General features: G+C 45.6%; 8 protein-coding genes and 4 long non-coding RNA genes across 28 annotated transcripts; 7 read left to right on the top strand and 5 right to left on the bottom strand.

The window, feature by feature from the left end:
- The first annotated feature begins 559 nt into the window (after nt 1-559).
- Nucleotides 560-20,189, top strand: LOC310923067 (mucosa-associated lymphoid tissue lymphoma translocation protein 1-like). 4 transcript variants are annotated; one of them, XM_083884144.1, is made up of 17 exons: nt 560-867; nt 1,619-1,785; nt 4,211-4,332; nt 4,723-4,873; nt 4,996-5,174; nt 5,421-5,517; nt 6,191-6,223; nt 7,302-7,328; nt 8,432-8,467; nt 9,339-9,542; nt 12,676-12,853; nt 13,127-13,201; nt 13,586-13,713; nt 15,251-15,400; nt 16,109-16,266; nt 16,460-16,585; nt 17,330-20,189. In XM_083884144.1, the coding sequence occupies exons 1-17, from the start codon at nt 716-718 to the stop codon at nt 17,792-17,794; spliced, it is 2,448 nt and encodes an 815-aa protein (XP_083740270.1). In that variant the 5' UTR covers nt 560-715; the 3' UTR covers nt 17,795-20,189. The 4 variants fall into 4 exon arrangements, with proteins under 4 accessions (XP_083740270.1, XP_083740272.1, XP_083740273.1 ...); XM_083884145.1 differs by having other exon boundaries at nt 561-867; nt 8,435-8,467; XM_083884146.1 differs by lacking the exon at nt 6,191-6,223.
- Nucleotides 20,190-30,841: 10,652 nt separating this feature from the next.
- LOC310922703 (zinc finger protein 532) lies at nt 30,842-62,225 on the top strand. Of its 8 annotated transcripts, none has more exons than XM_083883437.1 (11): nt 30,842-31,161; nt 32,118-32,341; nt 32,780-32,889; nt 38,002-40,361; nt 44,925-45,106; nt 47,986-48,162; nt 52,188-52,350; nt 55,520-55,798; nt 59,170-59,282; nt 59,612-59,759; nt 60,027-62,224. In XM_083883437.1, the coding sequence occupies exons 4-11, from the start codon at nt 38,022-38,024 to the stop codon at nt 60,519-60,521; spliced, it is 3,897 nt and encodes a 1,298-aa protein (XP_083739563.1). In that variant the 5' UTR covers nt 30,842-31,161; nt 32,118-32,341; nt 32,780-32,889; nt 38,002-38,021; the 3' UTR covers nt 60,522-62,224. The 8 variants fall into 8 exon arrangements, with proteins under 8 accessions (XP_083739563.1, XP_083739566.1, XP_083739564.1 ...); XM_083883440.1 differs by having other exon boundaries at nt 32,118-32,307; XM_083883438.1 differs by having other exon boundaries at nt 32,137-32,341.
- Nucleotides 62,226-68,904: 6,679 nt separating this feature from the next.
- LOC310922713 (signal peptidase complex catalytic subunit SEC11C) lies at nt 68,905-72,814 on the top strand. Its single transcript, XM_083883459.1, has 6 exons — nt 68,905-69,012; nt 69,683-69,792; nt 70,233-70,382; nt 71,530-71,649; nt 72,179-72,236; nt 72,634-72,814. The coding sequence occupies exons 1-6, from the start codon at nt 68,971-68,973 to the stop codon at nt 72,685-72,687; spliced, it is 534 nt and encodes a 177-aa protein (XP_083739585.1). The 5' UTR covers nt 68,905-68,970; the 3' UTR covers nt 72,688-72,814.
- Nucleotides 72,815-76,768: 3,954 nt separating this feature from the next.
- LOC310922715 (gastrin-releasing peptide-like) lies at nt 76,769-81,030 on the top strand. Its single transcript, XM_083883461.1, has 3 exons — nt 76,769-76,941; nt 77,420-77,670; nt 80,773-81,030. Exons 1-3 carry the CDS (start codon nt 76,800-76,802, stop codon nt 80,824-80,826), a joined length of 447 nt encoding a protein of 148 aa, XP_083739587.1. The 5' UTR covers nt 76,769-76,799; the 3' UTR covers nt 80,827-81,030.
- Nucleotides 81,031-86,369: 5,339 nt separating this feature from the next.
- Nucleotides 86,370-88,001, bottom strand: LOC310922712 (retinal homeobox protein Rx2; the record flags this gene model as incomplete). The annotated part of the gene is made up of 3 exons (XM_083883458.1): nt 86,370-86,822; nt 87,384-87,613; nt 87,734-88,001. The coding sequence occupies 3 exons, from the start codon at nt 87,999-88,001 to the stop codon at nt 86,370-86,372; spliced, it is 951 nt and encodes a 316-aa protein (XP_083739584.1).
- A 7,535-nt stretch (nt 88,002-95,536) lies between these two features.
- Nucleotides 95,537-103,513, bottom strand: LOC310922714 (complexin-4; the record flags this gene model as incomplete). The annotated part of the gene is made up of 3 exons (XM_083883460.1): nt 102,965-103,513; nt 101,000-101,087; nt 95,537-95,764 (listed from the first exon to the last, which is right to left on the bottom strand). The coding sequence occupies exons 1-3, from the start codon at nt 103,129-103,131 to the stop codon at nt 95,537-95,539; spliced, it is 483 nt and encodes a 160-aa protein (XP_083739586.1). The 5' UTR covers nt 103,132-103,513.
- A 2,236-nt stretch (nt 103,514-105,749) lies between these two features.
- LOC310922707 (protein ERGIC-53-like) lies at nt 105,750-118,765 on the bottom strand (the record flags this gene model as incomplete). Its single annotated transcript, XM_083883450.1, has 13 exons — nt 105,750-108,649; nt 109,699-109,820; nt 110,550-110,700; nt 112,880-112,950; nt 113,057-113,253; nt 114,057-114,189; nt 114,781-114,839; nt 115,195-115,318; nt 116,102-116,201; nt 116,927-116,988; nt 117,455-117,562; nt 117,646-117,800; nt 118,582-118,765. 13 exons carry the CDS (start codon nt 118,763-118,765, stop codon nt 108,613-108,615), a joined length of 1,503 nt encoding a protein of 500 aa, XP_083739576.1. The 3' UTR covers nt 105,750-108,612.
- A 315-nt stretch (nt 118,766-119,080) lies between these two features.
- On the top strand, nt 119,081-126,359 carry LOC310922719. Its single transcript, XR_014592479.1, has 4 exons — nt 119,081-119,374; nt 119,908-119,960; nt 121,081-121,165; nt 125,549-126,359. It is a non-coding gene; the product is annotated as an uncharacterized lncRNA (long non-coding RNA).
- Nucleotides 126,360-129,594: 3,235 nt separating this feature from the next.
- On the top strand, nt 129,595-132,758 carry LOC310922720. The gene is made up of 3 exons (XR_014592480.1): nt 129,595-129,651; nt 131,128-131,288; nt 132,023-132,758. It is a non-coding gene; the product is annotated as an uncharacterized lncRNA (long non-coding RNA).
- Nucleotides 132,759-138,395: 5,637 nt separating this feature from the next.
- Nucleotides 138,396-140,502, top strand: LOC310922716. 2 transcript variants are annotated; one of them, XR_014592476.1, is made up of 4 exons: nt 138,396-138,459; nt 139,869-139,988; nt 140,169-140,314; nt 140,441-140,485. It is a non-coding gene; the product is annotated as an uncharacterized lncRNA (long non-coding RNA). The 2 variants fall into 2 exon arrangements; XR_014592475.1 differs by having other exon boundaries at nt 140,169-140,502.
- Nucleotides 140,503-143,148: 2,646 nt separating this feature from the next.
- Nucleotides 143,149-145,777, bottom strand: LOC310922717. The gene is made up of 3 exons (XR_014592477.1): nt 145,704-145,777; nt 143,934-144,074; nt 143,149-143,496 (listed from the first exon to the last, which is right to left on the bottom strand). It is a non-coding gene; the product is annotated as an uncharacterized lncRNA (long non-coding RNA).
- Nucleotides 145,778-146,208: 431 nt separating this feature from the next.
- Nucleotides 146,209-233,125, bottom strand: LOC310922704 (E3 ubiquitin-protein ligase NEDD4-like). Of its 6 annotated transcripts, none has more exons than XM_083883448.1 (31): nt 212,343-212,386; nt 207,299-207,372; nt 196,816-196,897; nt 194,936-194,974; nt 194,453-194,506; nt 174,232-174,282; nt 172,196-172,257; nt 171,995-172,097; nt 171,594-171,760; nt 170,587-170,719; nt 169,989-170,165; nt 168,816-168,890; nt 167,307-167,366; nt 164,548-164,679; nt 163,963-164,082; nt 163,142-163,339; nt 162,661-162,738; nt 161,252-161,306; nt 157,253-157,311; nt 155,841-155,906; nt 155,141-155,370; nt 154,389-154,510; nt 153,556-153,626; nt 153,357-153,452; nt 152,249-152,322; nt 151,195-151,255; nt 150,831-150,890; nt 150,235-150,342; nt 149,857-149,953; nt 149,485-149,557; nt 146,212-148,531 (listed from the first exon to the last, which is right to left on the bottom strand). In XM_083883448.1, exons 7-31 carry the CDS (start codon nt 172,240-172,242, stop codon nt 148,429-148,431), a joined length of 2,565 nt encoding a protein of 854 aa, XP_083739574.1. In that variant the 5' UTR covers nt 172,243-172,257; nt 174,232-174,282; nt 194,453-194,506; nt 194,936-194,974; nt 196,816-196,897; nt 207,299-207,372; nt 212,343-212,386; the 3' UTR covers nt 146,212-148,428. The 6 variants fall into 6 exon arrangements, with proteins under 6 accessions (XP_083739570.1, XP_083739569.1, XP_083739571.1 ...); XM_083883446.1 differs by lacking the exon at nt 212,343-212,386 and adding an exon at nt 233,034-233,125 and having other exon boundaries at nt 146,213-148,531; XM_083883447.1 differs by lacking the exons at nt 167,307-167,366; nt 212,343-212,386 and adding an exon at nt 233,034-233,125 and having other exon boundaries at nt 146,213-148,531.
- Nucleotides 233,126-244,033: the final 10,908 nt, after the last annotated feature.

Below are 244,033 nucleotides of genomic sequence, written 5' to 3' on the forward strand. Positions count from 1 at the left end.
TAGCAAAATTACTTTTTTTAGGCACTTCCAGTCCACTTTGAGCAAGTTGCTGTATCAGAGAGGTGTGAATTCGCCTCAGATCATCTGTCCGTTTGCAATGACGACGATCACTCACGAGAACATCCCCTTGGGAGGCTCTTCCCGAGCAGCCCCTCCTCTCCCCGCTAAAAGGACGCAAGGTCCTGACCCTTACGCTGCACGCTTGGAGCCTGGCAGCAGGCTGGGGAAGGTTGTGTCCAGGAGAGTCCATGGCCGTGCTAGTTGCAATTGGATAAAGCTCTTTCTCTTCAAAGCGAGCCCCCTGCCCTCAGCGTCCTGGGGGCTTCCTCGGGTTTACGCCCCAGCCCCGGTTCCAAAGCCAAGTTCCGCCTTCTCAGCGCCAGCTGGGGATGCTGCAGGAGGTCTCGCCCTCGCCGTCGGGTATACAACACTCCCATTTCAACACGGCTACAACCACACCCGGTCTGTTCCCCCACGGTGTCCGCAGGGCCGGCCGAAGGGACGCCGCGGCGCGGCCCCTCAGGAGCAGTGCCCTCAAAGCCCGGTGCCCCCAGGAGCGGTGCCCCCAGGAGCGGTGCCCTCAGCGCGCCCCCTCGGAGCTCGGGACTCGCGCCCCCCTCAGGCGGACCCCGCCCGGCCGCCCCGTCCCGTCGGGCGCTGCCCCGCGCGGCGCTTCCTTCCGGAGGGCAGCACCGCCCCGGCGGCGGCGGCAGCGATGGAGCGCGGCGCGGCGGGCCCGCTGCCCCTCAGCCGCCTGGCCGGGCCGCTGCTCCGCAGGCTCAGCGAGCTGCTGGACCGCGCGGCGCCCGGCAAGGGCTGGCGGGAGCTGGCGCAGCGGGCGGGACGCCGCGGCACGGTGCGGCTCAGGTGAGCGGGCGGGGGCGGCGGCAGGTGTTTATCTCTCCCTCTAATCCCGTAAAACACTGAAAGTCCACCTGATAGGTATCACCGCATAATGAAGGTAGATTGCGCCCAGGCTTGCGGAGCACTGTGATTTGGTGAAAGAAACGTTGATGAATCTTTTTAGTGGGAATACGTAACCTTGTATTCCCTTTAGGTGTTTCTTTACTTGCGTTGATTGAATCCGCTGTGGTTGAAAGTGCGTGATGACCACGGCAAAGCTGGATCTCTAAGGTTCAGACGCAGTTAACTACACCGCACAGCCGGTGTGCCGGGCTGGGCCCCAGCAGTCACTTGCTTACAACCACTTTCAAATCGCTCTTCCTGTACTTTGAAGTTAAGAGCCTGACTCACTCTCTACGGCTTCTGAATTAGGCTCATGGAAATTAAAGGTGCTGTACCATTTTTTCTGCTGAGACTTTAAAAGTGAAAAATACAAAGTTTCTTAATACATTTGCTGAGAATTGCCAGGTATACACATCTCTTGTACATCCAGCTCACTAGTACCAGTTTCTGTCTGTGGAGGTGTCACTGAATAACCTCTGAACTCCTGAAACTTGAAGGAAATGCTGCCAATATGTCCAAATCAGCTAGGACTTACCTATCTCTATTTTTAAACTTCTTTTTATTTATGTACAAGTGATTGTTAACCCAGGTCCTTTCTGAGAAAAATGTATTAAGAAGGTCTGTGCCGTGTCTTTCTCACATTCTTCCATAGCCCTCTGGATTTGGAGCAGTGTTCCCTCCAGGTGCTTGAGGCAGAAGGCAGTCCCAGCTGGAGTCTCCTGAAGCTGCTGGGGGATCGAGGCTGCACTGTGGTGGAGCTGGCAGAGTCCTTGCAGGCCCTGGAGCACACAGAGGCTCTCCGCTGTCTCAGCTATTCAGGTCAGTTCTGGGCTGTGCTTTCACTCCAGCCCTGGATTTTAGACTGGAAACACTCAAGGTAACACTCTACAGTAACTAAAAACATCTTTAGTCCTTGAATTCTGGTAGCTGGGATCCAGGTGATTACCAAGGTAATTGGCTCATGATTCTGAGGTTAAAAGTAAGCCAAGCCTTCATGCAGTGCTCTTGCAGACTTGGACTTGGCGGTGTGGGTGTGCTGGGTGTTCTGTCTGCTGAGTGGGGTTTGGTGTCAGCCTGTGTCTCTGGGAGATGCTTATGGACCTGAGATGGACAGACAGGTGGTGCTGCCAGCACCTGGGTCTGCAGGTGTCAGTCACTTATCCCAAGTGAAGGGGAAGAAGGCTCCAGTTAAGGCAGTTCTCATACGTGCTGGATTTGGTCCAGCTTGCTACCTGGACAGGTAAACTGACTTAGGATAGAACTAGATTATTTTCTTCTAACATATGGACTTGATGATCCTTGTGGATCCCTTGCAGCCCAGCATATTCTGTGACTTAGTGTGGTTGTTCGCCAAGTCTAGGAAGTGGGGCAACAAAGGAGATACACAAGTAGGACCATGTAGATAAAGTGCTACTTGCTGTAGTACAAAACCAGAGCCCTCTCTTAGGTCCTTCTTCTTCAAGATAGGGTGAAATTCAACCTCCTGGGAAATGAAAAAAGCTTCTCTTTGAATGGGAAGTTGAAATGAGACTTGCAGGCTTCTTGCCATACTGATGACTGTCCTGTTCTTTGGAAAGTGTGTGAAAAGAAGCCATGGGCTGAGAACCATTGTTAGGACAATCTTGGGATTTTTCAGTTGTGTTGTAGCAATGCTTTTCACTGTTCCGTCAAATGAAAGTGTTTCCCAGTGTGTCAGCTAGGGCTATAACAATTAGATTAAGGTAAGATTATGAATACTGAATTTGCATGGTGTGTTTCAAAGTCTGGTAACCACAGATTTCACTTTGCTGTCTTCAAAGATAACACTTATGCTCTGCATTTTCCATGGAAAATGGAAGAAGTGGGTCTTTGTAATTAATCACAAAACTGACCTGGAAGGTTTTCCTTTTTGAACCATTAAATTCCATGGTATGTACAGAAAGTGACTGTAGTCAATTCCTTGGTGTAGTGCTGAGGAAACGAAATGAAACTGAAGAAATTATGGATCAGATTTCTTAGAACTTGTTTGGAATGCTTCCAACAAGTGCAACATGCTTATCTCCCAGTGAATTTTTCTGATCAAATCAGGAGAAATTAAAAAAAAAAAATGAAGTGGAAGTTTTGGAAAGAGCAAGTCTTATTTTTTCTGTCCTTTAAGTTGAAATAGTATAATTGCTTTTTGTAGTAGTTAATGATAGAGGATTGTGATGCTGAAAAACTACTTAACACAGTTTAACTGTGGAAAGCAGCAGAGGAAGTGTTAAATGAGGAACTGAGGTAGTGCTCTCCAGTGCTAGGTGTAGAAGGAAGTGATTTCGGAAGGCAGGGAATTTCAAAGTGCTGCAGCTTTTTTGGAGTAGCTGCCGGTGTGGTCCACTCTTTCAGAGTAATCCTGTATGTGGAGACAGCTGATGGAACCCACTGCCCTGCCAGGCAAGGCTACGTGATTTTCAAATGCCACATGCTCTCTGTTTCAGGCTGTTGTCTCCGTGGGTTCTGGTCTAGCTGTACCATCCAGAGCAAAGAATGCTTCCAACACTGATTTCTAAACTTTCAGTTCTGCAGTTGACTTCCCCTCCTTCTTCTGATGACCTTGGCTATACCAGTGGATCTGTTTTTGGGACCATCCTGTAACAAGATCTGGAATGGTTTTGGTTAAGAAAATAATGGCACCATATCAGAGTGGTGTCAGAGTTGCTCTCCTGGCAGTTAAGATTTGAAGTGGAAAATTTTACCTTGCAGAAAACCCAGCCCCTGTATTCTGCAGGAATTAGAGACATAAAGCTGAAACCAAGGATTCAGCTCATAAGAGTGCATAAGGAATAGCAGAAAAACACACTCTGTTCGACTTCAACTCTGACTGCTTTTACTCCCTCAGGCTGGGCCTTAATCTGAACAGCTCAAAGAAATTGTTGGGAGCGAGCAAATGCTTAAAACTGGGAAAACTTTGCAAAAAGGGATCTGTGATACCATGAGACATATTTCCTTTAAAATTAAAATATCTGAATGATCTACTTTAAATCTTTCATGAACTCCATCTAGCACTGATTGATTTGAGCACAGATTTTGTATAGTGGAAGACAATTTTGAATATCTTAAATAATATAACTAAGTGGAACTGTGCATATACAAAGTACAAAAAAATTATTTTCAAGTGTATTTAATGACAGAAATGTTCTTTGCTCCAAGGGCAATTTAAATGAAACTATAAATGATAGACTTGTATTTCTTCATAACTTTCCTATGTGTAAAATCTGTCTTAAAGGTATAAAGATTGTTGTACAGCCAGATTCTCAAGCGGTACTCTCTGGTCAGGTCGTCAAGTTGTGCTGCTGGGCAGCAGGACACCCATTTGTGCACTACCAGTGGTTCAAGCAGGAAAAAGAGGTAAGAGTTCATAGAGAATGCAGGGTTTTTAAATAGTGAAAATAACACATAATGATTTTAGATCATCCTTTTTTTAAGACTCTTATTCACAATGAGAAAAGATTCCTGTAAATAGTCATAAAACTGAAAGTTTCAGAAATGCTGGGTAATGATTCTGTGAACATGCTAAAATTCCTTATATTCACACCACTTCATTCCTGGGGGCTATGAATGTGAAATGGGGCAGAAAGGAAGCTGTAAGGTCACTTGTCTCAGCCTACCAGAAAGTTTCGAGTAAGTGAAGGAGTTGAGGATGGCGTTATGGACTTGGAAATAAATATTATAATATTTGATCCTAGTTTAGATTAAATCAATCGACATTGAAGTATTTTTGGTTCCCCTGTAATGCAGGTTCCCCACGGTAATTCTCCAGAGCTGGTTTTGAGTCCAGTGAGTGTACAAGATTCTGGCTTTTACATCTGCCGAGTGAACAGTGAATCTTCTTTCATATTCAGTCAGTGGGCACACCTTGAAGTTCGTGAGCTTCAGGATACGCCTCATGGTGAGTGGCAAAAATGCCTTCGGAAAGTGCCTTCCTGCTTCCTCAGGGCACTTGGGTCCCTGTTGTCGTGCTTAGGTTGTCTCACACTTCCTTTTCTTGTTACTTCCTTTCCATTTTTTAAGGGCGCTTAATGGGTTTGCCTGAAAACAAGCTGTGCATTTGTAACCAGCCTCAGCCACAAAACCTGACAGTGGGGGATGCTTTGGTACTAGAATGTGGAGCTGTTGGAAACCCAATTCCTCATTACCAGTGGTTTAGAAATGGATTTCCTTTGGCAAATGGGAGCAAAAATGTCTACACAGTAAGTTACTGCAATGGGCCTCACTTGGGACCTAACATTAACCACCTTGAGCTTACCACGGAAAGTTCCCTTGAAGAAAATAATCTTTACAGAACCTGGATACCTTCTGACAAAGTGCTCACTTGAAGTGCTGCTTTTAGTTTTTTTACTCTTTCTTGCCTGTGGGGCTTCAATGCAAGGCTTAAATACCTGATGCAGGTATTTTTTGGAGGTCTGTTGGGATGATTGTGATGATTGCTTGTGTAGGTAACTGATGTGGATGTGGGACATCAAGGAACGTACTGGTGTCATGTATTCAACGATCGGGAGGATGAAGACAGCAAGAAAGTAGAGGTCATTATAGGTAAGGAGTTTTCCTCTTTTATGCAGGTCATCTCCTTTGTCCATTTCTTCCACATCACTAAAATTTATTTTTGAAGCTTTCGGTATTAAGCCAAGCACATGCCTTCTTTATTTTCAGTTTATCCATTTGTTAAAACACCAGTGCTTGCATCCAGCAAATGGAATTTTAGAGCTTTGGGTTTTTATGGTAACCAGCACAAAAGTGCTATCCCTTTTTGGCCCTGCCAGCATTAATGTGGCTTGTTACCAAATTGTAAGCTGATTTATACTTTTTGACAACTAAAAGTTACTTTAACCCTTGCTGGGGACATGTGCTGTCACGTGGAGTGCTTCAACAATCTGGAGAGGTTGTTCTTTTCAAGTAGAATGAATGAACACGTTTCAGTGCATGTGTATTTGCAGTGAACTGAAGAGGAGCAAATCTGTTTGTATAGCTTCCATATCTACCTGGAAATACTATTGTGTAATTTCCTAACCTAAGAAACACCCTAGTTTAGTACTCTGGGTTTCAGGAATCAGTACTGTACAGTGTTATGGTCAATGCAGATTTACACTGCTGTAAAGTGAGCCAGATTGCAGAGCAGTTGACAGTGCCCTTTGTCTTCCACCTTGTGTGCTAACTCTCATAACTGAGAGCTTGTCTTCCAATTTTTTTTCCCTCCTTAAAACACAAGGAAGGAGAGCTATGGCAGTGGAGTGCACAGAAGGTAATGTAAACCTCTAGTTGTGAATCAATTTTAAAAATCGGTGATGGGATGGCAGGTTGTTGAGCATGTTGCTGAAAGGTATGTGTGGGTTAAGAGCTTGGATTTAAAACACTGATGGATGATGCAACAGTCCTTCTGCACGTGCTTCTCTTCTCTTTGCAAGGACGCCACGATCCAGATAACACAGGAGAAAAACCAGGCTACTTTCTTCTTTTGTGGCATTCAAATGAATATAAAAATCTGGAGATTTCTTTGGTGGGGCTCAGGAGGCAACATCCTAGCAAGAAAATCTGGAGATGTTCAGGAACCTTGATGATCTTAGAGAGCTGGCTAGAGCTAGTTCCAATGTCAGCTCCATGTCTGCAGAAGTGTGTTTAGCAATTTCCTTAGGATGATTTCTGTTCTCTTTGGCATTTTTGCAACAGGGAGGAAGAAGTGTGTTGTCACCTCTAATGTTGGTACCACCCCTTGACTACTGAGCATCTCAGAGTCTGCAATATTCACAGCACAGGGGATTGTGTATAATGGTGCAAGGCTGCTCCAAGAGAGCACTGGTGCTTCAGAGATGTTAGTTTTCCCTGCTTCCCAGTGTTCTCAGAATAAAGAGGGGAAACCCCTGGTAGCTTAGAATGTTTGAAAATTGTGTCTGAAATCTTTCTGAATACACATGGCTTCCCAAAATCAGATTTTTCTCAGGATGTTGCTTTTTCAGCAGCCCTTCAAACATCTGTTGGCCAGTGGGATGATTCTGATATCTTGATCCTTATTCCTTCAATCTACTTGCATGCCTGTGGGATTGACATGTTGTAACTCTCCCCCTCTTTGTTTTTACATCTACTGTACTGCAATTCTGTCTAGCACAGCTTAATATATCACTATAGGATTTGCTCTTCTCTCTGTGAAATAAACACAAAAGGTTTGATTTGCAGAAATGCAAAGCCAAAGGTATTTTAGAAAGGTAGTTTGTTTTCTGTGATCAGCTTTGCTTAATAATGGTATGACACTTATATTTTTACTAATAAAATGGGGTTTCTGCTTCCCGTTTAAACTATTATTTTATTGATGTTTTCCTTCACAGAAGATTTAAGTGATCTTCAGGAATCAGGTAAGTGATAAGTTTTGAAAACTTTAATTTTGCATCTTCACTTTATGGACTTTAGCTTTCAGTTACAAGTCACTGAAGGCTCGCTGGGTTACAGTATAAACTTTACAGTGTTTGGGTGCATCTGTAACTGAGAATTCAACAGGAGCTGGTATCACCTTAAGAGCAGCACAGCTTTCTAGTTCCAAGAGATTTAAATTGAAGCATATAGAGAACCATAGAGGTGCTGTTTGTAAAATCACCCAAGGCTGCACATGTACGTACACAGATACAAAGGAAATTATCCTTCTTGTCTGTGGTTTCTTGGGACTCTCAGTTTTAGCACATTGCTGCTTTCTCAGGTAATTAAGGTGAAAAAGATGTGAAGTGTCTGGCTATCACTCATGGTACGTTGAATGGCATATTTCTTACAGTCATGTTGCAGTCAGCCAATGTGATTTGAAGCCTGTTAGGTGTTTATTATAGAAGTGTAGATCCAAAATGTTGCTCTAGAGGGGATTATCCCTGATACAGTTTTTCCAAAACCTCAACTCCCAAAGATAGTTTCCTGGGTAAGATATCAAATACATTTATGTTTGCCCAGCATTAGTTTCAATCACTGAAGGGCTTCTCTGTCATCCTGTGTCACGTTATCCAGGTGTACCACTATGGCACCCTGTTTACTGTTTCTCTTGGCACAGCCTTGGCTCTGCCACCCTCTGTGACAAAGGTACAAAATAAAAGAATTTTGACATTCAGAATGGGAATCCCTGCTAAGCATCCCCCACCTTGCATGTCTGCATTTTGTTTGGAGAGGATGAACTGTTCAGATGTCACTGAAAATGCCAATGTAACAGTTTGTGACATTCAGCATCTATTCTTTCTTAATCTGTAGAACTAGCTACTCGCATCCTGTCAGGTTGTTTGCTGGAAAAGGGTGAAGGAAATTAGCTAAACAAAAACAACAATATCAACAAAACACCCCAAACCCCACCAAAACAAAAGGAGGGCTTTATCTTGCATTGAACGAGCAAAGTGTTAGACAAAGCAGTGCCACTAGACTGTGGCTCTGGGGAAGATGCAGTTCATTTTCTGTGGTCACTGATGTGCTGTTCTTCTGTTTCAAGCAGACCCGCAAGAAGAATCAAGTCACAGGCCTCTGGGTAAGTAGTTTTGTACTGAAATGACTGCATGTATTTGACATCTAAGGAAGCAGGTTTTGCTGCTTCTGAGTACTGTTACTACTGACACTGACAGTGCAAGAGCTATGGAGCAGGGAGATGCAGGGAGGGAGATCTGTGGGTGTTTGTGTAGTCGTTTTAGAATGCTTGCTTGCCCTTTCAGGAGTAAACTCTGCTGAGGGCACCAGTATTTTTAGTGACCCTGTGAAGCATCTGCAGCTTCTCATCTGTTTCAGTTTAGTGCTTCAGATTCCTGTGGCCAGGCCTTAGCCAGTGTGTTACTACATTCCTTCGAACACTTGGAGGCAATGTATTGGGATGATGTGATAGAAAGGATTGGTATCCTGTCTACTGAGGAAATGCTGTCCTTGCAAGCTCAGCTCTCCCTGTTCCGTCATGTGGATGCTTTGATGCTGAGCTGAAGCTTCATAAAGAGATGGATAGGACATGTGATATGAAGAATACTTGCTAGGTTTTTAAATCACATTCTTAAATTTGCACTGTAGACTTGAGTGGTCAGGCAGGTTGTCCTATTGATACTAAACCAGGTGTAAAGACTGCTGGCTTCTGTCAGAATTTTATGGCTCTTTCAGGTTCGTGTGCGGAGGCGGATAAGTGCTCCCCTCTTATGTGGGTAGGGGTTTTTTTTCAGGCTGAAAAGAGGGTTGAGTTGTATTGTTGATGTGGGATGACTTGTAAAATCACATAAAATATTGTGCCTGAAGTAAGATTGGATAGTCTTTTCACTTTGGAAAACCTTAAATTTAAAGGTGTTGAATCCATGGAATATAAAAATTATACATATAATTATATATAAATGTGACATGTTTCTTTTCTCTGTGTGTCTTGGCAGCCACAGACAAGGTGGCTCTGTTAATAGGAAACATGAGCTACTGGAATCATCCCCAGCTCAAGGCTCCAATGGTAGATGTCTATGAATTGACCAGTTTGCTAAGGCAGCTGGATTTCAAAGTTGTTTCTTTGCTGGATCTTACTGAGTCTGAGATGCGAAATGCAGTGGATGAATTTTTACTTCTCCTGGATAAAGGAGTTTACGGTAAGGACACATAAAAATCCCTTCTGAAGTAGGTCAATATTGTATGTATCAAGTAGCAAACGTCTGGCATTTGCCCCTGCTAAACAAACTTCAGGGTAAATATGAGGTAGGTAAAACAGGAAGAATAAGTTAAAGGCACCCACCATATCCTCTGACTTTGGTTAAAATGTTATTGTTCCTTTACTTTTAGAACAGATCAAATGTTTGAACTTTATTCTTTAACCACACCTAGAACTGCAATGCAGGCTTTTATTTTGTTTGATAGTATTGATACTACTTTGCTTGCCTAGATTTGATTTTGGAGGACAAAGCAAAAGACAGAAGTGGGGGAGAGCATGAGGGAATTGATGCATGGAGCAAAAGCCTTGCATGGAAAAGGCCAAGAGTGATCTGGTTTGGAGCATAAGAAAAGTTCTTACATTTTCCGCTGACTGCCACTATTTTGTAATTTTTCTAAGATTGTATAAAAAACTCCAGAAATTATCTAGGACAGAGAGTAAAAAGTTTTCCAAGAAGTTTTCCCAGGTCTCTATTTAATAGATTGTAGAATTCCTGTTGTAAAAGTCCATTTGAGAAAACATTATTTGATCCCTTTTTGGAACACAAGGTCAGCTTATTTCTTAGCATGACTTTTTTTTAAGAGTGTGTTACCTGATGCTCTGTCTGTCCAGAACTGCCTGCTCTGACATTTGGGCATTTATATCTGAGCCAAAATTTGCTTGAGACGAAGCCTTGGTCTGGCAGGAACAACATGAGGCTTTTGAAAGCAGTTTGCTTTTATTAGTCCCTGGGAAATAGATGGGCTTATCTGTTTGGGTAAGCTTCGAGATTTTTGCACCTTCTCAATTTTTCTCTATAATAGTGGACATGAATGTAAAATACTGAAAAATAAATTACTGAAAGGCTTTAATTAATTTCTTGGGAGCACCATATGAAAGCTCTTACATGGCATTTTTTTGCAGTTGTACTTATCCAGCCAGTTGATACAAAAGGTAAGCAGAACAGTTTTTCAGTGGTGTTTGGCAATAACTACTTCACTTTAAATGATCGCTTTGTTCTTTCTGCATAGCGGCTATTAATGGCTTAAAGCCTATAAAGGATGCTGTCAGTGCACAAATAAGTAATGATTTATTGCCTTTTCTAGTAGGCATAGCTTCAAATAGAAGAGACATAGTGACTACTGCTGTTTAGTCCCATATAAACCTGATGCCTACTAAGTTGTGTAATTCTGGCTTACTGCCAGGAAAGTGGCATTTCAGATGCTGGTCCTTAAGGGCAGGAGTAGTAAACAAAGTGATGGTGATGGTCTCCTCTGCTGTCTTAGTCTGTGCTGTTCTAAATGTAGGTTGCAATTAACATTGTATTCCACACAGGGTAAAAGCACAGACCCATGTGTTTTGTAAGGCTAAAAATATTTAGGCTGCTTTTTTTTTTTAATGAGAGGGACTGAGGGAGGGAGGGAGGCAGATATCACTGAAATGCTGACGTCTCTGAGGAACATGAGCCTACTTAAAATTGTTGTGTGCGAGTCTCCGTTGAGGCCCTCCAAACATGTTTACTCCACTTACCCCAGGTATGTGCAGATTTATTTCTGATCTTGAGCTCACCGTATTAACTGTTGCAGGTACTTGCCACATAGCACAGTCACCTGCCAAGGATAGAAAAGGACTGTAGTCAGTCAGTCCAATTACTTACAGAATATATGCTCAGATACATTGAATCTCAAATATAACCCTGATTTAGGTCCAGATCCAAACTCTGGAAGTCAAATTAAGACTTTCCTTTAAACTTGGGCCCTGAAACAAGGTCATGCAGCTGCACTTGATACCATTTTTAGCTCTCTTGAAGCTCAGCAGGCTCAAGTAGCCCTCATATTTTCATTTCTTGTAGCTGTGAGTAGTGAAAAGGTGAAAACATCTAGCACGCCCACCTCCACGAGCTAAATTAACAATAGATCATCTTAGTATGTTAGGGTGAGGCTTGCTTTGGGTTTCCTGTGAATGTGCCAGTGTTGTAGTGACTTAAATTTCTCAGGAAATTTTAGTAAGAATAACAACTTATATATAAGAATATCGTATCTCCAGCCAGCATAAATTGTCAGATTTCTGTTGACTTTTATTCAGCTGAGCACTATACTCTAATTGCAGATTTGACCTATAGACTACTTTGACTAAATATTGAATAAAAATTCTTTTTAAAAGATGGAATTTGCATCATTAAGAAAAACCAGCACTGGGAAGAGGCATTAGGAAAATCCAATTAAATCATACAAGCCTCTGGTAACTGTATTTCATGGCAGGAGAGATTATTGATTCTAAGATCATCTAATCTTCATGCAAATTTATATAACTTTAATATTGGACATTTTTATTCATATAAGGAAAATCTAAGTCCTAGCTTGCAGTTCTCTTTCACAGGGTTGAGAAAAAACTTTCTTAAATTCCCTGATCAGGTTAGGTTTTTTCCTACAAAAATATTGCATGTTTTATTGAAGATTCTAAATCTTTAAAATGTTGTAGACTGTGGTGCAGTGACACATGAGGGACATGATGGCAGGATAATAACTTCTGGCTAGGTAAGCATGCAAAGAGTTTGTTTGTTTAGTAGACCCAGAAGAGTCATGAGTCTGTAACTAGGATATATAGCTGCAATCAACTGAACATGAGCTGTTGGTAGTTTGGTAATCGGGATGTGCTCTGGAGTCCTACCAAACTCTTCAGCATTTTTTTTTTTTCTGTCTATAAACTGCAGACCTACTGCTGCTCAGAGTTTTGTAATTGCACATGTGGAGAAGATGTTTTACAGTTGGCACATTCCTTTGTTCCTATCTGTGAGTTACACATCGCACATAACAGACTGTCTCTGTTAGAGGACATAGCTACTTAGAGCATTTTAAGAGTATTTAACGTGGTGTATTTATGCAAATACGTAACTGATTCTATTGCATGTGTGATTTTTGTGCTTCTTTTAATTTATTGTGTTAGTGCATTGTGGAGTTGACGCTTATGTGGTTTGGAGTGGCTTCAGTGAACTCCCTGGTCCACAGTCAGCGCTGTGCACGACGGTTTTGACGCACTAAAATGGACAGAAGTGTCTGATGCACTGCTCACTGTCACACCTATTTTGAACTCAGGTTTGTTATACTATGCTGGCCATGGCTACGAAAACTATGGGAACAGTTTCATGGTTCCTATTGATGCCCCGAATCCCTACCGCTCAGCAAACTGCCTGTGCGTGCAGAACATCCTGCGGCTGATGCAGGAGAAGCAGACGGGACTCAACGTGTTCCTGCTGGATATGTGTCGCAAAAGGTATCTCCTGCATTCCTGGGTGGTGGGAGCTGACCTCAGCTCTTGGGGATCTTAACAGAAAGCTGAGCTTCCTGCTGATGAGAAGTCTTTAGACTGAGAATTCACTGTACTGCAAAGTTCATGGTGCTGACTTTTGTATTTGAGCAGTCAGGATTCATTCCAGACTTGCAGAAGTGTAACAAATTACCGGTTTTCTTCTTTGTATTTTGAATTTGTTGCCATTATTAGTTCTCAAGTTACCATTTTACTTTCTTGTGTTTCTATTTATTACAGAAATGAATATGATGACACAATTCTTATCTTGGATGCTCTGAAGGTTACGGCCAACATTGTTTTTGGATATGCAACGTAAGGAAGTTTTTCTTCTCCTGTGCCATAGAAATGACTGAGATTCTATAGCTGATCTTTTTCAGAACTGTGCTGTGGGCCCGTACCCTTGGTCACTTTTGAAGTACAAAAACTGATGAATAGAAGTAGTCAGGAGCTTTACTGAGGTCACCTATAATAAATTTAAGTTCCTTATATGAGCAGTTTGATGAACAGGTCTAGTCTGTGATGTCATTTTAAGAGAAACTTCCATCAGCTGCTTGCAAGGGAACATGATGTGCAGGCCTTGGACACAACCTGGTTTTCAAATTGTAGGGTTTCTTTCTCCATTCCCAATATAAATTTACTCTTAATCCTGCAGGTTTTTCAGTGTTTTTTCCTTGTCCAATGCTGATGATCTCACAGGTGCCAAGGAGCAGAAGCTTTTGAAATTCAGCAGCTGGGGTTGGCCAATGGAATCTTCATGAAGTTCCTGAAGGACCGTTTGTTAGAAGACAAGAAAGTCACTGTTCTGCTTGATGAGGTTGCAGAAGGTGAACTCCAGCTTACTGCACTAACAGTCTCCTCAGTCTGCATTACTGAAAACAATTTTGCTTCCGTGTCCTTCTTCTCATGGTGAATGTGTTACACTACTTAAATCTCTTTCTTGTTGTGTTTTGTTCAAATAGCAGATGCTACTGGGCACCATATTAACAACATTCCTGATGCTGAGCTTCTTTAATAGTGTTCAATTTTATACTTTCCTCTTCAATGAACCTTATTTGCTCTGAGTATCTTCCTCAAAGCATGGAGCTTTGAATTGTCCGTCCACAAAACTGCTCCTCTGTTCTGTGGTGCCAGCTGCTTGTGGTAGTCCAGTGGTTTGCATGTTCATTTAAACAATTAACATAATCCTCCTTGCCTCCTTGCCTAGAGTGCTATAGCAATGATGATGATTTGTTCTCCAAGTGCAGTAAAAAGGGCAGTGCCCTGTGTTAATTTGCCTGGTTCGATGATTGTATTTTTGAGTCGATAGGAGAAGCACTAAAGTGAAAAGTGTGGAGGGAAAGCGTACTGCTTCTGTGCAAACACCTGCCCCAAGCACAGAACAGTGTCAGACTGGTGTGAGCTGTGCACTGGGTTCAGCACCCCAGGTGCAGGTCACAGAGCTTTGTGTACTGTTCAGGAGTGCAGGGAAAGATTGACTTGTCAGGAAGCGTGACAAGCACTGCTGTGAGTATTCCAGGGTGTTGGGTGTCGGGGAGTACAGAGGTGCTGTGCAGACAGTGCCAGAGGAGGAATGTTCCCATTAATGTTCCTGGAAACAGCCCCCATGGAAAAGGCTGCAGCCTGCTGGCACCGTGGTTCTTGCTGTGGCTTTGCCACAAGAGTGCAGTGCTGACTCATGGTCAGCTTGGTGGCCACCAGGTCCCCGAGGTCCTTCCCTGCAGAGCTGCGTCCCAGTGAGTCAGGCCTTTCTGGACCAGGATTATTCCTGCCTGGGACGAGAACTTGGTCTGTTACTGGACTTCATGACATTCCTCTCTGCCCAATTCCACAGCCTGGCTAGGACTCTCTGAAGAGCAGTACAGTCTTGTGGGCTCTCAGCCACTCCTTTCAGTTTTTAATCATCAGCAAACTTGCCAAGTTTTGTACTCTGTCCTGACATGTGGGTCATTAGTGATGCTGTTAAGTAATCAATATTGGGCCCTTGTATCTAAACCTAAAATACTCCCCTTGCCCCTAGTTCTTTAGAATAATCTCCTCCAATGGAATTACTCACATTCTTGAAATTATTTACTCTAATTAGGACATTACCCAGTCAGAGCTGTGATGCTGCTTGGACTGGCTCTGAGGAACAGGGACAATGTTGACCAGGCCACGTGCAACCCCTTGGGGCTCTGGAGAGCCACTCCGGCCTTCAGTGAAGGAAGAGCTGAGCAAGAAATGTTGCAGTTATTAAGCTGCAGCTCTTGATGGATGTGCTGGCTCTGGCATAACCACAGCAAGCACACATTGCAGTTAGGTAAAATTCAGTTGGAATTGCAGCAGCATTGATTTTGAAAGAACCTCTCTGCATCTTGTTCTTAGATATGGGCAAGTGTCCCCTTACCAAAGGCAAGCAAGCCCTGGAGATCCGCAGCAGCTTGTCAGAGAGAAGGGCATTAACTGATCCTGTTCAACGAAGCACATCTTCTGCAGAGTCCCTGGCACGGAACCTGCAGTGGGCCAAAGCTCATGGTACAGTACAGTCTGCTTTTAGATGGTCCTACTGCCATGATGGGAGAAGGGAGAGCATGTACTATTGAACGGAAGTGGAAGAAATTCAAGTTTAAAGCTAGATTTTCATTACTGTGTTGAGTCAGAAGTTTTTGTGTTGGGATTTACCCCTACATGAGATAGTAATGAACAAGGTGATGTGTAGAATTCATGTATATTCAGCATATTTAAGACCACTCAGAAACTGGAGGGGAGACTTACTGGTTGTCTGCCTTCAGGGACAGTCTCCCACTGCTGCCTGTCTAGCAGTGACATTTGTGAGATGTCATTGATCTCATTCTAAAGTCATCCCCTAAAATAGCCAAGTGAACTGTATAGTAAATGTGCATGATGAAAAGTTTTCAATGCAGACAACTAAGAAAAATAAAATAAGACTGAGATGAGTTCCAGGCTTCCTAGTCTTTTAAGAAGGGCAGTGGTGTTTAAGACTTTTTTTACCTTTTTCACCTAAACTTGTTGGAGTACACCTTCAGATTTCTTTGACAGTTGGGGCAGAGGGTCAGGGATGGCATTTCTAAGACCACTTGTCATATAGGAAGACTCTTTCAGAAATGCAGATGTCTATTTGTGATACCAAACATTTCATTCTTGTTTGTTAAATGATTGAGAAAGAAAAATATATATGCTGAGTTTATATTTAGACTGTCACAATGTGTTATTTATTGACAGAGCTTCCAGAAAGTATGTCCCTTGAATTCCAGTGTGGTGTTCAGATTCAACTGGGGTTTGCAGCTGAGTTCTCCAATGTCATGATAATCTATACACGGATAGTTAAGAAGCCCCCTGAAATCACAGCTTGCAGAGCCCACATCACAGACTTCCCACTCGTAAGTGCTTCCTGCCGCTGTCTCGTGATCTTGCTCCACTGAAGTTGAAAATTTTCTGCTCCACCCATATCAGGCTGCATCTTGTATAGTAAAATGGGTCTAAAGTGCTGCAACTTCCCAAACTGAAAGAAATACTATTTTATGATCTACAAATTCCATCATCAAATAAGTTCTCTTTTTTTCCTTGCAACAGGACTTGGATGTAGATCCTAAAGAGGCCAATAAAGGAACTCCTGAAGAAACTGGAAGCTATTTAGTATCAAAGGACCTTCCCAAACACTGCCTCTACACCAGGCTGAGTTCTCTGCAAAAACTAAGGGTTAGTATATACTATTGATTACAAGTTTGCCCAGATCATTGATGCTATTTATGCTGCTTTGCAGTTCTGTTGAGGCAACTGTGTATTGTTATCGTAGTAAGTTCTTTGGAGGGAAAGAATGGATAATAACACAATTCAGTGACTTTAATTTTAGCTGAAAAGTAAAAGACGGAGAATTGATGCATATGCAGTCCTGAAACCAGCGTGCAAGGCCCTTTGTATTTTCCAGGCCCATGCTGACCTTGGCCAAGATGGTTATTTTTGTGCAGATCACCTATTGCATGCTCTGAGGGTGTTCCCATGCTTTTTAGGAAGAACATGACGTGAAGCAGAGCTGCCTCTTACAAAGTCATGAGAAGGAGATGAAAGTGTTGTGTAGCATCAGCCTGTGCTCCTGGGCACACAGTTTTTGAAAGGTTCTCACTTCAGCAAACTGGGGCACTGTTAAGTGTCTCTGTATCTTTGTGTCATGAACATCTGTGCCAGGCACAGCCTGGCATCTCTTCTACAGTGCTTTTGGCAGTTGAGGTAACACGAGTGCTTCTGGAAATACAGACTCTTCAGTGAACAAGTAGTGACGCAAAGAGGACCTCAGGAAACAAGGCCTGCCCATAGAGTGTCTCTAGCTCCTAAAAAGGTCACTCTGCTCCTCCAGGAGACCAGAGCCTCTCTAAGGGTTTCCTGTAGTGTTTATTTGGAGGGGAAGTATAACTTTTTTCTCTCCCTCTCTTTCCATTTTTACAGGAACATTTAATCTTCACTGTTTGCTTGCACTATGAGTATTCAGGAATAGAAGATACAATGGATGAAAGAAAGGAAATTAATGTTGGGAAGCCTCTTATTGCTAAATTAGGCCTTCACCATGGATTCAAAACCAAGAACTGTCCCCAGACCTGTTGCATGCCTGGTTATCCTTTTCATAATCCAGAAGAATCGAGTCCAGAGGCAGCTGAATACTACATCCCTAGTCGCTGCCAACACAGTTCCTGTCCAGGTGTTTACCATCCAAACTGTGCTTGCTCAACCAGCATCACACAACCAGAGGCATGTTCCTGCAATGGAACTTCCAGGATATTGGCTTCAAGACATGAAGTACAGCATTATTCACCCACTGTGGAAAAGAGTAATGTACCAGTAGAGACCACTGATGATACTCTTGAACTGGAATTCTTCCTCTCTGACAGCCTTAGCTTCTCTGAACAGCAATAGCTGGGATGTGTTTGGAATAGGCCAGTGTGGCATCCTCGAACAGAGGGGCCTCCATAGAGCCCCTCCATCTTCTGGAGCTTGGAGACTTCTGGACAAGGCCCTGGAGAGTCTAGAGCAGGTGCTAAGAATGAGGTTCTGATGAAAATTTTTCATATCCTAAGAGACAAAACTGGACCGATAGATTAAGGAATGAAGAATACATGATTTTTTTTTTCACCTATTTGTTGTTTGATACAGAGAAAAATCCAAACTGCTCAGAGTTTCCTATTCTGTTCTTTGGCCATTGTGCGTTAGGATCGGTTACTGATGTTCCACTGCCTTGGATGTAGCCAAAAAACAGCCCTGACTGCATTCTCCTCTCTGATTGTCAGATGTCCATTGTCTGGCAGCATCTGAGATGGATAAGATCTGTGCAAGAAACCCAAAACCTGAAGAGCCAGCAAACTGACATCACTTTTGTTTTTAAGAGAACTACAGATTATCAGAGGGAGCAAAGCCATGGAATCATACTATGGTGGATTGTTTTTATAATATTTTTTTTTTTTTTTTTTTTTTTTTTTTTTTTTTTTACATAACACTCTTAAGATTCTTCTTGATCTGATATCTGGTTTTTCATGTTCTGGAAGAACACTAACTGCAAAGATAAGGGAAGGTATGAGCTCATAGCAAGCAAGGTATTATATGGTCAGTCTCACAGACATGCTGAGGGCTAAAACAAGGATCACAAGAAAAGTCATCTTTTATTAGGTCTTTGAAAATTTTGATGCTTTGAAAATGTGAAAGTGTTGGGGTGTGAGGAAACTAAAATCAAAGGGAGTTTTCAGACAAGGGTAGTAGCCTCTCCTGCACCGGTAATATTGAGAAGAAGAGTTGCTTTAATTAAGGACCCCATCATAAAAGCAAAATAAGTGGATGTTATTGAGGCAGACAAGCCAGTTTCAATCTCCAGTGGAGAGTGCTGCCATCTGGTGTCCTGGCAATGTGCTGGATGGGCACTGAGGGATGTCCTGCTGTGGCCATAAAACTTTTGAGATGGGAATGTAATGCATCTTTAACTAGATCTGGTGATCGTCAGGTTGCTCTGTGCTGAAAGGTGGAGATAGGTACATGGATATAGCTATTTCCAGGATGACAACCATGCTTGAAGTAATCTGTACATGAGTCTGAATTTCTGTTTTCGTTCTGCAGGGTGTTAAATGATGCCATACCTATTAATGAATGAGATGTACCTGCATTAACTATTTTGGGCAGTTGACTTCTAAATCAGATTATGGCTTGAGACGTGGTCTAGGAGTGTTATACTTAGCTAATACTTTGTAAGTTTCCTAATTTGTATAAAAGCTTATTATTTTTTCTTACTGTGTAATAAACCGTTGTCCACAAAATTATATATCTGTGCATAGGTAGTTGCTACATTCTTCTATTCCTTCCAGCCTTGAAAAGCCCAAAACTTTACTGAAACAAAACACATAATGGAAGAATTTTGTTAACAGAAAAGAAGGGGGAATCTGGATCATGAGCTTCAGCTCAAGATATATAGATCTGGGCCTGGGCTGATACTCTTGCTCCTCGAAGCTCAACCCTTGCCTCTTGAGAGGTGCAAAGGCATTTGATCTTTAATAGGTACCCTTGAACATATTTGTATATGCATGTATATGCTTCTGTGTGTGTAAATTGATTTAAATTCCCTACGGAAGTATAGTATGGGTATTGCCATCTTAGATCTAGAATGAAATTCCTGCTGTGCTTATAGGAATCGAATCATTTCACAAATGTTAAATTAGTCAGCAGTTAGGCAATGCTAAATCCTTCAGGCCTAAAAATGCCTGCCCAAGCCTGAACCCTTTGACTCAGCAGCCTTTGGTATCCATGGTGCCTGTGTAAATCATTCTACATTGATTCTAGACAGATTTTCTGCTGTGTGCATCATCCATATTGCAGTTACCAGAGTGAACCCCGTCATTCAACCTCATCACCCTTTTGCACATTTACATTGAACCTGCTTTTGCTAATACCTTTAACAGAGGTTCTCTAAATTACCTAAACCACTCAGATTTGTCCAAATCATCTGAGAAAAGTATGCCCGTGGCAGTAGAGTGTGTGGAGGAAAACTTTATCTGTTGGAGCCCTCTTTAAAAAGAGAGTGGTGCTGGAAAGGCATTGTCTCACTGCAGCACTGTCTTTAGGAACTGGTCTAACTGTTTTAATCATTAGTGTTCAGAATGAAATACTCTGGTTCTTCAGTGCAAGATGCAAGCAGCACCCATTTCCTTTGGCCCAGGTCCAGGAAAGCACTGTGAAAGTTCAACAGGCATAAATTAACATTTCAATGTCAATGAAATTGGTGGGATTAAAAGACATGCCTAAACCTAGGCAGCTGTTACAGCTCTCTTTGGCTTGTGGTACCCTTTCTAAATCTAAGCCTCAGGGTTTGTTTTTTTCCTACAGTGCAATTATTTGGAGATAATTGGTTTTTGCTGAAGTATCTGGTAGGCTAAATTACTTTGCCCTCTGCTTTAGCATTGCTGTATGGTTTTGTATAACTTAAGTGTTTGTTACCTGGGTTTGGACATTGAATAGGTTTAGAAAAAAGATTTAAGGTAATCCAAATAAACTCAGGCTTCTCTGGCAAAAGAATGGTTCGTGTGCTTCAGAAAGGCCTAGACAATTCTTCCATTGTGCCTCACCACAGTGCAGTAAGGTGGGAATGCATCTACCTTCTCTCCCTCCACAGAGTTCTGCAGGCTGACTACTCTTGTTGTTCTGAGAGTCCCGAACTGCCTCTGGCTCCAGAAGACCATCTGCACCGTGGCACTCTTCAATAGATGTCAGGGCTGGTGTTGCTGTCTCTGTAGTTACTGCTTTGGTTCATGCATCAACTACTTTTCCTCATTCTGTCAGCTAATTAGTAACTTTAGCAGCTCTCGCATGCACTGAGCTCCTGGGCTGTGCTCACCTTGACATAAATTCCTCACTGCTGTAATGCGGATATGTTTCAGTATTCCTCCTTGCATAGAATTTTAATTCAGGCACAGTAAGATCTCACTTTTTAAAGTGCAGCGTTCTGAGTTCCAAGGTTTTTGCTGGGAATTGGAGATAGGTGTAAAGTATCAGGTTGGGAATTTCAGGGAGTTTGGTTTGTTGGGTTTTTTTAAAAGATTGATCATTTAGTAATTGCAATAGTCTAGGAATGGAGTGAGGACACCTCCATGTTGTGGCAATTAGGCAGTTACTAATTTCTGTGTTAGTTCTGCAGCAATTTAGTCATACCAGGCTTATTTTAAGAGCTAATGAGAAGAAATGCTGTCTCCCATCCTTGTTGGCATGCAGTGAGCAGGAGCCCCGGATCCCTGTGGGGGTGTGTTACCACAGCAACCAGCCTCCACATCTGCAGCGGATGTGGGAGGAAGCGACCAGGCCTTCCCCATCTGCCCCTTCAGACAGAATCTGCTGGCACTCTGCTTTCAGCTTTCAAACTCACTTGCAATTAGGATGAAAAGTCTTCAACCTGTTATGCAAATTACTTCACTACACATAAGATCAGGCAGCTCTCAGATGCTTCCTGGGCTCTCTGATGACTTAACGTGATGGTTATCATTTATTTCATCTCTCTAAACATGAGCCAGCTCTGCTTCCTGACATCCTGTAAGAGGAGGGATGTTGACTGTGCATGGCAGGGCAGCACAAGTCACAGACTCACCGAATACACTGAGTTGGAAGGATCATGGAGTCCAACTCCTTGCCTTGCACAAGGCCATCCCCAAGAGTCACACCCTGTGCCTGAGAGCGTTGTCCAAATGCTCCTGGAACTCTGGCAGCCTTGGGACTGTGACCATTCCCTGGGGAGCCTGTTCAGTGTCCCACCACCCTCTGAGGGCAGAACCTTTTTCTAATATTTGACCTAAACCTCCCCTGCCACAACTTCAGGCCATTCCCTTGGGTCCTGTCAATGGACAGTCTTCCTCCTGTCTTCCCCACAGAGAAAAGATCAATGCCTACAGAGGTAAGCATCTCTTCTGTGGGTTACCACCAGGCAGCCTGTCAGAAACTGCTCAGATTATTCCCCTCTGAAAGGGCTGTTTGCCAGAGCTGTAGGTGTTTAAAGTGGTCCCAGGAGTCTTCTCTGTTCACATCCTGTCTTCTTTGTGCCTGCCAGCTCTTTTCCTCTCTTTCCTCTTCTGCTGAATGCCAGTAGTATGCATGAGACCTGCTTTGCAGGACTGGGATTCGTCCAGAAAATTTTCAGGACTGCTTTGAGATATTCATAACCTACCAAATCCAGTATATTTTTGGTCTGTAAGAAGCATAACAGTCTTTTAAGAAGCTACAGAGTCGCTATAAAATGCTGGTTTGTTGATTCTCAAAGTTTTGTAGGCTTTGTTTCATGCCGGTCCTAGGGATATGCAGAAATTTGCTGCAGATTCTGGTTCAGTGTTGCAGCTGCAAGAAAACACGATTTTGAAACACCCATTGGATTACCAGCTCTTATTTTAGTGGAAATAGTGGGTTCATTTGAATCAGAAAACAGCTGTGTTTCATGACAAGCCATTTACCCATGCTGGCAGGTAGAAGACTGCAGCTGTTTGCACGTCACTGCATTCCAGCACATAAATCAGAGGTGGGACTTATTACCACTGCGGAACCTCCCCTGCTGGTTTCTCTCTTTCTGTCTGCTCATGGATAATCCAGGTTTTAACATGAGTACAGCATGCTTTCCTGTGGTGGGATACACAGGAGCAAGCCACTTGCTAGCTGGAGTGAGTTTTACTTGGAATTAAGTGCTTTACTCCCCACTCTGGTGTTGCCTTGCCATCATCATCTTTTTTTCCTTTTCTGATCTGCTGAGAAGAACCATGTGCCCATCAGGCCCTTAGTACCCTGCATGTGCTGGGACACCTTTACACCTCCTATCATCCTGTTCTATAAAAAAACCCATGGGAACTCCTCATCTCTGCTGCTGGCAATCCAATAATCCCTTCTTTTCTTTATAAACTCTGATAAACAAAACCCTTTTTGTTGTTGTTGTTATGTGGAGACTGTAAGTTTCCACAACTAGAAAAGCTGTCTGATGTCATGCAACAATTCTTAACAGAATATGATAGTAAAGATGGATTAAACCCAGGTTTATTACCTAAAGGTTCCCAAGAGAAATAACCACCCTTTCTCAACTAATTTTGTTTACAGTTATTTTTCTTTTAGACTAATTAGTTAAAGTATTTTCTTATTGCTACAGACTTCATGCTAGTCAATAATTACAATACAGTTTATATATAGTTAATAATAGGGCTGTCTTGAGAACGGTATTAATAATGTTTTTCCTTATACAAGTGATCCTGAGTCATTGGTGACAGCAGCTTCTCAAGCTGGCAGATGGTGTCTCTGTAAGAAAACATGTTTTCTTGCCTTGCCCATCAGTTCATTCCCAGACCGAGCAGAGAGAACTCAGTAGTAGCATCTGTTGATGGAATAGTTCCTGTTAAACTCCATCTGCCTCTCAGCTCTAGGATGTTCAAATTGTGGTGTATATATAAGGTAAAAAAGGTATCCTTAGAATTCTGATGTATCACAAACTAGAGTGGGTTCAGTTATGTAAGACAGATATTTTTGGACAGCTGTAAGAAGTAGTAAAAAATCTCATGAGTGGAGAGATGATGTTCAGCAGTTGCTTTTTCAGCCTCATTATTATTTGCACCCATGCAGTGCAAGATGGAGATTTCTGACTGATCTGAAGCCAAGCCACTTCTTGCACACTTCTTGCACAGGAGCCTAACTTCTGAAGCAGAGGTTTCACAGATGAGGGGACAAAGTGAAAAGATCCCTGGGGCTGGAAGGGAGGATGGGCCTTCCACTCCCCAGAGAATGTGAGCCTGTTATTTGGCCAGGTAGGTGCAGGCAGCCCCCAGCACTGTCACTAGTGACAGCAGCAGGTGCCTTGCCATGGGCTTGTGGTGACCACACGGTGTAGGAAACCCACGCTCAAGCAGAGGAGCTGGGGAAACATGTGGCCCCACACCTGGTGCCCCACAGGGAGCAGTGCTCTGTCATTGGGGGACCCTTCTAGGCAGGAAGCTGCTGTAGCTTTTCTTTCACATGAAACAAGTCAAGAGCCTGCCCACCTGCCCTTTTGTACTGCAGAGGGGAAAGCCATCTGAGACTGCTAATCTGGCTGATGGAACTAAGCATAGGCTGCTGCTGAGCAGTGAAACCCTCGGGGCTGGGCTGGATGCTGCTCTGGTGCCTCTCCCCTCCTCTGTACCCAAGAGATCATCCTGGTCTCTTCTCTCCCTTTGTGAATAGGAGAGGGTTGTCCCTAGTGCTGGTACATATGAGGAGCAGTGTGGCATGCCACTGGGTGCTCTGATATGCCAGCACAAGTGTCTTCCTAACTCAGGTGCCCTCTAAAATATTTTTGGTGGTGTAGGTTGTTGAGTATTTTAACACTTCCGTGGAGTAGCAAAGCACTCACCAGGTGAGGAGTGCAGCAGCTTCCCTCCCTCTCACCATGCTAACACAGGCAAAGTCATCTTTGGAGCATGGGCAATGCCAAAGCCCAGTAAGGATTTAGTGAACTGGCAGGGACAGGACATGTACCTTGGGCTATGGGACTGCCTGCAGTAGACCTTGGGGGTCAGGTTGTCAGGAGAGGGAAGCTGCAAACAAGCTGCTGTTTGAGCTGCAGCCAATAGCCAGCTGTTATTAAATCCTGTCTGGTGAGAGAATCACTGCAGATGCAGCAGTATTTGCAATTTGAGAGAAATTAGAATGATAACAACCCCCATTTGTCCTAGGGAGGGACCAAAAACCAGGACATGCCAGCCACCAGCCCCCACTGGGGGCATCTCTTGCTGATCACTGCATGTTCAGAGATTTGTTCAGTAGACTTTTATGGCAGCAGACAGGAAAGTTTGCAACATGGGAAGCAGTGTTGTTACACAAACTAAATGGAATTTGTATAATCCTGACTCATCTTTGGTAGGTGGGGATGAATCAGATGTCCTTTTTCCAGCAGGAGATGCCAAGGACCAGCATGGAAAGTATGAGTGTTTGAAAGACTCCCTGGCCATGCTGGCCACAAACCAGCAAGGTGCCTTGATTTTAACTTTGTTTCTATCGTAGGAAGATCATCGGGGGCAGCTTGGAATCAGCAACCACAGCCAGGCTGAGCTGCTGCTGCCAACCTCATCTGTGAGGACAGCATTTCCTGAAGTACACAGAGGAAAAGCAGCAGAAAAATCACTCTTGGGTTCCTCCTTCTTTTATTATGTGCTTATTCCATTTTCCAGAGTAGGCTCTGGAAAGGCAGAAGCACAAGCACAGCTACTGCTGGTCCTGAGTGCCTGTTCCTGCACAGGGGCAGCACCCCTTGTGTCACATGGCATCGTCCCCAGTGCCCCTCTCCCCAGCTGTCCAGATGCCAGCCCCAAGGGACCAGCAGGAACCCTGCCAGGCTGTGTAATCTGGGAAGGACTTCTCAAGCTCATTATCATCCAGAGCTATGCAGTGTCTCCTACTTCCTAAGGCCCTCCCAAAGCAAGTTGTGTGTCTCAAAGCAAGTGCCTGTTGTGTCTGCTCTTACAGACACAGAACCCACTTGGGTTCTGGAATACAGTGTCTTCTCTCATGTCTTGATCTCCTCTTCCAAGAAAGAAGTGCCTGGGGCACACAGATGGTGTCTGCCCCTGCTCACAGCCATAAGCCATGGCAGCAGTTGTCACACCTTGCAGGACCACATATATGTAAACTGCTGGCAGTTTCTGTCCTCTACTTCACTGCTTGAAGTGATCTATTGAGAGGTTTGGTGGGATATATACTTAGCTATACCACGATTTTCTGAGAAAATTATATTAGATAACATCTAGAACAAAATGTAAGTTTGGCAGCAACACTTGCTCTTTGTGTGGTTTGCAGGATCACTGCATGAGTATTACTCATCTCCCACCCTGTGTTCAGGTTCAGCACTCCCCTTTTGCTGGGTAAATGCATGGAACACACAGAACAGGAGCTGTTGATGGCACCATCTGCAAAAGCCTAATGGCTCATTCATTAAGCAGTGGGAACCGGCACCGCCACAGTCTAATCAGATATTGTATGATGAATAATTCAGAAATAATCCTCATATACTTGAATAAATATCAGGAGGAGGAAGGAAAAAAGCCCCATACATATGGCACGTTAAGGGAACAAAACAGGCATTCTTCAATGTGCCAGGCTGCTGAGCTCTGTGGTACTGATGTTAATCACGCAGGTGGCTAATTCCTGATGAGGAACTGATTGAGGGGTTCTGGCCCAGCACTCGGAAAGTGTTCGTAAGTGGAAAAGAGCAGTATCACGGAAAATCCAAAAATCCATCAGCCTTGCATTCTGCAGCATGCCTGCGGTTGTGTTGTGCTGTGTAAGCAGCTGGGGGACTGAGCTTGGGAGGTCTGGCCTGAGGCTGCATTCCTTGTGCTGCTGGGCAGATGGCTGTGATCAGGTGTGTGCTGGTCCTCAGCAGCTCCTGCCTGCACACCCTGAGCCGCTGGTCTGGCTAAAGTACTGGTGTGGTGCACTCACAGCACTGAGTGACCAGTGCTCAGGGAGCCTCAGGGTGGTAGATGCTGTATAAAGGGAGTATACAGACATAAAGTATTACGGTACATGTTTTTTCACCAGAGCCTGTAGTGACAGGGCAAGGGATGACAGTTTTAAATTGACAGAGGGCAGGATTAGATTGGAAATGAGGAGGAAATTCTTCCCTGTGGGGGGAGTGAGGCACTGGCATAAGGCCCAGAGGGAGCTGTGGCTGCCTCGCCTCTGGGAGTAGTCTGTTTCTCCAAAAATTATACTCCTGTGCAGAAGAAATGCTTTTCCAGCTTTTGACAATCATCATGTGATACAAGTTTTTAATTTCTCCTATTTCATATCTAGAAATGCTTGGGCTTGAAGGCATGCTTTTGCCAACAGATGTAACCCTGTGACAGTGCCTTCAGCTGTCTGCCTTGAACACCAGTGTCACCGCTTGGCAGCTTGTGGATGAGCCAGCAAGTGCTGCAGGCATATGGCCTGTGTACCAGGCCTGCTGCATGTGCAACACCGAGTCTCATATATGTGCAGATTTTGAGCAAAGCCCTTTTTTTCCCCACTGGGAATACGCTTCACACTATAGTTCATATGTAGGTGAGTGCCCGAGGTATGTGTGCTCTGCTCTTGCCTGTTCAGAGGAGCTGTGACCTCTCAGCATGGCACAGCATGGTGTTACCTCATACCTCCCAGTACATGTGGAAAAACTGAGGTATTGACTGTAACTCCTCACAAACAGAACTGTTTTAAGCCCACGATCCTCACTAACCACTCTGATTTCTTTGGATAATGCTTAGTTTGCTCTGGTTTGTTAACAGGCAGGAAAAAAGGTATCATTAAACCCTGACAAATCCACTTGGCTTTGTATTATATCTGAATCAGCATCTCTCTTACGGATGATTAAAGATGGGGGTCTCTTGTTGTTCAAGACATTGAAGTATTTGGTCTTTTACAGTTTTAACATCCTGAGAGTTGTTAGGGTTTCTCACTCTTCATGCTACTTGGGCATTGCAAATGTTCGCTCTGTAGTTAAAGATTCTCTCCTTGCAGATAAATAACACAAGTTGCCAACTTCCATGAACACATTCTTTAAATCTGGGAGAAACTGCCTGTTGTGGAGATGTTCCACAGCTCTGGGCAGTGTTTGTAGATTCCTCCCTACCAAAGTCCTTCATCTTATCTCCTATGAGATCACCTTCTTTTAATAAATCTCATCATTTTAAAAAGCAATCCTGGGGGGTTTAGTCCAAAATGCAATAGAAGACATATTTTAATAACTAGCAAAGGAAATTTTTTTTCCCCAAGAAAATACCTGGAGATTAGTGATAGGAGCATCTGAAAAGGGGAAGTTTAATTGTAAGCTGGTTTTTAAATATTGAATATTTAAATATACATTGTTAAAGGAAAGTAACACTGCATTCTAAACAGTGATAAAAAGAAAAGTATTCTAAAACAAGAAATACAAACTTCTGCTCTGCTCTTGTTGATCATGTTACAATAAATTTTATGGTGAAAAAGCCAATGGAATTAACAGACATTAAGCATTTGCCAGAAGTTGTAAAGCTATTACTCTGAAAACAAATTTAAGATTGGAAACATGGAATCTATATTTTACCCTTCTTGCTTAAGTTAAGCATGTTTTGCTAGCTAGAAAGGAAATGTTTTGTTATTGTCCTCCCCAAAAGTAGGAAAGACAAAAAATGCAGTGTTTATTCCGACATAAAAGAAATCAAATGTAAATTGGCTTCAGTTTTATTGTGTCAACCCACCTGCAAAATCCTCTTCGGCCCCAGCACATCTGTAATGTGCATAGGCTCTGTTTAATGCAGTTAAAACTGATTCCCTGTACAGAAGGCATGAAATGAATACACCACTGTTTAGAGTTCTGAATTTCAAGAGCCTTAAAGTCCTTAGAAGTTAAATAATTAAGAAGTTATTACTGCACTCAAGTTCAGCATTCAGCATAGCATCAAAGTGTTCTGAGTTGGCAGCACTCCTTGCTGACTGCTCAGAAGGAACAGCAGGCCGCACTGGAGGCATTTCTTCAGGAAAAGAAAAGTGTGGGGGGGGGGGGGGGGGGGGGGGGGGAAGGGGCTCTGGTTCCCAAAGAAAGAAATACAAGTTATGGGACTCTGCAAGTGTCAGCACAGGTGACCAGAAGATCCCATCTCAGAGCTGGAGTCCAGCTGGAAGGATCCACTGGTGATGGTTTCATTAGTTGAGATGGAGAATGTCCATGTAAGGACTGCAGGGTTGGGGAATTTGAACCTCTCTACTGCAAAGACAAGGGATAAAACAGGATAACTTAACCAAGGAGAATTTCTTCCACCACAGCTTCCAAGGATTATGTGGCACAGTGTCTGGGAGAGTGAACAGGACCTGTGCTCTAAGCTTCCAGAGCCAAGACATATGGTCAACATGGCAAAACCTCCTCTCAATGCAGAAGTGACCACACGAACAGTCATGGTGCTGAACCTGTTATTTTGTGTGCTTGAATTAAAAAAACACTGGAGAAGTGCTATCAGCCTGGCACGGCTTATAAAATATACTTTAAATGCTCTTCATTTTATATTTTTTAAGTGAAATACTTAGGCTGACAGACTTTTTCTCCCATGGAGATGTCAAGGACACCTGGCTGGAAGGAAAACAGTAGATTTGTGTGAAAGGCATCACATGCAAGGACCTCTGTGCCATGTATGAACTGTGAAATCGATTAACATTTCAGATATTAATACCAGAGTAGTAGTTGCAGCTGCCATCTTCTTGATGCTGTTATGCAAGCTGAACACAGAAATTCACTATAAGTAAACAGAATGTAGTTTTCACTTCTTTAATCAATTCCATTTATTGGTGAAATGGGAAGAAACAGGGTGTTGCAATTATCATGGCTAATTCTACAAGTCACTTGCAGGATGAGCCCAAGGCTTGTGCAAGCTGAATTGCATGGCCCTTCTTCAACATTAAAACTAGTGCACAAATCCACTTTTATATAAACCCTAAAATCCATGTATTACGTTCAGTTTCTAGAAACTTGTCAGACTCACTGATGGCCACTGCTGACAATCAGTAGAACCCACGTTCTGCCGCTGTTTTGGTTAGCTGGAATAAGTTAGAATTTTTACCTGGAGGCTGGAGTGGAGTAGCCAGGGTATGGCCCGATGGGTAATTTCCTGCCCTACCGATACCTGCGGGCACAGCTCCTGGGGCAGCTTCCCAGGAGCTGTGCTTGTGCAGAATGCCTCCTTTCTAACAGGCTCCGAAGAGACGTTAATACACCAGCATTATTTTATCTAGAATATTTATTATACTCTATCTTCATAGCACAAATTTGAGATGGATGTAATGTATTTAAAGCTATTAGTATGATTCAATAAAATGATTCGCGTGCAAAACTTTACATTCTGAAAATGGTGCTGCACGGTGGTAGCAGAGAGAGGGCGGGAGCTAGTCCTGCCGTTCCCAGCAATGGCGATGCCGCCAGGATGCCGCGCAGCCAACAAAGGCGGCTGGTCAGAGGCAGCGCACGGGCCGCAGGCGCTGCGCAGGCGGGCCCGAGAGAGCTCGGAGAACGGGGTGGGGAAGGAAAGGCGGCATCGCTCCGGGACACGGTTCCCGGCCGCGCCCCGGGGCCTGGGGGATGACCCCGGCCGGGCCCAGGCACGGCGGCCGCAGCGCCGGCGGAGGGGCTGAACCGCCAGGGCTGGCAGCGTGTGGCTCCTCCCGTCCTTTGTTGGCCTGGAACCGGAGCAGCGGCCGCGGGCTCTGCCCCCGGCTGCCCGTCGAGGCCTGAGGCGCTCGGCCGCGAGGAGAGCGCCCGGCGGGCCCCGGGCAGCGTCTCCCACGGCACCCGGGCGGCGCCGGCCTCGGCGCGGGAGAGCTCGGCCCCGGTTTCGGCGCGGTTCTGCCGCAGGCACCGCTCGGAGCTCTCCCCGACCCGTCCGGGCTGCGGGAGGCCGCGACCCGGCCCCGGGGCGCTCGGCGGCCCCGCAGCCTCCCCGCCCCCGGCACTCTCCAGGGAGCCGTTCCACACGGAATCACACGGGAGCGTCTCCCCATCTGTGCCGCCGAGCACCCCCACCCCCACCGCCCAGCCCCGCAGCCTCCTGCCATTATGTTCCTCCGACGCGGGGCCGGGCCGCGCCGCGGGCCGTAGCCCTGCCCGAGCCCGCCGGCTCCGGCCGCAGCAGGTGTGTCGCATGGGGACCGGAGGTTGCATGCTATGGGGTCGCTTCCTCCCGGCCCGGCGGCGGCCGAAGCCCCGCGGGCACCCGTGCAGGGACTTCCCGGGCTGGCGGCTCCGGGCCGGCCGGGCGGGGGCGGATCGTTCTCCCCCGCCGCCGAAGGGGCCGCGGCCTCTCCTCCCCGGCCGTCCCCAGGGCTCGCAAGGCCCGCTCGGACAGGGCCAGTTGGGGCCGGGAGCGCGCAGACCCGCGGGGAGGTGCCCGGGGCCGCGGCAGCCCGGAGGAGGGAGCGGCCCCCCGGACCGAGGGGCCGAGGGAGGGCCGGCCGCGGCTGCGGCCGCAGCAGCCTGTGCGGGGAAGACGGGCCGAGGCAGCGGAAGAACATGGTGGTTCTCCCCAGAACGGGGTGGGGATGAGGGATGCGAAGAAGGTGTCTCCGCAGGGAGGGGTGCAGGGTTGTGCCCGAGACCTCTGTTCAGTTGCAGGTGCAGCCAGGGGCAGAGGGGCTTTGCCGGGGTCGCCCACCCGCCCGGAGGGAGCTCTGCAGAGCAGCATCTCCCGCAGCCTCCGCGAGGAGGGGGTTTCAGCGCGTAGGCGGAGGTGGTTACTGGTGTTCCCAGAGCAAGGGTGAGTAGCCAGGAGGAGCGGGGTGGCTGCTGTCTCGGTCTGGGTGCCTGTCAGCCATGCAGGAGGAAGGCCCTTGCGCGGCCGAGGAGGGAGCGCAGGGAGAAGAGCGGCCACGGGCACAGGTGGGTGCGGACCCCCGGAGCGGCGTGGGCACCGCAGGGGGCCGAGACCCTGGTCAGGCATCGCCCGAGAGGCGCAGGGCCGGGCAGGCGGTCGGGCCGCACAGTGTCTGCGGGATGGGAGCTGCGCAGAGCCTGACCGGGCCTCCCCAGCCGGCGGCCGCAGGCCGGGGGGGGCTGCTCAGCCGTGGGGCTGCAGCTCGATGCTTCTCAAGGCCTCCAGCACAGTAGAATAGCAAAGGAAAGGAAAAAAAAAATAAAAATCAGTGTAGCAGCCAAGTCGGCGCTGCGAGGAGGGGGCAAAGGAACTATTTTGTAGGCATCTTGCTGCTGCGGAAATGGATTTCTTGAGGGGAGGGAGGCGCGTTTGTGGGTACTCTGTAGTAATGCTGCTCAGAGCACAGAAAATGCCACTTGGGCAGCCCCAGCTGGAATGAGGAGTGGGGAGGGCAGATGGGAGAAGCCCTTGATCGGGCACCCCATGGCCGTGGGCATGAGGGGCCAGATGTGACGTGTGTGAGTAGCCACCCCTCATCTGGGGGAGCAGAGGGGCAGCAGCCCGAGTTAGCAGCCTGTCTCCCAGGGCTGTGGCCGAGCCTGCCTGGTGCTGCAAGAGAGATCCTATGAGGATTTTTATTGCGGTCTCTTTGTTAGCTACAGACAGGCACGCACACACAGCTCTCAGCCAGGTTGTGGGAGGTAAGTGGGGGAGGCGAGCAAGGGAGCGTGCGGGGGGCTCTGGGGAGCAGGGGCTGTGTGGGCCGGGCAGGAGGGGAGCCGGGGCACAGGGTTGTGCCGGCCCCACGCCACACAAAAACCAGCCCCTGCGATTTTCAGGGTCTTGTTGGCAACTCAGCGAGGGTTGCCATAGCTTTTTATGTAGGGTGACCAGAACCGGCTGGAACTGGTTTGAGGCAGATCAGCTCCTGAACACAATGCAGTCACTGAGCTACTACACTGGGATAGCTTCCTCCCTTCATGGCAGCCAAAAGCAGAGGAGCTTGCAGAAAGATACCATCCCAAAACAGTATGTGAATGCACACTTTAGACACACAGCACTGGTATGTGGCTAACGTAGTCATAAAGGGTTCTGTATGTAAATGTACATATTTGCAGTAACTGAGATTACTTTGGCTTTTTGTGCCTTTTTATGCTTAAGGAATGGGCAAGAGCTGAGATTTATGACCCTTACTAAAATATTTTTGCTTTGCAAGGGTGGGACACTGGTTATGCAGTCTATTTTAAAACTAAACTAAATAAAATTGATTGAATTATTTGTAATTGTAGTTATGCTTGTGACTAAGGATGCTTTGCATGCTGTTCTATTTACAGGGTGCTGTATTGTGGTTTTCTTCTTTAGGATACATTAAAGGGGGGGAGTTGCTGTGCCTTTCTCTAAGGCCAGAAGGAAACAATATTATTGTAGAATTGTGCATAAAAGCATTGAGAAGATGCTGTAAGGCATACTCGTTTTCCTTTTTTTTTTTTTTTCCTTGTAGGCCTATTGATTGGGGCTGCCTTTAACCCTTTGGTGTTTGCAGAGGTAATGCGACTGTGGCAGTAACTGAGCACTGGCTAAAAAAATCTCTCAAAGGTCAAGGTTCACAAGGTGAGACGTGGTGGTTTGGGCTGAATATAACAATAGCATGGAGGTACATCCTGATTGCACACTTGGCACATTCGGAAGGAGACAATTGTTTAAGTGTTACTGAAGAAATGCTGTTAAGGTCCTCCAGTTTTAATAGGATTAAAGCTATTATTTGTAAAGACTTACTGATATCTTGGCTAAATACAGTATTTCATTGAAATATATCCAGATATATGGGTTTTTTCACAGTGAAGCGATACAGAATAGGCCTCTGAATGACAATCATGAATTGTGGACCAGTTGTGGCAGGGAGCTGTTCTGTGCTGTACTAGAGACACACATGCAGAATTTGCTGTCTGAGTATTTACACGTTGTTGTTTGACCACATCTCAGCGACCCAATACTTAGTTTTTAATTAAGGTATTCGGTGTTAAACATGTACTTTATATTGCCTACAGAGGAAAATACCTGTGCAAAGTAAATAGTATGGATGGCTTTTCTTAAAGTGTTGTAACCTGGGGAGGATTTTGCAGCAGCCAAGTGGAAAGATGTGTTTTGGAGGGCTGGATGGAGCTCCAGTGCATTATCAGTGGTGTGAATTATAATATTGTGCATAGGAAACCGGATGGGCAGTGCAGCAGCTGCAGAAGGGTGACTGCTTTTAACTCAAGCAATGGATAATGGATAGAATTTTTAGTTTTTCTTTCTCAGCTAGAAAATACAAAATATGTACTTAGATTTGAGCTGATGTTTTTTATCTTATAGTGAAATCTGAAGGATTCAGAGAGAGGGAGAGGGGCAGAGAGAAGGAAGCAGTAATGAATCTAGCAGAGGGGAAAAGAACAAAGGCTGTTAGAGCTTGCACAGTAGATTACTAAACATTTTGCCTGGGGGATTCTTTTGCTAGAACTGTTACTTCCTATAACAGGAAATCAGCAACTCTAGAATCCTTACCAGTGTGATTTTTTAAAAAAATCTTCCCAGTCCTGGCTGTGTTAGCTGGTTTGGTAATCTACAATCAAGATAATATGGAGGCAGAACACTGGAAATACTCGGTTGTGGTGTGAAATGAGGGTCCTTTCCTCTGTGCTCAGCAGAATAGACAATCCTAAAAACCTTGAGAGGTTGTGGATACTGGGTAAGTTGTGTATTGGCTGCTGAAGCAAGGTGACAATACAAGGGAACCTTTTTGTTTCTGACTGCAGTAGATTACGTAAGGCATTGAGCTGTTAATTGTAGAAAAGTGAAAATAGCATGCTAACATTTGGCCTGCAATTCTGTGTTTGTGAGCTTTACTGCAGCTGTGATGTGTTGTTTTTCAGGTTTGATAGAGCAGTGAATAGCTTGTGGTGGAGCAAAATGCCTGACAGATCACTGTGCTGATTTCTGCTCCTGTTCTTCAGCATCAGGATGCAGAGGGTCTATATTTGACTATAGACGTCTGTAGCAGAATGATGCTTGCAAACAGGAATTCTTGTTGCTTAATAGGAATAGAATCTCTTCCTGATGAGGATGCATGTTCTTTTCCAAGTGTTAGCTAAAATTCATATATTACACAAGAGTATCTTTTGGGCTTTTTTTTTTCCTTCTGCCAGAGTAGTAGGCAGCTTTAAAATTGTAAGTTCTTGGATTGTGACAAAATTCCTTGAATCTCTTTTGTTTGGGTTTTTGAATGCTATCTGTATTTGAATTTTTATTTTTAGCAAAGGAGATTTTGAATTTGCAGGGATTTTTGTTGGCTGTAAGATGAGAAAACTGAATAGATGGAGTCTGCAGTGTTCTTGGTGAGTTATCTTTTTTCAGTCTAGTACTATCTGTAAATGCTCTTCATCAGGAGATTTGCATTGTGCACACAGGCCAGCTTTCCAGCAGCAAATGCTAATGCTGGAGGGCTGGTCGTCTTTATCAGCACCCAGGATCTCATTTTGCATTGGTCTCAGTTATTTGATCTCCAGAATGAGGGTAAGGATTTATCACATTCCAAGTCCCTTTGGAATGAATTGACTAACTGTTGTTTTCCTAGCCATATGCCTGTGTGTTAAAATTCAAATATGCAGCAGAGAACCAGGAATATATGTTCAGAAAAACCCAAACTTGACCGTAATGTTCTCAGGCCTGTTTGTTGCCCTGATGGGCCCTACCTGGCTGGGAGAGCTCTCCGGGAGGCTGCAGCTGCTCATGCTGTGCTTGGACCACAGTTGCCATCCACTTCAAAAAACGTACCTTAAAGGAAAGAGATGGGAAACTTGTACCATTTAGAATGTCATTTGAGTCTGCATTTGTTTGGGAATCTCAAAATTCTCTTCATTGTTGTGCATCTGAATTATTCACGTATTACCGCCCCAGCTTATTTTATATATGGAAGTACAAAACTAAGCCATGATTGTAATTAATTTCTAAGTAGACTGCAGAAAGATTGCTATGTAGATTTCCCTGCTTTTCAGGAATTCATCTCTGTTTTAGGAGGGATTTGGGAGGTGGCTAGACCCAAACTCTGGCCTGAATCTCTTGATCAATACAGGTGGTTTTCATGTGGCCAGCTGTGTTCAGCCCCAGGTTGTGCATAAGGAGATTCCTTGCTCATGTGTTGAAACATCCCTGTTTCTTTTGCCAGCCAAAGGCTGATTGTCCTGACCTTTTAACCAGCTGTGTGTGGTTCTCTTCAAGCTATGCTAGCAGTGGTTTAGACTCCAGAAGATTCCCCTCCTCTTTCCCTTCTTGTTTTCTCATACCCAAAGAGAACCTGAGATACTAATTTCAAAAATTGATGTGTTGGACTACAGGATGAGGCTCTTAAGGAGTCATAAACTACAAAAAACGGTATTTTGGCTGTCAGAATGGTGGATTACGTCTTTCACTCATTGAGTCTTGAGCATGGAAACAAATCGGATTTTCCTCTTTTTTGAAGACAGGTAGATATGGTGTGTAACACAGAAAAAGTAGGTTCTTGGCATAAATTTTAAACACCCCATACTTCACAAAGATGTTTACATTAGGACTGGCATTACCTTACTCATGCTGTGGTTGCTAAGTGGATGCTAAATAGGACCTTTATCCTGAGAAATTGAAGTTTCTTAGGGTAAGAATTACTTTGCATATTACAAAAGGATTTCTGTGATTTGTGGAAGCGGGTGCTTGTCTGGGTTTTCCAACAGTCATGGGCCCTAAGATAGTGAAAAAGAACCTGTATCTTATATATATGAGCATGAGAGTCATTGCAGACTGTGGTTGAAGTGGCCTCTTGCACATCCCACTTGCCTGCTGAGTATGTCAAACCAGGCAAGGCTGTGATTGGAGATGTGGTTCCCATTTCCTGAGGAGGTTTTGTGGTTAGATTAGCGTATTGCTTTGTCTGTCTTCACAATGCTTGGCTTTCAGAGCAAATGACTGGAAGTGTAAGTCAGTCATAATTACTAATAACCAATGAACAGCTCATAATCTGTGTATTAGGATGAAATTTGCCTAATGTTAGGATATATGTTACTGTAATTCTGATTGAATCCCTTATGTCTTCTCTACCTGATGAAATTTCTTGTCACAGCAATAGAGAAACCAAAACCCAAAGCAGTATGGTTTTATGCTGCTTAGGCTGGTGTTGCTCCCTGTGTAGGCATTTTTATCCAGAATGAGCGTGATGTTACCTAGGCATCGTTACTCTTGTTTGGAAGTGGAGTAATTATTCCAGATTCCTGGAATTTTGCACTGGAGTAGTGTGTCTGCCTGGGAATCAGTAGAAGTAACAGACTAATTCCTGTATGTGGGTATACCAGAAACAAAATGCTGCCATGTGCCAGACCCTGAAAAGAGGTGTCTCAGTGTTCTCTCAGTGTTCTTACTCCGTTCTTAAACCGGAAAAAAAAAAGTGAGTAATAGGAATATGGCTGCAGAGTCCTTGCAGTTGTGGTGGAAACATAGTTTATATACTGAATCTTAAGATGGGTGCTCTAGAATAGTGAGGAAGAGATTAGTAAAATCTCTTCCAGGTTGGAACTTCTCTTCCTTGTGTATCACAATGACCATGTTTGTCTCCCTTTTTGTTTAACTTTGATTGCTTGAAAAGTTTGAAGAATGAGAGAAGTTCTTGATAAAAGCAGCAAGCAGCAGTAGTTCTCAGTAAAGCTGTGTCTCCTCTGCTGGGCAGTCGTGATCTTAAACATACTTGGAGGAATTAAATGTGTAAGCAGACCTTAATTCATTGTTATGGGTGAATGTTAATTATGGTCCAGGATATGTAGTTAGAGGAAGTCTCAGACTAGGGAGACCATCTAGCTCTTTTTGAGTGTATGCAACAACTGTAAAAAGACACCTATGGACAGATGTGCAACCAGAATGCAACTAATTAATGTCCCATATTACGAGAAACTGTGTCAAAGTTTTCTGTCATTTTACATGGATTTGATATGCTTTGGTGTTTGCAGTCTTTTCCATTTAATCCTCATAGAAACTTGCTTTGTGATTTTGATACTGTGCACACATGTGTTTTTGTATTAAGAACTTCATAAGTTAGACAAAGGGCCCAGAACCATTAAGTGAACTGTGTAAACAAATTTCCAAACCCTTCGGTATTTACTTGAAGCTGTTTCATGAAATGTCTGTGTCTATTCCAGTCGCCTTGAAAAATTTTTCTCAGTTGCCTTCTCATAGTCCACAATGACTTGCAGGTAGCCGGTGTTGATGAATACCTACATCTTACAGATGTTTATTACTTTGTACTTCATTATTTTCAAGAATAATTAATCCTCAGATTAACAGTGAACTGTTAAGGAAAGTCAAGACAGGAGAAATTACAAGTGTCTCATGTTATTTTTATGCATGTCCAGGTATTTTGCAGTCTGGCTGGGTGAAGATAGGAGGGAGGGTAGGAGAGGAAACAGGAAGCAAGTCACTGCAATTTGGGCCCAGAATAAAATTGCCACGTTACCATGTGTATAGTTTATGAATTATTATAGTTCTTGGTATAATAATTCAACTGTTTACTTGGACTGGAACCCTGTTCCGTAATATATAATTTCTAAAAACATTACTTCGGAAGTGAAATAACACTTCTTTGCATGGCAGATGTGAACAAGTGCTCGTTTTGTATAAGACTGTGCTACTAGAGCTTAAAGTGATAACTTTCTGCATATTTTACAGATTTGCTTGCAATCAAATACATGGCCATGGGGGATATGAAGACCCCAGATTTTGATGACCTTCTTGCAGCCTTTGACATACCAGACATGGTAGATCCCAAAGCAGCTATTGAATCTGGACATGACGACCACGAAAGCAACATAAAACAAAATGCTCACACAGATGAAGACTCCCATGTCCCATCATCATCTGATGTTGGGGTGAGCGTCATCGTGAAAAATGTGCGTACCATTGATTCTTCTGAAGGTCTGGATAAGGATGGCCACCATGCCACAGGCAATAGCTTGCACAATGGCTTCCTAACATCAGCAGCTCTTGAGAGTTACAGTAAAGATGAAGGGAAATCACTTAAAGATGATGGGTCAGCTTCTGAGACTACACTGAAGGATTCAGCTTTCAACCAGTTCAGCCCAATATCAAGTGCAGAAGAATTTGATGATGATGAGAGAATTGAGGTGGATGACCCCCCAGATAAAGAGGAGATGCGTGCAAATTTCAGAGCAAATGTCTTGGCAGGATCTCTATCTCAGCAGGAATATGACAAACTAAAGGCACTTGGAGGGGAGAACTTAATTAAATCTGGAATTGCTGTTTCAAGTAGTATAGATAAAAATAAAACTGCTAAACGAGAGACAGAGACAAACTCCATGAATTTAGGTGTCTATGAGTCTTTTAAAACTCGAAAAACAGAGGACAAGTTACTAAAAGACAATTCTGAGAAGCTTCTTGAAAACAGGGTACTTGATGGAAAACTGAGTACTGAAAAATGTGACACAAATCTTGCCAGCATTTCCCAGTCCAAAGCAAAGTCATCAGCAAAGCTTTCATCCTGCATTGCTGCAATCGCAGCACTGAGTGCTAAAAAGGCAGCTACAGATAGCAGTAAAGATTTACAGTCTAATTCAGGAGAGTCTTCTCCATTACCAAAAGACATGAGTGAAAGTCCCCAGGCTATAGAAAAATCTCCCGAGTCTCAGAGTCTCATTGATGGTGCTAAGAAGCCGTCTGTCAAACCTCCCGATAGTCCCAGAAGCGTTTCAAGTGAGAACAGTAGCAAAGGGTCTCCGTCTTCTCCCGCAGGGTCAACACCAGCAATTCCTAAGGTTCGCATAAAAACCATCAAGACTTCTTCTGGGGAGATCAAGAGAACTGTTACTAGAGTGCTGCCAGACGTTGATTTGGACAGTGGTAAAAAGCCAGAGCAGAGTGCTTCCATGGTAACCTCCATGACATCTCTCCTGTCCTCACCAACTTCCGCTGCTGTTCTCTCCTCTCCTCCCAGAGCTCCTCTGCAGTCCTCTGTTGTCACCAATGCAGTTGGATCTGCAGAACTTGCCCCCAAACAGGTCACTATCAAACCCGTGGCTACTGCTTTCCTGCCTGTTTCAGCAGTGAAAACAGCAGGTTCCCAAGTGATCAATCTGAAGCTGGCTAACAACACCACCGTGAAAGCCACTGTCATCTCTGCCGCGTCCGTGCAGAGCGCCAGCAGCGCCATTATCAAAGCTGCCAACGCCATCCAGCAGCAGACGGTTGTGGTGCCAGCGTCGAGCCTTGCCAGTGCCAAACTTGTGCCAAAGACAGTCCATCTTGCCAACCTTAACCTTTTGCCTCAGGGTGCTCAAACCACCTCTGAACTGCGCCAAGTGCTAACAAAACCCCAACAGCAAATCAAGCAGGCAATAATTTCTGCAGCCGCCTCCCAGCCTTCAAAAAAGGTGTCTCGAGTGCAGGTGGTGTCATCTCTACAGAGCTCTGTAGTGGAAGCATTCAATAAGGTGCTGAGCAGTGTCAATCCCGTACCAGTTTACATCCCAAACCTTAGCCCCCCTGCCAATGCCGGAATCACACTACCAACACGAGGTTACAAGTGTTTGGAGTGTGGCGACTCGTTTGCTCTCGAGAAGAGCCTGACCCAGCATTATGACAGGAGGAGTGTGCGAATTGAAGTGACTTGTAATCATTGTACAAAGAATTTAGTTTTCTACAATAAATGTAGTCTCTTGTCCCATGCTCGGGGGCACAAAGAGAAAGGTGTCGTGATGCAGTGCTCCCACCTGATCCTAAAACCAGTCCCAGCAGATCAAATGATAGCATCTCCTTCCAGCAATACTGCCGCGGCCGTGCTCCAGAGCCCAGGGGGAGCTGGCACACACTCTGTAACAAAGATCCAGACTGGCTTAACTGGGACAGTGATCTCAGCCCCTGCGAGCTCTCCTGTCATTCCAGCTATGCCGCTAGATGAAGATCCATCGAAACTCTGTAGACATAGTCTAAAGTGTTTGGAGTGCAATGAAGTTTTCCAAGATGAGACATCTCTTGCAACTCATTTCCAGCAGGCTGCAGACACAAGTGGACAAGTAGAGTATCCTATGTTTACATTCCAATGTTTCATCTATAAGCCTAGGAGACTTTGGATATGTTTTTACTTTCATTTAGCTGTTAATTATCTGAACCTCTGTGATTAAAATGATAAACAAAAACCACAAAAAGTCTTGCAAGCGCTTATATAGTGAATGTCAGCACTTTTTAAATAAGACTTTTTCTTAGAATCTTTTTAGTCCCTGAAGTCTGAAATTGACACTGTATATTTTTGCTAAAATTTAACATTAGCTTTCTTACAGCTGAACGTTATAATGCAGAAAATAATAATGGGTTTTACTAATAATATGTTAATGCTTCTTTCTGTGCTTTGGAATTTGACTAGCCTGTGGAATCCACTTAATTGGCACCCTCATTAACAGCCCATCTATTCAACCTGAATGATAGCTTTAAGTGATTCATTCTCGATTGGTCTTCAGGTTTTAGAGTTTTCACGAAGTGCCTTAAGCGAGCGAGGCATTCCCCTCACATGTAGGGGGACTCAGGCAGTGACAAATGGCACACTGACTACTGACAGGAATGCCTGCTGTTTGCCTCAGCTCTTCCTCAGAAAGTGCAAAGTGCTGTTCTCACTTGCACGTCTTCCTTTCTGTGTGATTATTTGTTTAGTTGGTTTGGTTTCTTTTCCTCTTACAAATGCTAATGAGTTCAACTTTAAAACCATTTGAAAATTCTTTACTAATGTATGTGGCCTGACCTGAAAGAAACACGTCATTCAATAAAACTTAATATTAATCAGTGTGCGATGTATTTTATAATCCTGGCAGAGTGAAGGTGGTTAATTAAATGATATGGTTGGATCTCTGTTGGGGTGTGCCAATTAAAAGGGATTCTGGTGTGTTTCAAAGCATTCAGGTGAGCTTGGTGTCCAGCTTCTTGCTGCGGGGGAAGCTGAAAACCTGCAAGCATGATCAAGACAGGAATGCCCCAGGAGTTTTCCTGGGAATCACACAACAGTGGACAGGCTTAAGAGTTTAAGTCCTAAAGTTAGAAAAAAGGCACTAGTCCTTGGAGCACAGGCAGGTTCCTGGCAGGGTCTATTCACTACGTGTAGGATGTAGTATTCTGTACCATGAAGCAGCTCCACTGCACCTACCACTGCAGGTACTAATGTAAAGAGATTTGCTTGATCATGTGGCTCTGCCTTAGCTCCTCCCTTTAACTGGCTAGCAGAGTTAGACTGAAATAGCCTGGGTTCCAAGTGGAATGCCATGCAAGGGAGTTTCTCTTTGTAAAATACTAAAAATTTTCATATCTAAGGGAGTTTCCTTCACCAGAACGTGTCCATCCATAGATGTTACAGTTCTGAACAGGATCTAATGGCTGACCATGAGTATATTCTGCATCAGCTCAAGCTACTTAGTACTTAGGGTTTTTAACTAACCAATTTTCTGGTGCTTACTGGTTGAAGATAGGTTTTTTCCCATAATAAGCCCATTAGGTAGCATTCCTTCTAAGATCCAGTAGTCCTTGCAAAAACCTGTTGGTTTTGGTACTGGAAAATCAAGCAAGTAAGAAGGTGCCAAGACAAAGCCGTTGGATGAGAGACAGAGAATAGGTTGAGAGGATGAGGCTAAAATAGAAATGGAAAAAGAAGGAGAACAAAGATAAAATTATGGTCTAACTTTTGGGGTGCGAGGATTTTTGTCTTTATGGCCAAGTAAACTAAACCTTTTGCCCTTCCCCTTCTCCCTCTGTCTGGTGCTTTTTCCCTGTTGCTGCTGAGTTTGCTCTCCATACATGTCCTTTAGGTACTGTTTATCCTGGTAATTTACTAAAGGAAAGCAATTGTGATGTTCACAGAATGTCACAATGCAGCTGCAGGGAGGTGGAGAGAGAAGTGTGGGTTCCCAGGTACTGCTGTTCAAGGAGGGAAGCCCCTGGAGCTGCAGGAGCAGCTGGCATTGCCTGCTGCCTGTCAGGGTGTTTGTCTCCTCATGTAAACTTGCTCTGCTTAAGAGCTGAAGGTTTAGAAAAACTTAGAAAGCACTGGAGGAAAAGAAGCTAATTTCATGTTCTTCCATTTGAAAAGAACACTTAATAAATGCAGTTTTAAATGTTCTTTGTTGAAATATCCTTTTAAATATTAAACATTTTTTGTAGTCCTTTTCCGATGTCAAGCAGCCACTGGTTTTTATGTTGTGTTTGGTTGCATCCTGTAGTGGTAGTGTTTCCTGGAAAAAAGAGTCTTTATAGGCATTTATTACTAAGTATGTTGCTTCTTTTTCATTAGATGTTGCCTCTTGAGAGGCTTGGATGAGAAATAATCTGACCTGTTTTCCTTCTTAGTGCTTGACACTGGCTTTTTGCTGCAAAACTGCCATTACTGTGGGGGGAAAAGGACAGGGAAGTTAGATGAGACTGGTATTTTGTTATTTGGAAGGAAAGAAGAAAGAACAAACACTTAGGTTTTGCAAAGAAATAACAGGAAAAAAGGTTATTTGCCGCTTACTGTTCTTTCTAGTGTCCCATCTAATTGCTCCTGAAATGGAAAATGTATAGTTTTGTGTTTCCAATGAGTCAGTAGCTGCTCTTACACTCCTGTTAGGAAGGTAGAATGCTTTGTTTCAAATAAGCAATGGTAAGAAGAATCTTGGCAATGAAAATATATTCCCTTTAAAGTTGTTACCTTTCTGTAATGTTTTATTGCCATTAATATTCCTGTTAAAGGAATATTAACCTAACAGAATATTCTTCCTAAAGGAATATTTACCCAGACTCACTGAGGTTTTCTGGCTGAACAAAACCCTCATCTACTTATGGGGGGGGAAAAGGTAGCAAACCTGGGCTAATGAACGTTAATATTTTTCTTAGTTACAGATAGGCGTATATAGCTCCCATGGAAACTACATAGCTCATTTCCCTTCATACTCAGTGTATGTGTGTATCTTTATTTTCCACCTCCACCATTTTTCCTTCTAACCCTTTTTTTTTTCTGAAACTTTGACTTTAAATGCAGGCAGGTGATGATTTTCACAAACTGTGTTTTATTTTGGTGTGGGTTGGAATGAGAGAACTGGAAGTTAATGCCACCTTAAGCCCAAAATAAAATGGTAAGCAAACGTGCTGAATGTCAGAATTTCACAGTAGATGCCTCTTGTTCTACTGTATTCAGTTAAAGTTAAACATTTTCTGTACTCATTGAAATAGCAGAGCAGTGGCCTTAACTAAGAGCATTATTGGCATGTTGGATCAGCAAATGTGTCTGGCAGCTTGCTGCAAAATCAGGAAGATCACTGAGCTGGGGCTGGAATGTTGTGTGGCTCTTCTGTAGCATCACATCCTGGTTTCCTTCAGAAGTCCTGCAAGCCAAAGGCTTTGGAAGGACTGTGAAACCTCCAAATGTTTCTGTTACTGGAATAAGAAGTTCTGGTTTGCTGTTTTCTTACGTAATCACATAATGCTCCAGGTTCTTCAGTATTGTATTACAGCTTGTTAATACAGGAACAGCCAAAGAGAGATTTGGAGAATGGTACTGAGCCCAGTAAATGACATGGCTGGTCAGAGGGTTTTGCCTTTAGCTGAACTTAAGACAAAGTTAACTCCCCAAGACGGTTCCGGTCAGCCTGAGGCTGTGAATCCCCCACTTCTAGCCACTGTTTGGTCAATTAAGGCCAAGTATTTGGCGTTTCAAAGTGAATATTTCTGTGTGTCTCAATACAGCCTTACTGTGTCCCAAAGGCTCTGAGGAGGTGCCAGTTTGAAATCCCTGTAGATAGCTGAACTCAGGCAGAGCCTTGCAGCAGAGCAGTACATCTGTCTACTCATGCTGAACACAACTGTAGTGGGCTGGCAGGAGTGCCAGTGCAACCTGCATTGCAGTGATGACAGGTTTTCTTTGCTTAACATGCTGTATATTTAATGGTTTCCATTTTGTCATGTTAGTGCATCAGGACATTGGAGAAGTCTGTTTGTATGGAGACTGTGTTCAAACACTCCAGGCCACAGTGCTCCCAGAGCATTTATTTCAGGATTTCTTCATGCCTGTGTTAGTAAATAATTTATAATGAGGCTCTGGAGATCTTTTTTTGTCAATATTCTTGCAGAGTGTACATATCATTACATATGCCAGACTTTTAGAAAGAACATCCCTAAAAATATGCAAATACGTGTTAAAAAAAATACTGATGTCATGAAGGAGTCTTGGATTTGATTTTAAATCTTTGCAAGTCACTGGTGAGATTCACAAGTCCCAAGCCATAAGAGACAATAGTAGTAATTTGATTCTGGAGTTGTACATAGGCCCCTTGCACTATTAAGGTAATCTGGGAAGGCACCTGAGTAATATTTCTGTAAACCATGTGTATCTCCTGTGGTCAGTGGTGTATGAAGGAACTTTGTGACCCAGAATGCCAGTCAGTCTGGCTACCAGCACCTGCCAGCTCTGTCAGCAGGGCTTACGTTCGTACTTGCCTACCGCTTTGGGTCCCATCCCAGTTCTGACATTTAACCTTTATTTGCTATATTTCAGTGTTTGACACAAGACGTTATGTAGAGCTGAACCAAACCTTTTGTCTCATCTATTCTGGTTTATCATTTAGAAGACATGCAATATCTGCCAGATGCTGCTTCCTAACCAGTGCAGTTTTGCATCACACCAGAGAATTCATCAGCATAAATCTCCATACACGTGTCCTGAATGTGGAGCAATCTGCAGATCTGTCCACTTCCAGACCCATGTCACTAAGAACTGCCTGCATTATACCCGAAGAGTTGGGTTTCGGTCAGTATAATGATTCCTTTTGTTGTCAATTTATGTATAATTGATGGTTTTAAAAGTGATTTTCCATTTTCATAGGCATTGTTGGGACAAAAGCAGCTTCATGGGCTTAAGATTGTCATGCCAACAGTACTATTCGTTTTAAAATTTTGGAATAAATACATTAGGATTCTGCTTTGTTTTGGGCATCCACTTTTGTATATGATTAAAGCAGAATACTAGCTAGTGTCACACAGATTCAGGACTTCGCAGTTTATAAAGTCCAGAGAATTCAGATGCATTGTTCTTATTTCAGGTTTTAAAAAAAAAAACTTCCTGATTTTTTTCAAACCATTATTTTAAAATTGTTCTCTCTGGTAGAACAGTCATTTTCAGTACTTCCAGAATGTATGGTTGAGATGTTGATAGGCATACTGCATCTGCCTGGTTGTTCTCTTTCCTATGGCAAGTCAAGATTCCTTGGCTTTACATCACTTGGAAATTGCCTTTCTCAAACAGCCTTGTCTTTTGGTTCTCCTTTGTTACTCTTCAGTTTTCCTTTGACTTTTACATTTCCCTGTAATGGCAACTCACTGAGAAAATGGGGAATAGAGGTATTTCATAGAAATGTTTAGTTTGAAAGACTTGAAAAAATGTTTTCTGTTAGAATTTTCCTTGCACTGAATGGCAGGCAGCACAGCAAGAGATCAGAAGGGCCACCCATACCCTGAGCTTTGCTTAGCACTCCAAAAACACATTCACTTCACCCTGTCTGCCTGGAAAAAGGCCATTCTAAAGTTTTAGAGCAGGTAGCTCCTTCCACCCTTAAGGTGCTACAGTTCATTTTCCAGGATGGCTGTGCAATCTTCCCCTGAGGGAAGAAAGCATTTTTACTGCATCAAGCCTCTGTTTTCAGCTTGAATCCTTGGCCTGACACAATTCCAAGCTCTTTTCATTTCTTTGGGTTCTTTTCTTTTATGCTCTTCTCTCAAGCAGTAGTCTGTCTCATCCTGCATTTCCTCCATCTGGTTCCTGCACTCCGCTGCTCTTCCTTCTGATGTATGTCTCTGGGGTTTTTACACCTAGAACCCTCTAGGGACTCCTGGCCTGCCCCAGTTACATCAGCAGAATCCCCTTGCCTGGGAATCTAAGTCACTAAACTTTTCAAGATGTCTCATAAACACCTCGTGTCACACCGAGTCAGAATTTCTTGATCTGGTGAGACAAAACCAGTTACTGAGGCAAGCAAAAGCAGTCTCTGGGAATATTACTGTCTCCCTCCTCAGACTCCTCAGCCTCTCCTCAGAACTGCAGCGCTTTTGCCTGAGGAGCAGCATACCCTGTCCTGCCTTTCCAGAGGGCCTCTGTCAAGAAGTTTCCTTTAATTCCAGTGATTTATGCTAGTTGTCTGCACTGAATTGGCTGAAGTTTTCAGCCTGACGTTTCACTGCATCCTGCCAAGGTGAAAGCAAGAAGTTGTTAGAATAGTCCCCAAGAGGAAGGCATGGCCCGTAGGAGCTGTGTAATATACAATGGTGGATGCTGAGGATCAATTGTTATGTGGCATCACTAGAGAAAAAAGTCAAGCCGTGGCATGGGGAGGTGAAAATGCCCCCCAGCTGTCCCGAGAGACACTCAGGAGTAGATGTGTTACTGAGTGCATCGTGCTGGGTACGGCTGTGAAGAAGCGCTCAGGTGCTCAGCTCTGTGTGAGCACAGAAGATCTTGACAGACCCAAAAAAGACCAGAATGATCTGCTTTAGAAAATGCATTGGTAAGCAGAGACTAGATGCATATAACCTCAATGAATATTATTAAGAGTATAAATTAAATGCCCAGAAAAAGAAATTGTGACATTTCATAAAATTCAAGGGTAATAAATTTTAAAAATAAAATGGGATCCTTGAATGTAGAACTATTTCCTGCTTTATTGCTATCATCAGGGCACTAAAACTATTGAAAAATTAAATTTACATTTATATGACAACAATCATACTGCCATGATAGATGCTAAAATTAAAATTCTGGAAGGGTGGATGCCTTCTATGTTTGAAGAGTTTGTAAAAGACTTACTGCAAAATACTGATCAATAAGAAATTGTCTCATTTGACAGGTAATGGTTGATAGTGCTATGTTCTTGGACTGATTTGGGAGCATTTGGTACTGGAGATGTAGGACATTAAAGGGGACCGTTGTGTATAAAAATTCTTATGTTCTAATATTAATTCAATTTTTTAATCGTTTCATTTTAGAATAGATGCAGAAAGGTCACAAATTTTCAACACAGCAGAAGTATGTTTTTGAAAAATATTTTCTGAATTCCAATATGATATATTGATCTGATAGTAGGGATTTGGTGTAGTTTTCCTGAGTTTCAATCCAAGTGGTGATTTGATTACATGTACAATAATCATTACCAGTATATCTTCATTAAATCTAAACAAGGGAAGTGGTGAAAATATTTTCCTTACTGGTTTTCCAATTGGTGGTAGTTTCTAAATTGCTATGGTGTACTTTAAACAATATCCTGCATGTGATAAAAATGCGTTCTGGAAAATCTCTTTCCAAATTTGCAGAAGATTTCAGTATTTTTTCTGCAATCAATAGAGTATTTGTCTGTTGACCCTTCTATCCGTTTTATTGTAATAACATGAAAACATATTCTGATCTTAATAGATTTTCAAATGAAAATGTGTGAAACTTCTTTCCCCTTACTTTGTGATCCACAAATCACTGGTTATGTTGATTCTTACGGGCTTTGTTTATGTTGACAGAGTAATGTAGTTTTATCCAGTTGTTATCTGTGTGTGTTTCTCTCTTCCCTTTGCCTGAAAATCCATGTTGAATATGTCCAGCACTGCTCGGGGCAGGGCTGCACTGACTCTCCTCCGCTCTCTCCGCAGCTGCGTGCACTGCAATGTTGTGTACTCTGACGTGGCAGCACTCAAGTCTCATATTCAAGGTTGTCACTGTGAAGTCTTTTACAAGTGTCCTATCTGTCCCATGGCATTTAAATCCGCTCCCAGCACACATTCCCATGCCTACACACAACACCCGGGTATCAAGATAGGCGAACCAAAGTAAGCAAAATTCATCTTCTACTGCACTTGCCTGCATTTGAATGACCCGTGAAATTGCATCCTGTCCTGTGCTTGCAGTTGTAAAAGTCACCTCTGACAGCCACCAGTTTGTCAGGCTGCTGGTAATGTGGGATTTGTGTAGTGCTTTCATGACTTTGCAGCTGGCAGTTCATTGGGCAAAGGTGACATTTCTCTGAATGCACTAGCAGGTCTTTAAGCACTGCATGCTACAAGAAAATTATTGTAAATGCATTACATAAATTATTTGGACAGGTAGGCAAAGTGTTGCTCGTTCTGATGTTTTAATCTGCTTAGCTCATCTGCTTTTTTACTGTGATTTAAAATAATGTGATTCCAAAAATAGCTGCTAAGATTCATCAGTGCTTATGTGGTGCTTTTCATATTTTGGTTGAAAAGTTGAGAAAAAGCTATTTTATCTGTTTATATAAGCTTTTTTCAATAGGTAATCTCTTTCTGGCTTAAAGCAGAAGTGTTTTTCTAGGAAAGTTGGCCATAAAGGTGGTAGTTTGCTGAAGGTGGTAACACAGGGCACAGGTAGGACTTGGCATCAGGGTCCTTTTTTAAAGCTGTTGGACACTGGTGTGCTCTGCTGAAGGCCACAGGTGCTGCTGTGTGTGTGCAAACTCCTCCCACCCTCGGATCTGAGCCCCTCTGAGCACCCTTCATCTCCATCTGCCTCTTCCTCAGTGCTACGGGTGTAATGTTCAGAGCGAACAGTCAGGGACTGAGCTCCAGGTTTCTTCTGGGGCCTGCACAGAGCACCAGGATGATAAGAACTTGCAGGCTCAAGAACATAGAAGGTGTCATGTGTGGTAATAACCAGTGTTTCTAAGAGTTCAGTTTCTCACTGTTTTTTCTAACACATTAACAGGATATTTTTTCTTTGTTTACACCTCCATCAAAGCAAAATGGCAACAAACTTGCCATGTCTGATACCAAATGAAGGCATTTCTGCCTAGTGGAAAATGATACAGTGTTTCAATTCAGGATGGTATCATCAGTCAGAGGCTGTGAGATACCAGCATTTAAAACTTTTTTCAGGTTCTCATAGTTCTCATTAGAGAAATCAAAAAAATTAAGATCACTGCTTGTGTAAGATGCTACACATATGAAAAGTGAACTCTGCTTGATCTGCCAAATTGTTTCTGATCAAGTTCATAAATTAAGTATTTTGCATTAGTTTTCTTTCTGTATAGATGCACTTATAATTGTATTCCTTTATGAATTTACTTGGATTATTAAAAAATGAAATGAAATTTTATTATGTACTAATGTAATAAGTCACAGAATACATACTTGAGCACTCCTCTTAAGAAATGGTGTTTCATTTAAATTTGCCAGTTTAAATCACAGTGCTGCCTTAAATGCATGCAAAGTGACTGGTAGGGCTTTTCCAGCCCTTGCAGCATTCAGAGTTCTTGGCTTGGCTAGTTCAGAGCAGAGCTGACAGGTTCTGTTTGAGGCAGTACATTCACATTTGGGTTATCTGTGCTGCATCACGGAGCACCCAGGCTGCATGATGGGCACTGCAAGCCCATCACAAGCTGCCAGCCTCACTGCTGGCCCCAGGGACGTGGCACGGTCCGAGGACAGCGGCCGTGGCCGCAGCAGTGCCAAGACCCTTGGCCCCATGGCTTCTGAGGGACTCTGTAGTAGGTTACACTCCTCTGTTTACAGGAATTGGGCTCCTGGGGAATCTGGCTGCCTGCCTCTGGCATTTACTTGGAACTGTGTGATTTACAATTACATTACAAATAGTTGCTGCAGAACAGATGCACTAAACTATTTGGTGTATGAAAAATGACTTTTATATGCAGGGATTCTCAGTGGGATGAAATGAGATTATTTTAATATAAGGAAATGAATGGCTGTCTTGTCTTTCAGCTCGGGGAAGCTCTCTGCTGTAACATACTCTAAACTTTGGTTTCCCAGAAAACCACAGAGGTGGTCTTCTTTTTTTAGTAAACAGTGTCTAGGAATGGCACTAAGATGTTTTTCATGGCTGATCCCATTTTGAATACGGGAGAAATTTTTGTTTATCAACCCAAATTATGAATATTTATGGTATTATTGGAAAAAAAGTATATTATCCCACAAATTCCTTTTTTAGAGGAAAAAAAATGGGAAGGAGGAATACTATCCTCTGGTGCAAAAGCTTTCCAAATACTAAATGTCTTTTATGTGACTGAAAGCATTTTCCTGTGAGATAACACCAGTACTTATTCCAAGACAATATGTGAATTTGTTAAACAGATTTTTGGGAAGTTAAAAGGTCATGCACCTGCTTTGGTGTGTACTATGGGGCAGGAGCAGTGCTGAGTAACCATCCTGGCAGTGGGGGGGGTGGGATGAACTGCCTGACTTATTCCAGCATTCTGTAAATGACATCCTGTGGAAGCACAACTGCCTTTAAGCTTTGAACAGTATTTTAGGCCAGTTGCATGTTAAACACTGACTACTTCAATTAAATTAAAAAAAAAAAACAAAAAAACCCCAACAAAACCAGCATACATGGTTGCATGTATTTTGTTAAGGATTGAAAATCATGGTTTTGCTGTATCTGAAGGAAATACTCCAGGTGTGTATAGTCATAACTCATACTGTGAGGTGTGCTGGTATGAATTTAAGTGAGTACAGTCTTTGCCCAGAGACTTGTCTGAAATTTAGATCTTTACCAGATAGTTCTGCTTCTGTGAAGGCAGAGTAAAGTACTTCAGCTGCCATAGAAAATACAGAGATTGAGCTCGTGGTGTTTTTAGAGAGTTACAGGTTTTATATATGATAAACTCAGAAAGATGTTGGGTTTTGTTGTTTGGTTGGGGTTTTTTTTGTAGCATATTCACTACAGATCTGCAGTACAGGGTTCACCACAGAAAGCAGGACAATAATACATTGATCATCAGAGAATGCTGTCTAAATAATATGTTTATCTTAGCATATGTGAGAAACCGGGACCATTTGATACCACAAAAAGTCTTGCCCAGTTAATATGGAGAAGTACTGTTTTTCAGTTGGAATTACAGGACAGCTTGGACATGGAAGCAATGCCCATGTTCTTGTCATCTCAAAACACAGTGCACAGTGATCCCTAGAGCTCTGGAACAATGCACTATCAGTGGTAATTACTTAGAGAGACATAGAAAGGACTGGGAACATTTATGTACCTAATGAGAAGATTTAGTTCTTTAGCAGGCAGAGGGGTTTGAGGGTTGTTTTATTTAGTGGAAGTTACTCTTAAAGAGGGGAAACGCCTGTTGCTGTACTGAGCACCCGTGGTTGGGTTTCTTTTATTTTAGCTAAACTTTCTCTGCAGCACTACAGATTAGATGGCTTAGATTTCTCTTCCATCTGATGATCTGGGACTAGAAAACTGCTGTAAGAACAGGAGGCTGGGGGACATAAGTTCAAAACTCAAATGTGTCTTCAGAGACAGGAAGTGTTTGGTCTCTACATTTCTGTGACACATTCATCAAGGCTTGGAATGGCAGATCAGGGAAATCCCGTCTTGTGCTGTTGGAGCTTTGGGGCATTGACAGAGTCTAAGTTTGGCATTCAGGAGCATCAAAGCCATGAATATTGCCAAAAACGTATTTATCTTGAAGTATGTTACTAACTAGGATTGAATGAATCACTCCCTTAAAACATACTGGAGCAGGGATATTATCCTTTAGCTACAGTGTGTAGCTAACAACAACTGAAGGTGTTAAACTGTCAGAGTATCCTGAGCAGATGTTGTTGTTGTGTATGTAACTGGCACATGCTGTTGTGTTCTGGCTTCTTGTTTGCACTTTAAAATTTTTTTCCTATTTTTCTGTTTCTTCTACTGTTCCCATATTTTGAAATTGGAGGATGTTTTGAATTAGTTTAACTTTTTTTCAGGCAGTGTGAAACAATTGCTTAAACATGTCAGATCTTATCTGTGATGAGAAAAAAAGTTAACATCATGATTCTTGCAAATAGATCATCAACATGACTGACATTGTTTATTGTACTTCTGTTTTTAGAATAATATATAAATGCTCTATGTGTGACACTGTGTTTACTCTACAACCTTTGCTCTATCGCCACTTTGATCAGCACATTGAAAACCAGAAGGTGTCTGTTTTCAAGTGTCCAGACTGTTCTCTTCTGTATGCACAGAAACAGCTTATGATGGATCATATCAAGGTGTGTAGGCATCTTCTCTTGTTTCCTTCATGATACCATTTGTCATGCAATATATGCTGTGAGAACATACTGCGGAAAGGCACAGAATAACAAGAAGACTGCTGAGAGAGATGTTAATAATTCTGAGGGGGTAATCTGTGAATATTGTTCTCAAATGTTAAAATGTTATATTTTTGTCTGGTCTTCAGCATATCTGTGATGACCCAGTTGGTTTTTCTGTAAGAATGTTTATTTCAGTATACTGGGAATGTCTCAGCAAGTCCAATCCTAACAAATACTGAGTTTTATTTACAGTATTCTAAGTATTATTTCAGTTGTTAGGAGCTGAGAATGCTGAGTGTATCACAAAATCAAGCCTTTGGTGTTACCTCATGTCATGCAGATCGAAGCTGAGGTTTTTATGCCTTGTTAACTCCTGGTGCCTGAACACAGCCCTAAGGTCCAGAATGGCACTGTGGAGCTCACTGCACTTCTCTGCAGTGACACAATTTCTGAGTACTATTTCTCTACAGCAAAGTGGAAAAGCAGACATCTTTTCTGGCTGCTAAAACCATCATTTTGCATTTTCGGCCCAACTATGGCACTTGTAACTACAGAATTCTCCAAAGTTGTATTGGAACTAAGATCACAACTGTTGAAAAAAACAAGTGGCCTTAAAGCCAGTCTTCAATTTGAGGAGGAAATGAGGGCAGGACTGAGCCAAGATGTTCAGAAATACAAGGACTACTTATTTTATTTGTTTCTGAACTAGTACCACATGCTTCTCTCATGCAGCAATGCACAACTGTGTTTTCTGTTTCCTTTGATCTACTCAGCTGGTTGGGGTTTTTTTTACTAAACAGGATAATTCTGTGTATTGCAGTGTATGTCTTGTTTCTGTAATTAGTTTTTCCTGACTCAAATATTACTGGAAAAGTACTGTTATATCTGTACATAAGTACTTCTGTAAGACCTGAAGACAACACTTTCAGGAGCTCAATCTGACTGCAGTTAGGGCCAGAAGCTATCTTTACAGAAATCAGGGTGCTCAGCATCTCACATTTTAAAGATATGTCCAGTTACTTGGGCACTACTTAACTTCTTTGGCTTTAGTGTTCCATGCCAGTATTTGAACTTTCAGCCAGTGGGGTTTTAGTGTGATTCACTATAAATATTTCAGATATTTTTGCGACTAAAATTAGAGGATTAGAGAATACATGTGCAGGAACAGTATTGCTGGTTTTGCATTTAGGATGTGCATATAGCAGTAGGGACTGGAGCAAAGCAGTGTAAATTGGAATTCAGTTAAGGGGGACTGAAAAAAACAGTAACAGGTTGTAGATAAAAGCAGAAAAGGATTCAGGGAGAGTCCGAGTGCCAGACAGAGGCAGAGCTCAGCTGCACAGAAAGTAATGGTTTGGTATGGCTAGACATAAACCATCAAGGCACAGACAGACGTGGGTGAAAGTAGGACAGAAAGGGACAGAATGAAGCTCAGGGGGAGATTATTTAAAGCTACAGAAAATAACCCAGAATAATTCCTGCAGATGCCAGTATTTCTTGATGGCAAAATGTATATCTTATTTTCCTATAATGACTTGCTACAAGAAAATTTCCAGCAGCCAGTGAGAGCAGATGGTGAAGGACTGACCTGGCCTGGCCTGGAGGTGTAATGCTCTCTGTTTGCCCAGCACTGGGACTCCATATTATGCTTTAATGCTCTTGGTGTAGTTTTAAATAAGAAATGAAATTTCAAGTATTGTATTTAAAAGACATTTGGAAAGTTGAACACTAACATTTTACATGCTGACAAGTTAGGCTGGAATGGAATCTCCAGGTCAGCTTTGATTGCCCGAGAGTACAGGAGCCTCATTTCTTGCTCCCCTGTGCAGTGGGATACTAAAGCCAGCCTCCTCATTTACTACATACCTGCATTTTGCTCTTAGTTGTTAGTCCTGTGCATTTTGCTTTTTATTAACAGTTCAAGGGGGTTAATTACTGGCTTTTCTTCCAATTAAAAGCTGTTAAATCAAAGAACATGTTCTACTGGTGAGGTTGATACGTGCTCCAGGGCCAGTGGGTAGTCCCAAGAGCCAAAGTATTTACAAAATAACTTGTTGCTGGAGTGTCACATAGATACTTTATATTCCCAGAATCAAGAATGGATTGAATGGGTTTTACCTGAAGGAAAAACAATTTTGTTTGGGCTGGTTAAACATATCATCCAAGAGGCTTAAAGTAATGGTCAGTAGGTGAGAGGATCAGAACACTGTCCTGGTAAAGGACAAGCCTTTCAGACATGAGACCTCAGCTGTGGGTCCCTGTTCAGCAGTGGATTAGCTCTGGGCTGCAGTCACCCCTGCTAGCCCACAACCCTCCTCATTCTTGCTGTGTCCACGTCCACACGTGGAACTCGGACACACAGCTGAAGCCCCCCAGCCCTTCCCGAACAAGTCACTTCATTGGAAGGCTCAGGTGTCACACCAGCACACTACACTGGTTTGGAAATAGAGAAAGGATGACTTCTTCCCTTCTTGCTAACCATTGACTTAAAGTGCAGACATAAGTCCCTGAGGAAAACTTCCCACTCAGGAGCTTCAGGGGCTGGAGAACAGCTGGTCAGGCCCTTCTGATCTGCTGTGGGGCAAGGTAGCCCTAAATGAGTGTGCTCCTAACCTGACTGGAGAGTAAGGCAGGGCTTAACCTCAGCCTCAACATAAAAAGTTAATATATCCTAAATTACATAGCCGTGTGATGTTTCCAGAGTTGCCTTATCTTACTTACCAATATGCCAAGTCAACATTTGGTCAGTAAAAAAGCCTTTCCTTCTTGGAAAACTCCAATCACATAGTCTGCAATGAGGATGCTCAACTAACATGTCAGGTAAGTAAAGCAAGGAATTAAACTTAACATAAAGTACTTCTTGAGCACTTTTTTTCCTCCCTGTTAAACCACAACTTAGACTTAACTTCCAAAGTAAGTCTCTTATTTTTTTGTAAAAATACCTATATACGGTGTCTGTTATTGTTAGGTCATGCTAGGTCTTGCCTTTACTTTTTCTTTACTGTTTATTTAGGAATGTGATCTGATGATAATAGTGTGCCAAAGAAGTAACTGAAGGCTTTTGGTTGAGTCCAGCTGTGTATGTTTAGGTCAGTTTTGTACCTTTTTTCTCTCTCTTTTATTGTAGTCTATGCATGGAACTTTGAAAAGTGTTGAGGGGCCACCAAACCTGGGGATAAATTTGCCTCTCAGTACTAAACCCACAACTCAAAACTCAGCCAGTCACAACAAGGATGACACAAAATCTGTCAACGGAACAGAAAAGCTGGAGAAGAAATCGCCTTCTCCCATAAAGAAAGCAGAACCTAAAAAAGTCTCTAGTCCTGGCTGGACCTGCTGGGAGTGTGACAGGCTCTTCACTCAGAGAGATGTTTACATCACCCACATGAGGAAAGAACATGGAAAGGTAAAGGAATATTTTCAATTTAAGAAAGGTGAATTAAACCTGAAAGGTGAAGTATTTGTTTCTAAATTCCATTTGTGTTTTTGCAAATAAGTCCATTAAGTCCCAGCATTATTATTCACTGTTCTTATATCTATTTCATCTTTTTTGCTTTGGCTGCTTAGTTTTTTTTCAGTTTCTACTACATTCATTGAGAAAATCAATTGTAGGCTTGTTCATTCAGTACAGATTTTTTTTCAAGATGGAAAGAGTGACAGATATTGCTGTGTTTCATCCAAGCCATCTAATCTGTTCCAAGTTCTTATTTCTTCCTTGTGCCTTCTCGGTTCCCTCTCTTTACAGTGGTGTGGTGAACGTGGCAGTGCTGGGTAATGGTTGGACCCAGTCTTAAAGATCTTTTCCAACTTAAACAAATTGATTCTATTCTGTTCTGAAGCTCAGTGCCTGTTAGCCTCAGGGAGTGGAGACTCGGTCATGTTCTACTGGTCCACTGAGTGCCAACTGGTGTTTCATTTAAAGGCAGACACAATCCACATTTGAGCTGTTGCTCTAATCTTACACTTGAAAGTTCAGCTGAGTTAACAAGTTGCATTTTGTATTTAAAGCAGCTGAATTTCAGATATCTTACTTAAAATGGATTGAAAGTGAAATATGGGCATGTTGCATCCTCATATCAGCAGAGAGACCGATGTTCTTCCTTTGTTCAATAGTATTTCCAGTTAAATGAAATGAAGAAGATTGGCAGGCAGGAAGGCAACAGTGACCCTGCTTAGCTGTGCAGGCTCCAGCCCCTTGCTGACATGTGGCAGCCACCTGCCAAGCCACTCTTCACCTTTGCTGGTGTGCTGGTGGCAATGCTCTGACCCTTTCCTCAGCTGGGAGCCAGGGAGCTGAACTGATGTGCTCTGCTGCACTGCAGCAAAAGAGCAGGACTGGGAGGGATAATAGGCTGATTTTGTCTAAGTGGAGGAGAACCACCCTGTGTGAAAATCCATAGTTTTCAGGATGCTAATGTGCTGTAATAAATGATTGCACATTTCCAGAGGTTTCTATTACATTTATTATCTCTGAAGCTGTTCTGAAAATTATTTTATTCTGTTTATAAACGTTTTATGGAAAAGCTGAAAATGCTGGACTACCGAGTGTCATCTTCAATTTTCTTAGGACAATTTCAAGCAAATAGCACCCCAGCATCATTGCCTCCAGTAACTCCCACCCCATTCCTTCAGCTTCCTGCTGCCCAAATATTAACTCAGCAGAGCTTTTACTGGCAATCAGAGATGCGTTTAAGACCGAATGCACTGTACATTTATGCAATTCTTAAAAACAAAGCAGCACAACATCCCAGTGAAACTGTCACTTCAGAGTGAACTAGAGAGCGATATTCAGTCTGATTCCATCCACAGCAGAGTAGCCAAAGACATGTAAAAAAGGTTAGTAGCATATCAATAATGGTTTCTATATATTAGCTTTAAATCTGTGTCTCTCTGATGTTTATGTGCAATGTTACCTCAAGAACAGCCCTTATTTTATGAAATATTAGATAATTGTTGCACTCAAATCCTGGCCTGAATGCCTCTTCCATTGCTGCCATTCAGGTACTGGTTTTTATCCCCATTCAAGCAGTTCCTTGAATAACACAGGAGGCACATAGGTACTAAAATGAACAGAAATACAACTCCCTGTCTTTAAGAAATGGGGTAGATGGACCAGGTGCTACATTCCTTCCCAACCTCTAAAAATTTTTAGTAATTGTTAGCTGTCAAGCACTATGTTGACAAACTAAACTTTTACTACAGAGATAACAGAAATTAGCATCAGATAACTTAAGTCTATATCCATAGGTATGTGGTATGGATCTAATAAATAGAGGAACTAATTGACAGTCTGATTTTCTTAAGAATGATAGGAGTGGGTTAAATGCTCTAAAATGATCCTTTCAGAGTGATTGTTTAAAACCGTAATTAAGCAATCCATTGTCATGCAAGGTATATGAAAATACTAGTTTCAAACTTCTAATTTCTGCTTTTGCAGGACCAGAGTGAAAGAGCTGTAACCCCTAGCTGATCCCAGGCTGGATTATGCAGAGGTATTCATAGGAGAGGTATTGCCATGTATATCCTCTTTGGACAGATTCTTAAGGTTCCAGCCCTTATTGGGAACTGTCTACACAGACAGATTGACATTTTCTGATCCTCTCCTGAGGATCCTGGATGAAGGGAGCCAGCTCTAGGGTAGGAAATTTTGTAGCCACCTTGGTGTGACTGTCTGCCTGATCTTAAAAGTGCTGCAAGGAAAAAAAAAATTACCAGCCCAGACAAGGGAGGGTTCCAACAAGCCCGTACAACGCCTGTCTGAAACTGGATTATGTGTGTCTGCCTTCCACCAGGCAGGCATATGCTGAGCTCCTTGGACTTGTGTGCAGGTGTGTTTCTGTGAAAGGGCAGATGTTTTCTAGGTAGGAATTACCCACTCCAACTTGCTCATTGATCATCCTCTTCCTGTTAAGAGAAGATGCTGTACAACAGATCATGGTGCACTTAATTACAGAACTAATTTTTCAGTTCTTTTTGGTTTGGCTGCCATTGCAGAAACAAATGTATCCAAAATCCTCTTTGGGTCTCTATCTCGAGTCTCCCCAAGGAATTTAGAACAAGTATGGGGTCACAGCTGGCTACCCCACATAGTGCCCCCAGCTCCTGCTGAGCATCATCCTCCTTCTGCTTTTCGACCACGGGCTTGATGCCTCTGCTCACTGCCACACAGCTACGATGTGTGACTGCTCCAGCCCTTCTCAGTTTCTTCCTTTACTTCTTCCTTCCACTTGACCAGCTGCACCATCAACCGCACAGAGTTCCCCAAACAAATGGCCATCGAGTTGGTATCAGATCAAACCACTTATTTTGTCATGACTTTCTTGAACCCTATCAGTGTCTGTGAGGTTCAAGTTTGGTCCTTCTTCTGTGCTCTTCGCTGCTCCCTGTATGTGGCTGAGGAGCTTCTAGTCAGCAGCTGAGAACATGGTTTGGTGATGAGAAGGGAAAGCAACCTCCTCATCCTGCTGCCTTTATTGATCCAGAAATAGTCTTCTGATCTTCCCTGTTTCTTTGGTGGAAGAAATTCTCTTCACCCACCATCTGTGACACCAGTTTACAGCTGGGGACAGGTGTGTGTGTGGCTCATGGGGGCCACACTGCTTTGAAAGAAGTCCAGCTCTGACTTGTACAGTGTTGTTAAAGGGGGGGGGTGTACATGAAGTACAGTACCAAAAACAGGTAAGTGATGTTTCTTCCCTATTTATCAAAAGGTTCAACACATGCACCACTTTAACTGAGCTTTTAAAATGAAAGTCTTTCTCTTCTTTTTTCTTAAAGCAAATGAAGAAGCATCCTTGTCGGCAATGTGACAAATCTTTCAGTTCGTCCCATAGTTTATGTCGGCACAATCGTATCAAGCACAAAGGCATTAGGAAGGTTTATACATGCTCGTAAGTTCTGTTTTTATTTATTTAGAAATGGAATACAAAAACCATTGTTAGTTGAACGTCTTAACTGTGTAAGAGCCAGTGTCCCATGCATTCGGATGCTCAGGACAGGCCAAATCAATTACCTGTCCTGCCTGCAGAAACATGTCAGGCTTCTGAAAGTGCAGTGTGCAAAGTCTACAATCTGAAACGTGGCTGAGCTGAGTGCTTGCAGTTCCACTTTGGGGAACCTGGTTTTCAGGAGTCTCTCAAATACGCAACTGCTCTTCCAGTCCACAAAAGGCACTTGTTAAGCATCACATTTAAATTTTTGTTTGTGTGTGTGTCTGCAGGCACTGCCCAGATTCAAGACGTACTTTTACCAAGAGGTTGATGTTGGAAAAACATATTCAGTTGATGCATGGCATTAAAGACCCTGATGTAAAAGAAATGACTGAATCTACCAATATGGAAGAAAGGGAAGTAAAAGAAGACACAAAGGTAATCACTGAGAAGACTCATTCAATCACTAAGAATGATATTTTATATTTTTTTGGTGGGTATATACTCAGGATCTTTAAATAAATACAGGTACTTCATTCCATAAATGTCTCATCTTCTGTGAAGTAGAGCCCCAAAAGGATTGTTTAATGGAGTTGTTCTAGAATCTGCCAAGGGAAAAGTTCTGACATTTGCAAGTCACAAATAGTTATGAAAAAACCTGCATATTTATGCTCACATGATACACCATTTCTGTCTTTTTGGTAGGTTCCTAGTCCAAAGCGTAAATTGGAAGAACCTGTAATGGAGTTCAGACCTCCACGAGGTGCAATCACTCAGCCATTAAAGAAGCTGAAGATAAATGTTTTTAAAGTTCACAAGTGTGCAGTTTGTGGCTTTACAACAGAAAATCTTCTCCAGTTTCATGAACATATTCCTCAGCATAAATCTGATGGCTCTTCATACCAATGCAGGGAATGTGGACTCTGCTACACATCTCACGTGTCCCTTTCCAGACACCTCTTCATTGTACATAAGCTGAAGGAGCCTCAGCCAGTATCAAAACAGAACGGGTCTGGGGAGGATAATCAGCAAGAAAACAAACCCAATCACGAGGATGACTCGTCCGACAGTGCGGCATCGGACAGAAGATGCAAAGTGTGTGCAAAGACTTTTGAAACTGAAGCGGCCTTAAACACTCACATGAGAACACATGGCATGGCCTTTATCAAGTCCAAAAGAATGAGCTCAGCTGACAAGTGATCAGATTGTTTGGGATGCAGAAATCTCGCTCCACATTGGAATACTAATGACATTTTTGCTACAGGAAGTTCAAGGTATAATAGTGTTAACAGTACTGTTCAGGCTGTTGCAATATATTCTGCATAAAAGTGTCCCCTTCACCTCATTGTCTATACCCTCAGAACTATTGAAGCAGTATTTGAGTTGACAAGAGTTTGTATATATTTAAACTAATAATTTTTATACTCTTTTGTTATGTGTTTGTATCAGTATCTAGTGGGGTTTTTTTCTGTTTTTCTGTTTCTGTTCTTTTGTCGTAAGTTTCTTTAAAACAGAGTTCTGAATGCTGGGGCAGTTCCTTAGGTTCTCTTAAACTATTTGGTTTTTGAATGCTTCTGAAAGAAAGTTTAGCTAACAGAAGTGCATCAGGAGGAGGTGCTAGGAGGGGAGATGAAAGAGGAAGCAAGCTAAGGGGAGACTTCAAATACTAAAGAACTTGGGTTTCCAAATGTCTGAGGAAGCTTTTAAACTTTTTCTTACAAAATGCATTATAAAAAAACCCAAAAGTACCCACTGCATGTGTAAAATGAAGTGCTGTTTTTTAGGTGGCACCAGAACAGGTGCAGACCTCCTGGAGTGGTAAAGTACTTTCAAAGAGTATAAATGCACAACTCTGAGTATCATTAGGTGTTTTTTTAGGTCATCAGGTGCTTGTGGTCAAAGCTCAAATTGTTACAAAAGGGCTGGGCTGCTCTGGATTTAAGAAATAAGATGTAATTAGTGGAATAGGTTTATAATGATGATGTTTTTTGTCATGTAATTTATTAAACATATAGAAGTGAGTACACAGCATATTATGTATTTTCCTTGCTGGTTATTGAAAGGAAATAGCTGTCTCTTGCTACAGGGGTTGGCATTTGCCAGCTCCACATGATCATGCCAAACGTTCTGGTGCTCAGCCTCACACACAGCCACAACTTGTGAAGGAGCCAGGTCCAGCCAGGAGTGGGACTGGGGCTTGCAGCTTTAGCACAGGCCCTGCAGAGCTTGGCCAGACATTGCAAACTCCTGTCCAGCACCACTAGTTTTGCTTGCACAAGTACAAAAAGGTACCATACTGTCCCTTTCAGATAGAGTTCTCTGTGAGAGTATATTTTTAGTTTGTTTTTGCATTTTATACCTTGTATGTAACCCTACAGAAATTTTTTTGTACTTTTTTTTAAAACAAACTGTGTATATATAGATAGCTGCATGATAAACAGTAGTAATTGTTGGGTTCCTTAAAAGTCTTGCTGCTGTCAGATGTTACTATACACTATGTCCATTACGACTGTATTAAACACATTTCATATGTAAATAAATGTGGAGCATTTTGCCCCAAAAGACTTGTGAGATTCTGTTATTTATCATTAAATTTTAATAGTTTTAAAATTTGAAGTGTTTAAAAAAATATGCATCCTCTCAGCCACCTCTGTAAAACTTAATCGCTCTGGCAACTGTGTATCAGATACATTAGTTCTGCTCTCTCCATCCTCATTCCTAATTTGGCTCCTGGTAGATGCTTGTTAGCCCATTTATATTACTGGCATATCAAGTGCTTGTGAGGTACTTCATCCTACAGCGCACAGTGGGCACAGCACCACTGCCACCACTGCCCTTCCCATTTAGTGGATACCTCTGAACACTTGTTTGTTGATGTGCACTGTCAACTGTACAACAAATGAGTTATCACTATGCAGAATGGTGTTTTGTATACAGTGAACAGATAATAAAAGTTCGATTTTCACAGCCATTACTAATACTTTTCTTTATTTTCCCTTGTCAGTGTCATACACCTGCAAGTAACCCGATGATGCAAATGGCGTCGTGGTGCCCGGGTATCAGGCTGCCACTCGTGTCCCCAGAGGAGCTCCTGCACAGCCAGGGAGTGCAGCCCAGCTGCTTGGTCTAACTGGCAGATCAGTTTAACTCCCCTGCCAGTAATCTCTTGAAAGGTTTAAGAGATAGAGGGTCTTGAACAGTCCCAAAAGCTCCAGACACATTTCTGTGTCAGAGCTGACATACCTCCTTAACAGGAAGACAATGTACTGAAAAGCAGGAGGGGAACAAATGGTTTTAAAGCAATGTGAGATACAGTGAAAAAGTACAAATATTAGCAGGAATGCCTAAAGGAATTATCTCCTCTTGTAAACTATGTAAAAAATGTTTAAAGTTATTTTTCTCCAAGATCTGGCATTTGAGTTGCTTGCTTTTAATTAACATTGACACTAACAGTCAGTGATGACATAAATACTCCTCTTATTTTCCCTTTCCTGTGAGGATTGGACACTGATGGATTAAATCTCATAAAACCTCTCTGACAGTCAGGAAAGGGATCGTATTGATTCCACCATTTTGCAGCCACTCTTGTGGCTGGAAACAAAGGTGCTTAACAGTGCAACCTCAAATTGCAACAGAAACTAAGGCTGTATATCTCCTCCTGTGGTATGCCTTCCCATTCCATCCCTTCTGCTCTTCAGGGAGGCAAGGAGCACACTGAGACCTCTGCCCGAACATCCAGCTGCACACAAACTGCCCAATGAGGACTGCACCGAGGCTCAGGTCCACCTGCCGACACAGCCTCAATAAAACTGTTTTTTCACCTACTAATACTGGTTAACACCTCACCTCAGGGCATGTGGGCAGTGCCTGGCTGCCAGTCACCTGGCTTGGACTGTGTGGATGGGGGTCCTTGAAAATAGTACCAAAATAAGACACTTTGGCTGTAGTAAACAGTCCAGTGAGGCAGCACAGAGCTGGCCCTCCTCACTGTACCCAGGGCCATACCAAGGCGCTTTCCAAAATGTGCAATTTGCCACAATAAGGATGCCCTTGAGAAAGGCTGTGAGACTGGACAGAAGGAACAATAAGGGGAAGTGGGACACTGTCAGCCAGAGCCACCTCACTGTACAATGAACCTCACACAAAACAAAATGCTGTGCCACAAGAGCAGTGGGCTCAGGGGAGAAGCAAGTGCAATTCCAGACCCTCCCTGGGACAAGATCCAAGGCAACAGTCTGAAGTTGTGTCGGGGAAAGGTTTAGGTTGGATATTGGAGAAAGGCTCTTGACGCAGAGGGTGGTCGTGCACTGGAACAGGCTCCCTCGAGATGTGGTCACAGCACCAAGCCTGACAGAGTTCACAGTGTTGGGATACTCTGGGGCACATGGTGTGACTCTTAGGGATGATGTTAAGCAGAGCCAGGAGTTGGATTTGATCCTTGTGAGCCCCTTCCAAGTCGGCAGAGTCTGTGATTCTATCGTATGTGCTCTCCCACTCAGGGTGTGTTCTCAGCCTGCCACCCACTGCCTCACTCCAGCACACCCCAATCCTTCGTGTCCCGCCTTACAGGGGCTATGCTGGACCTCTAAGCTCAGCCAGAAACAAGTCTAATTACACCAATGCATTTGTGTTGCCCAACGCATGACGCCTTTAATGACTACACCACGTGTGTCTGCCTCCCTCGTTCCTGGGGTGCCTGGGCACGACACAGGTGTGCTGTGCCCACCCTGCACAGCGCCCCCGGATACCTCCCTCGGGAGCTGCTGAGCCTCAACCTGCCTGCCCGTAGCTACAGCCGGAGTTAATCTGGCTGGCCACAGTCACTGTACTTCTCTACACTTGTCAGGTGTTTGTATTTCTGGAGGGTATTTACAGATTCACAACTTGACCTGCCAAAGGCCCAAATGTTCTCAGTTCTTAACCTCTGTCTACCTGTGGGGAATTCAGTTTGGCAAGCCTATTTACTTTTAAAAGGATTTTTATAAAAGTCCGACCTTTTCATTCTGTTAATATTGCCTTTCTCAGTACACTTAGCATACACACACAGCTGCCAGGCCAATAAAGGCACACAGAAAAACCTATTTTAGTTTAAAACCTTTCTCAAATATTAGGGCAGTTCAGTAGTCAATTCTTTGTATTTGAATTTCAGATTATTACTCAAAGGTTACCTGCCCAGGCTCCGTGAAGGGTGACTAGGAACAGTGGAGAATGGATTGACAAGAGAAATGAGTATAGAACTGATCAACCATGGAAGGCACAAGCGCTCCTGACCTACATCCCCAGGCTCTGTGTACAAAGTAGATTCTGCAGCCAGAAGTGGATGCAGATGCAGGAGCACAAAAGGAGCCACTTCTCCTCTCATCCCTGGACACTTCCTCACTTTGAAAATAAAATAAAAAAAAAAAATTAAAAATTGAATTTGCTCCTTAACAGTGACCGTACAAAACCTGGTTTTGATGTTATTTCTCTCATAGTTGGGAAAAAAGTTTTCCTCAGTGGAGACCAAATGACCCTATTGAGGGCATCACAGTGAGGCACTGCACTGGGAATGACCCAGATTTACCTGGAAAATTAACTAGAGGCACTACAGCTCTCTTCTCTGAGCCTCAGGATTCTATTTTGAAGGAAGAAAAATATTTGAAACAGTAATGTGACTATTAGCCAAATAAGCTGCGCATAGTACCCTTCTCAGATATGTCCCCTTATATGATTTGGCGAAAGACTTTATGCAGTTCATTTATTTTCTGTTCTCAAATTGTGCTATTTTGTATTCAATGGCTCTAATGTGATGGTGGGGATATGGATGCAGTGCATTATCAGCATTGCTCTCCCCGGGTCAGTCCAGCACTTGGCTAACAGTGCCATACTTCTGTGGGCCAGACCAATATTGCAGGTCAAGCACAACGATATTTCCTGATTTAGTGATTGTTTCTGAGGTTTTTTTTCCCTGTTCCATGGGAGAAGGGGAAGGAAAAGAGAATATTATTCTCTAAATTCAATTGAACGTTCAGATAGCTGGATTCCTCCCTCCCCTTACCCTTCTTCCCGAGAGAGAAATTATTTTCACAAATAAACTATTCCCTGAAATAAATCCACTCAGCTGAAATCCAATTAGCTCTGCAGACACTGGGTTGCAGAGCAGACCCAAAATATTGACTCATACACTTAGAAAGGGACACTGGGGTTGCAAACTGTGCCTGTGAACGCGTCCTTGCCAGCTCCCAAGACACATGACAAGACTCAGGAGAGGAGTGACACAAGATAAAAGCCACACATGCTCCCCAGCAGAGGCCTCCAAAGTGGGGGTGTGCATCCATGGCATGCAGGAAGCAAACAGTCTTTCTACTGTTACAGAACTGCAATGAAATACCAGTATTAAAAGTAGGCAGAAGAGGAGTGAGTTCTGTGCCCATGGAAAACAAAGAGCTGACATTCAATACTATATATACAGGTAGCACTAATGCCTGCCTGCATCTGAAGGCCTGGCGAATCTGCCAGAATGTCAAGAGCTACAACTTCTGTGTACTAAAAAACTAACATAATTTTCTTGCTGCAGAGCTCCAGAAGATCTACTGTACAAATATTGAAGTCAAACATCCAGTGCAGGGGATGTTTGATTTCAAAACACATGTAACCTTTAATAATTGGAATCATGCAGATGGTAAAATAACAAAGCCACCAAGAGATGTGTGGGTGATTCCCAGCATCTCTGGAAAAGGAAGGAAACAGCTTCCTAATGTTTCTCTTGCCTCATCACAAACAATGGAGAAGTCCACGTGTTTTCTGAGCTATCAAACACCAAGCACAATCAAACCAACAGGCCAAGGAACTGCAATCACTGAATTAAGTGTGAGTTCATGCCTCAGACAAAAGAAAGTCCCATCTATGTGACCAAAAAAATAAGCAGCTTCAATCCTCCCAGGTCTCAACACAAAGCCGCCTTCTTGCTTTTCTAAATTCTCCATACACTAACTCTGCTTCTTCCCTCTGCTTGTTACAGAAAAAGATTTTACCACCTTGATTTCCACTTTTAATTCTCTCTATCAGGAATGATTGCAAGGAATTGTTCTAACACTGAGCAGACTTTGTCATTTATGTTCTCTCAGTTGCTGCCATCTCCCTACTGAGTGGCTTGTCTTTGCCTCCAAAAAGGATATTCCTGCTTCACAATAGAACACCCACAAGAATATTCTTCTGCCTGTTTGGTGAATTAAAGCACTACCCAAAAATAACACTCAGAGATCACTCGTCTATGACAGCCATTTGCCTTTGTTCTGTGAGTGGCAGCATTGCAACTAGTCTAGGATGAAAATTCATCCATTTATGTTCAGCCACTCCTTGTGTGACCAGGTAATAGAAAAGTGTCAGGTATTTACTGTTAGATGCAAATATATAATTTAATACAAAGTAAGGATTAAATTTATTCTACTTTAGGAGGAATTTGGGTGTGATACACAGTGTTTTGGAACGAAAGCTGGTTTCTTGTGGGTTTTTTTTCATATTGATGCAGATATGATACCCAACATTAAAGCAATGAATTAATACCTAAGGTGGAATGTACAGCTATAACCACAAGAAATGACAGAGATGTCCTTCCAATAGCAAAGCACATTTAACAAAGATGTTTTTGTCAAATTGTTTCTAATTGCCTAATGAGTTCGTCTGAACCCTAGTGTAAATTACTGGAAGGTTCAATTAGGTTTTTAGAGACTGAGATTTGTTAGTCTCCCTTATGATGATTATAGAGCCTGATAATTTTGTCCCAATCACCATTTTTAATCTCTGTTTTTTCAGGGCTTTTTATAAAAATAAAGGCAAGCAGATTTGTACACAAAGGCAAAAAAACTCTGTTAAAAAAATCTGTCTAAATAGTATGGTATGAAAAACCTTCTCAGAGGAATTGCAGAAAACCTTCTGCTGGGCAAAAGTCAATACAACAATTCAGTGGCACCTGCCATTCGTACAGAACACATAACTTTGTTACACACCTTTTAAATTAAACTCTTAATTGCACAAAGAAAACTCAGAATCTTTTCACCACCTTTGTGTCTGCCCTTGTATGTTTTTCTTCTCTCTTAGTAATTACTTCTGAATACTGCATCTGCTCAAATGCAATAGTAGCAGATGCTTTTCACTGAATATTTAAAGGATAGCAGGAGAACTAACCTGAAATCACGTAAACTTAGAGGAACTCCTGTGTAGTAAGTAGAAGAATACTGGTGTCACGGGAAGAATACTCAGGTGAGAAGGTGAAGGATCTTATCTAGATCATGCCTAGCTGGTGTCCTTGGAGCTTTCTTTCCACTTTGCCATTTGTGTTCATTCCTGAGAGCATCACACTTTTCCCTATGATCTAATGCCAGTTCTGTCTCTCTTAGTCAGTCCTAGTCCATCTTATCCAACTGTTTACCAACATTAAAGTCTTGGTGAATTTCTGGCAAATTACAAAAACACCACTCTGGTCAGACGGGTTTGTTTCCATTTATCTTAGCAGCATTTCCATGTGTTCTCTGCTCTCCCATTCTCAGTCTTCAGGGGCTATCTTTAAACTTGGTGGATGCCTGATTCGGTTTGGCCCATTTAATTCCCAGGAAATCAGGCTCTAGGCTGACCTGTATCTGTGTGGCTGCTTGCTGCTTCAGGCTCATGCAGTTATTCAGTGACGAACTGGAAATAAGTGTGAAGTCTACCTGTGCTGCTGGGGGTCTCACCCACTGCCAGGCACACTCTGAGCAGCCGCCGGGCCTGCGGGGGGCACCGAGAGGCTGCCGCACACGGGCGGCTGCGGCTTTTCTGGACCTCTGTGCTCTCCTCTGATCGAGGCCGTGTCGCGGTCCCTGAGCAAAACCGAGGTCACCGCTAGCTGCTGCCATGAGATGATTCCGCTCGCAGCTGGTGAGGGGGACAGCGCGAAGCCCCCTCTGATCCCTCACGCCTCTCACGGCCCCGCCCGCCCCTCACGGTTTCCCGCGCTCAGCACAGCGCCCCCTGCCGGCCACCCCCGCCCGCCCCTCACGGTTTCCCGCGCTCGGCACAGCGCCCCCTGCCGGCCACCCCCGCCCGCCCCTCACGGTTTCCCGCGCTCGGCACAGCGCCCCCTGCCGGCCACCCCCGCCCGCCCCTCACGGTTTCCCGCGCTCGGCACAGCGCCCCCTGCCGGCCACCCCCGCCCGCCCCTCCCGCGTCCGCGCGCTCGGCACAGCGCTCCTCCTTCACAGAGCGCGCGCCCTTCCCGCCAATGAGCTGCGCACACGCAGCGGCGGCCACAGGGTGCCCGCGGCAGTCGCCTGTCCCAAAACTCTCACCTCTCCCCATCCCCGGGAGACCGGTGAAGCCGGCCCGATGCTTTTTTGGCGGGCGCGGCTCTTCCCGCCGAGCCGAGGGGTCTGAGCGTTCACCGACGGTCCCTCGGTACAGCCAGCTGCTCAGGCACCTTTTAGGGCAGGAAGCGAGGGGCCTCGTCATGAGGACCCTTCGCCGCGATGCATCTGGGCGTTATAGTTCACCTGGCCGGTGAGGTTCTCGGTGCGCCAGCAGGTTGGGAGAGGAAGGAGACTACAGATCCCAGGAAGCAGCGCAGGTCCCGCTGTCGTTCCGGGCACTGCGCTGGGGGCGCAGGTTGTGCTGGCCCAGGAGCGGCGGGGCCGCGATGGATCTTTTCGGGGACCTGCGGCGCATGAACAAGCGGCAGGTACCGGGGCTGCCCCCGCGGCTCTCACCCCTCCGGGGAGCGGGGGTTTTCAGACGCCACCGTTGTCCCCGTGTGCTGCCGATAAAAGGAACAAAAAAATGAACACGAGTGTGTGGTTCAAGCGCATCCGCTGCTGGAAGGGCTGGCGGAGGAGGAGAACGGGGGGGCAGAATGTCAAATCAGTGATTTTTTTAGACAAATTTCAGTGTGACAGTAGCAGGAAACGATCCTTTGTCGTCTCCCGTCTCGTACAGCTCCTCTTTTTAAACAAAAGTCGCTCTTAGAAAGTCAGCCTCTGCTGACAGTCCGGTGTTCCACATATCCCTTTGGGATATTCCTGAGCTCGGGAGGGAGCCGGGGCCGTGTGAGCGAACCAGGTTTGGTTGTTTGCCAGGTCGCTTCCCCAGCTCTATAAGCCTTTATCAGAGTGTTTACCTCTGTCGCTGACACACAGGAGTGGATTAACCCAAGACTAAGGCACACAGAGGATTCCGGCTTTATGCTGCAGTTTGGTGGATTCTGACATGGCAATCTGTGCCACCAGGCTTGTGTTTGAATAGAATTTTAACATAAAAGCCTAGAATTTGTGGTGCGCCTGAGTTGAAGTTCTATGTTGTGCTTCTAAATACAATATGGTGCCTTTAAAAACCAATTTTCTTGTTTCACGCAGCTATATTACCAAGTCTTAAATTTTGCTATGATTGTGTCTTCTGCCCTAATGATCTGGAAGGGGCTGATCGTGGTCACTGGCAGCGAGAGCCCCATTGTTGTGGTGCTCAGGTGAGTCAGTGGAAAGGCTTTCTGCTTCAAGTCCAGGTATTGTTTTGCCTTTTGTCTCCTTCCCCTTCTTCCCCTTGGATACATTTGGAGTTTAAAATCTCACCTGTTTAAAGAAGGACTTAAACACTTGCTTTCTTCTATCTGCGTTTGAGCTCTGGCAGAAGTCACGCTGTCAGTAGCCATTACCCAGTTTCCACTGAGGTTTGTAGGAGCAGTAAATGTGTGAGACTTTTTAAAACCCAAGTTCCTTCACTTCACCTAAACTGCAGATTGCTTTCTGGGATTTTGGTTCTCTTAAAGGTCTGAGCAGTGTTACTGAATGGTGAAGGTACAGGTCTCAGTTAAAATTGTGGGTTTATCTGTAAGAATTAAATGTTCTTTGTTGTCGTGGTGCTTCTTTCATTTATGTCAACAAACTCTCTCTTTCTTGCTGTTTGTAGTGGCAGCATGGAACCAGCTTTTCACAGGGGAGACCTGCTATTCCTGACAAACTTCCATGATGACCCAATCAGAGCTGGTGAAATAGTTGTTTTTAAAGTTGAAGGCAGAGACATTCCAATAGTTCACAGAGTTATCAAAGTACATGAAAAGTAATGAAACTTGGCGTTCTTTTGTTTGTAAAGCTCCTTTCCTTCCCCATGGCTTTCAGTGACAGTTTAATTGTGGTTTAGTGTGTGAGAAAGGCAAGTGAGGATAAGCAGTGAGAAAAAGCTCAGCTGTATGATGTGATCCATTTCTGTCCCCAGTTCTGTGCCACGCTTCTTGAGGGTCTGAGACCTTTCCCTCAGCAAAGCTGCTCAGGGTTGGTGCAGGTGAAGGTGTGCCCAGGAGGAATCCTGGCAGCAGGGATGTGCATGGGGGCAGAATCCACTCCTATGCTGGTGCAGTGAAGATTTTGGTTGTAAGAGCAAGTTTTTGACAGAAGATGGAGATTCACAATCAGGATGCAGCCTGACAGAATGTGTGAGCTTTGCTAACTGAAGTTTTCCAAATTTGACTCAGGATAAAGAAGAGTTTCTTCTTACTCTTGTGTCTCTTGGCCACACTGCCCACAACAATTCTTGCTGAAAAGCAGCAGAGAGAGGGCTTGGTTTGGCCTTGATTGCAGATGCCCACTCTGCTAAACAGTTCCTTCCAAACCACAGTTCTGCTCCTAGTTCTGCACAGTGAAAAGCTAAGCTGCAGCTGGCAAGCATTGACATTTTTGAACTTTAGCTCCATGAGCTGAAGGTGTTTATTTCTTGAGTAATATCTCTTCTTCCATGTTTTTTAAAATTTCCAAGAATCACCTATTTTTATTTTTTTTTTATTACCTAATTTGTCTTTATGAGAACTCCTAATTTCTGTACTTGAGCAAAATTCATTTGAAGACAGTAAACTTAAGAAGTTTATTTGAATTTGTGTTCTGTGGAAGATGCTGATAAACACACTGGGCTTTTGTTGAGGAAGTTCAGTGCCTGGATGGACAATATCCCTTTCACGTCCATTGTGTAATTGCTTACATCAATTGACAATCTAGAAGTGTTGTAAGAAACGTTTCTTGTTAATATCTGTTGATAGATAAAGTCAGTAAACTTTGTAATGTTAATGATTTAATGGTGCTTGTTCAATAAGCAGGGCTGAAAGCAAACATTGTTATCTAATCTTGTAGCATTTTCCATCCTCATTTGCTTTGTAGATGTTAATTGAGATTTTTAAATTAAGTGCTATTTAGTTTATCACCTCATTGCCTTCTAGAGGAAATGGGAACATCAAATTTCTGACTAAAGGGGATAATAATGAAGTTGATGATAGAGGCTTGTACAAAGAAGGACAGAACTGGCTAGAGAAGAAAGATGTTGTTGGCAGAGCAAGAGGGTAAGTAAAGCAAAATGTACTTTGTAATTAAATAGAAAAATTAGCTCTTGAATTGGTTCTGCTGTTGATACAAACCAGATCTGATGTATTTTTAAATTTCTTAAATAGAATTGTAATTTAAAAAGAAAACCTAAAAAAGTTGCTTCCTATAGTACTCCCAGTGATGTGGAGTGTGGGGAAGAAAAAGGACATTTGACAAATAGTCCACCTGAAAGTACAAAATTAATTGGCTTCTGCTTGTAATTGCTAGAAATTACTAAGAAATCATGTTGGCATTCCACAGGAATTTTAATGCAGGTTCGAGCTTTTGACTTTGTTCCCTTCTCCAGCTGAGCTGAAATCTTTTCAGAATTTCTGAGATAACTTTGATTAAGGAAAACAAATGAATTTTACTTCCTATTCAGGTCTGTATTAGTCCCAGGTGTAAATGATGAGATTGCACCGAAATATTCCAGATTGCGTAACATTAAAATACTTCCATTAAATATTTGGGGATTAATTTTATATTCACCTGTTTTCTCACTTACAGGTTTCTGCCCTATGTAGGAATGGTAACGATAATAATGAATGACTACCCAAAATTTAAGGTATGTATAGTGACGTTTTGAATATTCAAAGTGCTAAAATAACAAGTACAGACAGTACGAACCTTGCTTCTAAGTATACATGTAATTAATACATTTGTGTATGTGGTTTGGTACCTAATGTAGGATGAGCTGAGTGTCCTTGCTTACTGTTGGGCAGTAGAATTTGTTGTTTGTAATGAGTTGAAAACATGTTGTTTATTAGAATTTTGTTAGTTAAGTGTATCCAAATATGATGCCTGGTTATGATGAATTTGATCGCTTTAAAATCTTCCTGCAATTCTGTAGGATCAGAGTCCTATTTGTGTGATGTTTGAGAGGGCACCTTTTGAACAGTTTGTGCTTTCAGAGCTCAGTGGAGAGGAGTTGTAACGAGTCTGTGTTCTGTGTTTCTTTGCAGTATGCTCTCCTGGCAGTGATGGGAGCATATGTACTGCTCAAACGGGAATCCTAAACACAAGAACAAAGGGAAATATACAGGGGGAAAAAACTAATATATTTCAGATGACTTCATTTCTGTATACGGTTACAAACTGTGCAAGCTTCTGTCTTGTCTAAATAAACGACACCTAATGAGTGAAGCTGTTGGCTGCTGGCTAATTACAAAATGGCATATTTACCACCTTCTACAGACTGCTCTCAGCTAACCTGGCACTGATTTGGAGGACTGTCATGCTGGAGCAGCCAAGGGCTCTCTTGCCATGCCACAGTAGGTTTTTCTTGACTGGTGCTGCATCTGTACCCACTTTTGCCCTCGTGTTTTCTTGGGGGGTTATTTTTAATCTGTCAGTGTCCTCTTTTCTCCATCATACAAACTGTTTTGATCAGTGCTTGTAAGGACACAGAATCTCTGAACAGGTAGTAAGTAAGTTCTAGGAGTTTAGTCAGACTTATGGCTAAGTTGGCTGGTTGTGGCTGACAAAAACAGCCAAGAAGGGGAGTTTACTCTAACTTGGCACTGAGCAGTGGGGACTCAGAGCTTTTTCCCTTAATTTGACACTTGCTCTTCATGGCGTAAGGAAAAAAGCCCAGATGGCCTGATTTCTAGAGGCCTGGTTTTTAGGGACTGTGTGCATTGCTAGCGTTCAGGCTGTTGACGATTCTGCCTTTTGTGTCCTAGCTCTTAAACAAACCTAACAAAAAGGTTTGCTGGGGCTTTAATAACACTTGTAAATTACTGAATGAATAGCACAGTAGTACACTTCAGGGATATTGCCAAGAAGGGGAAACCAGAACTCTTTTGCCCGTTTGGAGAATGTATTATTCTCACCTATCATATAACACCTGAGTAGTGTTAAACATAAAATTGATTTTTCATTTAAAAACTTACCTGATCACTATCTTTTATGAAATTTGGTATTTTTCTCTTACCTTCAAATGTCAGTGTTGCACCTTCAACAAAGCAGAACTTGTTTTCCTTGCTGGCTTTGTTTTTGTAGCTTGCATAAGGAACAGCACGATGCTTTTTTCTTCTGGAGTTCTGTTTCTTCTGTAATCCCTTACCTCTGCAAAAATACTCTATTTTTCAATAATGACACCTTCTCTGTTGTAAAGCTTATGTTCAACAGACAACTGCTGAATTTCTCCAAGTAATATTACTTCTTTTGTGTCCTACTAAGCGGTTTTCATGTCCAACTGTATTATAAAAATTACTTATTTTGTGTCAAATTGTATAGAAATAAAATTGAGTATAATAAATGGCATGGCAGGATAATGTTGGGATCCTTAATGCAGTCTTCCTGGAAGTGTTTCATCCCAGTTAAGAAAAAAATACTGTGTTTTTTGGAGACAGGGTATGTGGAGTAAGATTTTTTTTCTTTCTCTTGGTATTGCTGAAATCCAAATTTATGCTGTCCACCTACCCCAATGTGAGCACAGTCAGCTCTGACTTGGAGAGTGCAGCTGAACATTTTGCAGCTGGCCAATGTGACATTGGGGTCCAGTCACAGGAATGGCTCAGAGCTGTGCCAGGGGGGATCAGAGTGGGTCTTAGGAAGCATTTCCATACTGAGAGGATGTTCAGACCTGGAGCAGCCCCCTTCAGGAGAAGGTGGATGCCCCAGGCTCAGCATTCCAGCAGCACTTGGACAATGCCCCAGCTTCTGGGCAGCCTGGAAGGGCTCAGGCTGTTGGGCTGGATGGTCTCTGTAAGTTGTTCTGGTCCATAAATGCTTCCCATTTGAATTCTCCAATTACTGAACCCCTCCACCACAAAAATCATAAACCCAAACTTGTGGCTGCCATAGCAGCCTGGCACACATTAAAAGTGCAGTGAGCAATTGCTGTGGTTAAGCTTCAACTTTCCAGGGCTTCCCAAAATGCATCACAAACAGTATCAGCTATCTTACACTGGGCCTTATTAGATAAATGTTATTATTTCATATTATTCAGTCTCTATAAAGTTGTGGAGCTCTTTTCTGAGAAATGTCTTCAGTTCTTCAGGGAACTGTTGCAGCACGGAGTCGATCTTGAGGTTATTTGCAGAACACCTGTCCTGAGTGCAGGTTGGAAATGCTGGAGATTAGTCTATTCAGCATCTTCAACATTTACAGAGTATTCCTCAGTGATCACACCTGTTATTACGTTGGAGATAGGCTTCCACCAGTGTTTGTTCTGTACATACATCCTGTCTGTGTCTAACACCAGGATCTCTACAAAGAAAATGATGAAAGCCACACCATTCTTATATTATCCCTTTTTATAGCTGTCAAATGTGCGTTGCTGATAAAACAATGATGGTTGTCTAAAATGTAAAGGAGGCAGATTAAAGAGTGTTATCGTGGTAATAGCATTTGAGAACTGTAAATGTTTTCCTGCCATGAAGCACTGCAACGTTTTGCTTTGCCATGGGATATATAAAATTAGGAAGGGACTTTTAAAACAGAGAGAGCTGTTTCTTGATGTTCAAACACAAATTTATGCTATCAGGCTTCTTCTCAAAGAGAAAGATTGTCTTGAGTGGGTTGAGTCACTCACAGTTCATAATATCCTGTGGTTGTACCTGGTTACTTTTTTGTTGGGGAGGGTCCAGAATAATATTTCCCAATATTGTCAAGTTATTATTTTTCTTAGAAGGGTAATAAATTAAGAATTAGGATAAATCCTTATTAAGAAGTAAATAAATAATAAAGACATAGTACATATACAACATCCAAGAAAGGTTTATTTGTTTGCGTGGTATTTTCACTAAAAGATTTGGGACTACCGGGCAACAAGGAACTGAGTAAGAATTCATGTTTGGTTAGTTTTGGTTTTGTTTTCTGAAAATGGACAGTTTCCTGAATTTTTCCATTTCCTGCCTTGATTGCTCCAAACAATTAAAGTTTCTCTGGATGGCAATATTTTATTTGATCAGCTGTCACTCAGCACAGAGCACATATCTGTAGCTGTACTGCAGGCAGCACAGTGAAACTTGAGGCATGAGAATACTCTTGTGAATTAAGCAGGAATGCATAATTAATAACCAAAAGAAAAGAATGAATCACATTAATCAGTAAAAGAAGGCGAAACAAACTGTGACTAAACAAGGGAACAATTTGGCTCAATACAGCAGGATATACAATTGACTTCAAAAGGAATTGTACAAGAGTTTACAGGAATTATGTTAATTCACATCCGTGGGAGCTCCCAGTAGGGATAGTTCAGTTCAAGTCATGTGGGGCTGCTGGGGGAGCTGGCAAGTTCCTTACAGTCAGCTCTGCTCCCTGTGTGTCCCACCTCCTGCCACAGTTCTCTAGACAGCAAAATCATCACTTAAACTGCACCCATGACACGTCCTTCATCCTGTCCCTGCTGTTCTCCTGAGGACAAACGGCACATCGGGACTTCCATCGGTGCTCACCCCCCTTCCCTCCAGTGAAACCACTTTACGTGTTCCGTTCCAGGGCCTTTCCAAGGTTATACTGTCTCCATCTTTTCCCGGCACTGCCTTTTCGGGCAGGAGTTCTTTCCATCCATTTACCACAGAGTTGGCCAGTTCCAGGTGCCTTGGGGCGCTGCAAAGTTTAAAGGGTCCCTGTGCAAAGAAAGCAGAAAGTCCTGTAAATGCGCTTCCACGTCGGTGTCATTTGTGGCAGGAAATTTAGGTGATACTGGAAATTAAAACGAGCCCTTTGCGCGAGATTTTCTGTTGCAGTGAGGGACAGCTTTTCCTCAGGTGCAGGTCCCTCGGGGCGGGGTGGCCTCGCCCCTGCAGCTCCCGGGTCCCCCCTCGAGGAGCTCCCGATGCCCCGAGGTGTCCGCGCCGCCCCCAGCCCCGGCCCTCGCCGAGCGGAGCCTGCGGGACCGAGAGAGGGAGAGCGAGAGAGCGGCCCCCCCGCCCGGGCCGGCCCCGCCTCGGCTCCCCCCGCGGGCCCGGAGGAGGCGCCAGGCGCGGGGGCTCCGCTCCGGATAAATGGGGGGCGGCGGCGGCAGCGCTCGGGAGCCGTGGCGGGGCCGGAGCGGAGCGCGGCTCGGGCAGCACCGCGGCAGCGCAGGGCAGGGCAGGGCAGGGCAGGGCCGGGCCGGGCAGCGCAGGGCAGGGCAGGGCAGGGCAGGGCAGGGCAGGGCAGGGCAGGGCAGGGCAGGATGCGCGGCGGGCGGCCCGCGGCGCTGCCGCTGCTGGCGCTGCTGGCGCTGCTGACGGCGCAGGGCGGAGCGGCGCCCCTGCAGCCCGGCGGGACCCCCGCGCTCACCAAGATCTACCCCCGCGGCAGCCACTGGGCTGTGGGTAAGTGCGCTTTAACTCCTTCAAAGGCACTGGAACGTACGGTTCCTGCGTCCCGTGTCGAGGCGGGGTAAGTCTAAAACCTTCTCTGTGCACTTTTACTCCAGCAAATCTTACCAAGCACCTCTCTCTATCTCCAGGCAAAGTGCTTGGTTATCGCTACCCCTTTCTTAGCCACGTTTTCTCTGACAATATAACACAACAGACAGAAGAAATTAATTGTGTGTGACTCTGACAAAATCTTCAGTCCCAGTCGTGCTGCAACTCGACATTATCCAGCCCCTTCCCTTCCCTTCCCTTCCCTTCCCTTCCCTTCCCTTCCCTTCCCTTCCCTTCCCTTCCCTTCCCTTCCCTTCCCTTCCCTTCCCTTCCCTTCCCTTCCCTTCCCTTCCCCAGGCAATAGCAAAGTCCTGCTGATGTTTGAACAATCAAATCTTTACCTGTTTTGGTTAATTTTGTGCTACTGTAATTGTTGTTACAGGACATTTAATGGGGAAAAAAAGCGCTGGAGATTTTCCTTACGGTTTTGAAGAAGAAAACAAGACACCATTTTCAGCATTACCTAACAATATCAAGCAGCTGGAAGAGTATCTGCAGTGGGAAGAAATCTCAAAATATTTGCTAAGGCTGCTGGAAAGGAATGAAAATAAAAGTGGTCACTTTTTAAAAGGAAGGCTTCCCTGGTACACCAGGAACACCTGGGAGACAGATGACAATAGCAGTTGGAAACATGTAAGTAAGATAAAACCTGTAAAGAAACTCCATGTGTTCAATTTTTGGGTTACAGTAACATAGTGACTTCCTCAATCCTCTTCCTGGTGGATTGTCCAGAAAAGCAGCAGAAATGCATCTCATGTATTAGACATCCAGTACAGTAAGCCTCTGCTCTTGATTACAGATTGTCACTCACTGATTGTATTTTTGATTACTTCATTTGCTGCTGGGTGTAAACATGGCATGCATTCAGCACTTTTTAGTCCCTGGGTTCCCTTCAGGCTGCTTGGTTGGGCCATTCTTTTCTCTTCATGCACAGGTGATCCCATCAGCACCACGTATTGCTCAGCAAAGCCAAGATAGTGTGGAAAATAAGTGTGAGGGCAGGAGGAACCACATCACACTGACTGTCCCCTTCCATCACCCTTCAGGATGTTCTGCCTTGGGCTGAGCAAAGCCACGGGGCTGCAGAATTTTCTCTGGTCTCAGATTTGTCCCTGTCTCCTTTGTCTTTTCTCCAGCCCATGGTGCTGGCTACTGCTGTGGTCGTTCCTGGGTTTGCTAAAGGCATCTGGGGCTACTGATAAGCTGCCCCTCCTCATCCTCAAATTCATGTTCTTCCTAGTGCTGTTGCACAAAACAACAGGGTTTTGGAACAGATTAATCCCTATTCTTTTGGGAAATCCTATAAAATACACTGTGAAGGATAACAGTGAGGTTTTACAGAAAATAATTGGGGTCTAATGTAAATCACAGGATCCACAAGAAAACTACTTCACTTATAATGCCTCAGGCACAGTCATGGTGATAAAGCTGCAGAATTCTTTTGGGTGACAATGAAATAGAATAAAAAGATTAATACGCCCCCTTAAAGACATCAATGGAAAGATTTTTTTTTTTTCCCATATTCTTCTGCAATATGATGTCATTAATATTCCTGGGCTAACTTCAGCCCGGTTTCCCTCCTGAAATCCTGGTGCAATCATATTAGTGAATACTTGGGCTTTTATTTGAATGTGGGTAAAAATTCACTCTTTAAATTAAGCTCTGATTTAAGTCTCTCACAACAGTGATACGAATGCTGCCCATAGGTTTCTTTTTGGCTGTTGGCTTTATGATAGTGATGCATCATAGTAACTGATTATTAATACTATTTGAAAAAGTAACTATTTATTCCATCTTCAGTTCTGCAGTTTGCAGCTTTGTAATCGAATTAAATTAACAAATCCCCTTATTTAATGTAAAGAGGGAAATGTTCTGACTTCTAAAAGTGTCTGTCAATAAATCCTACTTAGGAAGGCTGGAAGTTGCCTTTGGTAAGTTGAATCATATCCATATGTGTGTACTTTCACTGTAAATTAACGTCCACCATAAATTAATATTTCTGTGGTCAGACATTGAACATCCTTATGGAATAATGAGATTATTGCCTTAAGCATCCAGATTTCTGCAGGGCTTAGTAAAAAAGCTCATGTTTTTCTTGAGACTAAGATAGAGATCAATTCACAGAACCTCATTTGGCCATAAAACCCTTGATTTCTATATTCAACAATTTCTTTGTCTCCATCCTGAAGTAAAATCTAACGAAAGTTGCTGTAGCTGTACTTTCCTGCTGTTGGACACAAATACTTGATGATACACAGTCTAGGTGGGATATGATGTCCTGTTTTCCCCTTGGCTTCAAGAAAGCACCTGAAATTTAAGGTATTTCTGAGATCTTCCTTCTAGATGAAGAAAACATGAAGATCAAAAGGAATGTACTTTACTCTTTTGAGGGCTGATAGTTTCCTAAACATTTAAATAATGAGAAATATTTTTATTTAGAAGTTATTTTGAATAAAAGAGGCCTTATTTACAAAGGTAGAACTCCAATATACAGAATGTGACATTCATGCACATAGGGGTACAAATGCGTAAGTAACTTTTGGGGGTTGATTGTGTAGATTTGTCAGGACATGAGGGGTTTCAGGTGCACAGACTTGGTTAGACATCACCTTGGGGAGGATTACCAGGTACAGGAAGCCGAGAACGATGACACAGCACATCCAGAAAATTTGTCCTTGGCATGAAATACTTTTCCAGGCATATTTTGTGTGAGTTTGGAATAGAAACTTGTTCTAGGAGGAACCAGACACCAGATTTGCAGCGGGTTACTGTTCCCTGTGCAGTGGCCTGTTGGACTGAGGTACTAAATGTCAGCAAAAGAAGGTAAATAACGAACCCTGCTGCCAGCTTCTGGAATGGCTGTCCCAGGAGCACGTGCCCACCAGGGGCTGCAGTTCCCGTGCACTGACAGAGATGCCAACCAGGAGTCTGTGTCTGCAGCCCTGTGCTCCACCTGCTGCACACAGCAAAGACTGGCTGTGTTGGGAACAAACAGTCTCTCCAAGAACTTTGTTTCATGCGTGCTTTCAATTTTAGCTGATTTAATTCAAAGCTTGAATTTTAAATTTAAGATCAGGAAGTCCCAAAGCCAGAAGTAAATACAGATAAGTACCTCAGTTCAGGGTCTTTCTTATTAGCCCAGATCATCCAGTTCATCACAACTGATGCTCACACTGGCTGTACATTTCTTAAGAAGAAAAGAATTCTTTCTAAAGGACTCACCCAAAGGAGAGAAATGAGTGACACACAAATAGTCAAAAAATGGAAAAGGTGAACCCAATATTTCTTGGAGTTTGGCTTAAGATGGTGCACCTGTGTTATTTTCTTTTCAGTTAATACCTTGCCTGCTCTTTATTCTGTGAATAAATTACAGTTAATGTAGTTAAAGGGGATGAAAATCTCTCCTGCAAGTTGGACTAAGTGCAAAAATAAGTTGGAAAATAAACTTTAAATTGTTTCTATTACTTGGCTTTTTCACACTAATGAGACAGGATATAAATGAGATGGCACATAGAATTATCTAGGAGAATGACTTTCCTCCTACTTTTGCACTTGGTTATTACACTAACCAAGACAAATGGGGTCTGTTTCGGAAAGATTATTAGGAACATGTTTGTTATGTGAATGCACAGAGCAGTTATCTATTAGGCTTATTAACTTATAGTAGGTTTATTAACTTAGTGAATTACTTTTTTCGGGACTGGTCTATAAATAATATATTTCTCATTTTATTAGATGATGGACTATCTGCTTCAAGTTGTGAATATGAAAGAGAGCACTCCAAGCTGAAAGAAGATCACTAAATCATGAAGAAATTGAATACTTTCTGTAAGAGACTATATTTCACAAGCACTTGATTGTATCAGATAATCAACAAAGTCACTTTTCTGTACACAAGAATTCCTTTGTGTAAAGTACTTAAATACACATATTCTTGTATGGTTCAGCAAGGACTAAATCCTCTTCTTCATTTTCAAGGTGGCATTTTCTCGTTTGAATGGCTTTGATATATATATATTGATATATATATATATATATATAATTGTCACGGAAGGGTCTTCCAATTAATTATATGACTTACTTATCGAATCATTTAATCTCTTAGTTTGAAACTACATGACATCGCAACATTCACAATAAATCGTGCCAAGAAAAAGGAGGAGTTCATGCTTTTATTTCAGTCGAGCAGTGAAATTCGCTGTGTAAAAGCCCGTGGCAAGGGCCGCTGCCTCCCCCAGGACAGGGCGAGTTGCCCTTTCAGCCGCTCCATTGGGGCCCTCCGTGCCCGGTGCGTGCCCGGGAGCGGCCGCTGTCCCCGCTGTGCCCGCCAGGCGGCGCCCTCGGCCCGGCCCTGAGAGGAGAGTCCGGTGAGCCCGGGACCGGCCCTGAGGGGAGCGCTCGGGTGAGCCCCGGCCGTGAGGGGAGAGCTCCGGTGAGCCCCTGAGCCCCGGCCCTGAGGGGAGAGCTCCGGTGAGCCCGGGACCGGCCCTGAGGGGAGCGCTCCGGTGAGCCCCGGCCGTGAGGGGAGAGCTCCGGTGAGCCCCAGGACCGGCTGAGCCTGGCCCTGAGGGGAGAGAGCCCGGGACCGGCTGAACCCCGGGACCCGCCGTGAGGGGAGCGCTCCGGTGAGCCCGGGACCGGCTGAGCCCTGTCCTGAGGGGAGAGAGCCCGGGACCGGCCGAGCCCGGCCGTGAGGGGAGAGCTCTGGTGAGCCCGCGACCGGCCATGAGGGGCCATTGAGTCCCGGGACCGGATGAGCCCGGCCCTGAGGGGAGCGCTCCGGTGAGCCCCGGGACCGGCCCTGAGGGGAGCGCTCCGGTGAGCCCCGGCCCTGAGGGGAGAGCTCCGGTGAGCCCCGGGACTGGCTGAGCCCCGGGACCGGCTGAGCTCCGGCCGTGAGGGGAGAGCTCCGATGAGCCCGGGACCGGCCGAGCCCCTGAGCCCCGGGCCGTGAGGGGAGAGCTCCGGTGAGCCCCGGGACCGGGTGAGGCCCGGCCATGAGGAGAGAGAGCCCGGGAGACCGGCTGAGCCCCTGAGCCCGGCCGTGAGGGGAGCGCTCCGGTGAGCCCGGGACCGGGTGAGCCCGGCCGTGAGGGGAGCGCTCCGGTGAGCCCGGGACCGGCTGAGCCCGGCCCTGAGGGGAGCGCTCCGGTGAGCCCCGGCCGTGAGGCGAGCGCTCCGATGCGCTCCGGTGCCAGGTGAACGTCGTGGCTGCGGCTGTTTGCTGTATCTCAGTCGCACCACTGCCCGGCTCTGCAATCCCAACTTTAGTGGGGCAGAAGTGTCGTATGACACAGGACTGTCTGCCAAATGTCAGCCAATTTTGACATAATGCCTTGGCAGAACAGAGATGCTCAGAGAGGGGACACAGTATTAATTCTACCAGAGAAACTGATAAAGTCAGCGTCCTGGTCTAACGAGCTTTTAATTTCGTTGTGTTTTGGGGTTTTTTGGGGTTTTTTTTTTGTGTGTGTGTGTGGGGGGGGGGTTTGATGGGTTTTTTTTGGGGGGGGAGGGGGGGGTTTGTTGGTTATTTTGGAGGTGTGTATATGTTTTGATTTGTTTTTGGTTTACTCCACTATTTTCTCCTATGCTAGCATTTTGTGGGTGGATACTCTGTGGCTGACAAACTACTGAAGGAAGTCCCAAGGTTTCTAACAGCGACAAAGGAAGAGGGCTGACTGTGTAGAAAAGAGAAGCTGAAACACTGTAGCTGAAGGGAATCCCCTTGAATTAAGGCATGTTGGGCTCCATAGTAGGTCCCTAGAGCTGAGGAAATACGTAACCAGGAGCTTTGAACAGCTACTGGAGATGTTTCAACAGTAAGAAACTGAACGTCCATAATTGAAATGCCTGTCAGATGTAGCCAGGGCAAATGAAAACAAGATCGTTCAACTTTCTGCACAGAGGAAGGGAACAGTATTGCCCTCAACCCCAGCGGCTAGTAACAGAAATTCAAACTCTGGCTGAGCAATGTGTGTTTTCATGTCACAGGGGCTGTGAGCTACCATGGCAGTAGCACACACAACACCCAGCCTGCTGCTCTGGAGGGAATGACAGCTTCTGAGCCATCCAGCAGGGACTGAGGGTCCCTCCTGCCACAGAGACAGTCCTGCTCCACCGGGAAGCCAATGAGCTGAACCTCAAGCCAAAATTAAAGAGCTCAGGTATCTGCTAGTTTTCTTGAATACTGACAGGAATTTGAGCAGGGATAGGGAGAAGGAAGGGAGACCAGAATACACTCTTGAGAACAAATTCCATCATGGCATTTTCCTCATAATTATTCATTCCCTGGCAGTCTTTTATCTGTATTGTTCTTCCTTATAACCTCAGGTGTTGCAAAGGAGTCAAGTATAGACACTAAAAATACTATCTTGCTAATACAGTTTAAGCAAAAGGAGAAAGAGACCACTCAGAAGGCCATGCTAATAGCCTTAGCAAAGTTAGAGCAAAGAAGTGGTTAAGGATCTAGATGATTTAATCCAGTTTTAAGAAAAGGTTTTACAGTGAGCAATTAGATGCTGTTTAAGGAATTAATCGCTAATGGGTCATTAACTCTGACTGGTATTGTACAGTTAACAAGCCGAGGCAGGATTATTAGACTCAGCACCCAATTAAGGAGGAGAAGATATTTACAACAAAATGAACAAATGGGCTTTTAACATGGAATGGGACAATTTGAAAGAAAGTATAGGAACATGGAGAACTAGACACTCTAGAAGAAAGATGTGTTTGCATATGCCTCTGTCTCTTTGTTTGCCCACTTATGTGTAGCTGGTAAAATACTCATTTTTAGCAATAAACTCACAGCTTTCCTTGAAGAACATGATTGCACGTAGTCGATCCACTTACAGGGTTCACGTGTACAAGGTATAAGACCTGTTAATATGCCAATAAAAGAACAACCATCATAGCTTGCCATAATCTTTACTTGTTTGCAGGTGCTGGATCAGGACCTTATTAAAAGTGAGCAGGTATTTTCAGCTGCTACTTCTGCTGCCCTGTCACTGTGGTTTTATCTACTGCCAGTCTTTGACTATCTCAAGTAACCAAGCATCAGCGCCGGTGACAGCTGATCAGGAAGTCAAGGGATTCTTTCCAACAGCTTTACAGGATACAGAAGAACTTTAGGTAAGAGAAAGGGAGGGTAGTAATGCCAAAATGTGGGAAAGCACTTTTGAAATCTTGGGGACTTGCTTATTAACCATGAGAAATAAGCACAGGTGAGAACCTTAGAGCAGCAATTTAATGTGCTCACCTACAGGAGGGTTTTCAGCTTCAGAGCCACAGGTGGACTACAGCCAAGTAATGACAAGAGAGATTGTTCCTAACCTGAGAAGGAAGAGTGTGCAGAGCCTGTGCAGTCACTCATTAGTGTGTGTCTCTTGCTGACACAAGCCAGGCAGGCTATGCAGGTACTTCTCAAGCACAACAAGCGGAATCCTTCTCTTGCAGCCACCAGAAAAGCCATGCCTTCTTGCAAGGTGATGCAAGCAAAGCTCACCTGTGAAAGGACCACTAGAATAAGACCTAAAAACTGAAGCAATACAGTTTCAGTTCTCCTCTTTTACTCAGGTGTCCTTACTAGAAGTTAGCAAAATACCTCCTTGGTCCTGATGGCAGCAATGGCAATTCTTTTCCTGGCAGCACTTCCCTCTCTCTGCCAAGAAAGTAAAGAGATGTGTGCTGGGAAGGGTGGACACTGCCACAAACGCACACACAGTAGAATTGTCAAGTCCACAGCCCAGCAGGAAAGTCTCCCTCAGCAGGGCTTCTTTCCCCCAAATTCAGGGGGAAGCACTCACTTGGTTTCCCTGCATGCCCTGGACGAGCACAGCTCAGGGAAGGGAAATAGGGGTCCTGAACACAGTGTGTGTGCTCTGGTCCAGAGAGGCAGGTTGGATCTGCAAGGAGGCTGGGGACAGAGGAAAAGGCATTTGAAAACAAGAGGGATTCCTATTATTTTCTGTAAAAGAAGCTCTCCATACAATAGATGGGGGCTGCTGTGGAGAAGGCTATGAAGGGATGTTTAGAAACTGCTGTCTAAGGTTAAAAAGCTCTCTGAAGTGAAGCTGAACAAAGCTGACATACTTGTTTCTGACAGGACTCTTAAAAGATACGCACAGATTGTGAAAATATAATTAGACGCCAGCCTTTGTCTGGCCACAACGAGTGGGAAATGGTGAAAGGAGAGGTCTCCCAGCCTGCATTGAATCATCCCTAGGACACAATGAGGGCACTTGTGAATCCTTCTCTCTTCTCTAATGAGAAACATTAATTGCCACAACCTCCCGAGTGTGTAGTGCACCCCATGCCCAGCAGAGGAGAAGGGGTGTTTCATTACAGCTTCTCAGCCCCATTACAGACAGTAACGGAGATAATGAAAAATAAAGATGGCTCAGTTTTAGGTTCGGCAGCCTGGCGATGGGCACTATGTGGGCAGGAGAGCAGGCACGGCCCAGCTCTGTGCCAGCCTCCAGGGGCTGTGCTGGGCAGCCAGAGCAGGCAGGATGTAGCCTGCCAGGCCCCAGCTGGGGGTAAGTGCCCAGCCAGAGACTGTCTGTCTCTCCTGGTGGGCAGCTGGGCTGCAGGAGGCAGGGGCTCTGGAGGTCCTGCCATTCCCCTTCTCTACAGAGGCAGCAAAGGACTGTCACTGACTCCAGCCTGCAAAGCACACCTGAGCCTGGCACAGATCCACAAGGGCAGTTGTGGGAGTGGTGTGTCTGGCCCAAGGACTGCCAGAGCTCCAGCCCCTCTGTGCCCCGTCCCATCTGGGCGCAGTGTCCATCATGGGGCTGCAGCCCCAAGTGCCACAGCCAGCTTGGTCAGGGTTTTCTTCATGGAGGAGTACAGAGAAGAGCCCACAGCCAGGCATCTCCCACCCCTCTGTGCATCACATGGAGTGGAAGGCCAGCCCAAGATGCCCATTTAGAAACATGATGCACAGCCTCCATGCAGATGGTGCCATTAAATGATGCAAAAGCAGAACCCTCTCCCCAGGTACAGCAGTCCTGTGCTCTCAGCCACTTTACACAGCTCTTTGCCCTACTGTAGCTTTTATTGCAACTAAAGCATCCAGCCAAGGAGGGAGAGCAAAAGAGATTGTTCTTCCTAAGCTATGATTGGCCCCCTAACTCTTCAGGGGTCATGGAAAAGGGAATTAAAAGGGCCACAAAATACAAAAGCAAGTCAAGGTGTAAGGGAAAGGCTGATGGAAGGGACGGCCCTCCCGTGCCTGGCCATCCGCGGCAGCCAAGGCAGGGTAAGGGGGTCCCTTGGGTGTTCTGGGATGTGTCTTCCCCATGGCTTTCTCCCAGGTGCTGAGAAGGAGTTCAGATTGTCTGCCAGGGTTTGCCGATGGACTGGATGTGCTCCTTGGCCTTCAGCCGCAGGGCGGCAATGCTGGTGTTGCGTGGGTCTGCCTCATCCAAAGGGAACTTGTCCACAAAGGTGGCCCCACACTGATAAGGCGGCGGTGGCCCCATGGCCCCCAGGGGCTGCAGCGCATGGGTCACTGCTGGAGAGTTCAGGAAGGGCGGTGGTGTGTAGCTGCCGGGCAGGCTCTGTGGCGAGGCCACAAAGCCAGGCAGGGTCTGCAGGGCTGTGCTGCTGGGCACCGGCGGGCTGAGCCATGTCTCCAGGGGCAGGCTGCTGCTCAGAGGACCCATGGGTGTTGCCTGTGGCGAGCGGTTGAACGAGAGGATAGGTGAGTCTTGCAACTTCATGGAGGTCACCTCTAGTTTCTCCTGCCGCCTCCACTTAGCCCTTCTGTTCTGAAACCAAACCTGCAAACAGAGCTGTATCAGCCAGACCAGCCAGACCCCAGGCGGTGGACAGAGGCTTGCCCCTTGCTGCAGTGGTGTACACAAAACAGAGCGAGGGAAATATGCCTTTCTGAGCTGGGGCGGAAGGGAATCTGGGGAGCTCGGGCGTTCCTCCACGACCCACAGCCCTGCGCTAGATGGAAAACAGTTCCTCAGCGGAGCTGGCCCGCCCATCCACCCGCCACTGCCCTGGCACAACAGCGGGTTCAGCGGCCCCGGGCCGGGACACTCAAGGGCAGCAGCAGCCGCGACGACGCGGCTGCCGGACGCAGGTCGGCCCCCAGCCCCGCGCTGTCCCGCCGACCGGGCCGGCCCGCGGCAGCCGCGCCCAGCGCTCCACTGGGGCCCCGAGCGTGGCCGGAGCCGTGGCCCCGAGTGTGGCCGGAGCCGTGCTGCGGTCCCTGGCCCGCGCGCCGTACCGGGGCTGCTCCGGCCGCCGGGACCACGGGGCTGCGCCGAGCCGCGTCGGGCCGGGCCGTGCGTGGTTTCCCGGCGCCGGGGACCGTCGGGGCCGGGCATTACCTGGACGCGGACTTCGGGCAGATTGACCTTCATGGCCAGCTCTTCGCGGCTGTACACGTCGGGGTAGTGGGACTTCTCAAAGGCACGCTCCAACTCGTGAAGCTGGTACGTGGTGAAAGTGGTGCGGTTTCGCCGATGTTTCTTCTTGGGCTGTTCCTCTTCCGACGGCTTCCCCTCGCCGCTGCTGCCAGCGGGCAGCTCGGGGCTGGCGCTGCCGGGACAGTACGGCTCTGCGAAGGGAAGACAAGGGGGTCACCGGCGGGATCTCCCGCGGGGCTTGCCCGAGAGCGTGGGGGAGCGGCGCCCACCCGTCCGCCCCCCGGAACCCGGCGTTGGTCCACAGCGCTCACCTTGGAAGCGCTCGGCGCGGCCCTGGGGCTCGGCCGGCGGGGGCTCTCCGGGCATCTTGGGCAGGCAGTGCCGGGGCCCCCGCCGGTCCGCCTCCTTGGCGCTGCCGTCGGGCGGGAAGGCGCCCAGCAGCCCGTCTTCCTTGGTGAACCCCAGGATAGCCTCGATGCTGTGCAGTCTCGACGGGTTTCCCCCGGGGCTTCGCGCCGCCGGGGCGGCCAGCGAGAAGGCGCCCTCGGCCATGGCGAGCGGGGCGCCGGGCGGGTGCATGAGGCGGCCGGCCCGGGGCTCCGCCGGAGCGCTGCGGTCCCACCCGGCCTCCGGGCGGCGCGGGCAAGTCTGGCACGGTGTCGGCGGGCGGGCTGGCCTCCTTGGGGCGGGGGAGGAGTGCCGGGGGGCGGTAGGCGAGAGAGAAGGCGAGGCCCCCGCACCTCTTCAGGACGGAGGGGGAGGCAGGGTATCCCCCGGCCCCCGCCGGCCGCCCCGCCCCTCCCCGCGGCCCCGGCCCCGGCCCCAGTCCCAGACGGCGCCGGGCGATGCCATCCGGGGCCCCCGAGGCGGGGCGGGGCGGCCCCCGCTGCAGCCGAGGGCTGGCCCGGGCCGAGCGCCGCGGTCGGCGCCCCGGGCAGGGGCAGCGCTGCCGGAAACCTCGGTGGGACGGGCGGCGAGAGGCGCGTCGGGCACGGGGGGACAGAGCCGGGACGGCGGGAGCCGCTGCCGGGGGCGCGGTAAAGGGGACTCAGAGAATGGGACGGAAAGGAGCGGGAGCCCGGGGTGCTGGGCCGGAGGACAGCGGGTCCCCGGCACGGCCCCGCGCTGCTCGGCGGTTCTCGGAGCCTCGCTGTGTTTCTCTTGCCCGACGGCTACAGCCCAGTTCCCTCCCGGACGGTCTGTAAGCGCGCCGGTTTCACGGCGGCCGCTCGATAGCTGCCCCGCTGTGGCCCCGGCCCGACTCAGGGGCACCGGGGTAAACGCTGCTGCGCTGGTGCTTTGCGGGACACTCGCCCTGCGCCCGATTGCCTCCAACGGCATTTCACAGACCAGGTGCTTCTGGACAGGATGGACGCAGGAGGTGGGCTCAGCCTTTCAGACTTCACAAACCCGAGGAAGCTCTAAGCAATATTTGCGGGGAAGTTTTCCAGTATGCTGCTATAGGACAGAGCCTGTGAGAAGACCTGATTCTGTGACCCTGTACTCCATGATGCTAGTGGGGCCGGGGGCGTAGCAGGCAGGGCATGCCTTCATGGGGGATGCACAAAATGTTTTTAGAGGTAAGGCCGGGAGCCAAACCCCACACATCACTTTGTACTTGGCTTGTGGAAGACGTGGACCCACCGTAGGACCAACCAGGTAACAGCGTCACGTCTCCTGCACCGATTTTCTGCTTCTGTCTTTCTGTCATTTTATCACTTTTCACACTACCACTTCCCAGTTTCTCTGACGCACCAGCTACCTTTTGCCCCAGCTTGTTTACATGACAAACCCAGTACCATCCAGAGTGGTTTTTAGTCTACGCTTAGCTTTGAAGATGCTTCCATTTGAAGCCTCAGGAGAGTGTTATGTGAAGGAAAAACACCAGTGCTGCTGCTCGTTCTTTCAGATATATTAGGTAGTCTAATAAGTATGACCTCTCAATAAATTAGCATTTTCTTATTCATGTTCTGCTCCAATAGGCTCCATATCATGTAGATTTTCCCGGAGGAATCACTTTAAGGATTAGCAGTGCTTGTTTCTGTCAGTGTCCACACCTTTACAGGTTTATGTTCTGGTGTCCCAGAGTTGGTTTCTTTTAGGGGTGCAGGGTTTTTCCTAGCTCCAGGTGAGGTTTACCTTCACTAACTGCTTGGGGCGGTGGTTTGAGGCTGAAAGAATTCAGACGTCCTTTTTTGCAGAGGGAAGAGGCCAACAGAAGAGACAAGAAAAGGTTAGTGTGGCTTTTGTGGACTCTATAAAAAGCCAGTCAATACCATTGTAGGGACATTGGAGAGTACTCAAAGCAATCAGCCAGGGGCCATTGTATTCCTTTAATCTACATGTGTGTTTCCCAGGAACTCTATTAGCGAAGATGAATGAACTGTGCAATGTCCCTAATTTCTTCTAATTTGAAGCTGGGGGTTTACAGCACTCAAAACCAGCACAAAACACACCTGTCCCTCCAGAAGTCCTGGGCAAAAATGGGAATCGGTTTTGCTTGTTGTAGGTAAGAAAGATAGCAATGTGAGATGAAGGAGCAAAAACTCTTAAGTCAAAGGGCATTGGATCCTGGCACAGATGCTGCTTTTGGGGTACCTGTCAAAGCAAAGTTGTGAGTTTGGGTCAATACTCGATTTTTTTTTTTTCTGTTCATCACAATATGAAGGCAGCAAAAACCCTTCCAGCCCTGAAGCAGGGTGCTTGAGTCTCCCACGGGACACAAGAGACATTCCTCCCTGACAGAGAGGGCTCCTCTTTCCTCAGCAGTAGAACACTCCACTTGTGTTTTCCATACGGAGCTACATTTGTCACTGTAGCATCCTCCTTGCAGGCGAGTGGAATTGTTGGAAGAGGAAGCCACTCCCTTGATCCCAATAAAAATAAAAAATAGCTGAATCAAACCCATAAGCCTGTAGCAGAACAGAGAGAGCTCTGACTCTTCCCGCTCTAGATGTCTTTTCTCTCTTGCCATGCTTCAGGCACAGCCTGTGACACGCATGAGGCATTACAGTGCTCCAGGGAGGGAAGAAGTCTAATGGTTCCTCTGATTACACAGAGGGTTTAGATAGGCGAAGAGCAGTAACTGAACATTTCCCTTTGGGTCTGATGTCCTGGCTGTCGGTTGAATCCGTTGCAGCCCTCTGGGATATGTATCATATTAGTATGAAACTGATCCTGTGGTACATCACAGCTTTGCAAAGACCATTGACCTTGGGAAACTTATGGGGGCAACCAGAATCAAATTTGAGAGCATTCTTTAGGTGATGAAACAGGCAAGGTTTGTTGCTTACCTTTCCAAAAGAGACCCCCCCATTCCATAATCTTTTTTATTTTTTTGCAATGTATTATTAAAATTTCTGAAGTTATGCTTGGAAAGTAACAAAAGTTCTCAAGATGGACAATCTGTAAAGTGCAGCTGTCTGCCATACCTCTTTTCTGTACATGTACAGTGAAGACTAAAGGGAAATAGTTTTCATCCTGTACTCGCAGTTGAGACATAGGCATGGGATGTAGTTTCACACAATGAAACCAGCACCATAAAATGCCACAGATTCCTGCTTCCTTTTCTCCTGCCTTTTCTTTATGTCCAGATGAAATAATTGCTGCCTTGCAGAGCAGAGATTTGAAGCTGAAGTCATGCTGCAGGAGAGACATCACTCTCCAGACCAAAGATGTGCAGCAGCAAGGGCCTCCCTGAAAGATAAATGTGGGTTCCAAGGTCAGACTGCAAATCAACAGGAGGGAAGCAAGGAAAAGGAGAAAATATTCACCTAGAGGGAACCTGTACCCTCCTGCAGTTTTCATGCTCTGTATCATCCAGAAAATTGTTAAAAACAACAGAAAAAGGATTTGTTTTTTCCCTCCCCAAAAATTCCTAAATGTGCAGTTTCAGAACCTTCTTGAAAGCATAAGGTGGTATGAGGAAGATGCTGCTTCCTCCTGTCATTGCATCGCTCACACTTTCCTGTTTTTCTGCTGAGACTTTTCTTGATCTGCCCAGGATAGTCAGCCATGTTTTCCCCACCTCCCAGGGTCTGATCTGGCAGGAGTTGCACAGAGATCTTGTTGTCCTGCTGTCTGTTGGGGCTGTGGGTGTGGAGTAGGCTCTGAGAGCCAGGCAGCCCTCTCTGGTGGGAGCACCACGGAGTGGATGCAAGGGTGCTGGCATTTAGGCTTGCCATGCTTGGAGGGAGGTAGGGGAGTTTCATGCTATAAGGCTATATTAATGCAATCCTTCTTTACTTGTTTTCCAATTAGCCTAATTGAATTCGGATTGCTTAAAAGTGGGCACTAGAGACATTTATCTTGATGGGATGACAGTCTTGAGCTCCAGCGATCCTATTAACTCTAAGAACCCAAATCCCAGGTAGGGGCCATCCAGCAGTAGCTGCCATGTGACCTAACCCTTTAATCTACTCCTGACAAAGACACACGGACACACAGACATGTCCCTGTCCATTCTCACACGTGCATAGCCGCATGCAGAAGTATACATGTGCATTTGTGCACAGATGTGGACACATTCTTAGGCTCATATACCAGCACACGTGCACATGCACACACATGCCGTGGCTCTGATGTGACCTATCGCCAGGCAGAGCTGCATGTACCCAGGGTGGCCCCACCACCTCCTACTCATGTGCTGCCCCAGGCCTGTGGCTGGTGGCTGAAGACAGGAGCAGCTGGTGCTGGAGGGATGAGTCCTGCAGATGCTGCCAGGAGCAGGCAGCCAACTCCAGCAAGCTGAAGATCAGGCTCCTGCTGAGGGCAGCACAGATTTGCCACCCTGCCCTGGCTCTGCCACTCCAGAATGAATGTGGCTGCTCTGGTCTAAGGCAGACCTTAGGTGGTGCCTAAGGCAGCTCACCAGTAGCTCCCGTGCCAGCAGCACTTCAGTGGGGCTGGGGCCCATCCTGTGCCCAAGCCACCTCCCGGTGCCACTTGTCTCTGCCAGCCCTGAGACTTTTTTTTTAAATCTCATTAATCATTTGTTTGGTGATTCTGACTGTACTTTCTTCTCTGACTCTTTAAACTGTGAAAATGCTGATCCTATATCTGCTGACAAATTTAATTAGATCGTTTAAAGCACAAAATGCTTTCAGTAAGATTTTTGGGATGTCCCAGGCATATTTTAATTCAAAGGTCAAAACCCTCAGGCTTGTTTATTTTGGTGTTTTATAGATAGGACAATTCAGTCTGTAAAGCAACACAACAGTGTGGAGATACCACCTAGATATATACCAGTGCAGAGGGAAATGCGTTGAGCCTCACAAACTTCAGGCTGATTGAGCTGAGCTGGTGACTATTTTATCTACTTTATGTAAAGACCTCCTAAAAGACCCCACTTGTCTTTCCACATAGATAAATAGATTCTGTGGTGCTATGTGAGAGCAGAATCCCAAGAGGAAAAAATCGGATCAGAAATCTTGGTGGTTTTAGGCAAAATAGCTCTGATGCTTGAGGGACCTGCTGAATATAGGTTTTCTTCACTAAAGAAATTACCTGTTGGATGAGAGCCAGCACCAGGACATCCTCTGGAAAAAGCAAGGAAGGTCAGAACTTGTCAACTCAATGTTTCTTAGGTAAGAAAGAAATGAGCAAGAAGAAAATGCATATTTTCTTAATGCTACAATGGGGAAAATATTGGATAACAGGTTTTCAAGCAAGTCTGTTCAGTTTGTATTTGAAGAGTGATTGATGGAAGGACTTTCCCAAGCTGTATTTGTAGGATGGAATCTCAGCTTCCTTTTAGTGTTAGCAAACTGACTGTGTTCAGGGAAATTAGAGACTACCTACAACAACATTTAACATGTTGGGAGGAGTGATTTTAGAAAGTGCCTGTGGGCTCAGCAGAAACATCAAGGAAAAACTGGCAATCAACTTGAAATGTGACAAAGAATTCTAGTCAAAAATAGGTGAAAGACTTAGAAATAAATGTAATTTGCCTTAATCAAGCATGATCTGTATGTGATGAACACACTATGCTGCCCTCCCTGTTTTTTTGCAGACATGTAGGCAGGCACCACTGTGACTGTCAGTGGTAAGGCAGTAAAGGCAGCAGTTTTTCTCTGGCCTTTTTCTGTATGTCAGTGTTTGTGCCAGTGCACCAGGAGGTGGTCAGGGGACTTTCCCTTGCCACCTTGGCACCCGGGAGCTGTTGGAGCAGGAGGGAGGGGAACCTCTCTCCCTTGCCCTTCTCTCTGCCTCACCACAGAGGTGACTTTGCCAAAAGGAAAATTTGGCCTCCTTTCAAAGTGACTAGTAAAACACTGCAGGCATAGCACACGCTCACATCCTCCCTGAGATTCTGTGTCTGTCTGCCCCTTGTCCCTGTCCCCGTGTAGCTGTGGGTGATTGCTGACCCCTCTACAGGGACAGGGACCATCCCAGGCAAGTGTGGGAAGATGCTCTGTGCTGCTCAGGCTTGGTGGGCTGCCTGCTGCAATCATTGCTTTACTATGGGACCTGTGTTATCTAGACTTTGCCTCTTCCTGGAGACAATTCCTCCCTGGTGATGGGACCTTCCAGGATCCATGGGAGACCTAAATTCTGTCCCCAAAGTCCTGTAACTCCCTGGGGCTTGGCAGAGCCCCCACTGCTTTATGGGGCTGGAGGACATTACCTGAAGCAGGCAAAGGGGGCTCAGCACAGAGTGGTTTTCACACCTGGAGTGTGCTGTTGTATCTTGTGCAGTTCACAAACCAGTACCTGAGGCCAAGATCGAGGAAGAGAGGAGAGGAGAGGAGAGGAGAGGAGAGGAGAGGAGAGGAGAGGAGAGGAGAGGAGAGGAGAGGAGAGGAGAGGAGAGGAGAGGAGAGGAGAGGAGAGGAGAGGAGAGGAGAAGAAGAGAAGAGAAGAGAAGAGAAGAGAAGAGAAGAGAAGAGAAGAGAAGAGAAGAGAAGAGAAGAGAAGAGAAGAGACGAGAAGAGAAGAGAAGAGAAGAGAAGAGAAGAGAAGAGAAGAGAAGAGAAGAGAAGAGAAATAAAATATACTTAGTGCATTTGTTAATTTAAAATTAATATTTTTACTTGATTGGCTGGAGACAGAGAGAGAGACAGAGAGAGAGAGAAAGAGAGAGAAAGACTTATAAAAACCTGTAGGAAGATGCTAGACATATTCATTTCCAAATTTAATTCTCAGGCTAGTTCCTGGAGAACTTACAAAGCCATTCATTTAATATAATTTCTTGAGAGTAGCAGCCTGCTATGTTCCATAGACACAGGTAGATTTAACATTAGTGAGAGCTGTACCTTTCCTCAGGTTTAGGTGCTGTACCCTGACATAACCCTCCATGTTTACCCTTCAATGGAGACAACTCCCAGAATCAGCATGGGGAGCTGGTTTTAGCCTTGTGCTGGTACCCCAAGCCCCAGAATTTAGCACACAGAGCAGACAAGCAGAGGGTCGCTGCTGTCCCTTGATGTTTGAAGTGTCTTTGAGAGGCTGGGAAATGAAAGCAGACTGGAGAAACCTGCACTGCTCCAGAGCAGGGCTCACTGAGCTGAATCAAGCCTTACTTTCCTACAAGTCCCCACTCAATGTATATGACAACATTTTTGACCCAAGCTATTGAGGTACATACTTTACTTTTTGCCTTTTGCTACACTTAGTACAGAGATGATTTTTTAAAAATCAAGGTTTTGCAGCAAATATTAATATCTGAACACTGTGTTTGCCTCAAGATGTTTGAAACAGACATATTTTTGTAAGAAATATACGTGTTTATTTCTGAAAGTAGGATTAAATGAGCGGTTCCCTCTATGTGACGTATCAGAAGTACAATTTTGTTCAAACATACACATTTAATAGCATTTCAATCACGTGGAAAAAATGGAAAAAGGCACATTTTTTCCCCATTATTAACTTCTTTAAAGCCATTTTTTCCATGGGGGAAAAAGTTATGTTCAAAACTGAGGATCAGTTCTAACTTCCTTCTAGGCAGTCCCAGCAGGTAATTTTTTACTCTCCCCTCAGGGTTTTAAGTCTCTCTCTCATCACTTTTCTATATTTACACTGAATGCTATAGACCTACGTGCATCCCTCTGCCTGCTCTGCCTCTGCAGCCCCAGCAACAAGACTGAAGTTACAGCCCTTGGGTAGTGGTGGCTCTTCTACATCATGGAACATTTCTGCTCAGCTGCCTGTTTCATCTCAGTGAAGGTGGCTTGTGCCTTTTCTTTGATGGCGTCCATGTCCATGTTCTGGATGTTCTGCAGCTGGCCCAGGATAGAGTCCTTGTCCTCTTCCTCCTCCTGATCTTCTGCCACCATCTTCTGAAGGTCTTCTGGCAACCCCACATCATCTCCAGCCATTTGTATTTGATTCTCATCCAATTCACTCTAAAGTAAGAAATAAAACCAGCAGATGAGAGTATTTCTGCTCTCCCAGGATCTACCAATGAGTCTCTTGTTTTGTTCTTTTTTTGGTTTTTAGGGAGAACCAAAACAGATGCACAGATTTTTCAATCAAGTTTTTTGGGTGCAACTTGTGAATTCAGGGCCTCAATCAGCCTCCATGAAAGTTCTAAGATTTTTTGGACAATGTCAATTATATTTCTTCAGTCAAAACTAAAGCCCTGAGTGTCACTTGCCATTTTAGAAATCTTTGCCATGGTGATACCACAGGAATTCTATTCCAAGTTATTTGTGTGCCCCAAAACCATGCTGCAGGACATTACTGAGCCTGTCAGCTGCTGTGTCTGTCTGCTTCTGGTCAATGAAACAAGAGCTTTAGAAAAGCTGTGGTACCATTTCCTTATTCAATTGCTGGGGAGAGGGGTGCGGGGGGCGCATTTTTAGGTATCAGCAGTAAACTGAAGCCTTCTGGAAGAAAGATGCATTAAACTTCAGAATTAATTACTGGTGAAAGGGTCCCCATCTTCCCAAACTATCTCTAAACTCTGTCTAGGTCTTTGATTGGCCTCTCTGAGTTGTGATGAAGAGCAGGGGCTTCCTGGCACATAATCAGTGTTGCAGTGCTGGTAAAAGTGGGGTAATAGAAGAACTTGGACAACAAAAGAGAGGAGGGAGGTTGGTTGTGAGTCTGAGAAAGCAGAAGGAGACAGGAGAAGAAACTGGTTAAGCAATTAAAAGGGCTGAGATGCAGCAAGCACTACACACTTGCTTCCTGCCTGCCCACTGAAACACTCCATCAGTGGGATTATGTCAATTTTTCAAACAATGGTGATTTTGTTCACGTTTTCTGGTGGATTCTGATGGATCCAGAGTTCAGAAGAACAGGATATTTTGACACAGTTCACACATCAAAGATAAGCATTAATGCTTCATTACATCTCCAAAATTAAGCATGACAGCAGCAAAGGCCTGATATGAATAAGCAGCAATGCTATCAGCAGGAGGTGTTTTTTAGACTGAGGGGTCTGGACTTTGCATGAATGAAAGGACAAATGAATGCAAGGACATATATGAGCAATGTCTGTGTTGTTGCAGGCCTTAGCAAGGACTGGCAGACTGGGGGTGGTCAGCTGCATAACCACTATTTATGGTTCCATATTTCCACATTTTATGTTTGCAATGACTGTATCTCTCTTTAATCTGATCTTCCCCCATATCTCCTGTGAAACTGTGGAGAGGTCTAGCAGGATTGTTACTATGTGGATAAAATGGTGAGGACATCTCTTCACCTTTTGGGTAAGGATTGCTTCAGTCAAATCTGTGGGAGCTAGAAACAATCTCTGAAACAGAAGAGGTATTTTTTATTGATTGTGTAGCAGGAAAAATTATGTTAAGTTTTTATTTAGCAACTGATGGCTATCAGAGGAGTTAGCCCTTTTGAAATCCTCACCAGTAGCAGTAGAGGATGATAAAAAAAATGTGATTACTGAAAAAGTGCCCTTAATCAGACAATCACACGTTCTTTCCTTTAGAATTATTTCTAAATTAAGGCATCGTCACTGCATGCTAATCTAGTGATTCACATCTTTGGCAACGTGAACCATTGTCTAGCATGTTCTTACACCAAAGCCCAGTGTCCTATGGAAGTCTGAGATGCGATGTGCAACAGTTTGGGACTTCAAAGTGTTCTCTGACCAAAAAGAGAATATATTGAGATATACTTAAAGCAGTACAATTCCGCCTAAGCCACCTGCCTCTACCCACTTGGCATTTAGCTTTAATAGACCTAAGATGAGTTTCAACAGGGTGGGGTTCCTCAACAAGAAGCAAAGAAGCACGTGATGCATGTATGGGCTCTTCTCTTCCTTCTAAAATTTGAGTATTTGATTCTTGTTTGCTTTGATTTGAAATGGAAAAGTGAACAGAGAAACAACATCTATTCTACTAGATTAAGTATGCCTGGCACTGGTCTCTTGCCCCAAGGCCAGCTGGCCTGGAAAAACCCACTGGGATGCTATTGAACTCTGTCGCCCTATCAAACAGGGTGGTCCCATCTAACTGCCGATTGGGAATGCCTGTCCCAACTCCCAAACTGGCCGTGGGAACTGCCTGGGAGAGTGCCCAGGCCAAAACTGGGTCAGACATTATTCTGACAATTCAACAGCATAGGCGATAGAGTCCGAGTGCATGGTGATATTTTTGACCCTGATTATGCATCTGATTCAGTCAGTCCCAGATGTGTTTTGCTACAGATACAATAGATTTCTTAACATATACTATGAAACACAGGTGGATGTGAGATGAAAACCTCTAAGTATCTGCTTTGTTACCATTTGATGGTAAAGTCTTCTGCCCAAATTAAGGTGCAAAGGTCCAGTTCAAGGATACCAACTTTATTTTGTAGCATTAAGTGTGTACAGAAATGAGAAAAATGTGAATGAGCGAGAGAGGGGGAAGGATTAAGATAGTGCAAGCAGGAGATGGTCACCATCTGATATCACACGGGAAATTCAGTCTCTGGCTCCCGCAGGTAAAGGATGCAGTTTAACATTAGACAGCTCCATGCCCCCCGGGCAGGAAAAGCAATTTCCCTCAGGGAGAGACAGCTTCTTTCACTAAAAGTTTTGTCAAGCTCCCTCAAAGGGAGACGACGCCCTCCAGACGGGGAGAACAATCAAAGTTTGGTATTGCTCGTTAAATAGCACTTTCGGTTCTCTGAACAATGATGTTAAAGTCTTCTGTTCAACTTAAGGGACAAAGAGGAGAAAATGCTGTTTTAACCCTGTTTATATGAAGTCTGCTTGTAAACAAAAAAGATCAAAGCTCACAGATTAATCCACAGGGGAACCAAACTCTTTTCCAGCATGGCTGTGTGATGTACTGCTTTCCTTATGCCTAACTTAGCCTGTCATAACATTTACCTATGCTGATGTGCAGAGATCCTTAGGTAGCTGACTCCAGACCTTATCCTGTGATTTATCACTTATAATGCACCAGTAACATACAAAATCAGAGCTCACCTTGCCTTGACCTGCAGGTGGGACTTAAAATTGGCAACGCAGCAGCACCACCATCCTTGTGCTGCAGGTACCTCACAAGTAGGTACGAGGAGCCAGATGTTGTTACCAGCAGCCTTCCTCCCCAGAAATACCCTCAGAGAATCCAGAGAGCACAGCCTGGAGCACAGGGCTGGTGGGTGGGGACTGCTCCCTCCTGACACTGGAACTCTGTTTTCAGCTTACCATCAACTCATGCCCCCGTGTTTAGACCTTGCAGAAGTTCATTGATTACTGAATCCCACTTCAGGAAAAAGGTAGCAAGTGGATAAGAGAGTTTGGTGAGTTTTGGTGTGGGGTTTTTGTTTGTTTGGTTGGGTTTTTTTGTTTGTTTGTTTAGTTTTTTTAAATCAATATTATTATTAAAATATTAATGTCTGTATTTATATAATATTTTTTAATGTTTTGTATGGATGTGATGCACTAGATATGCCAAAGATGAAAATGCTGTTCACAGATCAAATGTCTCATGGCTAAAAACATCTTTCTGATGACAAACCTAAGTTGACAACTCTGTTAATAGGATTAGGTTCATTAAGGGTCTACTTTCTCTTATAAATCTGGCCCAGATAGCACAGAGCTTTAGATTTACATGGCAAAGGGGGCCCTGCTTAGTTCTGAATTTCATGCTTTTACTTAAAATGCTTGCTAGTGATTGATACTGGTAATATTCAGTGTTTCCAGCCCATACTAGGCTACCTGAAATGACTTTCAATTTTCAAAATACTTAATGCATTATCACAAGTCTGAGAGCAATTTGCTGCCAGAATGTTGTATCACAGCATTGAATTCTTTTTCAGGGACATATAGCGTGCATGAAATAATTTCATTTTCTTCCTGCTATAACATGTTTTCATAAGGGCTGATGAAAACCAAGAAATGTTATATAGCGAGAAACAAATGTAGAAGAAAAGTACCTTGCAATATTGTTTTCTGGCTTAGAGCTACTCTCCTACCTTGGAGAAAATCTTCTATTGTTAGTACTGAAATATGGTCCCAGAGAGCACTTAGTACATGCCAAAGCCAAGATCCTGCTGGAGATGGGTCAGATCACCACCGTGTACTTGTGTGTCTATGAGGTGCTCAGGCAAGGGGGACTGGTGATCTGGACACCATCTCAAACTGAAAAAAGCTGCGAGTGGGAGAATTTGAAAACCAGATACCCAGCTCCACTGATGTTTAGCTGAGACCTGGGCACTCGAGTATCCTGGAGCTTTCCAAAGCAGCCCCTCTTGGAGCTGAAAGCTCTGGCGAGACGCTGGGTAAATGCTGCTCAGGAGCTGTCTCAGCATACGCCTCCAAAAGGAAAGCAAAGCTTAATGATATTTTACTCCTCAGCTGCTAATTAAAATGCTGGTGTTTAGAGACTTAGGCCTCCAATCCAATCAATCACTTAAAATCTTGGACTTTTTTTTTTTTGCATAATTAATCTTTCTGTAATTAAACTCACCCGCAAGGCATGTTGTCCAGCTAGAGCACAAAAGAACCAGGCTCTTAGGGGTGGAATACATCTTACCTGAGTTCAGCTGTCACCTGGCCTCCCTCTAGAAGAGACATAGCCACTGGGAGGTGACCCAACTTCACCTTAAATACTTATTTAAAAGTTTGAATATGTGAGGATACAAGTGCTGGTCTCTTTCTGTTGATGATGAGTCCCTAAATTACTTGTTTGGAGTAAGCACTACAATTTTTAGCAGTTAAATTTACAGGAGATGGATTCTTTGCCTTCCTCCATTTTAATTAATCAAAGAGCAGTGGAAAGTACTGATTAGAAAATGAGTGGCAATGACTCACAGCTGGCAGGTGAGTAATACAAATAAACTCTCAAATTGCTAAGAACCACCACACATATCCTCAAGGGGTATAAATGAAACATGCCAACATCTTCCCAGTAGTGACAGGTCAGAGCAAATGTGTGATCCAAACCTCTCGAAAGAGTACTCTGTCCTGTATTACCTCTCTCCTGCCCGTGGCAGAAGCTTACAAAATATCACAATAATTTAAAAAATATTTTTAAAGTTTCTTGAAGCTTTTGCTTTCAATATTTTGGTTTTCCTGGAAATATTTGACAGTGCTGGGATCACTAAAGAAAAAGGAATGGGCAGTGTAAAATTGGTTGAAATTTGGTCTCTGGACTAGATGAGCTCATGAGCTGCAGGCTTACCTTGGGCAGTCTGTACTTTTCTCTCAGGTGAACCCTCAGAACGGCTCGCTCTGCTTTTTTTTGTGCAAATGCTGCATCTCTTTCCATCCTGGAAATCAGAAAAAATGTTCCTTCAAGATGCTAATAAAGGCAGTCTTTTGCACTGAACCAGTTGCTTGGCTGCAAAAAGCTACACACCAGAGTTCTTCCCCAAGATAAGTAACTTGTCCAAAGGCACAAAAGGAGCAATACCAATGAAGTGATGCCAAGGGGCCACACTTCCTGTGCTTCTGTCACCTGTGAGTTTTTCTGGTCTTTCTTTGTGCATTCATTGTTTCACAAGGGCAATGAATTCTAAAACTTCCCTGTGTGGAAAAGCACTGACTTAATCTGTGATTTTATAAAATGTTTTCATTAGATTCAAGAACTGGTCTGCACCCTTTAATTTTCTTAGATTATGTATGTATTTATTTGCAAAATGTGTCTTCTCAAAGATTTTTGGTAACACTTGATAACACTCACCTTTCACCTCTCTCTCTCTTTAATTTATTTTTTCCCTAGTAGCATTTTCATGGAAATTCTATTGCAAAATTGAGTATAGGTATTTTGGCACAAAATATTCCAAAAGGAAATATTACTTTTCCTCTGCTTCCAAAATGAGTTTTTGGATTTCTCTCTCTTTAAAAACAAAACCCCCACAAACAAACCTAAAATCTTAGAAGAACCCAACGCTTGGTTGGTTACGGGTTCAAAACTGCCTGAGCACAAGTTCAGCAAGGCATATTTACTTTTCCGATCTCTACTCCTGCACAGCTGAACACCGGGCAAAATCCAGGGAGCACTGAACAAAGAACATGCTCTGCCCATGTCAGAGATTTCTGACACAGAACCACACCTCATCCTGAAGTAATTTTTTTCTCTTAGAGTTTCTAACTGTCCTGTAGGGGTACTCCTGCCCTGCTTTCTCAGTGCAGTTCAGCAGGGAAAGGACACATGCCCCACTTCAAAACAGTATAGGAGTAATTTTTTTCCTCAGGCATTTCCCTATCCCAGGAATCCTGTATTTCTTCTCAGTCTCCATAAAGCATCTTCCTGCCAGCAGATGGTCATTTCCCTTTTAAATATCCCTTGACAAAAGGCAGAGCAAAACATTCTGTGCTTTTTTTCCAGACCAAATGACACCTCTTCAGGGCTTCCTGATGGAAACGTCTGATGCTAAATACAGACCTGGATACCTCAAATTCCATCAGTCATTAACCTGGCACCTATAATCATCTTACAAGTAGGATTTACACAACCATTATGTAATTGACCATTAGAGGAACAGATGCATTTGAGATTTAAAAGTCAATCGTTTTATTTATAATTATGCATGGTTTAAACTCCTACACATGCCAACTCCTCCATTTTACTCATTTTCATAAACACAGCAAGTGATAAAGATTGTCTTTACAGACAAAATTTGAGATTTAATAGATTTTAAAGTTCTGCTTTATTTAGTAGATTTTAGAAAAAAAAACCATCTTAAACTTTTGCTCAAGATAAATGAGCACTCAGTACTTTTTCAGGTCTGCCATGATAAATGTGGACAACGAAATATTACGTATTGAAAGCGTATTCCACACGGAGTTCTAGGAGAATTCATCATGTACATTTGAGAATTAAATCCTGCACTACAAACATCTTGAAAAATTTTTCTAGATAAAGTAACATCACCTAGGAATGAGTCTGGCATATCAAGCTGTGGAGATAGCAGGAAAGCATAGGAGAGAGTTGCAGGATGGGGAGGGGGGGCAGGAAGAGGGAACGTAATATTTTATAATTTCCAGATGGGGAACTTTTATTTTGGAAAGTCTTTTTAGCAAAAATTTATCTGCTTTAAAAATAAAATAGTGAAGAGCTGCATGTTTGGCTTTTTCTTGGGTTATTTTTATCTGCACAAAGTTACCAAGAATCAGTACTCATAGTAAGGGAACAGGTACTCACTTCTCCTCAACCATTTGCTTTTGATATTCCTCATACTCCTCTCTGGTCATTCCTGCAGCTGCTGCTGGATCAGAAGGAGTGCTTTCTTCTTTGCTTTCTTCCCCTCCACCTCCAAGTCCCAAATTCTTTACCTGGTTGCTCAACATACTTTTCATTAGAAAGGCCATCTTCTCAAAAAAAAAAAAAAAAAAAAAAAAGGAGCTATAAGGAAACAACTACAAGAAAGCCAAACAAAAAATGTTTTCAAACACAACAGTTGTAAGCGAGAGAGTTTCTACAGCCACATCAGCTCTTCAAGGGCACAGTGCTAGTGAAACGTGAATGCCAAAACCAGTTTGTCAGCCATAATCTGGATTAAAGAAAGCACTCCTTAATATATAGAGGCAGATGGTTCAGATTACTCTAAAAAAAAATCATTAGATGCAACTACCTACTTTTTCCATTAATACTTTAAGCTAATTGTACACACACACACAAAAATCAATTATAGTGTGCAATGGCATTTTGACATCTTCAGTCTTGAAGCTTGTTCTCACTTTCACAAAGATCACAATATTCCCTGGACCTGAATTGAAAACCTGCTTGATTCAATAGCCATAGTAAAATAGCAAAATTCAGGCTACTCAGTGGAAACCCCTCAGATTTGAGATTTGAAAACTTAAATTCTTCATTAAGAAAAATGCCTGATTCTTTTTATCCATGAATATTTTATCCCACTGAACGGAAATCTTTTGTGTGGTTTTTCCTCAGCCCCTCTTCATATGGTCAGTTTATCTTGCAGATGAATGAGGCATCACTGCTATGATTACTTTATTTCAAGAAAGTAACCCCAAAGAAAGCAAGTCAGATCTTCCTACTGTTCTTTTTCTTGTGTTTCTGTTAGCTCTTCCACAGGCTATCTCCATCTAGACCCCTGCTTTGGTGCTGCATAAAACACCTGATGTTTGCAATCCTAACTGCTGATAAAGTATGAATAAATCTGAATCTGTATACCATAAACCAGTCTGGATACATTTGGGTGTAAATTGTTTCTGTAGGTCCTCATCTTTCAAACCTTTAGTCACATCATTAGCCTCACCAGGTCTACTCAGGTAAAGATTTCCAGGATCTGTTACCTAGGTCATAGACTATTTTGGGAAAGAAAATCACCTGCTAGGTTTCCAAAGTTCATGAATTTGGGTTTTAAGCATTTATCCGACTGCACATGCCTTAATGAAACATTCTGGAGTTTTGATTATCTAAATGGTTCTCCCAGCACTCTCATAATTTTGATGAGAACTGAGAGATGGGAGGATTCCAGTTTGCTTAATGCCTTAATCTATATTGCAGCCTTTCTAATTAAAGCAAACCTATTACTATTATAAAAAAACAAAAACCACAAAACAAAACAAAACCGAACAGAAAAAACCCTGAAAAAAAAAAAAAAACAAAAAAACCCAAAAAAAACCAAAAAAAAAAACCAAAAAAAAAAACAAAAAAAAAAAAAAAAAAAAAAAAAAAAAACCAACAAACAAACCCAAACCACAAACAACCTGCCCCAAGACATTCTGAAATCCTGGATTATTAGTGACTAAACAAGAAACTGTAACTTTCTTTTTGAAACTATCACTCAGAATCATTAATTCCAAGTAAGAACTACTTCATCTTTATTTAAAATTCTTTTAGCTGGAACTTTGAAAACACTGATTTTTCAAGGGTCTTCTCCAAGTCTATGGGAAGTGATACCTGTTAAGCTTTGTGTTGTTGATCTTTACTGAAAAGAAACTTCCCTGACTTTGCCATAAGCTTTGATCTCTCTAGAAATGTTTCTAATATAATTTTGTGGCTAAAAGTGATGCTTTCACAGGATTGAGCAAGGCAAGGACTGGCTTGGGGAGAGACTACCAAGAGGTCTTCCCCTCCAGCTCTTAACCTCACTATCAGCAAAAGGCTTTCCCATATTAATTTTGGAATCAAAGATAACAAAGAGGGCTTTAAAAGTTACTGGGCTTAATGGCACTGAAGCTGCTGAGAAACACAGGAGAGACTGGTGACAAAAGGCACAACAGTACCCCCCGAGTAATTCTGTTTTCAGGCAGGTGCTCTATTGAAGTTAAAAACTTACTGCTTTTTGTTGATGACAGGAATCCTAGACTTCATGAAAACGTACAGACAGCAGCTAATTATGTTGCCACTTCCTTTGCTTTAAATCTGTCTTTTTCCTCTAGCTGAAGTGAAATCAAAATTAAAGACTCTGTTCCTGTTTTATCTGATGAAAATGGGTGATTATATAAAAGCCTGAATTCCATACCCAAGGAACACACAGATCTCTAACCCCAGCACAAAACTCAGTCTTGAAACAGGCAAACTCCAGAGGGAGGCCAGCCCAAAAATGCCATCCAAACTCCCAATCTTTTCTAGATTCTGTGTTCCTATCAGTCACATAATGCAAAAATACTTAGGTGTTCTTAAAAGAACCAGACTCTGCCCCATGCTTCATCCCTCTACCGAGAGGATGTTGCCTTTTCTAGCAGCTGGTTCATCAGAAAGAAGTATTTAGGGTTTTGTCAGCTTGAATAGATTCAACTCAGGATTCCTCTCCTCCACTGACTAAAAATCTTGTTCTTGGATGGGGAAAAATGAGAGTTGAAGAGGGAATTCAGACTCAGAATGACATTAACTCCCGAGTGTCAGGTATAACTGAAGCCAGAACTCTAAGTGTTCTGACTCTGAACTGAGGGTAAAGAATGCTTCAAATACACTTACTTAGATTTCATGGACATGTACCAAATGAAAAGAAAAAGGCTTACTAAAAATATGCACCTTTATTCAAATGAGGTTATCTCTGAACTCCAAGTATCAATTTACATCAGTGAGAAACAAACATGAAACTGTCAGCTGTTTGAATTTAAAATTAAAAACCAAACCACTAGACATTTTTTGGTGTTACAGCAATTGATCCATTGAGAAAGGTCAGATTTTCTTCCCACAAAAGTTACAAACCAGAGCAGTTAATTTACAAACCAGAAACCATGTCATTTACAAACCGTAATGTGCATTTGACTTGTGAAAGATTCAGGGGTGACCATGCGTTTAATAAACCTCCACCAGTACAATCTTGTTATCTGTCATTGCCATATATTTGCACTTATCATCCACAATTCAAATATAACTTATTCTCCCTAATATTGTCCAACCACATTCCAAGGTCTTTTACTCCTAGCTGTGAAATCTTACTGGGTAACAATCAAACATACTGTCACTGTTGAAAGAAATCTAACAGGAGGTTACATTGACTGAAAAATATTCTTAAAATCGCAGTTTGTTGCTATCACTTCAAGAACAGGACAAAACTTGAGCTGGGCAGTTGGGAATGTTCTTTTGATCCAGTGAGTTATGGAAGCTCCAAGGAGAGACAACTGTGAACTGAATGATGAAGCAGTTACCTGATGTTCCATGTTAGACCTTCTGTTCCCTACCACAGAAGTTTTCTCATTGCACGTGGGAGAGACGTGTCTGATCCAGCAGCCTCCTCCTGAAGAGCAAACTGTAGGCTTCACGTTTCCCTCTAGACATCACCCCAAACCTGCTCTTATTTCTAACCAGACAAACAGGAGTATGGGCTGCTCCAGCTTTAAATCAAAGGAATGGGTGGGTAAATTCACAGTAACAAAAATCCAGGCTCATTCCAATTGACACATCAGAACTGCTCCTCATTCTGCCAGATATTTATCAAAATACTTTCTGCATAAGGGGTTTTGCAAAGCCTGCTGTGAGAGGAGTTCTGTTTGGATGTTGCACTGATGCAAGAAGGTCTAAAACCGAAACACCATTGAAAAATTTCAGAACCGTTTAAGAAAATATATTGTTTCATTACAAGAGTCAGGGTTGTAATAGCTTAGACTCAAGGCACCTAAAAATATTTGCTGGTGTTGAAAGAACCAAAGAGATAAATTCCAATGTCTTATTCTACTTTATCCAAAAAGATTTTTATTCATTGATTAGCCTGAGGCAGTAGTCTCTCTCATTAGTATAGCAAAATCTGCTCAAATTTAGAAATGAGTCTATACAGCTATACCACATGGAGTATCCTCCATACTGCAGATGTGTTAATTGGTGTGTAGCCAGTGTCATTTTCTTAGTATAGCACAGACATTCACTTTTTGGTCACTGTATTTGAAGTAACAAAATACATTGCATAGATTTGTAATTTCTCCAAACTGACAGGCACAATACTGAAGTGTTCTTCATTACAGTGAATTTTGGCAGCATGTGTTGCACTCCAAGGGAGCAGACTGTAGAAATGCAATAGGAGTAGTCATATTACAGATCATTCTTGCAGATTCAGACAAACAAATTAACAGTTCTAAGTGAAATATCCTGATGTATTTGTGTATTTTACAGAATTTAGGAAACCACAGAAATATTTATTCTAATTCTACATACAACTTAAGGACAAAATTACCACAGATATGTAAACAAGGCATAATTAATTAATTTCACATTCCTAAGTTGGGCCCTCTGTTTGCTTTTTTTCCTGAAGCAAATGTTCACTTGATAAGTAGTATCAAAATCACATGTTCAGTCTTATGCTTTTGAAATCCAAGCAGGAATTGACACAAAATACTGATTCTACAGATTAACAAACATGTCCAAAGCAAGTTTCTGAAGAAATGGGTTAACACTCAATACCTGCAGATTACAATACTCACCATGTCAAGATTTAAATTAAAGGATCTGTACTTGATACGTGAAAAGACACTAGACAGCTTTAGAAAAGTAGAGACAAGTTCACATACTAAACATATCCTTGATACAATAAGACTGGAAGATGGATAAAGCAATCATCTTTGCTGGAAAAGTTCCACAAATCTCCCAAAAAAATTACAGACTTGAAACTATGAAAAAAGAAATCAGCCTCACAATGTACTTGAAGAAGTTGCTTTATCACATTTTTTCTTACTGCCCAAGATCAAACCACAAAACAAGGTGAGAAGTCTTTCTTTGCATGTTCTGTATAATTTTTTATATCGGGTATCAAGAGTCAGGGTCTTAAAGGCCTGTCTTTGTGTCCACATATTAAAAAGTGTTTAAGTAAGAATTAATGAAAATATTCTTATACTGTCAAATCCAAGTGGTAAACAAAACATTTACAATAATTTTTTACAAAAAAAAAAAAAAAAAAAAAAAAAAAAAAAAAAAAAAATCACCAAACCTCACAGAAGAACGGTTCTTTGAGGTTTGGGATTTTTTACCTACTTCTCTTTTATTTTAACTGCTATGTCAGGACACTTAGTAGCAAGTCTTCTGCACAAATCATCCATCTGCATTTCACACTCTGAACAAACACCAAGCCTGGGTGTTTCAACTCCTCCTCTGCACTCTTAACAACAGCAGAGGAATGGGGAGTTTGCCTTTCAGTATTTATGAAAAAGTCAGCTGAAAACACAGACCTAGAGACCTAGATAGGGCGCACAGTCTTCCCCCATCCAGCATTTGCTTTCTGGTTTTAGCATGAACACTTGAAATGAGAACTCATTTTATTTAACAAAATTCAATAATTTATAATATTGAAGTATCTCCAACACTAAAATTTCCCTCATTTACAGAAGTGTAGAATTTTCTGTGTATACAGACTGCTGTTATGTACACACAAGTGGAATACGTCATCAAAAGAACTTCTTGGCTGCTGCTTCTTGTTGGCTCCTGAAAGAAAAGGCAGAAAAGAATTCTTCAAGTCTTTTATTATCTTCCACTTGAAACTAGCTAACTGCTTTAAATTTTCATTTATTTTAGGATTAGAAGGTTCCATTCCTTATCAATAGAGACTTAGAGAAAATGTAAGTCATATCACGAAAACAGAATATAATTTTTTTCTATTCACAAAGACATAGGTAGCATCACTTAATTCCAATTTTGCAGCAGACACATAAGGAAAAAAACAAACAAACAAACAAACAACCCCACATTCTGGACACAAGCCAGAAACAATGAAAGAACAAAAAAGCTGACTTTTAAAATCCTCTTGAACATTTTCTGAAGCTTCTCAGTAGCTGATTTACCTAAATATCATCTTAGAAAAGGAAACCCATGCAACTAAGCAGGGAAAGAGTTGACTTTAAATGGGATTTCCTTTTCCTTCTGGCGCAAATCATTAATTTTCTTAGTGGACACAGACATTGCAGATCAACCACATCCAGGAATCACAAGTGCATCACAAAGAAGTGGAGGGAGACCAGCTCCTTGTTTGTCTTGGAAATCATTGTTCCAGTTGATGGCAAAAAGACTACCAAGCATGGAGGTTGTCCTTTTCATCAATGCAAATAGAATTCCAATATTATGACATCAGAAGGAGGGGGAAGAGAACAGAAAGACCATCCCGATTTGCTTAGATTTAAAAAAAGACACAACAGTCAGGTCAAGCTCCCACTTGATACACGGTAGATGAGTGGGGGTAAAATAAACCAAACATCTTTATGATAATTCAGCATTTCCAGTGGGTTCTTAAACAGAGGTAAATTTTACATTCTTAGAGGTTTTGAAGACCTGGCCAGTTTAAACCTCAAATGACTCTGTCTGAATTCAGTGTGGACCCCATCTGGAGCAGAAGATTGAATGGAGACCTCCCAAGGTCTCTTCCAATTTGAATGATTGCTTGTTTTAACAAGATTAACACAATGATACCATTCCAATGGCATCAGTCAGCAGTTCCAAAACTGTCTTGCCCTGCTGTCTTTAAATCACACAAGACTTACCTATACATGACATAACCAATGAATAACACAGTTTGCACTGCCACAAATATGAAGAAATGCATTGTAGATAAGCAGGATGGAAACGGTGGCAACTCTGGACACTTCTGTTTCTCACCGGATGGCTAAAAACCAAGAAAAAGGCAAACGACATCCCATCAAAAGACTTACAAAACAGGGGCTTTGCAATGTGATGTAAAAAACAGAACATAAGCAGAAAATGGAGAGAAATGACAGTACTCTGAAAAATAATATTACTCCTCATCTCACTCTCCCCTCCCACTTTAACATTTCTCAGACAAATTGCCTGATGTTAAATTGAGGGTTATATGGGAAAGAATAGATAAATACAGTAAATTAATCAAGAACCTTCTACAGATCATAAGCTAATTCAACTTAATTGCTACCTAGGCTAGCCTAAGGTACTCTTGAATGTGAACAGAGTCATTTTTTGCATTAAGAAGCCTGAAGCAGAGCCTGCCTGAGTTTCCCCTGATTAAAGCTCTCCCTGTGTGCAGAAGCACCACAGAATCTCCCCTCTGTACAGAGCTGTTAAGTAGGGGGACAAACACAAAAAAAAAAAAAAAAAAAAAAAAAAAAAAAAAGCACCCAGAAAACCTAATTGCCTGACCTTGTTTCCACAGGAAATTAGACTAAAAATCGTGCTCTTTGTGCAAAACTTCTCATCAAGACCCAGATCATGCAGTTAGGTCAAGGCAGCATAGTTTTAGCGAAGCAGCTTAATGAAGGATTAATTGCTCCCTAAATTGCATGCTGGCTCATCCTAGCTTTTCACTAACAGCCAAAGAAAGCTGTGTTACACTCATGCTTTACACTCCCAGCACATAAATTACCATGTTGCGTTGTACTAAATGTTCTATGTCCCTCTTTACTACGTGAAGGTGTTCTTTGATGTCATTGAAGTGCTGAGTCGTTTCATAGACTCCTGCAGAGCCAGGGTGTTGAGCCCCACTGATGGATCTCAGAGCATCAGTCACAGAACTTCTGAAACAAGACCAGTAACAAACCAGCTTTCAACACACACCAGCTTTTGTACAAACAGTGGTTATTCTGGACAGCTTTCAGTTCATTAGAATTAGGCAGAAATACACAGTTGCACGAAAAGGCAGCAAATTTCAAGAATACCTCTCAAGAAATAATCTTTTAGTCAAACTATGATTTTTAACAGTAGTTAATTGTGCAGACAGTTGCCATTTGTAGAGTGCCCCATCTCTCAGTCACACTGAGAATGAGAACTAACAAATATTCTGTTGCCAGACATCTGCTTTGCCTGCCTGCCTGCCTGATGAGGGCCATAGAACAACAGCTCTGTCTGAGGTGCCTGCCAAGGCTTTAGGATCAGTAGAGTTTAATGCAATCTTTGAAGAAATCCAAAAGCTCTCTGAAAAATAAATAAATAAATAAATAAATAAATAAATAGATAAAAGCAGTCATGTAAGAAATAAAAATAAGGAAGAGGCTTTAGGGATAAGAAAAGATTTAGATACATCCTTGTTTTGTGATTACCGTTTATATGAGGTACTCAATTCCCATATGCATTGTCATAATACTTAATATTGTCTTATTGTGGATTCATTTTGCTTCTACAACAAATGAAATTAAATCCAGAAAAAGTTAAGTTTTCATAACTAATTTGGTTTGAGGTAAACTAGTCAATGAGAGAAAAAAGCCTTAATCTCTAATCAATATGTTTATATAATTTTCCCCTACTGTGCTGTTTCTTTTGAGTTGCAAAGAGGATTATTCCACAGCTAAAATATTTATCATGTGAATGATAATCTCTTCATTATTAACAGAATAGACAATCAAAATGTATGCCTTTGGATTTTTTTTTAAATTTACTTAAAACTTTCCATTTGGTTCAGATGGGAGCGTATTTCAATGCTTTCATGGAGCACTCCTAACTCTCTGTAGAGTGGTCAGCAATTTTTCATTTACCTGGACTTGCAGTTAGTGTTATAATAATGTATTTTAGAAGGAAATTTCTCACTGGAAAGTTTTATTTTAAATAACTCATCATACCCACTGTCTAATAACCACTGACAGTAATTCTGTCATTCCACATACCCCAGAGTGTTACAAAACAAGTGGGACACTCACTTGGTTCTTCTCCCTCCTAACAGAACCATCTCTACATACTGAACAGAAATCTGCCCACCCACCTTCCCCCAGACTGATCCAGTCTTTGTTAAAAGCAAAATAATTTCCCTTAATAGACACGGGCTGTATCAAATTGAATTTATATTGACTTTTGCATTAATAACACCCTGCTGACAGTTTCTATTGTAAGAACATGCAAGATTCTTCTGTAATCAGGTGATTAAGAAATGCACAATCTTGCCAAGAAAATTACTAGGCCCCTAAGTCCTTTTCCTGCGGGATGACAAGCGATGCCCCAAGGGGCTGTTTATTTCTCTCTCTAAATAAAGCATTTTTTTAATCTAAGAAAAGTATTAGGATGATGTTACGCAAACTCCAGGCTGGTAAGTAGTCACTAAAAGGGCAGACTGCCAATGTTAACAAGAAAATCTAATTTGCTTGCAAGGTATAAAGATTTGTCAAGAATATTAACATAAAAGCCTCTGTGGAAGAACAAGTGCAAAAATGGAAGCACTCTAATCTTCATTCGACAAAAAAGCTGACCTACTTAGATAAATCACAAGAGCTGCCCTTAAACTAATACAGGGGGAAAAAAAGCACAACTGAAGGAATTGTTTTCCTGTTTTTTTTTTAAATACAAGGTAAGGAATGTTTTAGCTGCTACAAATGAAGGACTAAACCAGCTTAAAACCATTCCTGATTAAGACAGCAACAGCAAAACATCTTAAAAGAAGTACTGAGACATCCCAATCAAACACAAGCATCTTCACAGATCTATTTCAGCAGTATAGCACCTTCAAGATAAGGGATATATTTCACTGTTTTTAATGTGGCTGAACTTACCTGTTGAAGTGGATTTTATGATAAAAAAGAGACAAATTAGGGTGCTTAGCAATCCTTGGGGCACAAACTGATTTTATTACAGAAATTCAATATATGCAGGGAGTCTTCACTAAGGAACTGACACAAACATCAAGTTTGTCAATATTATCCCACTGAAATAATACACACAATTTGAATCATCAAATTCAAAACACTGCCATACTATTTGGAAGGTAAATACCTTATTTCTTTTACTTGTCTAATGACCTCTTCTTGGGTTTTCACAACTGTCTCTATCTCTTGCTGGGAAACCTGGTAGGGACGGGGGAAGAAAAAAGATCAACATATCTTGGAAAAAACAAATGGATCCCACTGCTGAAATCAGGCTGGGCTCTGAATCACAATGGGTTTTATTTACCTGTCCTTGCTGACCTGGAAACCCAGCTCCTCTTTTGGCAATCTCCTCTGTGACTGCAGAGACATATTTCCTCTGCTCATCCAGAATCATATCCAGTTGCCTGTTAAGCTGTTTGATTTCCAGATGAATTCGATTCTGCCCCTCAAATATTTGCCTCAGTTCACGATCACTCACAGTTTCAAAAACATCATCTGCTGCTAAGAAAAAAGCACAAGGGGTTCTTACGCATGTGCACGTTCACAAGTTGCATTGGATCATTCTTCTTCTCCCTTAACATGGCCACATCCATCTACCTTCTCCTACAACTTCACCATCCCAAAGTCCAAAAGACTCTGGCAAAGGGATTATTTCTTATCAAAGAAAGGCTGAGCTGTATCTCAAAAATGCGGCTCAAAATAACGTATTAGGACCTTTAGAACAGTCATAACTTATCACTGTGCAATAAAGATGACAACCTGAAATTTCACATCTGGATGCCCAAAGTACATTCCTAGTGTATTTGCAGTCACATACAGCTATTAAAATCCACGGAAGTAACAAATGGCTTCCACAATATTTTCAACTAATCAGGTTCTTGTCTCCCCATCATTAGCCAAGCATTAAAAATCTTTTCCATGGTAAGCATATGTTCCAAGATATGCACTAGCCCACCTTTAAAAAAGTTTTCTATGAATGTGCATAGAACAGACCAAAAAGATGTCCTCTAAGTAATGAAAAAAGGCCATGCTTTCTAAATCACCACTTTACAGAGGGATGCACGACCTTCTCTCCCTTCTGTTGTTCATAATTCCCACCACGTTTCCAATCATTCCTTTTGTTCTTAATCCAGGCACCACCTGAATAACTTTAGAAACAGGAAACATACTCCAGTGAAGATTTTATAATAATGTAAGTAACATCAGTGGGAGCTTAGCAAGACCAGCCAGAGTATCCCTAATTCTGAACATCCTGGAAAACAAATATTTTCCTGGACAACTGAAAAACAGCTCAAATAACTTGCCTGGCTGTCCTTGCACATCAGGATGTTCCCTTTGAAATTCTTCCTTCTTCTTATCCAATTCTTGCTGAAAGTGTTCAAACTCTTCTTGATACTTCTCTTTATCTTTCTGAGGGATTTCTGCATCTGGTGTTGGCTTTAAAACATTATTGGAGGGAAGGGCTCGTGTGAGATTTTTCTCATGTTCTCCTCCACTCTTAACATAACTGAGTCTGCAGCAAGGCTGTTCAGATCTCAGATGTGAACACAAAATTACTGCAGCACATTCATACATTTAGCTGAAGTGAAAAACTCCAAATTCACATGGGAGATCAAACAGAAATTTTTCCCAACAGAAAATTAAAACAAGTTTTACAAGGATAAAGCTGTTTAGCAGTACAGCACCATTCTAGAAGTAGGTAAAGTTGAAAGTGAGAACAGACATTTGCCCACTTCCAAAAGAAAATGTACTTTGTAGTACTGCATAGTTTGATTTAGCATCACAAGTTTTGTTGCTTCAGTGTTGCTTCCAGAATTCTGGTCTTGAGAATATTAATGACAATATAACTGAAACATTACAATACTAGTATAACTTTTGTAAACCAGATAACAGCACAGCTACATGCCAAAATTGTCAAACAGGACTGCAACGTGTGACTTAAGAGGAAATACCATAATCTGTTGCTGCATATAAAATAATTAACATGCACAATAAAATATTTTACCAATAATGCATAAAAATGCTTACTGCTTCCTTCCCAGGCTCAGTCAGCTGGAAGGTCAGAAATGACAGCACATCATGGTCATCTGTATTCAACAAACAAAACAAAACCACCTTACAAATGTCTGTAATTTCCAAGCCAATCTTCCACTTGCAAAGGATCTTAAAAAAACCATCATCCTCCCAATAGTTTGTGGAGTGGGGAATAAGACTATAAAGGGGCTTGGTCAGGAAAAACCAAAAATTCTTTAGCTGGAGTCAGGAAAAGGCCAAAGCATGTCAGTAATTTGGGACTGCAAGAGGGTTAATTACATCATCATGGTCCAAAATTGGTATGATGGCTCAACACAGGTAGTAAAAGAACCCAACCACCCAACCAACCTCTCCTGCAAGGCCTTGCAAGTCCCCACAGCACTTGCTGTAATTTTTCACATTTCCCACCTGCAAGTCCCCCAGTGGCTGCAGATATTCCAAAGTACCCTTGTGATGGCAACACCATATCTTCCACTTTGGCACAAAATTCATAGTCCTCTTTATCCGGAGTAAAGCCATTATTAATTAATACCTAAAAGGACAAACACTTAGGATTTTCATCACATTTGTGTTAAGTGTTTTGTCAGTTTGCAGTAATGCTCACAAAATACAACTTATTTTGTAACTCAGCAGCTCATACCAGAAACCAAAAACTATTTCTTTTCTGAAAGAGACATTTTACATAAGCATTCTATTTGCAAGAGTCCACATTCTAAGAAGATTCTGGGCAACTGATCTACACCAGTCATCCCCTGCAGTTCTGATTCAAAGTTTAGCGAGAGTCTGCCAGTCTGCAAATGCACCCCCTGAGAAAGAGAGAACTGCTAAGTTTAACAGCAACATCTGGGACAGAGGAGCTCCTAGAGGAGGCATCAGGGCCCAGGTGAAAACAGAGCAGCCTTGGAGGCTGAAATTTAACTTTCATTCAAGAGTGACAGGCAGCTTTTCCCATTACAACACAGTACAAGGTCCGCCCTCTTCTAGGTGCAGTCATGTTTACTTTTAGAGAAACTTCTACTACAAAATGATAGCTTTGCACTTTATGGCTGCTACATATGAATATATGAACAGCACATTTCCAGAAGGAATCAGAAGCCAACAAGCACGCACTGTAGCTTTCACAACCTAGCACCACATGAGTATTTTTCTCTCTTTATCTAGAAGGAATTCACAATCAGCTGGATAGTATTTAAGAAGTCTTAAAGACATCCTTATACCAGTGGGTTTTAATATAGGTTTTCAGAGTTGCAACAAGACTAAAGTCTCACATTTAAGAAGCTGAGAAAGACAAGTAATTCTGTTGTTTCAAACTTACAGTCAGTGTTTTTTGGTAGTAAGTGATCTTGACTCGAACAGGATAGGGCTTGTTCCGAAAGTCCCTCTGACAAGATGCCAGTGCTTGCGTGGATCCATCACTGTGCAAAAAGAGAACATCAATAAAACCCTGTGTTATGATTAATCAGCTGGGCCAAAAGTGTCTAATTCTCACTAAGCAACCTCATCCCAGTTTTTCAATATGCAAACTTTTCCAAGGCTGTTCTGTAATTGCACTAATCTTTCTGCAGAGATCTCCAATACTGCACTCTGTACACAGGACACAATGCAGAGGGAATGTAGCAATGGAGAAATCTGTTTTCTAAGATACATTCTAGGATATAATTTTCAGATATATTCCTGCGCCTGGGAACCTAGATGGAAATAAGCTGTAGAGACTGTACCAACTGAGCTAGACATCACTCCTCTCCAAAATCGAAAAAGGTATCCATTGTGCTGTTGATAAACAATCAGAAATCAAAATTAATCCAACTAATTTTAGTAATAGCAATTAGTTTTCAGGTAGTCACTTCTGCCAGTTATTAGCTGTGCATGGAGGTTCCTCATAAGCAAAAGTCTGTATAGTGCCTACATTTATCTGAGTTCATCCATCCCAAAGGGCATATGCCACTTAAATATCCATCAGTTGCCAATCTCTCTGCTGTTACTGCCAAAGCAGTGTTTTAACAAATACAAATCATCAAACGTAAAGGAAAAAGCAAAGTTTCATATGAAAGAAGCCTTTACAATGCTTCTCAAAGGCTTTCATGGAATATTTCATCATTCAAAAGCAAGCATTCAGCAATAACACTGAAAATAAACTTACTTCTGATGGTCATACAGCAGCTTTCCATTGTTGCCTACAACAATCACTCCCGGATTGTTTTTCTAGGGAAAGAAATGGCACACAAATGGATTAGTTTAATTTGAAAGGAAATATCAGAAACATCTCAGACAGCCTTCTACTAAATCAGTCTAAAATGCCTAAAAGCAAGCCAAAGTTGTGCGGGGAAAGCAAAAGCACCAAAGCAGTCCTACAATGTATTGTTTAAGTTTCAGGATCATTCTGGACTGGAAAACTGAGAATTGAAAACACTAATTGTCATCCTCATCTGCTACAAAATCTTTGCTGCTGAGCTACTCAAGGCAGATATCTTCCATGAAAAAGAGCATCTCTGAAGACACACATAGAAATTGGTGTTTCCCATATAAGGGAAACTTGACTGTTTTGTTTTATTTTATTCCCTTTGAAGTGAAAGACGGGAAGAGTAGGAAAACAACATCCTAGTTTTTTTCCTCAGCAGGCAGGAAATTAATTTGTTATCTTTGCTACGAGAGTTTCCTTCCAACCAACCTTTCCATCATTGTCAAACGAATCAAAGAAAATTCCAACACCGTTCCATTTATCAGCTGCCCCAAAAACAGGGCCTTCCAAGCCTTGCTCTTCTGTAAACCAGACTGCCTATGAAGAAAGCAAAAAGTCATAAGTCAAGATTCACTTTTAAAGCACATCTATTTTTCTCAGTTAGATCAAACTGCTCCTACCAATCCATCAGCACCGATGCGACCTCTTCCTGTAACTCGAAAGGTCACTTCCACTTCCCAATATTCAAATATTGATTTGTTTTTTGTCCACACTGAGCCTTTCTGGCTTTTCAAGGAGGTCGTTATACGGATCTGATCTGCACTTGGGATGGCATCTAGAAAGGAAACAAGATGTTCTAACTTTCTGTTCAGCAGTGTAAAAGAACAACAGGCATACATTCAGAGACAGATTCATTTGCTTGCATTAAATAACATTTGTTTTAGGTATTATTTTCTTGAGAAAGCAGGGCAAACCCCCTCATCTAGAGACAGTTTCCCTCATGTCACTTGCAGCATAATGTCAAGTAAAAAGATTACATTTAAGAATTAAGCAGTAGCAACTAAATTAAAGTCTGACAAAACCCAAAACCACAGCAGAAGTTATTGCAGAGAAACTATGCGAAGGTAGAACTGTAAGTGTCAACACCTTTCACAAAGGGGGACACTCAGGAAAGGCAACAAGCTTTCGGAACCATTAATCCAGAGCGCACAGAAACCGTACAAACGTTGTTCAACCAAGTCCTATTTGCCAAGGCACACTCTGCATTTCGAGCTTTGGAACCCAACAGTTTTTCTGGCAGCGCGGCCCGGGCCGACCCGGAGCGCGGCCGCAGTGACACATCAGCACTTCCCGACAGCGCCACGAGTCCCTGCCCGGGGCCCGCACCAGGGGATCGCGGGTGCCTGCGGGAGCTCGGGGGGCTCCGGGCACTCTCCCGCCACCGCAGGATCTCCTCTGCCCCTCCGGTGCCACGTGGAGTCCGAGGGCACGGAGGGCACCCACTGCCAGCCTCGCCCGCGGCTTCTCCCCGAGACCCGGCGTCCCCGACCGGACACTGCTGCCTCCTTCTCAGGACCGCCACCGGCCCGGCCCCGCCATCCCCGCCCGGCACTTACTGCCCGTGTGCACCCAGAACGGCACCGTGCCGTCCGCCTGCACCAGGTGCGGCCCCTTGAAGCTGTACTTGTACTCGAAGCGCCGATGCGGCGCAGCCGCCGCGCCCTCCGTGGCCTGTGCCCCGGAGAGCGCCGGGCGGCCGAGGGCGAGCAGGAGCACCAGCGGGGCGAGCGGCGCCGCCATCTTGGCCAAGCTGCGCGGCGATGCACAGGGCCAGCGGGGCGGCCTCTGATTGGACGAGCGCGGGGGCGGGCGCGCGCGGGGCGGGGAGAGAGGCCGGGCCGGGCTGAGGGCGGGGTCGGGCCGGGCAGGGGGCGGGAACCGGCTGAGGGCGGGGCGGGGCGGGGACCGGGCCGGGCCGGGCCGGGCTGGGGGCGGGCGGGGCCGGGCTGAGGGCGGGAACCGGGCTGAGGGCGGGGCGGGGACCGGGCCGGGCTGGGGGCGGGCGGGGCCGGGCTGAGGGCGGGCGGGGACCGGGCCGCCGGGCACGGTGGGAGCGGGGCCCCCATCCCGGTCCCTTCCGGTGAATTGCCGAGGTGCCTCGGCCCCGAGGGGCCCCGCGCTTGTGAGCTGGTGTGCCGGTCCGCCGCATTCGTGCGGCCTCCCGGGCAGCTGCGAGCGGCTAACAGTGAACAGCCTGTCTGAAAGAGAAAGAATCTGTTCTTTCCCCTTAATATTACTTTCTTAGCAAAGACCGCACTGCTCTTTTCAGTTAATTTGCAGGGTAGTCGGAAGTCCCGCAGAAAAATCCACACTGTTTCTCTGAACGTGCGAGGCCAGCCCTCCGCAGAGGTGAGCAAAACAAACCTCAGGTGACAGACGCGCCCGGCCGCGGGCGGCCCCGGGCAGGTGACAGTGGTGACAGCTGGGGAGAGCCCCGGCACTGACACGGCGAGAAACACGGCGAGAAACACGGCTGCCAGTCCGTGTGCAGCGTCACAGGGCAGGGGCAGGGCTTGTCTCGGGGTTAAATCAAGCCCTGAACCAGCAGTTAAGAGCGTCCTTTTTCATTCTCTCCGTTTTCATTTAGCAGCCTGTCTACAGCCTTATTGGAAAAGAAAATAATTATCAGGAGTGGGATGGGGTTTTTTTCAGTTTCTTTACGTCTTTGGGTTTTGTTCTACATTTTTCATACCCGTTTGATTCTGACATCCTTTCTTTAATCTGTGAATATGAGCAATCTAAGACTCAGTAGGTTCAGAGCCTGCTAAAGAAGAGGATGATCTTGGAGGCATTCAGGAGAGACTAAGTTCTTTTTCTAAAATCGCACACATTTTCTTCAGCATGGGTGAAAGTAAACCCTTACATTCTCACTTCTTTTTCAGCTACACAAACGAGTAAACAAATGTATGACCAGATGAGACTTGGCAAGCAAAATGTTTCTGAGACAAATTTTAGAATTTCAATATATAAATATATTGAATATTCTTGATCAGTTAACACTTTCTATAAAAAGAAGTGCTTGATGTTTTGCTTTGTATAGTGCCTTTCATCTAACAATACTCTAAACCATCCCTGATTTATGAATCTGTTTTGCATATTTAGAGCATATATGTGGGAGATGTGAAGGGAATTGGTAGAGTCTTCTTGACAGCTTTCTAGACACACAAAACTCAGTTGTTTTTCTCTCCTATAAAGATCTAGAAAGTAATTTTTGAGTTCAAATTCTGGAATTACTTAAGGAGGATAAAATGGTGTGTGCATCAAAGATCCAAACAGAGCAGCATGAGACCCTGTCCTGTCTCTATCCTACATTTGGCAGTAACCTCAGAATTTATGCCAGTAAAATACCAGAACCACGCAGAAGGAGACTAGAAATCCAAAAGCACAAGCCTTGAAATGATTCCCTCTTACCCACTCACCCACACAGGTGAAAGGAGGCTGAAATTTTGCCACTTAGAGGCATTGGCATAGACACTGTCTTAGCAATTGTGCGTGGAGGATTTGTAAAACCTCCTTTGAAAATGGAAATGCCTTTAAAAGTCTTCTTCCCAGGCATGGAAAGCTGCCCTCCAATCTGCTGTGACATGCAGGAAAACATCCAGAGACCCCCAGAATTATAGATACTAGGAGTTTAGACTCTTCAAGTTAAGTCTCTTTGAATTGTTTTGCCACATGAGCTCACTAGAGGAAACAAAGAATGTTTCCTATTTGTAAGAACTTTCTTGAATTCTGTCCTGAAAATTACATTTGAATTCAAACCCAGTAACAGGGAAATGAAGGCTCAGCAAAGAAAACAGAAAATTGCCCACTGGCCTGAAACTTGGATTGACAGGGACTGAGAGCACTGGCGGGATGATAATCTGTATAATCATAATTCTGTACAATCACAGAAAGTTAAATACCTTCATTGCCTCAAATTCTGCCTGGAAATAGGTGGTATAATTTCTCTGTCGTTATTCTTATTAAAATGCCATGATATTTTCCAAAGATCTCATCAGGGAAGTCAAGACCCCTCTGAACACACATTAACTCTAAATCTCTCCTTCATCTTCCAGAGCTCTGAGCATTTGGACACATTAACAAGCCCACACCAGAAAGGGATGAGGAGGAGAAAAACGGAAAAAGAAAAATGAGGCTTCGGTGAGTGAACTCTCCTAAAAAGCACGGGGAGAACCGCTGCTTATGCTAATTAACTTTTGAGGTATCTTGTGTTGAACTTGAGGATTTTGAGCAGGAATGCAGGTGGCTGTATCTGTCTGTATCCAGAGGACCTGTCTGGTCTCTTCCCATCTCAGTGATCAGTTCATGATTTTTATAAATATCCCTGAAAGCAAGCCTTTGCACACAGGCAGAATTATTTCCTGTGTCACAATAGATAAGAATGCTGAAACAGACTGGGATTTTTGCACTGGCTGTGCTTGAATATATGTGCAGTTAATGAAATGCTGTGTGGAAGTCAGAGAGGATTTTAGCTTTGGTTTTTCCTGAGACCATGCTTAGCTTTTGAGCCTTAGCACAGCTTTATGAAGCCACTCGAAGCCAAAGACTCACTGTCCTTGAGTTGCCACTGGAAACAATTGATAGGAAAAGCACTGGGCATCTTTAAGAGTATTACGTTTTCTCATTGTGTCTGTTTATCAAATCAGTGAAGGGAAGGTGGACTTTTAGAAGTTTTAAGCCGTATTTCAACAATCCAACCCCATTTCATCTCTATTCCAAGACATCTAGAAGTAACAATTTTTCTTTTTAGAATAATAAAACTATTAAGGTTGGGAAAGGCCTCTAAAATCATGAATCCAGCCTTTAAAAAAACCTATTTTTTGACAGAGAAATTTATTTAAATGTACCACGATTTAAAAAACACAATTAATATATCGAGCCCCGTTTTTCTTCATCTCCCTGTCACAGCCTTGAGAATTTTCCCTTGCTCCTCCTCCTAGGCCAGCAATCTGTGTATGAAGTGTATTATTGAATTTCAATTACACTGTTAATTACAGAAGACAAGTGGTTACTGAATCTTGCACCATAATTAATCAACCTGATATTTACTTACTCCGTTGTTCACACTGGATTAAGCTGGGTTTGGACAAGCAGGGCAAGGAAAGTGAGTGACAGGAGCATTATCATGGCACACTGCCTCCCATTGGGAAAGTTCATCTTCCTTCTGAAAGAGACGCCTTCAGGGATCATGGAATTTGAATTCCCTGCGAATTTAGTGTCATCTTAGCTTGACCAGCTCTGGAAGAACATATTAACCTCCTCTTGTGATTTTCAGAAAACCTTTCTAATTTAGCAAGTAATTAAGGGTCACATGTAGGATAAAGAGCTAGATAAGCTTGGATTACGCACAGGAAGCTTTGTTTCCAAGGCAACCCGAGCAGAGGGGGTGTTATTGCTGAGGTCAGGCACTTAATGAACTGGGAATGGTTACTGGCTGCAAAATGTATTCGAACTGGGCAAGGCGAACTAACAACTGAATTACCATTTAATGATTTGATGAGAGAAAACAAATGCCTACAGAGCTACTTATCACGGCAAATAGTGAAGGCAAAGCTTTCAGGCGGTGGCACCGTTCTGCTAAGTGAGGTCAGGAGAAGTCCAAAACAATGACGCTTGACAAGCCCGAAATACTTCAGTCAGCACTGATGGATTTCGTGACTTCCCAGTGTGAAGGTGTCGCTGTTTGCGTCAGCTGCCGTTGCTGACACACTCACCCTGTGCTGGGTGTTCTTTTCCTCCCGAGGTTAGTCCTGCCCGGAGGTTGCTGCCTGTGGAATCACCCTGGGGGATTTAGCACGCTGAAAAGCAAGACAGCTCTTCCAAGAGCTCAGGACGCAATACACTCCTGGGACTTTGGACTCTGGGAATTAATCCCACGGGAGATTTGACAGGGCAAATCTCACACACAAATACCATGGACATGGATAAAATAGCCAAACAGCTCATCTGTAGCAAAATAGATGGATTTAGTAAAACTCGTTAATATTTTCAAAATGGATTCTCGCATTGTTTTGTTCTGTATGACTTAGGAACAGTTGGGAATGAGATTACTGTGCTTGAAGGATATTAAAGAGTACAGAAAGTGGAGATGACCCATTAAATATCTGCCGCTTTCTCAGTTCACTTGGGCCATAGGTCTGTGAGAGAAAGAATTGCACAGGCATTTTGCAAAACTTTCCTTAAAACAAACAGGCGTTCTCTGTTTTTTGGGACAATCAGAGGATATTCTGTAACAGCTGGGGTGTTCTTGTGGCAGGAATACAGGCACCTCTAGCTTTGTGCCATGCTTTTTGGAAATATGTGGAGTTATAACTCAGGACAATTTTAGAGGCCAGCTGATCTCTTTTTCTTCTGTGTAGCCTTGGCATAAAAGCAGGTGGTTTTTACGTTAGGCCACCTGTTTGCACAGGGGAAGTTGAAACGCTCTGCTTTCTCAAACATGAACTGTGGGACTTTCAGTTAAGGGTAAGACTGTACTGAAGGTGAGCTGGCAAAACCTAAGCCCCTCACAATATTCAAAAACAAACCAAGACACAAAAAAGCCACCAACCAAAAAAAAAACTAAACCAAGCTAACAAACAAACATCCAGAAGGGAATTTACTTTCTTTGCCCACAGGTAGCCAGAAAAAAAAAAAAAAAAAAGTGATAGCCTTAAATAAGTTCAAGGTTTGAACAGTGGCAAGGAGAATTTATGCAAAATATTAGGGAATATTTTGCTTTTCTTCCAACTGCCAAATACCTGGCGAGAGGGCCAACAAGGCCAACAAAGCCTCTCTACGCAAGATTTTTGAGGATGCCATCACAGGTTTTTTGGTTGATTTTTTTTTTTTTTTTTTTGAGACATAATTTGATAATTATTCCCGGATCAAGGCTAAATCTTACAAATAATGGATGGGCAATTGATTAATAATGGGCATCATGCCTTCCACAGCCCACTTCATTAAAAAGGCTAGATTTCAAAAGGATGCATCAATTGGGTGGCTAAATCCACTAAAGGAACTGCCAAGAGCTTAACATGCTTGTGAAAATCAAATGCCTTAATCCAAATTTGGCCTGTAGAAGCCTCATGGTGGTAATTACTGTTTTGATAGTGACCAGATAGTGGCCATAAGATGGAATGAAGCTGCACCATCCTCACTTTCCTCTTCAGTGAGAGATGCCCTTCTAACATGTCCTTCTGTGGTGCTGGATGGCTCTTTTTTATTTTGAATTTTATTAAAATGAACAATTGAGCCATTCGTGTTTATCTCAAACAGGGATGAGCTGAACAGATTTAAAACCATCTAAACCTCTTTGAACATTAGGAGTTGTCAAATTTAGAATCTCTTTCATCGAATGACCCAGAAATGAGCCATGAAAACCACGGAACATCCCTGCCTTTGAACTTCGGCTTCGGCCACTTTTCTCTATTTCTGTACGTGAGCAGGAAGGAGTTCTCAGTGGGTTTGGCACCCAAAGGAATAAGTCAGGGGAAGTCCCCTTCAATTGAGTTTTGTTGAGAAGAGCTCTGGAAACACCACGAAGAAACCTGTGGAACTCAGGGGAAAATAGACACACCTACTGACACACCCACACCAAGTCCTTTGCCGTCACCCCTCGTGTTTTTTGCCTTCAAGCGAAATTTGTAAACCTATTAACATTACCCCAAGTGAATTCTTACTGAACTAACATTTCCAGAGTGACCAAAACTGAGGAGAAGCCGTTTTCAGACTATGAGACAAAGCAGCAGGAAGGAGGACAGGGAAAGCCAGGGCAGTTTCACTTCCCAGCCTCTTTTCTGCTCCTTGCTTTCTCCAGCTTTATTGATGCCAGCAACTGATGGATGCGCTGCCATCTGCCACCTCTCCTGCAGGGATAGCTGCCAGATTGCCTCTGAGGTCAAAGATGAGATTTATTTGCTCCTGATGGTAAGAGCCACAGATGAGATGGTCTGAAAATGCACCCAGGTCCCACCAGAAACAAATCAAAATATGCTCTGCTCTAGCAAGCGCAATGCTGATTACAAAGGTGATTTGGGATGTGGCACTCTGGGAGCTTTGCAACCACGGAATTGCTCTCTGCCTCTGCAGGAAGAAGCAGGGTTTCCAGTTTCGCATCTTTCTTGGCTCTTTTATAGCTGGGCGGCTGTGGGCACCCGTTTGGAGGAACTGGTTGTAACTTCGTTCTCTTGGAAGTTTCTTTCTTAGCCGCGAGCAAGAAATCCCTCGTTTTCATGACAACCGAAAGAAAAGCAAGTGACCATGCATTAAAGTGAATAGAATCCAGTTTAGAATGTGAATAGAGCTACAAGTTACCAAGCATAAACACAAACCCAAGGAACCTGATGTTTGTAAACTGACTGGGTTTTCTATTCACAGGAAAAAAAAAAAAAAAAAAAAAAAAAAGTGAGGAAAGGAAGAGCCCTGACACTTTATTGCTCATCTATATAAAGAGATAATAGAAGTGGTCTTAGTGAAAAGTTCATTGTCTTCTCGAGCTGACTGGAGGAGTTGCAGCTCCACTTTCCTCTTTCCGTCCCATAGGAAACTACTTAACTACTTAGCTGATGGATTGTGAAGAATTTCGAGATTGGACTGTTGGTCCTGAGCCTGTGCCAGAGTGTCTGAATCGGTCACCATTGGGCAGCCTCTCCCTGGAGCCCTAAAAGTGTTGCTTACTTGGACAAACACCCTGAAAAAGCATCCTGTGCCCACGTGTGCCTAGATTGGAGATTAAAAAAATCAGAAACGGCAGAGGATTGTGTTTAACACAGGGATTTGCAGTGTCACCTTCAAAAAGCTCACAGAATTATATCTGTGTCTTGCCAGGCAACATCAGCAATACAGCAAGGCCTTTTTGTACTCTTTAGCACTCAGAATACTCTCAGTCTCTGGGAGCTACAAAATTGGTCTTGAAAACCAGGAGTTAGTATCAGCCCACCTACAGAATACATGGAAAATACAGAGTATTTAATATTTTGCAGACCCTTCTTTAGAAAATGCGTTTGGGTATGGCAAAGGCAGGACCTCTGGATCCAGCTGTAGTGACAACAGGGTTAATTTAAACAATAAAAATAATGCCAAGAATACTGGCCAAAGTGTGGGCATTCATTTAGTGCTGGAATTGTCTCTTTCTCTCCCAAAACTCAAACTACTACAGTCATTTCCCTTCTCGGTTTAGTTTCGAACAACAGGAGTTAGTTTAGATTTAGGCTTTTGAGGGTGGTTGGTTTTGGTAGAGTTTTGTGGTGGGTTTTTTTGTTTTGTTAGGGTTTTTTTTGTTTGTTTGTTTTTTTGGTATGTGTGTGTGTGATTTGTTTGTTTGGTTTGTTTTTTGGGTTTTTTTTGGGGGGGTGGTGTTGGGGTTTTTTTTTGGGGGGGGGGTGGTTTTTTGGTTGGTTTTTGATTTTTTTTGTTTTTTGCTAAGCCCTCATTAACTCCACTCACGCTGTCTTACTCTGTTTGCCAGTGCTTAAGTAGTGCTTTTTTAAAAAAGCAACCAATTAGCACCTCATCAGCTTCAATTAGAGGAGACAAAAGCAGTGTAAAGATAACTCAATGAGAGGGGGTGGCACAACATCATGTAATCACTTAAGACAGCAGTGAGCATTCACTGTGCTGGCTCTGCCGGGCCGAGCCTATTCACCTTTTTTTTGCTTCTTTCTGGATGCATTTAAGGTTGGTTTTGGTTGGGGGTTTTTGGGTTTGTTGGTGGTTTTTTTTTCTCCCTTCTGGGAAGCCAGGCCTCCCAGGAGTCTCAGAGTCTGTCATTCAAGGCTACCTGTTTACAGCTCAGCGACCAGAAGGACCTAAACAATCCTATATTGTACGCCCAGTGCTTCCTTAAACTTAGGCCTCCACAAAGGCATGTTTTCAGAAGCTGGGCAGAATAAGTTAAAGGCTGGCTTTATACTCATTAAGTGTTCTGCTTGTACTGTCTTCTAATTACATGGCAGGGCAACAATGTCTTTTTTTTGTCAATGGAGTTCTTTGGAGCAGTTAATTTGGTGCCTATACTAAATGCCCCCAAACATTAATTAGTGTGGAAGGAACCCTAATTTCCTCAGCGGCTTTCCTCTCCATTTACTTCCCTTGTTTTCACATAGGCTTGGATGAGCCTCTATAATGAAATTACCTCATTAATGCCTTTATTCTTTCAGAATAATTCATTCAAGATCTACCATTTAGTTTTAATTTAATGCTGTCAAAAGCAAAAGGTGCATTCATGTCTTTGATTAGTGCATTTTTTTCCTCTCTAAAGAGTGGACAGATTTAAATTATTAAGATGGCAAGCAGTGAGTTATAATTGGATACAAGCAGCACTTCAGTGAATATTAAATGCTTTCAAAGCCTGGCCTATCTGCTCTGCTGACTATTAACTGTGTCCAGTGAGTTCTTCTATGGGGTTTGAATTAACGGCACATTAGCTACTGTGAAGCAAATGAAGTTTAATTTTGTTTATAAAAAACGTTGCAATTGCATTTATCAACATGACATTTCCTTGTAGCAGAGCTCATTTTGCCCCATTATCCTACCCTGACCTCATTGCTTGGTTAGTCCAGCTCACATGGGAGCTCATCCTGGGCTCAGCTTTGCAAAGTCTGCCTGGTGACTTACCTGAGTATGGCTTGGAGGATAAGACCTGGGAAATTCTAAATATTGTCACCTTAGCTGCATTTAACCACCCTGATAATTTGCTTCAGAGTAGAGGGGCACCAAGTGTATTTATGATTAATGGGGAATGCACAGGCATGGACTGAGCAGGGAGGATTTAACACCTGATTCTTGATCTTTAACTGTCTCTATCCTCCCTCCTTTCGTTCGCACCTCATGTCACAAACTGCCTGAGGTGTATCAGAGAAACACGGATGGAGGAAGACTTTTGCAACCTGCTTGGCACGTGCAATTTAGGATTAATTAATTAGGGTTTATTGGGCGGCTGCAGCGCTCCCAGTGGTCAAAGATCTGTCACATACTTGGGCCAGGACCTCTGCAGGGGTAATAGGAGCTCTGTGCTCCCAGAGCTTTTTGGTTTGGAGTATCTTCAAGGATGGAGATCCCTCAATCTCTCTGGGTACCTGTTGCAATTGTTACCTGACTCCAGAGTGATGTTTTCCTTCAGTAATTGGCAGGGAAGTATTATATATTCAATGCAAGCATCAACTGTAATAGCATAACTTGAATTGATAATGCTTTACAAATAGCATATATTATAACTATATTGTGTATTATATTTATTATCGATATCTGACATATTTAGTGTATATTACATAGGATACATGTGTGCTATATTATACATCTATTATGACCACAATCACAAGGCACGCACAAAGCAGTGCTGTTTATCTTTAGAATCTTTCCCACCTGTGCTGTAAAAGCGTCTTGGGTTTGGATTAATTTCTCCTCCCACACGAGCTGGAGCAAACCTTTGTATTTATTTGTTTCACGGTGGAGCAAGGTCAGGAGAATTGTGAAGTAATCTCTGAATGCGTGGCGTTCACCATAGGCTGTGTCTCACTGCCCTCTCATGGCTGGATTTTCCATGGATATCCCACTCTCATCTTCCTTGGGTTCTTGCATGAATGTTCTGGCCGGCATCATCTCTCTGAATTCCTGCCCCTCTCGGCACAGCCAAACACCTCAACTCCCCCATCTCAAACGAGCTCTGGCATTTGCCTCTTCACCCATCCCCGCCCTTCTCCAGCAGACACGGGTAGCGCCCGCCCGTCAGGAATGTCATTCCCGAGGCAGTTAGTCCCAGCAGACAGGAAAAAAGTTTCCGGGAACATGAACACAACTCCCGGAGTCCGTCCCGCACTCAGCGGGGGCTGCGGGGAGCTGAAGCTGTCCGTGGGAAGCCCAGCCCGGCACACCCTGCCCGGCACACCCTGCCCCGGCCCGCACCTCTCACCTCTCACCTCCCGGCAAAGAGCAGCCGCCTCCTCCCGCTGCTGCCGCCTGAGCTGGCTCGGGCAGCCCCGCCGACTGTGCCGCGGGCAGGTGACAGTGTCCGTGGGTCACACCAATGCCGAGGAGCCTCAGGTTGTTTGCAGGGAGCAACCAGACAAGCAGGAATGCTTTTCCCCTGAAAGGGAACAAACAGGGACAAGAACTAAAGAGGCTGGGGCAGCACAGCCCCCAAACCTGCCCAGTCTCCAGCTGCCACAGGCTTCTGGGGCCAGACAGGACCCAAATCCACACCCAGAACAGCCTGGGGGGAGATCCAGCTGCTCATTTCCAGCCGTGCCCAAACATCCAGTGCCAGTGTCTGTCAGCTCTTTCTCTCTGTCCTGAACTACTGAGACATGTTCTCAGTCCTCGGGTCATTCTTCTTGCTGAGAGTTTTCTGTCCCTGTTGTGTCCCCTCGTTTGTTGTGTCCCGTGTCACGGGTGACTGTGTGTGTTTGGCCCCGAGCTGCTCTGCCCTGCTGCACAGCTGGGTGTAGGGGTAATAGGACAAGTCCTGGAGACTTGAAATTTTTAATGTAGGATGCAGTTGGGCTCTAGGTGATATCTGTAGATTGACACGAGATGTCTGGAGCTGTCAAGTTACCCTGCAGCACTTTGACTTTTATCTTAACTTTCTTTCAGATGCGGATGGATTACATCCATGGCAGGGCGCCCCACACCTGGGAACTCCCGAACAGGTCAGTTGCTGATAAAGACAATAATCACGTATTTCACATTCATTGGCACTCCATTGCAGACCACCAACATGAATGACTTCAAACGAGTGAGTGCCTTGCTAACCCCCCCTGGGGAGCAGCTGGAGCCTGCTCTGGGCTGGGCTGGGGGAGCAACACTTGGGGCTGACACAGCTCCACACTCAGGGTACTTGGGAAAATGAGTAGCTTTGTCCTGGACTAGTTTTGAGCTTTCTACAAAGGTTTTAATCGTCAGCTTGGTAAAAATAATTGGTAAGGACTGAAAACATGAGGGGCTGGCAAGTTATAGGCTACAAAGACAACTTTTTTTTTAATACCTATGAGATTTGTATCTTGATTATGAGACTCACTTTTTTTGGCAAACTGTGTTGTAAAAAGTCTTATTTTAAAGTAAGCTACTCCAGTAATGAATCTGTGGTACAAATGCCCTCTAATGTCAGAAGGTTAAAAGCATTAACAGCAACATGGCACCTCCTTAATTTTAAGCAGCAAAATTTGGTCTTGACTAAACTTAAAACTTAATTTTTCTGCTGCTAATAAGTTAATAAAGGAGTTTATCAGCTTTTGCTGCCCTGCACTGCCACTCAAAGTCATGAAAAAATGCTCCACTGTTCTAAAATAAGTACAGATTTTAGACCTCCCTCATTCTCCCTAGACTAGAAACACGTGAATTGGTTTTTGATCTCCTTTCTTTGGCTGACTGTGGCTTTTTAGGCTGCATGGAGAAGGTGCCTGTGGACATGGCACTTGGGGAACAGTTCTGGGAAGGGCAGGGTGGGAAGGAACTGCTCAGAAATCCAGAAGCAGCAATGGATTGGGAGCTGGTGATCCTGCCTCAGTCACACCCTCCTGGGCAGTCTGTGTCATGATAATATTCCTGTTTTCCTTCCTGAACGTGGAGTCGGAGGAGAACAGAAGTCTTTGCATTGGTGGAAAGGGGAACACCAGGGAACAACTGCTGTTTGTGTCCTCAGAGAGCAGTGGGTCCATGAGGCTCAGGGCTGGAAGGGGTTGGGGGTTTGTTTTTTAATCCCTGTAAATCCATGGATTTCTGGATTATTTCCATGGGTTCTCCTATTTTGTCACTATTCTGAGGGAGGCCCTGGCAAAGCTGCCGAGGGCAAGGAACATGGAGCATCCAGGGAACATCCAGGGGGCTTCTCCCACCTGAGTTTCTCCTGGAGCGTGCTGCGTGTCATGCTGGATGTTTAACCTGGCTTTGGGGTGTTCTCCTGCAGTCCCAGCTCCAACTGCTGCCCCTGAGCCGAGGCCTTGCTGTGTCCCAGCACTAAACCCAGTAGCTGGGTGTGCTTTTCCAGCCCTTTAATCCCACGGGCAGTCCCAGATTCCCAAGGCACAGCCTGGACTCGCTCCCTGGGAGCTGCACTTCAATCTGCCTCAACCAAGGACATCCTGGCCAGGTTTGAAACTTTATTCCTGTTGTTTTTACTCTTGCAGGTAGTTGGCAAAAAAGGAGAGAGCCAGTAGGAAGTGAAGCCACTGGATGGCCTTATCCAAGTCCAAGTTTCCCACTTTTCTCTCTGGCTCCTGGATAATTGCCTGACCATAACCAGACAGAGACTATCAGTTTGTTTTCCTGCCTTTTCCAATAAATCAGGGTGAGTGTTCCACCTAATGTTTCTCAGTAAAAGCAAGCAGTTGTGGTATAAAGCAAGAATAGTCTCAAAAAGTGTGGGATTTTTTTTGTTTGTTTGTTTGTTTTGGGGGTTTTTTGGGGTTTCTGTTTTGTTTTGTTTTGTTTTTGTTACCCAACACCACTTAGCTTTACTACTGTGAGTTTTAAAGTTTTCTCCAACAACTCTGCATGAAATTCCCCATTCTGCCTCACTGGTATCTCTTAGGAAAAACTTCTCCCTTCCATCTTCACTGCCCTATTTTGAAGCAGTGCTCCAGTTTAGCCTGTCCTGATGGGTCTTAGATCCTTTTCTGGTCAAGTAACTAAAGCATTTTGTTACTGACATAGCTGTAAGCCAGAGGAGCTTCCATTACTCCAGTGTCATTTGGGAGGCAGTTTCTGCTCTAACATGTTTTTGGATACTGCTCAACAGCAATAGACCTCATTCTGGGTGTTTGAGGTTGAGACAAGAGATGGTCCATCCCAGGAGCCTGATTTTGGAATGCTTTATGGAATTGGCCGAGCAGCTTTTACTTCTGGGGTTCCCATAGTCTGCCCTTGGCAGGTGCAGCCTGTGCTTCAACCTGGAGCCCTCAGTCCGCAGGGAAATGGACCTTTGGGGAAGTTCTTCCAGCTCTACTTAATGTTTTATGGATGATGCTGATTTTCTGGAAGTAGGCTGTCCATTCTGACCCATTTTCTTCTTTCTCCTTGCAGACTCTACCTACAGATATCTGCAGAATCCAGGATACTCCCAGAGCTGTGTTAGGAGATGGCCTGAGGGGAGAGATGCATTTATTTAATTTCTTCTTTGATTTTATGATTTTTTTTTATTTTTTTTTTTACTTTTTGAATTTTATTTTTTTATGCTCTTTTATGTTACTGTGTTTTGGTTTTTTTTATTGGATTTTTCTTTGTATTTTAAAAAAGATTTTCTATTTTATAACTTCTATTTTAGTTTTTTATTTAGATTTCTTATTTTTTCTTTTAGTTTTTTATTATTTTATTTTTTACTTTATTTTAAATCACTTTTAAATTTTTAAAATTTTATTTAATTTAATTTCTTTTATTTTCTATTATTATTTTAATTCTTACTTGATTTTTTATTACTTTTCAATTTTATTTCATTTTTAAATGTTTATTTTATTTCTTATTTTATTTTTATTTTTATTTTATTTTTTCATGTTTTCTTTGTTACTTTTTTTTTCCATACTCTTTCTTACCCCGAGTATGTGGAAGTTTGGCTGTTGCAAGAAAGAAGTTGAAAAATGACCTCAATGTCTGCTGGACGTCTGGATATAAATGGGAGCACAGTTAGCAAAAAACCCTCTGTATTTTCTGCTAAAATAAAAAAACCTGAACAGAGAAAGCTGTGAACACCGTGGTGCCTTTTTTTTTCTTTCATCCCCTGAACAGGTCTCATTCTCCCCGTGCACAGTATTGCCAGCACTAACTTGATGTCGACGTGTATTTCAGAGGCAGCGATAAAACTAAGTAGACATTTTATTTTGTAACTCTCCGAACCTCCTTGTTTATTAGCCAAGAAATCCAAAACAAAGGAAACAAAAAAACCCCACAAAACACCCCCCCCACAAACACCCCCCCCCCAAAAAAAAACCCACATAGAAAGAGAAAATATGCCCATATTCTTTTAATAAAAATTAAATCTTGACCCCTTAGAAACCCAGGCTCATTTAATTCTAATTAATTGTGGTTCTGATGTCTTAGGTTAATGAATTTACGTAGTTTAAAATACAAACAAAAAACCACAAATTTAAAAAAATAAATACAAACCTAGAAAAAAAGTACTAAAAATAGAAATATAAAATACAAAAATTAATATCAGTAATATAAATAAATAAAATATATAATATTACATATTACGTATATTAGAATATATAATAGAGATATGAATAGAAAAGATAAATGGTAATGATAAATATAAATATCAAACTAATAAATATAAAAAATATTGAAATATAGCCTCAAATAAAGGCTTTTTTTGTTTTATTTCGGTTAATGGCAGGATTCTCGTAGTTGTGGGTCTTTTGGGGCGTTTGTTTTAGAGGATGTTTGGAAGGGGAATTTTGGCCACGTTCTTTTTGCCTCCGCTCGGTGCCGGTGCCCGGGGCGCGTGGCGGTGCTGGGCTGAACTTTGCGGCAGTGCTGCCACCGTGTGGACACAGAGCGGTACTGCAGCTCCCCCCCGGTGCCCGTCCCCCAGGCGCGTACCAGCCCCGAGCCGAGCTGTGCGGCAGTGCTGCCATCGTGTGGACACAGAGCGGTACTGCAGCTCTCCCCCGTGCCCGTGCCCGGGGCGCGCGGGAGCCCCGGGCCCAGGTGAGCGGCAGTGCTGCCACCGTGTGGATACGGAGCGGTACTGCAGCTCTCCCCCGGGCTGTGAGCTCACGGGCAGTGTTGCCGCCCGAGCGTCGAAAGATCACGGCCAAAAGGGCGGCAAAAATGCAAAGCCCCTCCCCGGGCGCGTGGCAGCCGACTGCCTGCGCGTGACCCAGACCACGGAACCGCCCGGGAGCGATTTTCCGCGGCGTACGCAGGTGCGCGGACACGGGATGGGGGCTGAGCGGCGCCACGGGCGGGTTCAGGGAGTCGATTTAGTCCGGCGCCTGTGCGAGCAGCCGAGTGGGGGGGGGGGAGTGCTTCGGTGTGCCACAACAAAGATGGCGCCGCGGCGCGACGCGCTTGACCTTCTAAAGATGGCGGCCAAAAGGGCGGGAAAATACAAGGACCGCCGAGTGTGTCTAGTTGACTGCCTGTGCGAGGCCTCAACTACGGCGCCGCTCGGGCTCAATTTTCTGCGGCGTGTACCGCTTTTTAAGAACTGACTGTGGGCTCAGCGGCGCCGCGAGCGGGTTCAGGCATTTTTTAAGTCAGGCGCCAATGTGGGCAGCTATGGGGCCTTCGGTGTGCCACAAAAAAGATGGCGGCTCGACCGGAAGTGGTCTCAACCACAACCAAGATGGCGGCAGGGAAGGGCGGAAGTTAGGTGCGCCACACTCAAGATGGCAGCTTGGCACGCAGCGCTTGACCTTCCAAAGATGGCGGTCAAAAAGGGCGGGAAACTGCAAGGACCCCGAGTGTGTCTAGTTGACTGCCTGTGCGCGGCTCGGGCTCAATTTTCCGTGTACCGCTTTTTGAGCACGGGCTGCGGGCTCGGCGGAGCCGCGGGCGGGCGGGCAGGCGGGAACCGGGCCTGCGCCGCCGCCTCTCTCCGCCTCTCTCCTGCCGCGGGCGGCCCTCGTGCCCGTGGTGTTCGTGTGGCCCCCGCTGCAGGCGGCCCGGGGGCGGCACCTGGAGCCGGGCGTTCCATGGCGAGGAGAGCGGCTGCGTCCTGCTGCGGGTGAGTGCCGGCCCTGCCACCCCCCGCGGGCCCTCCCGCCATCCCTCCCTTTCTCCCGCTGCAGGTGCGGCCGCCCGCGGCGCCGTGGGCCCGGAGCCCAAGGTGCGGGAGGGGAGGGCCGGTCCCGGCTGGACACAGCCCCGGGGGAGGCGGGGGGTTCCCGGGGAAGGCGGCGAGGAGAAACCAGTAAAGGGCCCGGAGTGCCCGTGTGGCCCCGAGAGCCCCCGGAACATTGATCTGAGGGGTCTGTGCGAGCCGCTTGTGGCCTCATGGAGAGGGATTTCTCACAAGGACACGCAGTGATGGACAAGGGGATGAAGGGAGGCTGGTTTAGATTAAATATCAGGAAGGAATTGTTCCCTGTGAGGGCGGCGAGGCCCTGGCACAGGTTCCCCAGAGAAGCTGTGGCTGCCCCTGGATCCCTGGCAGCGTCCAAGGCCGGCTGGGACGTTGGGGTCGGATCAGCCTGGGCTGGTGGAAGGGGTCCGTGCCCTGGGTGGGGCTGGAATGGGATGAGCTTTCCCTTCCACAACTGAGCGATTCTGCTGCTGTTTTCGTTGCGTTTGCTTTTTGTGCATTCGACTAATTGTCAGTGTTTCTCATGCAGTATGAGTGTTCCACCTGATGTTTTTCAATGAAAGCAAAGCAGTTCTGGTTTAAAGCAACAATCATCTCCAAGAGCGGTTTGGGAAGTGCTGCCGCCGTGTGGACACAGCGCGGTACTGCAGCTCTCCCGGCCCCGGGGCTGAGCAGGAGCTGCTGAAAGGCTGAGGTGAGACCAGGAGCTGCTGAGTCCTCCCGAGGCTGGAGCCGCGTCTGCTCCCAACGGTGACATTGTGGAAGATGCTAAAGACTGAAAACTTTGGGGGTTTTCCCCTGAATCACCAGACTCTGTCTGCAGCTGTGCCCTGTGTGTCTCTTAAAAGAGTTTCTGGGTTTAGAAAGGTTTTTACATTCTGCAGTATTTATCTGTAACTCAATAAAAAGAATCATACTGTATCAATATGGTGTTAATTACTCCACTGGAATTGGTTAATCAAAATAAATCATTGATAAGGGTTTTGAGCAGCCCTTGGGATGGCCCTTGGAGCTGGCAGCTCTTGTTTAATTTCTCTTCATTCCTTTAATGTCTCTCAATTATTTCTTAAGCAATTACTGCAATTAGGATATACAATGAGGACAGCAGCATTGTTGGATTGGGAAATCCAAGCCAAGGTCCTTGGAGAGACTGAGGGGATGGGGAGCTGAGCCTGAGGCTGGGTTTTGACAGTGGGAGTTTGGTGAGGAAGAAAAGAGCGATCCTCCAAAAGTGATTAAGGTCAGTTCTGGTGGCTTTGGGTGCTACTACCCCCAAAACTCATTCTGGTTAAATGGGACGTGAAGAAGCAGGGGGATGTGCAGGGGGGCTGTGCTGGGACCCCTCAAATTCCAGTCAGAGGTGCTGGGCACTGCTGGGCCTTTGGGACACGACTGAGGGGCTCCACTGCCTGATCCAGGGAGTTCTCCTGTTATTTTCTCTCATGCTTAGACTCTGGCAGCTCCACAGGCTGAAAATCCCATCGGAGCAGTTGGAGTCACAGATGATCACACAGAAGCCAATCTGGGAGAGGAAATGAGCTGTTCCATAGATTTATTTTTCCCAATGCGTTTTGAAATTACACCAGAATCTCTCCTCTCCCCTCGGACCCGGCTCGGCTGAGCTGTGAGGGGCGGGGCCGGCCCAGGGAGAAGGGCGGGGCTGCGGGCGATGGTCCCGCCCCCACCCCGGGCAGGGCGGGGCGCTGGGCGGGGCCGGGCAGGGCCGGGGCGGGGCTTTAGGGGCGGGGCCGGGCAGGGCCGGGGGCGGGGCCGGGCAGGGCCGGGGGCGGGGGCGGGGCCGGGCTGAACTGGGGGCGTGGCTTTAGGGGCGGGTCCCGGGCCAGGCTCAGCTGCGCGGGGCGGGGCCCGGGCTCGGCACAGGTGCGCGGGGCCCCAGTGCGGCTGCGCGGGGCGGGGCCGAGGTGATTTAAGCCCCGGAAAACGCCCCAGCCGCCATTTGCTCACTCTGAGCTCGTTGCGTTCGGGTCTCTCCTGTCCGGGCTCCGCAGCCCGGGACAGAACGGGCTTCGGCTTCCCCTCCTCTCCACCCCTCTACCCCTCCTTCCTCCTCCCTGTATTCTCCTTCTTTCTCTCCCTTTCCCCCCTTTCCCTCTCTCCCCAAAGCCGACCCCTTTCCTTCCCCTTTCAGCCCTCTTCCTGTCCCCCTCTCTAGCCTTCCTTCCCTCCCTTGTATTCCCCTTATTTCTCCCCTAAACCTTTCTTTCTCTCCCTTTCCCCCCTTTCCCACTCTCCCCAAAGCCGACTCCTTTCCTTCCCCTTTCAGCCCTCTTCCTGTCCCCCTCTCTAGCCTTCCCTCCCCTCCTTGTATTCCCCTTATTTTTCCCCTAAACTCTTTCCTCCTCTCCCCTCAAACTCGACCCCCCTACTCCTTCCTCTCCTGTCCCTACCCCACCACCCCCTTCTACCTCTCCCTCTCCCCCTCCTCTGTCTTCCCGCCCTCTCTCTTCCCCCCACCTGTCTTTTCCCTTCCCCTCCCGCTTCTCTCCACACCCAACTCGCCCTTCCTACCCCTCTCATCCCCTGCCAGCCCTTCTCCCTTCCCACCCTCCCCTCTCCTTCTCTCTCCCGCAGCCGCGGGGCGCCGGATAATAAAGCCCGAGGGCCGGCCCGGCGCCCCCACCGTCCCTGGGAGCCCCACAGGGGACGGGCCCGTCCCCCCATCCGGTTCAACACACGGCCCGACACCGCCGGGGCTCCGGCTGTCCCCACATCACACCGGGGGGTCCCGGGGGTCGGAGAGAGGGGGTGGGCGGGGGGTTTAGGGGGTCCCCCTCCTTAGGAGGGGGTCCCGGGGGGCGGGGGGTGGGTGGGTTAGGGAGGGAGGGCCCCCTCCGGAGGGGGGGGGTCCTGGGGCGGGTCGGGGTTGGCCCCCTCCGGAGGGGGGGGTCCGGGGGAGGGGGGCGGGGCTTGGGGGCAGGTCCCCCTCCAGGCCCCGCCCCTCCCCTCCGGACCCCCCTTTCCGGACGGGATCCAGCCCCAGCCCCTCCCCGGGACCCCCCCTCTCCGGACCGGGGCCCGGGGGGAGGGAGGGGGGCGGGTGGGGTGGGGGGGGGAAGCAGGGGGGGGTCACGTCACTCTGCAGCGTGAACACATAGAGAGATCGCAGGACAAATGAACAGCCTCTCCCCTCCGGCCCCCCACCCCACCCGCCCCCCTCCCTCCCCCCGGGCCCCGGTCCGGAGAGGGGGGGTCCCGGGGAGGGGCTGGGGCTGGATCCCGTCCGGAAAGGGGGGTCCGGAGGGGAGGGGCGGGGCCTGGAGGGGGACCTGCCCCCAAGCCCCGCCCCCCTCCCCCGGACCCCCTCCTCCGGAGGGGGCCAACCCCGACCCGCCCCAGGACCCCCCCCTCCGGAGGGGGCCCTCCCTCCCTAACCCACCCACCCCCCGCCCCCCGGGACCCCCTCCTAAGGAGGGGGACCCCCTAAACCCCCCGCCCACCCCCTCTCTCCGACCCCCGGGACCCCCCGGTGTGATGTGGGGACAGCCGGAGCCCCGGCGGTGTCGGGCCGTGTGTTGAACCGGATGGGGGGACGGGCCCGTCCCCTGTGGGGCTCCCAGGGACGGTGGGGGCGCCGGGCCGGCCCTCGGGCTTTATTATCCGGCGCCCCGCGGCTGCGGGAGAGAGAAGGAGAGGGGAGGACGGAAGAGGAGCGCAGACGGAGTGGTCTGGTGGATGAGTCAAGAAGAGAGAGCAGGTGGAGCTGTTGGGGTGTGCAGGGCAGCAGGGAGAAGGGGCGGGGGCAGGCAGGGCGGGGCGAAGGAAGGGTGGAGGAAGGAGGAGGATTGAACGCAGGTGGGGGGAATTGGGAGGGGAAGAGGAGCAGGGAGAGGTGGCCGGGGGAGCCAGGACTGAGGGGAAGGAAGGGTGGAAAGCAGAGGGGAAAGAGAAGGGTAGGGTAGGGTTGCTGTGTGTAGGGCGATAAGGGGGGACGGGGGTGGGGGGGGAAGGAGGGGAGGGTAGGAGGGGGAGGGTGTAGGGGGTGGGGGAGGGGAGAAAGGGAGGGAAGAAAGGAGAGGTATAGAGAAAGAGTGAAAGAGAAATAAAAAGAGATATAGAAAGAAATATAGAGCCCAGCCCGGCAGCAACCTCCACCACTGAGCACCGAGGGGCAAATGGCTTGGCCCCGCCCTCCTCGCGGTTTAAATACCCCTCGCACCGCCCCGCGCAGCCGCACTGGGGCCCCGCGCACCTGTGCAAGCCCCGCCCCGCGCAGCCGCATTGGGGCCCCGCGCACCTGTGCAAGCCCCGCCCCGCGCAGCCGCACTGAGGCCCCGCGCTCCTGTGCCGGCCCCGCCCCGCGCAGCCGCACTGGGGCCCCGCGCACCTGCGCAGGCCCCGCCCCTCACACCTGTGCAGGCCCCGCCCCGGCCCCGCCCCGCGCGCGCCCCTCAATTGCGGCCGGGCCCGCTCCGTGCGCGGATCCTCCTCCCGTTCCTGCGGGATGCGGCGGGCGGGACCCTCGCTCGGGGCGCTGTGCGGGACCCCGGCCCGGGCGCTGCCCTCGGCGCTGCGGTGGGACCAGCGGCGTGTCCGGGCCTGTCCGTGTCCGCCGGGGGTCCCGAATGCCGCCGGCTCTGCCCGCCCGGCAGGGCACGGCCCGCGGGACCGCGGCGGGGCCGGGGCCGGCAGGAGCCGCTCCGGGACGGGCACTGGCGCTGCCGCTCCGGGCGCAGCCGGCCTGGGACTCCGGGCTCGATCTCGCCGCGGCCGCGGGGAACCGGGGCTGTGCCGGTGACCGCACCGGAGAACGGCGGCCGAGTTTCCTCCTGCAGCGCCGGATCGCGGCGGGGGCACGGGGAGCGCCGCGCCAGCCCCGGGACCCCTAAACCCCGCCGCTCCCGGTGCCCCCCAAATCCCGCGGGGGTGCAAAGCCCCCGGAGGCCCCCGCCCCCCTCGGGGGAGCAGCGCCCCGATGCCCCTTCCCCTGCCCGCAGCCCCCGGAACGAGCCGGGCGGGGCCCCCGGGCGGGCCCGGCTCCACTCGGCTGCTCCTCCAACACCCGCCGGGTGAGACCCTCCCTTCCCCTCCCTTTGCCACTCACACTCTGCAACGGCAACGAGTCTTTTATCAAACTCGGCTGAGAATTTCCCTCTTTATTTCCAGATCACAGGATACACCGAGGTGGAGAGGGATCCTAAAATCTGACTCGGCAGTAGGTGGACCGTTTCGGAATTGAACTCGTTGGCACCACGAGGATTCTGCTCCAACCAGCTGAGCCACTCTGTGAGTCACGGGAGGGGGATCTCCCGGGATGGGAATCCTTGGCACCACTAAGGGAATTGCAGTGCCTTCTTCTCTGCCAAAGCTGCTTTACACAGCAGCCCCTGGAACGGCTCTGGGGCAGAGCTGGCACCTCACAGCACAAAACTCTTCCAATAATGCTCGTTTTCTGTCCTTTTCCAGGATTTACCCAACAGCCATAAAAGTCACACAATGTCCCCCTCCAGGCAGAAAGGAGCAGGACAAGTCCTGAGGCTTCCCTTCTTCCACAGCCAGAGTTCTGGAGAGAGGCAGGGCTGGTCCCACCTGCAGAAGGGCATTTCCTGCAGGTGAGTGTTGCCAGGCCAGAATGATGGCAGCTGCTGAGGCCGGGGCTGCTTTTCTGGCCCAGAGCTGCACAGAGGCCTTGGTGCCCCTCCTTTGCTGCCAGCAATGTTCCTTGGTGTTTCCTGCAGGTGTCCTGGAAGCACAGGGAGGAAGGAGGCTGCAGCCCCAGCAAGGCAAGTACCAGCTCTTGTCCTTGGGATCTGCCGGGGGGGAGCTGTGCCTGCAGTGCCCTGCCCGTGGCACAGAGTGCCCAGCACAGGGGCCAGGGATGGGCAGGGGCTGCTCACATGGGGCTGGCACAGACACAGCCCCAGGGCTGCCTCAGCTCCTGGGCCAGGGGCTGCTCTCCCCAGGCACCTGGAGATGCCTCAGCCCAGACAGAGGCACCCACAGCCCCAAAGCCCCCCAGGAACAGCTGCCATGGCCTGGGAATGGCAGCTTGGGCTGTCTGCAGAGGGCTCAGACAGCAATTCCCAGTTCTGACCTCCCAGAGCTCCCACACAGTTCCCAGGTGTGTCCTGGCCACCCTAAATCCCCTCCCTTCCAGCCTGAGAACATCATCCATCAGCAGCATTAAAGCCCTCACAGAAATTAAATCCCAAGCAATAGCACTCGGGGATGCCTTAAAATCAAAGGTTTGAGTGGGATGGATTTTGTCTGGATGATGTCTGGGGTTTTTCAGGGAGCCAGCTGGAAGTGCAAAGTGACGGAAAGCTTTTGCAGGTGGGAATATCCGTGCTCCATGAGGCACTGTGAGGTTATTGCAGTGGGAATTGAGCAGGGAATTCAGGGCTGTGGGTGTAATTCATCTAAACTAGCAAAGGTGAGAGTGAACCCCAAACCTGGGCACCACACAGAGAACAATCTTTGTGCTGCCCTGTCAGCTCAAGCCCCTGCGCCGGGAAGTTTTGGGAGTCAAACATATGGAATTACACAAATCACAGCAACTGGTATCACCCAGAGGGACAATCCAAGTCCCAGACAATTCCTCTGCAATCCACTCTGGGGGAAAACACCCTCTGTCTGCCAGGAGCCCTGACTCTGTTTCTCCTACCAGCTCAGTTGGGCTTTAAGAACTTGAAATAATTTTGAAGCAAAATAAATCACTGTTTTCTTCTGGGTTTTTTTGTTGTTTTTTTTTCTTTCAGATGCTGGACTTGCTTCTGTGGATGTACACTGAGCTCTCGCTGCAGGAGACTGTCAGGTGTGAATGGCTGTGAGTTCATGTTCTTCTCCTGGGGAAGCAGAAATAATTATTAATTAGACTGCAGAAATGTTTTCCAAAACCTTTCCCCTTTCCTGCCGTTTGCTGGTAGATCTTCTGCCTTTGAATTTACAAAGCTGTTCCCTGATGTCATTTCCCCTGCCTGAATTCCTTGCAGCTCCTAGCTGGGAAAAACTGGGATGATGTCCTGGAGATGTCCTTAGGGGAGGACAGAGGTGAGATTTTTAGCTCTATTTTTCTAAATTTTCTAATTATTCTGAAATCATCTCTGCTTCCCCAGTAAGAAGCACATGGACTCACAGCCATTCAGACCTGACAGTCCCCTGCAGTGAGAGCTCAGTGCACATCCACAGAAGCAAGTCCAGCACCTGAAAGAAAAAAAAAAAAAAAAAAAAAAAAAAAAAAAAAAAAAAAAAAAAACACACACCACCAAACCCAAACCAAAAAAACCCCAAACCAAACAAAAAACCAGAAGAAAAAGTGATTTATTTTGCTTCAAAGTTATTTCAAGTTCTTAAAGCCCAACCAACCTTTGCTCTTTATTTTGATTGGGTGAATCCTGAGCAGTGGGCACGGGTCATGCCATTCATGCAGATGGGGGTGAGGCTTTCTGGGGGAAATCAGCTGACTTCCAAAATTCACTTCCTAGCCTGTACCTGGTGTGCACAGGAGAAAACCTCTTCCATGAAGGGATTTTGCTGCATGTGATCCCCTTTGCCCAGTCTGTTCCACATGGCTGTTGCCAGGCTGCAGCAGCACAGACAGACACAGCCCTGGGCTCCTTTGCAGAACTGCCTCTGCAGTGAGGTTTTCTCCAGGAGAAATCAAGGAATGGCTCATGGCAGGGTGGAGATTAAATTATCACAAAGGGAAGTAAAGGATAAATATTCCTGTAAGAGCCTTTGGGACCTTCTGGGCTGAATTGGGAAGGGGACATTCACTCCCTGCAATGTAAATGCACAACAACCTCCAACACAAAGCACAGACTGTCAAATGGGTTCTGACAGCACCGTTCTGACAAATCTCTTTGTCATTGTTCTTTTCAGTGACTTTTGCCATCAAACTCTGAAGCTGACAGGCCCAAAGGCTCTGTCCAGCTGCCCAGGAACAAAAGGATACTCCCAGAGATGAGGCACATTCCCAGCAAGGACTCCCAACACGGCACAGAGGCACCACTGGAGCTCGTGTGTGGGGCTGGCAAGGGCTGCCAGGAGGATGCAGCCCCTGGTCGGGTGACAGTGGCAGCAGCAAATTCCCACGGTCTGATGGCACAACAGAGAGACTAAGGCCAGCAATGCCCACAGGAAGTGCAGCTGCTCCCTGCCCTGCCACATCCCAGCAGGAAATCTGGGCAGATAGAAACTCCCAGAGTGCACAAAATGCAGCCTCTGTCACCCTGATCCTGCTTGAACTCAGCCTGTGGGTCCAGCTCCCCCTGCCCCCAGGTGAACACTGACCTGACCTGGATCAGTCTCAAACACAGCCCCAGTTCTCACCTCCAAGCTGCTCCCGGGGCTGCCTCACATTCCTGGCAAGGTGGGAAAGGTCCCTTTGGGCAGGGCTCTCTCTGTCTCCGGCACTGGGCACTGAAGGGACCAGGGTGCTCCAGCACGGACAGCCTGAAACCAGAGCAGATGCCTCTCGTTAGCAACAGGCTGGGGACAGGAATGAGAAGAAATCATCAGCCTGTGGGGCCGTGACTTGATTTTAGTCACAGAGATCACCCCAAATGTGAATTTACAGGCCTCAGGCGCCGGGGCTGCAGTACCGGGCGCGGTCCACAGGAGGGCGGCACTGCGGCGCTCCCGGCGCCGGCGGGACCCGCAGACCGGGAAAGCCCCAGGTGAACCCAATTCCTCAGACTTTGCATCCCTGAACTCCACGGCTCCTCATCCCAAAGGAACCCTGGCATTGCCTCTTCACCCCTACGCTGTTCCAGCAGCCACAGGTCGGCCCGGGCTGTTGGAAATGCCATTTCCCGGGGAGTTAACCCCAGCGGAGAGGCAAGAGGAGCCCCGTGCCCTGTGCCTGAGCCCACCCGCTGCCCGTGGGGCCGGGCAGGTTTCGGGGCGTTCTCTGCGTTCTCTGCTGCGCGATCGCTCCGCGGGGCCCCGCCGCCGCCGGGGCTGCAGTACCGGGCTGAGCCCACAGGAGGGCAGCACCTCCCGCCCTCCCCCAAAGCTCATCCCGGCTGGGCAAAAACCGGCCCCTGATTTCCAGAGCATCAGTGATCTCCTCAGTGGTCTCCGCTCCCCTGGAAAACCCGCCCCAGTCTGTACCGAGGTGAGCAAAAGTGTGGGGAGGTCAGAACCCTCACCTGGGCTGATGCACTTGGAGGGAGGTCCAGCTACAAAGGGAATTCTGGAAGCAGCCTCCAAAATGTTCCAGGATCATACCTTTAAATGGCTCCAAGGGTCAACAGCTCTGGTGCCAGATCAGCCCCTGCACGAGTCCCAGTGCTGAAGCCTCTTGGCTTTGGTTGCTTAAACACCAAAGCTTTTGGGAAAGATGGGAGAAATTTAGTGAACTTTCCTGTCCTGAAAGAGAGGAGAGAAAGAAAATTAAGTCTGTTGCAGATGTCAAAGCATTCTGGCTTTCACACTTCTGCTCTGATTGCTAACTGTGGGCTTTTATCCATGAGGGGTGACACCAATTCAAATATAAAACTGCCCTTTTACAGCATTTTTATTCCTAGCTATTTCAGACATTCAAAGGATGCTCATTTTTTCATTTTGCATTCTTTGTTTAATTTCAACAGAACCATTTTCATCCCAGACCCGACTTGTCAGTTATTCGGTCCTTTACTACTGGACATTTGCACAAAGGAAGGGACACCTGGGATGGCACAGCACAAGAAATCCCAAAGAAGCTCCTCCAAAGCCTGACAGAGAAAGGTTGAGACATCCTTTCCCACCACGCTCTTGGAATTCCCTCCCTGCCGCTCGCTTTGCTTCCAGCTTGGGAAGGTTTGTCTTGGGGTCATTTCAGCATCACAAAGGGCTTTTCCAGCCTCGGGGATCCCATGGGACGCCCAGTGCTGACCCAGCTGCACGGGAAGCTCTCACACACATCTCCATCCTGCCTGGAGTCAAAGCACTCCGGGCATCCCTGGAACAGGCAGAGAGCAGGAAAAAGACACGGCAGCCACACGCCTAATCCTGCTCTGTGCTTTCCCAGTGGGCATGAACACCACCACCTCCTCCTCATCCTGAGAGCTCCAAGGAAAATCACTATCAAGGGGGTCCATCCCCCGCAGGAGCCCTGGGAAGGACGGGACCCTTCCTAACCCCCCCCACGCCAGGATCCCCTTCTGAGGAGGGGACAGCCCCGACCCGGGGACAGCCCCACCCGGGGACACCGCAGGGCTCTGGGGACACCCCCGACCCCCGGGACACCGCAGGGATGTGGGGACAGCCCCGACCCCCGGGACACCGCAGGGCTCTGGGGACAGCCCCGACCCCCGGGACACCGCAGGGATGTGGGGACACCCCCGACCCGGGGACACCGCAGGGCTCTGGGGACAGCCCCGACCCCCGGGGACACCGCAGGGCTCTGGGGACAGCCCCGACCCCCGGGACACCGCAGGGATGTGGGGACACCCCCGACCCGGGGACACCGCAGGGATGTGGGGACAGCCGGGGACACCGCAGGGCTCTGGGGATACCGGCCCGGCGGGTGCGCCCCCGTGTGGCGACTCCTGCGAGGTGCGCCGGGCTCCGGCCCTCGGGGCTTTTTCTTTTTCCCGGCCCCAGGAAAAAGGAGAGGAGGGCGGGGAGGGAAGGGGGGAGATGGCAGGGGATGAGGAGGGGCAGGGGATGAGGAGGGGCAGAGGCGGGGGGCGAGGTGCCGAGGGCTTGGGGAGGGGAAGGGAAAGGCCGGGTGGGGGGAGAAGGACGGTGGACAGAGGAGGGCGAGAGGGGGAACAAAGGGGGTAGAAGGGCAGGGACAGGAGAGGAAGGAATGGGAGGTCGTCAGGTTTGGGGGGTGGGGGGAAGAGGGACGGGGTAGAAAGGGGCAGAGACAAGAGGAAGACGGGGAGAAGGAAGGAAGGGTTTGGGCGGGAGAGGATGGAGTTTAAGCGGGGGGAGAAGGGAGGAGAAAGAAGGGAAACACCGGGAGAAGGAAGGAGGGGTAGAGATGGGGAAGCCGAAGCCCCCGCGGCTCACCAGGGGAGCCGGGACAATGAACTCCTGCTCTCACCATGCTCAGAGGGAGCAAATGGCATCCGAGCCATTTCCGGGGATTAAATCACCTCGGCCCCGCCCCGCGCACCTGTGCTGGGCCCGGGGCCCGCCCCTGAAGCCCCGGCTTCAGTACCGCCCCCCGGTGTACCGCCCCCCGGTGTGTGCCATCCCCGCTGTGCCATCCCCGGTGTGTCCCCAACCCAGGTGTCCCATCCCCGGTGTCCCATCCCCAGTTACCGCCCCCGTTACCACCCGGGCTCTGCCTCCTGGGACTCCGAGCCCTGTCCCGACCCCCCAAATCCCACCGGTCCCACCAGAGCTCGGGAAATTTTTAGTCCAGCGCCAGCAGAGAACACTCATGGAGAAACCCCCAAAATAATGGGGATGGGGTCTGAGGGCAGGGGATGGTTTCTGCTGTAAATTAAAAACTCCTTGGGAAAAATAAAGCTGTGGAACTATTTCACAGCTTGATTTTTTTATTATTTCATTTACATTTTTATTTCACAGCAGCTAATTTCCTCAGTAATTGTAGTTAATGGAGTGATCCTTGTCTCCATGCTGCAATCACCAGTCATGCTTTTGGGGGGACTGTGGGCTTGGCTTGTGGGGCTGAAGAGCAGCTCTCAGAAGCTGCTAAGCCAACCAGTCTAGATTTAACTTTAGGAAGAAAGAAAAAGAATCCGACCAACAAAAACTTCCAGTGAGATGGCACTGTGTAATTCTAGGGGCCTGAGAAGGCTTTGAGGTAGGTATTAGTGAACCTGTTTTAAGAGAGGGAAAAGACAGAGCACACCAGGAGGAATGGTGGATTGTTAAACATAACTTGCCTCAGCTGCTGCCAGCCTTCCTCTGCCTGACACGGCACTGTGGCTTCACAGCCAAACAGGCCCAGCAGTCCCCGTTCTGATGTATGCATCAGACTTCACCACAAATCCTCCAGAAGACAAAACAAATTTTGGAGTATGACACTTCTCTCAGAGAATTCCATGTTAGAATCAGCTGTGCTCAATGTACAGGTCAGTGGGATGACCAGAATTTATTGATTTTATCCCCAGAGCCAAGCAGTCAGTCCAGCATTCCTGTCTACTCTGATGCCAGCCCCTGTCTTGTGTCCCAGCTTGCTCCTCAGATGGAAAAGGTCAGGCAGGAATGTCAGGAAGCGTATTTAACAGAGAAGGAATCCTGAACTGCATTCAGGTACTACCCCAATCTTCCTCAGGACTGGGACCATAACTGGCAGTGAAGCTTCTTCCCAGCTGGGTGATGCTGTACCCTAAGCTCCGCAGTGTGGCTGGACACACAGGTAAGGCTGGGGCTCAAAAACTGTTGGCAGTGAGGTGTCACCTTGTTTGGATGCTGGGGAACAGGCTGGGGCAGAGCTGCAGGTCAGTGGAACCAGCAGTGCTGTCACCATGTCACTGCACTGGGGCAAGCACAAATCCGTCACCTTTAATCCGCCACAAAACAGATGCAACTCAGACATTATAGATTAGGCATGCAACATGTCATAGGTAACAAAATGGATTAGATAGCAGTGTATATTAAATAAATCTTTGTAAGTAAAAAAGAAATCACAGAAACAATTGCTGAGGAACATGTCTGCAGGCTCAGGTCTAGAGCTGGTTGGGTTTTCTCTTACACAGCAGCAGCCAAATTCACCATGGACAGATCTTGCACCAGGAGGACATGTGCAGTGGGAAGGAGTAAAATCCCATTAATGTTTATGCTCAAGCCAGTCTACCTTCCCCATGGTACAGAAAGTGCCTTCAGAGTCGGTGCCGTTAGAAATGAACAACCCCAGTGTGAATTAGGTTCATTAGCAAGTGCACACAAACAGGAGCCAGAACAGAGCTGTGTCCCAGAGTGCCAGATTTCATTCGGAACGCCTCCACTGCAAACAGGAATGAGGAAAGGATGGAAAACGAATCACTGTACAGAAAGAATGACAGGGTTCAGCATGTTCTCCTAAAAGGCATAATGCCAACCCCAGCCCAGATGCTTTGTAGCACATGTACAGCTCGGCAGTAACGAGGCCGTTTCGGTACAACAGAGATCTAGACATGCTGTGTCAGGGCTCTGCTGTGCCTTGACACTCTTCTAGTACTTATACAAAAATGCAACATCCAGCCCTTACTTCTGGATACAGAACAACAGTGATGTGCTTCATGAAGAGAGTTGCTTTGGAGAGACAGCCCGTGGAGAGAAAGCTTCCAACAGAGCTTTCTCCTACTCTCCTAATGATTTAGGAACACAAGGCTCAATGTACTTTGAAAAATAAGTCTGGTATGAAATTAAGAAAAATGCTCATTTTTCCAAGTATATGATATTTAATTGTAATGAAATAAAATCTGAAAATGTCTAAATCAATTAGGAAGTAAACATGAGTTGTAATACTATACCTGTAAAATTATTAATTCCATTCATTGTCATTAGAAATTGTGTAAAATATTTATTAAGGGCTTTGCCTACAGAGGCACAACATAAATAGAGTAAGTCCTGCTGAAATGTGATCAGTTCGCAACTGCTGCGGGAACATCAGCAAGGCCACCCCCGGTGACAGTCCCGGCCTCGGGGCTCGGCCCCCGCGCGCCCGGGGTTTGCTGCAGAGCCAGCACTGGGCAGCTGCTGTGCCACAGTCCCTCCGAGTCCCTCGGGCAGGTGCCAAAGCCAGCAGAACGTGCTTGGAGAGGGAACGTGTGCTGCAAAGTTAATCCACCCCTTCAAACCCTTGGGCATTCTCCACGGCCATGAGGAGCTTCTCCCGCAGGTCCTCGAAAGATTCATACAGAGGTAAGTCTAGGCGGTTAAAGCTGGGAGGGACAAGGAAAGAGTCACTTCATAATCCATGGAAAAACAGAGTTTGAAAGAACTTTAAGAGGAGATTAAATAATTAGGGGTCTTGATTAAAAATGCAGCTTGTGGTCCACAGAGTTCCCTGCATTCCTCATACCTGCCCAAGGTGAGCTCTCCAGTAACTGTGCTGCCTTCCCTTGCAAAGCTGGAAGCAGGAATTTGGTAAGAATCACTCAGGAGAGGAAAAAAGCCAACAGAAAGCCCCTCACAGTAGTTAGATGATGGAACACAGTCTTTGTTAAAAGACTGATTTCTTGAGGTTCAGCAAAGATATTCTAGATTTAGAGGACAGATTCTTTGCTCTTTGGGTGGAAAAAACATTAAACATCCAGGAGAAAATCTTCCACAGGTAAAAGTTAGCAGAGAATTGGAACCCAAAGAGGATGGGTTGACTTTGGAGTGTGTTCAGGGCAGTATTGTTGTTTGTGCTTTTGTTTTCAGGTTTGTTTTTTTTATTAAAGCTCATTATTCTATAGAGTGATTAGTTTTATGGAAAGATCCCCAGTCTGTACTGATAGCCTATAAAATAGTTTTCCCATTCAGAACAATTTTTCTTTAAAAACCTACATTCCTGAAATGTAACAGAGCAAGACAAATTTGTACTAAATGCTTTCAATGTTTGCAAAATCTATAAAGCAGGGTTAAATTATCTTATAACCTTACATTTGTTTGAATTCTCCAATTACTTGTGGGCTTTCTATGGCTGTTTCTATGTCTGATGTCTGACTTGCTGTAGTTCATTACATCCTTACTAGGATGTGGGAAGTAAAATAATATCCTTCAGTTTCTCAGTTTGTGAAGGCACTGGGGACCCACAGGATCAAATGCTGTTTGATGCAGAGCTGACCATGGTCAGCAGTGTGTCCCCTATGGCAGGAGCAGCTCTGGAATTTTTGCTTTGGTGACTTACCAGGTGTGAGCTCGGGGCAGCTTATCAGGACTTCCCCACTGCTCTATTGTAAACAGCTGAGGACCATTTGAACCTGAAAATGAAAACAGTATGAAACACAAATTGCCAGACAGTATAGAGACTGCCTAAACATAATTTTTATCATGAAATGTTGGCATCAGTTGTGGGCTGGATTTGTCACCTGTAACAAGTACATTAAAGCAACACGAATGTGGTTCTTTCTTTCCAAGCCCAGTGAGCTGGTTTCTGAGCTTGTACAGAAGAAGTGAGAAGAAATGCCAAGAAAGTGAGCTCAGACATCAGCACTTAAAACTCAGTGCCACGTGGGGCTCAGAGTTTGGCTGGGCTCCCATCATGCCACCAGCAGCTCACCATAAAGTTCAGCAAATCCGTTCATAGGCACACGTGACGTCCCGGTCACAAACTGCAGGAGCCGGATCCGTTTCTCAGCATCCATCAGCAGAACAGCCTGTGGGCAAATGGACACCATCAGCCTTCTGCCCTGGCCCAAAGCCAGCAGCAATCACCAGCCAACCCCTCAGGAGGACAGAACGGGTTGTCTCCTCTCCAGGTCCCAGCTCTGGGCTGCTCTGGCAGGAGCTACACCTGCCCTCACCTGAGTGAGGTGGAAGCAAGTCCTGCCTCCAGCACAACACCCCCCCCATTATTAGCAGTTTTCGTGAGGAAAAATGACTGCAAAAAAGGGCAGTAACTTTCACTTACAGGACCAGAGGTGGTGCCCAGTCTTACCTTCCAGAACCACTGGATAACAGGATGATTTGGGCAGTAACCATTTTTGTAGATGGTGTGTTGTCTCCAGTCATTGACATCCACATCACCAAGGCCACACATCAGTAACTGCAGGGAAGCAGAAGGATGGGATGTTAAGGAGTGTGTGTCTCCCTGCACTCACAGGGTAACAAGGTGTCACTGCCCCTTCTGACCTGAAGGGCTCTGACCTTCAGTCATTTATGCACACACAGGGGGGAGTCTGAGCTTCTTCCCAGAGTATTCCAGTTACTGGAGAATGGCTGCACACTGCCATAATGTGACAGAACTTCCATGTGTTTGCCTCAAATGTGACTGGCAGAGGCAGGATGGCATTGATCCACTAAAGCTACTTCCAGGCTTTCAGAGGCACACCCCCAACCACCTTCCCTGAGTAAGTGCAGTTCTTTGCATGTCATTAATAGATCTATTAATTAGGAAGAAACATCTAATTTCCAACTCTGAGCAAGGCAGCTGTGTCTGCACATTCCCTTAGGGAGAGGGCTGGATGACTGAAGAGCCCAGAACATGGCACATCTGTCAGAGAACTGTCAGCTTGGGGCACCAAATTGACTCACCTCCAGTTCATTTTCATCAAAAATTTTAATCAGATCAATAGGAAGCAGTTCTGTGAACCCCTAAAAAGAAGAAGAGCAGAGTTAAAACTCTCATCCCATATAAATCCTAATTAAAAATATCAATGACCAAATTACTTCAAGCTCAAATAATTAACCTTGAAAGAGAATGACCTTATTCTCACAAGGGAAAGATTATATGTTCTTACACAAGATAAAACTGTAAAATCATAAAACATAAGTATTCTATTTGCATTCTGTGCTAAGCTCCTTGCTCCCTTTACACAGACACCAGTGGGTAAGAAATCTGCATTAGAAAAAAAAAAAATCCCTATTTTTGTGGAAGAAAGGAGCTGAAGAGCCTCACCTCCAGAAAGGCATTCATTTGCTTCTGCACTCTGTTGACAAACCGCCACTGGATGACCAGGCTGCAGAAAGAAACAAAACCCCATCAGATAAACAATCTCATTAGCAGGTCTCAGCAACCCCAAATGCTTTGAGTTTGTCATTTACAACTTCAGCAAGTTCAGGCAACTAAGCAGCTTTCACCAGTTGTTCCAATTTATTGGCTGGTGACTGATGGAATTCTGAAGAAACAAACCAAAAAACCCTGGTGACTATGACCAAATCACAGTGGGAATATTTTCACTCCTGTAGGTATCTACATGAGCAGACATTTTATTCTTCCAGAGCACTGAGTAATTAAAAATTCCCAGCAAAGTCTGCAAGCTCTGAGGAGAGCTGTCAGGACACAGCACCTCGCCTATGAATAAAGAAATAAACTGCAGCATCAAAGGGACACCTTGCTTTCAGTACCAGCCACCCACAGCACAAACACTTCACAGGTGGAGGCATAAAAAATCAATTCCAGGCATGGAAAAAATGAGGTCAAGGCACTGGAAATGAATTCCCAATTTGCATGAATGTAGCAATTTTAATGCCTTTCACCTTGGAGAAGGCCCTGATTTTTAAAATGCCAGCAGGTGTAAGTGAATTTAGCATTTTACATCCTGGTAGGTGGAAAAACTGAGAAAGCTGAAAATTAAATCTAATTTCAGATTTGGCCAATTTTTGGCAGGAACGCTGGCACTGGAATCCTGGCTCTGGTCTGTGACTGACAGAGGAGGACAATGGGATGAGGGCCAGGCTGGAGAGCACCTTCTGGCTCATCTGAACTTGAGCCAGGTGTTGGAGAAGCACATTTCCATGGGGGGGAATTTCAGGAGAACAAAGCATGTCATTTACTTTACTCTTTGTTCTTATATTTGGCTGGATATAACCAATGTTAACAATAAGATTTTTTTTTTTTCCAACAATCCCTGATGCTCTTGTGCAGTACAAACTACAGGAATTGCAGCAGGGTCAGCTGTAAGTACAACTGCTCTTTCATATCCCCAGGTGCATTCCATAATGATACTTACTCAATGTATTCCCGCTTGTTTTCATTTGTTACCATGATTTCGGACCCATTGGGCTTCAGGTCCACTTGATATGTCTGTATTTCAGAAAACCAAAAACCTGTTATTTGAGGACATCTTTGTCCCACTCTCCCTGAGCAGCATTTTACAAACAGTATCAGGAAATCATTAGTAAATTGATTTACACTTTTGAACAAACTTGTGCTGACAGAAGGGAAAACTGGCGGAGAGAAGATGGGTATTTACTAATAATTTTATTTAAATTATTATTTCTAATAATAATTTCATATATTAATATAAAATATAACAATGAAATATATACTTTAAATTTACAAAATTATGATAGTTATTATTTATAATAAAATAAGATAAATCACATATTGAAACTGCCCAAAGCCAACAAGTGTATTACAGAACTTCTCTATTCTGTGGCTTCAATACTCTCCCTAGTTCTCCATGTAATCCATAACCTTATGTTGCTTCAGGAAAAAGGCAGTAAGTGCTGGAAAGTGGATCAGAATGTCTTTTTGACAAGACATTGAGTACATGGTTTGAAATGTTGATGTCAGTTTTTATAAAAGGCTCTATAGTCCCCAGGTCCAGTTGTACCTGGAGCCAGGATCTAGGTCTCAGAAGTAAACAAAGGGAAGATGCTAAAAAAGATCATAAAAGTCTCTAAGCAAATAATTTTAATTTAATGTCTAGAACATTCTCATTTGTAATGGAGAAAGTTACCCACAGACTGTGACCCTTTTAAACCTGCTGCCTCTGTGACAGGCACTACAGAGAGGACCTCCCTGGCTTCATTCTGCCACTCTCCTCTGAGAACACCTTAAACCTCAGAAACCCAAACAGTCCGTGGGCTCAGAGCATGTCCCAGCTGGACTGTGGGACACCTTTATTCCTCTTTGTTGCAAGTATTTTACCCAGTGGCATATCCAGCTTGTCCCAGAGATGTTGTGGCTCCCTGACAGGAATGTGGCACCCCCAGTCCCAGCTGGAACACACCGAGGTGGAGCTGACCAGTGCATTCACCACCACGAGACTCTGCTCAGTACTGAGGTCCTTGTTGGCAATAGCCAGTCCTAAGATGTAAATAACCTTTACATACCTGTCCAAAGTTTTCCTCATCTATGCAAAACATGAGATCCAGCTCTGTAGGGTCGTTTTCCAGGATCCACTTTAGAGAGTTGTAGTATTCACTATCCTAGGGCAGATCACAATTAGGCAGTTTGAAAATGGGCAATTAGTGCAAAGTTCTAGAAACCCACCGGCCTGTGAGCACTGGCATGGGGTAAATGGAATCTTACCACTGACTCCATGTCCTTCAGCGTTATGGGCTTCCCCAGCATCATCTTGTAGAAAGGTCTGATGAAGAAGCCTGTGAGAGAGAGAGAGTGTTACCTGCCCTGCTCTGCCCCTGCACATTCCAGAGAGGCACCACCCCGGCATCTCCTGCTACCTCCTGACTGTAACAGTCCTGCAGCTGCAACACCATCAGAGCAGCTCATGTTTATTTAGGCACAGAAAGTCCCATTTTTCAGTTTCATCAATTATCCACTAACTACCATACTCCACTGACCACTCTAACATTAATGGCAGAGACACCCCAAAGCTGGGGAATTGAGCTCAGGACACTCTATTCCATTTAAAATCACTACTCCTCTCTCCAAGGAGTTGCCTAAAAACCAGGCTGGTGAGCTTCCTCTGCTCAGGACTCTTCTGCTTCCTCTGCTGCAACAGGACTCAGGAAAATCTGGTCAGTAATGTCTGCCTGGTTGAGATTTCAAAATGCAGCAGAAATTGCTATTAAATCATTCAGCAATAATTTTACATATCAAAATATGCTGCAGTTGACCCCCCTTATTTGGCTGCAGGTTTGCATGGAAATGACTGATACAAATTCCATGCTTTTCCTCTAGGGACAGTGCTCATGCTGGTTCTGGAGTTTTAACTTGAGTGGAGGAAAGAGCAAAGCTTTGTATGAAACCCGCTGATTGAGTAAGACACTGTAACTTTATGAATCACCATTCAAGTCTCAAGAGTGCCAGACCCAGACTGTCCCCAGACCCTGGGGCTCTCAAGGAGGTGCATTTCATTCCCCCCAGGCCAGAGGCAGCAGCAGAGCAGGAGCAGGACTCACCGTCCAGCAGCTTCCCGTGGTACACGGCCAGGCCGGCCACCCGGCCAATGAACGTGAAGTACGACAGATGGTCTTCGTTACAGAGACCTGAATTAGGATTAATCTGAAGTGTGTAGTTGTCCCTTTTTTGGGGAAAGAAAAAAAAATAGCTAAAGGACCAAGTCTTTAAATAAGCAGACACTCAGATATGTTAATAAATAACTTGTGCTTAGGGGCATCTCCCTTCAACAGCCTTGTGCGGCTGTGTCCAAGTCCTTTCCAGGCTGCCCCACCACAGAGCCACTGAGGGCTGACAGGGCAGCAAACCAAACCCACTGTGAGCAGGAGATGCCCTCTCTCCCTTGCACTAAGGAATTGCTCCAAGATTTTAAAGGGCAGTTTAAAGTTTTGGGAGGCCACTGCTGAGGAACTCCTGCAGTGTGAACGAGCAGCTGCATTCTGAGCTCGCTCTACAGCAGCGCTGCAACTCTGGGCAGCAGAGGAAAGGCTTTTCTGTGACACTGGTCCCTTCACCATTACTGGCCTCAGGAAACAGCACTTTTGCTGCCCTGGATGTTGTCTGAGCAATGGAAATGTTTTCTGGGTTCTCAAGGACGATTCCAGAGGCCCTCTGAAGGGCAGCAGGAACAGGGCAGTGGGGCTGCCCAGGGCACCCTGGGAAGGAGGAGCTACTTCTGCCCAGAGCAACTGTGTCTCTTATGCAAAATGCAATATATATCCCTTGAGAATACAAATATTTAATGGACACTTACGTTGCTGAGTATTCAAAGAGACCATAGTAAGGGTTAAACATCTCCTTGGACAAGAGAAAAAACCATTCTCTGGCCACACCTCCATAGTCAAGTCCTTTTTCTGACTCAAATTCAATCCAGAGTCTGGCTTTTAATACATCAGGTCTCTTCACAGACATGATTCTTCTGTAGGATTCCTCAAAAATGTTATTTCTGTGTAATTTCATCTCAAATCTGTTGGGTATGTCAGCCTGTGTCAAAGAAGATCAGATTATCCTTGTTAGCCTCAAGAAATAAGTCTTTGGGCAAATTACTGACTGGTAACAGCCCAGTGATAGATCAGACACCTGATGTTCCAGTTCCCCATGTTTTTATTTCCCAGTGCTCTCTCAGTCCACAGGTTGAGAGCATGGGGGGAACTGGGCCAGTTCCAGAACAGTGCTGCAGACTTCTGTGGTAAATATTTGATGAAAACAACCAAAAAAGTATCAAACAAACAAACCGAAAAAGGAGAAAGATTGACTGTGCTCTACTTTAAGGGCATTTGCATTTATCTAGAAAAATATGAGTCTTAAAGACTTAGAAAAGGTTTTTGTTGAGAAACCCATCAAATTCAAACTTTGCTTCGTGTTTTTGGTTCCTCCTTGAGCCCTTGAGGAGCAGCACAATGGAGTGACCTGGCAGGTGTGTCCTGCAGCCCCCCCGTGCTGGTTCTACTCACAGGTTTCTTTAACTTCTTGCGGAAATAGTCGTATTTCTGCTTGAACTCCCTGGAGTACGGCACTGCCTGTTGGGAGCAGAGGGAGCACGGGTCATTCCAGCCACTCAGCACTCTGATACCCACATATTGAAAAGGAATTGACAACCCTGCCACCCACACACTGTGCTATGGGCTCCCCTCAACCCACCCAGGAAGGACAGCAGCCAGGAAGACTGAAAAATCCCACAAATAACATCATTTTACTCTGAAAGATAATAGGACTTTACTACAGCCATTAAATAATCACTCTATGTGTTTCCTTTATTTAAACACAACATGAAAGGCAATTTAAGTAATTCTGTTTGTCATGGCACCAGAAATATTGTGATTGAAAGCATTCAGATGCATCCTTAGTGCTTCTGTGAAATGGATTAGCTCCTGCTTTCCCTTAAAAACCAACAAACAAACCACTGTCAGTCACTCAAGGGGACCATGATCATTTAATTTCTTTCCAACAAACTTTCTTAACAGTCTCTCTCATTTACACTCAGCATTTCTGGGGAGAGCCCTATTAGCAATTTGCACAGTGCTGTGTGTGAGGATCTCCAGTTTTAAATGCCTGATAAACTGGTAAATCCTTCCAAAAGCAACTATGGCCAAACAAGTGACTATTATTAATATTATTACATTATATATTACATTATTGATATTATATTAATATTAAGCAACTGGAATTACACCACGCAGCAGGCTCATCTGCTGTGTCCTGAAACTCTTAAAGGTCAGTCCCAAGGATTTATCCAGAACAAAAATGTACTCTTAGCACCAGACAACATCTTGGGATTGAAAGTCTGGTCACTCAGAATATCATAAAATGGCATAAACAGGCATAACTCAGCATAAAAACCAGCATAAAAAGTCAAAGAATCACTCTTTGATGTTTTTAAAATTTGATACTGAAGTAAAATGCTGTGGTTTTTTTTTTCTAAGGCTGATATTCTGAAACTTCTGTTTACCTGCAGGAGGTTTTATGTCTCTTAAACTGACTGACCCATTTTTTGCCTTTTTTGTCATATTTTGAATCCACATAGGCCCACCTCCCTTCCTCCCAAGTGTAAACAGCGTTTTATTGTCCAGAGATCCCAAAATAAATAGAACGATGTGTCAGCTCAGTAAAATCCTCCTGTCAGTAATGACCCAGTTAACGGGTAAATAGCAGCACCTCTCCATAGGCACCCCCAAACCCTGAACAATCTGGGAGGCTGCCAGAACTTGGTGTGACATTCCCAGCTTCTTCTGATTTAGGATGTGGACCAGCAGAGCTCCTGCTTCCCAGGCTGCCCATCCTTGATCTGGGGAGCAGGCAGGGCCTGCTGCTGCTCCAGCTGGACCCGAGTCAGAGCATTTAATGAAGATCCCACAGCAGTACTTACTGGGCCTGTGATGGCTGGGTTCTGCAGCCTGGGGTCTTCCCACTGGGTAATTTTATTATCTGCAAATAACAAAAGAAATTATCCCATGGCTTCTCTGGTACCACAGTGTGAATTTCTGTTGGTCTTTTCTCCCTAGCACTGCTCAGTTCTGTCAGGGTTAGCAAAGGCTTGTGTCCCCCACCCTCCCCAGTCCCAACACACTGTTTAGTTGAAAACATTCACTCAAAAACACAGAACTACCCCAGAACCCAGGGAATTTGCACTGCTTTAATGGCAACGTCTGCAGGAGCGAGTGAACATGTTCATTTGAACGTGGGCTGGGATTGGAGATACATGGCCTGACAGGTAAAGGAACCCAAAACTTTTGGCAGTGACACCCTAGGTTACCGTTTGGAAATCTCACACAGACAGCTGAAGTATCATACATCTAAATTTGGAGGGAATCACATTTTTCCTAGACTCTGATTTGATGAGGAAGTAAAGGGAGGCAGAACTGTCCTGTTTTGGTGCAAGAGAATCACCCAGTTATGGCCAACGGAGATACTGGCAGTGGCACAACACAGCCCAGTTCTTTCCATCTACAGCTTTGAAGAGCACCAGGAGGTGACAGGAAAGGTTCTACAGGACCATGGTGGGACTCCCCTTCCCTGCTTCCAGACAGCTGCTCCTCCCAAGATTCTGAACACGACAGAATCACAACAAAACAATGGTGTTGCAACAATAAGACAATGCTCCAAAGCCCATCCCAGGTGCCACCTGCAATGGAGAGGTGTTGGACACCCATGGCCTGCCATCCCTCTCTTTGTTACAGACACTGCTCTGGGATAGGAACTGGGTATCAGGAATCAAGATTGCATTTTCCATGTTTCTGGAACTGGAAAAGCCCTGTAAGTTTTGAGCATCCCAAGCTGGTTTAAGAGGGACTGGATCTGAAAGACGCCATTCAGCAAATGTTAACTGGAGAAAATTCTAAAGGATTGCAAGCACATTTCAAGACATTTGATCTATTAGTTAATTTAATAGTAAAATACTATTTAATTTCTCTTCACACATTCAAGCTATTTATCATTTATGGGAATGCTGGAGGGCTGCCAGCCTGAGCCCCAGGGACCCCAGAGATGCATGGAGCAGAGCTGCTGCCAAGGCAGGACACACAGCCCAGCCCTTTCCATTTTCAACCCTTACACTGGAATTCCTTTCTACAAAGTTCTCTGGTCACCTTCTTGACACCAGCAGCCACAATTCACAGTGCTAGTTTTCTGTGAAATCAGAGGTAACACAACTGGAAATGACCGACAGTGTGCCAGCTCTTTGCTCTCTGGACTTCAGAGCGTGCAATGACACCAACAAATCTAAGTCAAAGTTCCTTTTCAGAGTCTTACAGGGACTTCATACTAAAAATGGTGTTCCAGGGCTACAAGGGTCTGGCATGAACCTCTCCACCTGGAACTGCAGCTCAGGATTCTTCGTCTTATCCCAAGTGGGTAACAAACTCATTCTTTTTGAAGAACATTTTCAAGTCTCAACATTTTCAAAAAATTTAAAACTTTGAGTCTTCCCACCAATACAATTCTCTGTCATAAACCAGGCTCTCAGGCCTTAGAGGATCTCCTCTTCTCCCTGCCTTTCCAAGGGGCCCACTATTCCCCTGAAGTTTGGGACCCCCTGCCAGATACAGAACTCTCACAGCCAGACATTCCCAATGCTGATGGCATCAGAAAGGTTACCCCAGGTTGGATTTAGGCACTCCTGTCAACTGTACACCACAGGGTGAGAGAACTCATGACCAGGTGCTGGTATTTTTCATGCCTTTTTCAACCAAATTCTACTCATTATTCCCATTCTGAGAAACACTTTGCAATTCTCCTTACACAGCCTCTTCCTGCACACTGCAATGGCCATTGGCCAGAGTCACTCTGACTCCTCATCCCATTCCTCTCCCCCTCCTGCCCTGCTCTGCTGAACTAAGGAGTGCTTCCCCTAATTCCTTGTGTAAATCACTGATGCATATTGTGAATATCACCCTGTGCTGGTGGATGTGGACAGACTTTGTATCCATCCCCCTTGTCCATGAATCACTGGTAACTGTTCAGAAAATGGTTGCAGAATGTTGTTTCCCCTTCTGCTCCCTTCCAACAGGTAGGCAGCACGTGCCTGGGAGGCTGCCAGGAATGGCAGCACTGTGTGTGTCCTGCAGGGAACAGGAAACACCTCTGTGTCCATGGAAGGAGAAGTGCCTGGGGCAGCTGAGGGCCCAGAGAGGCAGGGAAAGGGGTTCAGTGTCACACACAGCCTCTGGTACCACTGGCACCCGTGTGCTGCATCAGTACTCAGAGTTCTGGTCCCTGTGTAACAGCAGAGGGGCTGTGCTGGCTGCAGGGGACTTCTGCAGTTTCTCCCGAGGATGAGAAAAACATTACAAAAATAGGACAAGCAGCATTGGAGAACTCTGCAGCAGAGTTACAAGATGTGGAAGGGAAGCAGGACATGGCCAGCAGCTGACTCTGCCAGACTTGTCCTGCTGGTTTTGTGTCCTGGCAGTGGCACAGCCCCCAGCCCTCCAGGCCCTCAGCCCAGCCACCACAGCAGTGCTCGGGTGCCAGGCTGGGATATCAAAGGGGCATTTGCTGGAACAGGCAGCATCACCAAAACCTTCCCTCAACTTTTGTGAAAAATGCTACATAAGCAGCTAAATCTACTCAGATCAAAAGAGACTAGAGGGAGAATTCAGATGCACATAAATTTTGTTTCCTAACAGTTACAAATTCTTTGAGGAAGTCTAATTAATGTATGACTTTAACATTCCATTTTAGGGACTAACTCATGCTCAAATAGCTTTAGGAGACTGAAAAATTAAAGAGTTTTAAGAGAGATTGGGAGGCTCAGCAGTTACACAAATGTTTTAATGGGACAGTTTTATCCTGTGACTCCTTAGTGGAGGCAGTTTAGAATCATTGGCCATAGTTACATTTCCAGACCTCTGTTGGGAAAAACAATTACAGAAGGGATAAAGGATAATAACTGTACTGAACTTTGGAAGAGGTTCATCAGGTGCTTGACAAGTGTATTATTTCTAATGTTTAGTTAAAAGCATTCATACCATTTCAAAATTGGTGTTACTTTAAAGGCAGTCTTAATAATGACTTAATACTGTCATCTCTGTGGATGAGCGTGGGAGTCAGTGATACTGAGGGACAAACCTAAATCTGCCAAACTTGGGTAAGTTTAATTTTAACTCTCTGTGCACCCTCCTCTGATGGTTATGGGAGTTAGCTATGGCTGTGAAGAAATGTCCCATTTTAAGTCTTAAAATCTTGGAAAAAAACAACCAAAAAAAAAACCAACCAAAAGAAAAAAAAAGCAAGAAGACCCAGCCCAGCTTTTTTGGGCTGCTTTGTTTCCAAACACCAACAAAACTCACACAGCAGTTCTGAGATGCTCTAGGAAGACATCTACAATGAAACATCACTTACACTAAAACTCCACTAACAGAACTGGAGAATATTAATGGGCTGGTGCAGTTTCACATGCTCTAAATAGGAAATAAGATCAGAATCAGCACTGCCACAGACCTGAAAGCAGAGGAAAGTACTTCTCAGTGCTAATTGCTCCACTGCCTATATGTGGAGCTGTGGCTACAGGATCTTTTCTCATCTTATTTTCTATTCCTAGTGTGTATTTTAATTTATTAAGTGCAAATAAGCCATGGGATCATCAACAACAACAACAACAAATCCAAAATATCAACAAGAACAAAAGAAACCACAGAGAGGAAATGTTAATGCTTCACAAGTCAGAGAGGGACAAAGCTTGATGAGCCAATTAAAGCAAGCTTCCAGTGAATGTACAGTACCGTAGGAGGGCACTAAGTCTCTGGTATCAATGTCTCCACATATCAACACCTGGCTTCCTAAATGAAGAGTAAAATCACAAAGCTTTCACTTCAATACTCAGTACCTCCCTTTGTCTATTTGCTCTAGTACCTGAGTGCTTACTTACTATGGTCTATATAAAACGTTCTTCCATCCAGGTGTATTCTTTCCTCCCAGCCAGGCTGGAAATGGGAAATAAAAACAAAGAAAAGAGAGAGTAAGTGAAATGGTATCAGCCTCACACAGCCTGAAGCAGTGCACTGTCCATACCCCCTGGACTTGTCTCAAAGATGTTCATGAGTAGGAAACCCCAGGTGACCAGATGCATAATGGCAAGGCCAGAAATCCAGGCAGACTCAGACCTAGATCTTATACAGGTGACTGCATCCTGTGCAGGGAATATTTTTTTAAAGCTTGGAAGTGGAAACCTCTTGCCTCAGGATTCCCACCCATTTCCTGCTATGAGCACACAATCACGGAGAACAGATGGTCCATCGTGGCTTGGTTTAAAGCTTCTGCTCCTACTTCTGAAAGCCATGTGGGTTACTTACTGTAAATGTGTAACCCAGGCTCCCTGTACAGTGGGACAAGAATGTCCTAACCTAGTCCTCAGTGCTTTCCCTTTCATCTGTTCCCTTTTCTCATGTCCCAAGCGCCTGCAGTGCAGAAAGGAGAGCGGATGGCAGGCTGTAGGGACAGGCAATGCTGGCCAGCCTGGGCTGCCAGAAAATACAGAGGAGAAATTATTTCACTTCAGTCTTGCTGGAGAAACTCGTGTTCAATTCTGTAGTCATCCCAACCTCACTCCAAACCAGGAGGTTTAACTGAGGTGAAATCTGTTACTAACGATCTGTTGCTAGTGACAAGTCAGGCTACCCTGGTTTCACTGCATGTTCCACTCCTTGCAGTTACCAGAACAAATTGTAATTGGCCCTTCAGTGCCTCCAAGGTTAACCCACACCCCATGTACCTTGTCAACTGCAAAAGCACAGCTGTTTCTAAAGCCAAAGAGCATTCCCTGCTGCTGTTACCAGGAATGTGTCAGCTTTCATACATTATTCTCTGCCTTTAAGGTCTGGGAGTATTTTAAAAACAAAGCAAAGCTCTGCATTTGACATGTCTTTAAATCCTCATTATACTTTGATGACAAGTATGGCAAAACTTCTGCCATTAAATGGATTATTTGCTCTGCAAAATATAGAAGTTTCATTGAAAAATCAAAATTTATTCTGATTTCTAAATGCTGGTGCACTGATAGAGCTTGCTTGGCACAATCTGCTCTGTTTTCCCTAAGCAGTAAATAATTATCTAAAAGAGATACTGCCCAGGTAAGTGTGTGCAGAGCTCAGCCCCTCAGCAGCACAGAAAAAGGCCATCAGTTAGAGCCTCCTGGGCTGGCTCTGGAGGGCCTGGCAAGCCCCAGCACACAGCAGGGCTCCAGAGCCTCCAAGGAGGGCTCCAGCAGCCTGTGCCCAGAACAGAGCTGAACCCTGGCACAGCGGGTGGAGGTCAGAACACAGGCACAGCATCACTTACAGGAAGAGGGCCCAAGTCATTGGGGTTCAGAGACGCTTTGGATCTCAAATGCACTGGAAACTTCAGCCGTGGATCCTCCTGGAACATAGGTATGTAACTGTGAATCCAACAGATCAAGGCAGATCTACAAAGTCAAGCAAGACTTATCTAGAAATCCTCCTACAATACATCATTCTTTTATTTCTGGAGAATAAGACAAAACATGCCTTACTAGGATTCCTACAGCGCAACGAATTTTCCAATGCTGAGTGAGTTAGGGTGATGTAAGACCCGACTCCATTAAAGGTGTGCTATGTCCAGGGATATGGTTCAAAAGCCACAGGCCTGTCCTTAGGATGCCTGCACTCCACAAGGGCTTTTACATCCACACGCACACTTGTGGCTCTTAAAAACACCAGGACGAGTGCCCTGCTGAAGAGGGGCACACACAGGAAGACAGAGATGTGCCCAGGGCCCCGTGGCCCGGCCGCAGAGCCCTTACCCAGGTGGTGGTCTTGGTGTTGTGGTCGATGAAGAAGGGGCGGCCGTTGGGGGCGATGCGCATCTCCCAGCCCGGGGGCAGGAAGCTCTGGGCCCCCTTGTGCTGGGGCTTGGGGGAGTTGTAGGGGGACGGCTGCGGGGACTGAGGGTTGGAGAGGGTGTCCTTCACCGCCCTGCGCACCGGAGAGTCCTTCATGCCCTGCGGAGCAGGAAACAGCACCATTGCTCACACGGCTCTGGGGCTGCACAGCCAATCCAACTTGGCTCCACAGCAAATAGCTTCTCGTTCCAGATGCAATTCATACTAGAATTAAATGCTGGGACTGATTTACTAGAAGTTAATTAGCTCTATCTGTGCCTTCTAACATGCTCAGTCTTTTGCTGTGAAGGACATGGTGTTCTGTGCCTTCCTCTGCAATTTACACCTGACTGTACCTTCCCCTGCACCTGCCCTGGATGTGTCCATATTTCATTTTACCAAGGAGAAGACAAAAGCAGTGTTTTGTGCTTCGGGGGCAATGTATCTCATTTACAAGAAAGCCTTTAGGCTGTGTGAGCCACAACTCTTCAAACTCTTAAGTGTGAAGAGGAAATCTGAAGAACTGCCTCTCTTCAGCACAGTCATGAGTAGCTGAGGCAAGAGTTTGAATCACACCGTCAGAAGACAAACACGCACAGGCTTTGATTGTGTGAGGAGCCACTTCAGCTATTCTTTAGCCACGTCACAGCGCACATCAGTCCACAGCATTTGGAATTGCTTTGAAAGAGACTTAAAAGAAATGCAGGCCCTGTTTGCAGGACAAGGACTGAGGGAGGGCTCACCTCGAGCGGTGCTGACAGGGTGACCGTGGGGGAGCTGAGGCTGCGGGGCCGCCGGATCTGCGGCTCGCTCAGGTGGTTGCTGCTGCTCGTGCCCGGCCCCACCATCCCGTCCTCGGCGAGCTGTGCCAGAGCAAAGCCAGGTCACAAACATCACAAACACTGCCCATGCCCATGCTAGAACTGATGTCATTGTTATCATCATTACTGTTCTTCTTAACTATATTTCCTTCCGGGCCAGGTATTTAATGTAATTCCACTGGAAGGACCAAGAACATATGGTTCTGTTAATGGCTTGAGCCAACTTTCAAATTCAATCCAAAGAATACATTTGCTTCCTTTTAAGAGCTCTTCTGCACTTCTGGAAATTCCTTCCCTTGCAGCAATCACCTTAACCTGTGCCTTGACACAACTAAAGGAAGTAACCAAAACCATCCCAAATTGCTGCAGCTTTTTATGATTCATCTGTATTGTCATGACAAGGATGACTTAGGGTTTTTCCTTTAAATTTCTTATTTCTGGAAGCTGCTTCCACTGTAATGCCCCTCAGCCAAGCCAAGTGTTTGCCCCCCGGATGCAGCCCGGTACCTGCATGATGGGCCGTGTCCACGTTGTGGTCCGGTTGTTGTGGTTCACGTAGTAGGTCCGGCCCTTGGCGTCCTTGCGCTCCTCCCAGCCCGAGGGTAAGCCAGGCGTGGTGTGCACGTAAGCCACAGAAGGCTGCACAGGCAAGAAATCACTGAATTCTTATTTTACAATAGCTAAAAAACATTTCAAAGTCTGTTGTTTGTAAAAAAAGGCTATTTGTTGACCTATGCTCCTGTTAATCACAACAACCATATGGAAAAATCCAGTTTCTCATTTAATTTAATTCAAGCTCTTTGTCATGTGCCTTTGAATCAAATAATTTTTTTTTCCCAAGAGATCTTTTGGGTCAGTTTGACACAGATTCAACAAACAGACAAGTTTATATGCCCTCAAACATTCTATTTTGCTACACATAATGACAAAAAGGAACTCTACATTTTAAAGAGTTTTTCTTAAAAGGCTGAGGTTTCTTCCTTCTACAGGATGGATAAGAGTTAAATAACCATGCACTCAAGATCTCCCAAGTCCTGTTCTCTTCATTACCCCAGGGTGTCTTGAATCAGTTGCCAGAAACTACTGCGGGTTTGGAAAGTTAATTTTAACCATTTTGCTGTGTCACAAATGCTGCACTCAGGGCTCTGTATCTCAATGACATGAGATAACCCCAAGATGGAGCCTCAACTTCAGCATGACAAAAACTTTTAGGAACAGCTCCACAAGTTCTAAGAGAAGCATCCAGGTAACAGAAGAGTCATGTCCTGTTGCCCACAGGAACCGTGTCCCTGAGTGTAGCTGACATTCTCCTGTGTCCTTCCTGTCCCCAAAATACTCAAGCACGAGTTCATACACATCAGCTGGGAACTGGAACCAAGCGGGATGAAGGAGCTGCATCACTCAGAGGCTGATGCACAAGCTCTGGGGTTTTGCCATGAAGCAGTAAAGGCCTCTGAAGGCTCCTGCTGGAATCCAGGACACATTCTCTTCCTACCCTCTATATTCCTTGCTCCAGAGCAAGAGAATTAATTTAATTCCTCTTCTTGCTTCGCCTGTCAGACCTTTCCCAGAGCAAGTGCCAAAGGCAATGCAGGTGCTGTTTAAGAGCAGAGCACAGCTGACACAAGGAACTGGAGAACTGCAGGGATCATCAAGAAAGGAAAGGAGAAAAGACACTGGATGGGTCAGGATGCTGACATATTCCAACAGGGGATAGAAAAGAGAGGGAAAGGAGATGTAGAATCCAAGGACAGACCCTCTGACTCATTTCTTTCCCTCCTCAAGAGCCAAGGGCTGTTTTCCCTATGCTGGTTCACAGAGCTGGCAGGCAATGTGAACACCTTGCCCAGGCTGTGCCAGTGGCTGCCAATCCATCAGTCAGGGCTGCAAACACTCCACAGTGTCTCAGTTACAACTCATGTGGGGAGAGGAGAAGGACACTGCTTCTGGGCCTGAACCTGTGGCTCCTGCTCCAAGGAAGGGGTTTGCAGGGATTCTGAAGGCAAAACCAAGGTGACCAGAGACTTCCACTGCTGACAGGTTGTTCGTCTGCAAGCCTCAGGTGCCCAAAGAGCCAAGAGCATTCAGCCTTGGAAGACAAAGGATTGAGACCACAAATCCTGTCTAAATCCCAATTCCTCCACAGATCTGGGACTCTGGGCGTAAATGCTGAACTAAGACAAGGGGGGGATTAGTGACTGCAGCATGGGGAGGTAAAACATCTTGGTACAGCTGCACTAATGATGAGTCACTGACGTTTGAACTCAGTTGTTTGCAGGAAAATATTAATATTTTGCTCTAAAAAGTCTAACCAAGACAAGATGCTCTGCCAAGGAAGTACCACTGCAGTGCAGGCTCATCTAGCACAATTAACTAACACTAATGAGTCAGGCATTTTATTTAGACTTTGCTATTTGCAGGTATGCTCCTCCAAAATTAAAAACCAGTGAATACAGACAGTATTACAGAAGGATGCATCAATACCCAAAGTAAGATTTATTTTTTTCCCAGATGTAAAGAGCAATTTATACCAAGTAAAAATTAAATTTCTTTCTCTCAAACAAATTCTCTAGGAGGGCATAAATTCATAAAAGCTATTTGTTATAGTTACTGTAAATTATTTCAATGAAATAACTCACTTCAGACTGGGAGTTAATTAGGTTAAAGGTTCAATATATCTAATTTGGTTAAAGTTCAATATAGATTAATCCCACTGTCAGCAAGGCACATCAAGAATTTTATGGGATGATCAGACTACAGTCTTGGACTGCTGAGGAACTGCTGGAAAATGAAACTGGCATTCAGTAAGACCATTAAGAGCTCTGTGCTATATCAGTGTAGCCCCAAGGCTCTCAAATTAAGACCAACTTAAAGAACTAAAATTAAGTAGTCTAATGGAGAGTAAGAGAAGACAGATACAAGATGCAAACAGAGCTACATGTACAATGATTTGATGTCTCTAATCACTGCTGCTTCCAGTATCCCTTTTTAAAGAATTAGCTGTTGTAGCTTTTATTTTTCAGGAGCCCATGGCATTTCCTTAGTGCACAGCTTTGTCATAATTCAATGGCACATCCATGAGTCCAACTGCAGTGTTTTGAGAAATTTTGAGAAAATACAAGACAAAAATATGTAAGTTTTCATTCAATAGCGTATTTCATTCAACACATGGCTGCTCTGTGGAAACAAAAAAGTTCCTCATTGTACAAGACCTAAATGTCCCCCCATTTTATTTAGAGATAGTGCTTGATAAAGAGTTTTATTACCGTTGGCTCCTCTCCCCCTGTGACAGTTGAAGAACGAGCTCTCCTAGAGGGACCATTCTGCTGTTAAATGACAATTAACATTACACATATTTACTGAAGAAGGTCACAGGTTACTGTCACATCCTTAGGAGCAAGGCAGCAGACACATTTACCAAGGGAGAGTGGTTAGATAATTGCAAAACTGAAATTTGTCAGTCGCTGGTAACCAAGCCAGAATCCCAGAGGAGTTAGGAAGAACATGTACTTAGTTGCCAGAAGAGAAATGATCATTAGCTCAGGAAGGATGAAATGTGGTTAAGATCAGGTAAGATGATGTTTTGGAGCAACGCTCTCAGTGCTGCTGATTTGAATATGTGCTCAGGAAATGCGTGTCCCTCAAGAAGCAGGAGAAAGGTCTCCCCAGCCCCAGCCCTGGCTCCAGCAGTGCTAAACAGCAATAAAGCAGCACAGCAGCCCTTGTTCCCCTGCAGTCAGGCACAAGGAGCAACAGCTGAGGCACGACTGCACTGGGGGCCACCCCACTGCTCACCCCCAGAGCCAGGGACATGCTCCAGCTACACTAAACAACTGCTACAGCACAGGAAAAATCCAGCCAGGAGAAAACCTCCGTGGTTTCTGGAAATGTTCACCCCAGAGCAGCAGAGAGAACAAGCAACACAGAGACAGCAGCTTTGGTAAGAAACTTCTTGGTATGCACAGCTTTTCTATTAGCAGGTTCACATGGAGCAGCATATTTATAACTTCTAAAAAATGAAGGAAAAACTCTTGGGAGAAAATCATAATCTTTTGTAAGATTCTTTTGCAATCTGACCAGTTTTATTCAAACACATCTTGCACACTCCTATTTTAAGTGGCCTCTCTGTACCTACTGCTGAGGGGTGGCAGAGAGAACAAACCTGCCACCTCTGCAGCCCTTGCTCGTGGGCTGTAGGAGAGGCACCACTTTCTGTCAGCTGGAGCAGAGTGGATGGTTCTGATGGGAGAGAGAAGCTTTGTTTACAAAACATCTTTGTATCTTTTCCTGTCTGAACAATCTCCTTAAATAAACCTGCATAAGTTGCTTCCTTTTCACTACAACCAGGCAAAACAGCAATCCTTTGGGATTTCAGACAGATTTATATATTGCAAGTAAAATCAACTTATGGGGCCACAGGAATACATCTGCTGTGAGAGTCCTGTGGCTGCTCCAGTTCCAGGTTCTCCTGCCCTCTGCTCACCCAGCTGGGAACAGCCCTTGGAGGAGTTTCTCCACTGACTGCATGTGGAGTGCAGTAACCTAAACTTCCATGGTAAACAACTGAGGAGAGGGTGACTTGCACATTTTCCTGTCTCAGGAATGTCCTCCTTTTTTAGCTCACATGGATTTGGTCTCTGTTACTGTTTGGGACCATCAGATGCCCACCCTGGTCACTGATCTGTGCCTGACTGGAGCTGACCCAAGGCAAGGTGTTACTCAGAATCAGAGAAGTCCACACAAAAAGGAAGGACTGGAAGGGAGCTCTGGCTTACCAGGGATAACTGGGACTGTTCAGCGACTGTGTCTGTCACACTGCAGGACCTCAGCCGTGAGGAAGGTTCTCTTTGCTGCAAGGAAAAAAAAATGATGTCTCCAAGTTAGGGTGTCTTAAAACATGATGTTTATCCTGAAAATTCACTAATTACAGGTACTACCCTCTTTCTGGCAAACCTCCTGTAAACAATTACCTACTTCTGTTTTACCACAGAGTGGTATATCCCATTTCTCTACTTCCTATATACTAAAAAAAACCCAAAACAAACAAACAAACAAACAAACAAAACAAACAAAACAAACAAACAAAAAAAAAAAAAGCAAGAAAAAAAAAAACCAACAACAAAAAAACCCACGCCCATCCATTTTCCTAAAGGAGTAATGTCAACATGAACAAACCAACAAATGAATTATTGAAAAAAATAAGGCATTAAGAACTATACCCAAAATCAAATACTATGGATGAAAGCTCAAAGCCTTAAAAGTAAATTTCCTTTAAAAATTATGGTATTTCTTAAAAAAAAAATCAGTTTCAATTTCCCCCTTTGCTGCTAACTTCTGAATTAGTTGTGTCTTTTCTCAAGACACATCCTTCATGATTGTGAACTAGAAACAAACCACCCTAAAAAAGCAGACACACATCATGTCTGATTGACACTACAATGTAATTCCTCCCCACCAGTCCATCTGGGCACTCCAGGGCTGAGCAGTGCTCAGGAAAACACAGCACTGACACAGCTGCAGTAAAACCAGTGGGGGGGCTACAAAAATTGCACTTCTCAACACAAACCCAAGTGCCTCACTTGTACGTGTATTACCCTGATTTTTTTTATGGTATCTGACTAACAAATAACACAAATACAGAGACCATTTCTTTGTTTTTCCCTTTCCTTTGGAAATTCTTACCTTGATACTCTCTGCTCTCATATATTTTGTTTCACTAAAGGTCTAACAGTAGCAGAGTCTGAAGTTAACTCATACAGAAGGAATTCTGTTGTCTGAGGCAGTTTGCTTGATGGTGAAGCTGTGATGCATTTTTTGGAAGGGAATTTTAACTGCATGCTCGGGTTTTCCTGAGCCCAGCAATGGCTCCCCATGCATGAAGTGATTCAGGTTATGCCAAAGAATTGCACATTTGTGCACTAGAGGTTCACAGGTTACACATTACGTACAATCAAAGAGCCGAGTTGTTCCCCATTGGAATCAGGAGTGACCTGGAGTCTTCTGCTCAGCTCCTCAGACAGCTCCTGAGGACTGGTCCGGGACACTGGAGATGCAGGAGGAGGTGGCAGTGACAAGCTTAAGGAATCCCCACTGGCACTTGCCTCCTCTGAAATGGTTTCCCAAGGCTAATGAAAGAGAAGAAACTAAGTTTCAGCTTTTATACAGAGCGAGTCTTCTTTCCCTTTGCCTTCTGTGTGATCACCTCACTGTGCCCAACACACATCAACAGCTTGTCTTCACCCTAAATCAAGGCACTACAGAAAACTGAAGCACAGGGCAGCTCCAGCCAGTCCACTTCCCTTCTTTCTATCATTTATCAAGCAATTTGGAATGATACACGCTTCTCTCAGTGCTGTCCATAGGCCAGCAGGCAGCTGCAGAGGACCTGGCAGTGTGGCTTTGCCTGCACTGTCATGGTGCTGCTGCTGCTGCTGTTTTCCCAAGGCAAACCCACAAGTGCCATGTAAAACCACCACCCTGTGCTGTGTGCAATGAGCTCACACGTGAGACACACAGCAGCTCCTTCAGGCCAAGGCCTGGGCATACCTCAGGAATGTCTCCACTCTCCATAGGCTCTGGCTCCAGATCCTCGCTGATGTGGCGCCGCGAGCGGAACCGCCTGTGAGCTGCCTCTTGGTTTATCTGTCTGATATTGTTATCTGACTCGGACCCCACGTCGCTGCAGGGGGGAACCCAGCATGGGAAAGAGAAAAGAACAAGAAAATAACCCAAGTTAAACTAAGCCCCCATTTTGTCCATTGCCTTCAAAACCTCAGTAATGCCTTTGATTATAAAAATCATTATTCATGCATGTGTCAAGCTTCATAATTAGGAGACTGTTTAATCCCTCAGTTGAAGGAAAAGAAAACTGGAAGCACTTCACAAATATCACAGAACAGCAGGTTGGGAAGGACCTCAGGGGTCATCTGGTTCAACCTCTCCTGGCAGGGAAAGCATGGCCTAGACAGGATGGCCCAGCACTCTGTGGAGCCCAACCTTGAACATGTCCCACTGCTGGAGTTTCCAGCACTTCCTTGGACATGGTTTATTGATGGCCTTGGCAGTGCTGGGTAAATACATCATCTCAGTGTATCTCTTAACACTGTCAGTTATTCACACACTGTAAAATGTAAGCTTGCCACAGCTTGCTAAATCTAATCTTCAGAAGATATCACCACAGCTTGTAGGCCTCTCTGATGGCCTTCATCCAGGGAATGAAGCCTATTCACAGAATAACAACCAGGATCTCCTCAAAGCTAATCTGTTCAACTTCATTAAAACTTAATAGAGTTGACTTTTTCCTTACCTCTTCAACAGTCTCTATAAACAAAGTACTTTATTCCTGTTAAATTACTTACTGAAAAATCCCTAATTTGTTCTCTAATATTCTAAATTGTGTTGTTACTGCTCTGCCTTCCCTGCCATCCCAGAACACTCTGTGTCTCTGTGATCTGCTGGGGGCGAGAGTCTCTTTGAGGCATAAACAAAGTTCCTTTTCCTTTCTGATGAGCCTCAGCCTGGTTCTCCACCCCACCCAGCCCAGGGCTGCTTACACGAGGCTGGGTCGGTGCCACTGGGTGGTCCTGTTGTTGTGATTCACGTAGTAAGTCCTCCCCAGGTTGTCCACCTTCTCTTCCCAGCCCGGAGGCAGCGGAGGAGGCGGCAGCTCCTCCTGACGCTGAGATGCGGCATCGCTGGAATCCACCACGTCCCAGCCATGCTTAGGAATGAAGGAAAAAGACCTCTGTGGTTACTGTGTGCTCCTCATTTCAACGAGAAAAGAGCTAAATGCCCATCAGTCTATTAAAGAGGGATTTCCAAAGGTGGCTGGGTGTTCTCCTGGTGGCTTGGTGCCAAAGAGAACCACTTGCTAACTCTGTTTCCAGGCTTTATCCTTCATGTGCAGCTGACTCTACAGTTTTTCTTGAATTGTTCCATGAGGATTCAGCCTTACCTCAGAGTCATCCCTCTGATCACTGTTTTCTTCCTCTTGGCCACCATTTTTGGGCATATACGCCATCTTCAGTCTCAAGAAACCCTTCACACGAGATTTGTGGCTACAAGACAAGGAGGTACATTGCATTTAACAACTCTTAAATAATTGCAAATAAAAAAGACATGATATAAGAAGTATTTTAAAGGTCCTTCCACTCACCTTCTTGGTCTGAGGAGGAAATCCTTAAATGTGTATGGCCTCTCCATGGTTGGGTCTTCAGTCTGTAAGCCGTGGAGAAAATGGCAAATTAAAGGGTTGCCCACAAGTTCAGCCACATTAAGAACATTCACACAACAGACTGACAGATTACATCTCTGATTTCCACTGAATCCTAAGTTACCTAAAGCCTGGAATCTTGGAAACTCTATTCCTTGAGAATTTCAGTTTTGTTACCAAGTAAGTCCATCCTTCACATGTGTGAACACACAGCTGCTGTACGTACAGAACCAGGAATTTCAGATGCCAAGGGAAAAGAATGACGAATCCATACACACTCTTCCCCTGCTGATTGTCTGGGGAACTGAACTTGAAGCATGAACTGTGTTATACTTGGCAGCCAAATCCCACACAGCTCTCCTCTCAGTGCCTGACCTGTGCCCCCACCAGTGCCCACTTTCTCTGGGAGAGACACACTGCCCCTTTTGCTCAGAGATGCAGATTTTAACAAGCTCAGCAGGACACCAAGGCATGCACGACTCAGCACTGCTGTTTAGTGCTCAGCTGGAAGGGACATGCTCCCAGTGAGGAGCTGTATGTTTTACCCAAATTCTGTCAATAGTAATTAGCTGGGTTTGGAGAAACAAGGACTTAAAAATCAGCAGGATAAGAAAGCTGATTACTAATTTGTTATTAAACCCATCCCAATGTATTTATCTATCAAGGCAGTGGAAGGATGACTGCGGATGCACAGTGTGCTTCCCTGAGCCAGTGTGCTCACACACCTGCCCACCAGGTAACTCCCCCTGGAACAGGGAGAGCCTGGGGAGGTCCTGAGGTCACAGCCTCTGAGGGAAGGATTGCTCTGAGACACAGCAGATTTGCCATGGCAAATGTCTGAGGGGAAAAGGACTCTTGCCACTGTTCCACCAGGGCTATTCAGATCTTGTCTGTGCATAAGGATAGATAAATTGAGATATCCACACAAGCCCAGAGCAGGCAATCCTGCACAGCACAGCTGGGATGACAAGAGCTCTCATGAGAAGGGAACGATACCTTTGTCACCACAAAGTGTTCCTGATCCTTCCCTGGTGGCTTTCCACTGTTACAGTTTATAACCCAACACACCAGGTGCAGACTCCAGATCAACCATACAGATACAACTAAACAAGCACCACTGTGCAAGTCAGTACAAAGCCATTCTTCTCCTACAATAACATCCATCAACAGCAAGAAGTCAAAATCAGACACAAAAAGCCAGTTATGCTCAACTGACACCTTATTTTGATGTAAAAACTGCAGTAACTTCACCCATTCACATAAAAAGCTCTGCAAGGTCACAGATGTTAAGATTAACACGCACAACATTTAAAAAATCTTAACTACATTCAGCCAGTATTAGTCATCCAACACATCCAACATTAGTATATGATATCAGAAATGTTTGTACCAAGGCTAAAGCAATCACTGTGTATACATACACATATATATTTATTCCTATTTATCAATCTATAAATAGAAATTGCACTTAATTTAGCATCTAATTTTGCAGCCCATGCAGAATCCTGTCTGGTGGGGGAAAAGCAGACAGCTGGAACTTTACAGAATTACAGAACCAGCTTTACACTGAATTCCTCCATTAATTAGGAAACAGAAACAAGCATTACCACCCTCAAACCAAACACCTCACACGTCTGTTGACAATAAAATTATTCAAACCCAGTGTCAATTACTTTCAATTGATTGCTATTGAACTCTTACTGCTGGCAAAGAATTCAATTTCAGTTAAAATAATGAACAGATGACATAGTTCTGGCAGCATTTTGGTTTTTCATGCATTTGCTGAAGCAAATCTGCTCTCATGAAGCTTTTTGTGCACAGAGAGTGCATCCCTTCCATGCACAGCTGCCGCATCTCCCTGTCCCTGTGCAGGTGAGGCCTGGTTGCCCATTACAGTTTCCTTTAGGCTCTGCTGGCTTCAGGAGAATGTCAGTGGTGTGTGCAACAGCCCCAGGGGTTTGCAGAGCTCTGGTGCTTACCGGGAGGTGACTGAGTGGCACATCCACCTGGCCCAGGAAGTCGTCTCTGGTCTGTCACACAGAAAGTAAATTTACATCAGAGAGGCAAAAAACAATAAATATCAATCTAGTCACAATGAGGCAAAAAAGAAAGATGGGTGAGTACCATTATTTTAGGAATCGCTGGTTTCTACCCCGTTATTGTTGCCATTATTTGTTGACCCAATTCATTGACCTCAGCACAGTATTTCCTGTGACACTCCAAACAGGTTCCTGATCCCAGGGCTCATGTGGTGGTGCTGACGATTCTGCCTGGGGTGAACCACCAAAGCCAACTCAGAGCCCCCCAGGTGGTTTCCTGTTGATGGGGGACAGATCCAAGGCTCCCCTCCTGGACTGACAGCCCCACACTTACCCGTGGTGGGAGCAGCTCACCCAACAGGGCGAGTTCCAGCCTTTGGGTCCAGCCCGGGGCTGTTACCCACAAAGGCACGGAAATGTTGGCAGCAGGACACCAAAGGACACCAGTGGCAGAGGGGTGTCTGCTGTGGGACCTGGGCCCTGTGCTCCAGGGACATTTGGGATTCACTCAGACAGGAATTTTCAAGACCAAACCCAACCATTGACCAGGGAATGCATTTTCTCCCAGATACTGTTTGTGACACCAGATATCAGCCCCAGTGATTCCCAAATAACCTGCTGCCTATTTATAACCATGCTATGCATGGAATTCCAGGAAGTGCAGGCTGCTGCTGCACAGCCAAGTTTACATATTTCCCATAGCAGAGCATTAAGTTTAATATTAAAATTCATATTTTATATGATAACATCATAACAATTCTGTTTCTACTACAAAGATAGGATGACAGAATGGTTTTGTGATCCCCACAGAATGGACACATCCTGCTGTGCTGGATGCTATGGAACAACAGAAAAAGCACCAAGGAGATTGTGGTTTTTACAATTTAAAGTCAAAACAGTGAGTAGATTTTTCATTACAGATTTTAACTATTAATCTTCTTCCTAGCAAATACTAGAAAACCCTGGTGGCATGGCCTGTTTTTAGGGAACTAATCTGTTTTCCCCTGAATACTTAACACTAGCAAATGCCAAGTACTCCCCACCTCCTGCTTCAGTACAGTCACCCCAATAGCAACCACTCTGAAGAAAATACACACCTATTGCTACGTCTCTTCTTGCAGCTTTTAGCTCAAGAAAAACACAACTCATGGATACAGAAAATGCCCAGGTAGATTAGAAGCAGCCTTAAAGAAGATGAACCAACAAAATGTGTTTGCAGCTTACAGAGGAAATGGAAACCCCTCAGTCCCAGCCAGCTCTGTAAGCAGAATTACTTCCTCATCTAATTCTGCATGGATATGGTCACCTTTGCCAGAGCTAGGGCTCTTGGAAAACTCAGTCTTTAAGTAATAATTGTCTGTAAACATATGTCTGTAAGAAAGGGGGGGGAGGCTGGCATATTAATATTTAGTATTTTTGCTCTGTGAAAAGAATTTTCTCTTGCAAGCCATCACAGCTCTAAAATTTAGGCTTTCTCAGTTTGGGGCTTCCTACTTCCAGCAAAGGCACCTCATGAGCCACAGGAACCTTTTCCATTGCCTTCTTTTTCCCATTTCTCATTATAATGATGCCATTTGGGTTTTGCCTTTTCTTTCTCTTCTATGTTCTCTGTATTCTTCACATGTATATTTGTAACTCTGTCACCTATTGTACTAGTAGCTAGTTTTCCCAGTACTTTTTCCATGGCCTTTCCCTAGGGAAAAAGACAAAACAAATTCCAGAGCTCCAAGCCCTGGGAGGTACAAGGCCCTGTACTATCTTGGTTCTTCCTGGGAACCAAAGTTGAGAATAACTCCTCCAGATACATTTTATGGACAAAATACACCTGGTGCTAAGGGGGGACTCAGCCTGGGGGGGAATTGCATCACCACCTGTCCTCCTAATTGGTGTTTTTTATCAGTTATGCTAATTTCCTAACACCTATAAAAATGTACTCACCCCTGGGGAGGAGGTGGGCTTTTGTGGACAGCTTTCCATACCTGCTCTTGAAGGCCTTCAAAAAAAGATCCCCTTTTATATTACCTCCTAACTAAAATTATCCAGAGTTTCATTTCCAGGCTGGGAAAAAGGCAGGAACAACAATGTCTGTTTGGGAAACTCTCTGTCACTAACATCCACACAACCACCCAAGGCAGCAGCCTGGTCACCTGTGCATCACAGTATCCCACTGCTAACTCCTGCTCCAGTCTGAGCCCCTGGACAGTGAATAATCCACAACAAAGGCACAGGATGGGAGTTTCCCAAGCAGGAGTGACCCCTCCAATGCCACTGCTCCCTCAGTATTGTTCCCTCCTGGGACTCTGTGTGGGCAGCAGGACAAGCACACGCAGGCAGGAGTGGGGCAGGGTTCAGCTGCTTTGTTACAGTCTCACTGCAAAGCACAAGTATAACAAGAGCTGGCCCAAAATTTCCTAATTAGCCTTTAACACTCCAGAGCAATTTTACAAAGCTTCAGCATCCCCTGTTCCACCTGTGGGGTTGGTTTAGCATATTTATTGTGGAAGAGGAGAAAGTCAGATGCTGTCCCATTTTCCAAGGAGCTCTCTTGAAATGAAAGGTAATCACTTCAGTGTTTTGGCAGAGACATCAATACCCCCTGTCGGTTCAGGAAACCCAAATCTGTCCAAGCACCTCCCTCATTCATGCACTGATCCTGTGGGAAAGCAGCACCAGGCTCACACACACCAGGCACGGTGGGTTTTCTGTGCACTGAATTTTCCTGAGTGAGTGAGGGACCCCACACACCTGTACAGACACTGCAAATCCCAACCACAGCCAAGAGCTCAGCTGTCCAGTGAAAGACAATGGAAAAACACAAGGAAATATTTCATTAAGTGTAATGAGTAGTCAGTGACTGAAAAAGCTTTAAAACCCAACAAAACTACTTAGAAATTCTAATTTGTGCCAAACACCTCAGAATGTGAAACAGCTAACTGTTCATCATAGGACACTGAGGTAACAAGGTGACACTCCTGAGCCAAATGCATGTAAAAATTAGGCTGCAATCTGGTGCCTATCCAAGCTGCAAGCCAGAGGAAAAGCCTGGGATAAAGCTGCAGCTCTCAGAGGTGCTTTGGGTCCCTGGCCAGGCACCAGGCTGGGTAACAACACTCCAATAATACTCTGACCATCTACAGTTCCCTTGGATTTTGAGGTGATCAGGAAGTTCCCAGCTCCCTGACCTGAACATTGCTGTGTACTATTTCTGGGCACTGTTTGAAGAGATGCTGCATTCCAACCCAGATATTGCTTCATTTCAGAGCAGGCAGACATGATCCCTACAGTAAATTTAACTCTTTTTTTAAAGCCTTAAAGGAAACCAGAGAGTTCACACCTTTCTCAGGCCACAATCACCCTTCAGCACACAGCTATATGCCTAAATTATCATCCAGGCAGGAACAGCCTGCTGAGGTTCATCTTATCTATTTATTCTAAATATATTACAGCCATGTTATCTACAAGCTTTTCAAATCACTGCAGCCCTGGTGGGAGTGGTTGTGAAGGATGCTCATGGGAACACCATGTGGTTCGTGTGCCAGCAGTGGTTTGGTGGCAGAGAGGGGACAAGGAACCCAGTCCTTGGGGACACAGCAGCTGGCTTTAACCTGCTGACCCTGACAGCCAAAGGCACCCTGCAAGATGGGATAAACCCACCTGGCAAAGCCAAATCCCAGGCTCTCAAGAGGACATTCTCCCCTGCACTGAGCACTCAGCAGCCACCCTGGTAGAACGAAAGTGAAAAATTAAGCCAATTTTCCTGATGTAGTACTTAAACCCTGCACTTGAGATGTGATGTGCCATTGCTGCCAAGTCCTGGGAAACTGCTCCAGGAGTGATCCAGACTGTCTGGCTCAGACAGCACCATATTTCCCAGCACAAATACAAGAGAACTGCACACATCAACAGGAAAAATACAAGAGCAGAAAGCACTGCTGCCTTACCAGAGAGCTACAGGAGATCACGTCTCACCTGAAGAGAAAACTCCTCTGAACTGTACTTTTACCAAAGGCTTTAAAAATGAAAAGGACCCCTCAAAAAACAAAGAAGATTTGTGTTCATGAAAGTATTGTTAATTATTAAAAAAAAACCAAAAAAACTAGCAGGAAAATACAATTTTATTAATTGAAACAAAGCACATTTAACTGCTCTTGACTAAAACCTAAAAGTATTAATTAGTTATCACAGATGTCTATCTACACCTCAGGCTTATCAACTCCCTGATCTCATTCTCATGAGTAAAGCTACAATGATACTTCTATGATATTCCTCTATCATTTGATGAGATGATTACTAAAATTCTTAGCTGGCAGGTTTCAGCAATTTTTCTTTCTTTCTAACTGAACTGCAATAAAATTCTCTTTATTTATACGAACTTCCAGAAATTCTGCCACTTACCACTGTCACCGCTTTTTTCTTAAGCAAAATATTTTCAGCAGCACTTCCCAAGCATAACTAAAATTCCATTATTCATTTGCTAATAATGGCAACTGACTATACAGTGGATCTCTGCAACCTGGCTATGATATTTTCACTGGTATTTTCTTAATCAAAAATATTGCACTGTAACAACAGAAAAAAAGCCCCTAATTGATGTGTGTGTGGGAGTCCTTTTCCTATTCCAGATCTTTAAGTGCAGGTAGAACAAACTATACAGGTGGGTTATTTCCCAAAAAATGATCTCCTGTTATTCCTTCCCAGCAGAGTAAACAAACCCTGACTTCTCCAGGCAGCTCAATGCAGCAGTGTCAGATGAGTTTTCCTGGCGTCCTCCCTCTCAACTTTCACTTTACGACCCAATTAGTGCCCGCTCGGGTGTCAGTGCCACGCACTGGGCACAGGGGAGGACAAGGCACGAGGCTCCCAGTGTCACACAGCCCTCCCTCTGCAGCCTGGGACACCACAGAACCAGGGACATGCAGGTGGCCCCTGGGCCTGGGAGCCAAACCACAACTGAGATTTATCAATTGTGTCCTGAGCTGCAATTTCCCAGATGAGGCAGTGGTGCTCCAGAAGCATCAGAGCTGAGGGAGAAATGTCTCCTTCCTGGCACACAGGGACAATCACAACTGGATCAGTTCTTAAATGGATTAAGCAAATTGCAAGACAAGCATCAGTTATTTAAATTCTGAATTATTTCTCTTGCACTGCCACTGCTAATTTAAACCTAACAAAAAAACACTGGGCACCTCTGCCAAGATCTGACATACTCCTGAAACACAGTAACAGCCAAGCAAACTCGGGACAATGTCAGGGAAAAAACAACCAGTTAAACCTTATTCTGCTCATTACTGAGCTGCCCATTGCAATGAAAGGTGTGACACACAGAAGGGCTGCCAACAGGAGGCTGCTCCTCTCTACCTGTGATGGACAGAGAGAATTGCCACTGCTGCATTACCAACAGCCTCTGCAATGATGGGAATCCATTCCTCCTTAGACACTCAACAAACCAAATGTGGACAAAGTAAAGGAGCAGCAATGGCAGAAAGAAGGAGTTGATGGCTGAGATACAGAAAACAGGCCTGAGCTGTGAGAGGATGTGGAAAAGAGGAACAGAATCAATGTACAGAAGAGAAAGAACAGGTAGAAAGTGTAAAACAAAGTAAATGTATTAGGACAACTTCCGTCCCATGTTCTCTAAGAAATGAAGGAGCCATTGAAAAAAACCCTCTCAGAACAAAAATAAAACAATCTTCTTATGAAGTTACAACAAAACTCCTCAGGAAAGAACAGTGAGGCACAACAGAAAGGCTCAAGTTCCCAGTGCAAGAGTCAGTAAGCATCATTAAATTCTGAACACTCTGCACAATAATCTATTCTGTGGAGTAGCAGAAAACCCTGCCCTCTGCAATCCCTGTAATTGCAGCCTGGCATACCCAAACAGCACTCCCACAGCAGTCCCAGAGCTGTAGCCTGGGCAGCAGCACAGACCTCGGGGCCCCCTGACGTGGCCAGAGCAGTTCATGTCTCTGAACCCATCCATGAACTGGTGGCACCTCGGCAGCTCGTGCTCAGAGCTCTGCCCAGCAGGAGCCAACCTCCCCCTGCCCTCTCCACACACATTGTGCCATGGCAGGAGAAGGGCACTGAGCCAAGAGCAGTTTTCTGCAGAACTCTTCGCTCAGAGCCCTCAAGCCACCTTCCTTACCCGAGTTACAGAGGCAGAAAATAATGGAAGAAAGTAAGTCTCATACCAAGTTTAGGAAATGTTGCTTTTCAAAAGGGCAAAGAAGCAGCAGCAAAGTACATTGAGTACGTGCAGAGCTGTGGCACACGGTATGGAACACAAACACCTGCATACCTTTGAGAGCTGAGGAGTCAAAAGGCACAGAGTTTCAAAAAAAATAGCATTCCAAGTTGAGAAATTGTAGATGTGAGGCCAGCTTGGTAAAGGCAGCAAACAAAATGAAGGCAGGTTTACAGCAGGAGGATTGTTCCAAGGAAGGGGGGCTGGTGGCTCTCCAAAGCACAAACAGCTGCATTTTATTACTTGGAACTTGCACAGAGGCCCCCCCCCAAAATCTTCATTTGCTCAGCCTCCTCCTTGGCACTGCTCCCATCTGGGAGGTGCCCAGAGCAGAGTGCAGCACTCCCTGCTCCTGCAGAGCCCCACAGAGCCCCAGAACCCAGGGATCCCAGCACAAGCATTCCCAGAGGGAGGGCACCTGGAGCTGGGACTGCTCCTGCAGATCCTGACAAGCAGCCAGGGGGGCTGGGGGAGCTCTGCTGTGCTGCACAGCGCTGAGCAGAACAAAAAGAGTGTAATTAGCTGGCAAATTGTTCATTAATGTTGTCTTGCTGCAGACACCAGGAACCGTTCAAACAACAGACCTCTTATTGTCTCCACCACCATTGCTTCTCGTCTCCTCTCCTCTGCAGTAATCTACTTATCCATTTATCCTACCTTTCCCTTCTGCTCAAAGAAATGTCCTACTTTCTCTGTTTCTTTTCCTCATCAACAGCAGTTCAGATTTTTGGATATATTCAGACATATATCTGTCACGACCAATTTTTCTGTGTAACTGCTTTCTTGGCAGAAAGCAGTTCAGAAAAACAACCCTCAGAAAAGCCTAGTACTGCCAGAGTAGAAATGCTCTCCTGTGCTAGGGGGACTTTTATTCCCCCTAAAGCTATTCCAGTGCTTCTAATATATCCTGGAGAACTGCAGCAACTGAGATCTGAAGGACTCGAGATGCAGAATGTATGCAGCTCTTGCAAGTGTGCTGGAAGATGGGCAGCAGGATTGCTGGCTTTAACAGGAAGGTTAAAAATGGTCATCACCTTTTAAAACACTTTCACCTCTTCCTGCAACTTGAAGAAGGCAGCTGAGAAAAGATAATTGCTTAGACTGTGACTTCTGTGAGAACTGAAGAGACACAAAACAGAAATCCATAGATTCTGCCTCAAAATGGGTCAAAAATGGAACTGCTATTTTAATAAATAGCTTGAAAAATAGAGGGATTAGAGGTGCACCACTTCCAGAGGCATCATGTGTACAATATATTCTGCAGAGACATGCTGAGTAAGCAAAACCATGCACTTTAGAATTTTTCTAACTAATGATTCTTCTTCCTGCATCTCTCCCATGATTCCGGTCAAATTTATTGGCAGTCTTCATACAAAGTAGAATAATTCTCAACTCAAGAACTCTGCAGCAAAGAACTGCTCTTTGAACAATGAAGTTTTAGTCATCCATCACACTGACGTAACATCCTTCATTACTGAGCACTATTCCCGAATTTGCTCTCCTCGATATGCACACTGCTCATTGCAAAGCAGCACTAAAATAATAGAAATGACTCATAGTGAAGTAAAACTCCCCACTTTTCCACTCAGCAGAGACTCATTTCTGCCATTCCCCCCTCTCCTTACCCACCCCATGCACTGGGGCATCAGCCACTCCCAGGAGTTCAGAGCAGCCTCATACCCACAGTAATCCCCACTGTAACCTGAGCACGACAACCCAAGCTCACGGGACAGTTTGGAACCAAATGAAGCCCCAAAAACCCCTTGTGGGCACACACACACACACACACACACACACACACACACACACACACACACACATTTATACCAGCTGTGGTTCCCATGTCAGCGTGGTGGTGGTTGTGTCCAGCTCACAGAGCTACAGCTCCCTGTGTGCCCAGCTGAACTCTTTCTCTCTCTCTCTCTCTCTGGGGAAGCTGAAGGTGCACATTTTTATTAGCACCAGTCCAGCAAAGTGCAGTTTAAGTTCCCCTCAGTAATAATGCAGGAGCAAGCCTTTGGTTAAAAATGACATCCTAAGACTGCAGCAGTGCTGAGAAAACTCTGCTCTCCCCGACAGTGTGAGTGCCCCATAAACTGCCAGGGATGACTGGGAGCAGCAGCCCCAGGCAGCCCCTCTGCCAAGCATCCAGCTCTGTTACATCAGGAGCATCACCAGCCTTTTCTGGATCATGATGCAGGGCTTTGGGTATGTGGGCTGAGGTTAAACAACAGAGAAGCGGTGGCAGGGAAATCAAAGTCGTGCGAGGCTCTGCAGGCAGGGAAATGAGATTGCTGGAATGGAATCAGGGAAGGCACGCTGACATTTATTCAGCCTGAATTTTCCAAAGGTACTAAGTACGTTCTTTCAACTGCCGGATCCCAGCAGCACTTACACTCAAGAAGGCATTAAGGCCTGGCAATACCTGATATCATATTTTTGCTTTAATGTTTTTCCTAATGTTATGGAAAAAAGCAAGATCCACTGTAAGAGTTCTAAAGGCCACTTTTCTGTGACACTGTGCATTCTAATAACCAGAATCCCGAGGGGAAACATGGCTGTGCACTGACCAGAGGGAACAGTGAGGTATTTCATGCTGAGGACATCAACTTAACTACTCCTAACTTCTGTAAATTCATCATCATTTACACCTACACATGTTCAAGCACTTTTTCCTTGCTGAGACCAAGAACCTTCACACCTGCTCAGTTTTCAAGGGTAGAAACAACACATTTGTTTGTAACAGAAAGGAGAGCCAAGATTATATTGACTAGTTCATGGGGATCAGTCACTAATATTTACTGCCAGATTTTTTTATGGTGGGGAATTTAAATTGCAGTCAGTTGAAAATCCAGTGGGTAACTGGTAACATGAACTCTCTGGGTGAAAAATCGAGAACATAGGAAAAAGCTTGAAAAGTTTGCTACACACATTTTTTTAAAATTATTTTGTTTGTATTCTGGAATTCTGCACAATGATTTGATTAGAGCAAAAACCAGAAAAGCCACAATTCCAGCACTATCGGCTGCAAACGTCTGGTCAGAACTGCCAATGCCCATTAAAATTAGGAGCAGAACGAAAGGCAAGGAAGAGTTCTGGCCAGCTCCAAGCTCCCAGGAACCCTCTCCAGGAGCCTGCCTGTGCTGGGAAGGGAACACACGGTGCCAACTCCCACATCAGCCCCGTGGAGAATGGAGCTGGCGCTGCCAACCCGCGGCTCCGCATTCCTTCCTCCCTCCCCTTCCCGCATCTGTTTGGGCTGCACCTGGCAGAGGAACCCGAGTGATGTCACCTGCCCGATGGGGCCCTCTGGAACTCTCTGCTGGAGCCACAAACAGTGCCCAGCACAGCCAGCTCGGCACCTGGGGGCACGAGGAACCATCCCAGCCTTCCTGGGCAGTGCCAGGGAACATGACTGAGACACTTCAGAGATTTCAGGTCCTACAGGGGGATGGAGAGACATCGATTCCATGGGAAAGGAAAGTATTTCACGTTCTTACCTACAGCCTGGGGAAAGCTGGGCACTTGGTTAACTGCACTGAATTCACGGCATTTACAAGCTTAGACAGACAAGCAACCAAAGCCGCTACAGAAACCCTTCTCCCTCCTCTTTTTAATTAGTTTTAATTAGCTCTTTCCTTAACCATAGTTAAGGAACAACAAAATCCCCAAACCCCAGCAAAATGCAATGTTAACTCCCTAAGGAGAAAACACTGCAAGGCTTTCTGGGGGGATGGCAAGAGCAAGAGTAGATTAATTCCAGTTCTCTCACTAAATATAAAGCAGGTAAGGTTTCTTTTCCTTTAAGACATTTGCATTGGGGCGTTGCTGCAGGGCCAAAAAAGATATTAAAAAATGGTGACATCAGACCAAAACAAATCTCTTAAGACCAGTTCCCACAGTGCAATGGTTCCTGGAAGGTTTTCCCTACTCAGCCAGCATGCCATTCCCCACATTTGCAAACAAACAAAAAAAAAATTGTATTTCACTTGCTCAGTTAAGATCAGGTATTTTTACACAGTAAATTAAAAACATTTAACAGACCTCAAATAGCATCACCACAAATTAACTGATTACTGAAAACCTCTTTTTCATACTTCATGTGTAACTAAACCCTTTCAGAAATTGCTGGTATCCAGCCTCATGTCAGAGCCAAGGCAACTGCTCGAAAATGGAAATATAATTTATTTCATTATGCAATTTTTATGCACAGAGCTGACTCACAAAAGTATATTTAGGCTCTGGATAACATCCAAGCTAATAATTAATTATGTTTTCAACTTCTAATATTTCCCATTTTACCTGTTCTTTTTTAATGCTGTAGGTGTGACTGCACATGAGTGACTGGTGAGCAAAAAGGGCAGAAATGAGGAGAGACACTGACTATTGGACAGACACATGGTAAGAGACAGAAGCAATCACAGAGTTGGCATCAGATTTGTTCTCTAAAATTTATGATCAGAAGATTAGTTGTAAAATAAAACACCTTTGAGGTGCTTGCTGAACAACAATCCCACAGCACTGCTCACCCTGAAATCAGGAGAAAATCCTCAGCACACTTCCCAGTGCAATTCAATAGGGTGAGCAGATATTCAGTAATAACCATGTCAATGCCACAGAAACAGCAAAGCCTTTGCAAAGGGGCAGCCCCAGGAGCAGCAGAAAACACAGATGGATCTGCAGGTTCTCCTTCCCCGACGGTTGCAAATAGAAGCAACCTTTTGGGAGCACAGCCTGTCCTTCCAGATGCACATCCCCTTCCCTTGGCAGCACTCCTGCACAGCTCTCCCACACAGGCATGGGCAGACAGAGCTCAGTTTACAGCTCCGAGGGGTTTGGGTCTTCCTTTGCCCTCTTTCCACAGGGTGAATGACAGCACTTGAGACAAAGCTGACAATCCTGTCAGGCCACGGACATTCAGAGCTCATTCTCTCTCTCACTGAAGATAAAACTCCCACCTTACGACAAAGTTGTAAACATTATTTTCTAGAATCCATAAAATACAGCCTGGAAGTTGTTATTTCCAGGGAAGCTGCAGCTTTCCACCAAAGCACTGACAGCTCTGGACTCACACCACAGCACACAGTGCAATTTTTATTTTATTTGAACAACTGATCTCATTTCTTTGCCTTCAGCTCTGGAGCTTTTCCCACACACCCTTTTAATTTTTTCATTCCTTTTGGAGACAAAATCCTGGCTGGTCATCACGGTGGTTTAATTAATTTATTTTTCTGTACATAACTGCTGACTTTTGGGAAGCTCCCAATGCCATCCTGATAGAGGAAAAGATGGATAAAAGTATGGGACTTCAGATGAAGAGATGCAGTAATATATTTTACAATGAGATTTGATCTGCAAACTAACTAAACAGGGTAGATTTGGCTTTGGAATAGCTGCTGAACTAAAAACTTCAGTTCACGTGCAGCACTTCTGTTTATGTGTACAAAACAGTCACATTCTGAGACTCATCATTACTTGACAGCTTTTCTCAAATAGAAAAGCAGCAGAAGAGCACAAAAAGCAATCAGCACTCTCTGGTTTCTCATCTGTAATTTTCTGTGGCTAGATGTGCACCAAGGCAGCTCTGGCTGGCACCTGCAGCGTTAAACCCGTGTCAGCATTTCCATGATAAATTCTCCACTTTAGAGATTGCTGTGTACTCAAACTCACATACAGATTTTCCAGGCAGGAGCAAAGAGTTTCTTACTGCTATTTAAAAAGTGATACTATTTCCATCTCTGCTGCTCGATGTTTCATTCTGGTTTCTTCACAGAGAAATACCCATACGTACAGTTTTCAGGGAGAAAAAGAAAAATGCCTGACACAAAATTCAGAATCCCAGGGAGCTCTGGGAATCTTGAGGGATGAGGTAAAAACACAGCAGCGCCAACTCTTAACTCTCTGAAAACTTGACAAAAAAATTACAGATGGGTTTCTTAATTCTACAAACTAATTTACACTACTTGCCATTAATTATTTGTCCTCCACCCATAGGGGAGGAAGAAAAAAGCAGAATTTATTCAGGTCCTGCCTTGAAAACCAGCTCCTGCTCTGCCCAGGTTTGAGAGTGCCCTCCCCAAGAGCCAGGGCTTCAGAACAGGCCTGCAAGCTGATGGACACTACAATTAACAAGGGGAGCAGGTGATTTCTTGTTGAAGAGAGAAGAACTGATTTTGTCCTTAACAGAAAAGCCAAAGAGACTCAAGGAATGGAATTCATCACCCTCTACCTGCAGCTGTCAACAAAGTCCTTATCTGCAGGGAGCAGAGGCTTTCCAGATGGCCATCCACACTCCTTGCAGAGCAAGTGGAGAGCCAGGAAATTCACAGCACTATTCATTAGAACCATTTAAACCTCCAGCTAAGGCCACATGAATTATTTTCTAGAAATGCCTGTTTAGAGTCCAGGGAGCACCCCCTGAAGTAGGAATGCAGAAGGAAAAGCCCTCGAGCTGCATCAGTCCTGTGCAGGTCTGAGGAGAAAACAGGCTCTGGAAGGTGCCCAGCACCTGGCACACACCTGCCTCCCAGGAATGCCAGAGTGCAGGTGAGCTGAAAGGGACACACCGACGTGTCCAGAAGGAAGACCTGCAGTATTGCATCCCCCTTAGGGTTCTCAGTGAAAGAAAGATGTGCACCTGTTGGAGTACATGGATACACTCAGAGAATGCTACCCCAAGGCTTCCAGATCATAGACTATAAATCTCCTGGAGCACAGCACATCAGAAGCCCTTGATCCAAACCAGGCTAATGGTTAACACCAGCCACGGTGAGTTACTGGGCATATTTGCCCTTTTGTTTGCTAATATTGTCATGATCACATCCCTTTCCTGATAGTTCCCAACACATGTTCACCCAACCCTGCTTCCACTTGGACAGAAAGGAAGTGTTGCCAGAGCAGTGTTTTAGCCAGAGTTCAGGCACTCAGTCCCTGGTTTGGTGCCCCCATGCCAGTCCACCAGGCACCCTGCAATGCAGCACTCTGGCCTTTGTGACTGCTGAACTGCCTTTAGCAGAGGATCCCAGGATGGGCTGGGTTGCAAGGGATCATCTTGTTCCAACCCTCTGCCATGGGCAGGGATACCTTCCACTAGAGGAAGATTCCCTTCCCCTTATCTGAGCTTGCTCTTTTTAGTTTATGCATCCCAATCCCAGCTGGGATCTTCAGAGCATAAATAGATTCTCTGTACTTTTGTAACAATATTTATTCTAAAATGATTTCTAAGAAAGGAGACAAAGAGCTGAGCTGTGAGAAATGCAGCCTTGCAGAACACAGAGGTGCCGCTTCTGTTTGTTTACTAAGTATAATTCAGTCCTACTCCTGCAACACTTTGTTAGGGCACGTTGTATTTTGCTCACAAAGATGCCTTTGTCAGCTCTCTCCAACAGTTGTCCAGTACATTTTTGAAGTGTTTCCCACAAATCCAGCTCTGCACTCACAGCCTCCAATGATAAACAACAGCAGTTGGGATATGCACAGTGCCCAGACATTTTATTGCATGGCATATAAAATATCAGAGCAGGCAAATAAAATTTTTCACAGTTTGACATGAGCTCAGCCTTTACTTAATATTTCACTCTGTCTGGTAATGAAAGACATCCTGCTTGCCCCAAAGCACTTGTCTAAAAGAGCAGATATTTGAAAGGTCACAACCACTCGGAGCAGCAGGACTGCAGACGCCCGCTCGGATGTTTGCTCGGAGATAAATCAGGCTGCAGCAGCTGCTGCTCCCAGCCCCAGCCCAGGCCCTATATCAATCACATACACAAACTTCTTGCACTGGGACACACCACAATTATTTAATTTTTTTTACACTATCAGCTATAAACCATGGCAATCTCTTCCCTCAGCTTAAGAGATCAGATATTTCAGGCACTCCCTTTACTCACATCATAGATCTTTCAAACAAACTTCTGTGGGACAGATTAAAAAACGCACCTTAACAAGGAATGTTCTGTGGTCAAAAAATGCAACAAAACTTGCATCAAAACGTTTCCATTCCCCACACTTCCCATGGCATGCTGCCCAGTCTGTCATCTCTGCCCACAGTATTTCCGGATTTACTCCAACGATGAGAAACACCACAAAAAAGGCTGAAGTTTCAATTAGTTATCTTCCTTTGAGAGTCTCTGCCCTGCAGGATGCAGTGCCATGGGCTGAGCGCCTCTGTGCCTGCCACGCTGCACAGCTGCCTCAATCCATTCCTCACGGTCACTCAAACCAAAGCACGGAGGAACAGATTTCCTCATTCTCCTCTGGGAACACTGAAGCATGTCTTTGGGATGGGAATTGTTACTACAGGGGGGATGAAAGCAGGGACTTTGAGGGGGAGATCCTTTAGGAAAATGAGAACTGCTGCACAGACCCCAGGGCACATCTCTGCAAACCTCTGCTGCCTCTGTGCCAGGTCTGACATCCCACAGCCACTTAGAGAACTGGCTGTGGCTGGTCTCCATGAACAGCTGATCTGGGAAAGGAGCAAGGGATAATAAAGAGGAAAGGGAAAGTCAGACATACTTTTTTCTGCTCTCTTTTTGGTCCTGGAACCAAACCTGTACCAGCAAGGGGTTTCTTTTTATTTTACTCTTTGAAGAGCTCCAAAAAAGGCTGGAAAACCACAGAGCCAATAAGCTTTTCCACAGGAAAGCTGCAGAGTCACCCCTGGCCTTGCTGCAGAGAGCAGCTGTCCCTGTGCTGCATTTCAGTGCCTGAGAGCACAGGAGCCATGGAGCCTGAAATCTCCTCAGCGACCACGCCACAGCTGGAGCCAGAGCTGGCTCTGCTAAATACAGCATCCCTGAGCTGGGAACTCGAGTGGGCCGTGTTGGATTGCACAGCAAAGCAATTTAAGCAAATGACTAATCTAAACCCTTCAGTTTCGTTCCTACTTTGGGCTTTGAAAAAGTGGCTGGAAAACATCAACCGTCAGTGCTCATCCACTGTAACAAAGCAAACCCAGAAGATTAATTTTGCCCTCCTAACACCAAACCAAGGCAAATCCAAACAACGAGACTCTTTACTGAGCTGTGCCCAGCCACTTGCACTTGGACTTAGGTCAGGATTTGTGGCATACAAAAAGCATGACATGTTTTTCACTTTCAGAGGGAGGAAAGAAAAATTACGGATTATTTTCTCCCCAGACTTCTTGGTACCTTAACAAAGTCAGTATTTTGATTGAAATTACCCTAAGATTCCCACAGTCCTAACAACTATTTCATTACGATACACATTTCTAAAGTGAGTAGAAGTACACATGTCCATTATATCTAGAAAGTGCCACAGCATTTGTTTCTAAAACCAGAGTGCATGAAGAGTTCTTCATGCAGCAAGGTCTCAGCCAGCTAAACTAACAAGAACATTAATTTGCTATTTGAATGCTCTGATTTTAAAAAATCTTTCCAGCTGACATAACAGTGAATTAAGAAACACATGACAGCAAGATCTGAAAACACTACACTAGATGCAACCACAACTGAGAGCAAAGTTCCATTCGATCAGAAATAAAGATGATTCGTGCCTTGCTCCCCAGAAAGGCAGAACATTCCAGCACTACCAATGGCAGTGCTGCAGCTGGCTCCAGGCTGGCAGCCTTTGTCAGGCAGTCTGTGTTTCACCAGCACACGTACATTACCAGCACAGCACACTCATACTTACTGCGGTGCCGGCTGCCGTAGGAGCAGGGGTGCCACGACCCTCCTTACCAACAGCCTGACTTTGTTCTTCAGCCCCACGCGTGACCAGAATCCTGAAGTGCTGCTGCCTCATGTTTTGATCTGGTCTGATTTTAAACAAGCATCCCTGCCCCTGAGGCACCCGCTCTACTGAATTGCTTCCAGGTATTTCTGCCCTGTTCCTGCTGTTTCCAGGCAGTTCTGAATTCAGCCCATCACCTGTGGGGGTAATTCCTTCTGCTGGTGGCTGGACAGGGTAGGAAGTACTCCTTTCCAGCCGTATCCGAGGGTACCTGACCAATCTGTCCCCTTTTGTGCCAGTAAAGCCAAAGTTCCCTCCACCTCCCGTGCCTGTACCACTTGTCTGTGGCTGCTGTAACTGGAGAACAAAGAACTTTTTCCCTGAATTTGCTGACAGATCTGGCACATGCTGCAGGGACCAGCGCCGGGGTTCAGGGGTGGGAGCGTTATTTGGAGCCTCAGGACCAAAGGGAAGTAGAGTAACTTGAGGCACATCTGCACTCGAGGCCCGATGCTGAATCCTCACACCGCTGATGTTTAAACCCGAAGGCGCTTCACTTGCTTCTTCTCGTTGGGCAGTCAGCAGAGCCTCCTCACTCGGGTTATTAGCAGGAACACTGCAAAATATCCTACGGTTACAGCCAACAGTTCCCTCTGTCTGCTGCCCTGACTCTTCTGTCAGCCCAGGAGAAGAACGTTCAGGAGTCGCCTGTGGAGAAGAGCAGTTTTCTACAGGGGATGGATAATGCTCCCTGGAGTCTGACAACTGACAGGGAAGCGTCTCCTCAGGAGACTCCGGGGCCGCGCTCTCGTCGGCAGCTTTGCGCTGGAGCGAGATCTGCATGGAGGAGCTCCTGGTGGGGCGCACGTCGAGGCCGTTCAGCAGCTGCGGGATAAACATGGATGTGCTCCTCTTCAGGGAGCCCACTTCGTGCAGATCTCCCTCGCCGCCACAATCCGCCCCGTGCCGCGAGAAGGCGTGAGGGCTGCTCCTTCTGGGCAAGGTGTGGAATGCCATGAAAAAGTCATCTTCTCTCTCCCGGGCGAGGATCTCCGACTCGGGGGCCGTGTTGCTTCTCCCAGAGCCAAAATGAAACCGCAACCGATGGGCCATGGTTTTACAGAGAGGAGAAAAGGAGAGGGAGAACAGCGACAATTCAGGCACTGCCAGAAGTTAAAAACCAAAGACATAAACTCCGAGAAAAAGTGTCCCATCTGCCAAACGGTTAGCACTGCAGCCCTGGGAGCGACAGATAGCAGAAATAGCCCAAGTGGCAAGCAGCATTCCAGGCATGATTGGGCAGGAGCAGTCAGCGCTCCTACACACATGGTGACATAGGGTAGGATGGTGGGAGTCACGTGGCCTGCTTCCCCCTCTCCAATGTAAGAGTGTGAGGAGTTTGTTTTTTCCTTTTTTTTTTTTTTTTAATACCAGCAAGAGCCTGAAACAGCACCTTCCCAGCTGCTCCTTTTCCATCAGGGAGGAGTGGCCCCAGTGGGAGAGCTCTCGCAGCTGACCAAGGCAGCGAATACACTCAGCACTGCTATAAATCTAAACCACATCAGATTCACAGGGCACACTTGGAGAAAGCACTTGCACAAAAATGTAACTACAACAAAAACACTTCCATTTTGTGTTAAAAGTTTAAGTCAACGCCACATGCAAATGAGGAAAATTCTTTCAAGCGTAACATTTTGGTTTGTTACAGCTCTGGGCTGTCATGGCAGAACAGGAATAAATACAACATGGTTATGCTTTCAATTTTAACCATGCTCATAACACAGTTAAGCAACAAACTTTTGTCTTTAAAAAGGCAACATATATATCTATAGCAGCAATATAACCTGTGCTCCCCTCTGAGTAACTACAAACAAAGCAATCATACACATGGCAGAGATCTCTCACACAGTCAAACCAGCAGAAACGTGCAGGACAGCAAGACACAAAGCTCCTTTTCCAGATTTACCAGGCAGTACGGGAGAGGGAAGAGCAGAGCTGGGTGTTGCATGTCCGTTTGTACTGGTTTGTCTCAGAGCCTGCAGAGAACTGCCTGCTCCTGGCCGGGCTCCAGCGAGGGAGTCAGCAATGCCAGCACGCGTGGCACTGCCAGCCCCGAGTACAGTTACACCCTCCGAGAGCCAGAAGAGCTCAGGAGAAGGACAGGCAGCCAGGATACGCCAGAATGTGAACCAATCACCCTAAATCAGCTCTGCTACAACAAAGATACTCAGTGCCCCGAGGGCACTCACGCTTCTCAGCACATACCAGAAAAGAAACTCTGGTTAACCAGAAGTGCAGCTCCATCTCAGGCCTGGACAGCTGTTCCCTGGGAGAACTGGAAAGCTGAAATCTTGTCAACAGCTCTGAAAACCTGTATGTAGCGGGTCAGTCCTGTGCCCAGATATCTGAACTCTGCCTGCAAGCAGCTTGCTTTCAAGAGCCAGAAAATTACCAATGCCAACACCAATGGCTGCTCAAACTGACCAAACTGCCAGCACCCAGCACAATCCCACATTGTTTTATGTGCATTATGAGACACAACAAAAATGTGAACAGCTTCCACACAGCAAAGGTCCTGGAGATTGCCTTGTAGAGGCACAGGTGCTGGTATTAGATTATCTTATTTTTCAGCTAAAACATATTACTTAGGAACACAGTCTCTGCACCCAAAATGAAACTACATCACATTCACTCTGTTAAGAAAGGCAAGGACACCTGCAGAGACAGAGTGTGCTTTGGTAATTTGGGAACAAGAAGAAGGAACAACGTCCTCCCAAGAAAAGCCATTTAAGTATCAACAATTAGTATGTGAGAGTAAAGCCAAAATAATCAGTTCAGTGTCTCATTCTATAAACACAACCTGATGGAAACCTGCTACTCCAAACCCCCCAAAGTAATTCCCTTGCCATAGACCTCCTGCAAAGAAAGCCATAGCTCCTAACCCCAGGTGCTGCCTTGGCCAGGAGGCTCCAAGCCCAAGGACAGACTGACTTGAGGCAAGACCAAAAGGAGAACACACACAAATCAGTTCAACAATAAAAAGTGCTGAAACTTCCAGGGTAAGGCCAGTACTGCACACACAAACTTGAAAATCCAAAACAGTATGTCTGAAATGATTATGCCAAACCTGTCATGTCCCAGCTGTCACTGCACACGAGTTTTTTCTCTCACTTACCTCCCTGCTCCTGTGGCACCTTTGCATTCCAATGGCACATGGCAGTTTGAATAGTGCAAGTGGTCATTATGATCATTATATATAAGTAAATACGCTTCTGGTCAGCCCACTGTAGAGGCACAATTCACCAATTTATTTCCTCCTGAGGAAAGATGCAGTCATTGGGCTGCCCAGTCCTTTTTCTCCCCAGATTACAGCTTGTGGGGTAAACTTTGCTCTTCATTTATTAGGAAGAAAGAAGGAGAGAACCTATTCGTTGAAGACAGATGCTTCCACACTGTCTTTTTTTAAATGAAAATATCTTCACAACTCTGATCTTAATTCTCAGAAAGTAAACAAGTTCAGTAAAAGTTATACTGCATTATACTGCCCCCAGCTCAGAAAATGTTAATTCCTGATCTCATGGTCAGAGGGATGGTGTTGCAATGTTCAAAAGACAAACCCCAAGCACTGGCACATTTAACCCTGATGGTACAGAGGGACAGTGTCACTTTTCCCAGGGATCACATCCATAACAGAAGCCAGCAGCAATCAGATGGTGAAAGCCTCCTCCAGAAGAGGCAAAGACTAAACCCACTAACACCATGTGAGCCCTGTGAGGCAGAGAACTGAAACCCAACAGAGCATCCTTCTGCCCTGACCTCAAACCCTCCCCACAGACATTGTGTAGACAAGATATAGCTCTGATAAGCACCTCCCAAGGCAAGATGCAGAAGTCTTAAAGGACAGAAAAGGGACACTAAAATGATCAGGGACTGAAGCAGCTGCTTTAGCAGCGACTAAAAAGGTCAGGACTTTATTGGTTTGAAGTGCAGAGCCTGCAGAAGGACAGAGTGAGGGTTTCACTGCTCTGTGACAGGGCTGGCTGAGGAAGACCATTTTGGGGCCCTTTTAGTCCCAAACTCAAAAGGTTTTTACACATCTATTTGTGTTTCTTGGCACGCTCACTGAAACAACAGACCAGACACCTTGAAGCTGTGTTGCATTCTCATCAGCTGTGGCTCACAGAGCCTTGTGACCAGTGTAACACAACCAAGACAAGCACTCACCAGTCTGTTTTCATCAAACACCTCGAACAGGAGCCGATGGTTGGTTGGGTTTACCTGTGAGAAAATCCAAATGTCACTGGAAGTTCAGGAGCTGGACTAAAATGATATCTGGGTACCAGCTCAGGCAGCATCAAACCAAGGAAAAGAGGACAGGACTAACAGGTCTGATGTAAATCTGTACTTCAACTGGAGCACCAGAACCTTACTGCAATTGAATATTCCACTGGTGGCAGTGCTCTCCCAGAGTTCCCATCCCAGAGGCACAATCTGCCATGTCTGCCCTCAGGCACTGCTCGAGATTAATGTTTGCAACCCCCCAAATTCTACCTGAGCTGCTTCTGTGAAGCTACAGCTACACTAAAAGTCAACAGTTGTTCTTTGGAAAAATATTGTCTGCAACTGAGTAGCAATGTTACTGCCCAAATAGAAAATAACATCAGCTGTGCATGTTCTAATAATGACCACAAATAAAGAGGAACTTACTCTAAAGTAAAACTCTTCATTCCATTTAGGGTTCAGTGTCTGTAAAAGAAATTACAGTATTTACATACTGATGTTTCTTTAAGTTTCCTGGTGTGCAATTATAAAAACATACATGCAAGTGACAGTTTTCTAGGGAAATAAAAGGAAAAGCATGTAATAAAATAAACTGAAAAATATATTTCCATCTAGAAGTTCTCTATTGAGTAAACCAAATGTGGGAGGATATTTGAGTCAGATGATCCTAAAATAGATGTAAAATATAAATAGAAATTGATGATTAAAAGACAAATCATTGAAAACCTATAGAAATAAAACCTGAAGACATTTCATTCTCAAGATTAATTTAAACCCAGATTTTTAAAAAAGTATTTTTTAAACACAAAGGTAACTTTAGGGCTACAAAAATATGCTCAGATTTATACCGTGAAATAAACAGAAAAATAATAATAAAAAAACAACCCAAAAGAAGAGGTTAGTCCTTAGAATTGGCAAGATATTCTTCCAATCTCCTCCCAGTCCAAGGATTTTAATTTTAATAACCTGACTAAAATGCACAGAATAAATGTGCATATAGATTGCAAGCTGAAGTGAGCTCAAGCATGACATAACAAATTGATAAAAAAGAGATGAGAACTACAAACAGTAATCTGGGGAATTCAAGCTTGGGTAAGTATAAAAACAATTGGACAATCTGTCCAATGTTTTTGTGCTCATGCCAAATCATTCCCTCATGCTCTCACACAGCAGAGATTTATGGGCAGAGCTGACAGGAAAAATTGGCTTTACACCCACGACAATTCTGTTCTGGTGGAGAAGGGGAATCTTGGCTGTTTATCTTACTCCTTGCTGTAGATCCAATGGGTACCTCCTGTGCAGGACTTGAGGGCTGACTATACTGCATCCCTACAAACTGGGCATACAGGACCTCATGGCAGAGCAGGAAATGCTTCCTCCAAGAAAAGACCACAGTAAAGGGCAGGTGAATCAATGAGGGGAAGGGTAGGGATGGGCTTGTGGGCACAGAGGAACTTTCAGCTTCTTTCTCTGAAGGAGCACAATGTATTCAGTGAAAAATAAATTAAAAGAAGCAGGAAGGAAAACAATGTTACGTTTTAAACACTTGTATTCATCAAATGCTACTGCTGTTGGCAAGAGAGGGTAAAAACAGTTTACCAAAGCACTGCTGCCCATTGATAATCCATTAATTCCAAATGCTGCTTAACCACAGAGTTCAGGGAAACCTGCTGGAGGAGGCAGCAGAGTCCTGGGTAAATGCCTGGCAACTCACAGAAATCTCTCCCACCTTTACAGGTCCCACTCTTAGTTGGCTGATAATGACAAATATCTCTTGGTGGAATTTTGTTGGTGCAAACTAAAATTGAGATATGAATAAAACCCAGCTTTGGTTGTAATTAAAAATGTAAGAAATTCCAGGCTTTTCTTATAGCATATCTTCTGTCATCTGGTTGTTTTAAACTCCCATATTAGGAAAATATTTTGAAAATGGAAAATTTTAACAGAATGATCTTTTTTTGTTACAAGTCAGATAAACTCTAATTAAAGCAGAATTTCTCAGTCCTTTCTTTCAGCCATGTCTTTCAAAGAAATATGAATTTGAAAAAAGAACCTGTGAATGGTGCAGTGGCATTTGATAAGCCGAGCTTTAGGGAACAAAATGCAACATGTTAGGTGCTGTCTCCAGGCCAGACACACTGAGGTGCAGACACCTGTTCTCTGATTTTGGTTTGGAGAAAACCACCTTATCCAGCTGCTATATATGTATGTAATGATTTTAATTAATGCTGCACCATGTTATACAATTATGTTCCAGTGTTGTTAATCCTTCCAAAGCCATGGAATTAAAAAGAGTATGTACATACCTTTTTGATAGTTTTGGTCTGCACAAGAGCAAGTTCTCTGTTCTCATCTGCTACATACAAGGAAAGTTTCACATAGGGGTCACTGCAAAAGAAGAAATCAGATTTAATGGGCTACAATGGTACAGCCAAAGAGCATTGCAGAAGGAATTTGTCATTTAACGTGGTAACAACAGCACCTCCAAACACTTCTAGTGGAATTGTCTTCAGTGAAAGCTCAGAACTCCAGTAAACTACCAACACATTGAAAATGAATGTTTGAACGTGCTCAGTTAAACCCTGCCCATAAGAGCCGAGTCATTCCCTGCAGCTCTGTCCCTGCCTGCTCCCACACAGCTCCTGCCCACGAGCATGCCCATAGCACTCCATTAAAATCAGTCAGGGAAAACTGGGAGCCGTGGGGTTTGGCTGCAGGTAACCCCTGGAGGCTGACAGGAAGTACAACAGGAAGCATTTTGAAGCAGCGGCTGTAATTGTTTTTGAACCATAAAACCAAGCTGCACAGTACCAGCAGTGATTCAGAGAGACAGGGCAGAGAGCAACCTGCTCTAGTGGAAGCTGCTCCTGCCCTGCAGAGGGTGGACCTGGACGGCCTTTAGGCTCCTTCCAACACAAACCATTCCATGGTTCTGTGCTCTAAACTGGAGGAAGAGCATCCTGCAGGAGCAGATGAACTTCATGCAGGTACAGTGTCAGGAGTGGAACTGGAGCAGTCTCTGCTTGAAGGGAGGAAATGAGTGCCTGAGGAAAACCAGGACCCTGAGCTGCTCTGGTGCTTCCCTCAAGGCTGCAGCACACCCAGCTGGATGATGAGCCAAGGATTTTTGAAAGCATCAAGAGACACTCACAATACCCCCAGACACTCAGATTTTCCAACCAAGTCATTCAAATGCTGATACTTTCTGAATTTAAGGAACTATTTTGTGACAGTATCATGACAGAACAATCGGCACTTGCGTGTCCATTATAGTGGATGCTCCATGTATCAAATATAAAATGCCACAAAGCTGTAAACAAGAATAAACAAGACATCTTGTTGGATTAATTATTCCTATCAGTAGATGCACATAAATACACCTACTTAAACTACAATTAAGTTCAGCATTAAGCACCAAGGTCTAGAAGAAAGCAAAGTGATTATAAAGAAATGCTGATGCTGCTTTGAGTTGCTTGATGTACTGTGCTAATATTTACAGCTATCCTCCCAGATTTAGGTTATCAATCCATATTTGGGCAATGTTGTTTTCAGGAACCTTAAAATACTACTGTTTTTTAGTGCTAAAATACCCTGGATGAATCTCCTGCCTACAGAAAATGAAAACTGTGAAAGTGGCACAGATTATTTTTTAGATTTCTATTAAAAAAAAAAAACCTAGAGAATAATTAAGTTTATTACAAATTTCAGTAAGGAGATCTTGCCTTTACTGAACAGACTACTGACATCTCTGCCTGCTCTAAAAGCAGGGACAGAGTGAGTCAGACTGAGCTGTGCAGCCAAGCTCCTGGTCCTGAAGGTGAAGCTGGAGTTTACCCAAATGACTGGATATTTGAGACTGTTTACTTACACGCATTTGTTTACTTAAAACAAACGGAGACCGGAGAGCAGGGAAAGCTGACACTGCCCCAGGGGCTGTCTCACACAGCCCTGCACTGCTGCCCAGCCCCGGGGCAGAGCAGCTCTTCTGGCAGCACACAGGGGCTCCAGCTGAAGGCAATGGGCCAGAGGAATACAGAGGTCCCTTCCCAGCCCCAACAGCCCATGGGGAACACAGAGCTCACCCACATAGTCAGTATATGCCAATTCTTCACCCTGCAGTTACAGGACCTCTTAGTGACTAGAATGCACCTGACTAGTATTAAAATTCTTATGTTCAGAAGTCAAGAAATAAAAAGCATTGTAAAGCTTTTAAGAAACTTATTCCTTAGAATCAGGCTCAGATTCCAACAACCAAAGAAGCAGTCTGATTTGCAAGTGCCACGAACTGAGCAGCTCCAGGGGTCTGTAGAGCTCCAGCAGTTTGGATCCTGCTCTGCAGGTAACACAACCAGGGCTCCTGGGATCCACACAGACACAGGGAGAATGAAACGAGCTACAGGAGAAAATAACACACACCAGCTGAGACTGCCTGGGGAACAAACTGGTGAAGGAATCAAAGAATGGGCAAAGAATGGAAGAAGGCAGAACCCAAATTAAGAACATAACTACAGCAGCAAAACAAAATAACTGGAATCCCAGAGAACAGACGCTACGTGTCAAAGCAGCAGTAGAAACACTGAGGAAATTTTAGTGGTTAATTGCACCCTAAAAGCCCAGCTAATAACAAGTATTCCAGATAAAAGCGGCATCTTCGCAAGGGAAAATCAGTACCAACGTGGAAGGCCTATTAAACAAAAACATGAAAATCAGGAATATTGAGGAAAACTTGCGAAAGAATGAAATACTGCATCTGGTCTTTTAAAAGTCACTGGAAAACACTGGATATCCACAAACTGGAATGAAATAGATGTGAAGACAAGCAGTAAAATACCAGATTCCTGTGTCACCACGGTGCCTGCAGATGTGTTAAAGGAAGGAAATCCTGATGATTCAGATGACAGAAGACAATAATAAATGAGACACCTGCTGAGAGCACAGAAAACCCCAACAGATCAATCAGGCAAGTTTGCACAATGCTCTCAGGAACATGCTGAGATTCTTGGGATGTTCTTTGCAAGGCCAAGAGCTGGGACTCGATGATCCTGATGAGTCCATTCCAACTCAATATATTCTATAGTTCTATGATTGTAACTTTTGAGAACAAAAAGCAGATTGGAATCAGTCTGGAGTTGTACCTGTCAGATATTCTCACCCTGAAACTGACTGATTAAAAGGAGGGGAGATGGGGATTAAAATGAGATAGTGCTTTCTTGACTTTCCTCAGGTAGACACACTCATTCCTCAAGAAAGCACTATAAACCCCCTTACAGCACTCCTGGAAAACACCATTCCAAGGGGTGCATGAACACTTTCACTGTGCTCTAAAAACAAGTGGAAGATAAAGCAACTCATCCCAGAGCTGCTTGTGAACACCAGTGTCAGCCCTGAACTGTGGATTTGCATCAGGATTTAAAAGGGTGGGCTGGAAAAGCTCAGGAGTGTGGCAGTGGATGAGCAGAATGAAGCCCTTCCACTCACATGGGTAACACAGTGTATCTGACACACAGAACTAACAGTTCTGCACCTTGCCAGGAAAACTCGCTGCAGGGATCACTGAGGAAAAGTACTGGGTGTGCCTGGGGAAGAGGATAAAGGAGTGAATGTGGAAATGCCAGTAGAAAACTTTCTCTACAGCAATTTTCACACCAGTACCAGCACTAAAATGCCATCTTAGTGAAACCTGCAGCACAACAAATTGACAGTCATGGACTGCTAGGAGGCTGTTAATGTGGGAAATATCCAAGTGGAATCTCAGTGTTCTGGTAGAATCACTGCAAGACCAGAAAATGGATAGAGGAAAAGAAGCACAAGCCTGGAGCCTGGGGACACTACAGATGGCCAGCCCACAGCCAGAGTTACACTGGCAGCCCCCAAACAGCATTGCAGGCACAGAGACACCAGCACAGGGACAGGACAGACTGACAGAGAGCCAGTGCCCAAGATGTGACCCGACTGTACCACAGGGCAAAATAAACCTACATTTAGGGCAACAAAGAGAAATCTCAAAGGACCAAGTAGTGTTCAAAAGAGAAATGAGCCCAGCCACCATCATACCAGTGACTGGAGGTGAAGGGGAGTTGATTTGTGAACACCTATCTAAAACGTTCCTCGCTATAAAATGGAAAATGATTAAAAGCACTAAAATCTCATCTATCCAAACATGATCAGCCAAAACCTAAAGAGAACATCAATGCCTGTCAAGATCAGGAGAACCTTGAAGCTGATAACAGTTCTCTGGAGAATAAAAGGGAATCCTAAGAAAACAATGCTAATAATGAAAGTTATGTTAATCATAATCACAAGTTAGTACAAAGAGAGTTTGGCAGAACAACAGCCATCAAAACAATCTGAAGTCTTAAGAAATCCTTTTCCTGACCTCTGGAATCCCTCAGACATCCAGAATTAGCTATTTCCTATGGTTTTGCCAACTTGCAGTATCTGGCATTTTCTTAAAGCTCAAGCAACTGTAGATATATAATTATCATCTTTCATTTGAATCTCAGCATGAGAAGGCAAGCTTCCAGCTCTTCTTCTGGAGGACAACAAAAGCACTGATGACTTAGAAACTCCAGCAAAAATCTCAAGGAAGATAAGCCTCCTTTAAGAATCACATTACTTTGGAGCAGTGTAAAACTGGGGCCCATGAAGAGTCCCATTTGTTCACTTGAGTCCGCAATCCCATTTGCTCTGTACTTTTGAAACAGTTTTGAAAGCAAGTCTCAAACTAGCTTCTGCCAGTGACATGATGTATTATTTACTTATTTTAAGCTCCAAAAGAAGGGGGTGGAGAGCACAGGCACATGTAAAAGAACAATGGAACTACTAAGGCCTACATGGCTCTATTTTTATTTTAAAAGCTGAAACCGCCTCCCCACACATAAAATTTAGTAACGCTGGTTATGCAAGTGCGTGAATGCCAGGCTTGTCACATGGAGGCAAACTCTGCATTTCAAAATAGCCCGGCTGGTTTCCTTTGGAATAGTCTTGCACAAGACAATTTTGCTGCTGTAAGACACACAGAACCATTCCCTTCGTGCTGCCCATTTTCTGCCTCACGTATGCAAAGGAACTGATCGACAGCTCCTGTAATTTTGGTTACAGAAATCCCGGCACACTCCAACATGAATGCAGAGAAGCCTCTTGCCCAAAGCCACATCCCAATCTGATTCTTTCCCTGGTCTTGAGGGGACCTCTACTTGGCTCTCAGTAACCTTCATCCATCCTCTTTTCCCACCCCTCACTCCATCCAACCCACCTGCACTCTCCTCAGTGCAGGTATACATAGAACCACCTCCTGACTGAGCCCTTAAGGCACGTGCCTCCCTCTGCTCCTGAGTCACAGGAGCTGAATGTTTCAACAACCCCCAAAATGACCACCTTCAGATTTCTGACCTCAGGCCACCTCCTCCCCAAGGACTGGGCTGGCTGAGGGCTCTGGGCATCCCTCCTCCCGTGGGCAGGGACAGAGGCAGATGTGTCCAGGTGCTCTGCATGGACACTGGTCAATCTACAGACTGTGCCAGTGGAAACTGCTTTTACAGACAACATGCCTTCAAGACCACCACCTTCATATTCAGATCAGTACCACATACCATCTTCAAAAATACTGATCTCAAGGAGTCTCCACAAAATCATGGGAGCCCCTTGGATAGCAGCTAACATCAGGGCTGAAAAGCAGGTTATGCTCGGTAAGAGGAAATTCTGTGAGCATCAAAATGTTTTTCAGAATAATTTAAACACACTTAGAGAAATTCTGTCTGTGCATGCACTTACTGCAGCTTAAAAAGTTCCAAGAATTTTTAAAAATCCCAACATTTTGCTTAGTCACTTTTAGATTCAGAGATGAGGGAAACAAACCCCCAAAATATGCATCATTAAAGAAGATTAGAATTATAATGTGATACTTCTAACCAAGTTTTATGGAGAACAGTAAAAACAATGTTCTAAGGCAGAACCTTTTACAGTCACTATCATTTTATCCCAATAACCATTCCCCTGGTGACTTTCCCCATTCCTGCACAGTAAGAAAGGAGAAGTACAATAGAAATACACAGCAATTAACTACAAGGAACACTCCAGAGCACACTGGCTGTGTTTGCTCCCTGGTTTTATTTTAGCATGAGTCTCCCAGGTTTCATCTTTCTGCCTGTACTGAGTAACATCCATTAAGAGTTTTTCTCAAAGAGAAAGAAGATTTTGTCCTCACTGTCATACAAGTCTCGCGTCCTGTGACTAAAGCAAAGCACAGTGTCCAATAACACAAAGATGAAGGAACATCAGCTTCTGAAAAGAAAATAAAACCTTACCTTACCCTTCACCGCAAAGCCAAACTTGCAATCCGTTGTGCCTAAGCATCCCAAAATTTCACTCCTCCATACCAAATCCCAGAGTCATTTTACAGACCTCCCATTTCCCTTCTACTGTTTTATTTTGCAAAGAAAGGCTCACACTTCTTCTGACTCTACAAGAAATGTAGCAAGGCTTTACCAAGAGCTGCTAGAGATAATGACTCACATCACAGACAGCTAAGAAGTGCCTGTGGGTGAAAAAAGGAGTTAAAAATTACACCTCAAACCCCACCTCCAGTGTCTCCACCTTCCTTTACCATGTTGTGTTCTAATAATGGGTAACGAGATGGATTCCTTTTGTATTCTTGCTCTCTTGGAAGTCTCCCAGAGCATAAAGAATATTTTAAGCTTCCCAAACAGATGGAAGTGTAAATATGGGCTTTTTTCGTCCCCGGGGCCATTTCTTTTGCAAAGGTTAGATGCATGCTCTAAAAGAATACGCATACATCATCCCCTGGAGCTGAGGGGCTGATGTATGCACAGATCTTCCTATGCCATTTCACACTCCCAAAATATCTTAACAAGTTCCAAAATCCAACGGGGGTGGGGAAGGAGAGAGAGAACTCCATGACACCTGGCTTTTGGAAGAGAAAAGCTCAGCAAGTAGTTCTGCCTTAAATATTTAAGACCAAAAGGTTTTCCTTAGATGATTTTATTGATGTGCCCCCTTTTTCTTTTAAAGATACCAGATTCAGGTAAACTCACAGATCACAGTAGAAGCAGGCAGGTGGGAAAGCTGAGGAGCTGAACACAAAAGCTTCCTTTCTTCAAGTTACAAGAAACATTTTACGTTTCTGTATTTGTACAAAGATTTTTTTCTGTTGAGAATTTTTTTTACTATGACATTATAACTGTAAGCAATTATTACCAAGTCCTCTTGTTAAGTAGCAAGACCACATCCTCGAATAAGCAGAATTTCTCCATTGAAAGCTCCTGAAATACATACCCAGTGCATCCTAAAGAACATGACATGTAGAAATGGGTAAAAACCTGCTGATTTTGGTGAAAAACCTCAAAGCCTCATTTGCCCAGGAGCCACAAGGAAAGCTGAGGGAAACTCTCTGGTGCCCTCTGCTGGCCAGGCACTGCCCGGGAGATCAAACGCCTGCAGCAGTGTCGTGGATACACCGATACCTGTGCCACACCTGGAGCCCAACATTCATTCCACACACCTGTACGAGCATCAACGCTAAGGTTTCACAAATAAAACTATCCATGATCCAGCACATTTCTGCTGAGCAGCCTTTCATCTCTTCCTATGCCAGCACCCTCTCCTACACTGGCCACACACTTGAGACAAGTCCTTGTCTCGCTGTCCCATCAAGGGCTTCTTTCAGGTAAGCCCAGAGCATTTCCCCCGGTGGAAGCAAACAGCTCTGCCCCGTGCCATTCCTGGAGCTGCACTGCCACTGAAAACAGACACTTTTGGGAAAGCACTGGCTCTGCTTTTACAAAATTCCCCTCCTTCCCAGGTGGGCACACACATCTGGCTCTGCAGCCAGCAGTGACCTGCCCACGGCTGCTCCCTACACCCCATATATATTTATATATCTACAGCTTTTATGGGAGCACACTTTGTTCCACAGGGAAAGCATGAGCCATGGGTGCTGCTAAAACAGAGGCTGCTTTAGCACTCCCAAGTCCAGCTAGAGCTGGATCTGAGGAAGGTCTCAGCAGGTTTCTTTCCCTCCCCACACTGTTAATAACATTTCATTTCCACTACACTGGAAAAAGTTCCATTGCAAATCAGCTAGAAAAAGGAAAAAACAACAACACAGTATGAACTCTCTCCTACTTGAGCAACTGCCCTCTAGTCAGGTGGCTCTGGGAATTCTGTCACTGCTCTGCTCCACCTCCCTCAGCCAGGATGCACACAGCACTCTCCCTCTGGCACACAGGCAAGTGCTGAAGAGGCAGGTCATTTGAAGAGGCATTCAGGAGCCAGAATCTTTTTTTAAATGGTTTGATTAATTTATGAAAGCAACTCCCTTCCGTGGATTTGTCTCTGCTCATCAGGGGAGCCAATCCAGTTCCAAGGCAGAACAAGTGCTGGAGGAGACAGCTCCAGGGTACAGCCTCCACCACCCTTCTTCCCGTAGTTAAAACCACATAAACTATAACTCTAAGTGGACTAGAAACAGTGATAGCAGACATAAAGGAATAGAGGAATAAAGGAATATAAGGTAAACACCTGCCATCTTTGTCATCTGCAAAGCCACAGCTTGGTGTGCTCTCCTCCCATCACAAACCACAGTGACAGTACACACATGAATTAAAGATTTCAGCCACATTTCAAGCAGCCTTGCTCACAACAGCAGTGTACAGCACTTACAATCCTACCAGCAGCCTGGAGCCTGCCTTCCCCAGCTCCATCATGGATCCTGGACATATGAAATCAAACCAGAAAAAGGGCTTTTCAGAAAAAAAAACAATAAAAGCAATAAGCCCTGAGGCAACACATAACAAACTCCTACGCTGTTAGAAGCACAGCTCCCTGACATCTGCAATTTTTACTGAAAAGCACTTCACATTTTCAACTTCCAGACAGCCACAATTTTCACTTACTTCATGATTTAGAAAGCAAAATACAGTAGCTAAGGCACCCCATCAGCTGTACCTTTATGGGATACTCACAATCTGAGTCCAGACAGTATCTGGATTCTTGTACAAAATTTATCAAGACACTTCAATTAAGAAGTTGGAAGGAAATGAAAAGAAAATAAACATCAAACATTCACACAAGCAAGCTGATACTAAATTCACAAAATCCCAATCTGCGGTATCTGCTCACCATCAGTATGTATCATATTATACTTGTAATTTTACAGGGCAAAATACAAAGCAGGTTACAGAACTCCACTTACATCTACACTACCCAGCCTCTTATGCCCACCTCCACTGCAGATGAAATGCCCCACAGTTATCCAGCATCTCAGGGTGCTCACTAATCCACTCTACATTCTAGTTACTTTGTGTCATTGCAATGTAATTCCATACATTTCTGAACTATCAGCAGAATCATAGGAAGCTATGGGATTAGAAAAGCCCTCTAAGATCACTGAGTCCAGCACAAATCCATGTCCCCAAGTGCCACATCAGAATGGTTTTTAAATCCCTCCAGGGATGGGGACTCCACCACTGCCCTGGGCAGCCCTTTTGGGAAAGACGTTTTCCCTAATATCCAACCTGACCCCACCTGGCAGCACTTACCTGTCAGGGTGTTGTGGAGAGCAAGGTGGTTTCCCCTGAGTGTCCTAAGATATCCTTACTTGCTATTAAAATGATTTCCTAAGTCAAAAAGAACCCCAAAATAACAAACCCAAAAGCACTGAGATTTCTTTATTGTTACAATCTTCAGAAAAAAAAGTACAAGTTTCTCCAGTGCTCTACACAGGTAAGAGACTTTCCTTAGATTTAATCAAGAAGGAAATGTCTTTCAGACTCTGCAAGCCCCCAGGCAGTGTTTTATAATGGTAGAGTTGATTAAAAATGGTCAGGACAATCCACTGAGATGCAAAACACAATGTATGCCTTGTAGTTAATCTTTCACAGCCAGGCAGGAACACGGTAACTGTTTGAAGCCCTGCACAGCTCCACAGCTCGGCAATACCAACGTTGTTTCAAATGTACATTAACTCATTGGAAAGATTAAAACAAATTTAAAAACACATGTAGGGAATGTGCTTTTAACTCTCCACTTTTATAGAAATTCTACTGACTTGAGACCAATTGCCTTAAAATATGTTAAGGCCACTTCAATAGGATTCAGTACAAATTACATTTGGATTAAGCTTCATTTTGAAAGACAGAGGTTATGTTGCTTATGGTCAGCATCAAAAACTGCTCTTCAAAACAACACATTCAGAGAAAGAAAACAAAAAAAGCTTTGGCATACCATATTCTGCACACAGCTACCAAAGGAACGCTTGTTGCAAATTTCACCCAAAACACTGAAGTTGATTAAACTTTTAATTGCTGCTTTTATGTAGTTTTAAGCTAGATACACAAGTTAATGAACAATTTGTAAGCATCATTAAAGAAATACAGGAAAACCCACAGGGAGGCTCATTTATACATTAAGAAATTAGTCATTTCAATAAAAGCTAAAATTGGATACCACTAATTTCAAACTGATAAAACCCTTCTAAGCAGATTGGAACATTTGCAGTAGAGCATTTTGTCATGCTCGGGCTTAAGAGAGCAAGAATGTCAAGCCCGAATTAACCTTCAGAAAAAGAAAATTACTGGCTTTGGGTTCATTTTAGCTTCAGAACCGGCTTCTCCCCCAGCTATTACCTGGTTGGGTTCTGCAAGCCCGGGCTTTGAGCTGTTTCCTGTGCTGGCAGGAGCAGCAGAGCTGCACGAAGGGCTGAGCCAACGCACAGGCAGCACCTGTGGGGACCGCAGCCCTCGCCGCGCCGACCGCGCTCCAAACACCCACCTGGCTCCAAAGATGTCCTTCTTGGCCAGGTCAATGCCCGAAACCACCTTCACCCTGAGGATGCGAGACTCCTCCTGCAGCAGAAAACAAAGTGGGGTTCAGGTTTATTCTGTGGGTCGTTTGGAAGATCAACAAGAGGTTAGAAGACAGCAGGAACCTCTCCTAGGGAGGATTTGAAGAGAAGTGTCTCTTGGAATCCAACCAGGAGGAGTATGACTCCAGTCAGAGCTGTTAAGAGCTCAATAAAGGCAGAGAAAGAGCAGATAACAGTAATAACATCATAGTGATAATACTGTAACAATAATAGCAATAAAAGTAGAAGGGTATTTGCTGAACAGGGCCATTGCACATCCTAAGTGATCCACATGCCACAAATTCATTCTGCATTGACACTAAAGCTCTTCAAACACAAAGGAAATTATTCATAACACTTTAGTAATGAGAGATGTCTGTGATGTAAAAATTGAGGCTGCACGGTTAAAAATAAATCCTTAAAATGAAAATTTTTAAGCCTGTCTCACCACCTTGGTGAACGTGGAGAGCTCAAAATCAGCATTCCCTGACAGATGGCAAGTCCTGCAGGTGCACATCACTGGAGCAGCAGCCTGATGCTCAGTGTGTCACTTCATTACATGAAGCGCCTGAGGAACATCAGTAAAAATGGCCTTTTTTTACTTTGTTTTTTTTTTCCACCCTGTTTGAGCAACACAAAGAGGCCACCAAAATGAAACCTGGAAAGGCTTCTACAGAAACAGGTTCTGCAGTCCCCATATCAGTGATACCTTCTCTCCTCTGATAAGCCTCCCAGAGCTGCAAGATACTGGATTCAATTACAGTAACTTGAGACTCCGTTCCTTGAAACCTGTTCACAAAACAATTACACTTTCCCACAGGCTTCTCCTGGACTGTTTGCTTTAGGCAGCTGAAAGCCAGACACAGCTTTGTCAGCTGTCTTGGCACAGTTTTCCAACTGTGAGGAAGGTCAGGACGAGCCCCAAAGTAAAGCCATACCTGGGCAGCCCAAGTCACCCGTCTGGAAGGAGGCACGGCCAGGGGATCAGAGAACAACAGTCCCATTGAACCTGTCTGAGTTCCACCCTGGCACGTCCTGCCCCAGGAACTGGGCTGCACTAAAACAACACTGAGACACAAATCCTTCCTGTAAACCTGGAGTTTGGTGTTTCCCCCAGCTGCACTTAACACTGCAAGGTAGCTTCTGACTAGGGAACAGGACTTTTCTCCCCAAAAGAGCCCAAAGCTTCCCTGAGAGATGAACAAAACAGCAAGTGAAAAAAAACAATTCAATGGACTCAGTATTAGTGGATACTGAAGTTTTTTCCTATGTACCATGTGCCTGGTTTTCTAGAGCAGTTTTAATATACAAAAGGCAATGAACTTGCAAATTGTGATCAAGAGAATTCCTTCAGTAAGAGAAGACAGCCTAGAAAAACCCAAGCAGAAACTCAGACTGTTCAGACCTCACTGAAGTAGAGCTAGAGGAGAAGTTGCAAAGCTGTTTCTATATTAACAGTGCTACTCAGACTCCCTCTAGCAAAGTCCAACATCAACTTCACTGGAGTGGCACCTTCTTCCTGCACTGAGGGCACCTCTGCACATTAACTGATTCAAAAGAAATCAAAGAAAAACACAAACAATCCCCACCACCACCTTTAAAAGAGAAAAAGGCAAGAGGAGGTCCCACTACTGGAGGATCCCTAACTGTGTTTTGCAAGATACAAAAGATGATGCTCCAGATGATCTAAATAGATTCTCAAAAACATACTTGAAGGGTTACAGCCACTTTAAGTGTCCCAGAAGCTTTGACCCTGTTCCCTCCAAGGAGGCTCTCAGCCTCTCCTCAATTTTCCAATTCAACAAGCAGAACAAGTGCTTTTGCAAATGTTTGTTCCAATTCTCATATGCATGAAATATATATATAATATGTAATATAATATATATGTATATGTATATAATACAATGTAATATAATATATATGTATATGTAATTATATGTAATATACATTATATATATTATATATATGTAATGTTTTAAAAAATAATTACACCACCTCCTCAATTAGTCATGAGGTCTACCATATGCACTACATGTATTAATTTTTGCTGACTCCTTGCATTGCAATTTCTTCCTTTATCTCCAAGTGTGCCGTGTCCAGGTAAAAAAAGGAGTTAAATTATTACAGCAATAGCTGTGATCTCACCTCATTGTCCACCAAAAAATCAGATAAAGGACTGCTTGGCTGGGCACAGCCTGAGACTCACAGAGTACCAATTACCTGCTGCAGGTTTCCACCCAGCCCTCTCTGAAAAGGCTGCACAAGAAAACTAGGATTTTGGTTGGTGTTTGTTGTAAACCCAGGGCACAGTGACAAAGATCGCTAACCGCAGAAAAACTCTGTGCAAGAAGACCCAGGATCCAAAGCCCAAACAATAAAGTGATCCCCAGCACCAGCAGAGGATGGGATAAGGAGACAGACTGGGAGGATTAGGGAGAAGTGGGATCCATGGCAGAGAGCGAGGCTGAAGGATCACAAACATACAGCTGCAGTCCTAATTTGCAAGTAAACAAACAAGAGCAAGCAAGGCAGGGAAACAAGGCTGATCACGGCACAGCTCAGCGGGACTCAGTCCGGGAACCAGGTACACACAGCAGGAGCAAGGCCACACCCAGGGAAACCAGGGCTCCTCCTCTGCTGGGGAGAGCAGCGCCTGAGCCACACAGACACCCTGCCCCAGGCACCAGATGGGAAGTGCAAGCGGATGAGGGACAGGTTCCTGACTGGAGCAGGATGGTTCTTCTGTTGGGACTCTAAAAAAGCACTTGCTTAATTAGCTTGGCTGTAACTTAAAACGGAAAGAGATGCCAGAAGCAATGGTGTAAGTCTGAGTTCTCTCAGCTGAACAGCTTCAGGTCCCACATGAACTGACACTGCTGAGCACACTCAGACTCCAACTGTCCAGACCACGATCCACACAAAAGCTGCAGAGAACAATCTACTGGCACTTAAATATCCTGACTGAAAGACTTCCATCAGTGATCAATCATCTAACATATTCTTAAAGAGCAATTTCCCAACACAAACTCCCATTTTCTGGCAAGAGTATCCAATACCCCTTTGAGTCAGCAAGCAGTGGAGGCAACTGCACACTGCAGGACACAATCTTGGGATACTCCTTCCCTCCTCCTGCACCCACCCTCGTCTGTTTATCATCCCACCCCATCCTGCCACGACCAGCCAAATTTTCCTCCTTGAAGCATCACAGAGATCAGGAGGCAGGAAATGGCAAGCTGGGAACAGTTACAGGGAGACAAGGCTTCAGAAGTCACTTGCCACTTGAGTTGCCATTTGCCAAGGAAGAATCTTTGGTTCTGTTCAGAGCTGAAATTACATAGCAGAAAAAATACTTGTCTGGGAATTAAACTGTATTCACCTGTGCAGGGAGTGAACACCTGACTCTGCAATTTTTGTATTCCACTGAATTCCCTGTGTTTTGTAAAGCACATATCCTAAGCTGCTTTTTGAAGCACAGTTTGAAAGAAGTTCAGCTCATTCCACAGACATTTTTCTATCCTATTTCAGCCTTGCCTGGAGCACAATAAGCCTGGAAGAGGCTCCTGGTGCTGCCACTCCCTACCCTGGGTGGCTCCTGCATCCAGAGGCCAGGCTGTGCTCTGTGCAGCCCCAGAGCCGATGCTGCAGTTCCACTCCTGCCCCATTTGGATTTGGCACCTCCAGTGCAGAAGGAATTCCCAGCAGTGCTGTCCTGGGCACTGAGGTTCAATCCTGGGAATGCAGGGGGGGATGGCTGTGGGGCTGTGGACATTCCTGCAGCTGTCCCTGCCCACGCTGCTGTCTGTCCCCAAACACAGCCTCCCTCCCCAGCTGCTGCAGCAGCCTGCCCTGGAGGGGCTGGTTACCTATTAGTGCTGAGCCTCACTGCTCCTCACGTCCGCACTGACTTCTGCTCTGTCCAATCATTAACATGAAGTTTACATATTCCTGCCTTCCCCAAACATGTCAAAGGTTACAGAGTTCTCCTCTTTGCTGAAGGATAACTTTTACACGGGTTGTGTTCCCTTAGCTGCAGTTCACATTGCCAGTTCAGAGGACTCAGCTTATTTAGGTGGAACTGGAAGCCTATAATAGCTCAAAACCCAGACTTCATCAACAGTGAACAAACCTCAATTCACCTCAGAAAAGATGAAGGAAAACAGATGTATTTCCAGATTTAGGAGACTTTTGTATGTAAATTACCTGTATGATTCACATTTTGTTAATTCTTTGTTAAACACACACCGCACTCACTTTCTGCAGTTGCTCTGGGGAGCCAAGTAATTCTAAGACCCATTAAAACACTCACATAAAGAGAACTTATTAAGTCCTGCCCTTGGATTAGTAAAATACCCTGGAGCTGGGAATTTAGAGAAGAGTTGTGACAGCAGAAAAGAAGGAATGTTCTTCAGTGTCCCAAGCTGCCTTCTCCCCCACAGGCAGGGGAAATGCTGCCGTTAAAGGGTGATCCAGGAGAGGCAGCTCAGCCAGCACCAGCTACACCCGCACAGAAGTGCCGTAAAATCAACCTGAACAAGTTGTGGAAATACACATCTGTATGCTCTGAATGAACGCTGAAAGAAAGCCACAGCAGTCCAGCCCGGTGTAAGAAGGAAAGCTGCAGATGTCAGCTCCCAACAGGACAGACAATCCCATGACACACGGAACGTACGCATTAAGAGAACAGCCTGAAATAACAATCGATGGGGGTATAAAATTAGAAGGTTGACTCGTTTAAATGAACAGACAAGTGTGAAAGGCACAACGGCTGGATCAATGCAAACCAATATTTGAACAGCTGCCACGCAGCCCAGGAAGATTAAACATTTAACGTGCTTTTCCAAAGGTATATAAAACCATCTCCGAGTCAAACACCCCGCGATGGGCAGGTTCACTCTCCCATTTCCCAGCGGCAGCCAGCCCGTGTGGGATGCCAGGCTGTGTCACAGCCCGTGGCCCTGGAGCTGCACTTACCTTGGGACCCCAGGCCAGAGCTCCGCCGGGCTCCGCCGCTCCGCACGCACACGCGGAAGTTCAGCCGCGGAGGCAATAAATGACCATCGCCAAGGCAACCAGGGGAAAGGCCAGCCAGCTTGGGTTTCACCCGGACAGAGCTTCACCTGAGCCACGGTGGGGGAGTGTTGGTTGGGCTGTGTTTGGATTTTTTTTCCCCCTCTTCTCTCTGTATAGACATTTTTGATTCCAACCCGTGATAGGCGCCAGCGAGGTAAATTTCCACTGGCTGCCAGGAGAGAAACCAGATCCCACTGGAATGTTACCTGCACGCAGAGACTCTGTGAATCCGGTTTCATCCACTGAGCACCTCAACTCTAGGTTTATTAAATCTGAAAGTTTGCAAAACATTACATACTAAAAAAGATAACAGATCTTTAACTCAGTGTTTTGGTGGCAAAACAAATCCAAATGGAAAAGACAACAAACCTTTAATTCAATGTTTTAACTGTGGCACTTCTGGTTTCCGGAATGAACACTCACACATAGAGCCCGGTGTGCTACACACGCAGTCACCCAAACACACCCTGCTCTTAATTCTCCCTGTTTGCAGGGGGAAAATCAACCAAGATCTGCAGTTCCAAAGCAAAATCAAGTATGTGTCATCTATTTAAGGGCCAGTGCTGGCCACGGGAAGTCTAATAACCATGTTAGGCTTCTCCTAAATCTCCCAGTAACTGACACCAAGTTCTATGGCAGAAGAGTTGAGCTGGTTCTTTACTTTCATTTGGTGGATTAAACCAATCCACATACGGCTGAGTGAAAAAAAAAGTGCTTTAGGAAGCCATTCCACATCACCCTCCCTGCAGAGATATTCCCAAACTGGCTTGCCCTGCTCTGACTGGCACCTCCCCAACATCAATCAATGCTGGGCAGCCCAAGAGGGAGAATCCAAGTGGGGTGCCCTGTCTGGAGGGCTGCCACCATCACCCCCAGGGAAGGCAGCTGAGAGCACCCCAAGGAAACAGCTCCATCTCTGAGGACATAACAGTGACTTTCTGAAGGCCACAGCAACAGAACGTGGTAAGTCTCCCCTATAATTCTTGCAATATCTTACTAATCTTAAATCTGTCAGTGGAAATTTTGCCAACAGTGTTTGATAAAATCTCAGTTGTGCAATGCAAACAAAATCATGCACCAGGGCTGTGACCCAAATCTCCACTCTCCTCTGCAAGTTCAGCACAGAAAACAAACTCAAAATGTCACTTGGTTAACAACTCATCTGGCTCAAGCAGGGACATCAAAATCTTCCAGTTTCACCACATGCAGCCAAGGAACCCAGCTCAGAACTTTGTCCTTGCATGCGCTCATCACACTCCTCCTCACCAAATCCAAGAGTAAATGAAATTGTACCTTTTTCTACCCACAGAGCTCTCAACCCTCGCTGCAGGATACAATGTATTTGTGAAAAACCCATTATTTTCTCCACAAATCACAAAATTAGAGCAACTAAACCTAACAGCTCTTGGAGAAAAGAAGGCTGTGCAGTCTGGATCATAAAGACCCTCCTGGCTACAATGCATTGGTCAGTTCATGGAGCATACCTGGTCCTCCAGAGCTCTCCTGGCCAAACAAGGATTCTCACACAGCACGAATCATAAGATCAAGGAAACACCAGTAAGCATTAAAAGAACTGCAGAGTTTGGAGAACTGTGGCATTCATAAGCTCACAACAGAAAAATATTACATGTGTTACAACAGTGATTTAGGTCCTGTTTCAGACCTCTGAAGAAGAGGGACTATACCCATGTTTTCCTTGGCTGGAATGACACACTCAGCAGACAAAAACACCAGGCAGAATTTCATCAAGGCACAAATCTGTCTTAGAGGGACCCTATAATGATGCTGCTCCTCCATGGGGACAGAGCAGCAGAAAAGAGCACACAAAGCTGGAATGAACAGGTGAGAACATAGACACCAGGAGTGGTGCAGGGATCAAAGGTACCGGCACATCAGTGGCAGCCCATGGGACCAGGAGTCCAGATGCTCAACCCAGGGCTGAAAGCACACCATGAACAAACAGGCTCAAACCACAGCACTGCCCTCGTTAAAATCTGATTACAAAGTATCTTTACTATCTGTTTTCAAAAACTAAGTGTTCCAAGTGAATTGCCATCTACTTTTATAGAAACCCAAATTGAACTCCACGCAGTTAAGATATACTCAGGCAATTCTAGCAAGCGTGTTGAGCTGGGCTGCCTGTGAGCTTTGGAAATACCTAAGAGGATGCAAAAGAATTTTCATTTAATGGACCTGCCGTACTGCACAAGTTTGGGGTTTTTTTTTCTCCTTATTTAACTTTCAGACTTGTTTATATCTTATAAAAGAATTCTTATAAAAGAATTCATGTAAGCAAAACATTGTTTTCTGCACAACCTCATTGACTGAGCTCTCCAGTGCCTCAGGCAGCAATCACAGCATCATTATTGCTGGGTGAGACCTCCAAGATCACCAAGTCCAACCTTCAACCCGACACCACAGTGCCCACTAACACCCTAAGGGCAGGAGGGTGTATTTGCTGAATCATCTGTACATGCCATGCATTTACAGTCTAGGAAATTCCCTTTCCAAAGGAAACCTTCATCTGCTTTTCTCTGGACAAGTGTTTAATCTTTGGTGGGAGCAGAGAAAAAGAAAAGCATTTGGTACACGCTGCTATTAAAAACCTAAACAAAGCTTTGACTGGGAGTAACTGGTGCATTTGCAGCAATCTGTGACCTGACAGTGACTCTCCTTTATGCATTTAGCTTCAAAAATAAAAAAAAAACCACAACAAAACCATCCCAAAACCCACATCTAATCTTGATATTGCATGACAGACCAGCACCAAGACCATCTGCATCAATTTGAACATTTACTGTGAATTTCAACAGAAAATTTATTTAAGTCTGACAGAACTTCTTTTCCTTCCCCCCTCTGGGGACACAGAAAGAAAACGGATTAATTAAAACATCAAGGTTTTATAGAAACAAGTACCCCACTTTCTGACATGCACAAGCTACCATAAAACAAAGGAACGATGATTCTCTGTGTAGGATTTTGCCAGTGTCAGGACACTGGCAAAAGAACAAGGCAGGTTGGTTTAATTTCAGATCCTCATTATCCTCAGGTCAGGGCCCACACGGATCCATTACTTTCCAGCAGTACTTCAAAACTCACCAGGCAAAAGAGAACCACTGAAAATCCGTGTCCCCAGTGGATGTCTGACAGCCCTGGCCAGTAACAAGAAAGGGTCTGAATTCCCAATTAGCAGCCTGCAGTAAGGACTCACAGAAGGACCTGACAGGAGGACTTGCTTTCAAAGCAGCTGCTCTAGCACAACACAAGGGTTTTTAGCTTTCACTAAATCAACCTCTGATACACTTACATTTTAGTTCTTTTTTTTTAAAATCATTAATCATCCTGAACTGGTGTTTTTTGATCTCACGAAATGCACTAGGGCCTTAACACCCCAACTTTTAAAAAAGTGAAAAATTATGCCTTATACCTAACACAATCACCTTCATTTTTCCTATGTGAAATGGCACACCAATTTAGTGTAATGCTGTTTTAGACTATCAGTTCCCACAAAAATCCACCAATTTACCCAAAAGCCTCCATCAGTAGGCAGCAGACATACCCGCTCCCCACCCAAATTCAGCAGTGATGTTACTCTGGTTAATGATATTCCCAACTCAGGGCCAGGCTGGCCTTGGAGCAACCTGGGCTAGTGGAAGGTGTCACAGAACAAGTAAAGATCCTGTGTCAAACAGGGGAGGTAGAGCTGCACTCACTCCAGTAACCCAGCTAGTTGCCAACAGATGACACAAACATGTTTATGTAACCACAATCTATATTCTTGTTAGACATTTAACGATTCCAGACCATAAACCATTGGTGGCTGCACTGTTTAATGACAAAACACACATTCAATAAAACCGTAATCCAACAATAAACTGTGATTGGAGGCTCATTTCTAACCCAGATAACTCCGGGGATTGATTCCACGGCACTCACCCACAGCCCAGAGCTGCACCGCTGGCTCTTTCACCTGCAGGAAGATGAGACAGGAGCTGCTTAAACAGGCTTTGCTGGAAAAACCTTGAGAGCAGGAAAACTACACCAACTGACAAGGAAATGCCAGTGGAACCCTTAAAACCTGAAATATCTCTGAACTTCTTCAGTCCCAAAAACACACCAGGCTCAGGTACCCTGGGGATGGACATTGACACGCCAGGAGGGAGAAGGGCTCAGAGAGGGAAGAGCTGGTTACATTGCAACCACTTTGGGATACCAGAACCCACAATCCCCTCTCCTAACAGCCCATGGAGTGTCTGATGTGAGGCAGTGCTCCTGTTACTGCTCTACAGAGGCTGGGGAAATGGATTTACTCATGTGAGAGGCTGCCTCAATGGGCAAAGGGTGCTGGGGGCAGAAGCAGAGGCTGGGGGAGGTGGGTTTGCTCAGACTGGAGAAGGCAGTGACTCCTCATTCCTATTGATCACAGCCTGACATCTGCAGGGAATTCAGCCTGTACTTTTCATGTTTTAGCTGCTGTAATAGCTTACCTGCAGTAGCTTTAGCTCAGAGCACAAGTTGGGAATGTCAGTTTTCACAGAGACACTTCATTTTCTGACACGGTTTGTTTTGTTGCATGAATCATCCTATTATCCAACCAGAAATTAAATTAGATCTTCCAGCTCTTGGCTGCAGTTAATAATTAATGTTACTGTATGAGTTTCCAACCTCCCCTGGTGAAAAAATTCTTCCAAACACATTAACATTTCAGTGAGTGGTGTTGTCAGTCACTCCAGTAGTTCACTCCTTTGGCTCCTTCATCTTGATCAAGTTTCTTTTTTAAAAAGAATAACAAGTCATAGCCTTTAGCAGTACCTCCTGTCCATTAAAGCTTTGCTCCCCAAGAATTTCTCAGCTGGGGGAAGAATCACTCCATTACAGCCTCTGCCCAGATGAGGGGAGAGAAACCAGCGACTCAAAGCAGTGAAAAGGCCCAGTCGATGGGGAAGGGATCTGCTCTCACCAGAAACGCCTCATGTCAGGCCTTTGGACCCTGGTTGTAGTTCTGCTGCTTCCAACCTACTTACACACCACATTCTACCTCCTTCTCCCCCTTCCTTTCCTGTTCACTTTACAAACACAGCAGCCCTTGACAAAGATTTGACTCTTTTTGTTCATTCTGAGTATTTATTTGTCATATAAATGGATAGCCTAGGGCGAGCAGGCTCTTGCAGGGAGAACTATAGTGTCTCACAAAGAAGGAGAAAACTGTTCAGTTACTAATCCAGGCTTAAGGCCGACTAGATTTGGGCAATTGAGCAGGAGCAAACACAGCCCCTCCTGGCTGGAAGGACAAATCCCACAGTGGAAATCTTCTTTGCTTCTCCAGTGCATCCACTGACACACAGGGGTATGTTACAAACAGCCAAAGATAAGAACAGAATTTAGGGTGGTGTGGAAAATAACTGGAGTAAAAAAAGTATTAACAAGAATATGACCAATGCAGGAGACTGAGTAATTCAGCTGCAGTTCTCTCCTATGCATACATGCACTGAAGGTGCTTTTGAAGAGGAAGAAAAGTACGTACTACCTTAATTTAAAGGCTTATTTTTCTTTTAATGGAATTTGCTTGTCTTTTACTGTAAAAGAACAGACTAAAGAAAAACAAATACAGTGATAGTGCTACCGAGCACTTTTTTGGTTTGTATCAATAATTTCTGCATACATATTGATGGTGGAAGATTGGAAGGATTTTTTAGGGGGGTGGAGTGCTGCTTGCATTGGTCGTTAGATTTGGGGTGGCTGTTTGGTTTGGGTTTTAGTTGTATTAATTGTTTATGTGGAATTCCTTCAAAATTTGTGACATTCTGTCAATAAATGGATCGTTGCTGGACCAAGCCCAGAGGTTAGCTCAGTCACTTGTTCCCAAAATGGTACTTGACACTGACTAGACTAAGAAACACTCATTAAAATATTCACCGCTCATTATCTAAAACAAAGGCGGCACTTTGTGTCCTGCCAGGCATTCTGGATGCAAACTGGGGCTCCGTGCCCCAAACAAAAGGCACATTCAGAATCCATGTTTTGCAGAAGAGCTGCAATAGGGTCAGTCATTCAGCATCCCAGAGCAGGACCTTGTCCTGGGGAAGCACAGATGCATGTTCCTCAAAGAGGCAGAAAGGGAAGGGAGCAGAGGGCACGGCAATGCTGAATTCCTCAGGAAAGTTCCAGGTAGTGGATCAGCTTCCACAGCAACCAGCTGTGTAATGAAATTATTGCTTCTACCTGCTTATTCTTGACCCTGTATCCCATTGCTACCTGCAGAGATGATGAGGTACACACAGGGCTGGTTGCTCCTGACACCACAAGGACTTTTAGAGAGCTCAGTCAACAACCTTGGGAATAAAGAACAGGATTTTTCTTCCAAGAACACAGATGCATATTACAGTGACTGAAGTACAGCAGTGAAAAGCTCTTGGGATCACACAAATTACCACAAGTCTGAAGAACAAACTCAGTTTCCTCCAGGCAGGTTTAAATGAAGTCACATCCCCTTCCAGAAATAACAAGATGATCTACACAAAGTCCAATTGTGCTGCTAAATGGTGGCCACGCTGTACCAAAGCAAAGGGAGAAAAGCAGCTTGGAGCTGCAGAGCCCAAACTCTGACAGTGGCACAGAACTGCCTCCTTTAACAGGCTCCCACTGGAGATGGGCTGGGGCTCCACAACACATACAGCCTCACACATTCCATGTGATGGTATCGTCCTGTATCCAAGCCCATATTGCAGCTGCTTATACTGAACACAGCAAAATCTGCTCCAAAGACCAGGTAACAGCTCCAGAAAACACAAATGCTGGTAAGGAACTTCTGACACTAAGGAAAGCGCTAAAGTCATCAGCAAAAAATCCAAAGTTGCCAAGCACAGCAATGCCCTGAGGGCAACTAAATCAAACCAAACCACCACACTGGGGTCAGCAGTTTGGTTTGTGAAAACTGAGCCCATGTTAAAGCACAAGATCCAAAATATGAATGAGGGTGGCTGTGTTCAGATTTATTCAGCAAGCAGAAAGTTAGGTGCAAAAATAGAAAAAAAACCAAAACCCAAACCTCCTGGAGCTGCTGTGGCATCAGAGTAATTTCACACAATTGCTGCAGCATCAGGTAACTCCCCACTCCCTGCTGCAGGTCACCCAGACAACAAGAGCAGCATTCCCCCAGTTCAGAGTGTGTGGAGAGGGAGAACCAGCCCTGGGCACACACAGAGCACCACTGAGGCAAAGCCTGTTTTCCAAGTGTGCTAAAGCCCCCCTCTCATCCCCAGCTCTGCAAGGAACATGAGTGAGCACTGAGCATGTCCCTGCAGAGCCTTGGCAGTGCCTCCAAACCCAGGGAACCAGCCTGGCACACAGGACTAGCCAATACCTGCTGAACCCCAGCTTGCTTTCCAACACAGGCCGCAGAGACAACAGGAGCAGCTCCAGCCCTGGGCAAGGAAAAGGCAGCAACCTGTGTGGCACAAGACCCAGCCTGCCTTGTCAGAAGGAAGCCTGAAAGTCACCAGCCTTGAGAACCAGCCTGCCAAGGAACAGCTCTATGGAACAGGTGTCCTGCAGAGGGGATTGATTCTCTCTTCCCCAAGCATTTTCATAATGAGGAAAAAAAGAACAGCACAAAACTCCAATATCCAGACAAAGGAACTCAGAGGGATGCTAGAGGAAAAGTACCAGTTCCTCCCATGTAACCAACAACCACCGAGAGATGGGAACACATCTAAACCAAAATGAGGTCCCAGCACAACATGTAAGTTGCCAAAGATGCAGGGCAGCAATGAGAAAGGAATATTATTTACTGTCTCTTCAACTCTTTGCAACAACTTTATCCTGTTTTGCTTTGACCATCTCAGAGGCAGCATTTCAGCTTAGTCTCTTCCCAATTTGCCCACAGTAGCCAGGCCAGAGCTACCACTAAACTGGAGCAAGCTGGAATATTGAAAGATTCTCACAATTAGTCTGTCCCAAGTCGTTGCTGGAATGCAAAAGGGTAATTTTTATTTAATAATCAGAGTGCTGGCCAACCCTTCAGCAGACACCTTCACTGGCACACAAAGCCTACTGTGTAATTTGGTGCTATGTTCTGATAGGAATAGCCAATATTTCTGCATCCAGAGCAGCAAAGTGCTCTCTCTTCCAACACTCCCAGCTCTCAAACAGCAATCTGGACATTTTTCCTTGTCCAGCCTTCCCTAAAAACTACAAGTGAGGTCAGAAAACTGTAAAAAAAACCAGTAAATCAATGTACTCCCTGTCCTATGCCATCAGGTACCTCCTGCCTCTAAGGCACCTTCCAGGCACTGAAAGCACTCATGGAATATTAGGAAGGAGAAGGGGAAGGGGAGTTTCTCCACAAAAAAGCTTTTCAGAGGTGATCACACAGTGCGGCTTGTCCTCTGTCTCACTTACCCACAATCCTGTCTTTCCATCTGACTGGAGGAGTCGAGATTTCTCAGAAAGAAAAATCTCCTCAGTGTCACTGAAAACAGCAAGGATGTTCCAGTCTGAGCAGCAGCACTCCAAGGACTGACACAACATTAATGGCCAGTTAGACAGTGGAGAAGGGCTTAAACTCTCCTGAAAACTGCAGGGAGTACCACCTCTGAGAAGACAAAGAGCACAGACTGCAACCAGAGATCAGAGATGAAATCCAAAGGTCAAGAACTGCCCCCACTGCTGGACACAAGCCCCTCACAGCAAAGACTACCACGCTGGCCCTGCAGCCTCTGCTCACTCCTGAGTTTAACACTGAGCCCCAGGGACACGAGTGAGAAGACAAGGGGCAGCAGAACCGAGACCACCAACCACATCCACAGGAAACACAAGACCCAGGCGAATGCCAGAGCAAGAGGAATTCAGGAATAAGAGCTGTGAACAGCTTTTATCACACAGAGGTCCTGGATTTTTGGGCATAGCACACTCACAGGGAGCACAAACACACACGTGTTCCCCCTGACCAGCTCTCCCCATACAACCTGTCTGGACCAAAGGCCAGCTGTGGGAGGCAGGGAGTTCCTGTCAGCTCTGACCTCCAGGACAGGGACAGCACCCCAGCCTCGGGGTCAGCCTATCCCATGGCACCCCCAGAGAGAGCCAGCAGGACATGCCCTGGGGAGCCACACCAGCCCCAGGACACAGGTAGAGCCTGTCTGACCTCCTGAGGGCAGCTACCCCAGGTCACACATCCAGCAATACCTGCGTGACAACCCTGGTGTCCAGCAGCCCTGGCGTGCGATTCCAGGCTGGGGGATGAGCTACAGCACTGCCCCACCTTCCCAATAAACATCAGGAGATGCCGAGTGCTCAACCACCAAAACCAGCCAGTTTCCACAGCAACAGCTAGCAATGACACACAGAGCTCCTGTAGCACATTCCAGCCTTATCAAAGGCTGGCTATCGGCATGTGTGCTCCAGCCTGCAGTGACACCACCCTGGGGACCCCCGTGTGCTCCAGCCTGCAGTGACACCCCGTGTGCTCCAGCCTGCAGTGACACCACCCTGGGGACCCCTGTGTGCTCCAGCCTGCAGTGACACCCCGTGTGCTCCAGCCTGCAGTGACACCACCCTGGGGACCCCCTGTGTGCTTCAGCCTGCAGTGACACCACCCTGGGGACCCCCGTGTGCTCCAGCCTGCAGTGACACCACCCTGGGGACCCCTGTGTGCTCCAGCCTGCAGTGACACCCCGTGTGCTCCAGCCTGCAGTGACACCACCCTGGGGACCCCCTGTGTGCTTCAGCCTGCAGTGACACCACCCTGGGGACCCCCGTGTGCTCCAGCCTGCAGTGACACCGGCCTAGGCACCCCAATTTCCCTTCCCAAATGCCACAGTCCTGGTGTCCAGCACAGAGGTGACTAAAAGCAGTGAGTGCTCACTGCTTTCCCTCACCAGGTCCAGGCTGCAGCAGCCATTTCAGCACTCACCTCTGACCTCCCTCTGGCACAGGATCCACTTCCTGCCCAAGTTTTGGGAATTTGAAACAACCTCACCCCCTGTAGGGCACAGACACTGGAGGGCTGCTGAGAGCTGTGCAGCATGCACTGGCCCAGGGTACCTGCACCAAATTACAGCTGATCATCCCCCACTGGAATGAAATGCAGGTACAAGTAGCTCAGAACTGAAGTGACCAGACCCAAAATAAAATGACAGCAGCACAAGGGATTAAAGGTAAATTCTCATGATGTCAGCAGGCTGAAGAAACCACTCAGCGTTTTGCTAAATCAATTCAGGCAGTGTTAAGAGGCATTTCTTTAATAACAATGTCAATCAAAACAGTGACTAAAGCTGTGACTGAAATGTTTTTAAATATGCACTAGTTCCAAGCCAAATTTTGGACAACAGTCTAAGGAAAAAAGTGACACAGGTAGGCACGTGATAGGAGAAGGTCACTATAAGACTTGAAAACAGATTAGCTACAAACTCCAGCACCTTAACTGGGCAGACTTTGAGGCCAATCACCAACAGCTGTTTAGGGCCCCTGGTTTCAACAGCTTCCAAAGGGGCTCTGTCAGGATCTGGCATTAGGGGCATGCAGGAACACGGTTACAAATGACCTGGCAGGTAATCCACACCCTGTAACCACTTAGAGCAGTCTGCTTTACAATGTTTGACTTTCAAACTACAACAGAAACTAGTTAAGACAAAACCAAAACCTGAGTGTGTGACTTGATTTGGCACAAGCTCTAGTACAGCTGCAGGATATCCCTGGAAAAAACAACTCTGACCTTGCTCCCAGCCTGGCCAGACCTGCCCAGCACAGCATCTGCAGGAGAGAGGGGCCTGCTGGCCTTTGCTGCACCCACCTGTCCCATTCTGGGGTTCCAGAGCGGCACAGACACCAACATTGGGATGCGGCTGGCCCCTAAACAAGGATAAGTGAAATCTGAGCTTCAACAGGCAGGAGGAAAATGCAACACATTCTTTATCATGCTAATTAGAACACAGAACAAGAAGTAGCTTCTGGATAAGAGAGGCAACAGAAGCATAAGGATAATCCACTTTGCACAAAAAAAAAAAAAAAAAGAAAATTCGGGAAAAACCATCTACAGTGCTACCTTAAAAAGAGAACAATCCATTCAGGTTCACTGCCCGTTATCTCTCCTAAAGTCCCACATCCAGCTCTGGTTTCCAGACCCTCACCCCGCCTCCCGGGTGGCCAGGGGAAGGCTGTCCCTCTTCCTGCCCAGCTCAGGTCGCTGCGCCTCCAGTGAGCGCCCAGCGGCACTGCTGGAGTCCTGACGGCACGGCTGCAGCCAGAGAGCTGCCTATGAGGAAGGAAAACACCCCTCCGGTACCCTCAGGCTACCAAACCCCTGGGAATAGCTCGTTTTTAATGAGAACGCTCTCACTTGTCTCCTCCAAGCCTCTCAGCAAGCGTGACTGGCAGGGGAGGATCAGCCCCAGAACCGTGGGCGAGAAGCAGCACCGGAGGCACCGAGGGGAGGAGGTGAGGAGCACCAGCCCTCCTGCTGGGGTGCAGGGCCAGGCAGTGCCCACAGAGAAGGGATTCGCCCCCTCCCTGCGGCCCCAGCACAGCCCGGCTCCCGCAGCAGGGACACTGAGTCACTGGCACCGGCAGGACCCAGGTGTGTCACAGCAGCGCTGGGACCGGCCTGCCCTGCCGGGGAAAACCGCACAGCGAGGCTCCCTCCCACAGGGAACGAAAGAAGTGCCTCCTCGGGCCACGGGAGCAGGAGTGGTTATTCACACACAGGCCAGGCCGGGCGTGCACAGGAATTTACCTGACCCTGAGGAATGAATGTTTTCCTATGGACACTGGACATAAGGAATAAAACACTAAGTGACCAGATGGGACTGAAACAAACCAAACAGCCACAAGGATAACTACAGAGGTCTTTCTAGCACCCACCCAAACATGTGCCTCCACCGCTTATCTGAGACAAGTGCAGGCTGTGCAAAGAACATGCCCCTGGCTGTGGCACAGCACCTGAACTGCCCGACTCACACGCCCTGGATCAGACACTTCTCCACCTCAAGTGTCCACCCATCCCCTGGGATGGGGGTAAACTTCAGCACCAAGATGCATTTGAACAAGAGGCAGGGGAGAAAAAGCACACATGAAGCGAGGCAGGGAGGGGATCCTGCAACCCTCACCTCTAAACAATGGCACCATTCCCACAGCTGTAAAATGGAGCTGCAGGTACACCACTGCCATATGCTCTCGCTCAGTCCACTAAAGCAACACCTGTCCAAGACAGCATTTTCAAGTTCTTTCAGCTCAACTGTTACAAACAATGGCCAAGCCAGTATTGTATAATACATCAAACATCACTGTACCAAAAGCAGAGGTTAAAGAAGCAAGTCCATTGCTCATCACTGTGCAGCAAAGCTGCTGCTTTGTTAATGAGACTGAATCAGCACAAGCACAAAGCCCAGACTCAGTTTTGTCCACACACCACTTCTCCCTCTTACCACTCCCTTCACCACAAACAGCAGGGACAGGCAACTCAAGAAATAGTTAAAGAAAGGTCAAAAACTCCACCTGTTTGTTAGAGAACTCATCCATTTCACATTCCCATATGACTTACAGATGAGCTGCTCTTACACAAACTTGCCACAGACTTCATCTGGGTCAGGATTCTGGCCAAAGCTCTGGATTCATGAAACCCACACTGCCAAGTTCACAGCTCATGGCCCCCAGAGAGCAGGTGCCTGACCGTCCCCACATACACCCTCCACCACCACCCCACATACCTGAGACTTCCATCAGAAGAGACTTTCCAGAAGTTCCTGCAATTCAACAGCCCCACAAAGACAGGGGATGCTGTCTGCAGATTCATACTGAGCCACGAGTGACCCCAGGGTGAACAGGAGGGAGCAGCATCTCTTTCAGCAGCACAAATCCACTGGATGGCTCCAGAACCCACCAACCTCCACTGCCCCTGCTCAAGTAAAGGGTGGAGGTGCAAATGAACTGTCCTGGGATCAATCACTGAAACCAGCACCAGCTGAAGGTCCTTAGCACATCACACACCCCCAGCTCTGCCACAAGGGCCCAGTGCCAAGGAGACAGTTATAATACCCAACCCAAAATTCCACATTTGGTTCATTTGAACAAATCAGGCTAAAGTACCTCTGATGGGAGCAGTTAGTACAGCCTCATTTCCAGACACCTGCACTGTCTCCCATCACCCACCGTGTCAGGCTTGGCTTCTCCCTTCCCACCTCAAAACCCAACACTTCTGTGGGGACTTCATTTTTGTCCACATGGCTTCCAGAGCAGCACATTCCAAACTGCACCTCCAGTGCCACCAGGAAGAGGCCAAAAGCAGATTTTCCCCACCACACTAATTTTCAAACAGACCATCCATGGGGGAGTCATCCCAGGACACTTTCTCCTGCACACTTCTCATTCATTCCCTACAAAATCTCACCATGAATTCGGTGTGATCATCTACACAATGTAAAGATGCTTAAGGAGAGTCAGACTGTGAACTGCTCTCAATTAAAACCAACACAGATTACAGGAACATACTTCCAGCCTCAAGCCAGGATTATTCAGCACTAGGATGTGCCAAAGGAGAGCGGGCAGCATGGTTGTGCTCCCTGTTCCAAACTGTTCTGCTCCTCTCCAGCAGATAAACTACATGGAAACAGGAAAACCTGACTTGAGCTGGCAGGACACCAACACAGCCACACTGATCCGTGCAGTGAGGCACAAAAATAAGGTGCTATGGCTCAATGGCAAATCCAGCTCATCCATGCAGTGATTCCTCAGAATAGCCAGTGCTCTCCCGAATGGAGATATTTATTTTGATTACAGGCAAGGTTCCTAAATCCTAGAAATCAGGATTCTGACAAGCACCTACAGCCTGCCAGTGCAGAGGAATTATGGTTAAATGGAGGGAGGAAAAAAAATGAACAATTACAAGTATACGCAGAAAGTCTGTTGCCCAGTCAAGATATCACCTGGCAGACATAATACCTCTCATTACATTCCATAATCCATCTCAGAAATCAAGTTTCTGGATTTGTTTTGTTGGGGCTTTGAGTTGTTTTTGTAGCTTGGTTTATTTTTAACTATTTTAACTGCAATTAGCTTCCAGGCCTGTGCAATTTAGCCACATCTCTTATTTTTAAATTAATTACTAGTTCTCTACAGAAAACAATCCCTTTCCTAAGGATTTGGTTTTCTTCCTTCTTTCTGGCAGTGGAGAGGAAAAGACACAGGGAGCAGGGGAAGGAAACACTCCAGCACTAGAAACTGGGCAGCTCAAGAACCCCATGCTGGAAACAGTTGGTGTGACAGTGTGTAAACACTTCTGAAAGCCACAGTTCCAGTCCCAGGTAAACCCTGTCAGGTGTCAGCACTGACCTGGCAGCAGCTCCAGTCCTGAGCTGAGCACACCAGCAGTAAAACCACATTCCTTCCTCCCAGTGCTGGAGGTAGGAGTCACCCAACCCGCGCCACATTCCTACCCAGCTTACCCAAAATAACAGTGTACACAAGATTACACTGCACTTCTTCCCACAAGGGGACAGAGCTGCCCAGCAGCACTTCTACTGCTACAGTAAAACCCTCCTCTTCAACACAATGAAACGTTTAAGAGGAAGTAGCAGAGAAAGCAAAAGATGGAGAAATTTAGAGAAGCGAATGAGATTTCTCTGTTCACCAACACCAAAATTTAATTGTAATTAAAACAAGCTACTTCTGCACATTGTAATCACATCTACGGCTTTCTGTTGAGTGAAGCTGTTGGATAATCCAGGCCTCATTGCTATTACCAGGCCTGGAAGTTTCCAGCTTGCCCAGAAAGCCCCAGTTTATATTGCACAGAGTTTAATTAAGCAAAGGTCTTGGTCCCATCCCATCTTCTGGGAGTGAGAGGTTGTCAATTTGGCCCAATCTATCAGAAATCAGTGAGCTGCCAAGAGGCTGCACCCACAGCACCAGTCCAATGTGGCCTCTGGATCCCGGGGCAGCTGTGCAGGCAGGAGCTGTGTTTGCCCCAGAAAGGGTAAGTATTTTATCTCACAGAACTTTGCAGTGGCTGGAGACACAACTCCAGCCTAGAAGCTGCAGGGGTGAATTCCTCCCACAACATCCTAAGACCGATTCCCTTGTGACAGATAAGCTCATTTGGCACTCCTACCCTGCCTGGTGATATTTTCAAAACAAAACACAAAAATCCCGTCAGAGATCTGTTAACTGTAACTCCCAGCACAAGCTGTGCCCCGGGGGTGAGGTGCCGGCTCAGCAACAGGTGTGGAGCTCACAGTCCATGTCTGCTTCCCAGGAAAATGGCCTCTGTGCAGGAGGAGAGGAAAACCTCGAGCTCCCATTTCCCATTACACAGTGCCCTCCATCGGCCAGCCCTTCACACGGAACCCAAGGAATGCTTTATCCCCCTTCCCAAAGGCAGCAACGGAACGACCATGGGTTGCAGTACCTGCATCCCTCAGAGGACAGGACAACAGCCAGCGGAGACAGAGCCATCTCTGAATGGGGATACAGCTAAAACTAACACTCCTTGTCTCTCTCAGACGCCTCGTGTTAATACAAGCCTCCTTAAATGTCTTTAAAGTCATTCTATAATAAAACTAGAATTTACTTAGTGTCAGCACTAGTGACCAAAATATGCCGATAATTCATCAAAAGCTGGTTTAAAATGCAGGCTGTTATAAAAATCTATTGACCTCCTGAGAACCACAGCCTATTTTGATATTCTGCCACACAAGTAGATATGCAAGCCCTGTCATTTATGAAATGCTTCCTTACCTGGACTTTTTAATCATCATTTAATGTTTACATACTATCCTTGAAGCCAGTGCACTTAGAGTCTATAAAAACAATCCAGGGTCAATAAAAAAGTCACTATTCTGAATTGCTTATTGCTAAGACACTCTCAGTGCTGTGACCAAGGGAGGCCCCTCTCACACTCAGACAGCAGAGAGGCTTTTATGTAACTGGAATATTCAGAGCAGAAACAAGAGCTCTCGTTTAAAGGGTCTGTGTGCAGTGGCGGTGACAAAGGGTGCGTCTTCTTAAGGAACTCACAGGTTTTTTTCATGTAAAGCCTCCAGGTTCAGGCAGCAGTGGGCTGGGCTGGAGCTTATGGGGCCAGGGTGCATCCCTGGGCAGACTGGTCCCCCCTCACTGCCCCTTTCCACCCCACAGCTGAGGAGCCACAGCTGCCCACGAGCTGCTCCTCCAGCACACCAGCGCCTTTCCTCCAGCCCTCTCCCAGTGCCACAGCAGTCGGTGCTCCAGCGCTGCTCCTGGAGCTGAGCTGGGAACCAGCAGGATGAAGGGACACGGCTCTGGAACCCGTCCCCAGCACCAGTCCTGGCAGGGGCTCCGTGGGGACAGCCTGGCTGTGCCAGCACAGCAACAAGGTACAGCCCCACCACAGAGACCACACAACAGGAAACGTCACCTGAAATTCAACTGCAACCACCTACAACACTGACACTGCCCCAACAGCTCAGCATTGCCACTACTTCCTAAGTTTATGGTTTGCTTCAAATGCAAAGCAGAGAAATCCAGGCCTGAACTCCCACATGTCACTGCTGTCACCAAGTCCAGGGAGGGAGGGAAAGTCGCAGCCCTTTTCCTCCCCAGTAAATCCTGCTGATCATAAGCAATAACATCTTCTGGAGGCCCCCACAGCCCCATCTCACGGATCCGTTAACATGACACTCGAGTACCAGGAAAGGAGACACCCTCGAGGGAGATCATTCCAGAGCAACAAATCCATCAGGAACATGTAAACACAAGGCACAAAAGCCAAACTCCCAAAGCCTCAGTCTGAAACAGTTTGCACAGACAGTCAGTTTATCCACCACAGCACCACTGTGACAAATCTTGGCTCATTCCTCACCCTGATGTCCGATCCCATACAGGTGAGCCTGTGCTTTATAGGAATTCATCCTGTCCATAGGAACCATCTCCATCATACTCAGAGCTGGCTTTGTTTCCCTTTCCCCAAAGTGTGTGACAATAAAGCAAAGCACCACACAGGTGGTGCGCCTGAGGTCCTGAAATCCTTCAGGATTCATTCCTCAGGCACAAGGCTTTGTCCAGCACAGCACACAAGAACTAAGATGAAAGGTTAGGCTGCAGTGACTACATGCAGAATTATTAATCTTGAGGCATATGGGATTGTATCTCACACACTGAGATATTTTCAGGAACATAAGATCCTTTTGACAATTTCTAAGGCATGACAAAATGTCATCTCAGTAGGAAGCTTCTAATTCCAATTGACTCAATCACAAGTCACAGAAGTTGAATAGAACTTGAAAAGAAAAGAATGCTGGAACTGCAAAGAGCAGTTTCACATATGAACCTCTTTTTCCTCTAATATTTTAAAGTATAAAAAGACACTCTTCAAGGATTGTTTTTCTGAAGTTCCATTTTTTATTCAAGCAAACAAGATCCAAGGAGCTGCAAGTTTTGCTTCCATCCAAGGACACTGAGAAAGCAAAATGTTTGTGGATTTGTGTGGGAAACATTTGACTCTCAAGAAACCCAAACTGAAACAAACAGGAGGTGCACTTCATTCACAAATATCTTCCGCTACGAAAGGCTTGAAGATTTTATATACACTGATATTTAGAGATTGCATGAAAGCGCCTAAGCCTCCAGGAGCCTGTATAAATTTTATTTAACAGGATCACAAGGGGGCTGAGGTTGGCAGGAGCCTCTGGAGGTCACCTGGCCCAGTCCCTGCTCAAGCCAGAGGTGTCTGCCCAGGCCTGTGTCCCGATGGTCCCAAACAGCCCCAAGGATGCAGCTCCAACACCCTCTGGGCAGCCTGGCCCAGTGCTGTGAAAAACTGGCAGGATATGAATCTGGTTTACAACTCATTTTAACTAATTAATATAAAACACTTTGCAGTTCAGGTTCACAAGGAGGCTGATCTGTGAACACAGCCTGGTCTGCCATAACACACTGCAACGGTTGGCTCATCCCCTGTGAGTCAGTGATCCCCAAATCCCCAAACTGCCTGGTGTTCCAACACCTATCAGAGTCCTTGGGCAAAAGAGAACAATGTCCCCACGGAAGGCAGGGTGTGAATGAAGCACAGCTACCCAGGGGATGAGCGAGGGCCCGTCCCCTGCCTGCCCCACGCCCACCACACACATCAGCTGTGCAGGCAGGAGGGAAGCCTGTGCTCTGCTCTGGAGGAGAGATTGCTAAGTTGTCTCCCTGGAGAGCCACTCAGCAAGTCCAGCCCGCATGTAAATCACTGCATTTTCCAATCAGCAAATGTGCCAGGAGTGGAAGCACTGCACAAGGCCAACTCAAAGCCCTCCAAAACGCATCTACAACAGATCTGCAAACTGCATTTCAAACCCGGGCAGGAACAAAGGAAATGAATAGGCTGAATATGTCCACATAGCAACTCAGCCTCTCGCAGCTCTCTCACAGCTAAAAGAGCTCTGCTTTCCAAAAAATGATGAGCCAAGTCCAAGCCAATGCTAGCGGGAAGTCATAACCCACACAAGCCAGCCACGCAGAGAACTGTCATCACACCTTCCTCTGCCCTCCTGAGCTTTACCTTTACTAGAGATTTCTCACAGCCTTCCTTCCTGAGAGACCATCCTCCCCTCCTCTGCCCATTTCTAGAGACTCAACCGTGAGTCAGCCTCTCAGGGTCATGAAACTACAGCCCAACAGGCTGTGAGTATCACCTGCACCCTTCTCCATGCCACTCCTCCCTCAGTCTCTTTTCCCTCTTTCTTCCATCCTATCTGCCACTGTAGTTTTAGATGGTCACTGCTCTTCCTGAGAAGTGTCCAGCATCACCAGATGCACAGCAAAGCAGGAAACAAAGCCCAGTCTCCTGTCCCTCAGGCAGTGTGGCCGTGGTCATCACTGCAGCTGTGACTGCTGAGAGACCAGAGCCTTTCTTTCCTCAGCAGCTCCTTTTCCAACAGCTTGGCTTTACCTCGGGAGGTGAGGGACAAACACATCTCCTTGCCCAGTGCTCCACAGGCCAGGTCCCCAGCACCAGCTGGGGCTCAGCATCATGGCAGGAAACAGCCCCTGCTCTCCCCAGATCCCTCCAGCTCGGAGCCAAGGTGAGAGCAGCCAGCAGATTTCTCCCTGTATCCGCTTCTCTTTAGCATTCTGTGCAAGTACCAGCATATGTCGAGGCAGGAGGCAGGGACAAAAGACACAGCAAGCGCACGCACAACAGAAAAGGCAGCAGCCGAGCTCCAGAGAGCTGTTCTCAGCCGCCTCCCCGGGTCCTGGCAGGGAGGCTCCACGTTTCCCTTTCCCTCACAGATCACACAGGCTAACACGAGCACAAAAGCACCTCCAGTCGAATGTTTTGGGATGCCCACGCTGGGACAGCAGACCCCACTGCCTTTGGCTGTTCCCTAAGCCTGTGCAAACCCCCCGGCAGCCCAGGCAGGATCCCCAGAGCCCCTGTGGCAGCCCAGGAGCGGGCAGGATCACCGCAGGCCCTCGGGCAGCCCCGGGGCAGGCAGGGCCCTGCAGATGGCTCGGCAGCGGGCCCGGCTACCTGCAGGGTCGGGCAATGCACCGGCGCTGCCCGAAGCCGCCTGGGGACTGCTGCCAGCCAAGGCTGATGGAAACAGCCCAGCGAGGAGAAGGTTCTCCTCCACATCACCCAAGGCTCCTGCAACGCCCTCTCCTCTCCCCTGCCTTCACACACACAGAGCATTTGCAATCACTCTGCTCTCAGCTTATCATTTAACAACAACAGAACGGCACCCCCCCTTACCAAAACACCCACTCCTGTGCCCAGGAACCTCCTTCCCAATGAGAATTAAACGTTACAGCCATCCAGGCTCGGTGCCGCTCAAATACACCAGGTAAGGAACATTGTCAGCTTCACAAGGCAGAAGATGTTTTCAATGTCAGATTCTTCTACACTACAAACAGACTGACACATCACCCGTTGTGTTCAGCCCCACAGAACCGGAAGCGATGCCGTTGTAATTACTATTCAGTCCTGTAAAAATAAAAGCAATCCGTGCGCTGCTAACAGCGGACACCCCGAAACCACAGCCCGGTAACGCAGCCTTGCCCATGGCTGATGCTCCATGACACCGGCTCCCAAGAAAAGGAGCACCTGACCGAGGCAAGGAAACAAAAAGGGCAGTAAATAAGATTTTTAACATTCACCTAAAGTAGACCGGACTGTTCTCCTCATGCCCGCATGATTTGTTTGGTTCCGCAGAAGCCACCGGCTGATAACACCGGCACAGGGCGATTAGTTATCGCGGGTCCTACCCCGCTTATCAGCCCCATCTGCACCGGGGCCAGGCGGTGTCTGACACGGCCGCTCCCCGGGGACACGGCAGCGCTGCCGGGGGAGGGAGAGGGGCGGCCGCCCCCGCGCGCGGCTCTTTGTCCGCCCGGCCCGGCCCGGCCCGGGGGGGCTCCGCGGCTCCCGGGCCGCACCTGCCGGGGCTGCGGGCGGCGCTCCGGGCCGGGCCGGGCCGGGCCAGCCGGGAAGGGGCGCGGAGCCCCGCGGGGCGGGCAGTGCTCGCCCTCCCGGACCGACCGTCGACCTTCGCCCGGCTCCCCAACCCCAGCCCCAGCCACCGGCGGGGCCCCGGCACAGCCCCAGCCCAGCCCAGCCCCGCGGCCGCGCCGACCCACCTCGTCCTCCGAGAGCCCGTACACCGGTTCCGCCGCCGCGGTCGCCATGGAGCCGCTCCCGGGCCCGTCGAGCCGCCTCCTCCTGCTGCTGCTGCCGCTGCTACCGCTGGCCCGCGGGCGGCGGAAGGCGCCGGGAGCCGAGCCCGGCGGAAAGGGGCCGGGGGCGGGGCCGCCCGCGCTGCCGCCGCCGCCGCCGCGGGCCGGGGCTGAGCGCGGCCGCAGGGACGGGGAGCGCGGCGGGGCGGGGCGGGGCGGGGCGGGCGCGGGGCCGGCCCGGCGGGCGGGGAGCGGCACAAAGCGCGGGAGGGGCCGCGCTCCGATCCGCTCCGATCCGCGCCCGCGCCGCTCGGAGGGGAAGGCGCGAGGGATGCGCGCGCTCGCGAGGGGCGCGAGGGGCCGCGAGGAGCGGGGGCGCGCGGGAGGGGCCGCGAGGAGCAGGCGCGCGCGCTCAGGGCGGGCGGGCGGTCGGGAGCGCGCGCGGATCTGGCGCGCGGGGGCAGCGGGCGCGTGGGGAGGGCGCCCCCCAGTGGGCGGGAGCGGCGCAGCCCGGCCTGGAATGCGGGAGCGCTCCCGGCTCCGGACCGGGATGTGCCCCGGGATGTGTCTGGGATGTGTCCGGGATGTGTCCCGGGATGTGTCCCCGCTGGGGCCCGGGGTGGGCCGGAGCAAAGTCCCCGCCGCCTGCGGCTCTCCGGAGCAGTCGGGGGTGGTCGCTCACCGTGGCATTTCTTCCCTGGCCATCACGGGTTTTAGGGAAATAAAACACTGTGGGCACTTGGGGCGAGGGCACTTCTGGGCAAAGTCGAGTCCTGCTTTAGCTCTAAATGCTTTTGATTTGTTCAGTGCCCCTGAGGGGGCTCTGCCCCCAGCCGTGCCCCACAGGGCACGTTTGTCATCCCTCGGTGTCCCCTGGCGTTGCGGTGTTTCAGTGGAAGCTGCTGAGGCAGTTCCAGGCAGCGGTGCCCAGACACGTTTGTGCTCTGATCCATTTACCTCTGAGCGCACAGCGTGTTACCAAAGGCACGTGGAGCTGCTGGCACAGGACAGATGTGTCAGATGTGTCACCACAGCCCAACACGAGGCTGTTCTGGGCATTCAGACAGCTGCCACTGGCTCCAGCAGCCCGCCTCTGTGTGCTCAGGTAATTTGTACCTGTTTCTGTTCCACAGAGCCGAGCAGAAAGGGAAAAAGGAGATCCCTTTTTCTGGGGAGATTCCACAGCAGTCTGTAGGCCAGAAAGTGTTTTTCCAACCTTTCCAAAGCCCTTTGTGGGGCAGGAAGGATGTGACCTCTGCTCAGGCAGCAGTGCCTTGGAGCTGAGCATGAACTGTTAAAGTCCAGCCTGGAGAGACCTCAGCCTTTGTACTGCCACGGGTCCCTCCTGGCCATAAAGCACACGTGGATCAGGCAGTGCAGGGCAGGGCCAGGCACAGCCACGCTGCTCCTGCTGGCCTGGCCAAGGCCAGCCCTCGGGTGGTCGAGCCCACAGCAGCACCTGGCACCAGCTCTTTCCACGGGCCTCTTGCCAGGATGGATTCACTTTGATTCCCCTTTGTTCCGACCTCAGCAGATCATTCCCAGCTCTGGATGTAGCTTTGCCCCCCTGCTTTGCACTCACCTACTTGGTTGCCTTCACAGAAGCGTCTCCAGCACCTCTCCTTCCCTGACACCACGGAAAAGCAGGATTTGGGAGTCCTTTGATTCACATCTCAGTTCTTTGCTCCCATATCCTTCTGTGCTGACACCAAGAGCTGGAAGCCACCAGGAACCTGGCGTGTTTCTATTCAAGAATGTTTCTATGTAATGGAATCCCAGCAGAGTAAAGATACGTGGAAATCTCAGAATCCAGATCTTTCCTGCAGCGCATGCTCATGTCCCTCTGGAATCACATCCCTGGCTTTTTTCTTGCACCTCACAGCACCTGGGCTGCTGGTGGTGTACAGTAAGCCAGCATTCCCACCAACAGGTGCTCCCCAGGGAAAAAACCACCTGTAGAGGAACAGAATGAAAGGATCTGTGAGGCCAGAGCAGAAAATTAGTGCCACTAACAACTCAGTTGGATGGCAAAGCTTTAGTATCACATCCAGGCTGAAGATTACTTGTTTGTTTGGCTGTGCATGTTACATGCACAATTCCTCTTTGGAATTGTGTTTACAATAATAGATGGCCCTGGAGAGATGTAATTCATGTGATAATGCTGACATCAGAAATCTCCAGGTGCAGCTCGGATGATTTATAACTGGCCTCTTTATAGAAGCAAGCCCTATGAATTATTTACAGTTTTCTGAGAAAAATAGATTTAGTATGTCTTATGGCTGGCAGTTCTCCACGAGAGCTGACACTCCATCCACCTGTGCAGGAGGGGAGGCTGCAGTGAGTGGGGCATGGAGAGGAGCAGCCCTGCACACAGCTGGGGCTAGATGGCACCTGGGCATGGGGACATGAGGACTTGAAGTTATGGCCACGTCTCCAGTCACTGCTTCACTGCTTCTCCAGACATTCCAGGCACCCTGACACAAAAATGTTACATTGCTGTGTGTTTCACAAGGAACCTTCAGCGACTGCTGGTGAAACACCTGGTGAAGCACTGAAAGCTCAGCCATCCCCACTCCTTACAGCCATTTGTTCTACACTGCCAGAGCTCAGCCATTTCCAGGTTTTGTGGCTGTTCTTTGTTTCCCTGCTGGACTCAACTGTACCAGCTGTTACCCAAATATTGAAAGAGATGCTGCTCAGAAGTATTACCCAAATATTGGGAGGTGCTACTTAGAAGGTCACTGTAACATGCCAGGAGAGAGACTTTACACTGTAAATCCCTCGTGCTTTTAATCATCCACTGACGGCAGACACAAAGAGAATCCAAATAAACCATGATCTTCCCAAATACAGATGGTTTGGATTTTAGAGAATTGGCTTGAACAGATTAATAGAGCCCAAACCTAAGCAGAAAATGCTCTTTAGGAAATGAGCTGGATGCTTCCAGCTCACCAAACAGCATTATGAGAGCAAACTGCTGCCAGAGGCTGCCCAGAATGACTTGCTTTTTGCTGTTCAATTTATTATTTATTTATTCTCCACAGCTCTGGTGAAATACAAAATGAGAGTGCAGAGGTGAAAATCATCCAGACAAGGCTCTCTTTGGTTTGATGTGGCACCAGCTGCACAAGCAGTTTGGTAATTCTTGTGTCTTTTAAATGATTATTGTACTTCAGTGACTGCCAAGGGGTATTTAAAATATTCTATTCACACTGTATTACTCATTCCAGTGAACTTAACAAATCATAAAAGTAGTAATGGCAAGGTACAGATTTTGCCCAATTGGCTCTTACATCGTGGTTTGAAACAGGATTTCATGGTTTCTGCAGAGGAGGAAATAAAATCTGCATCACACTGGGCTGAAATGAGGCTGTGCACAGACACACCTCAGCATCGTTCAATATTTAATGGTGTTACTTAACAACCTTTTGCTGAAAAAAGGCTTTTCCCACTGCAAAGCCTCGCGCTGGTGATGATTTTTCTCCTTCCTTCTGGAAAAATTTCATAAGAAATGTTAATATTTTATCAGGTTGCTGTTGGACTAACATAATTGCCCCTGTGTTCTCAGTATATACCTTCCTTGAAGCATTATTGAAATGTCTGGGGGCTGAGCATGGTTCAGAACACAGAAAACTAGTAAAAGATTAACTATTTAAAAACATGTCAGTTTTTTATAATGTATTATTGAGAATGTCATAGAAAACTCATCAAAGCTATAAGCCAAGTTGAATCAAGCTCCCACAAAACATAAATTGTTAATTGTTGCTCAGTTCCCAGTGATGATATGACACTGCAGGCATGAGCAAGAAAAGAAAGATTAACCCTGGAGAAGTCAAGAGAAGCCCTGTGTTCCTGTCAGCAATCGTAGTTTACAGGAAAGGAAAAACCCAACATTTTGGGGCTATTTAAAGAGTAATAATAGAACTGCACGAGGTGTGGTGCCACAACACTTTGGACAGGAGCTGCTAATTGTTCTGCAAGGCCTTTGATACAGCCAGTGGCCTGTTTTCCAGACAATTCCGTCCAGCTCACTGTTCTCCCAGAGCATGGAAGTGTTCTGGGCAGTGTGGGAGTGGAGGGGCCAGGTCCTCAGGGAGCAGAGGCAGCTGGGCAGTGCTGTCACAGGGCAGGGGCTTTTCTTCCAGCTCAGTACTTAACCTGAGGATGTTTTACCTTGCTTAGCCCATGAGCAATCCAAATACCATGAGATTTGTTCTGCACACTGTTTCTTTCACTTGGATTTCACATTCTGTCTGTGTTAATACACCTCGGGTTTGCTGGGATGTGTGTGCTACTGTGAATCCCAGGCAGACATCCCCAGGGAGGACAGCAAAAGAGGGAAAGAGGAAAAAAAAAATGAAACCTGCAGCATTTCTGGATGTGAAGTTGCTCAGATTTGCACAGTGTCGGGCTCACTGAGCAGTGTGTGAGTCCCAGCTGCGTGTGACACTCCCCTGTCTGGGTGGGTGACAGGGAGGGAGAGCATCCAACAGACCCGGGGTTGAGAGCTGGGGGTAGAGTCAGCCACTGGAGCTTTCCACAGCTTCCATGGGAAAACGGGTGTTCAGGTGAGTCACACGGGCCTGAGTCAGGCCCAGAGCCTCTAATCTCTGGAGCATCTCCCAAGCAATGCTGTCCCTCCTGTTCCACCACGCCACAGGCCACTGCAGGGCCAGCAGCTCTCCCTACTGCTCCCTGGGCTGCTCACCCCTTGGGGGAGGAGAAAACCCCAGACCCAAAAGACTGGGGTCATTAACATTCAGGCTCATCTTGCTTGGTCTCTTGTCCCTGGAACTGGCCAGAGTGGAAAATTACCTCCTTCTGTTGGCCTCTCTATAATTCTATGCAATTTGATTTCTTCTGGTTTCTTATATTATGGTGCACAGGAAATAAGTATCAGCTGTGCATCTTCTCCAGAGATTTGTGCTTTTATGGGCCCATAACCCTCTCCTTCAGTCTATTTCCTGCTGTGAATCTGAAGCACACCCAGTCCCTCCAAGATCCCCAGTTTCCTCAACCTTTCCAACAATCCATTTTGCAATCCTCACCCTCTTTTCCTCCCCTCCCAGCCCGTTACAGGGAGTGAGAGCCATGACAAACACAACCCTGAGACAGCAGACCTGCACCTTCCTGTAAATCACTTTTTGGCTGTGGGTTTGGTACTTGCAGCTTTGGGGAACCCCACCTAACATGGATTTTCTTAGCTCACATCCTGCTAAAGCTGCTGTGCCACCTGAGGAGCTGCCACCACACCACCCTAACACAGCCAAGGTGCCATACTCCGTGTGAGCTTCAAATGTGTCTGCTGAGGGCACAGTTCCGTGTCCTGCAAGCCTGTTTTGGGCTGGCATAGCCCCAGTGAAAGTCCTGCACCAATGCTTTCTGGAAGGAAGGGGGAAGGAAGGGAGAGGTCAGCTCAAGCTCTGGAGCCCTGCCCCTGGGAAGAGGGACACAGAAATGTGGGTCTCATGGAAGTTTCCAGATTGTTGCCTGTATTGCTCATTCTGTGCAGGATCATCAATAGGGAACTCGCACTAAAATCCCTCTCTGCAGATCTTTAAGGAGACATTGCTGTGTTCAAGCTGGAGAGCTCTGGGAAGGAGCCCAGCTTTTGCAAATCCTCCATCATTCCTGCCCCAAACTGTAATCAGCACAGCCACCCCACCCGTCCCATTGGAATTCCAAATCAAGCATGCATATCTCCTTTCAGGGTGGAGATTTCTCCTGCACTTTGGGTTTCGTAACTTCAGTGTTTGGGTTGCAGCTGACAATCATTTCTCCTGTGTCTGCAGGGCATGGAATGGCTTCTCCCATTCCAAAAGCCAAGCACAGCACAGGAGCTTTGTGGAGGTTTATCCAAGTTCGGACAAGTCCTCCTCCTCCAGGGAGATTTTGGAAGCATGAGGACAGATTTCTCACAATGGGCTCTCCCTACTTTTAGTGTCATCTTTATAGAGGAGAATTCCTTCATTTACCTCAAATCCAGACAGCCTCAGGATTTTGCTTCTTGTAGAATTGAAGGCAGGTCAAAGTCACAGTCCCACCTGACCATGTCTGAAGGAGAAACAGGAGTGATCCCGAAGACATGACCTTTAGACCCCTTAAAGTGTGACAAGCATACAATTAATAACAAATTACTTCAGTGGGGTTTGGCAAGAAATCTCAGCTCCCCATCTTTGTTCCTGTCCAAAGGAGAGATGTTTGGTATCCCTTTCTCAAAAGCAGCAATGAGCTTTACCATTTCTGTGCCTTCATTTCAGTTGTGTGACTTCAGACAATACTGACAGGTATTCCTGAAACCAGGTGTAAGAAGCTTTCAACCATTTCCATACAGGACTATAAAGATCTGGGAGAAAAGTGACATTTTGTGGTTTCCTTCAGGTGATGTCCCCAAATCAAATCAAATCTTTTAGGAAATACCTGCTCTTTAATAAAACATGCTCATTAGAAGAAGGATAATAATAACCTGGAGAGCCTGGTAGATCCTTGGACACAGAAAGCAACAGCATCCCACTTAAAGGGGTGGAAGATTCAGCTCCAACCCCACGAAGTTCTTGCCAGGATGTGGCACCCATCCCATCAGCTCAGATTGAGGCATTTGGATATTCCTGTTCCATGAGCTGTTTGGTTCCATTTGGGTTTGTATTGTTTTTTAAACTTTCTGTCCATTCAACCAAAGCAAACTGTCATGGCACAAGTTATTGACTGAACTTCCCAAGGAGCTTTGACCCACAGGAATACTGCAGCAATAAAATTGCAGAATATTAATGTGTGAGTGTTTCACTAGGATTTCTGTGAGTGTGACTGCAGTAGGGAAATGAATCAGTTGTCTGTGCTTAGTGGAATTATCTTTATAAACAGTTCCCTTGCAGGATGAAGGGCATACCATGAAAGCAGCCATGTGCAAAACAGCCAGAATATTTTCCCTCTATTCTCTTATGCTGTTTGTCTAACTTCAGCTCAAGCTGCCCAACATTTCCCCAGAGACTGGGGATGGTTTGGGAAATGCAGGGTGTCTCTCCAAAACACAGATTCTGAACGGTCTAATAATTAATTGCTTTGGATTAACAGTAGATGAGAGCTCTGGTGTAGGGTAAAGAATGCCAGGTAAGAAAATCCATATTCCAAAATCCTCCTGGAAATACTCAGTGTCAGTCTGTGGAGGAGTCCAGCAAGGCACTTTCTCCCTGGCTGTAAGGCCCACATGGCACCCTTGGCCCAGTGTCCCCTGGCTGGGCAGGCTGAGGGAAGAACAAGAGGGAACAAACAAAACAGAGCAGAGGGAAACAAGAGGGATTAGTTGGAGGAGAACTGGGAGGAGAGTAGTGAGCAAAAGGGTGAGTAGGAGGAAAATCAATCTGAGCTGTGGGCGGCTAAGAGGTACATAAAGCCATGAAGATGGTACCAGATTAGAGTCGTGAGTCAAACACTGAAGCATGAAACAAGTCTACAAAGGATATCCCAGATTCTTCTAATTCACACAAAAACTTGGGGAAATAACCCCTCTGCCACACACCCAGTATTCATCATGTGCAGTAAATAATGCTCAAAGGTGACTCATGGAGCTGATGCATATATGTGGGGTCAAGTGGTGGCACAAGTTCCAAAAGTGCCCAAAATACAAGGAAAGAATAGAATGGGATTAAGAATTGTGCCAAAATGTAAAAACTGAGAATTTTTTGAACGGCCTTACCCTGAAAAAGGAGGAAGTTGTATGGTTTATACTTACAGAGCCAGCTTAGGGTCTGAGGAGGAATCAGTTCAATCCACCCAGCCTCTGAATTACACTCATGGGCATTTTTCCTCAATCAACCACACAGAGAGTACAGACACCTACCCTGGCAAACCAGTGCCAGATTATACAAAACCTGTGATGTTTTCTATTGCTGTAAAACCTTATCTGCCTCACTATTTATTTCTGTGAGATTACACTTCTTTATAGCACCCTCTAAACTTCCAGTGGCCATGGGTGAAATTCAGTCCTGAACTGGCTGAACATCATGTGGAGACTGTTCTCTTGGTGCTTCCATGTTCATCTCCACCTGGTATGCTGGGAAGAGGAGCCAGAAGATGCAGTGAGTGACACCTCCTCTGGACAGAAGAGCCTCCAGGTAGCAGCTCATGCCAATGCAGAACATGCTCTCCAGGGATGGGATCACATACCTCGTACTCCAACCACCCTCAAAAGAGCAAACTCCTTCTCTGACACTGAAAGATCCAGAGATAAATCTTCATCAGCAAGGAAGACGTACAGATCTGTCAAAAACAGCATCTGAGGCTACCTGAGGTTCAGGAGGTTGGCATTTCTGTACCAGACAAACACGTTTTGCATTTCTGTTCATAAATTCTAAGCACAGTCATTTCTGCTGACACTCATGGGGCTGACAACACATGGCAGAGGGAAGCTGGGGACAGCACAGCTCTATCCACCCAAGTGAGGCTCCTCGGAGCTTCTCTGGCAGCACAACAACTTGCAGGAATTCTGAGTGCAAGAAGAGGAAATAGTAATGAACCAGAGCCTAAATGTGTTGTTTGTCTGAGGGTACAGGCTGAACACTGCAAGGAACCCAATTCCCAGCCTCCCTAAACAAGAGTCAGGAAGAGTTCTCCAGAGATGTGTTAAATTATTCTAGAGTAAGGCTGATAGCGTGACATCTGTGAGAGCCTGTGCAGCTCCTTTCCTTGCTGAGTGGGAGGAGGATTAGCAGAGAAAGAAAAAAGGCATCAGGGAAGGTGTTCTGTGTTGTCAAAAGCCCCAGCACGTGTAACTCTGTGGGTGGCTGCACATCCTCACGGAGTCCCCACGGATTGCAGGGCTCTGCCTCTGTTCTCATCAGCCAGAGCTGGGCACATCCTCCTGTGGGCACACACCTCGCACAGGAATATATATGAGGGATGTGGTTTGGTCCAAATAGCAGCACTCTTGAAGAAGCTGCACAAATTTAATGCAGATGTGCCTATATCAAGATTGCTGAGATTTTTATAGACCAAGGCACACAAAGCATAAGTCACATTTACCAGCAATCCAGTGCTGAGGCATTTCCACTCTGCTTACTTTGGGAGTTTAATCAAATGAGTGCTATCACCATCTAACATCATTAATCAGCCATTTTAAGCAGTAATGGAGGCTTAAAGCAGGATGAGTGAGTGAATTTCTAGTTAGCTCATGCTTCTCTGCATATTCATTTTAAGTCTTGAATAGAATCATAAAATATCCTGAGTTGGAAGGGACCCACAGGGATCAGCAAAGTCCAACTCCCAGCTGGCCAGTACAACCTCTCCTTGCCCCCGTTCTGTTTCAAATCAATCTTTGCCACAGCTCCACATGAGCTCTGCTCAGTGATTCCTTTTCTGGAATACTTTCCCCTTAATTTCAGGCTTCAAGCCACATCTAGAGGGAGCAGCATTTCAACTTCCATAATGGACCTTCCTTGGTGCAAAGACCAAAAGAATTTCTTTGTCCTGTGTATATGGAGCTTGCAAAAGAACCATGGGAGCTATAAGCCAGGAAAAGAAGAAAAGGATGCTGTGACAAGTTATATATATATATATATATAACTATATATATATGTGGCCACTTTATTATAATGCCTCTATTTTATTTATATATATATACATACATGTATATATATATACATCCATGGCTCTTGGTACAGGCCCACTCATGAACATGTTGCATAAAATGACATTGAGAGGTGGCTAAAATCAGCAGCTTTCCTCAAAAACAAACAAACTGAGTCACTTTCACATGTCTGTGGTAAAACAGAGAGATGCTGCTGCATGCTGGATGAACCCTGTGGATCCTGGGGACAGCTGCCTCCCCAGTCCCTGCAGAACTGGCAGTCCCTGGCTGCTCACAAGTGGCTCCTTACCTGTTCCTGTGTGCAGGGAACCACTGCTGGGAGTCTGTGCACAGAGCTGGGTGTGCTCCTTGCAAACTGCTTTTGCAATAGACAAAAAATAACAATCCACATAACCTATTGTTCCTTTTATGTCTCAAACCTCTGCTTCCCTGCTCAGACAGGCTGCCCGAGTGGCAAGAGAGCAATTGTAGGGCAGAATTATCCATTAGGAGCATCTGGATCATACCCTGCAGCCACAATTTGTCCTTGGTGTTCTTACTTTCCTCTCCTTAATTGTATTCCCTGCCTGCTGGTGTGTGAGCAGCATTTCAGTCTCTGGAATCACTTCACTAGGACATATCTCTTGGAGTTGCTTAAGAGATGATTTAATCTTTGTACAATGCTTTGAATTTGTAAGTAATATTATTGCTATGTACCTTGCTCTGTCCTGGAGGATTCCCCTACTGCTGTGAATTTTCATGGAATTACAGCTAGAATTGCCTGGCAGACTGGTTTCTCCCTTTTTTTTTTTGCATGCCAGCCAGTCAGGAGAACAGCAATGTGCACTATCTGGGATAACATCCCAAAGTAAACGCCTGCACAAAGGGCTCTGAGTAATGTTGTAGTAACTCCTGATCACAAAAGTGCCTCCAGGGAAACAGGAGATGGATTCCCTTTTTAAACCACATAAAATAATAGAAGGGGTTTGTTGCTGCTTCAGTCAAACCAACATCATTCCCTTCCCTCAGAAAGTATGAAAGCAGCAAATTACCCCAAATGGGCCTGGTTTTGTGCAGACAACAATGCAAGTCATAAAATCAATAATATCCCAAAACAATTGGCCAGAGCTGAACAATGGGATACACTGGGTGAAAGCTAAGCAGGAATAATGTTCCCTTAAGGAAAGACTCATCACAAATCACAGACGACAGGATGTAGCAAGGAAGAGTGACAGCCAGAAAAGCCTGAATTTTGATTTGTGACAACACAGACTCATAGGAAGGAAAAAAAAAAAAAAAAAAAAAAATTCTACTGTTAAAAACCCAAACAAAACCCCTAATTAAAAACAAAACAAAACAAAAAAGTAATCCCAAACAAACAGAAAAACAACCAAACAAGAAA

The sequence above is a fragment of the Zosterops lateralis genome (assembly GCF_965231275.1).
Source record: "Zosterops lateralis genome assembly, chromosome: Z".
NCBI lineage: Eukaryota > Metazoa > Chordata > Aves > Passeriformes > Zosteropidae > Zosterops > Zosterops lateralis.

Bases quoted from the DNA above. Each gene is read 5' to 3' on its own strand.
- LOC310923067 (XM_083884144.1), top strand. From the start codon at position 716: ATGGAGCGCGGCGCGGCGGGCCCGCTGCCCCTCAGCCGCCTGGCCGGG. The intron at 5,175-5,420 runs GTAAGTTACTGC...TTGCTTGTGTAG, and splicing joins GGAGCAAAAATGTCTACACA to GTAACTGATGTGGATGTGGG. The intron at 16,586-17,329 runs GTTAGTATATAC...CCATTTTTACAG, and splicing joins GTTCTCTGCAAAAACTAAGG to GAACATTTAATCTTCACTGT.
- LOC310922703 (XM_083883435.1), top strand. From the start codon at position 33,937: ATGAGGGTCCTTTCCTCTGTGCTCAGCAGAATAGACAATCCTAAAAAC. The intron at 52,351-55,519 runs GTGTGTAGGCAT...CTTTTATTGTAG, and splicing joins TTATGATGGATCATATCAAG to TCTATGCATGGAACTTTGAA. The intron at 59,283-59,611 runs GTAAGTTCTGTT...GTGTGTCTGCAG, and splicing joins AGGAAGGTTTATACATGCTC to GCACTGCCCAGATTCAAGAC.
- LOC310922713 (XM_083883459.1), top strand. From the start codon at position 68,971: ATGGATCTTTTCGGGGACCTGCGGCGCATGAACAAGCGGCAG. The intron at 69,013-69,682 runs GTACCGGGGCTG...TGTTTCACGCAG, and splicing joins GGCGCATGAACAAGCGGCAG to CTATATTACCAAGTCTTAAA. The intron at 69,793-70,232 runs GTGAGTCAGTGG...TGCTGTTTGTAG, and splicing joins CCCATTGTTGTGGTGCTCAG to TGGCAGCATGGAACCAGCTT.
- LOC310922715 (XM_083883461.1), top strand. From the start codon at position 76,800: ATGCGCGGCGGGCGGCCCGCGGCGCTGCCGCTGCTGGCGCTGCTGGCG. The intron at 76,942-77,419 runs GTAAGTGCGCTT...TTGTTGTTACAG, and splicing joins CGGCAGCCACTGGGCTGTGG to GACATTTAATGGGGAAAAAA. The intron at 77,671-80,772 runs GTAAGTAAGATA...TCATTTTATTAG, and splicing joins ACAATAGCAGTTGGAAACAT to ATGATGGACTATCTGCTTCA.
- LOC310922704 (XM_083883443.1), bottom strand. From the start codon at position 191,341: ATGGCCCATCGGTTGCGGTTTCATTTTGGCTCTGGGAGAAGCAACACG. The intron at 172,098-172,195 runs GTGAGTGGAAGG...CTTGTCTTGTAG, and splicing joins TTCCTCCTCAGACCAAGAAG to CCACAAATCTCGTGTGAAGG. The intron at 170,720-171,593 runs GTAAGCAGCCCT...TCCCCCCTGCAG, and splicing joins TGGCACCGACCCAGCCTCGT to CGACGTGGGGTCCGAGTCAG.